Raw genomic sequence first — 288,358 nt, 5'->3', positions numbered from 1 at the left:
AATAGTATATATCGGATACAAACAAAGACATAGACGAATAGATATATTTATAAGCATACTGCTACCGTTTCTTTGTGTCACTGTGGAGTACTTATGGCCTGGCGTGATTAGTAGTAATCGGCCACCTTGACCTCCAATAACTCATGTACTATTCAAGTTACATGCCTGTAATTCATACCAATTTAGGTTTACACTAATAGCTTTCTAAAGACACGTGGATCGACGAAATCGGATGAATCGTTTAGATTTTGTAAAGTCGTTGCTGGGTGTTACTTGTATAATTTAGCCAGTTACTGAACTTTAAACTAATAAAGATATTGAAAATCTGATTACACCATCAGAATCATCAGGCTAATAATGTTAATGTACTTGTCTCTTTTTGAGGTATCATGATTCATCTGGCTAGTAGTAATTTCTTTACGAACTGTGAAATGTCTGCCATTAAGGTTTCACAAAGTCCTCCACCTATGGCACTCCCGGCGTGTCTCCTTCATCAACACAGCGTTACCAAAGAATTCCCAGCCACGTGGTTGGACCCTTCTTGCTTCGGGCAATGACTGGCACCACGTGGTGGGCCTGCCGTGTGGCCCGTGTGGCCACTGCTTCCTCCAAACTTAGAATATTTTCAGAGCACCACGACTCGCCTTTTACCTCACAGCCTTTAGCCTAATTTAGAGAAATGTTTTAAGATGAGGCCTTCTGCCTTTTAAAATTCAAATTCTTGTTTTTGAGTTTTAAGTGATTGTCCTTCAGCCGGTTTTAAATTAAATTTGTTTTGCCCTAGAGGCGTGAGATTGAATGGCGTATTTAGCCGGTAGTTAAGTTTTAATATTAATGTTGGCTTGCGCTGTTTTTAATGACTTTACTCTTGTAATGTTTGTCAAATGAATAAAGTAGTATCTTGGAGTGCAACTGACAGCCACTCAGTTTGGCCCCATTCCACAAATTAAACTATTTATCCTGTCCTGCGGGTATAGCAGGGGATCTCACCTACATTTACACATAATAAAAAGCGGTTCAGATATTGTATGAGATACTCCTTTTTCTTCAGTATATGATAACTTGTCGTGCTCTGTTTCTTTTAGCACCAAACTATGTAGATTTACTCAGACATATGTCAGTATGTGATTAACGTTTTCACTTTTGAGCCCCTTTCAAGAGGGCATGCCTACAATTTTTATATGTCATTTAATTTAACTATATGAGGCACTGAGAACCGTAAAGGCCAAGAGCAGAGAAACGAAATTTTGCGAAAAACAGGTGATTGTGAAAATCATATTTATAGACAACCCACCAGTCTCATACGTTTGAATTGTTTTTTAACCAACTCACAACATCTTATACTTCCTATGAAAAAATAATATATCCACCTTATGTTATGAAATATTAATCGATATTTAAGTTTATATTTATTATTAAAGTTAACTCAGAAGACTTCCATAAATAGGCTAGTGACAATAGCGTATTTTGTCAGTTGCTTATAATTAATGTGAAACTAGAATTAGAACAAAAAGAATAGGTGCTAACTGCATCACACACAATTACGATCTATTCCAACACTTCATGGTCGTTATCATCAGTTTCATTAAGCACACTTTGTGACTTGAGGTTCAGATAAAACTGCCGATAAACCTTCGATTACGAGGTTATACTACTACGTGGATGATGTAGACTCTAAATTATGTTGCCAACTTTAGACAATTGAACAGGACAGAGCAACAAAATTATGCTTTATTCTTTGATCCCGTATCGAAATGAATATCCGAGAAATCAGTGAGACAGATTTTGATATATATATATATATATATATATATATATATATATATATATACACAGTGTAGGCGTACAAATATACGTAAAAATGTTTCACCTCAAAATCAGCAGCCGTCGGGAGCATGAATACATGCTACAATCTCAGTCCGTGACGGTGTGCTTTAGGACCTTATGGTTCTCAGTGGCTCGTTTGTTTCTTGTTATCTGTCTTTTGAGTGATTTGACACGAGCCGCCACTATTTACTTTCTTCATGCCAGTCTCTTCCTCTCAGAGTAGTACTTGCACTCTACATCCTCAGTTATTTGCTGGATGTATTCCAGTCTCTGCTTTCCTCTAGAGTTTTTACCCTCTAAAGCTCCTTGTAGTACCATGGAAGTTTTTCCCTGATGTCTTAACAGGTGTCCTTTTATCCTGTTACTTCTTCTTGTCAGTGTCATATATTCCTCTTCTTGCTGAGTCTGTGGAGGACCTCCTCGGTCCTTGTAAATCAATGTTCAGCAACCTTGTTTAACGCCACATCAGAAACGCTTCTGTTCTGGTTCTCCCCCAGTTCGTAATTCAATTCCATACAATGCTGTGTTCCAGACGCTCAGTCTCAGAAATTTCTATCTGATGTTAAGGCCTGTCTTTCATCACTGCGACACGTAATTTCAATTAATTCTTATTAACAGCTCTTTGATGTAATTCAGCTACCTCTCTCGGAAAATGAGATAAAAGTGGATTGGTTGAGACCTACTTTCCCACGCGACAAGATATTTTCATTAATATAAATAAATTAAAACTTCTTGTAAAGTAACCTATGTAAAATATGATTTCACATTCATATTACTCGCATCAAACACTACCGTTCGATATGCTTGACTAAGATATTCCACTTAATTTTTAATTTGATAATGCATCGGTGTACAAAATTTACGACGATCTAGATAAAGGAACATAACGTATTAACTACTCGGCACCTGGATGACACAGGATGCATTATAACAGGATGCCTCCGCCCAACTCCCACAAACCAGCTGCACTAATTTATGGGCATAGTCCATCCAGACATCAGAAGGAGAACTGCTGCAGAATTCGAGAAACAAAAACAAGAAACAGATCCCACACATCCAACATTTTGACACTACCCACGACCTAAAAGACTTAAATCAAGGAAGAGTTTTGTACAAACAACTGATCCAAGCATTTTTCCGCCTAAAGCACGACGAGAAGAACTGTGGCGAAACTCGGAACCAGGAAGACCTGGGAATAGCTCCAGGGAAGAACCTACAGCTCACTTTGAATTTCCGTACACGATCTGCAAAACCTTGAATAGATTAAGATCGGGTGTATCACGATGTGAAGTAAACCTGAATAAATGGGACTATATCAGTAGAAACGAGCTCTGCGATTGTGGAGAACTGTAAAACCCACAACACCTACGAGTCTGCAGGAAACTGGACGAGCTTTGCACGTTACAGGACCTACTAACAGCAAATGACAAGGCCGTACAAGATCCAACGTACTGGGCTTCGCATGGGATATAAAGATTGTAATCCCAGACAGAATCGTATCAGCTCTTCTGTGTTTTTGTATTTTACTTTATTTAATCTTCACTTCTCTCACTACCGTATATTGTATTGCTTTATGTTTCATGTTTTGTTTTTACTGTAATCTTAAAGATTTTGTAAAAGTGATGTCTTGGATACGATAAATAAATAGAGAAATAAATAAAACTGCTCGGTGGGAATGATTGAAAGTGCTGGGACGTGTTGCCAGAGGTATCCAGCAGTGCACGGGAAACTAGACGTCATGTTGTGTGAGGTAAGCGTGACTATAGCGCCAAATGGTGCTGGCACCACGACACGAGGCAGTCGAAGGAACCGGAAAAGACTGTGCTTACCAATCAACGAGCACTTACGGCGCACTATGGTGGTGTTCTTCATTACAATATGGGCTCGAGACATCATCTGGATGACTTTATATGGGGAAGAATCACCGGGAAACTAGGAGGAGGACAAAGTGTGACGAGTGTAGCCCAGAAGTTTCGTATTCCCTATAGCATTGTTCCACACGCATGATCACCGTTCCGCGGGCACTGTTGTCCGACGGAGAGTAGGTGGTCAACCACGGCTAACTACAGCAATAGCCGACCGCTACACTGCGTAACAGGCGAGAAGGCACCAACAATAAACAGCGGGTGCAATTGAAACCACATTTAACAGGACTACAACGCACGAGATCTCTCGCTCCACACAGGCATGGCGACTGCGCGAGAGGGGTCTCTTTGTGCGACAACCAGTACGTCTTTCCGTTGATAGCAGCACGTCGGCGGTGCCTTCGCCTTGGTTTCAAGATCATAGGGACTGGACCATCGAGGAGTGGGATCGTGTGCTCTTGTCGTATGAGAGCAGATACTGTCTGACTAGTGGTTCTGCAACTACTCTCGTGTGGCGAGATGTGGGAACACGTAATACACTCAGAGATATTGTCGAGCATGATCGTTTTGAAAGTCCAACTGTTGCAGTGTGGGGAGGAATTATGTTGCATGGGCATACTAGCTTCAAAATTCATACTCACTGGTCAATGTTATTTTGAGACTCTACTCGTTCCGCATGTGCCTCTTTTCAGAAGTGCATTCGATCTTTACTTGATTTTTATGGATGACAATACGCGATCGCATCAACAACGCTGGTGGAGAAGCTCTAGGAACGAGAGGATATTCCGCGAATAGACTGGCCTGCCCGTTGCGCCAACTTATATCCCATCGAGCACGTCTGGGATGCTTTGGGAAGACTTACTGCAGAACGCCCACGTACACCGACAACCGTACAACCGCCCACTAGTTGTCAATCGCGCTGGTGGAGGAATGCAACCCCTACCATAAGAACTTCTTACCAACCGTGTCGTCAGGTTGGGAGTACGTTGCGGATCATGGACTGTTGTCCGCGATGATCACCCTATTAAGTAATGTCCGGGGGACTATCACAAATCGTACTGCTTCAGTGTAAATGTTGCCTTTGAAACAAGTGTCATTTCTGTTTGTATCACTACGTTACTCTTTCACTTATCTTCTGTATATACACTGAAGCGCCAAAGAAACTGGTATAGGCATGCACATTCAAATACAGAGATATGTAAACAGGCAGAAGACGGCGCTGTGGTCGGCAACGCCTATACAAGACAACAAGTGTCGGGTGCAGTTGTTGGTACTTCGGCCTGAGCTGGCGAGGCGAGCGCATCGCTGGTGTTGCGCGCTACGCTTACTCGGCCGCTGAGAGCTTGTAAAGAGGTTTCTGTGCTGTGGGCGCCGCGGGAAGCAATTTGTCGTCTGTTGTTTTCACAACGCCTGCAGATCGTCGTGTCTGTGCCCCACAGCATGGGAAAGAAGTACGCGCAGCGGAAACCTGCTGCTACGAAGGGTCCTTCGGTTGTGCAACTCACTGAGTCTGCCGACCAAGCAAGCAAGCCCCGAGGAGTCGCGGCCTGTCCCCCCTCTGTACGTCAAGTGCAAAGGCGGGTGGACAGCGCTGTTCGACACTATGACGAATTGCGCCAAGAACGAGGTGGTCTACGAGTCTGTCGATACAGACTCGCTGATCTGCGTTCGAGCTGCAAACGTGGCCGACCACAGGGCGATCGAGGTCGCAGTGGCGACCACATTGTCGACGCGCCGCCGGCGCGTGAGAAGGCCCCTTCCGTAGGAAGGATGAAGTCGACCGAGGCACTCCTCAGGGGGTTACCTCGGTGCTGTGATGAGGCAGCGGTCCGGAAAGGGCTGCTGCGAGCCGGGTTTGGTAACGCAACCGCAAGGTTGCACAACCGGACCAACAGGAAGACGGCGCCACTCTATGCCGTGACCGTGCAAACGGCCGACGGCGGGAGCGACATCTTCGACTTGCGGAAGTTGCTGGGCTTCCCGGTTACGACAGAGGCTCTCCCGACCGCCACGGACCCCCAGCCCCAGTGCTTCAGGTGCCAGGGCGAGGGCCGTGCCGCGAAGTATTGCCGCAACGCGGCGCGGTGCGTCAAGTGCTCAGGCGAGCACGACAGCCGCGCCTGCGACCGCGGCAGTAACGTTATGCCGACTTGCGTCCGGTGTGGTGGCCCGCACGTCGCCAGCTGGCGCGGTTTCCCGGCTTTCTCGAGCCGCAACCATGCCGGAGGCGGCGAGCCGGCCGCGGCCGCACCGACGCAGCGGAAGAAGACGACGTCGGAAACGACGTAGGGCGCAGACCAGCCCGGCGCAGCTGAGGGACGACGCAGTAGCAGCTCCACCTGCCAGGAGAGGGGACGACCACCCGGAAACGGGCAGTCGGGATGCAGATCGCGCCCCCGACAAGAACTGTGGCCTCGAACTCGGCACCGCCGTGAAGGAGGCAACAGCAGGCCTTAATGCCGTCACAGCGGCAGAGAGGGCTGCCTTCGCAGCCGCCGTGGCTGCAGAGAAGGAAGAGGCCTTGAGGCAACTGCGTGCAATCTTCGCCCAAGGTCTCCGTGCAGCAGTACCTGCGCACACTCCTGCGACCTCGCAGAAGGACGTTCGCATACCTGTCCCAGCGGCTGCCCCAGCAGCAGCACCGCGGAAGAGGGGCAGCATCGGCGGCGACGCCAACCACCGCGGGGGCGGCCCTCGCAAGGGGCAGAGAAGCCAAAGAGGCACCGTTCATCGCAGTAATGCGAGAAAACGGCGCCCACGTCACCGTAGCTGAAGCGGCGCAGCTCACCGAACAAGCGGTGCTTCTCGAGGCTCAGATGCGGCAGAGCTGCGCCATGCAGTAGAGGAGGACGACGCCGAATGGCAGCGGGCTGCCGCTGTTCAGCAACCAGCCTGATGAAGCTGTGCCAAGTCACTGACGACACGGCGCAGCAGAGGGCGTAATGGCAAAGCGCGCGTTGCCTCACTAATTTCCTTCTTACAGGGACGAAGTCACTGCAGCGGGACCAGGAGAATCTATACGAGCCCAGCTGCAGCAACCGGAACACGCAGCAACATAGGAGGAGCAGCAGCAGCAGCAGCTGCTGGCCCAGGAGACGACGTCGGCGCCAACAGTAGCAGCGCTCACCTCCTCGACAGGACTGATCATTCTATGACAATTTAGCATTGCTTCTATGGTACTGATGCATGATATCCAACTGCTAACATAACCTTATGTTCGAACCTTGTGACAGGGACTAGGGTGGATTGTGAAAAAATAGGCTGTATAAAAATAGGGACTTTGTATGGGCGCTGATAACCGCACAGTTGAGCGCCCCACAAACCATACATCATCATCATCATCATCATCATCATCTGGAGCATTATGGACAGGGCCTTCCAACCAGTTCGGATTTTGTCGACCTAACGCACGAATTGGACAGAATTTTGCACGATATCCCTCAGAAGTACATCCAACAAGTCTTTCAATCAGTACGAAGCCGAATAACTGCTTGCATAAGTGCCAGAGATGCACCAACGCGCCGGCTGTTGTGGCCGAGCGATTCTAGGCGCTTCAGTCCGGAACCGCGCAACTGCTACTGTCGCAGGTTCGAAACCTGCATCGGGCATGGATGTGTGTGATGTCCTTAGGTTAGTTATGTTTATGTAGTTGTAAGTATAGGGGATTGATGACCTCAGATGTTAAGTCCCATAGTGCTCAGAGCCATTTTTTTGCACCAACGCGTTATTGACTTGCCCAGTTTGTGCAGCTCTTATTTATTTCTTCCGAAACTGTACTCATTTATTTTTATGTACATATACTTGAAAAATACTGATTTCGGTCTCATTCCGATAAGTCCTTCATGGCGATCGTCGTTTTTTGTGTCTTAGAGTATATCACGAGGGTCGTTCAATAAGTAATGCCCCACATTTCTTTAAAAAGCCATTAATATACATAGTCAAAAGTCCTTGTTGGTGCTTCACATCTGATGTTAGTTCTGTGCGCCGGTGACGTTTCGGACCGTCCTGGAAGATGGCGGGGCAGTAGTACAGCATGAAAATGGCGCCTACGTACGACTCATGTTACAAACAGCGTGCTGTTGTTGAATTCTTGTGTGCAGAAAAAGAAACCGAGGTGAAAATCCGTAAACGTTTATGTGCAGTGTGTGGCGATGTGCAGCTAATAGCAGCTCCATGAGCAGCCACTCTCGGGACGTCCTATCACAGCCACTGCTGCAGACATGCTTAATCCTTCGGATGCCATTATTCGTGCCGACCGGTGCATCAAAACTCGACAATTGGCTCTACAGTTGTCTATCAGAATGGGAAGTGCGTTTGCAGTGATCGAGACACTCGGATATTTAAAGAGGTGCTCACGATCGATTCCACGAGTGCTCACAGCGGACCACAAGATACAAAGAAAGGCCATTTCATCTGAATTGTTGGAGCTTAAAGATTCTCAACTGGCAACACACTTTGAAGATGACGAACGTGTCAGTCATGTAGTGAAAACGTGGCTACGCCTACAGGACAAGAGTTTTTACCAGCAGGGAATACATGCTCTTCCACAATGTTGGCGTACAGCTATAGAACGTGATGGAGACTACGTAGAAAAATGGGGCATGGACAAGACATGTTGATGTATTTTGTCACCAAATTCTGACTCTTAACAATAAATATGTTCTGAGAAAAAAAGTGGGGCATTACTTAGTGAACGGCCCTCGTATAAAATTTTTCATCATCACTAGTTTCATGAGTTTAAAGAGGAAAAACATGCATTCTGATAGTCTGTAAAATCTGTGACTGAAAAGCGGGATGCTGAGTTGGTGCCAGTCCTGCCCTCCCCTGTGTGAAGGGCGAGGATATGAAACAACAATAAAAAGGTACCTATTTTTCAGCTCATAGAAGCTGTTTTGTCACCAGTTTCGCTTGATAGACGTGACTTAGTTAGCTGTGTTCTGGAATCTGAAAAGAGGAAAGAATAAAGGGAAAAATGGCGTTGAGCCGCCACCCGGCCACGAAGGGCTGACGGGGCGTGTTTCTGCCGCGCGGCGCCGGCGACACCGACAAAAAGGGCGTCCGGCGCTGCCCTGTCATGGCGGCCACGCCCTTGCGCTGTTCCTGCCAGCCCCTCTTTAGTTTCCTATAAACCAGATAAAAGGCGGGGCTCGGTGCACTCTGGTTTTATTTTCGTGGGCGCGCGCCAAACTGTGCCACTTGGCGGCCTGGGCTTAACTTCTGCGACGGGCGCCGGAGCTGAAAATCCACGCCTGCAGCGCACGCATCAGTAACGCAGAGGGAATTATTACACTTCTCGTTCTCTTAATGCAAAAAAATTAGAACGCAGTCGTATGACACAAGTGGAGTGAAACTTTGCTTCACTGAACACAATGTGCGGGCTGAAAAGTTAGCAACTGCTCAGTTCTGGGATCCTTTTGCAAGAGAACAGTTCGTGTCGGCAAGAGAATTTGTTTAACCGATTACGACAGCTGATTAGAGAAATGTTCTCTCTGGATTTCTGACTAGAATGAAGCACTTTGAATCCACCCGTGACGTTACAGAATTTTAAACATTGCTGACTATAATACACAAATTTCGCACAGAAAATGTCAATGCTGTTGATGAGCGTCGTGCGAGAAAGCATAAATTTTACACTGCTGTTCTCGATAAGCTACTGGTGCACATTTCATACATCCGTTGTAGATAGAAGTGTCTAAAAATTATGTTACTTGGTTAACACCGTGTTGGTCCTCCTTTGGTTTGCAAAATAAATAAATGTAGCGCATTGCACATAAATAGGAAAAGAACTCCATTACTACACAACTACACTACTGACTACAAATTCCTGGAAAGAGTATCTACCGTAAAATACCTAGGAGCAACTATGCAGAGCTACCTGAAGTGGAATGACCACACAAAACAAATAGTAAGAGATGCCTGGCTGAGAGTGACAGGAAAAATCATAAGGAAATGTAACTCAGGCACGAACGAAGCGGCTTGCAAGGCGCTTGTTCGGCCGATTCTTGAGTACTTGTTACCTATCTGCGATCCTCGGCAGGTAGGACTGATAGAACAGATAGAGGAAAACCAACGAAGAGCGGCTCGTTTCGCCACGGGATCGTGTAGTTGGCGCAAGAGCGTTACAGAGATGCTCAACAAACTCTATTGGCAGACGTAGCAAGAGAGGCGTGGTTCACCACAGAGAGGTTTACTACTGGAATTTCGAGTAGGGCTATTACTTCCCCACAACACACATCTCGCGAAATGATCATGCTGAGAAAATTAGAGATATTAAAGCTAATATAGGGCTTGTCGATAATAATTCTTCTCGCTCTCCACTCAGGAGTGAAACAAGGAAGATGGAATCAGTATTAGCAGAAGTACCGTGCATCATACACCGTTAGGCTACTTCTAGGGTATGACGTAGACGTAGATGCTATACAACAGGTATTCTGTGTGTCATGGAATCAGGGCCGGTGATTTGTTGGCGTAGAGGTGGCGCCCAATAGCATCCATCGAGTTCAGATCAGTCGAATTTGGTGGCGAAGACATCAACGTGAATTCACTTTCATTCTGTTCAAACCACTGTAGAACGGTTCTAGCCTTGTGACACGGACTATTATCCTGCTGGAAGAAGCCATGGAGTTTCCGCAGTAATACGTGATCCACAGTTGTTTTCTAAGCGCAGGTGAAAGTCCCTTATAGGGTAATAATGGACTGACCGGTGTGCATCCGCGATGCGATGGATGTTTCGAACAGCCGTTCGTCCACATGACATGACCATCGACCTGGGGTAAGAAGCAGCGTGATATCCAACGAGGTGATACGTTTTCGTTAATTCAAGATCCAATGTCATGATCCCGTGTTCACTACATTGGACGATATTTAACAATATGAGCTGATGGGTAGCTCCGAAACGGTTGTGCATGCACGAAATTTTACTTCGTCGTCACTTCTAACACAGATTGCCATCCTCCTTTACAGAGTGGGCAAGCGTCGGAGCTCCACGTTCTATTATGTGGCGTGGACGTCCAACACCTTGTCACCTATTCGTACTCATCCCACCACTTACCATAAATGTTCAAGACAGGAGCAAGAGGACGGTTGACCGCCTTCGTCATTTCCGAGACGCTTGTCCCCAGACGAAATGCCACAACAATCTACTGTCTGTCGAAATCACTTATGCTAGTGGATGTCGCCACTTTCGACCCTATCATCGCTAGAATGATTATCCGTTCGCCTCTGCTCCACTTATAGGTGTACACTTTTCTTATTGCGTCACGTGTCCGCAACGGCACCAGGCGCCATGCAATGTAGCTTTGGACAGTAGTCATTATTTTGTGGTACGTAACTGTAAATCACTGAGATATCTAGACGAACTCTGTGCCGCACTGCTCGCGTCCTTTTATGTAAAACTGGAGGACAGCCTTTCAGCCTGAGCATTCTGTGGTATCATTAATTCAGATATGTGTCACTTTGTACCACTGTGTTTACGAATCAGCATTGGAGATTGCGATCGCCCACTTGTATTCCCACCAAGCAGAGATTCGGAAGCTGACTCACTCAAACATTCGCTGCACAGAGCCGCAGAAGTCGAGACACGGCTGTGTTAAGATGTGCATTCCGGACATAATCCTGTGCGGGCAGAGGTCGCCAGCACAGAGCGGACCAAAAGCAGTCGACACACGAAGCGTATAGGTACATGTCATAGCAATATTGTGTTGCAAAATTTCTCATGATATCTAACTAATATAAAATTTGGACTATCATCTCCAATCAAGAACACCTACCAACATAAGTAATTTGGACCGTCTTCTGCACTATCTGTATTAGGCTAGTTGTGGTCTGTTGCCGGCCGAAGTGGCCGAGCGGTTCTAGGCGCTACAGTCTGAAACCGTGCGACCGCTACGGTCGCAGGTTCGAATCCTGCCTCGGACATGAATGTGTGTGATGTCCTTAGGTTAGTTAGGTTTAAGTAGTTCTAAGTTCTATGGGACGGATGACCTCAGAACTTAAGTCCCTTAGTGCTCAGAACCATTTGAACCATTTTTGTGGTATGTTACGATTCCCATATCTTCCTCGGTCTGCGAGGATCTCGCTCCCATTTTGACTTCAAGTTCTTCATCTGACGTGGTAGTGTCTCCTGTTCTTTTTTGATGTTCATTACTTTTCTTTTTGTTTTCATCTAATTTATCTTCCAGATTCCAAACTTTCAACTCCTTTTAAGAACTTTAATTTAGTGTTTTATCTATCTATTATTTCTTCATCGCTGTAAGATATTTCCGTGTATTTGTTTCTCTTGTTTTCATTCAGTACCCATGATCCACTTCCATATAATATGGTTGGCAATGCGACTGTTTTATAAAATTTCAGTTGCGTTTCTTTATACGTTTTACGCTTTACTCTATTAATTTTTCGGCAGATGCTTTCAAATCTATCATCTTAATCTGCTTATCCTATTCATACGATGTTTTACATCCAAGATAGTTAAAGTATTTTACCTGTTCCATTGTTTTTTCATTAACTACTATCTTAGTTCTCACTGAATACTTTCCACAGATTGACACTGACTTAGATTTACTACAAGCTTTTATTTACTCTTTGATTTCCTTTTCGTAACCCATATTCTTCTGAAAAAATCAGTGCAAGATCGTCAGCGTATAGGAGCGATTTTAGCTTTGATGAATTATTTCTTTATGCAAGTGTTTATCCTACCTAACAACTTTAAAGTTCACACCAAAGCACAAGAAATCATCCTCTGAATTACAGTTCCATATCATGGACATAGATCTGTAGTAAGTATTATTTGAAATACCTCGAAGAATTGGATTTACTGACGCATGACCAGCAAGGTTTCAGAAACTACGTTTTTATGAAACACAAATGGCTCTTATAATCTCATTCATGATTTCCTGTCATCTAGTCATCTAGTGGCACTGAAGCGACATCTGTGGTCCCTTGAGGAAGTATCAGAGGTGCTCTGCTGTTCTTAACCGACTTATAAACGATTTAGGAGACAATTTGAGTAGCCCTCTTAGATTGTTTACAGATGATACTGTTGTTCATTGCCAAGAAAAGGCATCAAAAGACCCACACAAATTTTAAAATGATTCAGGCTAGAAAACTTAGACGATGCAACAAATGTAGTAAAGACTCTGCTTGATTATGCTTGTCCGTTGTCTTCTGAACTACTGCTGTACGATGTGGGATCGTTACCAGAGAAGATTGTCAGAGGACATCGAAAAACTGCAAAGTAGGACAGCTCGTTTCCCATTATCGCGAAATAAGGGAGAGAGTGTCACGGACATGATTATTGTGGTTTCAGCCATTAAAACGAAGGTCTTTTTCGAACCGAATAGATCTTTTCACGAAATTTCAATCACCAACTTTCTTCTCTGTATGCGAATATATGTTATTGACTTCCATCTATATATGGGCTTGAGGCTATATCATAATAAAATAAATCAGAGCTCGCAGGGAAAGATTTACGTATTCATTTGTTTTTGTGACCCAAGGGAGCAACAAATCTAATCAGGCATTCACTCGAAGCAATGAACAAGAACACTCTTATTAAGTCAGTGAACATATAGTTGAACACAAACAACAGTTAATTGGCTGCCAGTGCACGCAAGTAATAAAGAACAACTCAAGATAAACAGCTGTTCTTGAATCGTGATCAACAGCAGTAACGAAACGTTCACTGTTTTGATAAAGTCTCAAAAGGATAGTTAACTATCACTGCTCGACAAAATACAAGGTCAGCACTGAATCTAACTAATAAGAAGTTTCTCACAGAGGCTAAGTTCAACTTGGAAGTTACTACTTTTTAAAATATGTTCAGAATTAAAATTTCTTGAAGTCAAGAATGCAAACAAATTTTATTGTGATTTATAGTTCTAGCTACACATGAACCATCTTCATATAGTAAAACCCAGTCTTTGTTAGTGTAACTTGCACAACGGCTGAACAAATGGTCATAAAATATTGAATGAAAACATTCATACAGGACGTACAGGTGGATTAATTTGACATATCGTTCATTTACCATCAATTAAGAAGAACGAGCGTCATAAAACTAAGGCATTATATTGTCAAGTTACTAAGCTTTAACAATATAATCCCTTAGTTTTATGACATTCGTACTAATTGATAGTATATGAACGATATGTAAAATTATTTCACCTATACATCCGGTATGAATGTTGTCACTCAACATTTTATGACGAGTTGTTAAGCTGTTGTGGTAGTTACACTAACCAAGCCTGTTTTTTGAGATCTGAAGAAGACTCGTGTGTAATTGAAACTAGTAATCACAATGTAATTTGTTAGTTTTTGACTTCAAGGATTTTGTGTCCTTAATTTGTAAAAAAAGAGAAATACGACAGCTCGCTCGTCTCCAACGTTGACAATGTCAACAACCATTGGCATCTGCTGTTCATGAATGTAGAGCTCAGCAAGGCAGAGGCGGTGTTGAGCAGTACCTGAAAGCCGCGGCGGCTTCGTTTCTGGAGGAACGAGCAGAAGTGCTGAACATCTGGGACTGGAGATTCAGCTGGAACTCGCTGGCTAGGTGCTGGGTGGCTGCGTAAGTACACACTGGGTGGAAGGCTACTCGAGCACTTCCCAGGCGGCACGTGATGGGCGTAGGAAAGTGGTTCGGTGATTGTGGCGTCACCTGGGACGATGCTGTCGCTGCAGTGTAACACGGAACCTCCCATAAGCGAGCCTGTAAATATGTTTGTTTTTACCGGCGGTGAAGGTGACTCGGTGCCTTTCGCCAGTCCGCCGGCGATCCTGTGTTTATGTATCTGCGGCCGACACGTAGCGAGACGGTCGCTGTTGGCTTTGGTTGTGTTGCGGTACAGCCGAGATCCCAGGGTACAGTACTGATCGTACCTGCTACTCGAGAGTCGAACTGGAAAGGAATAGTCTCAAAGTGGTTCTGTGCACTTACTATTAAACTTTTAAATGTGAATTTTAGAATAACTGTGTGTGCTAGATACATGTATATAACATTCCGGACACCCCCCAAATCATACGTTTATGATACTAGGCGCATTGTGCTGTCACCTTCTACCAGGTACTCCATATCAGCGGCCTCATTAGTCAATAGAAATCGTGTGAGAGCAGAATGGGGCGCTCCGCAGAACTCACGGACTTCGACGTGGTCAGGTGACAGGTTGCCACTTGTGTCATACCCCTGTACGCGAGGTTTCTACACTCCTAAACATCCCGAGGTCCACTGTTCCGATGTGGTAGTGAAGTGGAAACTTGAAGGGACACGTACAGCAGAAAAGCGCACAGGCCAACCTCGTCTGTTGGCCGACACAGACCGCCGACATTTGAAGAGAGTTGTAATGTGTAATAGGCAGACATCTATCCACACCATCACACAGGAATTCCAAACTGCATCAGGACCCATTGCAAGTACTATGACAGGCTGGAGGTGAGAAAACTTGGATTTCACGGTCGAGCGGCTGCTCGTAAGCCACATATCACGCCGGTAAATTACAAATGACGCCTCGCTTGGTGTAAGGAGCGTTAACATTGGAAGACTGAACATTTGGAAAACGTTGTGTGGAGTGACAAATCATAGTACACAATGCGGCGATCCGATGGCGGTGTGGGTATGGCGAATGCCCAGTGAACGTCATCTGCCAGCGTGTGTAGTGCCAACAGTAAAATTCGGAGGTGGAGGTATTATGTTTCTCATGGAAGGGGCTTGCACCCCTTGTTGAATCACCATCACAGCAGAGGCTTACATTGATGTTTTAAGGAGCTTCTCGATTCCCACTTTTGAAGACAAATTCGGGGATGGCGATTGCATTTTTCAACACGATCGAGCACTTTTTCATACTACATGGCCTGTGGGTGAGTGGTTACACGACAATAACATCCCTGTAAAGGACTGACCTGCACAGAGTCCTGACCTGAATCCTATAGAACACCTTTGGGATGTTTTGAACGCCGACTTCATGGCAGGCCTTGCCGACTGACATCGATACCTCTCCTCAGTGCAGCACTCCTTGAAGGATGGGCTGCCATTCCCCAAGAAACCTTCCAGCAACTGACTGAACACGTGCCTGGGAGAGTGGAAGCTGTCATCAAGGCTAAGGGTGGGCCAACACCATACTGAATTCCAGCATTGCCGAGGAAGGGCACCATGAACTTGTAAGTCATTTTCAGCCAGGTGTCCGGATACTTCTGATCGCATAGTGTATCTTCCGTGAAGATGCTAATGTCTTTCAGAAATATATTGTGCCTTACTACCCTGTTAGAATTGCCCTCAGATAGATGGTTTGGGATCTTAAATTGGTTGCACCACTACCTAATTAAACATTTGTCAGACCGAGTCGTTTCACTGGTTGTCTGATTCGTTAGCCACATGACTAACAGCAGCTGTCAGGAGTGCTTCAGACAACTTGGTTTCAAAAAGCTGTGGAGACGTTTTACATATCTGAGTTGCCAGCAGTTGGTGTTTAAGTATTGAACTCCCATGCAAATAAGAGCTAAAAATTACGTTAATGCTAAGTCGCTAAATTCTCTCGCTGTCACACACTGGATGAGTGTATTCTGAATAGTTTGCGCTCCATTTTAAGAAAAACTAGTTTTTCATGTATCTAAATATTTATGGTATAATATGTCCTGAATTACGTGTCATACAATGATTCAGTTTTGCAAGTATATGCAGTGGTGTATGCTATACTGTCTGAAAAATACGTTGCGAATAGGGTTAGAAGTAAAGAAGTAGTAAATGAAAACGTCATACCTGATCTGAATGTTTTCTGGATTAACAGAGGAAGTAAGCAATAAACGTTTTAAAACGCATTAGAGCTATTGGAAGGCTATGAAAAAGATGATATTAAAAACAGGTTTATGCTGATTCGGTGGAGTTGGCTGTGCGTGATGAGCTGCTTGGACGTGATAAATAGATGAAGATGATGCCGGTGTCGCTTCTCGCTTGATGACCAGCTCCAGATAATGGGCAGGTGCACAGGTGTAAAAAGATCATCGTGAGAGCAGAAGGATAGAACATAGCAAACTGACATTGGCGCTATGTAGAAGGAAAAATGGATATTACATTCGCTTTCTAAAAGTTCTGGTAACGGCAGAGATCTATAGTATCTATGTTGAGGCGTGAGAATGTCTGCTGTGGATTTGGACGTACTTTACAAGACTGAATGAGAAGGGATTGGGCGAGGGTGTCTAGTCGTGAAAATAGGAAGTGGTAATGAGTTTGGGAGTAAATGGCAGTGGCATTTAAATGGAAGTATGATTTGATGGATTTGTGGATGCTCATATGCGTGGGTATTTTGTAGGACATAATGAAAAGGATGATGTTTTCAGCAGTGGAAACAGGACGGAATTGATGTTTGGGTGAAGTGATTTGTCGATAGGACGGGCTGGGATGATAAATTAAGCTTTCGTTGGTGGGGGTCTTGATTTACACTTATGTCGAAAGACAGTGTTGTGTGCACTTACGAAACGCTAGGTTCCTGCGTATTTCTGGAGTCTGTTGCCGTTAGTGTGCCATCGTCATTCGGAAAAAAAACTGAAAGGCGATACAGGATGAGAATTGGGAGAGATGCAAAATATTATTGTTGTTGCGCCGCCTCTTTAGTTGCCTGGTAGTTGTTCTTGTTCCTCGCTGAACTAAACGCGACTGAAAGCGATAAATCACAAAACTAGCGCACATTCTGATACCTTTCTCCAAGACCAGGCAGAAATACTCTGACGAGGACGTCCACTAACTTAGCCAGTTGAGCCAGAAGTGTTTCGAAAACACAACTACTAGCGAAAATAGTGATTGGGGAAGAGTGCGGGGGGGGGGGGGGGGGGGGGGGGAGGAGAGAGATTCGTAGAGCGTCACCAAGCAAATCTCTCACTCCCGTACTGATTTTCTAATCTTAGTCGGAGCTATTCTTCATCTGTCTTATCTACTCCCACGCCAGCCAGAGGACTGAACTTCTGTTTAAAAATGTAGAGTGGTGGGGAGGGGGGTAGGGGGATCGTTGGGTATGAATTGACCAACCACTCTCTCGCTTCAGGCTTCACTTCCTTTATCTTTGTCTTGGCCTGTTCCCTTCACTGTCGTGTTTAAAACGACTTTTGTCAGAGAACGGTTCCTCCATTTAAAAAAGTGTAAGGGGGAGGGGTTCGTTGATTTTTAAACTTCTGCCCTACTTTCTTGCTGCTTGCCTGGTATGGAGCGTTCCCTTCCCTGCTTCCATACTATATTAATTTTCTCACAATCATTCAACGACAGTCGCATAGTAACACCTCTAAAAATGTAGAAAGTAAGGAGCCTGCAGTAGAAGAGTCCCGTTTCATTGAATAGGAGATGAAGGAGTCCTCATAGCTCTTAAGGGCTGCATCTTAGAGCCGATGTTTGCTACACTTTTTGCTTCGAATAATCGTTCCTGTCATACCCCTGAATACTGACCATTCCTGCTGGACACCCTGTATAGGTGACAGAAACTGTACATAGTTCCCTTCACTCTTAGTGTCGTCTATATGCGACTTTAAAAACGGAAAACCATTTCTTTTGTAATTACACTGCCGTGAAAAAATCGCAGCAGCAAGAAGGAGTTGTGCATCTTAAACAAAAGTTGATAACCGTGTTTCTATATCTGAAAGAGCACGTCTATTCAAATTACGAGCCAGTCGCGTAAGAATGGTGCTAGCAGAGCCCCTCTGCGGATGGAAATCAGGTTTGTTTTAAATACACGCTGTGACGGTCGTGAGAGTTAGTTACCTTTGAGACAGGACGTGGTGAGCTGATGTTAGTCAAGAATGCCTTTAAGGCGACGAAGACACCATTATGAACACCACACTGACAAGGGGAGGCCGCCAATTGTGAAATTCAGATTCGATTCATACTGCGCATAATAAAAGCTCATGGCCAGAGGTGTAATGTGGCAAAGCACCAAGATGCACTTCTCAACCGTTGTCGAGAAAATCGACAGTTAAAAGAAACCGTTGCGGTGAAATACTCTCTACGATTAATGATTTTCTACAGCGTCATAGCGTAGCGTCCCAAACTGACATCCACTACCTGTATAACACAGTACAAGCTCGTTTGCAGGCTTGCATTTAACATTCTGGTGGTTACGCTTGTTATTAAAATACCAGAATTTCACATTTGCAATGAGTTATCTCGCACTTGCATTAACCTGTGAACTTCCATCCTAAATCACTGAAATAAGTTACTCAGCCAAATGTATTCCCGAAATTTCATTACTTTACATTAATTATTTTTTCTGTCAGCGTATAATTCTGCATACCATTTTAGTATTACTGCCAAGTGTAAGATAGAGGAACATTATAAAATTATGTAGGAAGTAAAAGGAGAGAGTAAGATTTATAAAATAATTTACATAACAACAAAGAGAAAAGTTTTGAAGCTGACAGTGCATAATATTACTTTTCACATTAGGCCTGAGTATGCATCAAAAGATGAAAAAGCAGCATTTAATCATTATGCTGGCTAGTTCCACTGCACTATGCATATGTAACAGGGCATACAGTAGAACGTTATAACAACCACTGGTGACGGTTTTGCACCGGCAGCAGGATGCTTACGTCGCATAGCGGCACCGTCGCATCTCGGACAATGTAGCAAAGCACCTCGCTGGGCCGCTGTCGAACAAAGAAGCCGTGTGTCGTTTGTTGGCACGTCCATTCCACCACCCTTACTTGTGCACCTCAAGACTGCAGCTACGCAAGGCCTCCTGGTGCGCCTTATTCAGGAGAATCACCTATACGTGGAACTCAAAGCGAAGGCGCGCTGTGTGGGGGTGGGTGGGGGTGTGGTGGGGAGGAGTGGGTGCTGAGGTGGGAGACTTCGCAGCCCGCAGCGGGCCACGTTTTACTGCCACATAAAGGCGTAGGCGGCGGAGGCGGCTAGAAGGTCCCCGCTCCAGCCCTTCCGCACCTTCGCCCTCCTGCAGGATAATAAAGCACATCCGGAGAAAGTTTATCCCGGCTTAGAGAGCAAAAATCTGTCCGAAGTTGCAATAACTTAATGTTCCCTCTTTTCGGCCCATTTATAACGGCGCCGGACATAAATTCGTGCGAATCGGCAGTATACGTCCGGCGCGGCGCATAAAGCGGTAATGGATGAGGCTTAGGAAATAAACCGGCACTCGGCCGCTGCGCCGGCAGTGCGTCATCGCCGTTCTGAGCCGAGGCGCGGTTCCCCCTCCGCGCCGACGCCCGCACCAACGGACGCGAGCCCTTTATCTCACCATGGGATCGGTGCCGGGGACGGCCATCGCATTATGGAGCTGCCACCTGGCAGTTCACACAGAGTGCTGCGCCATTCGTACATCACTGCTCCAACAGCCAGAGTTTCTGACCACCTTGTTCGCTTGGTTCCTGTTCAAATTGAGCCACTGTGGCAGAAAGCTTCCCGTTCCACTACTATTTTCCAACAGTTACATAGAGGTGACAAAAGCCATTGGAGTGCGGTATGCACAGTCACGGATGGCAACAGTACCGGGTACACAAGTTATAAAAGGGCAATGCAATGGTTAAGCTGTCATTTGCACTCAGGTGATTCATGTGCAAATGTTTCCAACATGATTATGGGCGAACGATGGAAATTAACAGACTTTGAACACGTATGGGTCATTCCATATTGGAAATAATTAGGGAATGCAATATTACGACATCCACAGTGTCACGAGTGTGTTGAGAGTACCAGATTTCAGGCATTACCTCTCACCTCGGACAAAGCAGTGGTCGACGGGTCGACGGCCGTCAACTATCGGCCGAGAGCAGCGGCTTCTGCATGGATTTGTCAGTGCTAACCGACGAGCAGCAGTACTTAAAATAACCGCATAAATCAGTGTGGAACGTACGACGAACGTATCCGTTAATAGAGTGCGTAGAATATCGCGTTAATGGGATATGGCAGCATACGACCGACGTTAGTGCCTTTGCTAACAACGCGACATCGCCTGCTGCATCTCTCCTGAGTTCGTGACCATATCGGTTGCACCCCAGATGACTGTAAGGCCGTGCCCTGCCGATTTTAGTGGGTAAGAGGTTTCGAGTGTGGCGTATATCCCACGAAGCCGCGGACTCAGGTTGTAAAAAACGCACTGGCAAGCTGGCGGTGGCTCTGTAATGTTGTGGGCTTAGTTTTCATGGAATGGGCTGGGTCCTCTGGTCCAACTGAATCGATTATTGAGTGGAAATGGTTATGTTCAGCTACCTGGGGATCATTTTCAGTCATTCACAGTCTTCATGTCCCCAAAAGTGTTGTTGTTGTTGTTGTGGTCTTCAGTCCTGAGACTGGTTTGATGCAGCTCTCCATGCTACTCTATCCTGTGCAAGCTTCTTCATCTCCCAGTACCTACTGCAACCTACATCCTTCTGAATGTGCTTAGTGTATTCATCTCTTGGTCTCCCTCTACGATTTTTACCCTCCATGCTGCCCTCCAACGCTAAATTTGTGATCTCTTGATGCCTCAAAACATGCCCTACCAACCGATCCCTTCTTCTAGTCAAGTTGTGCCACAAACTTCTCTTCTCCCCAATCCTATTCAATACCTCCTCATTAGTTACGTGATCTACCCACCTTATCTTCAGCATTCTTCTGTAGCACCACATTTCGAAAGCTTCTATTCTCTTCTTGTCCAAACTAGTTATCGTCCATGTTTCACTTCCATACACTCCATACAAATACTTTCAGAACGACTTCCTGACACTTAAATCTATACTCGACGTTAACAAACTTCTCTTCTTCAGAAACGATTTCCTTGCCATTGCCAGTCTACATTTTACACTCCTGGAAATGGAAATAAGAACACCGTGAATTCATTGTCCCAGGAAGGGGAAACTTTATTGACACATTCCTGGGGTCAGATACATCACATGATCACACTGACAGAACCACAGGCACATAGACACAGGCAACAGAGCATGCACAATGTCGGCACTAGTACAGTGTATATCCACCTTTCGCAGCAATGCAGGCTGCTATTCTCCCATGGAGACGATCGTAGAGATGCTGGATGTAGTCCTGTGGAACGGCTTGCCATGCCATTTCCACCTGGCGCCTCAGTTGGACCAGCGTTCGTGCTGGACGTGCAGACCGCGTGAGACGACGCTTCATCCAGTCCCAAACATGCTCAATGGGGGACAGATCCGGAGATCTTGCTGGCCAGGGTAGTTGACTTACACCTTCTAGAGCACGTTGGGTGGTACGGGATACATGCGGACGTGCATTGTCCTGTTGGAACAGCAAGTTCCCTTGCCGGTCTAGGAATGGTAGAACGATGGGTTCGATGACGGTTTGGATGTACCGTGCACTATTCAGTGTCCCCTCGACGATCACCAGTGGTGTACGGCCAGTGTAGGAGATCGCTCCCCACACCATGATGCCGGGTGTTGGCCCTGTGTGCCTCGGTCGTATGCAGTCCTGATTGTGGCGCTGACCTGCACGGCGCCAAACACGCATACGACCATCATTGGCACCAAGGCAGAAGCGACTCTCATCGCTGAAGACGACACGTCTCCATTCGTCCCTCCATTCACGCCTGTCGCGACACCACTGGAGGCGGGCTGCACGATGTTGGGGCGTGAGCGGAAGACGGCCTAACGGTGTGCGGGACCGTAGCCCAGCTTCATGGAGACGGTTGCGAATGGTCCTCGCCGATACCCCAGGAGCAACAGTGTCCCTAATTTGCTGGGAAGTGGCGGTGCGGTCCCCTACGGCACTGCGTAGGATCCTACGGTCTTGGCGTGCATCCGTGCGTCGCTGCGGTCCGGTCCCAGGTCGACGGGCACGTGCACCTTCCGCCGACCACTGGCGACAACATCGATGTACTGTGGAGACCTCACGCCCCACGTGTTGAGCAAGTCGGCGGTACGTCCACCCGGCCTCCCGCATGCCCACTATACGCCCTCGCTCAACGTCCGTCAACTGCACATACGGTTCACGTCCACGCTGTCGCGGCATGCTACCAGTGTTAAAGACTGCGATGGAGCTCCGTATGCCACGGCAAACTGGCCGACACTGACGGCGGCGGTGCACAAATGCTGCGCAGCTAGCGCCATTCGACGGCCAACACCGCGGTTCCTGGTGTGTCCGCTGTGCCGTGCGTGTGATCATTGCTTGTACAGCCCTCTCGCAGTGTCCGGAGCAAGTATGGTGGGTCTGACACACCGGTGTCAATGTGTTCTTTTTTCCATTTCCAGGAGTGTATATTCTCTCTACTTCGACCATCATCAGTTATTTTACTCCCTAAATAGCAAAACTCCTTTACTACTTTAAGTGTCTCATTTCGTAATCTAATTCCTCAGCATCACCCGATTTAATTTGACTACATTCCATTATTCTCGTTTTGCTTTTGTTGATATTCATCTTATATCCTCCTTTCAAGACACTGTCCATTCCGTTCAACTGCTCTTCCAAGTCCTTTGCTGTCTCTGACAGAAGTACAATGTCATCGGCGAACCTCAAAGTTTTTACTTCTTCTCCATGAATTTTAATACCTACTCCGAATTTTTCTTTTGTTTCCTTTACTGCTTGCTCAATATACAGATTGAATAACATCAGGGAGAGGCTACAACCCTGTCTCACTCCTTTCCCAACCACTGCTTCCCTTTCATGCCCCTCGACTCTTATAACTGCCATCTGATTTCTGTGCAAATTGTAAATAGCCTTTCGCTCCCTGTATTTTATACCTGCCACCTTCAGAATTTGAAAGAGAGTATTCCAGTTAACATTGTCAAAAGCTTTCTCTAAGTCTACAAATGCTAGAAACGTAGGTTTGCCTTTTCTTAATCTTTCTTCTAAGATAAGTCGTAAGGTTAGTATTGCCTCACGTGTTCCAACATTTCTACGGAATCCAAACTGATCTTCCCCGAGGTCTGCTTCTACCAGTTTTTCCATTCGTCTGTAAAGAATTCGCGTTAGTATTTTGCAGCTGTGACTTATTAAACTGATAGTTCGGTAATTTTCACATCTGTCAACACCTGCTTTCTTTGGTATTGGAATTATTATATTCTTCTTGAAGTCTGAGGGTATTTCGCCTGTCTCATACATCTTGCTCACCAGATGGTAGAGTTTTGTCATGACTGGCTCTCCCAAGGCCATCAGTAGTTCTAATGGAATGTTGTCTACTCCCGGGGCCTTGTTTCGATGCAGGTCTTTCAGTGCTCTGTCAAACTCTTCACGCAGTATCTTATCTCCCATTTCTTCTTCATCTACATCCTCTTCCATTTCCATAATATTGTCCTCAAGTACATCGCCCTTGTATAAACCCTCTATATACTCCTTCCACCTTTCTGCCTTTTCTTTGCTTAGAACTGGGTTGCCATCTGAGCTCTTGATATTCATACAAGTGGTTCTCTTCTCTCCAAAGGTCTCTTTAATTTTCCTGTAGGCAGTATCTATCTTACCCCTAGTGAGACAAGCCTCTATATCCTTACATTTGTCCTCCAGCCATCCCTGCTTAGCCATTTTGCACTTCCTGTCAATCTCATTTTTGAGACGTTTGTATTCCTGTTTGCCTGCTTCATTTACTGCATTTTTATATTTTCTCCGTTCATCAATAAAATTCATAAGTGTTAGTGGGCCATAATTGTTCGCGATTTGGTTGAAGAAAATTCTGGACAACTCGAGCGAATGATTTGGCCACACAGGCCGCCCGACACGAATCTCAAAAAATGGTTCAAATGGCTCTGAGCTCTATGGGACTTAACATCTGTGGTCATCAGTCCCCTAGAACTTAGAACTACTTAAATCTAACTAACCTAAGGACATCACACACATCCATGCCCGAGGCAGGATGCGAACCTGCGACCGTAGCAGTCGCGCGGTTCCGGACTGAGCGCCTGAACCGCTAGACCACCGCGGCCGGCGACACGAATGTCATCGAACGTTTATTGGACATAAGTGAGAAGACACTTCGTGCACAAAATCCTGCACCGGTAACACTTTCGCATATATGGATGGTTATAGTGGCAGCAGTTTCATGAAACATGGACGTGAAAATGATAAAAGTGCAACTGAGTAGAAAAAACTGTAACCACTGCATGAATGTAATAAGGATGCTTCATCTTTCTGTTGGTACAGATATTTTCGACAAATGCTGCCTTGCCACTTACAATTGTTCCACTTAAATCTGTTTAGTCACCAGCAAATAATTTTCATTGTGTTTAAACAGCGATCTCAAGCAATATAAACAAGTACATGAATGTATAAACACCTGAGGATGTGCACAAGCCCGAAACCGGCCGTGTGAAGAATAAATAATCATTTTTTGTGAGTGGTAGCGGAAATTTTTCTACACACTATAAAGGAACAATCACAGAGTTCAAAAACGGTTCAAATGGCTCTGAGCACTATGCTGAGGTCATCAGGCCCCTAGAGACACTGGACTCGCATTCGGAAGGACGACGGTTCAATCCCGCGTCCGGCCATCCTGATTTAGGTTTTCCGTGATTCCCCTAAATCACTCCACGCAAATGCCGGGATGGTTCCTCTGAAAGGGCACGGCCGACTTCCTTCCCCATCCTTCCCTAATCTGATGAGACCAATGACCATGCTGTCTGGTCTCCTTCCCCAAACCAACCAACCAACCAACCAGGCCCCTAGAACTTAGAACTACTTAAACCCAACTAACCTAAGGACATCACACACACATCCATACCCGAGGCAGCATTCGAACCTGCGACCGAAGCGGTCGCGCGGTTCCAGACTGTAGCGCCTAGAACTGCTCGGCCACTCCAGCCGGCTCACGGAGTTCAACAGCTTCCACTATGGGTAAAATTCACTATTGCCACCTCATTAAACATCCCTGACGAAAAATAAGAATCAACAGGGGATGGACAAAATGTGGAGACACAGGGAGAAATGCCTGCTTGAGCATAAATGCAGATGCTGACCCGGTGTTCAGGTTGCGCAGTTATATTTGGCCGTGAATGCAAGGTGTACAGTGCACTAATTACTTGCAGGTATCGGCCGAATCATGGACAGAGCAGTCTTATGTGTAGTTGTGAGTGCATTATGTCGGAGCTAAGTGACTTCTAACGCGGGTAGATTGCTGGTGCACGTATGGTGGGTTCTTCGGTAACCAAAGCAGCCGGGTGTTTGGTGTTTCAACAGGCATTACCATATCGAAGATTTATACGTCATACAGGGAAAGCGGAAAAACGTCATTCACCAAGTCACAACGTAGACAAAAGTGTGTTCTCAGTTATCGTGACGGACGGTCATTGAAGTGGATTGTGAAGAAAAATAAGAGGACGACAGCTTGTAACGCCGGAAATGCATATCCTCCTATTTCCATCTATTGTACTATTATTTTTTTTCCTTGTTTTGTTACCTCAAGATATGACATTTCTGTCTCTTTATATATTGTAATTGTTTTACTGTTTGTATATATATATATTTATGCACTCATGTCGATGTATAATTGGTTTGTTTCGTAAATATTATTTGTATTTTTACGCTGGGTCTTGCCTAGGGAAAACTGCTATCGAACGATTACATCGATGGGTCGTGTGAAGAATCAAAGTGTGTAGGATCTTTGGTAGTGTTAACTCTGCCGCGTGGAGCGCGGGCTGAAGGGTGAGAGTCTGGCGGGAGTAGCGAGTGGAGCAGGTGTTGTGTGACGCTCCCGCGAGTTGCCGCGCTTTCGGGGTTTGGCAGCATGTAATTGCGCTCGACTCGCGATGATAGTTTCTGACATGGTGTCGCGGACGGGAAGCATTAGCTGGCGCACATCAAGAGCCCGTTTCGCCTGGTGACCGTGTCGAGAAGAAGGCGCTCCAACATCCAGCTTCTGCAACAGCGACGGCCGACAATGAGTGACTGTCGCCACCTCCTCGATCGACGGCTTCAAACCTTCAATCAACCAACAAGGAAGACTAAAAGCACGTAAAGTTTCAGAACTGTACGGCAGACCTCAGCTTTTCAAATTGTTCCATTTGCCTCGCAAAATTACAGCAACTTAGCATGAACCTTTGTTGCTCATTGTCCCAATTGCATTGCCAAGCAGGGTCCCTTCCTTTTCCGAAATGAACCCGAGTGTCGTTGAAATTCAAACGCCAGCATTAAAATAATATATTTAGATTTCACTGCTTTAATTTCAAAGTTCAGTTAAAGTCTCAGAGCTGGCTACAATATTCAGATTACACAAGCACGAATTAAGAGTGCGAGCTTTGTTACCGTATTTTAGCTTACCTGTGACTGCAGCTCAGCTTGGTACGTACTACATTTTACTATTGTTAATTGTTCAGAATCATTTAATTCAAGATCAAAGTTAAATCTCTTATTTCTAAATTGCGTAGATTCAAGTAGTTTTTGAAATGATTGTTGAGGTAGTCCAAGACTAACCGTATTTTACTGAATTTCGATGTGCTTCAGAAAGAAAGCTCACTATTAACTTCAGTCACTAAATTAACTTTCGATTTTCCGGTTTTATTAATTCTTTTGCTAAATTAAGTCAGAGTGTAGCGAAATTTATTACTTCTGACAAACTTTCAGTTTTCACACTACACGTGTCAACCTTCAGTTGCCACGCTTCTAGTGTTAATTATATGTGTAATAACCTTTCTTTTTCAGTTACTATAGTAATTGTCCTTAGGACTGGCGACCGTGATTTCCCCCAAATCTCAAATATCTAATTACCGCTAGTTAATTGTTAACGTAACGGCCGCACATTTACTTTCTTTATTAACTTTACCCCTTTTCAAAATTAATTTCCACCAGTTTCATTTGCATTTTTCCTTTCATTTAGATGTAACCCTTTCCTCCCTCTTTACCGACAGGTTAACTTCGGTGACGATTGCTTTTCCAAAACTCCCATTAGGTACACGCGGTTTCATTTTTCACTGTCATTAAGGTCGGTAAGTGAGGGGGAGGTTACAAGCTGTAGAAATTACTGTAGGACTGGATGTCGCACTCGCGAACGCTGGCAGTGCCAAAACAGCACGAATGTAGTTCCCCAAGCAAGCAATAGCATGGCGATCTGCAATTCCAAACTCATTCATCAGTGATGTAAATGCCAGTAACGGGAAATATGACTTTGGCGCGTATTGTGCCCTCCGCCACACACCGCTTGGTGGCTAACGGAGTATATATGTAGATGTAGATCTGTAGATGTAGAACTTGTTGCCGCAGCCATAAAGACTGTACTATGGAACAGTGGAAGAAACTCATTTGGTCGGATGAGTCTTGTTTCGCACTGTTTCTAAATTCTGGCCAAATTTGGGTCCTAAGAGTTTGAATGACCTGTTTGCTGACTATTTTAAGTCCTGGGTACTTCAGATTATTTTATGTTTCTCACAAGTATCACAATTGCGGTAAGGATTCTGCAAGTTATTTATATCTCAAAGGGACTCCTGAATAATAATTAACATATTGAAAGAACGTAAGGAATGGACATGGCATATTTGTGGTTGGGCCGCAAGGAAAACTCGCGGAACGAAACAAAAGACGACACTTGCAATGGGTTAGGCCCAAAACTCCTTGATGTGACAACAAACACAATTGCTTTGATGATACGTTTCCACAGATATATTATTTCCGCACGCATGAGGTGAAGCTACGTCTGCTTGCAATGGAGAAGTATTCACGAATCTTTCTTCTGCTCTTGAGTTAAAGAGTAGCGGCTAGTTCAGTTAACCGAATGAAACAAGGTGAAACCTGCACCTGCATAATTTCCTTTAGGCTTGACAAACTCGGCTCGCACTAGCGTTCTACATTGAAGAGACAAAGAAACTGGTACACCTGCCTAATATCGTGTAGGGCCCCTGCGAGGACGCAGAAGTGCCACAGGACGACGTGGCATGGACTCGATTAATGCCTGAAGTAGTGCTGGAGGGAATTGACACCATGAATTCTGCAGGGCTGTCCATAAATCCGTAACAGTGGAGATCTCTTCTGAACAGCATGTTGCAAGGAATCCCAGATATGCTCAATAAAGTTCATGTCTGACGAGTCTGGTGGCCAGCGGAAATGCTTAAACTCAGAAGAGTGTTCCTGGAGCCTCTCTGTAGCGATTCTGGACGTGTGGGGTGTCGCACTGTCCTGCTGCAATTGCCAAAGTCCGTCGGAATCCACAATGGACATTAATGGATTTAGGCGGTCAGGCAGGAAGCTTACGTACGTGTCACATTTCAGAGTCGTAGCAGGGGTCCCATATCACTCCAGCTGCACACGCCCTACACTATTAGAGCGCCACCACCAGCTTGAACAGTCCCCTGTTGACATGCAGTGTCCATTCATTCATGAGGTTGTTTCCATACCCGTACACGACCGTCTTCTCGATACCATTCAAACCGAGACTCGTCCGATCACGCTACATGTTTCCAGTCATCAACAGTCCAATGCCTGTGTTCACGGGGCTCAGACGAGGCGAAAAGCTTTGTGTCGTGCAGTTATCAAGGGTACACAAGTAGTCCTTCTGCTCCGAAAGCCCATATCGATGATGTTTCAAATGGCTCTGAGCACTATGCGACTTAACTTCGGAGGTCATCAGTCGTCTGGAACTTAGAACTAATAAAACCTAACTAACCTAAGGACATCACACACATCCATGCCCGAGGCAGGATTCGAAACTGCGACCGTACCGGTCGCTCGGCTCCAGACTGTAGCGTCCAGAACCGCACGGCCACTCCGGCCGGCTCGATGATGTTTCGTTGAATAGTTCTCACGCTGGCATTTGGTGATGATCCAACATTGAAATCTGCAGCAATTTGAGGAGGGATTGCACTTCTGCCACCTTGGAAGATTCTCTTCAATCTTCGTTGGCCCCGTTCTTGTAGGATTTTATTTCCTGCCGCAGCGATGTCGGAGATTTGATGTTTTACCGTATTCCTGATATTCACGGTACACTCGTGAACTGATCGTACTGGAAAATCCCCACTTCATCGCTACCTAGGAGATGTTGTGTACTATCGCTCGTGCGCCGACTAAAACACCACTTTCAAACTCACTTAAATCTCGATAATATGCCATTGTAGCAACAATAAGTGATCTAACGACTGCGCTAGACACTTGATTTTCTCAAAAAAGCTTTGCCTACCACAGCGCCGTATTCTGGCTGCTTACATGTCTCTATATTTGAAAATACATGCCTATGCCAGTTTCTTTGGCGCTTCAGTGTATATACAGTAGTGGAAATCAGTATAAAGCCATGGATATCTGTAGGAAAATTAATGTTGTGACTGGAATAGTTGTATACGCAGTAGTATGAGAAGCAATGTACCGACAAAAGCTGTCAAATGCTGTGGCATTTTGTATTAGTAGTGTAGTGTATAACAGGACATCAACGATTCGGCCGGCAGAGGGTGGAACTCAGTATAAAGGCAGTCGGTTCTGTGTGTTGTTTGTGTGTGCGTGTGTGCCTTTACTGCAGCTAAGAGACAGACACCATTAGTAAGAGAGCGTGTTGTGTACAAAGAGTACCATTGTGACAATGCGACGGGGAAAACAGTCGCCATATGATGAAGAAACAAAAATCGGTGAATACAAGGAAATGGGTTGAAATGTTCAAATACAGTGATTGATAATTTTTCTAGACTGGACGCACGACATGGCCCGAAGGGAAAATATAGGCTAAACAGAAATTTATTTGAGGCATCGAAGCGGTTCCTTTTGCGCAGAAAAATGGCCACTAACCGTTATTCCTCTCAACTTGTTGCTGGTATATGGTTGTTATTAACTGCCAGGCGTGTACGAAAAATTACGTCAAATGACAAACATCCTGCTTTCAAGAAAGGACTGCAGAAAGCCTCTCTAACACACAAACATAACAGGTTAGATCGTAGTTGGCTCAGAAACATGTGTCATGGACTTTAGAATGGGATCAAATATCTTCAGTGACGTGAAGAAGTTTAATTTAGATTGGTCGGATGCATTCCAGTATTATTGGCATGATCTGAGTACGGAGTAGCAGGTAAGGAATGAGCAGAAATTTTGGTGATGAAAGTATAGGGTGTTTCAAAAAGAGTATACGTATTACAAAGTATTATTTTGTCCAAACTATCGATCGCTGAACCTCGGCTGCGCTACTGGAGAAAAGAATACATAGTCTAGTTTATACTAATAGCCGCTAGATGTCAGTTGTCTTCTGTTTTGCTTGGTTACCGTCATATATTTAAAATGGCTACTCCGCAGCAGAAATAATTTTGTGTTCTCGAGTTTGCGAAGTGCAATTCGGTGATCACAGTGCAAAGACGTTTCAGGTTGAGGTACCAAATTGATCCTCTGAATGGGTGGCACATTCGCAAATGGTATCGACAGTTTCTAGATACAGGATGTGTGTGTAAAGGAAAGAGTCCTCGCCGCCCACGTGTTCCTGAAGAAAATGTATACGGAAACAGGTTTAACGGTCACCAGTATCTCGCTATGTTACAAAACTGGTTGTTTCCGAGGCTGCACGAAGACAACTTCATTTTTCAAAAAGACTGGGCATCCCGTCACTGGAGTCGCCAATCTGAATGAAACTCTACCGAACCTTTTGATTGGTCGTCAAGGAGCTGGCGACTTAACATGTCTCAGCTGGGCTCCATGGTCACCGGGTTTGACAACCTTTGACTTCTTCCTGTGGGGTTTCGTTAAGGACAACGTTAATGTACCATCACTCCCACAGAACCGGGAAGAGTTGAAGAACCGGATCCGTACTGGCATGACATCGGTGACGAAGGGCATCCCTTCCCGAGTATGGGAGGAATTTGAGTATCAATGTGATATTGTTCGTACTGCTGATGGAGGACTTACTGAACATCTGTAATCTGAACTTGAGAGGTTCGTAAATATGTGTGTAAAGTTTCATATTCGTATGTCTTAAGGTTTAACAAATATATGCATTCGAAATACGTATATTCTTTTTGAAACACACTGTTTTATGATTTGGGCAGCTTTCTGCGCATTGCTTTATCGAACAATAAATTGGACTCTAACATGTACACTGAGATGCTAGAGGCGGAACTGACTAGAATGAATGAGGACCTAGGGGACGAAAGTCTAATGTTTCAACAAGATCATGCATTTGCTCGCGTTTCCGCTACAATCAGAAGTGGTTTGAAATAAAGATAGCGATATCTTGCCGTTGCCTGTACATAGCCAAGATATGGATCCCGTGAGAAATCGTCGGGTAAGTACTTGCAAGGCGTGTTTAAGCAAAGGAAGGCAACATGAGGCCGCATGTGATCTGAAAAGTGCGACACGAGAAGTGTGAGCGGCGATTTCGCTGCAAGAACTACAAACCCTAAGAAGCTCAATACCGAAGCAAGTTTTTGAGGTAATTAGAAAGAACGGGGCCTGTACAAACTACTAACAATGCAGTAACACAACAGGGTAATAAGTGCTTTTTTAATTATTTCCACCCAGAAAATACGAAATCCGTATTTTGCTGCTCTTGTTATGAAAGAAGCTATGTAATTTCGTCACGATTGTTTATGTCTTGTATGTATACTTTCATAATAAATTCTATACAGTGTGCTATAGACATTGACCTATTAATTTCGTAGGAAGACTGCCTTTGTGCTGATTTACACTTCTGTAGTGGTGCCAAGCTTATCAAATTTAGCGCCCGCCGTCTTAGAGTGGAGGCAGCTTCAGGATGTGATGGACCCTGCTCCCAGAGACCCGGAGTTTGCGACGTTCAGGATGGGCCGGCAGTAGTGACGTCTCAGTGCCAGCGCCCCTCCTGTCTCACTCCGAGTTTCGCTCTAGAATGACTTTCCTACTTCCTGATTTCACTTATACATTCCTAAGAAAAAGGCGTAGCTTTCTGCGTCAGTATCCTTGCAAACAGCGGTCCGCGAGTGAGACAAAAGAAACGATAAGTCGCCGTCCCCTGTCACAGGAGGTTTACTGAGGGCCCAAGCAGATTTTACCGTACGTCACTGAAAAAGTTTGTTGTTTGCCGAACTGTGGTGGTGCCGGTCTGTCGCGACAATAAATACTGTGTGATCGTAGCAATGCGCTCATCAGGGGCTCATCACCGAACAGCTGTCGAGTGTGGAGGTGTGGATGGTGTCTGGGTGACATTCTGAGGAGTAGCGGAAAAATAGTTTTGGCCAGAGAACAAGGGTCTCGTTCCTACTCTTCCTATTAGAGCATGAATAAAGTTCCGCTCTACAGTTCGCTACTTTTGGTATATGACATAAAAGACGCAATAAATTGTAGAATTACCGGTGATATTGGTAGCACTGGTAGGGAAAGAAACATAAATGAATGTGTGAGGGAGAAACTCCCGTCGACGACCTCTCTTTGTTTTTCTTTTGTTTGTTTGTTTCGCACATAATTAGAACAGCACATAGTTCCGTGTTAGTTGATTGTTTATTTTATATCCTTAGGAAATGTAAATTACACTTTATAAGTAATAAAAAGTAGTTGATCGCACAACTTCTGCGCTTCATGTAACAAAAGAAATTTCTTTTGCTGCAAGGACAATTTACATAAAGGTCTATACAACTATTGTTATTTTGCACTCAATAGAACATTCTTCATCGTGATCAAAGGCAAGGGTCTGCTGTTATTATCGACAAGTGCAAAAGTTGTTTATAAACAACAGAAACTGTTTTATATAAGCTAGACGAAGTACTGAAGTGGTGCTTGCAATGTGTCTATTCTGCGTTTTTTTTAAATTTCATCCTTTTTTGTGGAAGTTGCGTTTTGAAGCGCTTTGTGATGAATTTTTATTGTTATTTAGTTTTACTACAACGTCCCTATGTTAAAAATTAACAACTTTCGAATAAAACCTGAATTAAACATCGGCAGTTTCAATTTTGCTGTAAGTACGTTTGTTTTTAAGTAACAGACAGGTGGATAACCACTTAGAGGAAAACTGTTCAATAGGTCAGGCAGCCCTTTATATATCACCACTCAGTTCCTAGATACTTTGCCATTTCGATTTTTAGGAGAATCTAGTAAGACATTGACTGCATACGCAAACAAACGATCGAAACGAGGCAATGCCCGGTAGATATGCAGCACACTTAGCGTACAGGTAACGTGGTTACGTTCTTAACTACTAAGAAAACTACCGCAGTCAATGCTTACTTACGACAGTCTACGGCAACCTACCGTAGTTTAACAATTCTACGGGCATGAGATAGCAAGCACGTTGCGCCGGCTGTATTACGAAAACAGCTTCTCTGTAATAGACTCGTTCCCAGGCAGACAGAACGTCCTTCGCCGTAGTGACAGCGACTCGCCACACACGCTGTGAAAGCCGCTGTATTTCTAAAGGGTCGACGCCTCCGGCCTTGCAGGCGTAACCAACGTACTCTGAATAGGCGAAGAGAGGAACCCGCATGTTTTCCGCTGGGTTGAAAAAAGAAAGGCGTTTCCATGAGCCCGTATGAAAATGTAACAATAGAGCGAGTAACTATTTATTCAAAGAGAAAATTATAAAAATTTTAAAAACTTTGTATAAAACGTCTTAAAATTTTCAAATATTTTCAATATATTGTCTCAATCGCGTTTAACATTAAAATTTTTTTACAAAGTGATGACCACCTTCGTTAGCTTAACTACCATCTTCGTATCACATGTAATCTTATAAATGCAGCTAGGTGTGTACGACTTCAACGTCCATAATACTCTCATTTTGAATGCTGACGTAAAATCTGTTATACCGAGGTACGCTATCTGTGATAGTAGTTGTACAGCGTCATGAAAATTTTATGCATTGAAATGTCTATGAGTTTATTCTCGTCACAGTCAATAATTGCAGACTGACATTTATCATATGAATCTTACCTGAAGTCAAAAGTAAAACACAAAACATAAATGCACAATCGTCATACTTACAAGGGAACCTCTCCATCGCACCCCACTCAGATTTAGTTATGAGTTGGCACAATGGATAGGCCTTGAAACACTGAGCACAGATAAATCGAGAAAACAGGAAGAAGTTGTGTGGAACTATGAAAAAATAGGCAAAATATACAAACTGAGTAGTCCATGTGCATGATAGGCAACATCAAGGATAGCGTAAGCTCAGGAGCGCCGTGGTCCCGTGATTAGCGTGAGCAGCTGCGGAACGAGAGGTGGTTGGTTCAAATCTTCCCTCGAGTGAAAAGATTACTTTCTTTATTTTCGCAAAGTTATGATCTGTCCGTTCATTCATTGACGTCACTGTTCACTGTAATGAGTTTAGTGTCTGTGTTTTGCGACAGCACCGCAAAACCGTGCGATTAGTAGACGAAAGGCGTTGCCTCTCCAATGGGGACCGAAAACATTTGATCGCAAGGTCATAGGTCAACCGATTCCTCCACAGGAAAACACGTCTGATATATTCTATACGACACCGGTGACGGCATGTGCGTCACATGACAGGAATATGTCGTCGATCCAACTAACTTGTACACTTGGCGAATGGGTGAAAAGATTCTTGTACCTTGCACGATTTAGGTTTTCTTGTGGATGAGATAATCATTCCCAAAAAGTGATGAAAACATAAGAGTTTGTCACATAAACTGCAACAAATGAATGCAACAGTTTCACAGTCGCACAGTTTTCCCTGTGCTCTGTCAAAACATATGTTTTTAACGTTTTCAAATTTTTTCGTGTGTGAACCGTCAAATCCTGCATATGTCCAAGCAAAAAAGAACATGTCCTGGAATTTTGGAGAGCGAAGTTGATTATGTGTGAGTGCCTGAACTTTGATAATTGTCTGAAAATAAAAAATTAAACTTTTCACTCGAGGGAAGACTTGAACCAAGGACCTCTCGCACAGCAGCTGCTCACGCTAACCACGGGACCACAGTGCTCCTGAGATCACACTATCCTGTATGTTGCCTATCTTGCACATGGACTACTCAGTTTGTATATTTTGCTTATTTTTTTCATAGTTCCACACATCTTCTTCCTGTTTTCTCGATTGATCTGTGTTCAGTTGTTCAAGGCCTATCCACTGTGCCAACTTATAACTAAATCAGAGGGGGGTGCGATGGGGAGGTTCCCTTGTTAGTAACCTGCCCGAACAGTAAAGATATATGTACATTGACACATCACCTCCACATACTCATAGTTACAGCAATAAAAATGGTTCAAATGGCTCTGAGCACTATGGGACTTAACTTCTCAGGTCATCAGTCCCCTAGAACTTAGAACTACTTAAACCTAACTAACCTAACTACATCACACACATCCATGTCCGAGACAGAATTCGAACCTGCGTCTGCAGCGGTCGCACGGTTCCAGACTGTAGCGCCTAGAACCGCTCGGCCAGTCAGGCCGGCAGTTACAGCAATATTTGCCTACAATCCCTGTCTCCTATTCTGACAACATTTGATATATTCAGAAACTGTTTACTTTGTAAACGACCACAGTTTACCAACGATTGATTAACGGGGGTGTATGTTAACAACACAGCAAATGAGACCTTGTAAACTGTTATTGATCGAGCTTGTACTATAGATTTATGTCGTGTCTGATGACTATTCTCATCCTTTGTCTACTTGAGTAGAGTAAGAGGGCATAAAATGAAACCAGTCAGTTTACTCTAGTAACTGAGCGACTTGTTTCAAGTTGAAGATTGCAAGGGTTCGGTGATGACTTGGGCAACCACATCGTGGTATTACATGGGACTCTGAAAAAGTCGTGTTACTCCCAAGGATCGTGTGACAATTTTTGAATATCATGTGAATCGCATGGTACAATGTTTGTTCCTCAGTGGTAATGCCGTGTTCCAAGACGTCAAGGCCCTGTTCACACAGCTAGCACTGTTCAGAATTGGTTTTGTGAGCTCGAGGAAAAGTTGTCGCATGTCCCCTGGCTACCACAGTCAATAGACCTCAGTGTTATTGAGACTTCGTAGTCTACTTTGGAGGGAAGCCTGCGTGATCGTTACGCACTTCCATCACCGTTAACTGATGTCGCCACTATTTGGCACGAAGAATGCTATACGGTCTCCTTGAAAACCATATGGGACATGTATTCGTCCATTCCTAGAAGGCTGGAAACTGTTCTGAATGCCAAAGGTTTTCCTTCACCGAATTTTTTATATTGACTCATCAGTCTTCTAACCAGTTTGATGCGGCCCGCCGCAAGTTCCTCTCCTGTTCCAATCTCTTCATCTCGGATTAGCACTTGCGACCTACGTCCACAATTATTTGCTGGATGTGTTATAATCTCTATCTTCATCTACAGTTTTTACCCTCTATATCTCCCTCTAGTACCATAGAAGTCATTCGCTGATGTCTTAATTGATGTCCTGCTATCCTGTCCCTTCTTCTTGTCGGTGTTTTCCATATATTCTTTCCTCGCCGATTCAGTGGAGAACCTTCTCATTTCGTACCTTATCAGTCCATCTAATGTCCGCCCCCGGTAGCTGAGTGCTCAGCGCAACAGAATGTCAATCCTAAGGGCCCGGGTTCGATTCCCAGCTGGGTCGCAGATTTTCTCCGCTCACGGTCTGGGTGTTGTGTTGTCCTAAACATCGTCATGATGTATAATGAGATAATAGAAATTATTCAGGTAGTGAAGGGAGATGAAAATTTAATAGTCATAGAGGACTGGAATTCGATAGTAGGAAAAGGGAGAGAAGGAAATGTAGTAGGTGAATATGGATTGGGGGCTAAGAAATGGAAGAGGAAGCCGCCTGATAGAATTTTGCACAGAACATAGTTCTAGAAATAAGATATCAGATCACCTGAAATTTGTTCTTGTAGTAATTTATTTATTTTATCTCGTGCTCTCATGTTATCGCCATTAAAATACTTGCCCTTATATCGACTTTAACACATGTAAAGAACAACAAATTACATCTCTGTACAAAGTAGGTTATGCCATATCTTTCTGTCAAGATCTTTGTTACAAGCAACAGTTGTAAAGCCCATGCTGGATGCTGGTAAAGTGTAAACTAATATAGTTCGTGTGAAAGTGTTCTGGACATCAAAATGGAGGCAGCCAGATCCGAAAAAAGCCATCTATACTGTCACAGTAAGTGAAAACTAAATTTACATCCATATCGACAGATAAGCTATAGTCATGGCGAGACATTAAAGTGTGACCCATCTTTCTGCCATAGAACCAGCACCCAGCATTATGCTACTACAAGTAATGATGTAACTTCCCGGATCCTCCCGAAACCATCTGAAGATGAACCTGAAATGGTTTGAAAACCGGTTTACGGAATGAAGCATTATTATTCAAAAAAGTGACTGGTTGCAGTTGTGTATAACTTATTTACATTCATAAAATAAGGTTGTATAGATGGAACAACCCTGGAGATACTGACAGGGTTCAGATAGATTATATAATGGTAAGACAGAGATCTGGGAACCAGGTTTTAAATTGTAAGACATTTCCATGGGCAGATGTGGACTCTGACCACCATCTATTGCTTATAAACTGTAGATTAAAACTGAAGAAACTGCAAAAATGTGAGAATTTGAGGAGATGGGACCTGGATAAACTGACTAAATCAGAGGTTGTACAGTGTTTCAGGGAGAGCATAAGGGAACAATTGACAAGAATGGGGGAAAGAAATACAGTAGAAGAAGAATGGGTAGCTTTGAGGGACGAAGTAGTGAAGGTAGCACAGGATCACGTAGGTAAAAAGACGAGAGCTAGAAGAAATCATTGGGTGACAGACAGATGAAAGGAGAAAATATAAAAATGCCGTAAATGAAGCAGGCAAAAAGGAATACAAACGTCTCAAAAATGAGATCAACAGCAAGTGCAAAATGGCTAAGCAGGGATGGCTAGAGGACAACTGTAAGGATGTAGAGGCTTATCTCACTAGGGGTAAGATAGATACAGCCTACAGGAATATTAAAGAGACCTTTGTAGATAAGACATCCACTTGTATGAATATCAAGAACTCAGATGGAAACCCAGTTCCAAGCAAAGAAGGGAAAGCAGAAAGGTGGAAGGAGTATATAGAGGGTCTATACAAGGGCGATATACTTGAGGACAATATTACAGAAATGGAAGAGGATGTAGATGAAGATGAAATGGGAGATACTATACTGCGTGAAGAGTTTGACAGAGCACTGAAAGACCTAAGTCGAAACAAGGCCCCGGGAGTACAAAACATTCCATTAGCCAGTCCTGATAAAACTCTAATATCTGGCGAGCAAAATGTATGAGACAGACGAAATACCCTCAGACTTCAAGAAGAATATAATAATTCCAGTCACAAAGAAAGCCAGGGTTGACAGATGTGGAAATTACCGAACTATCAGTTTAATAAGTCACAGCTGCAAAATACTAACGCAAATTCTTTACAGACGAATGGAAAAACTGGTAGAAGGCGACCTAGGGGAAGATCAGTTTGGATTCCGTAGAAATATTGGAACACGTAAGGCAATACTGACCCTACGACTTATCTTAGAAAGTAGATTAAGGAAAGGCAAACCTACGTTTCTAGCATTTGTATTCTTAGAGAAAACTTTTGACAATGTTGACTGGAATACTCTCCTTCAGATTCTGAAGGTGGCAGGGGTAAAATACAGGGAGCCAAAGGCTATTTACAATTTGTACAGAAACCAGATGGCAGTTATAAGAGTCGACGGACATGAAAGGGAAGCAGTGGTTGGGAAGGGAGTGAGACAGGATTGTAGCCTCTCCCCGATGTTATTCAATCTGTATATTGAGCAAGCAGTAAAGGAAACAAAAGAAACGTTCGGAATAGCTATTAAACTCCATCGAGAAGAAATAAAAACTTTGAGGTTCTCCGATGGCATTGTAATCCTGTCAGAGACAGCAAAGGGCTTGGAAGAGCAGTTGACGGAATGGACAGTGTCTTGAAAGGAGGATATAAGATGAACATCAACAAAAGCGAAACGAGTACAATGGAATGTAGTCAAATTAAATCCGGTGATGCTGAGGGTATTAGATTAGGAAATGAGACACTTAAAGTAGTAAACCGCGAAATCCGTGACATGGCGCCTCAAATCGCGCGGGCACTTCTTGCGGCCTTTATATCTTCTTTGCTCCTTCAAAAAATGGTTCAAATAGCTCTAAGCTCTATGGAACTTGACATCTGAGGTCTTCAGTCCCCTAGACTTAGAACTACTTAAACCTAACTAACCTAAGGACATCACACACAGCCATGCCCGAGGCAGGATTCGAACCAGTGACCGGAGCAGCAGCGCGGATTCGGACTGAAGCGCCTAGAACCGCTCGGCCACAGCGGCCTGCCCTTGCTCCTTCCATAATAGGTTATTTTGCTGCTTAAGTAGCAGTATTCCTTAACTTCATCTACTTTGTTCTCGCTGTTCTCATTTCTGCTACTTCTCATTACTTTCGCCTTTCTTCGCTTTACGCTCATATTTTGTACTCATTAGACTGTTCATCCCATTCTGCAGATCCTGTAGTTCACCGCCGGCCGGTGTGGCCTAGCAGTTCTAGGCGCTTCAGTCTGGAACCGCGTGACCGCTACGGTCGCAGGTTCGAATCCCGCCTCGGGCATGGATGTGTGTGATGTCCTTCGGTTAGTTAGGTTTAAGTACTTCTAAGTTCTAGGGCACTGATGACCTCAGATATTGAGTCTCACAGTGCTCAGAGCTATTTGAACCATTTGTGTAATTCACCACGGTAATTGAGCCTTGCTATTTCCTTCGGTGTCTCGGGTGTCGGTTGCGCCTTTGTGTGGCCATCTTTTTCCGAGTGCTCCTCTGTGGCGCAACAGAGGCGCCTCGGTAGTTGGAGGGTGGGCTCCATGCAGTGTGGGCTCCGAGGAAGGACGGCAGCGTGGAATAAATGGTACGGAGTACTGTACTGTTGGAGAAGCCATGAGCCTGTTTGGTAGAGGCGTGTTTTGGACAGTCAGTGGAATTATTTCCAAGAAACGCAACGCTGACTGAGCAGCGCCCGCTATTTGTGCCTGCCGGGCTATGACTCGAGAAGTCGGGGAATGAGCTTACGAGCGACAACCGGAAGGCTTTCTATCAGAATAGATCTAAGACTGTACCACTCTAAATTCTATTATTCTCGAATGAGTGCGAATGTCTGAATTACTATTCTGCTTGTTGAACTGGTGTGACCCCGCAGGCCATAACGGCACTCTTATTGTGGGTATTTTTAAGATGATTGAAACGTAGAAATGTTTCCTCGTTTATTGTCTGAGCATACTGATTAAGCTTCTTGCCGCTCGTTGCGACGTGGGTTCGCCGTTTTCAGTAAACTACGGCCTAACATGTGAGACAATACTGACGCTACGACTAATCTTAGAAAATAGATTAAGGAAAGGCAAACCTAAGTTTCTAGCATTTGTAGACTTAGAGAAACTTTTGACAATGTTGACTGAAATACTCTCTTTCAAATTCTGAAGGTGGCAGGGGAAAAATACAGGGAGCGAAAGGCTATTTACAATTTGTACAGAAACCAGATGGCAGTTTAAGAGTCGAGGGGCATGAAAGGGAAGCAGCGGTTGGGAAGGGAGTGAGACGGGGTTGTAGCCTATCCCCGATGTTATTCAATCTGTATATAGAGCAAGCAGTAAAGGAAACAAAAGAAAATTTTAGAGTAGGTATTTAAATAAATGGAGAAGAAATAAAAACTTTGAGGTTCGTCGATGACATTGTAATTCTTTCAGAGACAGCAAAGGACCTGGAAGAGCAGCTGAACGGAATGTACAGTGCCTTCAAAGGAGGATATAAGATGAACATCAATAAAAACAAAACGACGAGAATGGAATGTAGTCGAATTTAATCGGGTGATGCTGAGGGAATTAGATTAAGAAATGAGACGCTTAAAGTAACAAAAGAATTTTGCTATTTGGGGAGCAAAATAACTGATGATGGTCGACGTAGAGAGGATATAAAATGTAGACTGGCAATAGCCAGGAAATAGTTTCTGAAGAAGAGGAATTTGTTAACATCGAGTATAGTTTTAAGTGTCAGGAAGTCGTTTCTGAAAGTATTTTTATGGAGTATTGTAAAGTATGGAAGTGAAACGTGAACGATAGATAGTTTGGAAAAGAAGAGAATAGAAGATTTCGAAATGAGGTGCTACAGAAGAATGCTGAAGATTAGATGGGTAGATCACATAACTAATGAGGAGGTATTGAATAGAATTGGGGAGAAGAGAAAATTGTGGCACAACTTGACTAGAAAAAGGGATTGGTTGGCAGGACATATTCTGAGGCATCAAGGGATCACCAATTTAGTATTGGAGGCAGCGTGGTGGGTAAAAGTCTTAGAGGGAGACCAATAGATGAATACGCTAAACAGATTCAGAAGGATGTAGGTTACAGTAGGTACTGGGAGATGAAGAAGCTTACACAGGATAGAGTAGCATGGAGAGCTGCATGAAACCAGTCTGTGGACTGAAGACCACAACAACAACAACAACAACAACAACAACAACCTAAGTACGAGCGTGGTGTTAAGTTGGTCTTCTATGGTTCTACAGTTTACTCTTACCTAACGGCCATTCCCCCATGAACCATGGACCTTGCCGTTGGTGGGGAGGCTTGCGTGCCTCAGCGATACAGATGGCCGTACCGTAGGTGCAACCACAACGGAGGGGTATCTGTTGAGAGGCCAGACAAACATGTGGTTCCTGAAGAGGGGCAGCAGCCTTTTCAGTAGTTGCAGGGGCAACAGTCTGGATGATTGACTGATCTGGCCTTGTAACATTAACCAAAACGGCCTTGCTGTGCTGGTACTGCGAACGGCTGAAAGCAAGGGGAAACTACAGCCGTAATTTTTCCCGAGGACATGCAGCTTTACTGTACGATTAAATGATGATGGCGTCCTCTTGGGTAAAATATTCCGGAGGTAAAATAGTCCCCCATTCGGATCTCCGGGCGGGGACTACTCAAGAGGACATCGTTATCAGGAGAAAGAAAACTGGCATTCTACGGATCGGAGCGTGGAATGTCAGATCCCTTAATCGGGCAGGTCGGTTAGAAAATTTAAAAAGGGAAATGGATAGGTTAAAGTTAGATATAGTGGGAATTAGTGAAGTTCGGTGGCAGGAGGAACAAGACTTTTGGTCAGGTGATTACAGGGTTATAAATACAAAATCAAATAGGGGTAATGCAGGAGTAGGTTTAATAATGAATAGGAAAATAGGAGTGCGGGTTAGCTACTACAAACAGCATAGTGAACGCATTATTGTGGCCAAGATAGACACAAAGCCCATGCCTACCACAGTAGTACAAGTTTATATGCCAACTAGCTCTGCAGATGATGAAGAAATTGATGAAATATATGACGAGATAAAAGAAATTATTCAGGTAGTGAAGGGAAACGAAAATTTAATAGTCATGGGTGACTGGAATTCGTCAGTAGGAAAAGGGAGAGAAGGAAACATAGTAGGTGAATATGGATTGGGGGGAAGAAATGAAAGAGGAAGCCGCCTTGTAGAATTTTGCACAGAGCATAACTTAATCATAGCTAACACTTGGTTCAAGAATCATAAAAGAAGGTTGTATACCTGGAAGAATCCTGGAGATACTAATAGGTATCAGATAGATTATATAATGGTAAGACAGAGATTTAGGAACCAGGTTTTAAATTGTAAGACATTTCCAGGGGCAGATGTGGACTCTGACCACAATCTATTGGTTATGAACTGCAGATTGAAACTGAAGAAACTGCAAAAAGGTGGGAATTTAAGGAGATGGGACCTGGATAAACTGAAAGAACCAGAGGTTGTAGAGAGTTTCAGGGAGAGCATAAGGGAACAATTGACAGGAATGGGGGAAAGAAATACAGTAGAAGAAGAATGGGTATCTCTGAGGGATGAAGTAGTGAAGGCAGCAGAGGATCAAGTAGGTAAAAAGACGAGGGCTAATAGAAATCCTTGGGTAACAGAAGAAATATTGAATTTAATTGATGAAAGGAGAAAATATAAAAATTCAGTAAATGAAGCAGGCAAAAGGGAATACAAACGTCTCAAAAATGAGATCGACAGAAAGTGCAAAATGGCTAAGCAGGGATGGCTAGAGGACAAATGTAAGGATGTAGAGGCTTGTCTCACTAGGGGTAAGATAGATACTGCCTACAGGAAAATTAAAGAGACCTTTGGAGAGAAGAGAACCACTTGTATGAATATCAGGAGCTCAGATGGCAATCCAGTTCTAAGCAAAGAAGGGAAGGCAGAAAGGTGGAAGGAGTATATAGAGGGTTTATACAAGGGCGATGTACTTGAGGACAATATTATGGAAATGGAAGAGGATGTAGATGAAGATGAAATGGGAGATAAGATACTGCGTGAAGAGTTTGACAGAGCACTGAAAGACCTGAGTCGAAAAAAGGCCCCGGGAGTAGACAACATTCCATTAGAACTACTGATGGCCTTGGGAGAGCCAGTCATGACAAAACTCTACCATCTGGTGAGCAAGATGTATGAGACAGGCGAAATACCCACAGACTTCAAGAAGAATATAATAATTCCAATACCAAAGAAAGCAGGTGTTGACAGATGTGAAAATTACCGAACTATCAGTTTAATAAGTCACAGCTGCAAAATACTAACGCGAATTCTTTATAGACGAATGGAAAAACTGGTAGAAGCCGACCTCGGGGAAGATCAGTTTGGATTCCGTAGAAATGTTGGAACACGTGAGGCAATACTAACCTTACGACTTATCTTAGAAGAAAGATTAAGAAAAGGCAAACCTACGTTTCTAGCATTTGTAGACTTAGAGAAAGCTTTTGACAACGTTAACTGGAATACTCTCTTTCAAATTCTGACGGTGGCAGGGGTAAAATACAGGGAGCGAAAGGCTATTTACAATTTGTACAGAAACCAGATGGCAGTTATAAGAGTCGAGGGACATGAAAGGGAAGCAGTGGTTGGGAAAGGAGTGAGACAGGGTTGTAGCCTCTCCCCGATGTTATTCAATCTGTATATTGAGCAAGCAGTAAAGGAAACAAAAGAAAAATTCGGAGTAGGTATTAAAATTCATGGAGAAGAAGTAAAAACTTTGAGGTTCGCCGATGACATTGTAATTCTGTCAGAGACAGCAAAGGACTTGGAAGAGCATTTGAACAGAATGGACAGTGTCTTGAAAGGAGGATATAAGATGAACATCAACAAAAGCAAAACGAGGATAATGGAATGTAGTCAAATTAAATCGGGTGATGCTGAGGGGATTAGATTAGGAAATGAGACACTTAAAGTAGTAAAGGGGTTTTGCTATTTAGGGAGTAAAATAACTGATGATGGTCGAAGTAGAGAGGATATAAAATGTAGACTGGCAATGGCAAGGAAATCGTTTCTGAAGAAGAGAAATTTGTTAACATCGAGTATAGATTTAAGTGTCAGGAAGTCGTTTCTGAAACTATTTGTATGGAGTGTAGCCATGTATGGAAGTGAAACATGGACGATAACCAGTTTGGACAAGAAGAGAATAGAAGCTTTCGAAATGTGGTGCTACAGAAGAATGTTGAAGATTAGGTGGGTAGATCACGTAACTAATGAGGAGGTATTGAATAAGATTGGGGAGAAGAGAAGTTTGTGGCACAACTTGACCAGAAGAAGGGATCGGTTGGTAGGACATGTTTTGAGGCATCAAGGGATCACAAATTTAGCATTGGAGGGCAGCGTGGAGGGTAAAAATCGTAGAGGGAGACCAAGAGATGAATACACTAAGCAGATTCAGAAGGATGTAGGTTGCAGTAGGTACTGGGAGATGAAGAAGCTTGCACAGGATAGAGTAGCATGGAGAGCTGCATCAAACCAGTCTCAGGACTGAAGACCACAACAACAACAACAACGGCCATTAACATCAGGCCGAATTAATTGCTTACTAGTAGTAACAGCCAACGACCTTGCCAGAGGTTCAATGTTTGAGCAACGAAGTTAATCACTGTCGGGCTTGGCTAAAACCCGGGTTGGTGACCATCAGGGTCTACCGAGTGCAGCTGGCAAGCGGGAGCGCTCAACCCTTGTGGGCCCAATTGGGGAGCCGCTTGACTGAGAAGTAGAGGCCCTGGTCACTGAAACAGATAACGTGTGGTAGCGCAATGTATTGGCTACATGCCCATACGTATCCACATCCATTGACGCCTATCGGCTGAGGATGGGACGGCAGTCGTTCGGTACCTTTGGGTCTTCCGAGGCCTGTTTGGGAGTAGTTTAGTAGTAACCGTTCCCCGAAAATTTTCCGAAACTGTAATTTTAATTTTGGTGCTAGCTGATTAAATATTTCGGCCAGTTATTTAGTCCCATCACTGTCTTACGAGTTATGAAGTGATATCTTGAATTATTTTTATTAACACTTAAGTCAAATTTACTGTGGATACTGACAAATCTTAAAAGACCTTTTGTAGAAATAGGCTTTGTCAGTTGAACGTCGCTATTTTACCTAAACGCCAGCCCACGATCCCGTCCCCCTCCCTCCCACAGTCCAACAGCCTGGCCTGCCCTGGGCCTCCTCCTAACAATGTATTACTTTGTGTGTTAATCAGCCTGTAACTGTGTAATCTCACTTTCGTTTTAGTTTTTCGTAGATTTCAGTACTGCTTGGTCTCATCTGGCCAGTTGTAAACTTGCCTTGCCTAACAGTCCCGGCCCTTGTTCCATGGAAAGTGATGTCGGCATCCCAGCTGATGGCAACTTCACTGTGGCTTCATACTGAACCTTTGACAAATAAGAGATTTCCTTAAACATTATATTAATGCTCTATCCCATTTGATGTTGTTAACTTTAATCATAGATATTTTTAGAAAGCTACTTCATTCACTTGTTTCTTAAGAGTTCAACTTTTAAATTGTCTGAGCATCTAGCAACTGATGTAAATCAGAGTTTTTAAGAGTCTGAATTTTGTTTGCTTTTATATTTGTTAAATTCATTAAAATTTGTTAAATTTTTTTCGAATTTCAATTAAAATCTTCTACCATCTATGAGAAATAATGGAGCAATTGTAGTAAGATTTTCTTGGAAAAATTTGACACTGTCACTGAGCCGTGGTAGGCTCGCGCTGATGCCGTTTTTCGTTTTTGGCGTCGAGTGGCTTCTTATTGCTCCCTCAGTTACTATCTGAACGTGTTGCCCACGTGCCTCCATCAGTGGCAGCGGAAGCGTTTATCGATTCTAGTACTGCTGTACGTTCTTTGGTGTGGCCGCTATACTTCCGTGTCGTGGTGTGTGTGAGGCAGTTGGTCACTTGCGACGGAGCAGCGAGGAAGTCTCCGTCGCGTGAGGTCAGGACGGGGCCACTGGCGGCATGCACATGTGGTTGGAGGTGTGTGGCTCTAGCTGCGAGAGCTGCAAAGTTCGTCGCCCACCGAACCTGCATACTAGAGTTGAGTAATCAGTGAACCAGTTATGAGACCTCAACTGCTGTGACATCTCTGTTGGTTACTGGTTGTTCCTTCCTGGACTGTTCCCGCAAGCAGCAACGAGATGGTGTGCTAGAGTCGGCAAAATTTTGCAGCTGTCTTCCTGTATGGTGTTTAACTTTTGAAATGATTGTAATTTATTAGTGAAGTGCACCAGCGATATCTTCTGCCCTGTGGCCGTCTACATTCCGATTGCCTGCCCTGGTCGGTATCGTAGTTTTCCGGCGGTGTGTTTTCCTCACCATGTTGATACTGCCTGGCACGGCGTTTAGTTCGACAGCTTGATGTTGTCCTGTGGTTATTGTACCTTGACTGTGTTTATACGCCAATTATTAAGACATAGTCCTGCTGCTGCGATCCTCGTACTCACTGATATTTTTGGTCCCATTGGTTGGGTGGAAGGGAATTGATTGGGTTGTTGGTTGGTTCTTCAGCCATCCCTAGGTCGTGCTGCCACCCGATTATTTAGTGTTATGCTTGGCTGCCTGTCTCACCTAAACTGTTATTAGAGTTTCCTCCCCGGGCCGACCCTTGGAACACTTCTGAGCACCACTGTTCTGCTGTTTGCGCAAGTACTGTGTATTAATTTTGTCTGTTCTATGTTCAGTATATGGCCTTCAGCCACCTTATGTGAAGTATTTTAAGATTACGCCTTAAGCCGTGTTTTATTCATAATTCTTGTCTGCTCTGTAGCTGGCCGAGTGGCCGAGCCGTTCTAGGCGCTACGGTCTGGAACCGCGCGACCGCTACGGTCACAGGTTCGAATCCTGCTTCGGGCATGGATGTGTGTGACGTCCTTAGGTTAGTTAGGTTTAAGTAGTTCTACGTTCTAGGGGACTGATGACCTCAGAAGTTAAGTCCCATAGTGCTCAGTCATTTGAACCATTTTTTTTTTGGATTAGTGCTATTTCGTTTCTTGAATATTGGTGTGACTTGTACGGATTTTCATTCTTTAGGTAAGGATCTTTCGTCGAGCTAGTGATTGTATACAACTTGTATTCCAGCCATTTGAACCATTTCTGCTCTGTATTTAGGCCTTCAGCTGCGTTTGTCTTAAAATGTGTGGCTTTCAGCCCATAATGTGTAAATTCCTGTCTGTAAGGTTTGTCTTTAATTATCTTGAAATGTTAAAATGTCCTTCAGCCGTACTGTGCAAATGCTTATTTTAAGGTTTGTCTTTAATTATTTTGAATAATTGTTTGGGCCTTCAGCACTCAAGGTATTTAAAGTTTTCTTAAGATGGTTTTCTGTTGTACTGTTTAAATGCTTTTCTTTAACGGTTCCCTTGTATTATGTTGAAACATGACTAGGCTTTCAGCCGAGGAATTAATTTAGATTTTCCTTAATATGGCTTTTAGCCGAAATTTGTAAATGCTTGCCTTTTAAGAATTTCCTTTGCTGATATGAAATATTATTTTGGCCTTTAGATATTTTAATTTTATTTAAGTAAGGCCTTCAGCTGTTTCTCTAAATTCTTGTGCCTTAAAAGGAATTATTTAAGGATATTTTAATTTTACTTAAGAAAGGTTCAAAAATGGTTCTGAGCACTATGGGACTCAACTTCTGAGGTCATCAGTCCCCTAGAACTTAGAACTAGTTAAACCTAACTAACCTAAGGACATCACACACATCCATGCCCGAGGCAGGATTCGAATCTGCGACCGTAGCCGTCTCGCGGTTCCAGACTGCAGCGCCTAGAACCGCACGGCCATTTCGGCCGGCCTTAAGAAAGGCCTTCAGCAGTTTCTCTAAATCCTTGTGTTTAAAAGGAATTGTTTAAACTTTATTATTGAGAAGTTACTTGGGCCCTTAGCCGTGAATTGATCTTTGTTGTTTTAAAGATAAAACTGTGCATTGGTTTTCGAGGAATAAAGTTGTGCGTTCTTGTGTAATCAACAGCAACTGGGCTTGGCTCCTTTCCAGTACTTGATTCGCTCTGTCCTGCGAAACCAGATTTCAATCACCTCCCTGATTCACTAAGTTGCAGTGGTTTAATGCCCTGTTCCATTTTCTGCACATTTTATTAAATATTTTGTTGTTTCTTTCGAAGTGTGAATGATGCTGTTGCTGTTACCTCCTTGTGTCCGCCATTCCACCCCACAGCCGAGTATGCTGAACACTAATGCGGTTTGCTAAAGAATAATGCAATGTGCTCTTAGCAGTGTGTTGCGTTTTTGGTGGTTCCACATTTTTGTTCATCCCTGTACGTGTCATGTCGATGTCCCTTGTCTTGTCCTTCCGTTGGTTTCTACAGTGCTTGCGTCCTCTCCCATTAGCGGGCGAAGACGGCCGTAGCAAGTGGTTGACGCTCCACTCCTCGGAAGTCGGCAGCTGCTGCGATTGCCGCGGTGCCTGCCTGGGTAGGCCGCCACGTGTCGCGTGTCGCCTACCCTGCCCCTGCCGCCGCCTCAACGGCACCCCCTGCCCCCGGCCGCTCCCCAGCCACCACTTCCGGGGCTACCAACTGCTGGGGCCGCCAGCCTGTTTCGCAGCTGCCACTTGCGGCTTGCTGCGTGACCTGCGTGCCGCAGCGCCCCATAATGCGTGAAAGGGGGTGGGGACGGCGGCACTGGGGCGAGGTTACGCCCTCCGCCGCGACGCCTGGCTTCGCTGTGCAGGGCCCCTCTTTATGGCGACGCTCGTTTTGTATCATTTTGGCCTGGGATCAGCAATGTGCCTCCCAGAGGTGTTAGCCGGCGTCGAAAGGCGGGCTGAGAAGGAAGATGTTCACGCCACCATCGAGAGGCTACGGTAGCATATTGCCATTGCCCGATGGTAAGTTAACATTACCAATGACAGTGTCACTAAAGCGGAGTTACTAAATACAGGCATCTGACATTCCTTCACCAGAGAAGATGAAGTAAATATTCCAGAACTCTAATCAAGAATTCATGGCAACATAACTCAGAAATAGATATTATCTAGCGAAGCCGCTTAAGGGGGAACGACAGAGTGACGGTCGAAAAGCTCGAAATTTTTTATATTACGGAATTCGAATGTATATACTCCGAAACTTAACGATTCTATGAAAGTTTGAAACTGAGCGTGCACAACACAAAACGCCATTGCCACAAGTCGTTATCGATGCCATCGCCCCTATTTATTGCAATTTGAGTAAACCTGATTCGCTGGAGCGTTGTTTGGGCAAAATAACACCCAGCCAAAGCGAAACTGCCAGAATTACTTCAAATTTGGCCGTATGTCTATTCAGTGTAGGCCATACTGCATTAATGCACGTGGCAAATGTCCTTCAAATCAAAATTGGCGATGAACTGCGCCGATTCTGTGAAGATAGAGATGCCAGCGGCGATGCGCTCAGGGCCGAAAAGGGCTTTGAGGATAAAAATAAGGGCTTATAATGCCAAATTAACAGAAAGTGGCCATCCATTAGCCGGGGCGATAGTTGTTGTGGACCAGACATCGATGATATCCCTTAAGTTTCAAGCGTTGTCCCTTTTTCATATAATAATTACTTGTCAAACTTCAAACTTATTTTTCTCAAAACAATGTTTTTCGGCGTGGTTGTCGTCGTCCGCGCTACGATTTTCGTCCGACTGTAATGGTTGTTGGTTTCCCTTGAAGCAAACTGAATTCTCTCACCTTCAGCATAGACGATATTTTTTATGATGATATTTAATATTTTTTTCGGGGAGAAAGGAACAGTTCGAAACATGGCCATTTTTTCAAACACCTACAATTTCGCCAAACTTTTTTCTTTTTTGGCAAATCCCTACGATAAACTGGAATTACATCTGAAGGGATCACGACGATATGTTAATTTCATGTTTCCACAGCAATAACCGTCGATCTACGTCAATCGCACAATGAAGACAATAATATTTTTCAATAAAAATACCATAAAAACTTCACTGCATGCTTTATTCATTGCAGCAAACTCCATTTGTCTATTACATTCCAGTACAGTGGAAAAAAAAAAGAATTTGAGCAGTATTTTCGCCCATCTCGCTAGCGTTCTCCCTTTTAAACCAATAAATGTTAGTCTTTCGGTCCAGACTGTATACCAGTAAGATTCCTTTCAGAGTCTGCTGCTGGAATACAAGTTATATACAATTACTAGCTCAACGGAAGATCCGTACCTAAAGAATGAAAATTCGTACAAGTCACACCAATATTCAAGAAACGAAATAGCAGTAATCCATTTAGTAACCGACCCACATCACAGACTTAGATTTTCAGTAGGGTTTTTGATCATATATCACGCTCCAACATTATCAATAACCTACAAAAAACGAAATATTGATACACAGCGAACATGGATTCAGAAAACGTCGTTGTTGTGAAACACAACGGGCTCTTTATTCACGAAAAGTTTTAGGAGACATCGGTTTGAGTCCGCATTTGTAGGTCTCCAGAACGCTTCTCTCACCTTTCCTCACAAGCGATTTATAATCAAAGTGCATGTCTACGAATTAGCGTCTCAGTTATGCGACGGGATTCTTCATTCCCTGTCAGAAAGGTCGCAGTTCCTAGTAAGTGCAGGAAAGTCGGCGAATAAAATAGAAGAGACATGTGTCGTTCCCCAACGAAATGTTATAGACCCTCTGCTGTTCTTAATCTATATAAACGATTTAGGAGACAATATGTGCAGCTCTCAGATTGTTTGAACATGATGCCGTCGTTAACCGTGTAGTGAAGTCATCACAACATTGAAACCAATTGAAAGATTATATATATGTGATGATGATGCGAAAAGTGCCAATTGACTCTAAATAATGAAAAGTATTAGGTCTCCCCATCAGTAGTAAAAAGAATCCGTTAAATTACGGTTACCCGAAGTATCGCAGAAGACTGTCAGTTCAACTAAATATGTAGGAAAAGCAATCACGGATAACTTAAACTTGAACAGTCGCAAAGGTAATGTTGTGGGGAAGGCAAACCAAAGACTGCGTTTTATTGACAGAACATTTAGAAAATGTAACAAGTATACAAAAGAGACTGCCTACGCTATGCTTGCTCGTCCTCTCCTGGAGGACTGCTGAGCGATATGGGCTCGTTACCTTATGGAATTGACCGAGGAAATCGAAAAAGTACAAAAAAGGGAAGCTCGTTTTATATTATCGCGAAGCAGGAGAGAGAGTGTCATGAACATGACAATCGCGCTAGGGTGGCAATCATTAAAAGAAATGAGTTTTTCTTTGCGACTGTATGTTCTTACGACATTTCAATCACCAATTTTCTCTTGTGAATGTGAATTTTTTTTAATACTGCATAGGGAAGAAAGGGCCGGGCCATAAAATGAGAAGAATGATAGCTCGCGCGGAAAGTTTTAAGAATTCGATTTTTTCCGGGTTTCCTCCTTAGATAGTGGAACGGTAGGGAAATAGTGTGAAGATGGTTCGATGAACCCTCTTTCAGGCACTTATGTGTGAACTGCAGGACAGTCACGTAGATGTAGATGATGCAGTATGCAACACTTAAGCGTGATAAAGAGGACGCTTTGTGAAACGATTGTCGGTGAGGTAGGGAAGAAGTTAAAAAGCTTACATACGCGGTATTTCGCTTTCGCAGCCGAAACGTTCCTCACACCTGTCCTCCTAACTACCGTGGCCTCACCCTACAGCCGTCCTCACACGGGACGTGTTTCTCGCCGTGAAGCACGCCAGAGAGTTTCCATCGTGGTTGGTGCTTACGTAAGCCGATGGCACACGGGCCATGCTTTCTAACATCAACGTTGAGCGTGCCGAGTTCAACGCGCTGCTGAATACTCAGAAACGATGCGTCTTGTGCGTACGGTACATCTGTCTCAACATGATATACGCGATCGCAGCGTGCTCCAGCGGCAGTTGTCAGTTGTTTCTGGTTCGCAAATCACACTGTCAGCGAAGTGGACGGGCATAAAATTTCTACGTTAGCTCTGTTAAAGAGCACATTTACTACTTTGTCCTCCGTAAGCTAGTCATGTTGTTCTGTCTGTAGCATACATAAATAAAAACTTCAATATCCATAGTATGGTACAAGGTAAAAAGGAAAGTACCATGTCTAGTCGATAAGGACATGGGCTTAAAAAATTCCGTTAGAAATCGTTCGATACAAATTTACGATTACTCTTCTCAACCTAAGATAAAAATTCTCTCTTCATTCTCACTATTTAGTAAAATCGTAACATCATTCTTCCTTGATCATCGTTCCCATTGAAGAGCAGACTGTTTACAACATGTGAAATACAAAACTTGGAACAAGTAAGAGCAAAATATCTGACTACAAGTAGTGCAAGCTGTCTTGTAGATAAAGCCAGTCGAATAAGTACACTGTGAGCGCACTTATGTTCACGTAACTTTGAATAGTATGGAATATTTTGCTATCAAACTAACAAGAAACTATCAGAACATAAAAGAAAGCGCGAAGGTGAATAAAAAAAAAAGCTGGGATACAGTGGGACGCGAACCAACAACACGTGTTACATTACTACTCTGCGTCTCTGCTCATTTCGCTACACCCACTGTAAGTGGTTTCTGTTTCCATCCTTCTGATTGGAGGTTTGTGGGACTTCGGCCGTTCACTTACGTAATAAAATACGTGCAGTTGTCTTTTCGATGTTATTTATTATATAGCGACACGACATCACTATTACAGTATTCTGTGGAAGCCAGTTAATTGATGTTGGCCACTGGTGGGATCGTGTATACGATTGGAGTTTATCCCCTCAGCATCAGCTAAGGCCTGAAGATGGTGTACTGAGTCACCGAAACTGGTTGCTATGTAATAAGTAGCATCGAAAGGACGGCTGCACCTATTTCATTTTATTACATAAATGACTTTACGACCATGCTTTGCATCTTATCACCTCCTTAAAGTAATAATCGTAGATATGTTGTTAACTGATATTTAACTATAACAAATTTTACCTAGAACAATACGTTTTTGATGGAGTATCAATATTCTGTTACCTGGAAGTGGCATACTTTCATAATATGCAAACTAGAATAATTCTTCAATCTCCAAAATGACGCTTCCTGTCATTTCATTACAACAAATCATACAATTAAGGACGGGTTCTCTAGAGAACCTAAATTTTCCGGTATTTAGAAACGACACATACACATACGGGCTTCAACTGTAAGCTAAAACGGGGTGCCACGACTGTACTGAAAAGAGATTGCGTCATGTGATGTCGCTGGTGTTGTTCTATCTCACTGGTCTACCTTCAGACTCGAATATATGGTATGTAAGATATTCCCCAAAGTGTTATTTCCACGATGTGATTTCAGAAACTCGGCATGCTCAACACTCAACTTTCGAATGCGCGGTCCGTGTGCCGACGACTTCAGAAGCGAGCTGGTGCGTCACACGGAACGTGTTCCTCATCGTGATTTGGAGCCGTAGAGCTCTCCATCGGCAGTATTCGGCTGTATCTGCCTCGCAAATAACATAGAGGAACGTAAAATTGCTACGTTTGCCCTATTAGGATACACACATCCTTCCTTGACCAAACGCTAGCCATGTTATGTTTTTAGTATACATAAACAAAACATGCATGTCTCGTGAACAAGATGCAAGACAAAAAAGGAAACTTCTACATCTAGTCGGTAATGACATCGACTTTTAAAACTTCCCTTAAAAACAGAGCGATACAAATTTGCAATAGCCTACAATGTAAGATAAAAATCATTTCATCATTCTCACATTATTTAAAACTCTATGGTCATTCTGACTGGTCTCTGCTTCTGTTCAGAAGCAGAACTTTTAGAACATGTCCGATACAAGAGACTTCAAATAAGTAAGTGGAAATCTCCTGCAAGCCTTCGTAGGTCAGTGATCAGCTCATGTGGCTTCTGTGTTGGGGATTCGGGTTCGGTTTCTTGGTGGGTGGACTGGGGTGGGGTAGACGCGGTCTCTTGAGGCCAATTGAGGCGTCTCTTAATTGGGGAATAGCGGCTCTAACCTCAAGAAAACCGAGAACGACAGCGAGGGCGGTGCGCTGACCACACGCCCTTCCACGTCATTTCCAAATGACGCCATTGGCCGAGGATGACACGGCGGTCAATCCACTCCCTAATATTGAAAATGCGGTCGTTTGCTTACTTTTTATAAAGTCTTCTACTACAACTAGTGCAACCTTTTGTAATTAAAACAAATAAAAAAATCGGCACGCACGAGACAGCATGCATGTATTAGTTCCAGAACGCCGCACATAAAAAGTGGTATTCTTCAGGAGTTCATACCCCGGGTTGTGTTGAATATAGCAAGGTAGGAGTAAGTGTTATCGATAGCTCTTGGGTTACGGACCATTTGTGTACCCAACAGAGGGATATTCTTAGTGTCACTCACTATCCTACAGCAAAAAAATGGTTCAAATGGCTCTGAGCACTATGGGACTTAACATCTGAGGTCAACAGTCCACTAGAACTTAGAACTACTTAAACCTAACTAACCTAAGGACATCACACACATCCATGCCCGAGGCAGGATTCTAACCTGCGACCGTAGCGGTCGCGCGGTTCCAGACTGAAGCACCTAGAACCGCTCGGCCACAATGGCCGGCTATCCTACAGTAAAGGGTAAAAGTATAAATACGATTATTACAAACGTCCTCCCTGTTTGACAGTTCAAGCAAATCGATTGGTAATTTTTGCATTTGATGTGGTCTACCATGAGCCTTAAGGAGATTATAGATATATCATTAATTCATTGACGATACCTCAGAAAACCTTCAAACAATTCTTTTGCAATACTTTCGTACCAAAACCGAACCACGGATTCCTAGAAGGCAGCGCACAACAAACGGCTAAAGTTCTGCGATATTTTCGTAAGACCCCGAACCCGAACAGCTCCGAAAATTTTGTTGAAGTCTTTATTCGTTTCTGAGATATATACGTTCAAAATTATTAGCTCTTTGCCGATTCCTTAGTGAACAGCAATTTATACGTTTCGTTTCACCATTTTGTGTGCCGAAACCAAGCCTTGGAATTCAGGATGGCTGGAATTTTTATGATATAATCATAAGATCCAGATGTCGAACAAACTTGTAAATTTTCTTGATTTCTAACCTGTTTGCAAGGTACAGAACCTCAAAGTTACCCTACTTGCACACGTAAAATAAGCGCGTAAAAACCGATATGAGGCTAAACCTACCTAATAAAGTAAAATGAACCATGGACCTTGCCGTTGGTGGGGAGGCTTGCGTGCCCCAGCGATACATATGGCCGTACCGTAGGTGCAACCACAACGGAGGGGTATCTGTTGAGAGGCCAGACAAACGTGTGGTTCCTGAAGAGCGGCAGCAGCCTTTTCAGTAGTTGCAGGGGCAACAGTCTGGATGATTGACTGACCTGACCTTGCAACATTAACCAAAACGGCCTTGCTGTGCTCGTACTGCGAACGGCTGAAAGCAAGGGGAAACTACGGCCGTAATTTTTCCCGAGGGCATGCAGCTTTACTGTATGGATAAATGACGATGGCGTCCTCTTGGGTAAAATATTCCGAAGGTAAAATAGTCCCCCATTCGGATCTCCGGGCGGGGCTACTCTGGAGGACGCCGTTATCAGGAAAAAGAAAACTGGCGTTCTACGGATCGAAGCGTGGAATGTCAGATCCCTTAACCGGGCAGGTAGATTGGAAAATTTAAAAAGGGAAATGGATAGGTTAAAGTTAGATATAGTCGGAATTAGTGAAGTTCGGTGGCAGGAAGAACAAGACTTTTGGTCAGGTGAATACAGGGTTATAAACACACAATCAAATAGGGGTAATGCAGGAGTAGGTTTAATTATGAATAAAAAAAATAGGAATGCGGGTAAGCTACTACAAACAGCATAGTGAATGCATTATTGTGGCCAAGATAGACACGAAGCCCACACCTGCTACAGTAGTACAAGTTTATATGCCAACTAGCTCAGCAGATGAAGAAATTGAAGAAATGTATGATAAGATAAAAGAAATTATTCAGGTAGTGAAGGGAGATGAAAATTTAATAGTCATGGGTGACTGGAATTCGAGAGTAAGAAAAGGGAGAGAAGGAAACATACTAGGGGAATATGGATTGGAGCTAAGAAATGAAAGAGGAAGCTGCCTGGTAGAGTTTTGCACAGAGCATAACTTAATCATAGCTAAAACTTGGTTCACGAGTCATGAAAGAAGGTTGTATACATGGAAGAATCCTTGAGATACTAGAAGGTATCAGATAGATTATCTAATGGTACGACAGAGATTTAGGAACCAGGTTTTAAATTGTAAGACATTTCCAGGGGCAGATGTGGACTGTGACCACAATCTATTGGTTATGAAATGTAGATTAAAACTGAAGAAACTGCAAAAAGGTGGGAATTTAAGGAGATGGGACCTGGATAAACTGAAAGAACAAGAGGTTGTACAGAGTTTCAGGGAGAGCATAGGGGAACAATTGACAGGAATGGTGGAAAGAAATACAGTAGAAGAAGAATGAGTAGCTCTGAGGGATGAAGTAGTGAAGGCAGCAGAGGATCAAGTAAGTAAAAAGACGAGGGCTAGTAGAAATCCTTGGGTAACAGAAGAAATATTGAACTTAATTGACGAAAGGAGAAAATACAAAAATGCGGTAAATGAAGCAGGCAAAAAAGAATACAGAAGTCTCAAAAATGAGATCGACAGGAAGCATAAAACGGCTAAGCAGGGATGGCTAGAGGACAAATGTAAGAATGTAGAGGCTTATCTAACTAGGGGTAAGATAGATACTGCCTACAGGAAAATTAAGGAGACCTTTGGAGAAAAGAGAACAACTTGTATGAATATCAAGAGCTCAGACGGAAACCCAGTTCTAAGCAAAGAAGGGAAAGCAGAAAGGTGGAAGGAGTATATAGAGGGTCTATACAAGGGCGATGTACTTGAGGACAATATTATGGAAATGGAAGAGGATGTAGATGAAGATGAAATGTGCGATACAATACTGCGTGAAGAGTTTGACAGAGCACTGAAAGACCTGAGTCAAAACAAGGCCCCGGGAGTAGACAACATTCCATTAGAACTACTGATGACCTTGGGAGAGCCAGTCATGACAAAACTCTACCATCTGGTGAGCAAGATGTATGAAACAGGCGATATACACTCAGACTTCAAGAAGAATATAATAATTCCAATCCCAAAGAAAGCAGGTATTGACAGATGTGGAAATTACCGAACTATCAGTTTAATAAGTCACAGCTGCAAAATACTAACGCGAATTCTTTACAGACGAGTGGAAAAACTGGTAGAAGTCGACCTCGGGGAAGATCAGTTTGGATTCCGTAGAAATATTGGAACACGTGAGGCAATACTGACCTTACGACTTACCTTAGAAGAAAGATTAAGGAAAGGGAAACCTACGTCTCTAGCATTTGTAGACTTAGAGAAAGCTTTTGAGAATGTTGACTGGAATACTCTCTTTCAAATTCTAAAGGTGGCAGGGGTAAAATACAGGGAGCGAAAGGCTATTTACAATTTGTACAGAAACCAGATGGCGGTTATAAGAGTCATGGGGCATGAAAAGGAAGCAGTGGTTGGGAAGGGAGTGAGACAGGGTTGTAGCCTATCCCCGATGTTATTCAATCTGTATATAGAGCAAGCAGTAAGGGAAACAAAAGAAAAATTTGGAGCAGGATTTAAAATCCATGGAGAAGAAATAAAAACTTTGAGGTTCGCCGATGACATTGTAATTCTTTCAGAAACAGCAAAGGAACTGGAAGAGCAGCTGAACGGAATGGACAGTGCCTTCAAAGGAGGATATAAGGTGAACATCAATAAAAACAAAACGACGAGAATGGAATGTAGTCGAATTTAATCGGGTGATGCTGAGGGAATTAGATTAAGAAATGAGACGCTTAAAGTAACAAAAGAATTTTGCTATTTGGAGAGCAAAATAACTGATGATGGTCGAGGTAGAGAGGATATAAAATGTAGACTGGCAATAGCAAGGAAATAGTTTCTGAAGAAGAGGAATTTGTTAACATCGAGTATAGTTTTAAGTGTCAGGAAGTCGTTTCTGAAAGTATTTTTATGGAGTATTGTAAAGTATGGAAGTGAAACATGAACGATAGATAGTTTGGAAAAGAAGAGAATAGAAGATTTAGAAATGAGGTGCTACAGAAGAATGCTGAAGATTAGATGGGTAGATCACATAACTAATGAGGAGGTATTGAATAGAATTAGGGAGAAGAGAAAATTGTGGCACAACTTGACTAGAAAAAGGGATTGGTTGGTAGGACATATTCTGAGGCATCAAGGGATCACAAATTTAGCATTGGAGGGCAGCGTGGAGGGTAAAAATCGTAGAGGGAGACCAAGAGATGAATATACTAATCAGAAGGATGTGGGTTGCAGTAAGTACTGGGAAATGAAGAAGCTTGCACAGGGTAGGGTAGCACGGAGAGCTGCATCAAACCAGTCTCAGGACTGAAGACCTCAACAAACAAACACAACGCTGTAAAGTGTCTGCGATGTCATCAGAAAGGTTCTGGCAACCTCCCGTTGTACATGGAGCTAATACGCCACTTTTCAGTGAGTCTTTTAAACACGAGCATTTTTCCACTAGTCATTTACTTACCCCAATATTGCTCTTAAATTTTCTATACTGCGTGTGCATGTGCGCACACGTGTGCGTGTGCGCACACGTGTGCGTGTGCGTGTGCGCGTGCGTGTGCTTGCTCGCGCGCGCGTGTGCGCGCGTGTGTTCGTGTGCGCGTGCGCGTGTGCGAGCGTTTGCTTGCGCGCGCGTGTGCGTGTGCGCGCGCGTGTGCGTGTGCGCGCGCGTGTGCGTGTGTGCGCGCGTGTGCGTGTGCTTGTGCGCGCGTGTGCGTGTGCTTGCTCGCGCGCGTGCGTGTGCGCGTGCGTGTGCATGTGCTTGCTCGCGCGTACGTTCACTCATGTGTGTACATGTGGTTTTGTGGACACAATCATTCTCAGTATTTATAAAAGAAATATGTATCCCTTAATCTGTGAAACTGTAATATGAATAATTAAATAAAGATTGAATTTCGATCGAATACGGCAGTGATGTAGAAAGCTGTGTTCCAGTTCGTAGACGATGTTCCACACTAACTCCCGAGAGAGACAGAGAGAGAGAGAGAGAGAGAGAGAGAGAGAGAGAGAGAGTGCGTTCGAATAATACAGAACATATGTCTACGTAATTAATGAGAAAGTCCTAGAATTTCTCAGAGGTTGGTAAGGACAAAAAATATTTTTTATGGAGATAGCAGGACGCGAACATGTGACGTCATTAATCCGCGACTCTATGCACTGCATTACAGTGAAGTGGTATCATCTGTTTCTATTTCACATGACGCTATCCTGAAGGCTTTAATCGCCAATATGTCATTCTCTCAATTTATCTTTAAGTTATCGTACCACAAACACACGCTTATGCTTTATTTTCATTGCGCCTTTCCCTCTGAAACGGCATATTTTTTAACACGCAAGTTATGACACAAAAACAACGAATTCGAAAATTCTTTAACTACCAATACGACGTTTCTCGGTATTTAGTACAGGAAATTGTAAGAAACATGATGCGTTTGCATGAGATCCTCAGCGTACTAGTGCTTTGAAACAACACATGTTCACAGGATGTAATTTTAATATGAAACTCACCAAATAAGGGTTTCAGTAGCAAATGATGTAATCCAATGTAGTATTCAATGAACTATGGATGAAGCCCGACCAACAGGCATTACATGAATTGATCAAAAATGATAGTGCATTGATAATGGCTAGTTTCTAGCTGAAATCTAGATTTGCCAATAAAATTTAAAAAGGACGACTGATAGCTGAAATCTATTAGTTACAAGTCAATATGACAATCGCTGCGTGCAACAGCCTTCTGAATGGAAGGTAACCTGATGGTAATCCAATATGCCATTGCCATGTTATCCTTGTGCGGTAGAAGGCGATCTCACTTCACATTGGCTACGTTCCTCATCAAAAAGCAAAAATCTGACTCATCCTATTCCGTCTTTCACAGTTCCGAATGCGGTGTAACGTGAAATTCCACGTTGTGACGTTACGAAACTGGACTAGCTCGTCGTCCACGAACGGAAACTGGATCAAACTGCTGAGGTCATCGGTCCCTAGGCTTACACACTACTTAATCTAACTTACGCTAAGGACAACAAACACATCCATGCCCGAGGGAGGACTCGAACCTCCGACGGGGCGCCACGCGAACAGTGTCAGTACGCCCTAGACGGCGCGGTTACCCCGCGCGGCGTCCACGAATGCTTTCACGTCCCGTTTGAGGACGCGTTCAGTCCTACTCGTCAGAATCTACGCACTGTTTGAGAGCGCAACACATGAGAGTATTTGCGTGTCGTATTGCTCCATTGATTTACTCAGGTTATTGATTGGCAGATTACGATTAGTCGTCAGCACTAATACACAACTAAACTAGCCTAAGTAAGGATCGCCTCCCTCGCTTTGGCTAAGCAGTGTAACTACCTTGAAAGAGTCTCAGGTCCGACCAATAGATCGGAATACGAACACTTATGAAGTGTCGGTTGAGCATTGAGTATACAGCTGAGACACTACCGAACCTACCCTAGGAGATCTACAATGATAGATAACTCGCCACTAGATCATGCGAATTAAAAGAAAACAAAGTCCAATTGAATTACCTGGGATGGCCCAATTAAGCGTGAAATATTTGTAACAGGATCGATCAAACCACAAACAGAAACAAAGTGCCACTATAGCAATCTAATTTATTGCTAGGAAACCTCAAAAATATTTTATCTACTGAATCGAGAAAACAAATGATCATCAAGGGAACAAGGGATTGCAAACGTGTATAACAGCCCTAGCACAGGTGGTTGTATACATATAGAACCGATACAAAACTGTGTTGGCAAATATTACCAATGATTGCAGAAAAATAAACTAGAAAGCTAAAGGAAAGTCCCTGAAAAGTGTGAAGAAACACGAAACAGGATTACCCTTGAATAAGCGCATAGTGGATGCAGATAGTTGGCTGTGAAAATTAGATCAGGGAAGCACAACCTTGAAGCTAGGTAAATGACTTCACACTCGCCTCGCCTCAGTGAATGCAACCACTCTAGTGATATAAGAACACGTAGGATGGCCGCAGGAATCGCTGAGAATTCTAAGTTCGTCCGCAGCGTCTGAGCTCTTCTTTAGGTTGAAGATATCTTGCTTTGCAGCTCTAGTGTTCACAATGACGTTCTTGGAGCAAGGGCTCGCTACAACACTCCAGGAGAAGCTGGTTTCTTACTCTCCTCTACTGAACTTGGCTGGTTCTGCCAGCGTTGATATCTCGCCAGCCTGTTGCAACGGACGTAGTGAATTCCAATCAACGCTAATTTAATAGAGAATCTAACAAAATCTCTGTTCTTAAAGATCCTGCTGTGTTTAATGAATGAAGTACATCTGTCCCTTAGAGCTGGATAGAAGCAGAAAATCTCCCCTTCTCTGTAGCATATTTCCAGTTACATCCAATGAGAAGACATGCATGTCCACACAGGCTATGAGACAGTCAGGCTTACTAAACTTTGAACAAATTTCGCGCGAGCCTCCTCTGAGCCTAACTGGGACCCATGCTAAGAGCATCTTGTTTTCTCCTCTCCTTCAAATCTGATCTTTGCTAAAAGGTGCTCTTTGCACTTTGCATGCAATGAAACTTCGTAACAAGCTGGGCTGCCCTCGCTTGTCGCTTCCATTATGTTCAGAGTGCTTTTCGCACATTTACCTGGCCTACACTTTGCTTTCAGCAGAGACATACACTGAAAAGTCAGAGAAACTGGTACATCCGCCTAATATCGTGTAGGCTCCCCGCGAGCACGCAGAAGTGCCGCAACACGACGTGGCATGGACTTGACTAATATCTGAAGTAGTGCTGGAGGTAACTGACACCGTGAATCCAACAGGGCTGTCCATGAATCCGTTTAAGAGTAGGAGGGGGTGGAGATCTCTTCTGAATAGCACGTTACAAGGCATCCCAGATATGCTCAACAATGTTCATGTCTGGGGGGTTTGGTGGCCAGCGGAAGTGTTTAAACTTAGAAGAGTGTTCCTTGACCCACTTTGTAGTAATTCTGCACGTGTGGGTGTTGCATTGTCCTTCTGGATTTACCCAAGTCTGTCGAACTGCACAATGGAACTGAATGGATGCAGGTGGTCAGACAGGATCAGACAGGACGTGTCACATATCAGAGATGTATCTAGACGTATCAGGGATCCCATGCCTAACTCCAACTGCACACGCCCTACACCATTACAGAGCCTCCACCAGATTGAACAGTTCCCAGGTGTCATGCAGGGTCTATGAATTCATGAGGTTGTTCGCATCCTCGTACATGTTTATCCGCTCGATGCAATTTGAAACGGGACTCGTCCGACAGGCAACATGTTTCCAGTCATGAACAGTCCAAAGTCGACGCCGACGGACCCAGGCGAGGCGTAAAGCTTTGTGTCGATGATGTTTCGTCGAATGGTTCGCACGTTGAGACTTGTTGATGGCCCGGCATTGAAATCTGCAGCAATTTCTGGAAGGGTTGCAAAATGGTTCAAATGGCTCTGAGCACTATGGGACTCAACTTCTGAGGTCATCAGTGCCCTAGAACTTAGAACTACTTAAATCTAACTACCCTAAGGACATCACACACATTCATGCCCGGGGCAGGATTCGAACCTGCGACCGAAGCGGTCGCGCCGTTCCGGACTGTAGCCCCTAGAACCGCTCTGCCACCCCGGCCGGCTACGAAATGGTTCCCCGAATTGCTACCATCACTATTCAGATTTATTGCCAACAACTGAGACGTCTTGCAGACGCAGTCCAAGAACAACACCCAGAAAGACTGCGTGAAGTGATGCTACTCCACAATAACGTCCACCCATATTCTGGTAGACTGACAAAAAAAACAATGGTTCCTCACTACCGCATTCATCTGATCTTGCACCCTCTAATTTTCACATTTTCCGTTTTCTATCGAACAGCCATCAAGACACTGCCTTTCCGGATGGAAATGCGCTCCGAACATGGCTCGACGAGTTCTTCGCCTCAAAACAACGTGATTTCTACAGTTGCTGTATCGAATAGTTACCTCGGTGTTTGCAGAGCTGTGACCAGTGAAGGAGAATATATTATTGATGAATGAAGTCTCTGTTACGTGCATCTGTTGTGTTTATTAAAAGCTACAGAAAACGCTACGAACTTATGCGCCAATCTGATAGTAAGCTCTAAACCCTTTCCTTTCTTTATTCTGTGAAGGTGACAGAGGTTTCGAAAAGCTTGCAATTTACGCAGAAAGTTTGTTGTTAGTCGCTAAGTGCTGTGTCACTCTCGGGGTGGCCGGCGGTTCTAGCCGCTTCAGTCTGGAACCGCGTGACCGCTAGGGTCGCAGGTTAGAATCCTGCCTCGGGCATGGATGTGTGTGATGTTCTTCGGTTAGTTAGGTTTAAGTAGTTCCACGTTCTAGGGGACTGATGACCTCAGATGTTAAGTCCCATAGTGCGCAGAGCCATTTGAGCCACTCCGGCTGGCGAAGGGTTGCACTTCTGTCACACTGATCGATTCTCTTCAGTCGTCGTTCATCCCGTCCTTTTGCAGGATCTTTTTCCGCCGCAGCGATGTTGGAGATTTGTTGTTTTACCGGATCCATGGTATTCAGGGCATACTCGTGAAATGTTTGTACGGGAAGGTCCCCACTTCACCCTTGCCTCGGAGACGCCGCGTCCCATCGCTTGTCCGCCGACTATAACATCACATTCAAACTCACTTAAATCTTGACACCCCACCATTTTAGCAGCAGTAAACAATTTAACAACTGCGCCAGACACTTATTGTTTGATAAAGGCGTTTTCGACCGCACCGCCGTATTCTGCCTATTTACATATATCGGTATTTGAATACACATGCCTATACCAGTTTCTTTGACCATTCAGTGTACAATGATAAAGACTGTTAGACCATTGTGAAGTCATATTTGTTAAGACCGTCCAAAGCCCATATGGATTATACAGAAGATAAATGTAATAATACACAGTTATATGGCGGCTCACTCTTTTAACTATGGGAAGTGTGTGCAGAGTTTTCCTGTATTCTGAAAATGGAAGCAAAATTCTCGTTGGTCACTGTGACAATGGCTGGCCGTCTTCCCCTCGAGGCTGAATTTTGCAAGAAGTAGAGAGTTAGGGAGAGAGTGAATTCCGCTTCAGTATTTGCCTCGGGGAACACATCCGCACCTCTCCTGTTGTTGGTGGCAGCTTTTCTCTGCCGCCATCTCTGCCGTTTTATATTCGGTGCTGATTTGTGCGTTGTGGAGCACAATTGCTGAATTCTAAGTAAGTTTCGCATTTCACAGTTAGCGGCTGTCCGCTATCTGAGCAGCTTGCAATTTGCAGGATTGCTCAATTAACTATTTCGTCAGTCTTGCACTCGCTTATTTTGTACTCGCGACCTGAGCAGATTACGAAAGCTGTCGCGCTTCCCAAGCAGTCTTTAAGTTGCATTTGTCGTGTCCTCCAATGTGTTAGCGGTACATTCAGATGCTATGAAGTTTCTGGTGAGCCACTGTTTTGCGTTAATGTTCAGAGAAGTGATGTTCGCACGTTGTTAACTGCTTAACAGTCATCTTCATTGGTGGGTGTAGAAAATTGATCACAAAAAATCGACATTGTGCAGGTAACTTAATTTGCAATTATAGAGCTGATACTCTTGAAACTAAACTAGGCGACTGTTCAGTAATAAATATAGTCCGATGCAATACAGGTACCGGTGCTTCGGCGATTGCTGTAAATTTGTTTAAATTAATCTATAGCGAGCATTGCAGTTGCTCGTATAGCATTCCGATGTTGAAATCATAAATGTGGTAGGCTGACTGCATCCACAACGGCCGAGGCTCAACACGATTTCGACGTAACGTCTTATTATGACACTGGCAGTTTAGCACCAGAATGACGGTTAATTTCACCATGCGATTTCCTTCGTCACTCTTTCCTTTCGCCAGCCAGCTGAATACCACGGACTGCAACCCGTAACAAGAATCCGTCACAGTACCAAAAGGAGAAGAGCCAGAGACTGAATTGTAGGCATTTTTCTTGTTTTGGTTTTAGGGCGCAAAACTGCTATGGTCATTAGCGCCCGGTCAGTGACTTAGGAAACAGTAAAAACCGAAAATGGAAACCAGCAGCAATGGGAACGAAACTCAAAAAATTGGAGAAACTAAAAGCAGAAGGAAGGCTTAAAAATCCACTACAGAAAGGGGTTGATTGTCCCCAAAAAAAAAAGCTTCAAATGACTGACGTCATTTCACTGGCACTAATGAACTCGAGAACGCGATCGGCCGAGCGCGTGTCATCTGATAAAATTGACGATATATCAGGCGACAGCTGTAGACGGGCGCGTAACGGAGTAAAATAGGGGCACTCAATTAAAAGGTGTCTTACCGTCCACAGCTGAGAGCAGTGGGGACAGAGTGGGGGAGGATCGCCGCCTAAAAAATGTCGATGGCTAAAAAGACAGTGCCCTATCCGGAGTCTAGTTAAAATTACCTCCTCCCGACGACGCGTTCGGGAGGAAGAGGTCCAAGCACAAGGAAGAGCTTTCACGTCCCGCAATTTATTATGGGGAAGTATCGACCAATGTGCGTGCCATAAGAGAACAACACGACGACATAAAACGCTCCGTAGATCGGCGAAGGGAATCGATGGAATAGCTGGCCGAAGAAGAGAGACTGCAGCCTTGGCCGCAATATCGGCCGCCTCATTTCCACCGATACCAACGTGTCCCGGGAGCCAGAGGAACGCCACCTAGACGCCCCCCAGGTGGAGCAAGCGCAGCCAGTTCTCAATCCGGTGGACCAGAGGGTGCACAGGGTAAAGAGCTTGGAGACTGAGGAGAGAGCTGAGAGAATCTGAGCAGATAACATACTGTATTCGCTGATGGCGGCGGATGTAGTGGACAGCCTGGAGAACAGCGTAAAGCTCCGCAGTATAAACCGAACACTGGTCGGGAAGCCGAAATTGATTTGGGGTGTCGCCAACAATATAGGCACTCCCTACACCTAACGATGTTTTCGAGCCATCAGTGTGCCTTCATTTGTGCACATAGAGCAGCAAATGCCCGACGATAAACAAGTGAAGGGGTACCATCCTTGGGAAATTGATAAAGGTCACGGAGCAGGCAGATCCCGGGACGGAGCCAAGGCGGTGCTGTACCCCAAGTTGTCAAGAAGGTTTTAGGAAAGCGGAAGGAAAGAGAATGGAGCAGTTGACGGAAGCGGACTCCCGGTGGTAGTAGGGAGGAGGGGCGGCCTGCATACCCTACATCAAAGGAGGCGTCGAAAAAAATGTCATAGGCTGGATTAGCAGGCATGGAAGACAGATGGCTAGCATAACGACTCAGAAGGACTGCTCGCCGATTGGACAGCGGAGGTTCAGCAGTCTCAGCATAAAGGCTTTCCACAGGGCTGGTGTAAAAAGCTCCAGACACTAAACGTAATCCACGGTGGTGGGTAGAGTCGAGACGACGAAGAATAGACGGCCGAGCAGAGGAGTAAACTATGCTTCCATAGTCCAATTTCGAGCGCACTAAGGCGCGATAGAGGCGGAGAAGGACTACTCGGTCCGCTCCCCAGGAGGTACCATTCAGGACACGGAGGGTGTTGAGCGATCGCAGACAGTTTTCTGTCAAATATAAGACCCAAGAATTTAGCGACGTCCGAAAACTGAAGGTTGACATGTCCTAGATGTAAGGAGGGTGGAAGAAACTCCTTACGTCGCCAAAAATTAACACAAACGGTCTTACTGGGAGAAAAACGGAAGACGGTTTCGGTGCTCCAAGAGTAGAGGCGATCGAGACATCCTTGAAGACGTCGTTCAAGAAGGCTGGTCCGTTGAGAGCTGTAGTAGATCGCAAAGTCGTCCACAAAGAGGGAGCCCGAGACATCAGGAAGGAGACAATCTATAATTGGATTTATGGCAATAGCAAACAGTACAACACTTAGCACGGAGCCCTGGGGTACCCCGTTTTCTTGGGAGAAAGTACGGGAGAGAGTAGTGTTCACCCGCACTCTAAATGTGCGCCCTGCCATAAATTCGCGAAGAAAAAGGGGCAGCCGACCTCGAAAGCCCCAAGAGAACAGTGTGCGCAGGATGCCTGTCCTCCAACAGGTATCGTATGCTCTCTCCAGATCAAAAAATATTGCTACTGTTTGGCATTTCCGGAGAAAATTGTTCATGATATAAGTGGAGAGAGAAACAAGATGGTCAACTGCAGAACGATGCTTTCGGAAACCGCATTGTACAGGTGTTAAAAGACTGCGTGACTCCAGCCACCAACTTAAACGGCAATTCACCATACGCTCCAAAACCTTACATACACTACTCGTGAGAGAAATGGGGCGATAGCTAGAGGGGAGATGTTTGTCCTTTCCAGGTTTCGGAACAGGAACGACGATAGCTTCCCGCCATCGTCTGGGAAAAGTACTGTCGGTCCAAATTCGATTATAAAGGCGAAGGATGTAACGCAGACTATGGTATGATAAATGCAGCAACATTTGGAAGTGGATACCATCCGGTCCTGGGGCGGAGGAGCGAGAAGAAGAGTGTGCATGTTGGAGTTCCCGCATGGAGAAAAGAGTATTATAGCTTTCGCGATTTTGAGAGGAGAAAGCAAGAGGTCGCACTTCCACTGCACGTTTCTTCGGGAGAAACGCTGGCGGGTAATTTGAAGAGCTCGAAATCTCAGCAAAGTGTTGACCCAATGAGTTAGAAATTGCGACGGGGTCCACTAATGTATCATGCGCGACAGTGAGCCCAGAGACCGTGGAGAAACTATGCGCGCCAGATAACCGTCGAATCCGACTCCAAACTTCCTAGGAGGGAGTGAAGGTGTTAAATGAGCTAATAAAGAATTTCCAGCTTGCCTTCTTGCTATCGCGGATGACGCGTCGGCATCGCGCACGGAACTGCTTATAGCGGATACAGTTGGCCAAAGTAGGATGGTGGCGATAACGCGAAGAGCACGTCGCCGCTCAAGTATTGCGTCACGGCATGCCTCGTTCCACCAAGGAACTGGGGGGCGCCGGGGCAATTCTGAGGTGCGTGGTATTGAACGTTCCGCAGCTGTAAGAATAACGTCGGTAATATGTGTGACCTCATCGTCGACGCTAGGAAAGTGACGGTCATCGAATGTCGCTAGAGACGAAAAAAGTGTCCAATCGGTTTGGGCAAACTTCCAGCGTCGCGGGCGCATATAGGGCTGTTGAGGCTGCAGTCTCAGGACACATGGAAAGTGATCACTCGAGTGTGTATCATCAAGGGCGAACCATTCTAAGCGCCGAGCTTGCGGAACAGTACCGACCGAAAGGTCCAAATGAGAGAAATTTGTCGTGGAGGCAGACAAAAATGTAGGGACCCCAGTGTTGAGGCAAACTAGATCCGCTTGGTGGAAGACGTCTAGCAATAGTGAGCCACGTGGACAAGGATGTGGAGATCCCCAAGGCAGGCGGTGGGCATTGAAGTCCCCAACCAGCAAATAGGGGGGTGGAAGCTGACCAAGAAGATGAAGGAGATCAGCTCGTGCTATTGGTGTGGACGATGGAATGTATACAGTACAAAGAGGAAAGGTATATCCAGAAAGGGAAAGACGGACAGCGACAGCTTGGAAGGAAGTGTTTAAGTGGATTGGGTGATAATGGAGAGTATCATGGAGAAGAATCATGAGTCCTCCATGGGCTGGAGTGCCTTCAACAGAGGGGAGATCAAATCGGACGAACTGAAAATGGGGGAGAGCAAAGCGGTCATGGGGATGCAGCTTTGTTTCCTGAAGACAGAAGATGACCGGCGAGTAAGATCGTAAGAGAAACGACAATTCATCCCGATTGGCTCGAATGCCGCAGATATTCCAGTGGATAATGGACATAGGGTGAACAGAAAATGGAGGAATGTGACCAAGGTTGCCGTCAACTCAATGACTGCTCAGAGCTTGCGACCGACAGCATGGAATGGCATTCAGCCGAAGGCAGAAGATCCTGATCCATAGGTTGTTCAGGAGCAGCTCCTGCCACCAGCGATCGGCTGGTTGATCGGCCGCCAACAGTGCGCCTCGGCGACACATAAGATGGCCGAGGGCGATTTCCGCCATGTGGTGCTGTAGATGAGACACGCCTTGGCGGAGAAGGAGATGAACTGGGTTTCTTATTAGCCATCTTGGAAATATGATGTTTAGATGAAGGAGGAACCGATGGTTGTGAAGTTGGGGTACGTAAAAAATCTTCACGAGTATGCTCTTTTTTCGAAGTCTTGGTGTCTGACTTTTGGGATCGAGATTTAGCAGAAACCGATGAAGGGTGAGCCATAGAGTGGGCAGGCGAAAGTGGTGAGATTGAACGGGCGATCTTTGCGCTGGCTGATCTGACGACCGTGGCACTAAAGGTGAGGTCGCAAGTCTGCATGGCCGCCTCCTTTGTTGGCCGAGGAGAAGCAAGGACAGTGCTGTATTTTCCTGTCTGAGGCACGGTGGGCTGTCGACTGGCGAATAATTTTCGAGCAGCAAAGGTCGACACCTTTTCCTTCACTCTGATTTCCTGGATGAGCTTTTCGTCTTTAAAAATGGGGCAATCTCGAGAGGAAGCAGCGTGGTCACCCATACAGTTGATGCAGCGAGGGGATGGAGGTGGACAAGCACCCTCATGGGCATCCTTGCCACACATAACACATTTGGCCGGATTGGAACAGGACTGGCTGGTGTGATTGAACTGCTGACACGGATAGCAACGCGTAGGGTTTGGGACATAAGGGTGAACGGAAATTATCTCATAGCCTGCTTTGATTTTGGATGGGAGTTGAACTTTGCCAAATGTCAAGAAGGTTGTGATGATGTTCGTGTCAACCCTTTTCATAACGCTATGAACAGCCGTTACGCCGTAGTCAGACAGGTAGTGCTGAATTTCGTTGTCAGACAATCCATCGAGGGAGCGTGTATAAACGACTCCACGCGAGGAATTTAAAGTTCCACCCAGACAGGGAAGGTGTGGAGAAGTGAAGTATGCAGCAATTTTTGTGCCTGGAGGGCACTGTGTGTTTCTAACAACAAGGTGCCATTCCGTAATCTGGAACAAGACTTTACAGAACCTACAATTGCGTCGACACCTTTCTGAATAATGAAAGCGTTGACCATGGAGAAGTCGTGACCTTCATCAGACCGAGAAACAACAAGGAACTGTGGCAACGATGGAAGAACTGTCTGTCGCTGAGACTCAGTGAACTTACGCTTGTGAGCAGACATAGTGGAAGGTGAGGAAACCATTGTGGAAGAATCCCCCATGATTACCGGCGTCTCCGATGGCGCGCTCCTCCCTTGTGGGGGCCCTCTCTGAGGGCACTCCCGCCTTAGGTTATTGTTCACACCTCAGGTCACACCTCCCGACAAACGGATGGAGGGACCAATCGACACTTTCGGAAGGTATCAGCTTGGGTAATCACCCCTCCCTGGGCCTGGCCGTTACCAGGGTGTTCGTATGTGTCCTACCTGTCTACCCAGGGCGAGGAATTACGCGTTACCCTGTCACCGGCTATGCACGAAAATGCGTGGGTCGGCCTTCAGACACGCACAGGGAGGAAGAAAGAGAAAGGGAAAAACAAAGAAAGGGAAAGGAAAGAAGAGAGGTCTCAAACGCCGCAGCAGAGAAAAGGGTAAAGAGAAGAGGTAAGGAAAAGAGAAGGACAAAGGAAGGATGAAGACATACAAGCAGAGAAGGCGAAGAATGCGTTAAATTTACGAGCGTCCGTCTCCAGACGTAGGCACAAACCATACTCCCAGAGGGTGAGAAAGGGAAGGAAAGAGCCAGAGGTGAGGGGAGGGGGGGGGAAGATGGGGGAAAGGGAATGGTGCGGAAAAGGAAGGTATGCAGCCCGGAAAGGAAGGAGGGCCACATTAGCTCAGGGTCCCATGTTCGCTATGCACGTATCCACAAAAAGAGTTGAGGACCCCCTGGGGGGGCATTGGCATTTGTTATTATAGATTATAGATTTCATGGAGTGTTAGTGATCTGACTTGATTTACTAATCGCATTTGCATAGTGGATTGTTAAACAGGTTACGCTACAGGTTTAGAAAAAAACTGCCATGTAATACACCGAAAACAGTTAGTACATCATCTCAAAAAATCACCTCGATCAACAAATCAAAGTACTATATAAAGCCAAAAAGGAAAAGGACACACACAGAGAAACAATAATATACAAGTTTTAGCAGGAAAAAAGGTACACACAAAATAACGAGGGCTATTCGGAAAGTAAGGAACGATAGGTCGCGAAATGGAAACCACAGTAAAAATCAAAACTGTTTCATATGCAACAGCTAGCTACAACTTCCAGCTACTTATCACCATAGACTATATTCTGGGTAATCAAACATTACCAAATGAAAACGATGGAGGGGCACCTTCATTGCCCCTGCAGAATGCGGCTGAGAATTGTCTTGCAGAAGAAAACGCAGGACAATTGTGTAATGTTGGCTCATAACTTCATACGAATTTCTCACCAGGTACTCCTACTTGGCGGGAGACACTACTGTTCTAGGTATCTTTATGTGCTCCCTGTGTGTTCAGAACTAAAGAACGACGTAACGCGATCGACGGGCACTGCTCAACCCGTCATTTCGAGACCGATCGTTCCTTACTTTCCGAATAACCCTCGTAATAATCTAGAAATTTCCCCAGAAACAAATTGACACACGCACAGTAACACTAATCTACAAGCTTCCGGAAGAACAGAAACCAGATGCTAATTGCTGGTTGCCTATCTAACGGCTTCCAAACGCAACAATCATTTAATTTTCATTGTTGTTGTTGTGGTCTTCAGTCCTGAGACTGGTTCGATGCAGCTCTATCCTGTGCAAGCTTCTTCATCTCCCAGTACTTACTGCAACCTACATCCTTCTGAATCTGCTTCGTGTATTGATCTCTTGGTCTCCCTCTACGATTTTTTCCTCCACACTGCCCTCCAATGCTAAATTAGTGATTCCTTGATGCCTCAAAACATGTCCTACCAACCGATCCCTTCTTCTAGTCAAGTTGTGCCACAAACTTCTCTTCTCCCCAATCCTATTCAATACCTCCTCTTTAGTTACGTGATCTACCCACCTTATCTTCAGCATTCTTCTGTAGCACCACATTTCGAAAGCTTCTATTCTCTTCTTGTCCACACTAGTTATCGTCCATGGTTCAATTCGATAAATGGCTACACTCCATACAAATACTTTCAGAAACGACTTCCTGACGCTTAAATCTATACTCGATGTTAACAAATTTCTCTTCTTCAGAAACGATTTCCTTGCCATTGCCAGTCTACATTTTATATCCTCTCTACTTCGACCATCATCTGTTATTTTACTCCCTAAATAGCAAAACTTCTTTACTACTTTAAGTGTCTCATTTCCTAATCTAATTCCCTCAGCATCACCCGATTTAATTTGACTACATTCCATTATCCTCGTTTTGCTTTTGTTGATGTTCATCTTATATCCTCCTTTCAAGACACTGTCCATTCCGTTCAACAGCTCTTCCAAGTCCTTTGCTGTCTCTGACAGAATTACAATGTCATCGGCGAACCTCAAAGTTTTTACTTCTTCTCCATGAATTTTAATACCTACTCCGAATTTTTCTTTTGTTTCCTTAACTGCTTGCTCAATATACAGATTGAATAACATCAGGGAGAGGCTACAACCCTGTCTCACTCCTTTCCCAACCACTGCTTCCCTTTCATGCCCCTCGAGTCTTATAACTGCCATCTGGTTTCTGTACAAATTGTAAATAGCCTTTCGCTCCCTGTATTTTACCCCTGCCACCTTCAGAATTTGAAAGAGAGTATTCCTGTTAACATTGTCAAAAGCTTTCTCTAAGTCTACAAATGCTAGAAACGTAGGTTTGCCTTTTCTTAATCTTTCTTCTAAGATAAGTCGTAAGGTTAGTATTGCCTCACGTGTTCCAACATTTCTACGGAATCCAAACTGATCTTCCTCGAGGTCCGCTTCTACCAGTTTTTCCATTCGTTTGTAAAGAATTCGCGTTAGTATTTTGCACTTCTGACTTATTAAACTGATAGTTCGGTAATTTCCACATCTGTCAACACCTGCTTTCTTTGGGATTGGAATTATTATATTCTTCTTGAAGTCTGAGGGTATTTCGCCTGTTTCATACAACTTGCTCACCAGATGGTAGAGTTTTGTCATGACTGGCTCTCCCAAGGCCATCAGTGGTTCTAATGGAATGTTGTCTACTTCCGGGGCCTTGTTTCGACTCAGGTCTTTCAGTGCTCTGTCAAACTCTTCACGCAGTGTCATATCTCCCATTTCGTCTTCATCTACATCCTCTTCCATTTCCAGTATAAACCCTCTATATACTCCTTCCACCTTTCTGCCTTCCCTTCTTTGCTTAGAACTGGGTTGCCATCTGAGCTCTTGATATTCATACAAGTGGTTCTCTTCTCTCCAAAGGTCTCTTTAATTTTCCTGTAGGCAGTATCTATCTTACCCCTAGTGAGACAAGCCTCTACATCCTTACATTTGTCCTCTAGTCATCCCTGCCTAGCCATTTTGTACTTCCTGTCGATCTCATTTTTGAGACGTTTGTATTCCTTTTTGCCTGCTTCATTTACTGCATTTTTATATTTTCTCCTTTCATCAATTAAATTCAATATTTCTTCTGTTACCCAAGGATTTCTATTAGCCCTCGTCTTTTTACCTACTTGATCGTCTGCTGCCTTCACTACTTCATCCCTCAGAGCTACCCATTCTTCTTCTACTGTATTTCTTTCCCCCATTCCTGTCAATTGTTCCCTTATGCTCTCCCTGAAACTCTGTACAACCTCTGGTTCTTTCAGTTTATCCAGGTCCCATCTCCTTAAATTCCCACCTTTTTGCAGTTTCTTCAGTTTCAATCTGCAGTTCATAACCAATAGATTGTGGTCAGAATCCACATCTGCCCCTGGAAATGTCCTACAATTTAAAACCTGGTTCCTAAATCTCTGTCTTACCATTATATAATCTATCTGATACCTTTTAGTATCTCCAGGATTCTTCCAGGTATACAACCTTCTTTTATGATTCTTGAACCAAGTGTTAGTTATGAGTAAGTTATGCTCTGTGCAAAATTCTACAAGGCGGCTTCCTCTTTCTTTCTTCCCCCCAATCCATATTCACCTACTATGTTTCCTTCTCTCCCTTTTCCTACTGACGAATTCCAGTCACCCATGACTATTAAATTTTCGTCTCCCTTCACTACCTGAATAATTTCTTTTATCTCGTCATACATTTCATCAATTTCTTCATCATCTGCAGAGCTAGTTGGCATATAAACTTGTACTACTGTAGTAGGCATGGGCTTTGTGTCTATCTTGGCCACAATAATGCGTTCACTATGCTGTTTGTAGTAGCTAACCCGCACTCCTATTTTTTTATTCATTATTAAACCTACTCCTGCATTACCCCTATTTGATTTTGTATTTATAACCCTCTAATCACCAGACCAAAAGTCTTGTTCCTCCTGCCACCGAACTCACTAATTCCCACTATATCTAACTTTAACCTATCCATTTCCCTTTTTAAATTTTCTAACCTACCTGCCCGATTAAGGGATCTGACATTCCACACAGTAATTTTCATTACTTCGTTTAATTAGTGGCCAAAGTTAAATATTTAAAACATTTTTACTGTCTACTCATAGAGAGGTATAATCTTACGTTAGAAGTTTAACACGACAACACAATTATTAAAGTTATGAACTGTGTATATTTCTTGTGGCATTGTAGCTCAAGGCGTCAAATTACCCAGACCATATTCATCCATATTTGAGAATGAGAGAGCACTTAGCGACTAACAACAAACTTTCTGCGTAAATTGCAAGCTTTTCGAAACCTCTCTGTCACCTTCACAGAATAAAGAAAGGAAAGGGTTTAGAGCTTACTATCAGATTGGCGCATAAGTTCGCAGCGTTTTTCGTAACTTTTAATAAACACAACAGATGCACGTAACAGAGACTTCATTCATCAGTAATATATTTTCCTTCACTGGTCACAGCTCTGCAAACACCGAGGTAACTATTCGATACAGCAACTGTAGAAATCACGTTGTTTTGAGGCGAAGAACTCGTCGAGACATGTTCGGAGCGCATTTCCATCCGGAAAGGCAGTGTCTTGAAGGCTGTTCGATAGAAAACGGAAAATGTGAAAATCAGAGGGTGCAAGATCAGGTAAATGTGGTGGGTGAGAAATTACTTCCCAATCCAACTCCTTTGTACAGGGTTATTACGAATGATTGAAGCGATTTCACAGCTCTACAATAACTTTATTATTTGAGATATTTTCACAATGCTTTGCACACACATACAAAAACTCAAAAAGATTTTTTAGGCATTCACAAATGTTCGATATGTGCCCCTTTAGTGATTCGGCAGACATCAAGCCGATAATCAAGTTCCTACCATAGTCGGCGCAGCATGTCCCCATCAATGAGTTCGAAAGCATTGTTGATGCGAGCTCGCAGTTCTGGCACGTTTCCTGGTAGAGGAGGTTTAAACACTGAATCTTTCACATAACCCCACAGAAAGAAATCGCATGGGGTTAAGTCGGGAGAGCGTGGAGGCCATGACATGAATTGCTGATCGTGATCTCCACCACGACAGATCCATCGGTTTTCCAATCTCTTGCTTAAGAAATGCCGAACATCGTGATGGAAGTGCGGTGGAGCACCATCCGGTTGAAAGATGAAGTCGGCGCTGTCGGTCTCCAGTTGTGGCATGAGCCAATTTTCCAGCATGTCCAGATACATGTGTTTGTAACGTTTTTTTCGCAGAAGAAAAAGGGGCCGTAAACATTTAACCGTGAGATTGCACAAAACACGTTAACTTTTAGTGAATTGCGAATTTTCTGCACGAATGCGTGAGGATTCTCTACCGCCCAGATTCGCACATTGTGTCTGTTCACCTCACCAATAAGAAAAAAATGTTGCTTCATCACTGAAAACAAGTTTCGCACTGAATGCATCCTCTTCCATGAACTGTTGCAACCGCGCCGAAAATTCAAAGCGTTTGACTTTGTCATCGGGTGTCAGGGCTTGTAGCAATTGTAAATGGTAAGGCTTCTGCTTTAGCCTTTTCCGTAAGATTTTCCAAACCGTCGGCTGTGGTACGTTTAGCTCCCTGCTTGTTTTATTCGTCGACTTCCGTGGGCTACGCATGAAACTTGCCCGCACGCGTTCAACCGTTTCTTCGCTCACTGCAGGCCGACCCGTTGATTTCCCCTTACAGAGGCATCCAGAAGCTTTAAACTGCGCATACCATCGTCGAATGGAGTTAGCAGCTGGTGGATCTTTGTTGAACTTCGTCCTGAAGTGTCGTTGCACTGTTATGACTGACTGATGTGAGTGCATTTCAAGCACGACATACGCTTTCTCGGCTCCGGTCGCCATTCTGTCTCACTGCGCTCTCGAGCGCTCTGGCGGCAGAAACCTGAAGTGGGACTTCAGCCGAACAAAACTTTATGAGTTTTTCTACGTATCTGTAGCGTGTCGTGACCATATGTCAATGAATGGAGCTACAGTGAATTTATGAAATCGTTTCAATCATTTGTATTAGCCCTGTAATGTTTTTTTGACAATCTAGCAGAATACGGGTGGACGTTATTGTGGTGTAGCATCACTACACGCAGTCTTGCTGGGCGTTGTTCTTGGACTGCGTCTGCAAGACGTCTCAGTTGTTGGCAGTAAATCTGAACAGTGATGGTAACAACTTGGGGAACTATTTCGTAGTTCACCACACTGTCGCTTTCCACTACAAGCATAACATCATCCTTTGCGCGTGCGCAGGACTTTGTATAGGGAATTGCTGCTTTGTTTGGGCTCAGTCATTCCTTTTTTTTCCTTATATTAGGGCAAACACTATTTCTCGTCACCAGTATCGATATAGGATAGGAATGGCCGGTGATGTTCACGAGCTAGTTGATGACTAGCAAGCACAGATGCACGCGTGGCCAACCGCTGATTCTTGTGATTTTGTCTCAGAGCATGCGGTACCCATACACTCATTTTCTGAACCTTTTCCATTTCATGCAAATTTCACACGATGTTGGAATAATTACATTTCATTACATTTTTGAGTGGCCAGTGTGGCCTAGCGGTTCTAGGCGCTTCAGTCTGGAGCCGCGCGACCGCTACGGTCGCAGGTTCGAATCCTGCCTCGGGCATGGATGTGTGTGATGTTCTTCGGTTAGTTAGGTTTAAGTAGTTCCACGTTCTAGGGGACTGATGACCTCAGATGTTAAGTCCCATAGTGCTCAGAGCCATTTGAATCATTTTTCTTGAGTACACCTATGTCTATGATTGTGAATTAATGTGTTTAAGCGATTCTCATCAAGCTCCGAATGTCTTCCTGAACGGGGATAGCCACTAATGTCAAGAATCCCTCTTAAAACGAGAAATCCATTTTCTTGCAGTTTTCTGTCCAATGGCATTATCCCCATACACTGCGAAAATGTTTCTGGTTGCCTCCACTACTGTCAGCCCTCTACTGAAATCAAACAGAACAATATGTTGGAAATGTTCAGAGTTCTCCGCTTCGCATTCTGTTTTCTAGCATCCGCAGCTACACTCACTATCTCCAAATGTTAAAATAACGTGGAATATCGACATGCAAAACAAAAACGCTACCAACTTATGCACCAAACTAATACACTGTCGTTATTCTTGCAGTAAAACTTAAACATCAGGCATGACGTTTCAGTCTATTAATTCTTTACTACTAACTCTGTTCGCAACACATTTCGCAAACAATATCCACATATACCACTGAATACTTGCAAAACTGTATCACTGCAGAATACATAGGTCAGGAGGTATGACGCTGTAAACATTGAGATGCGTGATAAACTCGTTTGTAAAGCAATCAGATGTTTGAAGCTGTTTGATACATAAAGTAGGATTCCTTAAACACTCTGGGGTGGGCGTCGCTTCTATTAGACGTCGAAAAATTTGCCTCTATGGTCATACGACACCTGCAGCTATCTAAAGGTTCCACGTACTAGCATGCCATGCGCTCCCTCCCTAACGACTATTTCAAGGCTCGCCTGGATATTGCCAAATAACCAAGCCGAATTCCCACGTAGATCTTTCCGCACTGGCAGAACACCTTCATTAATAACTCGGGATCACCCATTCCCTACCTTATTCTCGCAACACTTGACGTATCACCTCACCCCACACGGATTTACGATTCACTTTCCCCACTTCCGAAGAGCACCAATCGATACCAGAACTATATTTCGAAACTACACCTCCGTCCAAAGGACCCGGGACGCACCCCCTTCGCCCCAAAGGATCTACCGGCCGAGTTACCATTCCACGAGCTCCAAAACGATACTATGTTAACATTTTGGGCGCTCAGAAACACAGTGCAGGAAGATTCATTGGTAAATCCCAGTCACGTTAATAACAGTTCCAATCACTGCTTTCTGGTAGAGTTTTCCGAAGTTTATTTCTAACAGGCCTTGTGACTCCATTGCTATCACGGGGAAAATCACTTGCCCTTAAGCCGGAACGGTGCCACAGACCACCATCCAGTTAGAAGGTTTGTGGGGAAAAGAAATTTAAGTGTTTGAGTAAGAGAACGCATCAATTTGTAACACCTTCCCGGACCTCCAAGTGGCGACATGCACGCGTCGGCAGCGGCACCTGTTCGAAAAATAAGAAAGATTTGGGTAGATATTAATAAGCAGTCGTCTTGTGGCTGAAGATCCAAATGGCTCAAATGGCTCTGAGCACTATGGGACTTAACTTCTCAGGTCATCAGTCCCCTGGACCGTAGAACTACTTAAACCTAACTAACCTAAGGACATCTCACACACCCATGCCCGAGGCAGGATTCGAACCTGCGACCATAGCGCCTAGAACCGCTCGGCCACTGCGGCCGGCCTGAAGATCCCTTTTCTCCGCATTTTCTTCCTAATATGCAGTGTAATCTGCCTTGAGCAAATACTATTCCTCTTGTTTTAACACCCAAACACGTTTCGGAGAAGTTCTCCAACTTTTGTGAATTCAGTTATTATAGATAATACGCAGTCTGTTTTAATATTACGGTATTTACGTTGATAAAAGTAGTAACGAAAACATATTAGAGGAAAAATATATACGTTAGTACTACATACTGGCGTTCAAGTGGCTGTCTGACATTCACAGTAAGCTATTATTTTGCTCCAGTTTGACATCTGAAACTAATTACGAATTTTGAACACTGCGTTACGCAGTTTGCCTAAATATTAACTTTAAAATGAAATTATCGCTTTTTTCTGTTTTTCTACGGTTATATTACATTAGTACTGTTATTACATTAAGGTGTGTTGTCAACAAAGATTCGTTGTTTCAGTCTTTATCATTCTTTAGGTTAAAATAGTAGTTTTCCAAAATTTGTTACAGGTGTGACGATTATGAACAGGTGGTGAGTGGGTGGAAGTTCAATGTACATAGCCTTTCCTACCCCTCCACTACTCTCCCCCCCCCCCCTTCCCAGTTCTCACTTGTTCATATTCATCATACCTCCAACACATTTTCTAAAACTAGTACTTTAGGCTAAAAAATGATAGTTGCGGAACAAAACAACGAATCTTTGTTGACAGCACGACATAATATAGTGACAGTACTACTACAATATAACATTATTTAAAAGCGATAGTTACATTTTAAGGTTAACATTTTGGCAAATTACTTGACAAAATATTGAAAAATCATAATTAGTTGCATATGCCAAACTGGTGCAAAATACTATCTGTCCTACGAATTTCAGAGATCAACATGGACATCAATAAGTAATACGAAGTTATATATTTTACCTGTCAATACTTTTCCGTTAATAGTTTTGTCAATGAATTAGTACTACATACATTTGAATAATCTCAAAAACGGTAAAGTACTATGATGCAAAAATATCTTTATATTTTATTTGACAGAAAAGAAATGAACCCACTGAACATAGAGAAACTTCTTTGAAACATGATTGGGTATTATAACAAAAAGAATTGTGTTTGCTCAAGGCAGAACCATATTTCCATATTACGTAATAAGCGATCAATCAGATGGCGATCAGGACCCCAGGTGATGAAGAACCAACTGTTGTAGCCATAATTTCCCGATTAATCTTACCGAAAGCGGCAAACATTAAGAACTACTGGAGTTGAAACAGCTGTTCTTCATGCTCGTGGAGTTGTAGGAATACAGTTAAGAACCGCCTTTCTGACGTTTGAGTGTGAAGCAGAATAAGAAAAATCTAGCGATAAAAAGACGTGGTCATCTTCTATGTATCAGCTGTGAGGTTTTGCCCCCCTATCCTCCCGCGTAATTGGCAGCAGTTGTGTTTCAAAGTGAAGAGCGTACAGGAATGTAGCGCCAGCTAAGTCACAAAAAGTCTGGGAACCCCACGTCCTGTGCGCATTCAGTAGGATGTTTGAGATGGGCCAATAGCTCGCGCTTCATCACTGTTGCAGACGCATCTTGCTGCAGCCATTTACCGCCTTGCTGTCACTAGCAGTTATGCTGTTCATCACCTTGAACAGCTTGTGTATGCACGCCATTTCGTTCAACCAGCGAGCGCCAAGTGTCTTGCACTACGACTACAAAAAAGCGGCGCCAGCCATGTGGTGAGATTCGTTTCAGTATTCTCTCTCTGGCTTGATCGTTGTTGTGTGCACCTAGCTATGATTTCAATACACATGCTCTGTGTCGCTTGTCATTGCATAACGTCAGTGAAGGCTGCACTCGTCTAAATGTCGCGTTTTGCTCAATTGTACACTACCGGTCAAAAGCTTCCGATCACCTACCACAGCTATGGATTTCTTGTTAAAACAGGGATTTCGTTTTGAATATTCAATCATATTCCCGTTTTGATAGCAAAACAAACGGATGTGTATTTGGCCTATTGTGCGCATAGAGGAACGCTGATGAGTATCCACGACAACACTGATGTGCCTTAACGTGTGACAATTCCATTCGAATAGAAATCCTTCCTTCTGCTGTCTGTGTGGCAATCAGTCCGCAATAGTTTGCAGCACACTGTGTGCCTCTAGCAGTGTGTTTGTGTACCTGATAGGTTCCATACCATGTACCTCCTAATGGACGAAAGGAAGAGACTGTAATCTGAAAACGTCCTGCAATTGTAGCTCTGTGTCAGGAAGGCTATTCTAGTAACACAATAGCACAAAAGCTGGCGTAGTCTAAGCTACAATGGTATATACATTGCAGCGGATAAAACAAACTGGTGCCAATGCAAGTATTTCGCGATCTGGAAGAACCCGAGTAACACCATACAGAGAGATCAGTTTACATGTGTAGAGAGTAAATTCAGAGAACTCGTATTTCGCCAGAAATTCTATAGGAAGTAAGTGGTATGCGAAGAGCACCAATCTCTGTCCAAACAGTGCAACGCCGTCTTAGTGAACATGTTTTAAAGGAATTTAATTTTATCCATATTTTGCAGCTTCAAACGTGACTGTATTCAAGACACTGGAAGTATGAATTGAAAAACACTTTCAGTCACAGATTTTCATGTTTTATTAAATACACGATGCATTTCGGACCCTGTGGGTTCATCATCAGATTTAACTTGCCTTAATACATTTTTCTCTTGAATGAGGTGAAATGCATAGTACAACAAAACAGCCTTAGGAATGAGGTAGATGCAATAAAGAAGATTGGCATAAATAATGGCTACCCAGCTAAAACAAATGACAACTTACACAGACAAATACACAAAAGTAAGACAACAAATGGTCAAACTGGGAAAGAAGAGAAAATATTTGCCAGTATCCCATATATGGGCCCTATATCACGAAAAATCGCTAATTTTGTCAAGAAACAAACGTAACAGTTGCATTCTCAACTAATCATAAGTTAGGAAACTTACTCGTCAATAACATAAAATGAAATACACAAAAATTCAACAGTGGAGTGTACGGAGTATCATGCCCAATTGTCATGCCTACTATGTACGGATAACAGGGAGAATCTAGAAATTTCGGAACCCGTTTTCAAGAACACGTAAATGCTTTTAGACTCAAAAACTTCGAAAAATCAGTTATTGCACAACTTATGTTGGAAACGAAACATATCATCAACAGTCTAGAAAACAATTTGGTAGTACTACGTAATAAAGCCAATGATAAGACCCTAAATCTAATAGAACAACTGGATACCTCGATAAAATCAAATACCAGTGTCTATGTTAAATGAACAAACAGATTTCGCAAGCCACAGTCATTTCAGTAATTATAACGATGTATTCTAAAGTTATTCCCTGCATATGTCAGTTGTTTAATTATTAGATCTCTAGCAATAAGAAGAAATTCATCTTTGATCACACCATGAACAACATGTGTGAAGTGTTTTCAAATAAGTGCACGCAAATGTGCCTCTTGAGTAATGTGATATGTGTTAATAGACTGGATAAAACAATGTATGATGGTGCTAAAAAGTTAAAAACGCTTTTCTTGCGTTATGTGGTAAGTTAACACTGTTCATTTTCCACTATTTCGCACATATGTTCCGCGTTTGACTTGCGAAACTCGTAACCTAACATCAGACCTTTCCATGACGGAATACGCACTTCAACTCAGTCAAGAGAAAAAAATAAATCATTTATTAAGTCAAGTTACAGGTGATGATGGATCCACAGGGTTCGGAATGCATCGTGTTTTTAATAAAACACGAAAATTTGTGACTGAAGGTGTTTTTTTAATTCATACTTCCAGTGTATACTTTAAAGGGGTGCTCAGCGGGCGAGAAAACTTTGTCACGCAAAGCAAATAAGGTGAAAAATTGCAATGAGGACAGTAACATGAAAACTGGGCCGCGCAGTAATGGTCCAAGGTGTTATTCACGGACGAATCTGAGTTTGAAATATCTGGAAACCATCGTCTAATGTTCTTTCGTCGACTTCGTAGAGAACGTATGAAGAGTCAGAGTGTGACGTGAACGGTGAAGCATAGTGGGACGTCGGTCATGGTGTGGGTATGTTTTGCGGGTGATAAAGTTGGTGAGGTAGAGAAAATTAATGGAACACCGGGCAATGATCAACAATGCAGTTCCATCTGGCAAGAGACTGATTGGTCGTGGGTTTGATCTGCAGCAGGGCAGTGAATCCAAGCATGCTTCTAAATTGTGGAGAGAGTATGTTAGTAGAAAAGAAAAATATTGAGAGGTGAACAGTGTGATTTGGCCAAGTCAGTCAGTCACTTCACTCACATACTACTAAACTCTTATGGGATGAACTTGACAGTGAGGTCACAAAATTGAGATCATCTAATGTAGTTTTTAGGAAATTACTTGAAAAGTAATAGAGGTAGCTTCATAGGAGTTTAACTTTCTGAGTCTAATATTTAGAGCCTTCAATTTTTCGTGAAAACGCCGATTTTAAGCAAAATATTGTTCCGATAAAGCTGAGACTTACAATAGTTGATTGTATCGTACATTTGCATATTTTGAACAATTTTTAGGTTTCTAGCTGCATTATTTAGCGCCACTTATTTTTCTTAAACAATGTATTTAGCGAAACATATTCATCTGATCACTCTGATATTAGCTATTTGAACATTAATATACTGAAGCATATCTTGAAGTTTGGAAAAGCTACTTTAAATTTTAATTTCATCCTTAGATTATGGCACAATATTTTGTATCCTACGTACAGGCACGTTATGATGCCGTGGTGCCGCGCGGGATTAGCCGAGCGGTTTAAGGCGCTGCAGTCATGGACTGTGCAGCAGGTCCCAGCGGAGGTTCGAGTCCTCCCTCGGGCATGGGTGTGTGTGTTTGTTTGTCCTTAGGATAATTTAGGTTAAGTAGTATGTAAGCTTGGGGACTGATGACCTTAGCGGTTAAGTCCCATAAGATTTCACACACATTTGAACATTTTTTGATGCCGTGGCGCTAGCAGCAGTGAAACGGGGTGAATCCCGGCACACTCGCTCGCCTTTGTATCTCTCAAATTATACAGTACTTGTTTCGCCACGTCACCCCCTATTTATTTTTGTGGAAATATTTATTTTTTGAACAAAATTATATATTAGAAACAAGTATTATTATAGCTGGCCTCCATTAAATGGAACTGATTTTAGCATATTTTTCATTAATAATACACCTACAAAATTTATATGAAAACATGACAATGTTTACAAATCATATACATAAATTACATATAAAAAAGAAATGAAATTTTCGATTATTACAAAGTTACTTTTTTGATTCAGATTTTTCAGTCTTTACCTGAAAGAGAAACACACAAAAGATTTCACTTTTCAGGACTCACGTCTGTAATCACAATCGTAGGCACCAATGTGAGCTTCTGTATGAACTACTTTTACTAAAATATTTGAAGTTGAGGGTGGGAAGTCGATTTATGGCGTTATCTATATATTTCATTACAAAAAGGGAAGGGCTGGATTTACTGTAGATTGTATCCTCGCTTTCTTCTCCAATACATCTTGTAAGCTGCCTTTCATGAAGGCTCCATGTCCCTGAGAAACTTACATCCAAGGGAGGACAAAACACATTCTATGTTACATTTTCCTTCTATAATATAAATAAACAATTGAGAAGTTACTATAAAGAGTTTCTTCTTAATTTAGAAAATTGTTATTAACTTTATTGTGGGAGGTGGACAGCCACCACACTTTCGCAGTAATTATTATGACGAAAGCAGAAACATAAATCATGTGCTGTTGAGACAAGAAGGAGAGCAGAATGCTGTCCCATCTGATTCTGTATCAAATTAACACAACAGGCTGCATGTGGAAAACCAAGTCCCGTCTATGAGGAAAGTGACGGTCACAAGGCGGAAACAGTAACACAGCCTGTAACAAAAACACATACCACACTCAGTAAGCACGTGCAAATCGATAACAAGGATGACGAAATAGGAACAGATAGTACCAGTTATGTGCTTAACCACTCGAATTATTTAGATGACAGCGTTTTGGACACATTGTAAAAATTAGGCAAGGGAAAAAGAACGCTACAGATGACAGGGAGGAACAAATTAACGGGTTTGAGTCTGATAAGCCCGAAGATGAAACAAAAGCTTATATCTTCGGAAATAATGGCAATCTGAAGGATAAGGTTCCAGTAGAAGAGGTAGATTTTGTTTTGCAAGGTTTTCAAGGGGAGGAGTTGATGGATGAGGGCGGTAGCTATTATCATGAGGCCAAGGAACCTATTACCTCTACTGACTTGCCACAAACTGTAAAAGCTTACGACAGTGTTATAGATAGCAAGGTTGCGCAGAGACGCAGTTGCTCAAAGGTAGAGAATAGTTTAGCTGATGTACAGCAAACGGAACTAGAGGAAGTCGTCAAGTGCTTTGATCTGAAAGTGTTGGGCAGGTTGTAAAAAGCAGCTAAGAATGTAGAGATTGATGACCCTGTCAATCTAAGTGTGAACGTACTTGCAACTGAATAAAATTGCTTTAGCTGGAAACAGATTGAAAAGGATTTATTAGAAGACTTTTATGAGGATACTGTTCAAATTAGAATAACTCGCCCTATTACAAAAACTAGCATCCTAGGGGTAACGGTGTATTGTCTTCTTGATAGTGGCAATGAAGCAAGTGCTTTGTCAGAAGAATTTTTTGATTCTATTTCTAATAAGAATGAACCAACTGTCTTGAAAGGAAGTGGTTCAAGAATAGAAGCTGCTACTGGAAAAGTTTGATACCAAATGATATAGGTGTCATAATAATAGATCATCTTTGTTTAATAGTGCTCCGTGAAACGCCCGCTAAACCCGCTGGGCAGAACACGTCATTAGGATTGTGGAAAGGGCCACATAAGGTTGGGGTCAGTTTCACCTTAAAATTGTAATTTATTGTAGTTTAACAACACATTTACAATCAAAGCAGCACATAGCAGAACCTTTACAACTACGAGTTTCAACATGCAATTCTATCATGGCTGAAGGCTTCCAAACAAGAAATCTTAAAAATCAAAAAGATAAAAATGCAGTTAAAATAGCAAATAAAATAAAATATAAATCCGTCACAGCTAGGCTGTGACAGGCCTCAAGGCAAAAGTGGATAGACAAACATAAAGAAGATGCAATACAAATGGCTGAAGGCCCACAATAAAATTTTCAAGATTGTATAATAAATTTCATAACCTTTCAAAGGCAGAAGGCCGCAATCTTTAAGCTTGAAAGGTAATTTTATGAAAAAGTTCCAAGCAGCGATGTTTAAGCTTGAAAGGTAATTTTAAGGATAAGGTTCCAAGGCTGAAGGCTCACAAATAATTTTCCAAAATTAAAAAAAAAACCATAAGCCTTAAGTTTTAAGTAGCTGAAAGCGGACTAGAAGAAAAGACAACACGACGGCAATAACCTTTCAGCAAATATCCACTTGCCGGAATTCAAACTTACTACATAAAACACAGTAAAACCAAGAATTTTTTTATCATTGGCTATGATAGATTACAAACAGACAGTTAAACACCGATGAGAAAGACAGTAAAGACAACAGCACTCAGAAGCCTCTAGGTGGTCGGTCTGCCCACGTTCACTTAGGTGAGACAGTTGGTGAGCCCAACCACACTATCTGTCGGAACCTAACCAAGGGATAGCCATGGACCGACCAACAAACGACTTGCATGCCACCAATCGATACATGAGAATTCAAACACCAAATGTTATTGGCGTGGTTATCCTCAATCAAATATGTATATGTATTAAGCTGTCAAACCTACACACCGTGCTGGACAGCGACAACAGGTGAGGAAAGGACACTGCCTGAAATTACGTTAGTGACCAGGGCAGGTAACCGGAACACTACCGGCCACAAGGCAGAAAATTCCGCTGGTGAACTTGAATTGTAGTCAACCAATATAGTTAATTCCACAGCATGGCGGCTAAATTTCAGAAATACAAACACTCGGTGTTGCTCACAGGAAAACCTCCCCAACAGCGAACCACCGAAACGAACCACAAAACATGAATGGACGTAGCTTGGGTACTTGAAACCACTACTCAACATTGACGTCCTGGGTCGGTGAACCACGAAGCTCGTAGCGATCGGACAGCTCCACACCTGCTCCATCACTGCGCAGGGACTGCCAGCGGACCCAGCCGACTGCTCCGCTCGGAGATAACTCCCCTGGTCCGCAGCAACCGACCGACTCCTCTCAGAATGCCGACAACATCTATACTGCCGTCAGTGGAAATAACGTCAACTACACACACAACCTGACAAACACTTGCACGAAGACCTGAACGATTCCCAACAGTAACTAAACACGCACGAAGACAAATCGGGAGTCGATGTACACACACACACACAGCCGACTCATAAACGATCGGCGAGCTAAAACGCGTCGTCCGGTAGGACGACCGACCGACGATCCACCAAGACCGTGGCCCGGCTCAAGTGATGCGTGGCGGCAATGGTCGGGCGAGCCACGTCGACGCAGATCTCACTGCTGCTCCAACCTGACTACACTAGTGCTGCATTACAACTCACCGACTGGCAGGTCCAGACTGCACTCCAGGCGCGTTCCAACTGACTGTCATCCCGAACTCGCCACGATCTCTCTACGACATACAACGAACGGGAAGTAATAGCAGTCGAACAAAGATACTACGAGAGGGGATATGTCGATATGCGCTGCTAATGCTAGTCACGGTCAGGGAAAGCAGCAGCTCAGTGACAGTAGCAATTTAAATTAACGTCGGGAGGTGGAAGTACATTAAAAACAGGGTGTAAAATACATGATGGCTGTAACACGAGCCACACACGGCTCACTCGGTTTAAGTGTTGAGATGTTAATTGGCACAGATTTCGTAACAAAATATCAAGGAAGGATTGATTTTGACCAGAATCACTTAGTATTAACATTACGTGATTCGCAGGTGATTAAAGAAAATTTCATAGGAAATTACATAAGCAGTAATAATTAAGCATAGGAACTGCCTTTTAGAGTAATAAGGAATAAGGGATACTTGCAGGAAGATACTGGATTCTGTAGTAATGTGCAAGATGCTAATTTGAAGGGAACTATAGCCTAAAAGAAACAGAGGCAAAGGTACAATCAAAAAATCAAATATCTGATAAAAGAACCTTGGACGGAGAAAGAACACATGACGCCAAATTTTCCTTCACTAGTTTTAGGTAGAGCTAGTCAGAAATAAAGACAAATCTAAGAAAATTTCAGCTGAAACAAAAAAGTTTGTGTTTGTTCTTCCCGTGCCCGAGTTTCCGGGTTCGATTCCCGGCGGGGTCGGGGATTTTCTCTGCCTCGTGATGACTGGGTGTTGTGTGATGTCCTTAGGTTAGTTAGGTTTAAGTAGTTCTAAGTTCTAGGGGACTGATGACAATAGATGTTAAGTCCCATAGTGCTCAGAGCCATTTGAACCATTTGTGTTTGTTCATCAAGGAGCATTCAGGATAATAAGTAAGCCTCTTGCAAACGCATACCGTTTGGAATACCCGAAAAGTAAAAAAGAACTAGGTCTACGAAACATTGTTGAACTGGAAAGCTGCAGAAGCGACAGTAACTAGATTCTACAGGGAGTCTGCCGCTCTTTGGCGAATACACAGAGTGGCGTACTGTGCGGTACTAGCTGGATTAAACTTTATTTCTCTTTCAAGTTTCATTCTCTTCTTCTGTCCTATCTACACTAGATTCTGTAGGGAGTCTACCACTCTTTGGAGAATACACAGCTTGGCGTACTGTGTGGTCCCATCTAGATGAAACTTTATTTCATTCTCTTCTTCTGTCCTATCGTATTAAGTATGGAATAATGTCTCCATGTTGTACATAGGGTATTAGTTTGTAATGTCTCCCTAGTAAATAAGAATGATCCCCGAGAATGACTATTCCAAATGATGACTTACAAGAGAATATGAGAGGTGATTTACCATAGTAAATTCTAAATACTAAAATAACAATGGTTAATTTTTGTGCACTAATTACAGGAAGGTAATGGTTGAAGTAAATAAATAATAAATAAGGTAAATAAAAAGGATTAAGAACTACAAAATACAGATAATTTGCGTTAAGAGAAATTAATTAAGCTGTAAGTTTCTAAAATCTGAAACCATAAACTTTGTATTAATTAATAATTTTCAGTTGGGAGCAAGACTTTCTGTAAGTAAGAGAGGATAATAAAATGGTGTCACTAGAGGTGAGTGATCTGAGGATCACACCAAAAATATATGTAAATGATGAGGTCAGTAGGCTGACGGAGATAAAACGGAAAAAGAAGCGTCCAAATATATACATAAATGAAAATAGGGAGAAACAGGAGAAATGAAGCCAGCAGGCTGACATATATGGTAAAATGGTGGAAACTACTGTCGAACAAATGACTTCTTTAGAGTACTAATCCGTACTCTGTACTATAATTTAGCGAGATGAAGGTAGAACTTACAAACGTCACTCAATTTTCTAAGTAGAGCAACATCTAAAATTATAAATTGCAAACTAGCTCAAAAAATGACTATTTAAGAAAATATGTTGACTTTCAGAACATAATAGCTATGGTTTATATAAAAAATTGCTAAGTTCGTGATTCAAGCTTAATAATGAAGTAAAATGTCATGATTTTCTGAAGTAACGTATTGCCAATAATCAAGTTCATGAAAGTCTTGAAATTTGGTGTAGCTTTATTATTTACTGGATGTAATCAAGTGCTGTAACTAGAACTTTCTATCATTAATACAAGTGATACTTAATCTATTGCATATAATAACTTTTTTGTTCCAAATTTAGTTTTTAGTCCAAAAAATGTTCAAATGTGTGGGAAATCTTATGGGATTTAACTACTAAGGTCATCAGTCCCTAAGCTTATACACTACTCAACCTAAATTATCCTAAGGACGAACACACACACACACACATGCCCGAGGGAGGACTCGAACCTCCGGCGGAACCAGCCGCACAGTCCATGACTGCAGCGCATAGACCGCTCGGCTAATCCCGCGCGGCTAGTTTTTAGTAAATTACTTGAAAACTATTGGAGGTAGCTTAATGGAGTCACATAGCTTAAGTTCTTATATCAAACTGAAGGTTCATACGAATTTTCATCTTCCCGAGTCTAATATTTAGCAGCTTCAGTTTTCAGTAAAAACGCCGATTTTGTGCAAAATATATTACCCCTATCAAGTTGAGACTTCTCACAACTGATTGCGACATAAATTTACACATTCTGAACAATTTGTTTATTTAGCACAACTTATTTTTTCTTAAAACAATGTATTTAGCAAAACATATTCATCTGATCATTCTCAGATGTAGCAGTTTGAACATTAACTTACTTAAGCATATATTGACAAAGGGTGCGAAAGTTCCTTTAATTTTTAATTTCATTCTCAGATTATGTCGCAATACTCTGTATGCTACACACAGGCATGTTAAGATGACGTGGCGCTACTGGCAGTGAACTGGAGTAAGTCCCGGCACACTCACTCGCCTCTGTGTCTCTCAAATGATACCTCTGTTTTCATTTTATGTTCTTCTTACAACGTCTTTCGAAGACGCTATCCATTGCGTATAGCTGCTCTTCCAAGTCCTTTACCGTCTCGGTCAGAAATACAGAGCCATCGGCAAACCTCAGTTTTTATTTCCTCTCCCTGAACTTTGATTCTGTTTCCAAATTTATTCTTCGTTTCCCGCGTATGAGGAGCATATATTATCAAAGTGATTCAGACACACTTGCCGGCCGGGGTGGTCGAGCGGTTCTAGGCGCTACAGTCTGGAACCGCGCGACTGCTACGGTCGCAGGTTCGAATCCTGCCTCGGGCATGGATGTGTATGATGTCCTTAGGTTAGTTAAGTCCCATAGTGCTCAAAGCCCTTTGAACCATTCTGAACCAGACACACTTAGAAGTTTATTATATTCTGCCATTAAACTACAAACATCAAAAAATAGTTTTGCATCACCTCGATTCCGAGAGTTCCGGAACCCGTACAGAAAATTGGAACAGAGATCATCATAAACATCATTTCCGCTCTTTTCATTGCTCGTGAAAACCACACATTGCATGTTGTATCACATACAGCGAGACCTTCAGAGGTGGTGGTCCAGACTCTAGTCGAGAGATGTCGTTATAGTGAAGAAGTCATTCACGAAATGTACACGATGAAGATGAATGCCTCGCCAGTATGCTACCGATATAGTTGCACGTCGGTCGGAGGATGGCATTCACATATCGTACAGCCATTACGGCGCCTTCCGTGACCACCAGCGGCGTACGTCGGCCCCACATAATGTCACCCCAAAACAGCAAGGAGCCTCCACCTTGCCGCACTCGCTGGACAGTGTGTCTAAGGTGTTAAGCCTGATCGGGTTTCCTCCAAACACATCTCCGACGATTGTCTGGTTGATGGCATATACGACACTCACTGTGAAGAGAAAAAGATGCCAATCCTGAGCGGTTGATTCAGCATGTTGTTGGGGGCCATATGTACCGCGCTGCATGGTGGACCTCTCCTTGGACGTCGGGAGTGAAGTTACGCATCATGCAGCCTATTGCGCACAGTTTGAGTCGTAACACGACGTCTTGTGGCTGCACAAAAAGTATTATTCAACATGGTGGCGTTGCTATCAGGGTTCCTCTAAGCCATAATCCGTAGGTAGCGGTCATCCACTGCAGCAGTAGCCCTTGAGCGAGGCATGTCATCGACAGTTCCTGTCTCTCTGCATCTCCTCCATGTCCGAACAACATCGCTTTGGTTCACTCCGAGACGCCTGGACACTTCCTCTGTTGAGAGTCCTTCCTGGCACAAAGTAACAATGCGGATGCGATCGAACCGCGGTATTGACCGTCTGGGCATGGTTGAACTACAGACAACACGAGCCATGTACCTCCTTCCTGGTGGAATGACAGGAACTGGTCGGCTGTCGGACCCCCTCCGTGTAATTGACTCTGCTCATGAATGGTTGTTTACATCTTTGGGCTGGTTTAGTGACATCTCTGAATAGTCAAATGTGCGGTGCCTGTGATACAATATCCGTAGTAACCGCCTGTCTTCAGGAGTTCTGGGAACTGGGGTGATGCAAACCTATTTTTGATGTGTGTATAAAAAAATCGCGGTACATTTACACATGTCTGTGTCATGGTAATCTATTTGGATTAAGAGAGGCTTTAAGACTCCCAAATTACTGAAATCTGTGACTACAGTTAGAAGCATTTTTATGTTGATGCAGGGTATTTCATTTCTGACTGGAGACATTTCATAGCATCTTACCCGAAAAATTAGTTACGTGTGTCCACAGTCTGTACCTGATGAGTCTTAAGATATGTCACCAGGATATTGAGCTAACAAAATCGTTACTGAACATTGGCATGGAGGCATCACAATAAAATAAATTAATGTTCAAAAGTATCAGCAACAGACTTCGAAAAGATAATGCTTTCAATTTCAGAGCTCATAAGAACTAACAGAAGTAATCCTTAACGCAATGCAATATACGTACTGCAGGCGAATTAAGTTCAATATTAAGATTAACTGTAGCAATTTCTGTGCGTATAATGACTGAATGTGGGAGATATGCACTCGAAACACGCCGTAATTTATTACTGAAATAACGAATTGTGCCTGATAGAGTGTTAATGATAAGTAAGAAATTCATTGGTTCAGTACGTTCGCGGTGTTTGTATTCAGCTAGCATGATTGTTATATCGTATTTCAATTATACTTCTGTATCGGTTATTGTGGACGTATTACAAAGGAAGTTGCATGGTGCTGTGAGCGTGTGTTCGTGTGTGTGTGTGTGTGTGTGTGTGTGTGTGTGTGTGTGTGTGTCTGTGTGTGTAAGGGTGGGTGCGTGCGTACAGGGATGCGTGAAATCAAGTAAAACAGCCATACTGTATGAAAAGCATTGTCCTATATGATAATTGTGGGATGTCATTGGTTTGGTTGAAATAGAGGATGGAGGGCTTCATAAGCGTGTACACGATATGAAATAAGTGACGAGGGTATGATGACAGGATGTAGCTGCTTAAATTGCTTTTCATCATCGCCCTCGTCGCGGAAAATGAAAAAAAAGGGGCACCCACTGGCGCACACATGCACGACTCACACACACTAGCACACGCGCGCGCACACACACACACGCACACACACACACACACACACACACACACACACACACACACACACACACCACATGTTATGGAGGGGGCAGCGGGTCGTGGAAAATACCGAACTCGATTAAAGCGCGGATGGGGCTACACTAGAAACTCATTAACACGATAATGCGATATGCCGACAGAGTTGCGCCCGCATAAAGCAGCATTCTGCGCGACCGCCGACTGGAACAGACTAAACAAGAGACATTCGCGCCGAGCGCCAAAACGACCCGCGACCGTGGAAAGGCCGAAACGGCGTCCGCAGGCGCTGGTGTGTACACCACTAGACAGCGCCGAGTGTGTCTTGGAGTACCAGCTGCGTAGACCATTTGTCAGCGGGTCCCTAGAATCGGTTCACGCTTCGGAATATACCTCAGCTGGGTGAACGCCCAGAGACAATTTTGTTCGCCGATGTTCACTCCGTACCGAAGAACCGTCGCATGTTTGCAGAGTCTGGCGCGGAGAGAGCAGTTCTACGTCAGAAACGTGCACCGCAGGTACGAATAGAAACTTTAGAACCGTTCCTTTCCTCTGATTTTATTTACTTAAGGAGGAATGAGAAAACTAACCGTAACGCCCAAGGAAGCCCTAAGACAATCTAATTCATGCACGAATGAAGTGGCTTTACGACACACTTGTGTGACTGATTACGTGTTGTTCACCAGTGCAGGACCCATATCAGATTTGAATTATATAGACTGTGTACATGTACATCTATCTACATGACTAGTGTGCCGCGCACGGCATTATGGGTTTAGGTTGTCTCTAGCCGTCTAGGTCGGTTATGCCTCCTTTCGGCGGTGAGGTGACCAGTAGTGGGGTCGAGGTGCTTGAGCTGTATTGCGGGCGAACAAGCGGCGTAACTGAATGTTGGACATGAGTATGACCCGCCGAGTGGACGTGTTGATTGCTTCTCGATGATGCAGTCTCACTGAGCTACTGTGTTCGGCCAACGTTACCACCCGTACGGTTTTCTGTTCGTTCGTCTGCAGGGCGCCGCTTATGGATGACTGATTTGTTTCTTGTGGTTCAAATGGTTCTGAGTACTATGGGACTTAACATCTGTGGTCATCGGTCCCCTAGAATGTAGAACTACTTAAACCTAACTAACCTAAGGACATCACACACATCCATGCCCGAGGCAGGATTCGAACCTGCGAGCGTAGCAGTCGCGCGGTTCCGGACTGGGCGCCTAGAACCGCTAGACCACCGCGGCCGGCGTTTCTTGTGGGGCTTGAATTATGTACCCCACGGCAGACTGGTTTTGACTGTGCTTATTAACGAACAAGAATAAATTTATGTGTGCCTTGTTCAGTGAGCACGTCAAGTGTGGATACTGATACTAACTAATATTCACAAACTAGCATCGTGCCCTGTCATTATTTATAGGAGCGACTGTGTTTATGCGATGTGCGTCACTGGTGTCTAATATTGCCCTGTTAGACTTGCGACATGCGATGCTGTTGTTGTTTGCTTTTTTTTCTTGATTGAACGGGCTGGTACGATCCGTATTCGAGGATTGGATGGAAAGGGAGCGCCACCAGGGATCCACACCTGAAGGTATTTGTTCCTTATGTACTATGTTGGTTCAGTTTAACGTCAAGATATGACGATTAGAGCTTCCAGGTATCATGTCTTATCTAATATGATAAATCCTTTTACTTGAGAGGAGAAGCGTAGTGGTTGATAAATTTTTTTGTATCTTATGTTTGTTGTAAGGCGTCTGTCCTGATATTATTACTTTGTATTTTTTTTTTTGGGGGGGGGGGAGGGGATTATTGATAAAACGGTCGATGCAGTTCCAATCAATATTTGGCGTAAACCGAATTAAATGTTACTAAGCTTATTAAGGGAATCCCTCCTGATTTCATGTATAAAATGAGTCAGTGTGTTTTTGGTGGGTTGTGTACATGGTAGCTTACTTCTGTGGGGATTTTAGCATATGTCACTGAACTCAGTCGAATGCCCCATTCGAATTCCAATAGCGCGATTCAAAGGAGAGAAAGTTTTTGATTGAAACTTCATGAGGAGATCCTGCTGTAACGAAAAATGTCTTTGTTTTAATGATTGACACTCCACCTAGTTTATCCGTGGCGCTGTCTCCCTTGTTTCAGGGAAGAACAAAACGAGCTGCCCTTCCTTGAAATTTTTCGATGTCCTCCGTCAATCGTACCTGATTCGGATCCCACACTACACAGCATTACTCCAGAATAGGACGTACATGCCTACTTAGGCAGTCTCTATAGTGAACCAGTTGCATTTTCACAGTGTTCTGCCAATAAACCGTAGTATTTGTTTTACTTTATCCACAACATTATCTATGTGGTCGTTCCAACTGAGGTTATTCGTAGTACTACACTGCCAAATGTTTCCAGACACTCCATTGTAATGCGTGATTGACCACTACATGCCATGATAGATGGACGCGCCAGTACAAAAGTAGGCGTTGCCAGCAGACGAGCAGTAAGAGCAAAATGGGTCGGTCAGGTGCGATCAGTGACTCATAACGTCAATTAGTCACTGGATGCCACCTGATTAACAGATCCGACCCTTCAACCTTTCTAAAGCGACGCAGGTTGACTGCTAGTGATGTGACTGTGAAGTGGAAACAGTCAGACGAGGAGTGTGGTCTTCTCGAATGAGAGCAGACTCTGTCTGACTAGTGAATCCGGACGTACCTTCATATAGCGAGTAGTGGGGACACGTAATGCACGCAGGAATTTTGTCCGATATGATCATTTTGATGGTAGAGGTTTTACGGTGTCGGAAGGCATAATGTTGCATGGATGTGGTGACATCCAAATTTTTGAACACGGTACATTCACCGCTAAGTGTTTTCAGATGTGTATTCGTCAATGACTTCTGAAGCATCTGCGCTAGCAGAATAGAAATGCGGAAAAAACAAGTCCGAAAATAATTTATTGGTCTCACCAAAACGAAACAATAATACAATATCCAAAAGAAAAACTGACTCGATCCAAACTTCGGATCAACACAAATACACAATGACAAATAATAATAATAAAAAACAATTCTTCATAGGGAGCGAACACAAACATTTCCACAACATCAAGAGGTTCATCGACTATACCAAGAGATCGGCCACCTAGAAGAGGCGTCTGGCCGTGGCTGCCGGGGAGGCAGCTCTTTATCCTTCCGAGCGGTGCGTCGAACTGCCTTTTGCCGGCAGTGCGCCGCCTTATAAAGCCCATTGGCAGATGTATCTGCCGGAACTATTTGCGATCACGTGCCTGGAGCAGCAAAGTAGTTCCTAGGCTAGCTGCAGCCTCTGGTGAAGCTGCTCTGCAGGCTCCGCGAACTGGTAGCGGTCCCTGGTGGAGACCTGGTGGTGTGTTGTGTTGTGGCCGCCGGTAAGTCTTTGTTTTGACAACACAGATGCCGTAGGTTTTCCTGGTGAATATACACCCTGTGATGCAGGCATCCCATGATGGCTGGACGTAAAGAGGGATGCCGATGCAGTAGGCGCTACGATGTCCGAAGTGTGTGGTCACAGCAACTACATTTTTATGGATGACATTGCGCCAGCGCATCGAACACAACGGGTGTAGGAGCTCTTGGAATGAGTTGATTTTCGGTGGAGGGATTGGCATGCCCGTTCCCCCTACTTAAATCCCATCGAGAACGCCTTAGGTGGATTGGGGAGATGTACTGCAGCACGTCCATACACACCAAAGAGCGTGCAGCAGTTGTCAACTGTCCTGGTGGAGTAATGGAACGCCCTACCACAACAACTCATTATCATACTTGGGAGCTCGCTGCAGAGTGTGTATTGGCGTCTGTATTGGTAATTCTTTTAAGAACCATATCTCTCCTTTTGTAATGTTGAGGGGGGGCAATAATAAAACTCGATGACTGCAGTATAATCACTATCTTTGAATAAAAGTCTAGCTTAAGTTCGTCTCATTTCGTTTCTCTTTCTTTTACCTTCCATATTGAACTGTATCAGTTCTTTCTACGTATGGTCCAAGTTTCGTAAGGTGTTCAATATGTAATGCAACACATTTTTTTATGAACGCATGTTGGTCTTATTCAGGATTCCAGTACACCCCATTATTCTCATTATTCTCCACTGTTTTGCCTACAGAAACCTGTTTTTCACCATACTCTCCGTTCAATGTGATGGCCTTATGCCAACTTACAAGAAGACCCTGTATGCATTCATAGCACCACTCTGTTGGTCGGTGTCAGAGCCAACGCCTTGCTTCATCAATAACCTCCCCATCATCCACGTACTGCTCCTCGCAGAGTGCATTGTTAACTGGGTCAAAGAGATGGAAGTCGGAAGGTGGGAGATTCGGGTCTGTGTGGTGGATGAGTAAGAACAATCCAGTGAAGTTTTGAGATTTCCTCTTGGATACTTTGTCATACACAAAGAAAAGTTCGTTTTCATCTTTGTGGCGACGAACAAGCTGATGTCGTTTCTTCAATTTCCTGAGGGTAACGGAACACACTTCTCAGCTGAGCGTTTCACTTTGAGGGAGACAATAGGATAACCCCTCCACAGTCCCAGAAGACCGTTGCATACTATGGCGCAACTTCATGGAATGACGTTTTGTTTCCGGTTCCAAGTGAAGAACCCATGTTACATCGCCTCGACGATGTCCGACAAAAGAATTGCTACGATCAGCCTCGTAGCGTACAAGCAATCGCTCAGAGATGGCCGTTCGTTGCTCTTTATGATGTTCTGTTATTCGGCAAGGAACTCAGGGCGCACACAGCTTTGAGTACCTCAAATGGTGGACGAGTGTGTCAGCACTACCAACAGAGACGCTCACATTTGCAGCGAGATATTTCACTGTGATCCGTCGATCACCTCGAATGAGACTGTCCGCACGTTCCAACATTACAGGATTCACAGCTGTGTGCTGCCAGTAGGCACGTGCGAGTTCGGGAAGGTTTGCTCGACCCTGTTGCGATTATGACCATTCACCGTACTGTTGTTCGCTGCCAGGTCTCCATAGACATTCTGAAATCATCTATGATATCTGCGATGCTGTAGTTTTTCTTCAAAAGAAACTCAGTGACAGATCTCTGCTTGGAACGCACCTCCGTCACAGACGCCATTTTGAAGGCGACCTACAGTACCGCTACGTGTTGCAATTTCATGAATCTGTAGAGGCTGAAACAGGAACATTCCACGGTGACCGACAGCAAATTCTATATTTTTTTCATCCGAAACTGGCTGAGAAAAAAATGTTTTGCATTACTTATTGAACGGCGCTCGGTCTTGGCAGTGACATTATGCGAAACTTACTTTCGCCTTATTTTTTTACAAAGCAGTGTATACACATAGATGTACAGAGAGACCAGCCTTGCAATAAGATACAGTTAATTCCCATTTTCGTTTCGAGATATAGTGGAAGAATTTCTGGAAAATACCTATGTGGGAGCTACCGTTGTTAATAAACAGTAAACTATTTGTATTTATAGACTGCGTGGTGAGACAATTTTAATGACACAAACGGTATGGACTCAGTTACAAGACATTTAAAAGTGCATTAGTGATCCACTACGAGGACAGATCTGATTGTGTGACCTCAAGAGCAACCTCAGTCACATAGAGTGGTGGAAGGATGAAGCGTGTAGACTATGCAGTGATATCGGAGGAGATTCTACCACCAGACACTTATACGAGGTAGCAACAACCAGGATGAATCCTTGTTTAAGATTTATTACGCATAAAACATAACTCGTTGCTTTATTGTAGATATTATGACTTATGGATACTAAAGTGAAATAGAACAAACACAATGTAGGAAGTACATCTTCTGTATGAGTTTCTTTTCATTCAATTAGTATGTCAAATGAAAGGATTAAAGAGGTTGATTTGAATGATGTTTCTGCGACAGAAAAGATAAAGTTTCTGACTTGTCAAAACTGTGTTTAAAAAATGGCTCTGAGCACTATGGGACTTAAGTTCTAATGTCCTATAACTTAGAACTACTTAAACCTAACTAGTCTAAGGACATCACACACATCCATGCTCGTGGCAGGATTCGAACCTGCGACTGGAGGGGTCGCGCGGTTCCAGGCTGTAGCGCCTAGAACCGCTAGGCCACCCTGGCCTGCTCAAAACTGTGTGCCGGATCTTTGCCTTTGGCGGACAAGGCTTCTATCGCCTAGTCTGTCTTCAGAATTACTACTCCGTCAGTAGTTCTCTCCTATTTCACACTCCTCCAGAAGCCGTCGCGCCTATTTTATTGGACTGGCACTACTTAGACACTGCTTATGTCTTGTTTTCGGAAACGATGATCCAGTTTGTATCGGAGCGTGCACTGTTGTGAAGCACGTTGACGTACTGTGGCCACGCGGGATTAGCCGAGCGGTCTGAGGCGCTGCAGTCATGGACTGTGCGGCAGGTCCCGGCGGAGGTTCGAGTCCTCCCTCGGGCATGGGTGTGTGTGTTTGTCCTTAGGATAATTTAGGTTAAGTAGTGTGTAGGCTTAGGGACTTGTAGAGAAGCAGCATACTCATGCCTTATAAAATTCACATCAGTCTTTCCATTGTGTGCCAGCCTAGTCCGCTGTAACTAGCTCCGACGTCATAAATATTGAGCAATACTTTAAAATGAAGTAAATAACCCGAAACGTTTCTAGCATGTCAGGAGTAATACAAAATCAATATGTGTTGGATATCAGTTCAATAACTTTAACCATTTTCGAAATCTGGACGTTTTTCTGTAAAAATCATTGGCGCAACGGAAAAGAGCTAGAAACTTAAAAATTTATATTTAGATCCTTTTGCATAATAATTTAGTAGAAACAGTATTCTGGATCTCACAAATTAAAATTTTAGTTGAAATTCATGATTTTCTGGTTTTTGTCTTAGAAATTAAGGGAGCAAGATAGATTAAGTAGGCGAATAAATAAAGCTAGGATGTTTAAATTTAAGTAGAAGGGAGATACGCTATAATCATAAAAATGTGGGAAGTTTCAACAGAATAACTATAAAACTATAGCTATAGCATATCTCGTTCAGAGCTCGTCTACTGCGTATAGTGTAATTAATTCTCTCGCCCAAAATATTTGACTTAGCCACGTCAGACTTGTATTATGATTACTTACTTGTGTGCTGATTGCACAATTAAATTGGAAGCTTCATCGGCCATCAGCAAAGGAAGCAATGATTTATTCGATAACTTAAAGTGGTGCATTACCAGCCCAGCGGCTAGTCGGGAGAGCAGATTTGATCAGACGTTCCCTTAGCCGTCCGACCCGCGGCTTTATATGTAAGAACGCTGCGCGAGAAAAGGAAGGCCCCAGTTCTGTCCAGACGCTGATTAGCGCACCACCTGTGCCGGGAGTCGCGTCGCGTCGGTATCATTGATATAAACAGCCTCGGATGCAGTAATAAGTTACTCAGGATACGCGTAACCATGAAATCGTTTTCGAGTGCAGTGTTAATTTTGGGATGACGTTAATGATCTATCTTTAGTTTGCGTATGTCGTATTTTCACGCGCCGCCGCAGGACAGACACTCTATCATTATTAGCGTGGCGTTTGATGAACATTATCATCAAATTATGGCGAGCATTCACTTAAACATTTAATTTGAACAGTTATAGTGGCATCAGCACATTAGACTCTGAACTGCTCTGGTAGTTGGATTGTGTGGATTCTTTTTGGTCTGTGACTTTCAGAATATAGTGAACTTTTTAGAGAGAATGGTTTTTGATTATGAATCCCAGACAATCTCCTAATTCATCAGAGCTATAAACTGTAGCTATAAATGTATTTCTCAGATGAAGTGGGCACTAGGTATTCTAATTACAGGCTTCACGTTTTGCTTATCACTTTCTGGTTGTCAATATTGTTGTTAGAGAGCCAGTGTTGAGAACGGCAAACAGCATAAATACAAAACATTTAGTCTATTATTCCACCCGCCGCCCCACAGACTGATGACCTTAGCAGTTAAGTCCCATAAGATTTCACACACATTTGAACATTTTTGATGTACTGTGCCTGACAAAAAGAATGAAGTTGCCAGAAGACACGGGCAGATGTCAGTGCATCTTCGTACGTGTACACGCCGTCCGCCGTAAGTAAATGATTATGGTCTATACCACACATAGAACAGTCGTCATAGTGTGTTAGTGTTATTCGTGTTTAGTGTTATTACCAGGGACGGCAATGTATATAAGGGGCATGAGACCGTCAGATGTTGAGTGATCACTGTGAAGGAGACAGAGATGCCGCATAACCCTATGAGACAGTTATCAGCACCTGATACAGTTTGAAAAGGGCTTCCTTGTGGGTCTCCACGTGGCCTGCTGGTCAAATCATGCAGTACTCAGATCTGTGGAGGATTCACCTGTGACACTGACCGCGTGTTGTACTGCATGGGAACGTGTGAGCAGATAAACCCGTCAAGTTTTCGGTTGACAGTGTCTGACCAACACAAGTGACCACCGCTGTATTGTGAACCATGCAGGGAGCATCTCTCTGCTCTGCCTTCGACACCGCCAACCCGCAACGCATCAGTACTTCGTGGGTTATCGTCAGCTCCACCACTACGTTCAGGCTGGTTTTCGCTATATGCAGCTCAGCCTGCAGAGGGCCTCCCGGTAAACAGCCAGGAGGCGTAGGTATAAGACAGCAAGAAGGGTCGCTCCAGACGTGCACCTCTTGCGCCATCTGCCGCAACTTCGGTAGCCAATAGGAAAACTGTAACCTTCTGCCACGCGAGTATTCCCGCCCGCTCGGAGCCGGCTGGAGCCAGTTCTTCTCTAGCGACTGACGTGCTATCACCGTTTGGACACCGGCTCGTATCGGACGTCGCCTTCGCCACCTACCCTCTGCTCCGACTCTTGGGGCTCTGCTCCGTGCACAAGTCGAGATAGTCGTGACACAGAAATTTGAATACGTACTTTATTTTGAAGATAGACTTTTAATTGGTCAGGAGTACGTAATGTATGCTCTCAAGAATTTATTTTTGTTGTTTGTGGCGAATTTTTTCCTGTACATTACTAACAAGGGAAACTCCTTTTCGCACCCATCTCAGGTGTAGTGGTGAGATGCCCAGTGCGTAACCCGTCAAAAACTGAACGCAGGTTAAGCATGAAAATAGGAAGAAACTGTAATGAACAGTGAAAACAAAAGAAAAATAGACAGTGAACGGTTCAGTCTCAAGATGTGCCAACGTCGAACGACTTTCAACAAGCAAGGCGTCGTGGTTTTGTAGTCATCGTGTTGGACTGTGAAGGGGGACATCCATTTTCAGATCTCCCTTGCGCCCCGTATTTTCTTCTTCACAAAATTATATACTGTCTGGCCTGGGATTGAAGTGTCTGTTCGCTGTATCCAAGTAAAGTCCGCTTGCAACAGCTAGATGCAAGGATGGGACTTCTAGATGTACGAGGGTTTTCCAGAAAGTAAGTTCCGATCGGTCGCGAAATGGACACCACAGTAAAAAGCCGATGAAGCTTTGCACAGATGTGTTGGATAGTGTCTCTAGTATGACAGTCGATCGCATAAAGACGCTCTTCTCAGTTGTGGGCGCACTGTGAAAAAGTAGAGGTGCCTAGAACAACGATGTCTCTTCCAAGTAGGAGGGCCCGCTGAGAGGCTGCGCCTTAATGAATGCAGCCCACCGAACACACCTGCCACGCACTTCCTTCTCCATGGCAACAGTCTCATTCTGCAGGGGCAGTGAAGACGCTCCTGCAGCCTTTTCGATGGGAGGTGTTCGATCACTCACAACACAGCTCGTCTTGAGTAGCATCTCTGTTCACATGAAACACTTGGGCGCAGACTACGCGCTATAGACCAGTGTAGAGAATTATCGGAAAGCACAGGCGGCTGCCTTCTATGCCGATGGTGTTGGAAATTTGGTACAATGCTCTGACAAATGTCTAAGTGGGAGCGGCGACTATGTAGAGAAGTATCTGGAAAGTGTAGCTAACTCTTGCAAATAAAATGTTTCTGATTTTCACTGTGGTTTCCATTTAGCGACCAATCGGAACTTACTTTCTGGACACCCTTCGTACATACCTCCTGTTTGTTCTACCCAAGTACTACATTTTTTGACTCATGCGTTCCATTTTGGAAGTTTTCACTCTTAAATTCCTTTGTAGTTCACTCCCTTTTGCTTGTTGTTTTCATTTCTGTGACACGTCTGTTCTCACTATTCATCATATTTACTTCAGACGGTAATATAGTCTTACCGCATGACTCATATTATATAACCAGTGTATAGTATGACAGTTGCCAAGACTACAGGAGGAGAATAGATATGTCAATGAGAGGATGGAAAGCTTATAATTTTGTCAAAACAAAAAAAAGTGTATACAGGGTGGCCCATTGATCGTGACCGGGCCAAATATCTCACGAAATAAACCTCAAACGAAAAGACTACAAAGAACGTAACTCGTTTAGCTTGAAGGGGGAAACCAGATGGCGCTATGGTTGCCCTGATAGATGGCACTGCCATAGGTCAAACGGATATAAACTGCGTTTTTTTAAAGTAGGAATCCCAATTTTTTATTACATATTCGTGCAGTACGTAAAGAAATATGGATGTTTGAGTTAGACCACATTTTCCGCTTTGTGATAGATGGCACTGTAATAGTTACAAACGTATAAGTACGTGGTATCACGTAACATTCCGCCAGTTCGGACGGTTTCTGCTTCGTGATACATTACCCGTGTTAAAATGGACAATGATGTATGGCTATTGTGATCAAAATGCCCAACGGGCGTGGGCTATGTATGCTGCTCGGTATCCTGGACGACATCATCCAAGTGTCCGGACCGTTCGCCGGATAGTTACGTTATTTAAGGAAACAGAAAGTGTTCAGGCACATGTGAAACGTCAAGCACTACCTGCAACTAATGATGATGCCCAAGTACATGTTTTAGCTGCTGCCGCGGCTAATCCGCACATCAGTAGCAGAAAAATTGCGCGAGAAACCGGAATCTCAAGAACGTCGGTGTTGAGAATGCTACATCAACACCGATTGCACCCGCACCATATTTCTATGCACCAGGAATTGCATGTCGACGACTTTGAACGTCGTGTACAGTTCTGGCACTGGGCACAAGAGAAGTTGGCGACGAAGCGTGATCCACCAACAGCAGTAACGTAAACCGGCATAAATGCACCATTGGGCAACGGAAAATCTACGATGGCTGCAACAAGTGGAACATCAGCGACCTTGACGGGTTAATGTATGGTGTGGCATTATGGGAGGAAGGATAATTGGCCCCCATTTTATCGATGGCAATCTAAATGGTGCAATGTATGCTGATTTCCTACGTAATGTTCTACCGATGTAACTACAAGATGTTTCACTGCATGACAGAATGGCGATGTACTTCCAACATGATGGATGTCCGGCGTGCGGTTGAAGTGGTATTGAATAGCATGACAGGTGAATTGGTCGTCGAAGCACCATACCATCGCCCGCACGTTCGCCGGATGTGACGTCCCCGGATTTCTTTGTGTGGGGAAAGTTGAAGGATATTTGCTATCGTGATCCACCGACAACGTCTGACAACATGAGTCAGCGCATTGTCAATGCATGTGCGAACATTACGGAAGGCGAACTACTCGCTGTTGAGAGGAATGTCGTTACACGTATTGCCAAATGCATTAAGGTTGACGGACACCATTTTGAGCATTTATTGAATTGATGTGGTCTTTAGAGGTAATCACGCTGTAACAGCATGCGTTCTCAGAAATAATAAGTTCACAAACGTACCTACGTTCTGTGTTTTAATTTAAAAAACCTACGTGTTACCAACTGTTCGTCCAAAATTGTGAGCCAAATGTTTGTGACTATTACAGCACCATGTATAACAAAGCGAAAAAAGTGGTCGAACTAAAGCATTCATATTTCTTTACGTACTACACGAATATGTAATAAAAATGAGGATTCCTATTTTAAAAAACGCAGTTGATATGCGTTTGACCTATGGCAGCGCCATCTAGCGGGCCAACCATAGCGCCATCTGGTTTCCCCCTTCAAGCTAGACAAGTTTCGTTCTTTGTAGTTTATCGTTTGATGCTTATTTCGTGAGATATTTGGCCCGGTCACGATCAAAGGACCCCCCCCCCCCCCCCTGTATATGGGGCATGAGGTAGATTTGAACGTGGATCTCCCCCTAATCTGACTGGGGTGCAATGGGGAGTTTCCCGTGTAAGAACTCTGGAGAACGTTTATTTTCTTTTGTTGTTCGAAGTTTACTTGATCAAATAAACAAAGTTTAATTAGGTGTGCTTCCAATTGAGGACTACTTCACACCGTAACCTCTTTTCCGAGAACAAGTAATGGACTCCCTGCCACATTCTGTGGCGTCCCGCTCCATTGAAAGCAGCCGCACTAGGCAGTTACCGTGCCATGCGTAGACTGCCGTTAACACCGCAACACGAGCGGCTGCGTTTGGAATGCTACCCTGACCGGAAAGTACGGACTGCTGAAGGCTGACGTCGCACAGTGTTCAGCGGCAGTGGTGAAACACGGTTCTGGGCCGCCCCACAAGGCCACTGTCGGCATGCATGGTGACGCACTCTCGAGAGGATTGGCGTTACAGCAGTTGCTGGGATGATACACCATCACGGAAGATATCCTCGTCGTAGCGCAGCGTAATGGAGCATAGAAGAATCTGGTAGTTCCTCTGCAGCTCTCGGCGCAATTAACTCCGCAGCATCTGTCTTAGTCCCGTCGTGGCTCTTTCGAGCCCTTACACAGGCTTCCGTCGAGTGCTCGGTCAAACGTACTCTCCCGCTACGTATAACTTCACTTGAGTAATTTGACTGGGTCTTCTCCCGTAAATACCGAGGTAGCTTGATAAAGTTATTTCCGGAACCTTCTTTCCCACCCTCCGCTCCAGCTCTAAGAAGAGCGCTTGTAAGGTCTACAAAAGCTTCGCAATTTCTACCGTCTTTCCGCCGCTCGTGTAAAAAGGACGTCCTCACTCTCGCAGCGAAAGTATCTCCTCGCAGGAACTCCGCTTCTTAGCCCGAGTAACCAGCTGCGGCATTACTCCGCCTACGCGTCTGGAAGCTTCGCGACGCCCATATAATTCTTCCTAGAGAGAATGTGCTGTAAAGTCGGCAACGATGTCTCTCAGTTCTTTCGCGCAGACACCCTCCTCTGGTGCATAACTAAAGCTCACATTAGCTCATGACATCAATTAAATACCAACAAAACATTCAATAAAGGTTTCCTACCATATCGCCTTTTCTGACTTTGAATTTGAATAATTCGAGCTCACACTAGGTCATGAAATCAGCCATATATAAAAAACTATTGAACAATTCACGCCAAGGAGGGATGAGGTGCAATGGAGCATGCGTTCTATCTCGGTGTCGCCTTTGCAGTAGGGTTTTGGAACGTATACTGTATTGGAACATTACGAATTACCTCGTAGAAAAACATCTACAATGCTGGCCATTAAAATTGCTACACCACGAAGATGACGTGCTACAGAAACGAAATTTAACCGACAGGAAGAAGATGCTGTGATATGCAAATGATTAGCTTTTCAGAGCATTCACACAAGGTTGGCGCCGGTGGCGACACCTACAACCTGCTGACGTGAGGAAAGTTTCCAACCGACTTCTCATACACAAACAGCAGATGACCGGCGTTGCCTGGTGAAATGTTGTTGTGATGCCTCGTGTAAGGAGGAGAAATGCGTACCATCACGTTTCCGACTTTGCTAAAGGTCGGATTGTAGCCTATCACGATTGCGGTTTATCGTATAGCGACAATGCTGCTCGCGTTGGTCGAGATCCAATGACTGTCACTAGAATATGGAATCGGTGGGTTCAGGAGGGTAAACGGAACGCCGTGCTGGATCCCAACGGCCTCGTATCACTAACAGTCGAGGTAACAGGCATCAAAATGGTTCAAATGGCTCTCAGCACTATGGGACTTAACATCTTAGGTCATCAGTCCCCTAGAACTTAGAACTACTTAAACCTAACTAACCTAAGGACATCACACAACACCCAGCCATCACGAGGCAGAGAAAATCCCTGACCCCGCCGGGAATCGAACCCGGGAACCCGGGCGTGGGAAGCGAGAACGCTACCGCACGACCACGAGATGCGGGCTAACATGCATCTTATCCGCATGGCTGTAATGGATCGTGCAGCCACGTCTCGATCCCTGAGTCAACAGGTGAGGACGTTTGCAAGACAAGAACCATCTACACGAACTGTTCGACGACGTTTGCAGCAGCATGGACTATGGCTGCCGTTACCCTTGACTCTGTATCACAGACAGGAGCGCCTGCGATGGTGTACTCAGCGACGAACCAGGGTGCACGATGGCAAAAAGTCATTTTTTCGGATGAATCCAGGTTCTGTTTAGAGCATCATGATGGTCACATCCGTGTTTGACGACATCGCGGTGAACGCACATTGGAAGCGTGTATTCGTCATCGCCATACTGGCGTATCACCCGGCGTGATGGTATGGGGTGCCATTGGTTACACGTCTGGGTCACCTCTTGTTCGCATTGACGGCAATTTGAACAGTGGACGTTACATTTCAGATGTGTTACGACCCGTAGCTCTACCCTTCATTCGATCCCTGCGAAACCCTACATTTCAAGTCCTGTACGGGCCTTTCTGGATACAGAAAATGTTCGAATGCTGCTCTGGCCAGCACATTCTCCAGATCTCTCACGAATTGAAAACGTCTGGTCAATGGCGGCCGAGCAACTGGCTCGTCACAAGACGCCAGTCACTACTCTTGATGAACTGCGGTATCGTGTTGAAGCTGCATGGGCAGCTGTACCTGTACACTCCATCCAAGCTCTGTTTGACTCAATGCCCAGGCGTATCAAGGCCATTATTACGGCCAGAGGTGGTTGTTCTGGGTACTGAATTCTCAGGATTTATGCGCCCAAATTGCGTGAAAATGTAATCACATGTCAGTTCTAGTATAATATATTTGTCCAATGAATACCCGTTTATCATCTGCATTTCTTCTTGGTGTAGCAATTTTAATGGCCAGTAGTGTACAAATATGCAGTCAGCACGGTTTCAGAATATTTCGTTCTTGCGAAACACAACTAGCTCTTTATTCGCACTAAGTAACGAGTGCTATCGACAGGGTATTTCAAGCTGATTCCGTATTTCTCGATTTCCAGAAGGCTTTTGACACCGTTCATCACCATGTGCCTGTGTGACTGGGTTCGTGACTTTCTGTCGTAACTGAAGGTAAGTCATTGAGCAAAACAGAAGTGACAGCTTGCGTTCCGCAATGAAGTCTTATAGGCCCTCTGCTCTTCCCAAGCTATCGAACGACTTGGGAGACCATCTGAGCCTCGCTCTTGGATAACTTATAGATGATACTGTCATTTACCGTCATGGTAAAGTTATCAGAGGATCAAGACCATCTGAAAAATGATGTGGTTAAGACGTCTGTATAGTGCGAAAAGTGGCAGTTCGCTCTAAAATACCAAAAAGTGGGAGGTCATCCACATGAATCACAGGAATATAAAGGGTAGCAATTCGGCTAAATACCTACGAATTAGAATTACAAAAAACTTAAACTGGAACGATCACATAAATAATGTTACGGGAAAAGCGAACCAGAGGGTACGTTTTAATGACAGAACACTTTGAACTTAGAAGAGGTTTAATTAAGAGACTGCCCACAGTATGCTTATCCGGTCTCTTCTAGAGTACTGCTGCGTGTTACGGGATCCGTAACAGACGGGATTGGTGGGGAAGATCGAGAGAGTGCAAAGAAGGGCAACCCGTTTTGTAATATCGCTTAGTAGGGGAGAGAGTGTCACGGAAAAGTGAAATGCCGATGCATTAATAATCGGCGTAACCGTCAGAATGGTGAATGCAGTCATGCAAACGTACATGCATTGTGTTGTACAGGTGCTGGATGTCAGTGTGTGGGATGTAGTTCCATGCCTGTTGCACTTGGTCAATACGGGAAGGTAAACGGTGGTTATGGACGACGCTGGAGTTATCGTCCGATGATGCCTCATATGTACTCGATTGGAGAGAGATCTTATGATCGAGCAGGCCAAGGCAACATGTCGACACTCTGTAGAGCATGTTGGGTTACACCAACTATGTCTACGAGCGTTATCCTGTTGGCAAACACCCGCTAGAATTCTGTTCATGAATGGCAGTATAGCCAGATTGGCCTACAGTTTTGTAATGATGGCACATGGGTTAACCAGGACAGTGTTCATACTGTCATAGGAAATCGCACCCCAGATCATAGCTTCATGTGTAAGTACAGCGGGTCATGTGTAAGTCCAGCGTGTCTAGCAAGCAGGCCGGTTGTTTGCAAGCTCTCAGGTGGCCTCCTTGTAACCAAAACACGGCCATCACTGGCACCGTGGCAGAACCAGCTTTCAACATAAAACACTAAAGACCTCCATCCTGTTCTTCAACGAGCTCTCACTTGACACCACTGAAACCGCAAACGGCGCTGGTTTGGGGTCAGTGGAATGTATGATACAGCGTGTCTGGCTCGGAGCTGTCCTTGAAGGAACCGATTTGTAACAGTTCGTTGTTTCACTGCGATACCAATTGCTGCTCAATTCATAGAATTATTCTGAAATTGTAGTTATTTGTCTGTCTGTAAATTTCATCTTAGCTACCGATTGCCGCCCCATTCGGATAATTCCTTTGCGATTCGTCGGTTTTTTTGTAGTAAAGTGTATTTTGTTAAGGCTAGCCTGCATAAGGAGGAATGGTCACCATAATCAAATAAGGAACTCAGAGCTCGCACGGAAAACTTCATTTCTCCTGCGCAGTGTTCAAGAATGGAAGAGCAGGGGGATAGGGTGAAAGTGGTTCTATAAACTCTTTGCCAGACACATAAATTTAAGTAGCAAAGTAGTGAGGTAGGTGTAAAGGTAGACGTTAGAAGTGCTGTTGCAGTTTTATTGTCCAACAGTGTATTTGGCCATACACATACCGTGTCACAAACGCACGTCAACTTCACCAAACTTATGACATTTAGGCGTTGCATGGGAACAGTACAGTGAACCCAGTGTTGTGTTGGTAGTGACGGTGGCCAATTAATACAATTAGACATCTAGAAAAAGGTAATCTGTTAATAATTTTACTTTCACCATGTGCACTTACTAATTGAGTTAGGCATGCTGTAGGTTCTTCTGTGTTGCTGAGTTATATACAAGGAGAGAAACGTCCTTGATTGTAACAGATAGTCTTGAATGCACTTATATAAATCACTGACGCTCAGCAATGTTTATCAGCGTCGTGCTATGACGGTGTGTGTCCTCGGTGCAGTCATGTGTCGTATGTCGATAAGTCTGTCGATACAATTAATCTCGCCGGCCGCTGTGGCCGAGCGGTTCTAGGTGGTTCAGTCCGGAACCGCGCTGCTGCGACGGTCGCAGGTTCGAATCCTGCCTCGGGCATGGATGTGTGTGATGTCCTTGGTTAGTTGGTTTTAAGTAGTTCTAAGTCTAGGGCACTGATGACCTCAGATGATAGTCCCATAGTGCTTAGAGCCATTTGAACCATTTTTGAACTTAATCTCGTACGAAGCGCTGGCCAGTCAGTGACCCACGCGTTATGTCACGTGATCTCACCGTGCTCTTCTTGTGGCGTGTAGGCGTGCCTTCACCGCTTCCCCCGGAGAACAGTGAGCGATGGAAGAGCGATGCTCGCCCGGTGGCATTCTGACGGAGGTGTAAATGTACCGTTTATGGCGTAGCTGTGAGCGGCGCGTGGGCCACCAGATGTAGTCGATGAAGACGCCGTCGATACTGCGAGTGGGGCCACTAAATAGAAAAATACTAGAGCTATGAAAGGTAACTGCAATATCTGTTTTGCTGCTTGGTAGTGGAAACTGGAGTTTACAATCGGACGAGGTCAAACAAGCTGAGAGGACGAAAGTGAAGTTGATGATTATCGACGGCTTGACAACAAAAGGGGCGAAAATATATGTGCAGAGCTGGCAGTTCAGAGGATCACTGATTGGATACAGAATTAAATGGCTGCCGCGACTGCAGCTGTTGTCCGAATTTAGGATAGCCGAACAGCCTAGTAATCAGAGCAGCAGTTCGTCGAGGTTGAGGACTGTCCTGGGAACGATGATAGGTTCACGTCAGTCCTTAAATCCTAACCTATGACGCTGATGTTGATCTTATACAGTGTGATTTTTTCCACCGTGTAGAATCTCTAGGAATTGATCGAGGACAGGATACGGAACAAAAAAGGTCTAATAAAAATGGTTCAAATGGCTCTGAGCACTATGGGACTTAACTTCTAAGGTCATCAGTCCCCTAGAACTTAGAACTACTGAAACTTAACTAACCTAAGGACATCACACACATCCGTGCCCGAGGCAGGATTCGAACCTGCGACCGTAGCGGTCGCGCGGTTCCAGATTGTAGCGCCTTAAACCGCTTGGCCACACCGGCCGGCAAAGGTCTAATAAATCAGGGTCCGGAAATGTATGGTTTCCATGCTAGAGACCATTTAGCCAGTCATACACTTTTGCAGAGATTGCGGTCTAAAATGCGCTGTACCATGGAGCCATAATTATTGTGTGTGTCGAAAATGGCTTCCAGGGCCTCAACTCATGCGTATACGCGCCAAAGCGTGTTCTGTCTCACATCTTCACATCGACCACGCTGCATGCGAACCATGTCAAAGGCGGCAAGAATACGCTGCTCCAGTCTTTCTTCATCTGGATCGGATCTGTATACACTATACTTTTAAGATGGCTCCATGACCAGAAATCACACGGGTTGATGTCCAGTAAACGAGTAGGCCATGGAAACGGAGGCCCTCGTCCGATCCATCAACCAGGGAAGACCAGATTGAGATGTTTCTGGACGTTAACGGAGAAGAAGCCTGGACCACCATCATGTACCATCCACATAACCATTCGAATCATCACTGGCACTTCTTCCAGCAGGGGAGGCAAAGCCACCCTCAAGAAACGCCGATAGTTCCGGCAAGTTAGGCAACGTTGAAGGAAGACTGGTCCCAAAATACGGTCGCCAATTATCCCGGCCCACTGACGCTGATGATTCCCTGTCACCATACCGTGGGGATTCTGCATACTATCCCATAGATGACTGTTATGAAATTTGAAGGTACCACTCCTCGTAAAGATGAGTAGGATGGATGACACAGATGCCGGAATCGTGGCTACCTGATGGAAAAACCAGTGACAAAACTTCTCCCGATGTGGAAAGTTTGTTGCTAGTAAACTCTGCACACGCTGTAAGTGATGAGGGTAGTAACAATTGTCATGGAGAATGTTCCACATGGTCACCTGGCTTACCCTGTACTGGCAGACTATCTGTCTGGTACTGACACGGCACATGTAACTGTGACGGCATGGTACAGCGCTTATTAGACCACAGTCTCTGTAACAAAGTATGATTCACTAAATAGTCTCTAGCGTGGAAACAATGCACTTCCTGACCTAAGTTCGTAAGACATTTTTGTTGTGAATCCTGTCACCGATCAATCCGTAGAGTTGGTACACGGTGGAAAGAATCACCCTGTATTTCCAGTCATTTATTCGTTTGACGATTCCGTTTCTCTGTACCAAAGTCTGACGACTGCCTTAGTTGTCAACGTCTGGTGCTCAGATATATAGAACTCAGTTGTACAGCACGTGCTGAGTGCTGACTGGTTTCTGACGACACTCAGTACTTAGTCAATAGTAGTGGCATATATTGGAAGGTGGCGGGCAGTGCTTACCCCTCTAGTTGATGGGTAATCACAATGGAAACTGCCAAATGAATGTTAAACTAATACCGTCTGCACTGCTGTATGGAGCAGCCACTAGTGCCAACATCGAGCTACAGACTATGAATATGGAAATTTCGCTATGCCTCACCTAAAAATCAGTCTGAAAGGATTCGAAAAGTAATTCACGGAAATAAATATTTCATAAGTGCTTGTATAGCGGCCCCTATTTTAAAGTCAAATGAGTTGAGGTTTCTATTCAGACTTTTTATGCTGTTCCAACTGCGCAATAAATTTTTAATTAATGTTTTAACTTTTACTTATACAGTCTCCTGAATAGATTTCTTGAATAAATTGTTTAACTATGTAGTGAAATACTTGCAATCAACACCGCGTTATCACAGTATCAAAGTAGTCATCTAGTGAAACAGTCGTAGCGAGTTTAAACCGTGACCTATTGACCACTCGTAATGTAATAGCAAGGCAATCGATAACAGAAGACACAATGCCACACTGGACTATGGCCATTAATTATTTATATCAATTTCTGCCTGCCCTTCACTCCCTTTAAGATCAACACAATTTTGTGCTGGTGCAGTACACACTCGCTGAGACAGAAGCTGGTACAGGCCATTCACAATCCATTCGAAAGATTTAAATATCTTTTTTAGAAACTCAGGACTGAAAAATTAAAGCTGTTATAAATATGAATGTTGTCTTCCTGAATGAACTTTTAGGAAGTAGAAACACTTAATTCACTACCAATGTACACTACTGGCCATTAAAATTGCTACACCACGAAGATGACGCGCTACAGACGCGAAATTTAACCGACATGAAGAAGATGCTGTGATATGCAAATGATTAGCTTTCCAGAGCATTCACACAAGGTTGGCGCCGGTGGCGACATACACAACGTGCTGACATAAGAAAGTTTCCAACCGAATTCTCATACACAAACAGCAGTTGAAAGGCGTTGCCTGGTGAAACGTTGTTGTGATGCCTCGTGTAAGGAGGAGAAATGCGTACCATCACGTTTCCGACTTTGATAAAGGTCTGATTGTAGCCTATCGCGATTGCGGTTTATCGTATCGCGACATTGCTGCTCGCGTTGGTCGAGATCCAATGACTGTTGGCAGAATATGGAATCGGTGGGTTCAGGATGGTAATACGGAACGCCGTGATGGATCCCAAGGGCCTCGTATCACTAGTAGTCGAGATGACAGGCATCTTATCCGCATGGCTGTAACGGATCATGCAGCAACGTCTCGATCCCTGAGTCAGCAGATGGGGACGTCTGCAAGACAACAACCATCTGCACGAACAGTTCGACGAAGTTTGCAGCAGCATGGACTATCAGCTCGGAGACCATGGCTGCGGTTACCCTTGACGCTGCATCACAGACAGGAGAGCCTGCGATGGTGTACTCAACGACGAACCTAGGTGCACGAATGGCAAAACGTCATTTTTTCGGTGAATCCAGGTTCTGTTTACAGCATCATGATCGTCGCCACCGTGTTTGGCGACATAACGGTGAAGGCACATTGGAAGCGTGTATTCGTCATCGCCATACTGGCGTATCACCAGGCGTGATGGTGTAGGATGCTATTGGTTACACGTCTCGGTCACATCTTGTTGGCATTGACGACACTTTGAACAGTGGACGTTACATTTAAGATGTGTTACGACCCGTGGCTCTATCCTTCATTCGATCCGTGCGAAACCCTACATTTCAGCAGGATAATGCACGACCGCGTGTTGCAGGTCCTGTACGGGCCTTTCTGGATACAGAAACAGCAGTTTACCGGCGTTGCCTGGTGAAACGTTGTTGTGATGCCTTGTTTAAGGAGGAGAAATGCGTACCATCACGTTTTCGACTTTGATAACGGACGGATTGTGCCCTGGCCAGCACATTCTCCAGATCTCTCACCAATTGAAAACGTCTGGTCAATTGTGGCCGAGCAACTGGCTCGTCACATTATGCCAGTCGCTACTCTTGATAAACTGCGGTATCGTGTTGAAGCTGCATGGGCAGCTGTACCTGTACACGCCTACCAGGCTCAGTTTGACTCAATGCCCAGGCGTATCAAGGTCGTTATTAGGGCTAGAGGTGGTTGTTCTGGGTACTGATTTCTCAGGATCTTTGCACCCAAATTGCGTGAAAATGTAATGATATGTCAACTCTAGTATAATATATTTGTCCAATGAATGTTCGTTTATCATCTGAATTTCTTATTTTTGTAGCAATTTTAATGGCCAGTAGTGTAGAACGCATATCTGTACGTCACTGGGTTTAAATAAGTTGCTACAAAAATGCGTCGTTGATGGTCCTAACTGTTTTAATCACCGAAAAAAGAACAAAAGAAGTTAGTAACTGCACCAAAGTACAGTCATGCTCAAAAGTATCCGAACGACCTGAATTGCATTTCGCCTGATTCACATGCCACCCACATAACGCAGCTGTCTAGCAGGTCCTCTAATCGTTCCTTGGTACAGTCGTTTGACTATTGAAAATGGTTCCAAGAAGTCACCACTAGAAAACACTGCTCTGTATCGCAATAACTCAAGATGTAAAGTAATACTACGATACTACAAATATCAGGGAACACCTTATCACAGGTAAGACTGTCCTTAAGGCTTGTAAACTCACATGTATTACAATAAATGACGTGCCTGAAATGTTACCACTCTCATCATTACGTCAGATAGGTAATGCACGTAGTAAGTTCGTCGTATTCATTATTTCCTCTTCAAAGTAACATACCGTACTTATTATTTAACACAAAATGACATTAAAAATTTAAGTTATTCACGAGCAGCTAGTTGAGAATATGTAGGAACTTCAAATGACACGACGAACCGCCTCGTTCTGCGTATGGATTCAAATTCAGGTCATGCAGACTAAGCAAAGATTTCGTGACTGACGGAAACTAACAGTCTTTCCTGATTAGGCATACAGAGAGTGATTGATATAGCTCGATTTTAGACAGTATCAGTTACCAAATACCAACTTCAAATTACATAACGCAAACATTTTTAACGGACGCGAATTCCTACCCAGCATCTATTGTCCCTGTTGACAAACTACGAGAGATGTTAAATATTGCTTCTTAACAAGTAACTTACTTGAAATGCAACTTATTTGAAATGCCGTGAGGTAAAGCTTTGTGTTGGACAGGGATTCGAACCCAGCACCTAATAAGATAGATATCGAAGCACAATCAACTCTGACATATCGGGTTTTCTCGGCAGTAGCTAGATGTTTTAACTGAAATAACGAGACGAAACATTAATTTTTTTCCTTCCCAGGACTCCAACCCGGCACCTATCGCTGTTATATTCTAGAGGAAACGAACGTTAAATATGGGTTTGTTGCACCAGCAGCGACATGTGAGCATGTTGGAACTAGAAATAATATGACGAAAAGTTCAGTGCTGACTAGGAATAGAGCTCCACACATATCGTTGTTGACTACACATAAAGAAACGTCAGCTACCGAATTTTTCTCCACCAGCAGCTCAGAATAACATCTTGATCTTACAGCGATCTCGCAAATAGTTCTGTGTCTCACTGGGAGTCAGAAACGTCAAATATCGTTAGTGTTGACAACGAATGAAAATACACTAAAAATCGAAATTATTATCCACCAGCAGATAGGTGTTCTCATGCTAGAGCTTGATAATACATAATGAAATCTTTAGTGCCGGGCCAGGATTCGAACCCATTCACGCGCAATATGTGGAGATGTTGAGGAACCTGGAGTTTTGAACAAACAACAAACTGTAGCCGAGCTGTATTGTCATGAAGGGATCAAATTCCTCGTTAAGGGCGGTCTGAGTTGCATTCCCAGTTCAGAACCAATTTTATCGAGATAGAGTAGCTCAGATAAAAGATGGAATAAGTGTCCTGTGAGCCTACATAACGTTTGTTTCGTCACTAGAAATAAATAACTAGTATAAAAAAGGTTACTGGTGATAGAGTTTCTGTATGTCGCCACTCCAGACTTTATTGTGGCTCAACCTAACGTCTACTTGGTAGAGAAGGAATATCATTTTTAATGTGAATTTCAGACCACAATGCCATTATATCTTCTTCACTTGGTGTAGCCAGAAGAGAATGGAATCTTTCTCTCCCTATATAAAATCATTGACCAGAGTTGGAATCGAACCCAGACCATAGTTACATGAAACTATCATCAGCCCAACAGATCACCAAATCCTCTTCTCAGGGGCTCATTTTTCTATCGTAACGCCGTTGTACCACACTGGCTGAGAATTCTGACACACAGGCTCCCTGTATCAATTTGCAGCATGTTCAGTAAATTCATTTACTTGGTTGATCGAATCACCAGGAACTAACTGCCTCGGCTACCCAGTGCATGCATTCATCTTTATTTTGTAATCACCAAAATAAAATCACGTAACTGCCACCAACACAGAAATGCCAACAGTGTAGGATGCAGAAATTTAAATAGGATGTGTTCCTTTCCACTTGAGCTACTCTATTGCGCTATCGGTTTGTTGAAAACGTCGTACAGTGCAAAAGAAAAGGCATAACTGTTTGTCTCTCATAAGTATTGACCTGGCAATATGCATTATCCCACAGCGCTGTGGAATGCAGAAGTTCTGGAGGAATTGTTGTTGACTTCTGGAGCTGTTATAGCTACGTGTCAGCTAGTGGCATAGTGGTAAGTGTCGCGCATGGTACATTCACTGCTATATTTTTTAAAACGCAAATTTGCTGTCTGCTAGAATTATCAAACTAATGGAACTTGTAACATAATTTCCTTCACTTCTCAACCCAAAATAGTTGTATGTGGAAAAAGGGCTAACTTCTGCGACATTTTGTTCATTTCAGGTTTAATAGACAGCCAGACAGTAGATGCATCTCGAAACTTGTGTATTACGTATGGGTAGAGCGCATCATGCCAAAATACGTCGGAAAAGTATTTTTCTACATTAGCTGTCGTCTGGTAGTGGCATTATTCTTCTTCAAACCTTGTTTGACAGCTTTAACTCAGAACAAGTTTTCTACATGCATGTAATCAATAAATCTGCATTTTCAGACTGTTATAGATGACATCAGAGAATTCGCATATATCGTTGATGATTAATTTCGCTCTCATGTTTACTATTGTTTTAACAACATTAAAGGAAACCTTACAAAAATTGTGAACTGTATTATAAAAAATGAAATAAAACTACCCACGATAACCTTAAGACGAAAGTCTGTTTTAATAAAACTGAGTATCTGTACACAAATGTGCCTCTATCGTCACGAATTGGTAAAATACTACTCACTTAGATTTTGATTGGGTCTGTGTTTAATTGGTATGCTGTGTCATACTCAAGAGGTATGCAAATGTGGCATTTCATAAATAAAGTTATGTATTCCTAGAAACCCAAAATTTGCTTGTCAGCAGCAGAAAGAGGTGTTACCTGTTGTGCAGCACTGTAAGTTATTCACCATAGCACCGTGAGCCGAAAGTATTTTCTTTGCGATTTCCTTATCGATGTTTGATCTGACTGCTTGTAGCTCTTTCACAGAAGGGATAAAAACGCTACACTCAGTGAGACTGGAACTACGAACCATATCAGACGTTTTTTCAGAGGTCAGCACGTTACCACAGAGCTGGCGAAGAAGTATATGTCTTAGCTTCCACTTACGAGACCAATAGTGGCTAGAACTCGTAAACCGCTATTTGAAGGACAAGATTAGTTGCGATTTTCATGTACAATGACTTTCCTGGGCTGAAAACCGTAAATTTACAATCTTTTGTTACACCTCAAGCGATAATAGGTCAGATTACTCAATGGAAATGACAGGTAAAATCAAGTGAACTTTGAGGCTTAATTCCGTGCACATCAGGAAGTAACTCGTCGATCACAGAGTTGCCAAACATATATTGCCTTGTTGCCAAATTTCAGTTACAATACCAGCAGGAAGAAGACGAACCGATGTGATCTTACAGCGGGCTGGGAAGTGACCATAGTTGGTGTCTCCAAGTCGCGGCTGCTACAGCCTGGAATACGTAATGTGTCTGATTCGCATTTATGCAACTAGGTTTAGGGACTGGAGCGTAGTTACTAATAATACTCAGAACTGACTGCAAACCAAGCATCATAAATCAGTAACTCCCATAGTTGTTTTTATATTTCTTTCGTAAGTGTACTTAAAACTAAGAAATTCATTCACAGACGTTTTCGTGCCTCGCCGATAGTCGACCCCAACTAACAAATAAAAAAAAAAGAATGTGTGTGTGTGTGTGTGTGTGTGTGTGTGTGTGTGTGTGTTGCCAAAAGGCAAAGACATGTTATTGCCTTCCGATATACGTCGCTGTCAGTTCTTCCATATGATTTGGTCGACATGACCTGTTTCAAGTTGTGTATGACAGACAATGTTTTAGAAAATCTTTTAGAAAATCAATTGTTTTCCTTTGCAATAAACAGAAAGATTTTCATTCTAAGCTATCCAAGCACAAAATTTTTGCGAGATTAGTTCAAATTTAATATTCGCTTCTATAAGGTAGGAAAGTGTTTCACAGTTGCAAAACTCGCAGCCGACTCATTGACCTTACACTTAGTCGCTGACCATAAATTCTAGCTCAGAGTGACGCCAGATTAAGTAACCTAATGTAGCGACGACTGTTTGCTAGTGCTCTTTCTCTCCGGAAAATAGGCAATTCACTCTTTGGACTCCATAAGTACACTGTAACAGTAATTTCTGTGTGTATGCAATGCATACTTTTGTATACAATATGCCTGACCTAAACGGGCCCTTTGTCATTACAGGTCCTGGGCAGTGCAAAATCATACTGACAACAGTAATGTGCTTATACTGCCAACCTGACTGTTCGTTTCACATGACCTTTCAGTGGGAGACATTTCGTCCCTCTTTTCCTTCTGTGAAAATTCTCAGTAAGCTTTTTGCCTTTCAGCCATCGAAATGCTGCAGAGTATGGCCGGTAAACGATTCACAAACCTCGATTTAGTGCCGTTAAGACGATTTCTTTAAACATTGTCGTAGCTGAAGGAATTTAGTTTCGTCCTAAATCATCTCAAGCAGCTACGTTCACAGACATCTGAAATAGGGAAAAGCTCATTACCCAGGTACGAAGGTTGCAAAAGAAACTTCCCACAGTTTGTGTCAGGTTGATCTTTTCGTCTGATATCACTGCGTAAGTATATTGTCTATGAGGTATCTCAAGTAGTGTTCCTGTAGCTGTGGAAATCATTGGCTGAAAACAGCACCTATGGGTACAGTACTGCTAAATATTCAAAATGATTATCAACCTAATTCTGAGTTCATCCGCAAACTGAGGCGAATTTATAATATTGAAGCTAGACTGTGTATCCTTGTCTTCCTTGAGTGGGAACTGGAGGGCATTTACACACACGTATACAATACTATGAATACTTCGAACGCTATAGTTAACGTTGCTCTCATAAACTAATTTTGTTTTTTAATTCTTCTGGGTCTTCAGCGTGCAATATGTGTTGTAGATACAGTCTTAGAGCAATAAATTGACCGCCGTGTCGTTCACGTAAGGTGGGCAATACAGTTGTGCTCCTCTCAGAGGCATATGTCCGGCAATATGCTCCATCTGGCGACATTGTAGATTGCGACGCATCCCAGAGGAAATCTTGACTTCAGTCTTAGTACTTTATTCTTGAGTACGACCGTAGTTTTGAGGTAAAACGCGAGACTAGCTGATACGACGTCTGGTAACTAAAAGCACACGTCGACGAAGTTTTTATCGCCCCTTTCCTCTCGGTGCTGAAGCTATGATTGTAATTCAAGAGAATCTACAATAGATTTCGCTTTCTGTCACACTGGTAATAATAGTTCGGTCCAAAAATGTTTTAGCGAAAGATTTCTTTGCCGACCATCCGCCTCTGAACACCGCATGCGTCTGAGTTCTCTGGGACCCATTTACTGCCTACCGGCGGGGGCTGAGGCACTGCATTGTCTCGCCTTTTGCCGACAACGTCTGCTCCACTCCGCACTCTCGACCATGTAAAATGCTTTGTTGTTGAGTGGTGACCCATAAAATCTGTCTACGATTTGTGTTTCACTCTTGTTAGCAAAGGAGGCACAAAACCGTTTTTATTTGATGATTATTTTATTATACTATAATGCAATACATCAATGTGGCACTAAATTAATTTCATTGTTTCTGATCCAGTGCACTACAATTAAAGCGTCACATTCTGTTCTTTTTCCTTTCACGGGAGATTCCTCAAATAATTTATTATTGTCATGGATTCATATGTGTTAGTCAAGGCACAGGGAGTAAATGAATGTAATATGTTCGGTTTCATTCTTTGACACTCTATGGTAAATGGATGCAAAAGATTGTGTCAATACCTATCAGAACCTGCTCTATAGCTACTCAGGCAAGTTGCTTGTTTTGAGGTCTGTACCTTAATTAATGGAGAAGTGAACGCTGTTCACAAGTGATATTTAAAATATTCAATTGGATTTAAGGCGACAAAATTGCCCATATTTGAAGCTACCCAGAGAAAAACTAAGTTGCTAGAGCCGCTGTTAGCAAATGTCTGCAGGGAGTTCCTAACTGCTACTGTGGAACTTTAGCATAGAGGCCCTATAGTAATCAAGAGGTTCATTTCCTTCATACTTATCACCCTGGCATGTGAGTCTTAAGTGAAGAACGATATTGAAATTCGTATCGCTGATGGTCGATTCGAATTTCTTCAGAGACGCTGGAATTACGAAGCAGCTTGGCAGTCACAAAGCCAAGCTCTATGACCATTAACACAACTTTCTGAGTCGAACTACCAAGAGGATTTGATGTGTAAAGGTTTTCTTCCGATTTCGATACAGAATTTTTTTCTGGAAATTCGCAGCTCCATAAAATATAACAGAAAAAAAGGCTCGCACACGCTGGCCCCTACCACGGTTACAATTGACGACTGATTGAGCCGTTCTGACCCGAGACACGGGCGGTACCACCGGGCTACGGACACACTGCTGCGGTTCCGGACTGCAGCGCCTAGAACCGCACGGCCACCGCGGCCGGCCTGCCCGTATGCCCCTCTCGTCATGGTACTGGTCGCTCAGCCTCATAACGCATCGTGAAAGATAGTAAAAGGTGTCACTTACGTGAAGAATAGCATTTCTTTAGGCAAAAAACTGAATTTTCTGTCTCAGTGTCTTAGTTTACATGAAGATTATATAGCACGAGTCATTCAAATGGAAAGGGAATATCAAGTGAATTTAGCGAGTCAATTCAGTACCATATGCGGAAGTGACTGCCCTGTCACAGTGTTGTCTAATGTTTGTGAAGATGTTGCCAATTCTCAGCTGTGCTAGGAACACCTCTGTAGCGGTATGCGAGGAGAATCCCGTGCTCGTGTCATAGGAGGATACGGAGAGGAGGCGCGGGGTTTGGTTAATATGCAGCGTTTTCTCCTAAAAGTGGTGTCAAACATTCAGGTGTATCATCTTCCATCACGATTACAGTTTCCTACAAAATACACTCCTGGAAATGGAAAAAAGAACACATTGACACTGGTGTGTCAGACCCACCATACTTGCTCCGGACACTGCGAGAGGGCTGTACAAGCAATGATCACACGCACGGCACAGCGGACACACCAGGAACCGCGGTGTTGGCCGTCGAATGGCGCTAGCTGCGCAGCATTTGTGCACCGCCGCCGTCAGTGTCAGCCAGTTTGTCGTGGCATACGGAGCTCCATCGCAGTCTTTAACACTGGTAGCATGCCGCGACAGCGTGGACGTGAACCGTATGTGCAGTTGACGGACTTTGAGCGAGGGCGTATAGTGGGCATGCGGGAGGCCGGGTGGACGTACCGCCGAATTGCTCAACACGTGGGGCGTGAGGTCTCCACAGTACATCGATGTTGTCGCCAGTGGTCGGCGGAAGGTGCACGTGCCCGTCGACCTGAGACCGGACCGCAGCGACGCACGGATGCACGCCAAGACCGTAGGATCCTACGCAGTGCCGTAGGGGACCGCACCGCCACTTCCCAGCAAATTAGGGACACTGTTGCTCCTGGGGTATCGGCGAGGACCATTCGCAACCGTCTGCATGAAGCTGGGCTACGGTCCCGCACACCGTTAGGCCGTCTTCCGCTCACGCCCCAACATCGTGCAGCCCGCCTCCAGTGGTGTCGCGACAGGCGTGAATGGAGGGACGAATGGAGACGTGTCGTCTTCAGCGATGAGAGTCGCTTCTGCCTTGGTGCCAATGATGGTCGTATGCGTGTTTGGCGCCGTGCAGGTGAGCGCCACAATCAGGACTGCATACGACCGAGGCACACAGGGCCAACACCCGGCATCATGGTGTGGGGAGCGATCTCCTACACTGGCCGTACACCACTGGTGATCGTCGAGGGGACACTGAATACTGCACGGTACATCCAAACCGTCATCGAACCCATCGTTCTACCATTCCTAGACCGGAAAGGGAACTTGCTGTTCCAACAGGACAATGCACGTCCGCATGTATCCCATGCCTCTCAACGTGCTCTAGAAGGTGTAAGTCAACTACCCTGGCCAGCAAGATCTCCGGATCTGTCCCCCATTGAGCATGTTTGGGACTGGATGAAGCGTCGTCTCACGCGGTCTGCACGTCCAGCACGAACGCTGGTCCAACTGAGGCCCAAGGTGGAAATGGCATGGCAAGCCGTTCCACAGGACTACATCCAGCATCTCTACGATCGTCTCCATGGGAGAACAGCAGCCTGCATTGCTGCGAAAGGTGGATATACACTGTACTAGTGCCGACATTGTGCATGCTCTGTTGCCTGTGTCTATGTGCCTGTGGTTCTGTCAGTGTGATCATGTGATGTATCTGACCCCAGGAATGTGTCAATAAAGTTTCCCCTTCCTGGGACAATAAATTCACGGTGTTCTTATTTCAATTTCCAGGAGTGTAGATACGAATCAAACACTTACCTTGTTACTTTGTGACAAAAGATTATTTCAGTACCATAAAAAGTCTTTGGAAATTACCACCTGTCACAAAAGTAAGAAAACAAACACTTTGCACCTCGAAATCAATTGCACCTATGTGCAGTCTTGTGACGTTTAAATAAATCGTCTTAACGTCATAAAATCGTGGTTTGTGAATTATTTACTGGCCGTACTCGGTCGCATTTCACTGGTTGGAAGGCAAAAAGCTTACTGACAAATTTCACAGAAGGAAAAGGGGGACGAAATGTCTCCCACTGAAAGGTCATGTTTTATTTAAATGATTACAAAATCAGGTAAAACGAAGTCAGGTTGTCAGTATAAGCACATTACTGTTGTCAGTATGATGTTGCACTGCCCAGGATCTGTAATGATAAAAGGTCCGTTTAAGTCAGGCATATTGTACACAGAAGTGGAAGGGAGAGCACCACTAAATTCTAATTCGCATGTATTGCATACACACAGAAATTACTGTTACAGTGTACTTATGGAGCCCAATGAGTGAACTGCGTATTTTCCGGAAAGAAAGAGCACTGGCAAACAGTCTTCGCTACATTAGGTTACTTAATCTGGTGTCACTCTGAGCTAGAGTTTATGGTCAGCGACTAAGTGTAAGTTCAATGAACCGGCTGCGAGTTTTGCAACTGTGAAACACTTTCCTACATTATAGAAGCGAATATTAAATTTGAACTAACATTGCGAAAATTTTGTACTTGGACAGCTTAGAATGAAAATCTTTCTGTTTATTGCAAAGGAAAACAATTGATTTTCTAAAACATTGTCTGTCATACACAACTTGAAACAGTTTATGTTGACCATATTATTTGGAAGAACTGACAGCGACGTATATCGGAAGGCAGTAAGATCTCTTATTTTTTGGTTTTGCAGTACTCGATAGCCATTTCTAGGCGCAAGTAAATGAAAAAAGGCAGCGCGTTTTTGTTTTCAAGTAACGTCTTCATCAATTACTTTAGTTTTAATGTAATCTACGAGTTATTACTGATGTTTGATATTAACATGAAGAGGATTCCGTGGAAGGGAAAGAACCTGTTCTTGGGAAACTACTTCTATAATGACCAAAAGGCATCAAATGATCTTCAAGAACAGTGTTCCAGCAGCGGTACGAAGAAAATGATTGTAATAATGATAGTGTTAATCGAATTATCCGATAACTTCACACTTCCCAGTGGATTTTCTCGAACTAAGAAATTTGCTGAATTTGTGAAAATTTCAAAATGGCTTCACATCGAGCCTATAAGTCTTTACATCCTGCTGACATGAGAATAGCATAATCTCCGCTTCAGAAGCTTGCTTCTACTGAACTATTTAATAGTCTCACGTTTTTTCACCGAGACTAATTTTGTAAGCTAAGCACATCACCTGTTACAGCACATTCCTGGGGCTAGGAAATGTGGCCACAATGGTCTGGCGGAACAAACTATCACAGGTGCAATGCATGGATTCAGGCATTTACTTTTAAGAGGCACAAACAGATTTACTTTACCCCCGGTAACATCAAGAGAAAGACGTTATAATGCAGAATCCGCATTAAACATCACGTTCCTTCATTACCAAGTGGGCAGAGCCGGTTTACGTTGGGCCCTTTTTCCACATACTACTATTTTGGGTTGAGAATTGAAGGAAATTATGTTACAAATTCCATTAGTTTGATAATTTTAGCAGACAGCAAAATTGCGTTTTAAAAAATATAGCAGTGAATGTACTCTAACTCGCGACATCGTATGTACCGCGCGCGACACTTACCACTAGGCCACTAGCTGACACGTAGCTATAACAGCTCCAGAAGTCAACAACAATTCCTCCAGAACTACTGCATTCCACAGCGCTGTGGGATAATGCATATTGCCAGGTCAATACTTATGAGAGACAAACAGTTATGCCTTTTCTTTTGCACTGTACGACGTTTTCAACAAACCGATAGCGCAATAGAGTAGCTCAAGTGGAAAGGAACACATCCTATTTAAATTTCTGCATCCTACACTGTTGGCATTTCTGTGTTGGTGGCAGTTACGTGATTTTATTTTGGTGATTACAAAATAAAGATGAATGCATGCACTGGGTAGCCGAGGCAGTTAGTTGCTGATGATTCGATCAACCAAGTAAATGAATTTACTGAACATGCTGCAAATTGATACAGGGAGCCTGTGTGTCAGAATTCCCAGCCAGTGTGGTACAACAGCGTTATGATAGAAAAATGAGCCCCTGAGAAGAGGATTTGGTGGTCTGTTGGGCTGATGATAGGTTCATATACCTATGGTCTGCTTTCAATTCCAACTGAAGTTTCTTTGTGTGTAGTCAACAATGATATGTGTGGAGCTCTACGAGTATTCCTAGTCAGCACTTAACTCTTCGTCATATTATTTCTAGTTCCAACATGCTCAAATGTCGTTGCTGGTGCAACAAAGCCATATTTAACGTTCGTTTTCCCTAGAATATAACAGCGATAGGTGCCGGGTTGGAGTCCTGGGAAGGAAAAAATTAATGTTTCGTCTCGTCATTTCGGTTAAAACATCTAGCTACTGCCGAGAAAATCCGATATGTCACAGTTGACTGTGCTTCGATATATATCTTATTAGGTTCTGGGTTCGAATCCCTGTCCAACACAAAGCTTTACCTCACGGCATTTCAAATAAGTTGCATTTCAAATAAGTTACTTGTTAAGAAGCAATATTTAACATCTCTCGTAGTTTGTCAACAGGGACAATAGATGCTGGGTAGGAATTCGCGTCCGTTAAAAATGTTTGCGTTATGTAATTTGAAGTTGGTATTTGGTAACTGATACTGTCTAAAATCGAGCTATATCAATCACTCTCTGTATGCCTAATCAGGAAAGACTGTTAGTTTCCGTCAGTCACGAAATCTTTGCTTAGTCTGCATGACCTGAATTTGAATCCATATGCAGAACGAGACGGTTCGTCGTGTCATTTGAAGTTCCTACATATTCTCAACTAGCTGCTCGTGAATAACTTAAATTTTTAATGTCATTTTGTGTTAAATAATAAATACGGTATGTTACTTTGAAGAGGAAATAATGAATACGACGAACTTACTACGTGCATTACCTATCTGGCGTAATAATGAGAGTGGTGTCATTTCAGGTATGTTATTTATTGTAACAAATGTGAGCTTACAAGCCTTAAGGACGGTCTTACCTGTGATAAGGTGTTCCCTGATATTTGTAGTATCGTAGTATTACTTTACATCTTGAGTTATTGCGATACAGAGCAGTGTTTTCTAGTGGTGACTTGTTGGAACCATTTTCAATAGGCAAACGACTGTACCATGAACGATTAGAGGACCTGCTAGACAGCTGCGTTATGTGGGTGGCATGCGACTCAGGCGAAATGCAATTCAGGTCGTTCGAATACTTTTGAGCACGACTGTACATTGAAGTTCATAGCTTTCAAGTAGCACTGGTAACTGAGGATTTCTCTGTGTCGATAGTGAATTAAATGCTCAATGGACTTCGTTCACACACAAAAAGATACACATTACAACTTGCGTAATAGAGACTTTTACAGTTAGTTATACATGTGGAGTTTTTAGGTCATATGAACTAAAAAGCCTGATCATCACTATGTTAAAATAGTAAAATTAAATAATATCAGCTCTTGCCTCTTCTGGTCGATGATGGTGAGATACGCGATCAATTAGGAAGTGATGAGGCAAGTTGCGTCATTTTGTGCGCTCACGTACCATTCGAACATTGTTCTTCCTTGCATATCTCTTTCGTGTAATTATGAATCCAACAGCTGTGCATGTTACAGAGGATAGATACGGTGCTAATAATCATTACGTTGAGCAGAATGCAGCCTCATTTTGTCTTCTTTAAGATTTCTTCTTTCCTCGCACGCAGCACGGAGCAGCGACGTCTTTCCAGGAACACAAATGATTACGAACTGTTACGTATTGAGGCTTTTTTGCGCACACGCCAATCTGCAGAGTGCCTCTACTTCACAAGTGGTTCCGCAGCTTATTGGGTCCCAGAACATCCAAAGAATTGAAAATTAAGAGCTTAACAAGTGTGAGATAATACAATTAAAATTACGATTACAATTTCTTTGATGTAACTAATACAAATTTCTGCTCATCCAGCAAAACAATAATGCAATAAAATTACTATAGTCATATACCGTTGATCAGTATAGTAAGAAAAATTAGAAAAATAAAATGATATTTGACCAAAGAAATACAGAGATGTGTTATTTGTGTGTACTGGGTGACAATTATTGAACTATATGAAATAGAATCATCAACTTTCAAATGAAACTTCCTGGCAGATTAAAACTGTGTGCCCGACCGAGACTCGAACTCGGGACCTTTGCCCTTCGCGGGCAAGTGCTCTACCAACTTTTTTTTGTTTTTTTTTTGTTTTAAATCTCCGACCCAGCCGGGAATCGAACCCGGGCCCTTAGGATTGACAGTCCGTCGCGGTGACCACTTTTTTTTTGTAATCTTTATTATTGAACAAACGGAGAGTACATATATATATACACAAAGCAAAAGTTCTTCAAGGTGCCAGTTAAACATATACAAATGAGTGTTAGGTAAACAAATTATTAGAATAACATGAAATACAACAAATTAGAACATATCCTGATTACCTTTTTTTGTTTTTTTTGTTTTTGTTTAAAAATTTGTATTGAACAAACTAAAAGTACATATATATTCACTATGCAGGAGTTCTTCAAGGTACCATTTAAAAATATACAAATGACTGTTAGTTAAACAAAAAAATATTAAAAAAGAAAAACATTAAATACAACAAAATATAACATATTCTGTCTTCTTCCTTTTTTTTAAAAAAAATTGTGTTTGTTTTTGGTCGATGCATGAGAACGTGGATAAGGGTGTTGCATCATGTGACAGGTAGGCATGGTACACCCCAACTTTGACGGGGGTCAAGGAAGACGCTGCGGAGATAACCGGCAAAAGTTTGTCGGTAAGATGGTTTTCGGGTGAGGGTGCTATGCGCGGTCACAACTTTGTACCAGAAGTCAAGGACTGTATGCGGACCACTCCGAAAGAGATATTCTAAAGCCTGTCCTCGAAACCAGATTAGGGTATGGTGCTTAGCAAGAGGGTAGTGAAATGTCTGGGGCAACAACAGGAAATCCGGGGTTACCGTCGTTGGCGGGGCACGGAGGTAAAAGCCCACGATTCGTTGGATGAAGAGCCATACGTTTTGTTTCAGGGGGCACGTAAGACGGTGCTCGTCGGTGTCTTCGAGCTGACAGTCAGGGCAGAGAGGGGAGGTGGCCAGTCCTATGCGATAAAGTCGACTATTAGTCGGGAATTTTCCATAGACTAAAACATACCAGAGTGCAGACACAGACGACGGTAAAAAGGGTGCATGCACACACCCCCAGACCGTGCGCCAGTTAATCTCAGGATGCTGTAGCACCATGGGGTCGCAAGGGTTGGACAGCATAAACAAACGATAATAATCTTTAGTACGGGGAGGACGGGTGACTGGAAGATCGGCCCGAACGTAGCTGAGTTCTATGAAACAATTGGCGACGTAGTACAATAGTGGAGAAATAGGTGCCACATTGATCGGTGGATCGAGAGAAGCTGGTCGGAGGATATCTAAGAGACTGCGTGTTAAAGACGGGACCGGCCCCTGCCAGTGCCGCAACAGAGTGTGGACAAAGAGTGCAGAAGAGCGTGCCCGCACGTTGATGAGTCCGAGGCCACTTTTTGCAGGAGGCAGTGTTAGAGTGTTGTAGCGGACTTTGAAAAGTGCCCCTGTTGACACGAAATATCCAAAGGCTGATTGGAAGCGGCGGCCAAGGAGTAACGGCATTGGGAGGATCTGGGAGACGTGTACCAGTTTAGGGGCGACATAGATGTTGACATAGGACACACGTTGGAGTTGGTTTAAGTTACGGTGCATTTGACCGCGGACATGGTGCCGAATCGACTGCAAAAGCCGCCGGTAAGCCAGGGCCACTGTGCGGTGTGTGGAGCTCGTAAATTCGATACCCAAGTAACGAAGGGTGGCACTAACTGGGAGTGGGGTCGGCACCATAGCCGGGAGGCCGCGCCCAATGTGCATCATAGTCGATTTACGGACATTAAGAATGCTACCAGAAAGACGTCCATACTGGTGGATCCATTGGATGGCGTCATTGAGTTCCGTGGAGGAGCAGGTGAGAAAGAGGAGATCGTCCGCATAAGCCCTACAGTGAAAGGTGTGGTCACGCAAAGTGAGGCCCTGCAGTCTAGAGGTAAGTCCAGTAATGAGGGGCTCAAGGGCAATGGCAAATAGTAAAGTAGACATAGGGCATCCTTGACGCACAGAGCGGCGTATAGGAATCGGTCCTACAAGCCTCCCATTGACTTGTACCATCGAGACCGCGGGAAGGAGTAACCGGCGAATGGCATCGACAAAAAGCAATGGGAACCCCATACGTGTCGCCACCATGAGGAGGAATGGATGTCGAACGCGATCAAAGGCACTCGTGAAATCGACGGATACCAGTGCTGCACGAAGGCGACAAACCGACGCCAGTGCAATGAGGTCACGGCATTCTCCTAGGGCTGTTTGTAAGGTGACCCCACAACCACGTGCAGTCTGCTCAGGTGAAAGGACCGTAGGTAAGACGGTGCGTATGCGCGCTGCTAAGAGGCGTGCATAGATTTTATAGTCTGCATTCAGTAGTGTAAGGGGGGCGATATGCAGAGACATGAGACCCTCCCTTCGGTTTAGGCACAGGTAGAAGAATGCCAGTGACGAATTCAGGTGGAATTGGGAAGGACGGAGTAAAGAGTTCCTGAATCATTTCCGTCCAGCGAGGAAGCATTAACGTGGTGAACGCCCGGTAAAACTCCACTGGGAGACCATCTGGTCCGGGTGATTTGTTCTTGGCCCCTTTGTTGATCGCATTTACCACCTCTTCTGCGGTGATTGCAGACATCATGGACGTTGACTCCGCTACTGTGAGGGTCCGATCAGGGGAAGGACGGAGATCATGAGGAATGGGCGTCGCCATCGGTTCATCATCATAAAATTGGCGATAATGTTCAGCAAAGGCGGACACGACCGCCGCCTGTGTTGTGTGGTGAACACCATCGGAGGTCGTGATGCTGGGGACGAAAAGCCGACGTCGACGACTATGGTCGGATGCGGCATGGATTGTGGATGGGGTTTCGTCGTGGAGGAGGTCTTGTCGTCGGGAACGCACCACGACACCATGCAGTCGTGCACGTTGAAGAGAGAGGAGACGAGCTTTAGTACGTGTCGTTCCCTGTGGGTGTCAGGTGATGGAGGGAGTGCATCGAGCTCACGGAGGACGGCGTAGTGAAAATTTGTGGTGTCTCGATGCCATGCTGCTGCTTCCTTGCCACATTGTATGAAGGCCTTTCTGATCGCAGGTTTGGCACATTGGAGCCACCAATGGAACGTGGATGTGTATTGCGGAAGGCGTCTTTCGCAAGACGCCCATGTAGTGGCAATACATTGTCGGCAGTGTGGATCATTAAGGAGGGAGGTATTAAGCTTCCAGTAACCTCTGCTGCGCCACACTGACTGAGGTGGCAGAGCCAGGGAGCAAATGACGGCGCAATGGTCCGAAAATGCAAGGGGCCATCGTTCAGCTTGGGCGACTTCATTGCCGAGGTGAGCAGAGACATAAAACCGGTCCAGTCTTCTCGCAGAATGTGCTGTATAATGGGTAAAACCGGGGGTATTGCCATGAATTTTCTCCCAAACGTCCACTAGATGAAAATCTTCGATTAAGGTGAGCAGCGCCGGGTATGGCGAATAACCAGGTACTTGGTCCTGCGGATGGAGGACACAGTTGAAATCGCCTCCCATGGTAAGGCGATCATAGCGTCCAGAAAATAGGGGCGCCACGTCATGTCCGAAGAAAGTGGACCGCTGCCGACGGTTCGTGGAGCCAGACGGAGCGTAGATGTTGATGACGCGCGTGTCGAAGATGGTAACAGCCATGCCTCTTCCACAGGGAAGGATTGTCGTGTCCGTGAGTGGGATTCCTTCGCGTATGTAGAAAGCCACTCCACGCCCTGATTGATCACATGTGGACGTGTATGAATCGTAGCCGTAGACTGGTGGTAGTGTGGCAACGCGTACTTCCTGAAGAAGGGCGACGTCGACGTCAGAGGCCCGAAGCATGTCACATAGGAGTTGCAGCTTGGGTGCAGTGCCGATCATGTTGATGTTCAGTGTGGTAAACCGGTATGTTTGTTTCAGTGGTGGTGGACGCGCATCTACCATCACCAAGGGAAGTAAGAGGAGGGCACCGACAGGAAGTCCCGTCCCATCAGCTGCAATGCCTCGCTTTTGATGTTAACAGGCAGCCTCGTCCGGCGGAGGTAACTCATCCGGAGGAGGGGGCGTACCTTCCTCAATGTCGTCGGCCCATGCTCCTGTGCCGTGGGTCTGTCCAATGTCCATGGGAATTGCGTCGTGGTGAGAGAGATCTGGAGTTGTCGGCGGGGAGACAGGCGTCTCAACCGGCGCACCGATTGTTACATTGTGCGTGGCGACCTCCATAGTGGTCCCGTCCTGCGAAACGTCTTGTTCATCGTGAAAGTTGTCCGCCGACCTCTGCGTGGAAATGTCGCCTGCTTGGGTGTCGTCTTCGTCGTCGCGGGTGGCAACGCTCTGAGAGACCGTGGGTGAACGGCGACGGCGTTTGCGCCTACGTGGCGAGCGTTGTTTGCGCACGTGTTCCTCAGTGTCGGACGACGGCAAGGAGGAGCGTCGATCTGGTTCGAAGGCGTCGGTGGGTACAATGAAATTGTCAAACAGGTGTTGTGAAGATGTACTGGTCTCCTCAGCGTCCGGTGCGGGAGCCTGTTCGGCGGCAAGGTTGTCAGGTGGGACGTCTGTACCGTCCGTTGGTGACTGGGACGGTGGGACGTGCCGATCGGAAGGACCGGGCGACGGACTGGACGAAACTGTAGACGTGGCAAGAGCCGCTGCGTAAGTGACCGGTGGGGCGGTCATCGTGGGTGTGACGGACGCTTCCGACAACGGGAGCTGCGCGACACGTCGTTGAATGCATTCAGACCGTAGGTGACCTCCTTTCCCGCAACCGGAACAGGTCCGAGGTTGGCCGTCGTACATTATAATGGCACGGCAGCCTCCGATACGTAGATAGGAAGGCACATGTTTCTGCAACTCGATGCGGACCTGTCTAACACCGTTTAAAACTGGATAGGTCTGAAATTGGACCCATCGTTCGGCAACATGTTCCAGAACGTTGCCATAGGGACGGAGCGCCTCGATGACGTCTGCAGGTAGTTCGAACGGCAGTTCGAAGATCCTTATCGTCCGTGTGCCGAGACCTGCGTGATCGACGGTAACGGGTCCGACGTTGCCGTCGGAATAACAGAAGCGCAGTCCACGTTTTGCCTCTTGAAGCACCTTGTCGCACGCCGCATCGTTGATCATTTTGACGTAGACGGTACTGCTAACTATGGACAAGTGGATACCAATTAGATCCGTTGGTGGTATTTTAACTTCATCGCGTATAAATCGTTCTACCTCCAGGGCCTTGGGTCGGGCGAAGTCAGAACAAAAGTTGAAACGTAATGTCTTCTTCCGATAGTTGTGCGCCATGGTCTAGAAGGAAAACGGCACTTACAGCGGCCGAAGTAAACACAAACACACCGTGCGCGCCTCACCCGCAGCGCTCTGGCGCGTGACCGCCTCGCAGCACTGCCGGCGGCAGACTGCCCAACTGAGCTACCGAAGCACGACTCACGGCCGGTGCTCACAGCTTTACTTCTGCCAGTACCTCGTCTCCTACTTTCCAAACTTTACAGAAGCTCTCCTGCGAACCTTGCAGAACTAGCACTCCTGAAAGAAAGGATATTGCGGAGACATGGCTTAGCCACAGCCTGGGGGATGTTTCCACAATGAGATTTTCACTCTGCAGCGGAGTGTGCGCTGATATGAAACTTCCTGGCAGATTAAAACTGTGTGCCCGACCGCTCAGTTGGTAGAGCACTTGCCCGCGAAAGGCAAAAGTCCCGAGTTCGAGTCTCGGTCGGGCACACAGTTTTAATCTGCCAGGAAGTTTCATATCAGCGCACACTCCGCTGCAGAGTGAAAATCTCATTCTGGAACTTCCAAATGGTTTGCTTAAAGACGCTCAGACTGCACGGTTGATCGCGGGACATGATGGGAATTAGTATGTGCTTACGCATGCGCATTAGCGACGAAGCTGACTTTTATTTGGATGTGTTCGGAAATTTGCAAAATTGGCGCATTTGGGGGACTGAGAATACGCATTTTGCGATCGAGAAGTCTCTTCACCCTCAATGGGTGACTGTGTGGTATGAAAAGTCCAGTCACAGAGTAATCGGTGAGATGTTCCTTGATGGCATGGTGAGTACTGAACAGTACGTGGTTTTAGAAGATGGTTTCATGCCCATTATCCAAAGTGACCCTGATTTCGAGAAGATGTGGTTCATGGAAAACAGTAGTCGACCGCATCGAAGCAGAAGAGTGTTTGATGTCCTGGAGGAGCACTTTGTGGACTGCATTCTGGCTTTCTGGAGTACCCAGAGGCCACTGGCACGGGCCGCGATTGGCCGCCATATTTTCCAGTTCTGAACGCATGCGACTCCTTTCTGTGGGGCTATATTAAAGACATGGTATACAGCAGTAGCCCCAAAACCATTGCTGAGCTGAAAACAGCCATTAAGGAGGTCATAGACAGCATCGGTTCTCCCACACTTCAGCGGGTCATGCAGAATTTCGTTATTCGCCTGCGCCACATCATCGCCAATGCTGGGAGGCATATTGAACATGTCATTACCTCAATCCGAATATCTGTGGTGACGTTTATGTGTTGAATAAAGTGTGTGCACGCTGTAGTTTGTAACTACGGTTTTTTTTTCATATAGCCCATTAATTATCGCCCTGTAAGTTGGCTGTGTAGTTACATTAGAGCTGGTCGCATTTTGTCTAGGATGGGGCCCCTCCACGCCCACACCAACGTGGTGACCAAACCAAAAGTTCTACTGTCACCTCCGTATAACATGTTAGTTTTTGAATCAGGAGTCACAGGATGCGGGCTGTGATGTTATCAATGCGTCTGGGTAAGATTACTCATTTACATGGTCCATCAGGAGATAGAAAGTGGACGAAAGCGATCGAAGGGTAGCGGTTGTAAGGGTAGAGGAAAAAAAGTGCCAAGGCAAGCGCCAAGGGAGAAAACCTCTGCGACAGTAGGACGGGTAGTAAGGGCAATAGCGGCTTGCTAGCTGTGACAGCACATGTAAGGTGAGGTATCGTGCATCGTTACCTATGTCGCTGTGTGTTCGTTATAGCTGGGTCAGTCCGGGTGCTCAACTGGGCTCGTGTGGATTCTCCTGGGCCTGTTGCAGTGGCTTCGTCGCGCTCACGCGATGAAGGCTGCCTGTTTGGCTTCTCGGTCCCTTGCGGGGGCCGCCCCCGCGGCTGTCGGCGTCGCCGCCGATACCGCTGGGGCGGCAGTTGTCTTCTTTGCACCTTTCACCTGCGGTGTTGCTGGGGCAGCCGCAGGGATAGGCATGCGAACGACCTTCTGCGAGGTCGCAGGAGTGTGCGCAGGTACTACTGCACGGAGACCTTTTGCGAAGACTGCACGCAGTTGCCTCAAGGCCTCTTCCTTCTCTGGGGCCACGGCGGCTGCGAAGGCAGCCCTCTCTGCCGCCATGGAGGCTTTGAGGGCTGCAGTGGCCTCCTCCACGGCGGTGCCGAGTTCGAGGCCACAGTTCTTATCGGGGGCGCGAGCTGCACCCGACTGCCCGCCTCCGCGCGGTCGTCCCCGGTCCTGGTAGGTGGAGCTGCTTCTGCTCCGTCCCTCAGCTGGTCTGCGCCCTACGTCGTTGCTGACGTCGTCTTCTCTTGTTCCGCTGCGTCGGTGCGGCCGCGGCCGCCTCGCCGCCGTCGGCACGGTGGCGACTTGAGAAAGCCGGGCAGCCGCGCCAGCTGGCGACGTGCGGACCTTCAGACCGGACACAAGTCGGCAGAACGTTACTGCCACGGTCGCAGGCGCGGCTGTCGTGCTCGCCGGAGCACTTGACGCACCGCGCCGCGTTGCGGCAATACATCGCGACATGGGCCTCGCCCTGGCACCTGAAGCACTGGGGCCTCTATCATAACCGGGAAGACCAGCAAGTCGAATATGTCGCTCTCGCCGTCGGCCGTTTGCACGGTCATGGCATAGAGAGGCGCCCTATTCTTGTTGGTTCGGTTGTGCAATCTTGCGGTTGCATTACCAAATCCCGCTCGCAGCAACCCTCCCGCACCGCTGCCCCGTCAATGCCCTAAGGTAACCCCCTGAGGAGTGCCTTAGTCGTCTTCTTCCTTCCAACGGAAGGTGCCTTCTCAAGCGCTGGCGGCGCGTCGACAGTGTGGTCGCCACTGCGACCTCGATCGCCCTGTGGTCAGCCACGTTTGCTGCCCGAACGCAGATCAGCGAGTCTGTATCGACAGACTCGTAGACCAACTCGCTCTTGGCGCAATTCGTTATAGTGTCTAACAGCGCTGTCCACCCGCCTTTGCACTTGACGTACAGAGGGGGGACAGGCCGCGACTCCTCGGGGCTTGCTTGCTTGATCGGCAGACTCAGTGAGTTGCACGACCGAAGGACCCTTCGTAGCAGCAGGTTTCCGCTGCGCGTACTTCTTTCCCATGCTGCAGAGCGCAGACACGACAATCTGCAGGCGTTGTGAAAACAACACACGACAAATTGCTTTCCTTGGCGCCCACAGCACAGAAACCTCTTCACAGTCTCTCAATGGCCGAGTAAGCGTAGCGCGCAACGGCAGCGATGCGCACACCTCGCTGGCTCAGGCCGTTCTGACGCGGTCGAGCTGGTCGCAGCTGACTTTATGAATATTTATATTTGATGGACGCTTAGAGATGCCCGCCGATGAGGCGAAACATTTTGACCACCGCCCACCGCGAAAAAGAGTGCCGCCTGTTGGTGCCATGGATGCGTGACACGGTATCCAATATAAGCGGGGAATAATTCTAGCTACGGTTTGTGCCGTGAACGGGGAAACCAGCTGACATACGGTACTCTGACACAGGGCAGACTGTTATGGCCCAGCGCATAGAAACTAGCAGCTAGGAATTGGCGAAGATGGTAGCCTTTTGCTTGTTTCTGTCGAGAGCATCTGTGTGCAAGTGGAGGTTTGGGGCTTGCCCTCTCTGTAAAGTAGGATGGATGGTGATCTGTGGTGGATATGATGACGAATACAGGGCTGTTGGAGGCACAGTGTACATCGTTGAAGGTGGGGCTCTGCAGCAGACGAACGTTACGTTTCCCCATGTTGACCCAACGACATTGTGGAATACGATTGCAGCTGGAAAAGGATTATCGAGATTCAGCCTTACATCGAAGGACACGTGACGGCTGTTGAATGAATCAGGTCTCTCCTTGTACCAAGTCGATGGTCGTATTTGGATACCACGTCACCCAGGCGAATTGCTACTTGGAACATGCACCGCATTATGGGCGCAGCTGGTGGTGTCAGTATTATGATATAGGGAGCATCCACCTGGGTGCCAACAGGTCCTCTGGTAGTAATCAAAGGCACCATGGCAGATATGGAGTACGTGAATATTTATTTGCAGAAAACCTTTTAGACAGGACAACCACAGCTGTGAGTAATCATCTTGGCGATTGGGAAGCCGCTGCAGCTGTATTTAATATTTTTACGAGTGCTATTCAAAACGTAAGTAAACTGTGACCACGTAATAGTGCCTAGAAAGTAGTGTCTCCCTCCAAGTATGGCTGCCTCTCGAGAGATTTCACCTGACTTCATGCAACCCCACATAATGTGTAAGGTGGCAGATTAAATGAAGTTCAATTTAGCACCTTACATGTGAGTTTTTATACATCGTAATGGGAAGGTGAATATGACACCTAACTTACTTCGGCAAAAATGAACAGATTTGCCTATAAGTATGTAACGCAAAGGAATGACACTCAATCTACGGTATTAACACACCGATCCTATGTACCGCATGTCAATGAGAAAGAGGTGAAACAAGCGGCTAGAGGAAAGATTTAGTTTGGAAGCAGACACGAGCAGTCACAAAGGGCATACCAAGGGCAATACAATGTTTAAAGGCATTTGAAGGCACATTTGTAGGATGGGCGTGTATATATAGCAAAAACGTAGGTATAAGTTCAGAATATAAATAAAGAATTACATAAGATATTAATTAGTATAAGCAGTTCTATCGATTGTGGCTTGCAACCGCTGAAACATTAGAATAACTATGCAGTTCAGTTGTCTTGCCGAGAAGAAGGCACCTTTTTTGTTCTGGAAGCCATCCTGATCGAACGCATATCTGCCATTGCTGCAGGTAATTATTTGGCACACCGCCATTATTATATGTATTGAGACGCAATCTCACTAGGTGTACTCATAGCTGCACACAGCAACAGAATTAATGTTAGTGTGTATGTTATTTAATTTAATATAATATTTTGTCAGTACAGTGATATTAATAAATCTTGTGTTTCATTTATGTTGCAAGCTATTGTTCCATTTAAATGGTGTCTTGGCAAGGCTAAAGTTTCAGTGTTACAAATTATACCAATGTACAATACGGACGAAAGCTTTGGAATAATTCAATGTACGAAATCCGATAAAGAATCACACACAGTCAAACTTACAATGAAAAGACCTTACGCAAAAAGCCATTGTCAAGCACGCAAGGTTTGTATAAACTGATAACTACTATTAATAATAATTATTATTATTTATCTGTTGTCTGATATTCACAACCAGACAGGAAAAGCCATGGCGAGAAAAATCCGAAACGGAAAGCTCTTAGGGCGTGTCCCATGGCGCGAGTTAACGAACGGACACCAGTTGACTCATGCAGGAGAGAAAGTTGTGGGCCACTGGGTTACAATGGAAAGAAGCTTTAGAAAACTGCATTTCAGAATTTCCAAATGGGTATGAACAAACTGGTGATGTAGTTGATCACATGAACAGCATGTGGTACCCTCATGCTGGGCACATGTAAGTTTGAGGCGTCTGGTGTGGGCTCAAAATGTCCGATGGCAGAAACGAACTAGGAAGGAGTGAAGTGTCAAGATTTCGACGCAGTTTAACGGTAGGGACTTTGCGATTGTCAGAGAGAGTTTCCACAAAATAAGAGGAACGATCGTATTTATCAGAAAAAGCCATGACGTGGAGCACGAAAGGACCCTGGTGAGAGACAGTTTTGCTACGAGAAAGACAAGACCGAAATTTTCAGGGGACTCTCCACTCAACTGGCATCAAGTGCAGAATGGGGCGCATAACGCTCTGTACGACGCAGAGGAGAAATTTGTGTGAACACTGCGTTCACTGCGGCTGACATTCAGTTACATATTAGCTGTAGCGTCGTTGAGCTCCAAATGCGGAGAAACGAACCAGCCACTTAGTTAATTGCTCTTGCGAGAATTGAGAGGGCACTGAAATATGCACACTGCTCCAGCCATGCGCATGCATATCGCCATATTCCAAGATGAGGGATGAGTGCGTTTCCTGGCCTCACGAGAAACATAGGACAGATTCTGCTGAAAAAGATCGGCAAAGGATTTGATTAGCTTGTATGGGAATTTCAGAGGACGAGAGCAGCTACGCAGAAGACAGCTCATCACAGCTAAGGTAAATACCGCGAGCAGAGGTGTAAACTTGTTGGTTCACCAGATTTCGTCCACTGTAAACTCGAGCAATCTTGGGTAATCTTTCGCTCAGCTTGTCACAAAACTAACCATCCTCCATAGACTTGATTGTCATCATAAATAGCACCGAACTTAGAACCGAAATCGGATGATTTATCGTAGTATTGGCCAACTTCATGATGTAGTAGTAAGAATAATGTTGTCAAGAAACGTCTAGTTAAAATTTGATATTGTTGTGTTTAGAGTTATTTCACTTACTCAGGACGAGATGCATTATCTAGCCCACTGTCTTAACATTGCCACGTTGCAAAATGTATAAATTCGTGTATTATTTGAAAAAAATTTCCGCATCAAAAGCCCATTTGTGTACAGCTTAAACACTACTGTGCTCTGTCATACAATAAAGGTCCACTCCTTACCCCAGTCATTTATTCTATAGACGTTAACGCACTCAAAGAGTGTTCCTGCTGAACTCTGACGAGAGAGAAAAGGAGAAAAGTGTCAGAAACGTAACTGCCATGCACCTCCTTCTTCATGACAGTTTTCAGCCGGATCTTGCACGGGCTATGAGGACGCTCCTGCAGCGTTTTCGGTGGAAAGTGTTTGATCGCCCACCATACTACCTGGACGTGGCTCTCTCTGACTTTCATCTTTGCTCAGAGGAGCCGCTAGATACGAGGACAACTTTTGGCACGGACAACGATCTGCAATATAGCATAAAAAATTCTCGGAAAGTGCAAGAGGCTTCCTTCTATGACGAGGGCATTGGAAAGTTGGTACAACGCTACGACAGTTGTCTAAGGCGGAGTGGCGAATATGTAGGGACGTAGCTGGAAGGTGTTGCTAACTGCTGCAAATAAAACAGTTTTGAGTTTCGGTTTGGTTTCCATTTTCCTTATTTTCCGAATAGCCCTGGCATTATCAGACCAAATCTAGTATCATGGCAGTGAAACCACATCCTCATGTGACATGTAACTAAGTGATAACAGCCTACATGGACCCCAACATTCGTTGTCGGACCATATACACAGGTGACATGTAACCAAATCATAAGAGTTAAGTATATCAGAACATGGACCTCAACATTCGTTGTCAAACCAAACGGCTTATTAGTTTGGTCTGACAAAGAATGTTGGGCCTCATCTTCTGGGATACTTAGCTCTTAGGAATTTAGTCACATGTCACCTGAGGATGTGGTTTTCAATGCCACGAAAGCAGCTATGATCTGATGATAAAAATATCAATCCCAAAGATATCTGATCACTACTGCTGATCACTGCCGTCCCTTCATGCTTGATGTCTTTCCGATAGTAATGGCATCTTTCAGCAGGATAACTGTCCGTGTCATAAGGCCAAAATCGTGCTGCTTTGGTTCGAGGAGCGTGATAGCGAACTCAGTGTGAATTCTTGGGCACGAAATTCGCTTCACCTGAACGCGATGGAACACGGCTGGACGCTTTCGAGCTCCAGTTCTTCGCCCGCGAACCACCCAGCCTCTGATTTGTGCCAATTTTGTGACATGTATTTTTTTTTCTTGTTAGGCACACACAATTACGTCTGGGCTTCCATTTAATTGAAATTTGGCATTCAAATAGCAAACTTCACAAGTATTTATTTTAGGGTTTATAGCCTCCTAGGTCCCTTAGGGTGGAGGTAGGATCAAAAACATGTTTTCTCAGCCCCTGCCACATGAGTTTCCATGCACAACAGGTGTGGAATATGGGAATAGTATTGGCCTACCTGAGCGACCTACTGTACATCGCAGCCTAGATGTCACGGGACTAAATGTCCGGCCCCATCATGTAGGCTACTCTGCACGACAGGTGTGTTGTATTGAAGTAGTATATATGGTACAAGGTGGTCAGAAAAGGTCTGAAAAGCTTGCAAGACTGTTCCAAAGTAGGTTGTGCTCAGAAAAAACTGATCAGAAGACAAAATTTGATTATCAATTATTTCTCAAACCTTAGCCTGTAACACCCTTACATATTTTTTGGCTATTTCTGTATTTGTCTTTGATTCTCTCTCCCTCTGTCTCTCTCTCTCTCTCTCTCTCTTTCACACACACACACACACACACACACACACACACACACACACACACACACACACAAATATATTTCTGGCGCCAGATACCACTGTAAACATGCCATGGACTTGTTAAACCCATTCCGCGGAGACTCACTGCTGTATAACACTCAAGTGGTGCACTACCAGAGTACTGGGCAGGCAGTCCTTTTATTTTTGCTCAGCAGTGTTTTCCTGGTACACTACTGGCCATTAAAATTGCTACACCACGAAGATGACGTGCTACAGACGCGAAATTTAAGCGACAGGAAGAACACGCTGTGATATGCAAATGATTAGCTTTTCGGAACATTCACACAAGGTTGGCGCCGGTGGCGACACCTACAACGTGCTGACATGAGGAAAGTTTCCAACCGATTTCTCATACACAAACAGCAGTTGACCGGCGTTGCCTGGTGAAACGTTGTTATGATGCCTCGTGTAAGGAAGCGAAATGCGTACCATCACTTTTCCGACTTTGATAAATGTCGGATTGTAGCCTATTGCGATTGCGGTTTATCGTATCGCGACATTGCTGGTCACACTGGTCGAGATCCAATGACTGTTAGTAGAATATGGAATCGGTGGGTTGAGGAGGGTAATACGGAACGCAGTGCTGGATCCCTACGGCCTCGTATCACTAGCAGTTGAGATGATAGCCATCTTATCCGCATGGCTGTAAAGGATCGTGCAGCCACGTCTGGATCCCTGAGTCAACAGGTGGGGAAGTTTGCACGACAACAACCATCTGCACGAACAATTCGACGACGTTTGCAGCAGCATGGACTTTCAGCTCGGAGACCATGGCTGCGGTTACCCCTGACGCTGCATCATCACAGACAGGAGCGCCAGCGATGCTGTACTAAACGACGAACCTGGGTGCACGAATGGCAAAACGTCATTTTATCGGATGAATCCAGGTTCTGTTTAGCGCATCATGATGGTTGCATCCGTGTTTGGCGACATCGCAGTGAACACACATTGGAAGCCTGTATTCGTCATCGCCATACTGGCGTATCACCAGGCTTGACGGTATGTGGTGCCATTGGTTACACGTCTCGGTCACCTCTTGTTCGCATTGACGGCACTTTGAACAGTGGACTTTACATGTTAGATGTGTTACGACCCGTGGCTCCACCTTTCATTCGATCCTTGCGAAACTCTACATTTCAGCAGGATAATGCACGACCGCATGTTGCAGGTCCTGTACGGGCCTTTCTGGATACAGAAAATGTTCGACTGCTGCCCTGGCCAGCACATTCTCCAGATCTCTCACCAATTGAAAACGTCTGGTCAATTGTGGCCGAGCAACTGGCTCTCACAATACGCCAGTCTCTTCTCTTGATCAACTGTGGTATCGTGTTGAAGCTACATGGGCAGCTGCACCTGTACACGCCATCCAAGCTCTGTTTGACTCAATGCCCAGGCGTATCAAGGCCGTTATTACGGCCATGGGTGTTTGTTCTGGGTACTGATTTCTCAGGATCTATGCACCCAAATTGCCTGAAAATGTAATAAAATGGCACTTCTAGTATAATATATTTGTCCAATAAATACCCGTTTATCATCTGCATTTGTTCCTGGTGTAGCAATTTTAATGGCCAGTAGTGTATTTATATGCTGCAGGATGCAAATGGCACACTTGTTTATAATGTAAACGAATAATCACAGTAGCCGCCGTTCCAACTTACAAAGAACTTGCAGGAAACGTTATCAGTATTTCACTCGTGGAATAATTTGTCCTCATAGTTCGAGGTTGGCTCCATGACTTGATCACTGCACATTTTCCTCACTTACCTCAAACCGCTCCTACCGAGTGTCCTGATGACTGGCTTATGAATTAATTGAACCGAATGCTTCAGAGTTAATGACGATTCGGAAGCGGCCGTGACGTTAAACATCAAACGCGGCGCACCACCGAGCGGGTAAGTACGTTCGGCGCTGATAGTTGCGCCAACGGCCGCGTGAGAGCGCGAAAGTGGCACTCGGCGGAGCGCTGCCGACGCCCAATCGATACGGGGGAGCGCGGCTGGTGGCGGTGACTGCGGCGGCGGCGGCGGGGGCGGCACGGGGGTTGCAGGGGGCGGCACGCGACCAAAGAGCGGCTGTGTGCTCAGGCTGAGGGCGCGGGCAGGCCTCTGTGTCTATGTGCCGGAGCCGGCAGGCGGCCAGCGGGCGCTATGTGCGGCCACATTGACCGGCGCAGCTCACCTTACGGTGTGCGACGGAGGATACTTGGCGCTCCATTTGATACCCGTTCTAGTCGCGAATGGTGCGGGTGTAAAACGCCTGTTGCTAAGCCCCCGTGCAGGCCTTGTCGGTATTCCCCCGAGATATTCAGAGGACGAAGAAACACAGAGGAAGTAGGGACGAGGAAAACCACTCGTTGAAAGCCGATACCAGTTTAGAGTTCTAAATAATCGCTGCTTTCCGGTATTTACATGGCCTGAGTTTGAACATGATTTTTTATTTTTCTACCGATAAGAAGGAAAAAACCGGTTTATCAATTTTCCGTAGCACTGTGCTAAAATTTTCATTTAAACGGCTCTGAGCACTATGGGACTTAACATCTGAGGTCATCAGTCCCCTAGAACTTAGAACTACTTAAGCCTAACTAACCTAAGGACATCACACACATCCATGCCCGAGGCAGGATTCGAACCTGCGACCGTAGCGGTTGCGCGGTTCCCGACTGTAGCGACTAGAACCGCTCGGACACTTCGGCCTCTTTTCGTTATTTAAATACGATTTTTAAATACGATTGCTTATTCGTAAAAAGTTCATAACTTTGAAATACTGCGTGAAGCCTCGCAGAGGGGTCGACCGCCTGAGCGTGTAGGGAAGTGATTCAATTGATGGTTCCCCGTTGCCTTCCACTGGACATGATGAAATGATAATGAGGACAACACAACACCCGCTGAGCGGAGAAAATCTCCAACCCAGCCGGGAATCGAACCCGGGCCCCTTGGCGTGACAGACCACCGCGCTGACCACTTTTTTTTTTTTTAAATCTCATTTTGTTCGTTTTCGTTCGTTACATCTGCTCGTGGCGGACGTCGCAAGACACCCGTTTCAGTTCGTCTTTGATCGATTAACTCAGTTTTTTTTTTGTTACAGAGGGCAGCTAACCCTCTGACCGAACACGCTGAGTTACCATGTCGGCAGCAATCAGCTATCGGGGCGGACTGTGTTATTATGGGAAATGCAAAACCTGGCAGTGCTATTTTAATAACAACGCCGATGGTTAGAAACGATCAGTAAACACATTACAATCGGTAGAGTCCCGCAGCGACAATAATTTTCGAGAAAAGCAGGAAACAGGCGACAGACTAAGATTTCTTTCTTTTAATTATTTTATTTGATTTTTGGTCCTACGTATCTTGAAATGTAAAATGCAAAAGATTGAGGGAGTCTTAGAACTTTTCCATCTTTGTACTGCGTACGTTAATTACTTAGAATAATAGCAACAAAAATCGTAAATTTCTTGTTTCAGAAACCGGTTTCTTTGTGCTGTGTTAACAGTCAGGTTAGACTGGAGATAAAAAAAAACGATATAACTGAAAACTTGTTGTTTCAGTGATAGCTACCATCCTTTGGGGGACATTGGGCAAGGTGACCACTCTATGGGAAACTGAATTTTCTACAAACCGTGATCATTAATAAAGGCTTGCCGCTTACATATTTTGAATGCATTTATTATGTCACACTAAATATTTACAAGAAAAAGAAGATATATAATGAATATGACCTACGGTATGTGCATGTATCTGAAGCTTTACATAGTGACAAGGTTTCCGAACCTAGCTGTGTAAAAAAGCCACTGCGTAGATACATACTACGAAAGTCGACAGCAGTTCTCTTTGTACTGAAGTAACACCACGGGTTCGGCGTTTTCTTTTAACTGCAAACACTTCGCTGTTCATCCAATTAACTGTCATAGGTTTCATCCACATTATAAATATGACGAGCAGCATGAAATTGGTTTTTTGGCTGTTTTGATGATACCATAAAACTAGTCTATGTTGAAGTTGTTAAAAGACTGTCCTCTAGCCACTGAGGTAGCCTTTATCGGAGTAATGTTAGGTTGCTGTCTTTCGCTACCATCTCCGTCTGTTTGTTAAAACGATGCGGTGTTTTGTTTCACTCTGCCGACTTGAATGCTAATGTCCATAGATAGTTCCCTGTAAAGCCAGCCGCGGTTGTAGGCGTTATGCGGTGTTTTGTTTCACTCTGCAGACTTGAATGCTAATGTCCATAGATAGTTCCCTGTAAACCCGGCCGCGATGGCCGAGCGGTTCTAGGCGCTTCAGTCCGGTGCTATGCGGCTGCTACAGTCGCAGGTTCGTATCCTGCCTCGGGTATGGATGTGTGTGACGTCCTCTGGGTTAGTTAGGTTTAAGTAGTTCTAAGTCTACGGGACTGATGACCTCAGATGTTAAGTCCCATAGTGCTTAGAGCCATTTGAACCATTTGAAGATCCCTGTAAAATCATGAAACTACTTTTCCGTTTCAGAAACACAATCAAGTGTTTGTTGTTCCCGCTCTTTACAGAAAACACTACGTAAGTTTCGCACATTCATTTCCCTACATACTGTATCTCTATTTCTTTCCTAGAACTTTTCTTTTCAGCGTATTACGTGAAACATGAAATCGCATTGCCGCTGTAGAAGAAGGCATCCTATGATTCTCTATTGCCTCAATCACAATTTCTATCCCAACAGGGTCCCACGTTTGTTGCTGTGATTTCTGGACATACAGTCTAAGACAGACAAAAACGACGCACCACCAAGAAATTGTCCGGCCTGAACGGAAGCGTAGATTTCAGAAAAAGTGGATGATCTATTCAAGAGAAAGAGCTTCACAAACTAAGTTAGTCAATAACGCGTTGGTCCACTCTGACCCGTATGCGAGCAGTTATTCAGTTGGGCGTTGATTGACAGAGGTATTGGAGGTAATCCTGAGGGATATCGTGACAAATTCTTTCCAACTGGTGCGTTACATCGTCAAAATCCCGCGCTGGTTGGAGGGCCGCGCCCATAATGCTCCGAAAGTTCTCAATTCGGTTCGGATCCGGCGACCTTGCTGGCCATCGAAGGGTTTGGCAAACAAGCAGTAGAAACTTTCGCCGTAATTGGGCGGGCATTATCTTGCTTTAATATAAGTCCAGGATGGCTTGTCATCAAGGAGAACAAAATGGGGCGTAGAATATCATCGACGTACGACTGTGCTGTAAGGGTACCACGGATGCCTGCTATGAAATGGAATGACTCCCTCGACCATCACTCACGATTATCCGGCAGTATGGCTGGCTACAGTCAGATTGGTATCCCATCGCTGTGCAAGGAGAGTCCAGACACGTCATCGCTGGTCATCGCGGATCATTTCGCTGCGGAACTCACACTGAAGACAATTCTACTCCACCAAATGAGAGGTAGTGGGCGCAGGAGGCATCGTGAGCTCAGCTATCTTTTTGCGAACCAGTTACTAATGATCCTTGTGGTTACTGTACAACCAGTTGCACGTCGGATCGACGATAATGATGGTCTCGGGACTCTGAGTGCCCCTCTGACGTTTGTTCGGTCCTCACGTTCTGTCGTCACTGAAGGTCGACCGCTTCCTTCTTGACGCTGCGTTCGGCCATGGTTCACCCACTGTTGCCAACGTCGTGGAATAGTGGCATTTCTAGTGTTCGGACATTATGAATTACCTCGAAGAGAATGGTCTATTGCCACACAGTCAACACGGATTTGGAAAGCATCGTTCTTGTTAAACACAACTAGCTCTTTACTCAGACGAAGTGGTGAGTGCTATTGACAAGGGATTTCAAATTTATTCCGTATTTCTAGATTTGCAGGTGGCTCTTGACACACAAAAGCGGCTTCTACTGAAATTGCGTGCTTACGGAATATCGTCTCAGTTATGTGACTGGATTCGTGATTTCCTGTCAGAAAGGTCACGGGAAGTAATCGAGTAAAACATAAGTCATTTCTGGCGTTCCACAAGCTAGTACTACGGTCCTTGTGCTGTTCATTATCTACACCAAAGATTTAGGAGACAATCTGAGCAGCCGTCTTAGGTTGTTTACAGATGGCGCTGTCGTTTCTCTTCTACTAAAGTCATCAGAAGATAAAAAGCAAAACGATTTAGAAAAGATATTTGTATGATGTGAAAACTGGCAATTGACTCTAAAAAATTAAAGATGTGAGGTCATCCACATGAGTGCTACAACGAACCTGTTACAATTCGGTTACACGATAAGTCAACCAAATCTAATGGCCGTACATTAAACTAAATACCTAGGAATCACAGTCACGAACATCTTAAATTGGAAAGAACACGTAGAGCCGGCCGCTGTGGTCGAGCGGTTCTCGGCGCTACAGGCTGGAACCGTGCGACCGCTACGGTCGCAGGTTCGAATCCTGCCTCGGGCATGGATGTGTGTTATGATCTTAGGTTAGTTAGGTTTAACTACACTCCTGGAAATTGAAATAAGAACACCGTGAATTCATTGTCCCAGGAAGGGGAAACTTTATTGACACATTCCTGGGGTCAGATACATCACATGATCACACTGACAGAACCACAGGCACATAGACACAAGCAACAGAGCATGCACAATGTCGGCACTAGTACAGTGTATATCCACCTTTCGCAGCAATGCAGGCTGCTATTCTCCCATGGAGACGATCGTAGAGATGCTGGATGTAGTCCTGTGGAACGGCTTGCCATGCCATTTCCACCTGGCGCCGCAGTTGGACCAGCGTTCGTGCTGGACGTGCAGACCGCGTGAGACGACGCTTCATCCAGTCCCAGACATGCTCAATGGGGGACAGATCCGGAGATCTTGCTGGCCAGGGTAGTTGACTTACACCTTCTAGAGCACGTTGGGTGGCACGGGATACATGCGGACGTGCATTGTCCTGTTGGAACAGCAAGTTCCCTTGCCGGTCAAGGAATGGTAGAACGATGGGTTCGATGACGGTTTGGATGTACCGTGCACTATTCAGTGTCCCCTCGACGATCACCAGTGGTGTACGGCCAGTGTAGGAGATCGCTCCCCACACCATGATGCCGGGTGTTGGCCCTGTGTGCCTTGGTCGTATGCAGTCCTGATTGTGGCGCTCACCTGCACGGCGCCAAACACGCATACGACCATCATTGGCACCAAGGCAGAAGCGACTCTCATCGCTGAAGACGACACGTCTCCATTCGTCCCTCCATTCACGCCTGTCGCGACACCACTGGAGGCGGGCTGCACGATGTTGGGGCGTGAGCGGAAGACGGCCTAACGGTATGCGGGACCGTAGCCCAGCTTCATGGAGACGGTTGCGAATGGTCCTCGCCGATACCCCAGGAGCAACAGTGTCCCTAATTTGCTGGGAAGTGGCGGTGCGGTCCCCTACGGCACTGCGTAGGATCCTACGGTGTTGGCGTGCATCCGTGCGTCGCTGCGGTCCGGTCCCAGGTCGACGGGCACGTGCACCTTCCGCCGACCACTGGCGACAACATCGATGTACTGTGGAGAGCTCACGCCCCACGTGTTGAGCAATTCGGCGGTACGTCCACCCGGCCTCCCGCATGCCCACTATACGCCCTCGCTCAAAGTCCGTCAACTGCACATACGGTTCACGTCCACGCTGTCGCGGCATGCTACCAGTGTTAAAGACTGCGATGGAGCTCCGTATGCCACGGCAAACTGGCTGACACTGACGGCGGCGGTGCACAAATGCTGCGCAGCTAGCGCCATTCGACGGCCAACACCGCGGTTCCTGGTGTGTCCGCTGCGCCGTGCGTGTGATCATTGCTTGTACAGCCCTCTCGCAGTGTCCGGAGCAAGTATGGTGGGTCTGACACACCGGTGTCAATGTGTTCTTTTTTCCATTTCCAGGAGTGTAGTTCTAAGTTCTAAGGGACTGATGACCTTAGCAGTGAAGTGCCATAGTGCACAGAGCCACTTGAACCATTTGAAAACGAGAGCTCGTACTTAAAGATACAGACGTTCTTTTATCCGAGCGCTGTTCGAGATTGGAGTAACAGAGAATTATTGCGAAGATGGTTTGATGGACGCTCTCCCAGGCACTTAAGAGTACCCATGTAGATGTAGGTGTAGATGTAGACTCCTACTCAAATGCCGAGTGATTCGTCGGTCACTCCAACCGCCTTCTAGGAGCCCAATTACACATCCTCTCTCAAACGCTGACGTCTGTATATTTTGTTCGCACGCCTGTCTGCGAAGCATAGTTATTGTCCAACTGAGTACATGGTATGAAGTTCATGAAAAGATTATGCCCTGGCATCGACTCATGCTCTGTTTACTATCCATACCAGCTGCACGGTGAAACTGCGCTGTAGCTTCACGCATTCATCCTACGGGCGCCAATGTTTACAGTTTAGAAAAAAAAAAAAAAAAGAGGTTCAGATGGCTCTAAGCACTATGGGACTTAACATCTGAGGTCATCAGTCCCCTAAACTTAGAACTACTTAAACCGAACTAACCTAAGGACATCACACACATCCATCCCCGAGGAACAATTCGAACCTGCGACCGTAGCAGCAGCGCCGTTCCGGACTGAAGCGCCTATAGCCGGCTACAGTTTTGCATTTTCCTTTGATACATGTATCAATATCAAACTGTGACCGTATGACTTGCTCGTGGTGCATCTTTTCTTTTTGTCTTAGAGTGTATTATCTAGTTATCTTGATGCTCTAGTACCTAAAAGAATACCAATCTGTTGCAGCAGAGAGTTTTCAGTCTGTTTTTTATAAAAGGCTAGATATAACAGAACACAGATGGTTTTAAGTAACATTAGTTAATTTGTTCAAAATCGCCACAAGAGGGCTAGAGTGATAAGAGACTGCTCTGTACGTAAAAGGATTTAGAAGTCAGTCTGTAGTATTATCTGTGATATATGAAAGTAATTAACTCTTATTGGGGAAAAAAGATTATAAATGAATTGATGCTGAAAGTGGTAACTCTTGCCAGTTTTCCAGTCACGTACTGTGGACAATTTTCCCTATCGGAATCCATGTTGACATTAATGTTTCACAGATCAAACTATCCGACCGAAAGAAACAACAACGAACTATATCTGTAAGCAAAAAATATGTTGTTTAAACATTTGTATTGTGAAAAAATATAATTATGCGTTTAAGTGAGGTAACAAGGATTGATATAAATGATTTATCATACATCAGACGACTGATAATCAGAACAGTTTTTACTAATAAGTAAGGGAAGAAGCTTTCTGAGTAAAATTCACTGAAAACTATGGAGGCGTATATTAGAACTAGTTCGACCACCGCTCGGCAAGCAGGAGCTCTGTTCAGGGCAAAAAATATGCTGTGGCTACTTTTCCCGCCCTAGTCGCTACTGCCCATCTCCTCCTAATGTTAATGTATGTGAAATCTTATGGGACCTAACTGCTAAGGTCATCAGTCCCTAAGCTTACACACTACTTAACCTAAAGTATCCTAAGGACAAACACACGCACCCATGCCCGAGGGAGGACTCGAACCTCCGCCGGGACCAGCCGCACAGTCCACGACTGCAGCACCTTAGACCTCCTGCTAATGACTGACTCTCTTAGTAACGTATGGTCTCGGTATTTCAACAGTAAACTGCTCCCAGAAGCACGACGCCTCTCCTGTAGCATGTAGTACTGGACTTAGGTGAGCACCTTCAACATGCTTTAGTGCCTACTGAACAAACCTGTGGCGAATTACGCTACTCTTCTGCACCTACGTGTACCTGACTACTCTGCAGTTCACACTTAAGTGCCTGGTAGATGGTTCATCCAGCCACTATGAAACTATTTCTCTACCCCTGTACTCTCTAACAGGGCACGGGCAAAACGAAAACTTAAATTTTTCCGTGCGAGCTGGAATTTATGACAATGGTCATTTCTTCATGAGTAGGTGGGAGTCAGCAAAATATTTTCGCATCCGGCGGAGAAAGTTTGTAATTGAAATTTCATGAAAAGACCTCGCCGCAACGATAAACCCCAACTCTATTATCACATGTGTGACATCCTGTCCTCTGTTTTGCGATAATACAAAACTAACTGCCATTCTTTGCTCTTTTTCGATGTTTTCCGAGAATCCCATGCTATAAGGGTCCCATGCCGCATAGAAATACTCCAGAAGACGACGGACAAGCGTAGTGTAGGTGGTCTCTTTAATAGATCCAAGCGTTTTGTCAATAAAATGAAGTCTCTAGTCCGCCTTCTCCGCAACATTTTCTGTGTGATGGTTCCAGAAAATAGAGGTTCACTGCAAATTTAAACGTTTCCAAAGCCTCGCAGACAAGCAAAAATCAAAATTAGTATAAGAACAGCTATGCGTGAAGCGTTCAACAGATTCCAAAGTAAAATTCTCTCTAGCGACTTGACAGGAAATTGTAAGATGTTTTCGTGCTACGTTAAATCAGTAAACGGATCAAAGCGATCTTCCTAGACCCCCATGTGACAATAATGGCAGTGGAAGGGGAGAATGCACAGAAAAGAGTAAAAAAAAATGAGTGTCATTCTCGAAAATTGTTTCACATTGTAGTGCTCCTATAAATCGCCACACGAACAAAAAACTGGCTGATATCGAAATAAGTAAGTATGGCGTATAAAAGCGACAGAGATCGCTCAACAGAGGGAAGATCACTAGACGTGACGGGATACCAACACTATTCTACATAAAGTAAGCGAAAAACTTGCCCTCCCTTCCAGCAGCATTGTGCTGAAGGTCTTTGGAGGAGTATTCCTTACGACTGGAAAAAAAGTGCATGTCAAATGGTTCAAATGGCTCTGAGCACTATGGGACTTAACATATGAGGTCATCAGTCCCCTATAACTTAGAACTACTTAAACCTATCTAACCTAAGGACATCACACACATCCATGCCCGAGGCAGGATTCGAACATGCGACCGCAGCGTTCGCGCGGTTCCAGACTGTAGCGCCTAGAACCGCTCAGCCACTCTGACCGGCAAAAGTGCATGTCATTCTCGTTTTCAGAAAGTTTTCATCGAACAGACGCAAAAAGCTTCACCATATATTTCTGACGTTGGTCAGTTGTAGAGTTCTTGAAGACATTTTATGCACGTGTATGATGACATTTCCAGAGACCGAAAATCTCCTCTGTATAAACCAACATGTGTTCTGAAAACAATGGTCACGTGAAACCCAGCTTCCTCATATGATGGAAGGTGAAGAAATGAATTAAAATTTTTGCACTGACTTGGACTTGAACCCAAGTCTATTTGCTAAATATGCAGGTGTGTTAGCCATTACACGACCACAGAATTACAGTCGTTGCACCGAATACCCTAGTGTAAGGACCTCCCTAACACAACCTTCAATTCACATCTTCAGCTTATTTTCCACTTCTTAGTTTGTCATCGATGATGTGATTTTAAGTTCATGTTAGGGAGGACATTGGACTATGGTGCAACTAGGGTGCACAGCACAATGCTATGGCTCAGCCGACTTGGTAGCTCACCGTGTTCGGTCAGAGGGTTAGCTGCCCTCTGTAATAAAAAACTGAGTTAATGGATCAACGAAGAACTGAAACGGGCGTCTTGCGACGTCCACCCCGAGCAGATGTAACGAACTAAAACGAACAAAATGAGACTTAAAAAAAATGGCTAGCACACCTGCCTAGTAACTAACAAGATCTTGGTTCAAGGCTAAGCCATGGTAAATATTTTAATTCATTTTTTCAGCTTTCATCATTATCCTACATTAACATGAGACTCAAATGTCTCGAAGGAAATTTTATTATACCAGCTCGCTTAGTTCGACCATGAGAAACAGCAGATACGTGCCGTGTTCCTTGACTTCCGGAAGGCGTTGGAGACAGTTCGACACTGCACCCTAACGATCAAAATACGATCGAATATGAGACCAGCCATGTGATTGGAGTAAAGAATTTGTAACAAACAGGACACTGAATGTCACTCTCAATGGAGAGAAGTATTCACGTTTAAAGTAACTTCGGCCATACTCGAAGGAAGTGTTATAGATCCATTACTTTGCACAATATATGTAAATGACATGGTAAATAACATCGGGAGCTCCGTGAGGCCTTACGCCGGTGATGCACTTCTATACACGAAAACTGCAACGCTAGAAAATTGTAGAGAAAAGCAAGAAGACCTGCAGAGGATCGACACACGGTGCTGGAAATGGCAACTGGATGTCAATATAAACAAATACACTACTGGCCATTAAAATTGCTACACCAAGAAGAAATTCAGATGTTAAACGGGCATTCATCGGACGAATATATTATACTAGAACTGACACGTGATTACATTTCCACGCAATTTGGGTGCGTAGATCCTGAGAAATCAGTACCCAGAACAAGCACCTATGGCCGTAATAAAGGCCTTGATACGCCTGGGCATTGAGTAAAACTGAGCTTGCATGGAGTGTACAGGTACAGCTGCCCATGCAGCTTCAACACGATACCACAGTTCATCAAGAGAAGTGACTGGCGTATTGTGACGAGCCAGTTGCTCGGTCACCAGTGACCAGACGTTTTCAATTGGTGAGAGATCTGGAGAACGTGCTGGCCAGGGCAGCAGTCGAACATTTTCGGTATCCAGAAAGGCCCGTACAGGACCTGCAACATGCGTTCGTGCATTACCCTGCTGAAATGTAGGGTTTCGCAGGGATCGAATGAAGGGCAGATCCACGGGTCGTAACACATCTGAAATGTAACGTCAACAGTACAAAATTCCGTCAATGCGAACAAGATGTGGCCGAGACGTGTAACCATACCATCACGCCAGTATGACGATGACGAATACATGCTTCCAATGTGCGTTCACCGCGATGTCGCCAAATACGGATGCGGCCATCATGATGCTGTAAACAGAACCTGAATTCATCCGGAAGAATGACGTTTTGCCATTCGTGCACCCAGGTTCGTCGTTTCGTCGTTGAGTACACCATCGCAGGCGCTCCTGTCTGTGATGCAGTGTCAAGGGTAACCACAGCCATGGTCTCCGAACTGACAGTCCATGATGCTGCAAACGTCGTCGGACTGTTCATGCAGATGGTTGTTGTCGTGCAAACGTCCCCATCTGTTGACTCAGGGATTGAGACGTGGCTGCAAGATCTGTTACAGCCATGCGGATAAGACGCCTGTCATCTCGACTGCTAGTGATACACGGCCGTTGGGATCCAGCACGGCGTTCCGTATTATCCTCCTGAATCCACTGATTCCATATTCTGCTATCGGTAATTGGATCTCGACCAACGCGAGTAGCAATGTCTCGATACGATAAACCGCAATCGCGATAGACTACAATCCGACCTTTTCAAAGTCGGAAACGTGATGGTACACATTTCTCCTCCTCACACGAGGCATTACATCAACGTTTCACCAGGCCATGCCGGTCAACTGCTGTTTGTGTATGAGAAATCGCTTGGAAACTTTCCTGATGTCAGCAGGTTGTACGTGTCGCCACCGGCGCCAACCTTGTGTGAATGCTCTGAAAAGCTAATCATTTGCATATCACAGCATCTTCTTCCTGTCGCTTAAATTTCGCGTCTGTAGCACGCCATCTTCGTGGTGTAGCAATTTTAATGGTCAGTAGTGTATTATGCACTGCGTATACGCAGACGAAAAACCCATTATTGTGTGATTTCATGTGGCTGCAGAACAATCACTGGAAGCTGTTAATTCCGGTATGCGTATGCGTATGCAGTATGCGTACGGAGCTGTTTAAAGTGGAGCGACCATGTAAAACTAAACGCAGGAAAGGAAGATTCATTGGAATAATTCTCTGGAAATGTGCTCCATCAACAAAGGAGGTAACTCACGTTCGATCAATACTTGAATACTGCTCGTCAGTATGATAAAGCACTCCGTCTTCAGGCCACAACTGGCTCATCGGGACCATCTGACCGCCGTGTCATCCTCAGATAAGGATGCGGATAGGAGGGGCGTGTGGTCAGGACACCGCTCTCCCGGTCGTTACGACAGTTTTCTTTGACCGGAGCCGCTACTATTCGGTCGAGTAGCAGCTCCTCAATTGGCATCACGAGGCTGAGTGCACCCCGAAAAATGGCAACAGCACATGGCGGCCCGGACGGTCACCCATCCAAGTGCCGGCCACGCCCGACAGCGCTTAACTTCGGTGATCTGACGGGAACCGGTGTATCCACTGCGGCAAGGCCGTTGCCGTCAGTATGATATCCAAACCGGATAGGATTGATAAAAGAGCTAGAGAAAATCCAGGGAAGAGTAGCACGCCTCGTTACAGGTTCATTTCGTAAGCACGAAAGCGTCACGGGAGGTGATCAGCCAGCTCCTCTGCCAGACGCTGCTAGCGGGACATTCTGCATCGCGGTTTCGTCTACTGTTAAATTTCCAAGACCGTGCGTTCCTAGAAGAGTAAACGTCCTACGCATATCTCGCGAAAAGTCCATGAAGATAAAATTGGAGAGAGTCCAGCCCACACAGAAGCCTACCGGCAATCGTTCTTCTCACGAAATGTTAGTGACTGGAACAGGACTGAGGTGGAAGTGACAGTGTACCCTCCGCCACACACTGGAAGGTGCGCTCTAGATGTGAATTTCAAATATTACTTCAATTAATAATAAAATGAAGTAGAAATTTCGGTGTATGTGGTTGTTCTGGTTAGTATGTACTGTACATATTATGAAAAATTCTTTTGGCTCTCTGCTTTCCTTGCAACTATCTCGTGGACAAGAACGAAAAAATAAATCCTATTGTTACATTGAGATAGGCGTATTGAAACTATTCGTGAAAGCCTTACCGGAATGGGAAGAATATTTCATCTCTGCGGGAAGACTCATCTGTGAGAAAGCAAAATTGCAAGAAGGCGTGATTGCAGGATTAGATATTTGGGAGTGATATTATATTCCACCTCTAAATTAAAAAATGACTGAGAGAAAGGGAGGCTCGTGTACCATTCAAGGTCGTTGTCACTAAGTTTTTACTGAAGAAAAGGACCCACATAACATTTCTGCTGATGGCAGCATGCTATCACAGATCTAGAAATTAGGGTCTTTGATGCGAGATTTTGAACAGTCAGCTTGATTTTTGTCCAGAAAATTTGAGTGACGTCAGTGAGGAACGAAGTGAGAGCTTTCATCAAGACATCCGAGTGGTGGAAAGACTGTATCAGGGCCGCTGGAATACCAAAATGTGGGAGATTAAGGTTGGTCATCCTTCCGGGACGGGCAACAGCCAGTACATCGAAGTAGACAAGTTGAAGTGCCATGGAACGTGGCTCTGTGGAAATTGATCAGACATGGGGATAAAATGTCGCTTAGAGAAGACCAGCAACGCTTTCATGAAATTCTAGAAAATTCTCGCAAGTACACGTCTGCACCTAAACCTTAGTGTTGGATTTGTAAGATGCTACGTCTTATCTGTACAGACACTAAATATGCCAACAGCCAACGAAGATCTGGACGTTTGAAACGTGGATTTACTGCAGAATGCTGAAAATATCGTGGCAGCAAGGATAACTAACACCGAAGTATTGCGACGAATAATGCGAACAGCGTGAAAAGGAGAAAAACTACGTATTTAGAACATATTTAACGGAAAACCACGACCATTCCTTCCAGTTGACAATAAAAGGCGAGTTGAAAGATAAAAGAAGAAAAGGTAAAAGAAAAATATCTTGGTTAGATGATATGAAGAATGGACACGATTACCAAGTGCAGTTCAAAGAGAAGACCACTGCATGTTAGATGCTACAATGTGAAGAATGAAAGCAAATAGTAGTCAATCGACGCATTCTTCTTGTAGAAGATTTCTGGCTATACAGGATGTGTCAGAAGTGACGGTCAATAATTCAAACATGGAAAGTAAAAGCCAAAAGTAGCTTAAAAGCTCCAATAAATATGGGTCCGCAGATCAACCGTTGCCGAGGTATCACATTAATTATAGTTGGATACCAACTTTAAACGCCCTGGATAAAGTGGTATTTACGTTGGTACTGTATCTCAAGGTTTGGGTCGACTATTTGTTTGTTTACGCATGCGCAATAACTTACCTTTTCCCCTCCATGCATTGTGCCGTACAGGCCTCACAATCAGTTACGAAAGTGAAGGCACCATGGACAGAGGTTACACCGAGAAAGAGTACGCTGACATGCACCTCACGTGCGGCAAAGCCAATGGCAGTGCTCTTGAAGCTGCACGATTGTATGAAGAAGCTTTTCCTCTCCGCAGACACCCCAACACGCGTACATTTAGCCGGTCACATCAGCGACTTAGAGAAACCGCGAGTTTCGCAGGTCGTGTACGAGAAGTCGACCAAGATCCTTAACACCCGATACACGAGCGTCCGAGCACTTCAATAAGGAGGACTGCTAACCAAGAACGTGTCCTGAGTCATAGCAGAGTGTCGCGGATTTTACATCGGCAAGTACGCTATCCATATCATCTCCAGCGAGTGCAAGCCCTCAACAATGCAGACTTCCCTCCGAGAATGAAATTTCTGCCAATGGCTGCGACAACAGTGTACTGTGAATGCCCCGTTTGTAAGCAATATTCTGTTTACATATGAGGCGGGATTTAACCGTGACGGTATTTTTAACTACCATAACTGTCACATTTGGGCCGATGTCAATCCTAATGCCACACAGGTATCAAGATATCAGCAGTGTCATTCGGTGTACATCTTGTCAGGACTCCTCGGAGACCGCACAACTGGACCACACTGCATACCGCAGAGACTAACCGCACAGCAGTACATGCGGTTTCTCAGGACTTCCATATGTGCAGATGATGTCTTACTGAACCAACGCCTGAACGTGTGGTTCATGCGTGACGGTGCTCCAGCACATTTTCATTTAAGAGTGCGCCGGCTTCTAACTCGGACGCATGGTCAACATTGGATAAGTTGAAGAGGGTCTGCGCCATGGGCTCCAAGGTCTCTTGATTTAAATGCCATGGATTTCTGTTTGTGGAGTCACGTGTCAAAAGCTTAGTCTGCGCTGCCGACGGTAATTCTTTTGAGCAATTACGCTTGAAGATTGAACCAGTCTTCCAGCATTTATACAATTCCCCAGGACTGCCTGAGAGGATTCGCAACTCATTTCAGGGACGAGTTCAATGCTGCATTTAGACGCATGGACAACATTTAGAACTCCTGCTTAAGCGTTTAGAGATGTCATGTGTTCCTAGACACTATTTAACCGCCAGAGAACGTGTGTTTGGGTTGTGGGCTCATGTTTCCTGCAGCTTTTTAACTACTTTTGGCCCGTATTTTCCATGTGTGAATTATTGACCATCACGTCTTAAACACCCTGTATGCGAATATCAGAGGCAATGTACAGAAGGATGCTGATAATTCGGCAGGTGACTTGGATAAATAGTCAACAGACAATGAATCGAAATCGGAAGAAAATATATTTATGGCGCCACTTTTCTTAGGGAAGGGATCTGTTCGTCGGATACATTTTGAGGCATCTAAGAATCATCGTTTAGAGAAAGTAGGCAAGAGGAGGGGGAGGGGAGAGGGAGAAAGTTTAGAGGAAGACCGAGGCTTGAATACAACAAATAGGTGCAAAAGTTAAGAAAAGATTAAGTAGCTTGCACAGAATAAACTAGGGTGGAGACGTGCCGTTAAACCAATCATCGGACTGGAAAAAACAACAGTAACAGCAAAAGAAAGGTGCGTTTTTATTCTTTACCTTCAATAAAAACTTTGCTTGTAATGAAATCAAATAACTTTTCATTCAAATTAAATGTATTTTGCTACTTCACCAGTGAATAAGGAAATAATGTTGTGATGAAACCGTACTTTATAGTTGAAACAACTGAGGTCATTCCGGATTCAGTGCACCAGACCATGAGATTAAGCTGTTAACTAAGAACTGGAAATAGAAAAAGATTCTTTTCCGCTCGCTGGCGTAATGATATGTGTGTATCTCACCTCGGGAAACTTTGTTATTGCTCGAAGCTAAGAAATGCTATCGAACGCAGAGTGTTTCTTCGGGTCGAAATAGAACTATTAGTAGAGGAAGTTTAGGTGAGTATTCAGACAAAAGTCAGTTTTGCTGCCTCGCTAGTGTACGGACGTAATGTGTACGCAGAAGCAAGGCGAAAGCGGACAGGCGCCACACCGAGAATGTCATGCCCCCACCTGCTCGAATTTGTCTGTAATGCAACCGCAACACAATTACCCCGCAATCTGTTACTCGCTGCTCGCTGTCGGATTTAATGTGACGGAGTAATAGGAGGAACTATTAACTAATTAATTAATTAAGTAATCAATCAATCAGTCTCTGTAGGCGCCTATCAAGATGGCGGCGCCCTCGGAGCACGCACACACACACACACACACACACACACACACACACACACACACACACACACACACACACGTGGGGGGTCGCACCCGCCGTGTCCTGGTGCTACGCTGTGCGGCGCCGCGGTGTGTTGTGGTGGGCCATCATCCAGTAATGCGTCCCGGGCGACCGAGCAGCACTGCGAGTATCCAGCCCTCCGCCCCCGCATCGCGCCCGGTGAATGCCTAATGCGCCGAACAATTACAGCTAACCCGATACCCTCCCAAACAGGCCGAGAGGAACACCGCCAAATGAGACGACCGTCATTCGGCGCAATCGGAGAACCGCTCTGGCTGCGTCTGTTTGGCCGGTACGCACACACGACTGCCGGCTCCAGGCCGCCCACACTGCTTCTGGAGGTCCCCTGCCTCCATCCCCAGTAGGTTATAAGAGTCCGTAACGTCCCCCAGTACTAAGTGATTAATGCGAATTCACTGCACTTGATTGCTTCATCCTAACAGCGACATGACATTGCCACCCTTCGTGAAAGTGAAGAAGAATTGCAGGATCTGCTGAATGGATTGAACAAAACAATGAGTACAGCATAAATTGAAGAAGGATGAAAGTGAGCCGGCCGGTGTGGCCGAGCGTTTCTAGACGCTACAGTCTGGAACCGTGCGACCGCTACGGCCGCAGGTTCGAATCTTGCCTCGGGCATGGATGTGTGTGATGTCCTTAGATTAGTTAGGTTTAAGTAGTTCTAAGTTCTAGGGGACTGATCACCTCAGAAGTCAAGTCCCATAGTGCTCAGAGCCATTTTGAAAGATGAAAGTGGTGAGAAGTTGTAGAAATGAGTACAGCGAGAAACTTAACAAAGGATTGGTGATCACAAAGCACATGAAGTTAAGGGGGGTAGGACGTCAAACAGGCCGACCTGGAGCAGGAGAGGCACCAGAGGACATTTTAATTTCCACTGTCTATACTTTTACAAATAAATTCATAAAACTTTGTCAGCATGACCAGGAAGGATTCAGAATTCGCACTCATAGCAGTGGAAGTTCGAAAACATAACGAAGTAATTTTTTTTACATGTGAAATTTCATCATTTTGTTCACTTACTACTGGCAGCATTTGTTGCTATAGGTGCACTTTTCTTCATAAGTAAGAGACATTCTTCGACGAATTTTGCACAGCATAGAAACCATACTGAAAGGTGTATGAAACTCTAGAATTTTCCAAATCTAATAAAAACTGTGGTAAAAATTGAGGTAATGAACTATGAAATTTGTGTTTTTTCTAAACATGAAGTTTAAAATATAACAGCTCATTCGTTTTTTCATAATTTGAATAAATTCTAGAGTTTCATACACCTCTAAGTATGGTTTGTATGCTGTGCAAAATTTATCGAAGAATCTCTTTAACTTATGAACAAAAGTGTATCTATAGCAACAAATGCAGCGATTAGTAAGTGAAAAAAATGATGAAATTTCACACGTAAAAAAATTATTTTGTTATGTTCTCGAACTTCCACTGCAATGTGTGTGAATCCTGAATCCTTCCTGGTGATGCTGAAAAAGTTTTATGAATTCATTTGTAAAAGTATAGACACTGGAAACTAAAATGTCCAGTGATGCCTCTCCTGCTCCAAGTCGGCCCGTTTGACGTCCTACCCCCCCCCCCCCCCCCCCCCCTTTAAGGAATTCTGCCACCTCGCAGCGAAACAACCCATTACGGAACTCCGGACATGAAAAAGCAGACTAGCACTGGAAAAAATGGCATTCTTTGCTAACAGAAGTCTGCTAGTATCAAACATAGGCCTTAATTGGAGGTAGAAACATCTGATAATGTACGTTTAGAACACAGCATTGTATGACAGAGAAACATGGACTATGGGGAAATCGGAAAAGAAGAGAATCGAAGCATTTGAGATGTAGTGTTATAGAAGAATGAAAAAAATTAGGTGGACTGGTAAGGTATGCAATGAGGAGGTTCTCCGCGGAATCGCCGAGGAAAGGAATGTGCGGATAACGCTGGACATTATGATAGAATATCTGTAAAGATATTAGGGAATAACTTCCATGGTACGAGAGAGATGTAGAGAGCAAAAACTGTAGAGGAATGCATCCATCAAATAGTTGAGGACGTAGGTCGCAAGTGCTAATCTGAGATGAAGAGTTGGCATAGGAGAAGAATTCTTGGCGGACCGCATCAAATCAGTCAGGAGACTGATGATTGAAAAAAAAGGGAATAAAATCAGCAAGTAACAGTGTTCCTGGATTTGGAAAAAGTATACGACAGCGTACGAGGAACTAGAGGAAACATAACGCTCCTGATTCATTAAATAAAGAAGTTCAGATACGTTATGAAAGTTGTGAAAGCAGTGTACAAGTTGTACAAGTAGGAGGAGGAAGGTCAAAATGGGTTAAGACCAAGAGGGATGATCAGCTAGGCAGTTCGCTTTTCCTGTTACTCTTCATAACGCTGATGGGCATAACCATGTAAGAAATCAAAGAAGTAGAAAACGAAGATCTCAGTATTTCTGTTTTTGCCGATGACGTCGCCCTTTAGGGAGCGATGAAAATGGAAGTTTAGAGTAGACTGGATTACTGGAGTTACAAAATTCAGGAATTCAAATAAACTGTGCGTAAGACCAAGACAAGCCGAATAGGACACCCACACCTTGTAACATCATACTGGAAGCAGAAAAGACAAAGTGTGAAAGTTTCACTTAACCCGGCAGTGCAAATGGAAATGAGCGTTTGGCGTCATTGGCCGGGAGGCCCCTTACGGGGCAGATCCGACAGCCTTGGTGCAGGTCTTATTACATTCCATAAACTTCCCTATCGGCATTGACCCAGTACTTTATATTAAAACCATAGTTTACATAGTTGTTATAATGTTTGCAATGATTACAAAAACATATTCCGTTTCAATTTAAAAATTCCATTTTAAGATTTAGGGATAAAATAATCAAATAATATTTACAATATACAGAAGTAAATAATTTTTATGTGGCACAGCTGCATTAAAGTGTCACAAGACGTTAATGAAAATGTGCTGCCCGAGGTACTCGCAATCTCTTTATACGTCACTAGAAACATCGCCAGCATGATGTATGATGCAGCAAAGGATTTCCGTGCCATTAACAGAGTACATTAATAAAAAGACGTCAGATTCTACTAGGAAATCTGCAAGTTAGTCTAAAGGTCACGTTAGAGGTATTTCGTGCCAATATCATCTATTTTCTTTCCTATTCCACTTGCGAGGAAAAACTGTCTTTATGTCTCTATACAACACTAACCTTTTTAATCTTTTCCTCACAATCTTCACACGAGATAAAGGAAGGTAGCAGCAGAATAGCCGAACAATATTCCTCGAAGAAAGGTGCTCTATATTTACTCACCACTGTTCTACGAGAACTACGTCACCTTTCTTCGAAAGATTCCTAATTAAGTACCCGGGCATCCCTAATACCCTTTCGTATGACCTATATCAACTTTATGACGTTAACGGCATGTTTCTGAAATCGTTCGATCACTCTTTTCAAGCCTATCTCATAAGGGTTCCAAATACAGTTTAGTATAGAATATATCGATTTATCGCCGTGTATGATATTTCATTTACTGATACATTACATTTCCCCAGAACCATTCCAACAAATCTCTTCCATTCGCCTTCTCTAACACTGATTTTATGGGGTCCACCAGTGTGATGTCTCTTCTTAGTGTTACTGGTATATACTTATAGGATGTGATGTACTCAAGATATGCACCACTAAACTTGCGGTCAGATGCTGTCTAGTTCTTTCCGTTTATTACAGGCATTATCTTACGTTTGCACATATTTAAAGAGAGCTGCCATTCATTACACCAAGTGGAAATTTTTTCCAAGTATTTATGAAATTCTTTATTACTAACGAAAATTATTCCCTGTGTACAACAGCGCCATTGTGAAATAAACATATTCTGCTGTTAATCCTAACTGATAAAGCGTTCTGTATTAAGAACATTTTACAAAATTTAGCTGCTTGACGGTAATCAGGGTAATTGAGAAAAACTTAGTCACTTGAGGGAACATTTTTGTCCTTTTTTCCACAGCCAATGAAGAATGGTAAATGGGCAAATGGGACAACTGTTAACTGTTACGCATAGTTTACTGTTAAACCCGGAAGTCAAAGCTGTTTAGCACCACCATTATTTCTTTGCCCTGACGAATGAAGTAACGACGCTGCCACATCTAAAGCAAGAGGCCATGGATGTGGGTCGGATCGGAGCTGACTAGAGGCTGTTACATCAGGAGCGGTCTGCTGATACAACAAAAACTGCTGCTATGTCACCGGGCATTTATCACATCGCCCAGCTAAACGAGGGCCCAGCATCGTAAAAAGAGTGACCCAGCAGAAAGACAGAACCACTGCTGCACGGTGAGTGATTACTTCGTGCCCTAATTTTTAGATAGATGCATGCAGTCTGACAGCTGCTAGTTTCGAGGAGATGTCCACGGCAGTCTACGAGTCGACATGAATCTACAAATTGGCACTAAGAGACTGAGCTTCGACCAACTGAAGACCTACTTGTAGCTCTGAGTCCAATGTTGTAGACCTAGCGCCTTCCAGCCAGTGGGCCACCTCTGGGACAGCTACCAGCTGCTGCCAGTTTCCTGCCCCAGACTGCCACTGTTCGAGACTGGGGTGGTGCAGCCCCCCAACCACCTTCGCCTGTGTGGGTCCCTTCCACTACCTGCCTCTGGTTGCAAGAGCTGGCACTGCTATAGAGAGCTGTCTTCCAAACGGAGTTCAAGGGGGCGATTCTGCAACTGGCGGTGCGTCGTGCCCTGAGCTGTGAATCTGCGTCCAGTTGGCATAACCATGGCCCAGCACACCCTAGTACTTAGTGTCACCATCCCCACTGAGTTGCTGGCGTCATCGTTTCTTCGGGCGAGCTACCTAGTCGGCTGCCGCAGACTGCAGGAATTGCCTGCTTAGGAACAGTTCCTTCCACATCTGCTGTTTTCGGCAGACTTCCTGAAGTGTGTTGGCACCGTAGATCTCCTTACAATTGTCGAAGTGTGCTCACTAACAAAAGGTATGTTCAATCAATGGTGTTTTCATGTTGATACGTCAGACAGGTACCAGGCTTCCACCCACCACTCCTCTACTACTTCGTCCAGGGTGGTAAACTATTGTCTCCTGACACTATCAAAGCAGTTTCGCCAACTGCTCTAGTGGCCATCCAGGCCCACCCATTGTAGCTACATTAAATTAACTGCCCTGAAAGTTATTGCCGGCCGCTGGTGGCCCAGCGGTTCTAGGCGCTTCAGTCTGGAACCGCGCGACCGCTACGGTCGCAGGTTCGAATCCTGCCTCGGGCATGGATGTGTGTGATGTCCTTAGGTTAGTTAGGTTTAAGTAGTTCTAAGTTCTAGGGGACTGATGACCTGAGATGTTAAGCCCCATAGTGCTCAGAGCCATTTGAACCATTTTTTTGAAAGTTATTAAGCTCACCACGAAAAATGTTATTCAACGCCTTTGCAACTCTGAAAAATTTTTGGAAATGGTAGCGGGTCGTCATGTGACCAAACACCTTTGACGTCAATCATGGAAGTGAAACGCTGTGCATATGATTGTTGTATAAATTCAGCACTGTAAGATTTGTCGGTGCGGAGACGCGAAAGAATAACAGAGTGGAGATATCACGTTTCTCTTGACCATAACCATACTGAAACGCCTGCACTAGCAGGACAGAGCGGATTAGGTTGTGGAAAGGTGCCAAAATATGTTGCTGTCAGTTTCTCTCAACATATAATTTTTATTCAACAACACACAAATTACTACAAGGATGCAAAACTCTTAAAACTTTAGTCGACCTCCTTTGATTATCTCTAGATCGGCTGAAGGCCACACTCAAAATCCAAGACAAGGCCTAAGCAAGAGTTGAAATACAAGGTTCTTCTGGAGGTTTCGCCCAAGAATATTTTTTAAATCTTCAATCTAAACAGGCTGAAGGCCTTAGCAGTTTAATTTTAATGGAACTTGGCTGGACGCCGCATATTAGGCAATAAGAAGAGTTTCAATCAAAAGACAGAAGGCCTTATCTTAAAACAAAAGCATAAAAATGTTATGCTTTATGGGCAAAACAAGAACATTAATTTAAGAGACATTAAAACTCGGCTGAAGGCCGCATATTAGCAATAAAATAGTTTCAAAAAGGCAGAAGGCCTTATCTTAAAACAAAGAGTAACAATCTTATGCCTTAAGGGCAAGACAAGGACATTAATTTAAGATACATTAAAACTTAGCTGAAGGCCACACATCAACCAAATAACCAAAATCCAAACAGGGAAATTACTGAATGACACACAAGGATCGGCGCTCAGAAGTTTCCAAGGGTCGGCCTGGGGTTGTAACACTATCGCCCGTTTAGGTGTGGCAGGCAGTCTGCCCAACGACTTCTTAATCTGGAGGAAACCCAACCGACAGACAGCCGACAGACCAATCAACCAAATCAGTTCCGCTCCATTCAACCAGCAAAATGACCACAAGATTTCAATATACACCACACAGAATATTGGTTTCCACAACGACCAACAACACCTCATCTGTCGAACTACACGCCACGCTGGACGGCAACAACACGAGGAAAATACACTGCCTAAAATTACGTCAACGACCAGGGCAGGTAACCGGTACGTCAATGGCCACAGGGCAGGAGATACCACTGATGAACTTCCATAACAGGGAATAAATTAAGTTAAATTTCCCAGGAAAACGGCTGGAATCTTAGCCGACTTACATACACACACGTTGTTGCTCACGGGAATGTCCCAAAGCGACAACCAGGTTCAAACGAAGAAATTTAAACAGTTGGGGCTCGATAGTAGGTTAAGTGAGGACTCAACTTTCATGTCCAAGATTGGTGGGCGACGAACTTCGTAGCACTCGCAAGCAGCACCTCACACCACAACCGCGCATGCACGCTGCCAGCGGCTCCAGCCCGACTCCGGGTGATGGGGGTTTGCTTGATGCTCCACGCCAACCGACCGACTGGATTGCTGGTCCGTCGGCGACTGCACTGCTGGTGCGTCTCCCACTCATTGACTTCTTTCAGATGGACGACGTCCCGGAGACACTGGCTCGGACCCAACCATTCAGAGGGAACACGACCGACATCTCTTCACATGAAGGAATCGACCCAAACACACGTAGTCGATAAAGCTACCGACCGAACGACCAACCAACGATCGTCCCAATGGTACTGTCTGTGCGGACCTCTCTGGAGCTTCGTCCCCAACTGCACTGATGCTGCGTCCCGACCGCCCTCCTGGTCTCCAACTGACTGCCAGACACACGACGACCCGGAAATCCTACCGCTCGCTCCAGAGATGATACGACAGTGCACTTATCGATACGAGCTGCTGCTGCCGCTCACGGTCAAGTAAGGCAGGAAGTTAGTGAAGCCAGTAAATGGAATAAGGAAACGAGGCGGCAGTACCATAAGTGGCATGAACACGAGCCATACACGGCTCACATACCGTGAACGGAGTTGCTGGATTTTTTGGTGTATCGGTGTGAACTCTCCAACTTGTGTCCAGGGAAAGGTATATACCATTTGCAACGACATAACACGTCTCAAGAACAGTGATCATATGAAGATCCTACCCAGATGCGACCTGAGACGAATGTCACGCCTGGTCAATAATATTCCGTTGTGACCAGTTGAAACTACTTTCGTTTAGCCATAATTGTGCATTCTTTGACTTCTCGATGAGGCGACACGTAGGAAATGTAACTCATGAAGTATTAGTTACTTTATTACATTAACGAATAAAATATTTACTTAACTTCGACACACTTCTTTGTATGGGATAATTTACAACTTCCATTGACTAGCTAACCATCACTTGATGCACTGATTAACAAACTCTTCTCTTAAGGTACAATGTTCAACATTTACAAGTTCATCAGAAACTTTAACAACCTGTTGATCCTACATATGATGTTGTCTCCTTCAGATGAGGTCACGAACTGCGGCAGAGCTCGTGTATGCTCGGCACTATACTGACCTCAGCGTGAGGGCACTGCTATACTGAGCGGGAGGTCGTCTTCTGGAATGTCTCCCTTTGGTTGTTGCGTGTTAGAGCTAGCCATTGCTAACGTCTGTGATATCGATTCGCGTTGCCGAACTTGGTGTGGCACCCCCATCTTTGGACGATACCACAGATTCGGTTCCAACACTGGCCAGTGACATTACTGGAGGAGTTGTAACTTAGCAAGTTATTACGAGATAACATTCACTGCAGTGAGGCATGCAGTCGTGTATCCCGGTGGCTGCAGGATTGTGTCCTCACTATGACGCACAGCGCAGCTGACGCTACCAGCCGTGAGAATGGTCTCAAGTAGCATCTAGTAGGAAAGTAAATTCATACGCCCTAGAAATCTAAATAAACTATAGTAATTATCATCCAATTTTGTTCAAACTTGGTATACCATCTTTTGTTATTAAGAAAAGAATCCTGCCAAAATTTCAGATTTTTATCTATTATTGTTCCGGTGACTGAGAAAATTACTTAAATGTCCAAAAACCGACACTTATGTTTCAAAACTTAGATAGGAACAATAGCAGTTTGTCTTTTATCATCATCAAAAGTCATACCAGAATTCTCAATATATAAAATCACTTAATTAGAATTTTTCTTTTCAAAACTTTAATTATGCTGTAATTTTGCAGTGTAAAAATCATTCAAAATTATTACCTGCTTACTATTTTGTTGTGTGTATACATGAGAATGAATGAGAGAGTGTCTGTAGGACGTACGTTAAAACTTAATATTGTTTTATGTAAAACCTGATAAAATTGAATCGTGGGATAATTGTGGTGCAACCACGATGTTGATGAAGTATGTCGAAGCGTGCTTGCTTTTGTAAGAGAGCAGCCAGAATAGAAGTCGGAAGTGGAATAAGTTTCTAAATTAGTTTAAAGATTATTTTGCATTTCGGTCTATTTTATTAAACATTATATTAGAAATTGGAAGTGTATTAACATCAATGATTTTCTGAATAGCGATTGGCTCAGGCAAGTTTTGCCGCGAGAATGATGAAGGATCATTCTGATTGGTCAGTCAGACCGATCAGCCAATCAGAATTAAGCTGTTCCCGCGCACAGATAGTTAGATATGTAGAGAGGAGAAGATAATAGATACAGTCGCTCGCCAACCTTTGTACGTGTAACATCATGCTAAATGTCGCCGAGAAAATAACTTGTAAAATGAAGAACTCTTGAGTTCATTTGCTAATAGGAAGTGTCGTGACATAGGCAATTTAAGCTACGAACATTTTGAGGACGATTTGATTAATTAATTGATCTGTTGTTAGCGTGTGATATTTCAGTCTTAGTGAAATTCCGCGTGGCATATTCCGTATATTTTATGGAATACTTGAGCGAGCATTTCTAACTTTGAAGACCACTGATACGACAGAAGTTTCAACTCGATATACGTGGCTATTACAAATGATTGAAGTGATTTCATAAATTCACTGTAGCTCCATTCATTGACATATGGTCACGACACACTACAGATACGTAGAAAAACTCATAAAGTTTTGTTCGGCTGAAGCCGCACTTCAGGTTTCTGCCGCCAGAGCGCTCGAGAGCGCAGTGAGATAAAACGGCGATAGGAGCCGAGAAAGCGTGTCGTGCTTGAAATGCACTCACATCAGTCAGTCATAACAGTGCAACGACACTTCAGGACGAAGTTCAACAAAGATCCACCAACTGATAACTCCATTCGGCGATGGTATGCGCAGTTTAAGTCTTCTGGATGCCTCTGTAAGGGGAAATCAACGGATCGGCCTGCAGTGAGCGAAGAAACGGTTGAAAGCGTGCGGGCAAGTTTCACGCGTAGCCCGCGGAAGTCGACGAATAAAGCAAGCAGGGAGCTAAACGTACCACAGCCGACGGTTTGGAAAATCTTACGGAAAAGGCTAAAGCAGAAGCCTTACCGTTTACAATTGCTACAAGCCCTGACACCCGATGACAAAGTCAAACGCTTTGAATTTTCGGCGCGGTTGCAACAGCTCATGGAAGACGATGCGTTCAGTGCGAAACTTGTTTTCAGCGATGAAGCAACATTTTTTCCTTAATGGTGAAGTGAACAGACACAATGTGCGAATCTGGGTGGTAGAGAATCCTCACGCATTTGTGCAGAAAATTCGCAATTCACCAAAAGTTAACGTGTTTTGTGCAATCTCACGGTTTGAAGTTTACGGCCCCTTTTCTTCTGCGAAAAAAACGTTACAGGACACGTGTATCTGGACATGCTGGAAAATTGGCTCATGTCACAACTGGAGACCGACAGCGCCGACTTCATCTTTCAACAGGATGGTGCTCCACCGCACTTCCATCATGATGTTCGGCATTTCTTAAACAGGAGATTGGAAAACCGATGGATCGGTCGTGGTGGAGATCATGATCAGCAATTCATTTCATGGCCTCCACGCTCTCCCGACTTAACCCCATGCGATTTCTTTCTGTGGGGTTATGTGAAAGATTCAGTGTTTAAACCTCCTCTACCAAGCAACGTACCAGAACTGCGAGCTCGCATCAACGATGCTTTCGAACTCATTGATGGGGACATGCTGCGCCGAGTGTGGGAGGAACTTGATTATCGGCTTGATGTCTGCCGAATCACTAAACGGGCACATATCGAACATTTGTGAATGCCTAAAAAATCTTTTTGAGTTTTTGTATGTGTGTGCAAAGCATTGTGAAAATATCTCAAATAATAAAGTTATTGTAGAGCTGTGAAATCGCTTCAATCATTTGTAATAACCCTGTAGTAGCTCGCAAGTTAATCGGGTCGGACTGTTAGATATTCTGGCTGCTATTTTCGTGTGAGAACATTTTCGTACAGACTGTGACATAGGAATAGTAGAGCAGTTAAAAATATTAAATTCGGACCTGATAGCAAATTTATGTGCTTCCTTAAGAGTAAAAACCAGTTTACTAAAATTTCCGAAGGCTTACTGCAGGTAAACTGCATTTACCCACCACCCGAAATTTGTTAAAGTGAACTTACAGGAACTGATTCGCAACTTGAGTTACGCGGCCTCTGTGTGGTAGGTACTAGGTCGTCGTTTCATCGACGCTGCTTTACACAGCCTAGTTAGTATCAACTACTGCAGAGTGAAGGGACGTCATAAGTGACCCGTACTGAGGTAGGTGAACAACTGATGAGCGACTCTACGATCAAGTAACGACGACAAAGACCCCGCCCCGCCGCAGGGTGAAATGTGGTCTGATGAATCACAGTTTCGTCCTTTATGGAATGATGCAAGGCGCCGTGTGTACTGAAGTCCTAATAAGATGTTAAACCTGCTGCGTGTGGAAGATGTAATGCAGACTGAATATGGTTACTTGATGTTTCAGAGATGATTTTAATACCTTGACTTGAGGGCCACTAATACAGGTCACTGTGAACATGAACAACGGTGTTCATTTCAACACTCTCGGTGCCTTCTTCCACATATCCACGGTGAGTCTCCTGCGCGCCAGGTTTGGCCTCAGCGGCAAGACTGCAGAGCACGACATGCTGCACGCCTGCGACCCGAGGCTCGGCCTGTCTTGGCTTTCCTTATTCCTCCTCGCAAGTACTCGGTACAGCTCGTTATTTCATTTAGCTATGCGGTGCGGCATTTCTTTTTGGGCCCAACATTCTCCACTTTACAGAATCGTGGTGTCAGCGCTGTTTACCTTCGTTGTTTGTCTGTGGTGTAAAAGAAGTTGATAAGTCCAGCAGTTGATGTCCACACAAAAAGCAGTCTAGCGATTGATCGTCACAAAGCTTGAAAAATGAATGGGAATGACAGAAGAGAAAGATGAGAATTTGCACTATCTATTATGCACTCACATAATCGATGGATACCTGATATTTACTACAGAATGACATTACAACAATCTGCAGAAAGAATTTAAAGATTTAGTTGACGATGAAAGAGCAAAAAATTACAATGATCGACAGATGTTGCTCAATGTTCTGTATGTCAAGAGACACCTTGTGCTAAATTTTCATGCAGGAAGCATGTGATGATACTGTGGTACGAAAAGTAAATTTTATGCAGTCGCACGCATTATCACACTGTCAGTTGGAACAGTTTTCGGTGGAACTTGAGAGAGAATGAGTCACTCTTTCACTATTTTCCATTTTCAAGCTCTTTAATGTTGACATATCTTTAACATAATGCAGCGCTTCAGCAACCGTAAATTGTTCAAACGATAAGAAATTCAGCCTTCAGTTGCAAGGTAAATTTTTTTTTAGTTTACCTAGGTTTCGATGCCAATAATGGTATCTTCTTCAGAACCTATAAATTAACCCATATGGACATATATTAAGCATTGAAATACATCATCAATCTAATGATGTCATAATAAGGAAAATCGTGATACTTACAAAAATTAAATTATTTTGTGGGCCAAACGTTCGCCATGACATAGAATAAAACTAATACAGAATAAAGACGCATAATCATAAGATTATGTCAGTCAATACTAAAAACAGTAAGAAAAATGTAGACGGAGCTACGCCGGGCCAGGGATAAGGGTCACACGTAAGCAACAAGGAAACTCGGTATCGCGAGCAGTTCCGCGGCGAGGCTCGGCCAGCGGCCAAGCGCATGCGCAAGCGCTAGAGACAAGATGTCTCAAAATTACATAAATAGTAAACAAAATGTGACAGGAAACAGTCCTGCAAATGGACAAATGCTTACCTATGGTACAGTAAATTAAACAGTTTTCTGCCGCCCAGGGTGGCCGAGCGGTTCTAGGCGCTACAGTCTGGAACTGCACTGTCGCTCCGGTCGCAGGTTCGAATCCTGCCTCGGGCATGGATGTGTGTGATGTCCTTAGGTTAGTTAGGTTTAAGTGGTTCTAAGTTCTAGGGGACTGATGACCTCAGATGTTAAGTCCCATAGTGCTCAGAGTCAGACACAGGCGTGCGAAGCATGCTGTATCTTGAACATAAAACAGGCAAACTAAGGTACACCTTTGCAACTGGTGTCATTACCAGTATAATACAAAATATATGAAGACGCAATGTACAAACGCGCTATAATAAAAGGGCAAAGCAGATAGGAAACAGCATCGGCCATTCGAAGCGGACCTTAGGTCAACTTCGCTGGAGTAAAGGTTGAAATTCTTCGAAATAATTTCTATTTTTTAGTTGCATCTGATCATTAAGTAAATTTCCTCTATCAATAGTAAGATGTTTAAAAATTTGCAATTCTTCAAGGGTGTCTAACTTACATCCTTTGACTTTATTATGCAAAAGTTCTGCATCTTTTAGAGGCTTGGGAGCATGGACCATTTGAACAAGATGTTCAGCAAATGTAGATCCTCGTATTCCATTACCGCTTTCAGTCAGCAGATGCTCTTTAAACCTAACAGACAGGACCCTTCCTGTCTGGCCAATGTAATAACAGGGACATTCAGCACAATTGATGTTACACAGACCTGGCAGGAATGATTTATCAGTACCTTTATCTTACTCTGCCACCAACAACCTTAAAAATAATTTAGTCCATTCTCTTGATATAAAAGCATTGATGGGAACATGATCATTGTTAATGCATACAGGGTCTTCATGGTGGCTCTCCTTCGAATAGTATTTTCTGGAGTTGAGAATAGCAGGTAGGTTGGTCATTTAATAGTAAATATTGCAGTGGACTTTTGAGGCTTGGCAGCCACATGCAGTTATTAGGGAAAGGAACATCTTGAAGCACTTACCGGGGACAGAACACTCGTCCCAAGAAGTTCTCGCTCCAGTTTGCAGATAATGCTTTTGGCTGAAGAGACGAAAACACTGCTACCTGCATCTACAGTTTGGGCACCCCTAGCCGCAGCAGGGGCAGGAAAACAAGAGACATGTAGGTCACTCGGACAAGGTATTTCGACAGTATCATAAACGTCCTTTGTGAACAGGGATGGCTGCCATAAAAATTCGCTAGTTTACATGTTCATTGCGTACCGGACGCTATCGAGGGAGCTGTCAGGTGGTGTTGCCCCTCTGTCTGCCAAGTTCTTTGGGAAGCCTCAGGCCTTCATAAGAATTTTACAGTGGGGTACAACATTTATGGCGGCTCTGAAATGGCCATAATGGGACAAAAGAACACTTCTCTTAATTTATCTGAGGCACGTAGTCAGACATACTGTAACGTGTGGCCCATCCAGATGATGATCTCTGTAATAAATATGTTGTTCACTTTAGGTCAAAACGGAAACTCAAATCACGCTGCCTAAATGGGCTGTGGGAAAAAAACAAATCGGGAGCATAACGTCTTCTCCTCTCTGTGAGGGAATTTACGATTCAGGGGTTGGCTGCTTCTCCAGAAAAGAGAAGAATATTATTAACTTTGCTAGTATTGGCTGATGGGTGGAACAGACAAGTTAAAGGGCAGGCATGGAGCTCATAGAGCCTTGTGATTGGCACAAAACCCTTGTGGAAGTGGTAGCATGAGTGTTTGGGGGGAATTACCGAGGTTTGATGGAAAGGGTGGAGTGGGTCTTCTGATTCCAACTCCAGTCTGGAGGGATTCTGGCATTGACTCCTGTTTTGAGTGGGTTGTACTTGGGACACTCGTTCTGAGTGTGACTTCGCACTGGCATTGGTCTTGATAGGGGAGCCTGTGGTGAGGACTTACCTGTACTGACAGTTTAGACCTTAGTCATCTTGGACAACTCGCTGTGCTGAGGGCAATCTTATGTCAGATCTGCAGCCTTGACATTTGATCTCTTTGTGTGCACTGCCGTATAAGCGAGTCAAACTGGTCCGTTGTATGACAGGCGAATGGATCACGCACTGGAGTCTGCCGAGATTTCAGGGCTCCATTAGAAAGTAAGTGTGATTCATCCATCAGATTGTCAGTCATGAATTTGTGTATTTCGTGCCTGCGATAACGAATTACAGGTGCCGTATATCGTTGCTCTGCAGATGCTTGCTTCACAACCGTCACCTGAGACAATGCTACACACTGAAAAAGTATAGTATTGCTGCTCCAACTTGTTAGTGCAAATAGAATCACAATATCACTACTTGTTCTCAGTTGCACTAGTGCAGTATAACTTCTGTGTAGAATACAGCATTAGATAGTTCTGAAATTATCTATATTTTGAGCCAGAGTAAATACATTATTCAGACAAACCTTAGTGTACGCCAACCAAATCCCACCCCGTGAAGTATTAACTATTTGTTGCATATGTTTGTGCTGCTAACACTTAATTATTCAATTATCATCTCGCTTAACCTGTGTTGTTTGTCCTACATTATGGTCAACGAACTTTCGCCATAATTTATTATAAAGTATCAATCCCATGTTGATATATTAATCACCCATCAATAATTAATTGACTACAGTAATGACAGGGCCACGATTTCATTAAATTATATCAGCATTCAAGTTTATTTCGATTCTGATAAAAGTGATAACCTCTAATGTAGGTCAAAAACAACAACCACTGCAAAAGGGCAAAATAAGTTTAGCAGATGCATGAGCCAAGTAGGTAAGTGGAATGCTTACTAGTTAAAGCGATTGTTGTCAGCATATAGTCATAATGGCCTGTAGCCTTTCAGATCATACCGCAAGACCAATGTAGTCTTGCAGACTGAACGAAGTACATTGGTTAACTCTGGAATGTTTTTCGATTTAAAACCCTCTATTGCTGCATTTATAACGTAAAAACAAATGTGAGAACGAAATGGTCTACAGACCTTGTATTATAAGTGGATTTGGCTTCAGGCTGCCTAAAGTAAGACATCACGAAGTGAGAAATAGCTTATTTCTGATTTGACAGGGATACACTCAAAAAGAAACTTGAACTGTGTAAGAGACAAATACTGGCAAAAGTCGCCCCCAATTTCCCTATGATCACTGGCATTAAGGAAAACTCAAGTTCTGAAGACTTCATTGTGGCCTTGAAAGAATGACAGGATAGTTTTCTAAACGTTTGTGGACACTGCTAATTTTACATCTGTTTTAGAGCTGTTTTAGGAACCATTTACCGTTTCGTCTTAAAGTACAACTGTGCATGTGTAGATGGAACTGATTGACATATAGTGTAAATCCGGTTTGAAAGAAATTATTTTACGATAAAGACGTCCAGGTGGTCTACATTGTTTTCTCCAGGAAGAGTTCCTGCGTATCCATAACGAGGCTGCAAACGTGATACAATACTTTGATTAAAGGCTTTTTTCGATTACGAAACTAGATAAGTCACGAATACATGGCAACATGAGTGCGAAAATCTGTTAAATTGTCTATGTCTGTCGTATGCTCTTCAGTTTATGCCAGACAAAAATGTATTACGTTTTCAACGCACCAAACATAAATAAATACTACTGAAAATTTATGAAATACAAAACAAAGTCGTTTGAAATGCGACTGCATTGTCTTCTAATGCTGCACGTTCGCAGTTTCGCCCTCTTACCCCTCCGCATTCTCAGACAGCGTGCCTACGCAGCGTGGGAATGTGCAGCTATGCTAAATGCTATGGCATGCGTGCCAGGGCACGACTTGGAGCCGAAATCTTGGCTGACCCTGATGCACTTTAGTAATGTAGATAATCACAGACTCACATAATGATTTCATGCCATACATCGGTATATCAGTATGCATGCAGCAGCATGCGTACCTAATGTGTTCCAACACGCTACGCATAGAAAAAAGAATTTTCTATTTTCTGGTGCTGATACCTCAGGTTCTATTTGTGATTAAAATGTGGAGTCAAGTGTTTTGGATAGAGATTGGGCTAGCGACCATGTTTATACTCGTCAGAAGGATCGGCTTAACGTAACTACACTACAGCACAGAGTCAAAGTATGAATATTGCATATTTCCTCCAACTTAGGGGAATGGAGCAGATCAGTTTATTCTTTTTTCATTTAATGTGGTCTACAATGGGCTTGATTGCACTTACGGAGGCACCATTAGTTCATTGGCGGTTCCTCAGACAACCCAACCATTAGAGTTTTTACTATATTTTTGTCGTCACCTTCCAAGACAGCTATGCACAGCAAATGGCTGAAGTTTGTACGATGTGGAACAAACTTGAAAATTTTATTAATATCTTTATCCGTTTCCAAGATACAGAGGTTGAAATTTCCCATACTTGTACATGTAAAATACGCATATAAAATCCGATGTGAGGCGCAAACGTAGTTTATAAACTGGAGAAATGTGCTGTAAGTGTCTCTGTTGTGACTTTGGAACTTCATGTTGTGTCAGTGTAGTACAAACAAAATTTTTTGCACATTAAGTATGACCCGAGGTGTAAAATTAGTTTTGCTTTATTTCTATTTCTCATAAGTGAACCTTCTAAATTTTAAAGATCAATACATTTATTTTCATATGAGTTACATGCCTTTCTGCATCAGGGAAAAGAAGGATATGAGAGGAAAAATTCTACTAACCAGCAAATGCGAATATGTTCCCATTTATTTAAAAGATTCTGAATGTGTGTACCAGCTGTCTCATTCTATCTTCCTGAGCATCTTTAAAGATTTTCCCAAAAACTTTGGCGTGTAAACATATTCGTGTTTTTTTTAATGCTGAGTGGAAGGAAGCCAGTAGCAGTGGAAAAGAGATGGAAAAGTAATAAGTACTGAAAGATAGTAGACAGCGATTGTGTTATAGAAAGAGCGACGGAGATAATGGCAGGGTTCGAGATAGAGAGAGAGAGAGAGAGAGAGAGAGAGAGAGACTGTGGCAGTGGAACATAGTTGACAGTGACAGAACAAGCAGTGGGAAAGAGATGGAAAAGTGATAAATACTGGAAGAAGTAAGCAATGGATGTGTTATAGCAAGAGAAAAGGAGATAATGGTGGCGCGAGAGAAAGGGAGGGAAACTATGGCAATAGAACACGGTTGACAGTGGCAGAACAGTCCTAGGAAAAGAGTGAAGTGGCGGTGAGGGAGGGGGGGGGGGGGGCAGGAATAGGGGGAAAGAGAAACTGAAAGTAGCTGATATGGCAGAGTATATGACAATGACAGCGAGAAAGGGAGAGATATTGACAGTGAAAAGAGATAGGAGCAGTAGGAAGGAAGAACGAGATATAATCAGTAAGAGAGATTAAGGTGGAGATAGTGACAGTGAGAGGAGACTATAGTAGTAGGATGGAAGTAGGGGACTGATGATTTGCCACGGGAGAGAATGAGAGTGGCACAAAGAGATAAGGACCATGAGTTGGCCTGAATGAGTGAGTAAGAAAGGGCAGTGAGTAAGAAAGGGCGACTTATGGTAATGGACTAGTAGGTGTGAGTGAATTTCTGTTAGGGCAGCTTCTAGAAGTTTGAGGTGTGTTGCATGTTAAAAAAAGTACAAATATGTTCGCATGCCAAAATTTTTGCGAAAATTTTTAAAGCTTCTAAGGATGGTAGTGTGGTATCAGATATCGATACCACCCTACGGAGGGTCACAGTTGGCAACAGAACTGCAAGTTTCCATCTGACATAGGTAGCAGTTGGGTGTCATCTGGTAGACCCAATGGTGAGTGCCCACTGAGCCACACCCCCAGCAGCTCTGGACTATGAGTGGCCTCTGACGCCCCAGTACAGGACAGCTGGTGGTGGCTGCTTGATCACTCACACTCTGAGAGTCTTCACTACGACACCATCGTTCGTGCTTAGTACAATGGGCGTCTTCCTTCTTAACACTGTCATGGCTGGACTTTATTTCTTGGTGCAATATTTGTAATGAGTCTTCATACACTTGGATAAATACAAGTTAAGTAAATCTTCTGCCTGTTGAATTAACTTGTTTACTAGTCATTTCTGTTCCTTGTGGGCCTGTGGGTGCTATTCTGTCATTCTGCGCAACACTTTAATCTGAGATGTACCCTTTACCCTGTGGCTCCTGCAAGATGCAATTTCCACCCCCACACTACTACAGAAGTCAGACAGACGCTCCTAACGTTCTAAAGCGAAATGCCTGAAAAACTTTCAGCAATAAATATCTTCTGGAGTTGTCTGCTGTAAGGAGATGACACAGAAATTTACAAAATTTCTTACGTAACTAGTGGGATACTTGGGTACTGGAGTAGTACTAGTTAGTGTAAGAAAAACATGAAACTAACGAAAATTATTATTTATTTTGCTACAATTCTGAGAAATCACAATGGCACTTTTAGTTATGAACTGAACAAGTTATTTCCGGGTTCTTTTCGGAATGTGAAGTTACCTCTTAAGGATAGGATTCGCTAATGAAATTTCTACACAAAGTTTAAGATTGTTATTGACTTGGCAGAATGGCTGAGAACCGCGCCTACTCAACTTGAACAATTATCCATTAGAATGTTGCTAGGTATGATTGAGGCTGTCGCGTGTGAAATGCAGTGAAGTGCATTGTTGTGGAGGAAATATGGGGCTCGCAAGAGCTGTAGCGCACAATACCGTAAGCTGCGTTGACTGCTGTCTGTGCCACTCGCTGCTGACAAATAAGATAGCTCTCGTTCTATCTGGATTGACCTTCGACAATCAAACTCTCCCTACGCCTTGATGAAGTCAAGGACTCCTATTCGCCCCTAGTCTAACTATTGGCGTGGTACACCGGTCAGATAACCAGTCCACCACGATGCGTGTTTAACTATAACTCTGTCCATTCACACCGCACTATAAGTGTGTTGGCCAACACAGTGAACAGCGCTTAATGGCAAGGACTCAATATAGAGTCGCACTCCGATTCGCTGTCGACAGAGGTGCTCTCCCAGTGAAGTACTGAGGAGAGACTTGTTCCTCGCTCTTTGAATACAAGTATGAGCACACAAGCTCTCATTACGTGTTCTCGCTTCAAGAGTGGCAATGGAACGTCCCCTCTCCACACCAGATGTGAAGGGGTATATCTTTCGGTCTCTTCCATTACTCCTTCAGCTCAAGGCGTCAGGAATATCGTCTGCCAATCAGCATTGCTCTTCTAAAACGGGAGAATGACGTTTCGTTTAAGGTAACCAATCCAGAAATCTGTAGCATCGGCGTTTGGCGTTTGCTGTCTCCCTGTGAAAACCTCTGAAACTGTGCGCTATGTTTGTAAAGAATGCGTAGGCTGGGCGCTCCCACAAAATGTAGCGGAATTTGCTTTTAAGCCGAACACGGGGTCGTTCTCCCGTTTCACTCGGGCAAACGCTATCCGCTCCACAGGCGGTTGCTGTCTGACGTAGATAGGCTGAATCGTCCTCTGAAGGGACCCGCCTCTCGGCATGCGGTCCGCCTCTCCCGAACTAAAATCTCTTGTGACCGTCGTGTCTTGAATGTGTGTGTGTACACCAGCCTCAAGTATCTCAGCCCCGGTGCACACTTGTTATTTGCGTACCGTTTACACGAATTCATACAACATTGACTTTATCTTATGGACTTTGGGTTCGAATGAAGCGTCTTGATATGCGGAATATGATTGTGAGGGTGGAATATGTGAGCAATGAAAGTCAGGAGACCATGACGTCTTACATCCTGTCCAGCTTTCCTATGATGACTGTTTCTGTGCCACTCTGTAGCCCAAATCTACTTACCCTCACGTATGAAGTCATACACAGCATGTAGAATGAGGAAATTGGTACCTCTTTCCAGTTGTGGTGTAATAGTTAGCATACCTGCCTAGTAAGCAAAGAGATCCAGGTTCAAGTCACGGCCACAGCACAAATTTTAATTCATGTCTCCTGACACTTAAACGTCTCAAGGAAAATTTAATTATATCAGATCTATAAACCATCTACACATGAGGCACAGGAAGGATTTTCCGATTACAATACTATGGTGCTATTCCAATACTGGGGAGCCTTAGCAATAGTGACGATCTAAGAAGGGGAAAATAAGTTGAATACGTGAAGTTTGTGTTAGGGAGGGCATTGGACTAGGATAGTTAATGCAGATATATTAGCTATAATGTTGTGGTGGAGTTATGACTAGCATACCAACCTAATAGGGACACATGGCCCTTATAGCCTGGTCCCTTCAATCCCACAAACCAACCAACCTGCCTAATAACCAAGGAGACCCGCTTTCAAGCCCGGCCACACTACAAACTTTAGTTCATTTCTTCATTTTCTATAATTGTCGTAGACAACAAACCAAGGGGTAAATAGTGTCATTTTTTGAGCTCCAAGAGGATTTTTCCTTCCGTTTCGTAGTTCTGGCTGACAGGTGGGGGTGGCGGTGCCTCGGCGGCGCTGTGCTGTCGCTGCCGTACCCCGTAGCGCCTAGACTACTGTGCGGCGTGGCCACTGTGCTACTGCTACTGCCGCTGCCTCTGCCGGTGACGCCGCTGCTGCCGTATCGATTGCGGTATTTACGCTCGCGGCCGCCGCAGGCCGGCGGCGCGGCCTGGCCCTACCCTGCCCTGCTCTGCCCTGCCTGCTCGCCCGGCCGTTCAACCCTGGGGCCTGCGGGTGGGGGTGGGGGTGGGGTGAGGTGTGGGGCGAGGCACGGCCCGCGGTTCACGGCCACTGTGGCCTCTTTAAAGACCGCACCGAAGGCCACTAATAGATCGCAACGGGAGCTGCGCTTCCACTGTACCGATACCAGTTGACTCGGCTCTACTCCGGTAACAAGTTTTCTCCCACTACCCTGAAACGTTTCCACCCTGTTGCTGTTGAGGTCTGCAGTCCGAAGATTGGTTTGATGCTGCACTCTGCCCTGTGCAGGCCTCTTCGTCTCCGAATAACTACTGCAATTTGCAGATAGGTAACGAAAGTCATGGGAAAGCGACGTGTACGTATACAGATGGCAGTTTCGACATAGGATTGTCGCACATAACTGGTAGGTACATTGACTTCTGTTTCGACACCTATTAAGGGTGTCCTCGTCAGACTGAAAATTTGATAAATCGTAAAATTACGTTGCTAGAAACCAATGGTCAGAATTTAGAGCAGAAGCAGTCTGAAAATTTGTTCCCAGCCGGTCACACGTGGCAAACGCTAGAATGTTTTATTTCGATTTTGACTTGAGCATAGCTGCTCAGCATACTGACCATTGATTTTTGGCAATGTAATTTTACAATTTATCAAAATTTCATTCTGATTAAGACACCCCTCGTGTCGAAATCGACCGGGTGATCAAAAAATTAGTATAAATTTGAAAACTGAATAAATCACGGAATAATGTAGATAGAGAGGTACAAATTGACACACATGCTTGGAATAACATGGGGTTTTATTAGAACCCAAAAAATACAAAAATTCAAAAAATTGTCGACAGATGGTGCTTCATCTGATCAGAATAGCAATAATTAGCATAACAATGTAAGACAAAGCAAAGATGATGTTCTTTACAGGAAATGCTCAATATGTCCACCATCATTCCTCAACAATAGCTGTAGTCGAGGAATAATGCTGTGAACAGCACTGTAAAGCATGTCCGGAGTTATGGTGAGGCATTGGCGTCGGATGTTGTCTTTCAGCATCCCTAGAGATGTCGGTCGTTCACGATACACTCGCTACTTCAAGTAACACCAAAGCCAATAATCGCACTGACTGAGATCTGGGGACCTGGAAGTCCAAGCTCCTTTTATACACGATTGTCATGCGCAGTCACTGACGTTTTGCAGTCCAGCGCCATCTGTCGGATATTTTGTGAACTTCGTTTGTCTTTCTTTGGTTCTAATAAAACCCCATGTCATTCCAAGCATGTGTGTCAATTTTTACCTCTCTATCTACATTATTCTGTGGCTTATTAAGTTTGCAAATTTTTACAGACTTTTTGATCACCCGGTATATCGACACTACTATACGGTTGCTGAATAACAGCCATGTATAAAATTGACAGATGTCAGAAGTATTGCGTACACAAGCTATGAAAGGCTAGCGTATTGTCGGAGCTCGTCATGTCAACTTACGTGATTCATGTGAAAAGGTTTCCGCACTGCGGGAATTAACAGACTTTGATTGCGAAGTGGTAATTGAAGCTAGACGCATGGGACTTTTCGTTTCGGAAATCGTTAGGGAATTCAGTATTCCAAGATCCACGATGTCGAGATTGTGCCGAGAGTACAACATTTCAGGCGTTACCTCTAACCACGGACAACGATCGAGAGCAGCGGCGTTTGCGTAGGGTTGTCAGTTCTAACAGACAAGCAATATTGCGTGAAATAATCTCCATAAATCAATGTGGGATGTAATATCGACACTATGTTCTAGCCACAAGATGTTAAAATGAAATACGTGTACAAACTTCAACAAATATTATCGACGTTACGTATAAAAAAAGACTGTATCGTGTAAAAATGACGATAATTATTTCATTGTTTCTGTAATAATTTAATTTCTGTGTGAATTAAAACTATTATCAGAGACCTACATTCATAGACAACTACAACTACAACTTTTGTTGTTGTCTGTGATAATTGTGGTTCAGTTGTCCTTCCTGTGCTAACCGATGAACTGTTCGGACGTGAGCCGTGCGAGGTCTGTAAAGAGAAAACCTGTAACTATATATTGTTAATTATTATTTGAAAAAATAGAGTCGCTATTGTCTAGACGTGGATTTGTATTTATGTCAATTGTAATTCAATCTAACTAATGTTTTTAAGTGTTAATTTTCAGCTCCGCAATTAGAAGCGCGCCCATTAGCGCTAGTAACTAATAGCGGAGTTTACTAGTAGCTGGTATAAAAAAATATGAAACATTTTTCACTGAGAATAATTTTAAATGCTAAAGAACAGAGAACAAAAGGCTTAAAGACTTTTATCTGCATATATTAACTTGATATAAAAGGAATCGAGAATAACAATAGACAAAGTGACTATCGTCTGTCTGCCGCCATCTTAGCCAAAATATCTCCGCGGCAGTTTGGAAACGAGAATTTTAACAAACAAATGTTGTTGGATGTAAATGAATGGAAATAAACGTGCACCGGTGGTCCGAAATCTACTTTAAAAGACAGAATTCAACTCAGATTGAATCTTTGAAAATAGTGCTCACAGCACGTTACGTAATATCAATTTCTTATTTGCTGATGTATGAAGCCTGACTATTTCGGACGATTTACATGAAATATTTTAATAGGAGACATACGTCTGTGTTGTGCACGGGTAGTATTTTGTGACTAAATGTTCCTTTTGCTAGAGAAAAGTACTTCCATCTTATGTAACAGTTGTGTAAAATCTAATAAATGACATGCAATTTAGTGTCACACGCACGACTTTACAGACAACATTTCTACACACGGTCAATTGGAGATTTGTTTAGCAGCGTGACAAATACTAGGCGGGATAATCATCTTTGAGATCAAACGAATTGTTACGCTGACAATAGGTAACATTTTTTATATATTTTTTGATCTACCTGAGGTATCATTTATAAGTAATTAAAGTCACGAAATACTACAACCGGTTCCGCCACAGGGACTAACGACGAACGGATCCGTTAGGAGAGTAAGGCAAAATTTCGTGTTAATGGGCTATGGCAGCAGACAACTAGAGCACGTAGCTTTGATAAGAGCACGACGTCGCCTCCAGCGTCTCTCCTGGGCTTTTGACCATATCAGTTGGACCCTAGACGACTGCAAAACAGTGGCCTGGTCGATGAGCTCCGATTTCAATTGGTAAGAGCTGATGGTAGGTTTCGAGTGTAGTGCAGACCTCATGAACCCATGAACCCGAGTTGTCAACAAGGGACTGTGCAAGCTCGTGGTGGCTCCATAATGGTGGTGTGGGCGGCGGGTAATTAATCAAAATTGCCGTTACTCTTTTATGTCGTTACTAAGAGACACTTAAATTTTCTGTGTTTGCTTTACACCTGCCTTCGCCGTTTACGATAGCCTGCAAAGTATGTTTGCGACCAGCCAGAAAGCGATGGAGAACATGGTGACCATAATTTCCAGTCTGCAAGTCCATATTATTCTTTGTATACACTGAAAGTAAATGTTCCTGCTTCCTATTTACTCAGCGGGATCAGGAACTATGACTATAAATAAAGGTTTTGAGTTATAACTGATTGATACATTCAGTGAAAAGCTTACACTCACAAAGTATTCCGTTGTAACTAATATACCTATTGGAAACAGCACTACTAACAGTTCAGAGGTGACCTGTACGGGTAGTTTCAAGTAAAATTCCCTGTCGCTCTGACTTCTAATCACCAAAAGTCAATTTCTCGCCTTAAAAGTGGTGAATAATATAGCGACTTGTCACGCGGTTTTGTCAACACTGCGGGCGGCACACAAAAAAGTACTTCTTTGGAAGCTAAGCGATCCAGGACGGTACCTGCCAGGCTCCGACATCCGAGACACGGCGCACGTATATATATCCATAGAGGCAGTAAGAAAAGACACTTCGCACCGAGGTATCAATCTGTCCGCGCCAGTGAAACGCCAGCGTGCGCCGTGTCTCGGATGACGTCAGAGACGGACAGGTATCAAAAGCGTTTTCAGTAAAAGCAAGAAGTGAATTTTCGCGGACTGTATACCGTCCTGGATGGCTTAGATTCCACGGAAGTAACTGTGTGCCGCCCGCAATGTTGACAAAACCGCGTGGGAAGTCGCGATATTATTCACCGCTTTTAAGGCGAGACATTGCCTTTTGGTGATTAGAAGTCAGAGAGACAGGGCATTTTACAGAAATAAAGTTAAGTCTGCTTTAGCTACTGTGAAAAAGTTTTAGCTCGACTGCATCTAAACTTCGCCCACTAGAGTTTTTTAGAACGGGACTGACAGTACAACATGACCTCTGAACTGCGCCTTTAAGATTCCTTGTAATTATTATTATTTACAACACAGTTTTGAAACTTAGTACTGGTGTATTAATTCATGAATCTCAGCGAGAGTGGTAAGTAGAATTATCTATTACAAATACAAATGTTTCATAATCTGTAATGAATAAGGCCGTTTTCGTTCCAAATTTGGTTTTTAGTAAATATCTTGAAAATTAATGGAGATTGCTTGTTGGTGTCACCTATTTAATGTCTTCATATGTAACTGAGGTTTTACATGCATTTTTATCTTTCGGGATCTAATACACAGCGCCTTCAATTTTTCTTAAAAACGCCGATCCTGACGAAAATATTGCTCTGATCACGTTGAGACGCATAACTTTTGATGTGACATATACTTACAGTTTTTCGTTGTTGTATTATTATTCAGCGCCACTTTTTTTTCGTGAGATTGTATATTTTTCTGAGATATTCATGTGATTTCTGGTTTTTTTTGTTTGGGTTTTAGGGCGCAAAACTGCTATGGTCATTAGCGCCCAGCCCGTGACTTAGGAAACAGTAAAAAACCGAAATTGAAAACCAGCAGCAATGGGAACGAAAGTCATAAAATTGGGGAAACTAAAAGCAGAAGGAAGGCTTAAAAATCCACTACAGAAAGGGGTTGGTTGTCCCCAAAAAAAGCTTCAAATGACTGACGTCATTTCACTGGCACTAATAAACTTGAGAACGCGGTCGGTTGAGCGCGTGTCATCTGCTAAAATCGACGATATATCAGGCGATAGCTGTAGACGGGAGCGTAACGGATTAAAATAGGGGCACTCAATTAAAAGGTGTCTTACCGTCCACAGCTGAGAGCAGTGGGGACAGAGCGGGGGAGGATCGCCGCTTAAAAGATGTCGATGGCTAAAAAGACAGTGCCCTATCCGGAGTCTAGTTAAAATTACCTCCTCCCGACGACGCGTTCGGGAGGAAGAGGTCCAAGCACAAGGAAGAGCTTTCACGTCCCGCAATTTATTATGGGGAAGTGTCGACCAATGCGCGTGCCATAAATGAACAAAACGACGACATAAAACGCTCCGTAGATCGGCGAAGGGAATCGATTGAATAGCTGGCCGTAGAAGAGAGACTGCAGCCTTGGCTGCAATATCGGCCGCCTCATTTCCACAGATACCAACGTGTCCCGGGAGCCAGAGGAACGCCACCGAGACGCCCCCCAGGTGGAGCAAGCGCAGACAGTCCTGAATCCGGTGGACCAGAGGGTGCACAGGATAAAGAGCTTGGAGACTGAGGAGAGAGCTGAGAGAATCTGAGCAGATAACGTACTGTATCCGCTGATGGCGGCGGATGTAGTGGACAGCCTGGAGAACAGCGTAAAGCTCCGCAGTATAAACCGAACACTGGTCGGGAAGCCGAAAGTGATTTGGGGTGTCGCCAACAATATAGGCACTCCCTACACCTAACGATGTTTTCGAGCCGTCTGTGTAAATAAATGTGGCGTCCGTCATTTGTGCACATAGAGCAGCAAAAGCCCGACGATAAACAAGTGAAGGGGTACCATCCTTGGGAAATCGACAAAGGTCACGGAGCAGGCAGATCCGGGGACGGAGATAAGGCGGTGCTGTACCCCAAGTTGTCAAGAAGGTTTTAGGAAAGCGGAAGGAAAGAGAATGGAGCAGTTGACGGAAGCGGACTCTCGGTGGTAGTAGGGAGGAGGGGCGGCCTGCATACCCTACATCAAAGGAGGCGTCGAAAAATAGGTCATGGGCTCGATTAGCAGGCATGGAAGACAGACGGCTAGCATAACGACTCAGAAGGACTGCTCGCCGATTGGACAGCGGAGGTTCAGTAGTCTCAGCATAAAGGCTTTCCACAGGGCTGGTGTATAAAGCTCCAGACACTAAACGTAATCCACGGTGGTGGATAGAGTCGAGACGCCGAAGAATAGACGGCCGAGAAGAGGAGTAGACTATGCTTCCATAGTCCAATTTCGAGCGCACTAAGGCGCGATAGAGGCGGAGAAGGACCACTCGGTCCGCTCCCCAGGAGGTACCATTCAGGACACGGAGGGTGTTAAGGGATCGCAGACAGCGAGCCGAAAGATCGGAAACGTGGGAGGACCAGCGCAGTTTTCTGTCAAACATAAGACCCAAGAACTTAGCGCCGTCTGAAAACGGAAGGTTGACAGGACCTAGATGTAAGGATGGCGGAAGACAATTAACACAAACGGTCTTACTGGGAGAAAAACGGAAGCCGGTTTCGATGCTCCAAGAGTGGAGGCGATCGAGACATCCTTGAAGACGTCGTTCAAGAAGGCTGGTCCGTTGAGAGCTATAGTAGATCGCAAAATCGTCCACAAAGAGGGAGCCCGAGACATCAGGAAGGAGACAATCCATAATTGGATTTATGGCAATGGCAAACAGTACAACACTCAGCACGGAGCCCTGGGGTACCCCGTTTTCTTGGGAGAAAGTACGGGAGAGAGTAGTGTTCACCCGCACCCTGAATGTGCGCTCTGCCATAAATTCGCGAAGAAAAAGGGGCAGCCGACCTCGAAAGCCCAAAGAGAACAGTGTGCGGAGGATGCCTGTTCTCCAACAGGTATCGTATGCTCTCTCCAGATCAAAAAATGTTGCTACTGTTTGGCATTTCCGGAGAAAATTGTTCATGATATAAGTGGAGAGAGCAACAAGATGGTCAACTGCGGAACGATGCTTTCGGAATGCGCATTGGGCAGGTGTTAAAAGACTGCGTGACTCCAGCCACCAACTTAAACGGCAATTCACCATACGCTCCAAAACCTTACATACACTACTCGTGAGAGAAATGGGGCGATAGCTAGAGGGGAGATGTTTGTCCTTTCCAGGTTTCGGAACAGGAACGACGATAGCTTCCCGCCATCGTCTGGGAAAGGTACTGTCGGTCCAAATTCGATTATAAGGGCGAAGGAGGTAACGCAGACTATGGGTTGATAAATGCAGCAACATTTGGACATGGATACCATCCGGTCCTGGGGCGGAGGATCGAGAAGAAGAGAGGGCATGTTGGAGTTCCCGCATGGAGAAAACAGTACTGTAGCTTTCGTGATTTTGAGAGGAGAAAGCAAGATGTCGCACTTCCGCTGCACGCTTCTTCGGGAAAAACGCTGGCGGGTAATTTGAAGAGCTCGAAATCTCAGCAAAGTGCTGACCCAATGAGTTAGAAATTGCGACGGGGTCCATTAAGGTATCATGCGCGACAGTGAGCCCAGAGACCGGGGAGAAACTAGGCGCGCCTGAGAACCGTCGAAGCCGACTCCAAACTTCCGAGGAGGGAGTGAAAGTGGTAAATGAGCTAATAAAGAATTTCCAGCTTGCCTTCTTGCTATCGCGGATGACGCGACGGCATCGCGCACGGAGCTGCTTATATCGGATACAGTTGGCCAAAGTTGGATGGTGACGGAAAATGCGAAGAGCACGTCGCCGCTCACGTATTGCGTCACGGCATGCCTCGTTCCACGAAGGAACTGGGGGGCGCCGGGGCAATTCGGAGGTGCGTGGTATTGAACGTTCCGCAGCTGTAAGAATAACGTTGGTAAAATGTGTGACCTCATCGTCGACGCTGGGAAAGTGACGGTCATCGAATGTCGCTAGAGACGAAAAAAGTGTCCAATCGGCTTGGGCAAACTTCCAGCGTCGCGAGCGCATATATGGCAGTTGAGGCTGCAGTCTAAGGACACATGGAAAGTGGTCACTCGAGTGTGTATCATCAAGGGCGAACCATTCGAAGCGCCGAGCTAGCGGAACAGTACCGACCGCAAGGTCCAAATGAGATAAATTTGTCGTGGAGGCAGACAAAAATGTGGGGACCCCAGTGTTGAGGCAAACTAGATCCGCTTGGTGGAAGACGTCTAGCAATAGTGAGCCACGTGGACAAGGATGTGGAGATCCCCAAAGCGGGTGGTGGGCATTGAAGTCCCCAACCAGCAAATAGGGGGGTGGAAGCTGACCAAGAAGATGAAGGAGATCAGCTCGTGCCATTGTTGTGGACGATGGAATGTATACCGTACAAAGAGAGAACGTGTATCGAGAAAGGGAAAGACGGACGTCGACAGCGTGGAAGGAAGTGTTTAAATGGATTGGGTGATAATGGAGAGTTTCATGGAGAAGAATCATGAGTCCTCCATGTGCTGGAGTGCCTTCAACAGAGGGGAGATCATATCGGACGGACTGAAAATGAGGGAGAACAAAGCGGTCATGGTGACGCAGCTTTGTTTCCTGAAGACAGAAGATCACCGGCGAGTAGGATCGTAAGAGGATCGACAATTCATCCCGATTGGCTCGAATGCCGCGGATATTCCAGTGGATAATGGACATAGGGTGAACAGAAAATGGAGGAATGTGACCAAAGTCGCTGTCAACTCAACGACTGCTCAGAGCTTGCGACCGACAGCATGGAATGGCATTCAGTCGAAGGCAGAAGATCCTGATCCATAGGTTGGTCAGGAGCAGCTCCTGCCACCAGCGATCGGCCGGTTGACCGGCCACCAGCAGTGCGCCTCGGCGACACAGAAGACGGCCGAGGGCGATTTCCGCCAGGTGGTGCTGTAGATGGGACACGCCTTGGCGGAGAAGGAGAGGAACTGTGTTTCTTTGTAGCCTTCTTGGAAGTAGGATGTTTAGATGAAGGAGGAACCGATGGTTGTGAAGTTGCGGTACGTAAAAACTCTTCACGAGTATGCTCTTTTTTCGAAGACTTGGCGTCTGACTTTTGGGCTCGAGATTTAGCAGATCCTGACGAAGGGTGAGCCATAGAGTTGGCAGGCGAAAGTGGTGAGGTTGAACGGGCGATCTTGGCGCTGGCCGATCTGACGACCGTGGCACTAAAGGTGAGGTCGCAAGTCTGCGTGGCCGCCTCCTTTGTTGGCCGAGGAGAAGCAAGGACAGTGCTGTATGTTCCTTTCTGAGGCACGGTGGGCTGTCGACTGGCGAATAATTTTCGAGCAGCAAAGGTCGACACCTTTTCCTTTACTCTAATTTCTTGGATGAGCTTTTCGTCCTTAAAAACGGGACAATCTCGAGAGGAAGCAGCGTGGTCACCCATACAGTTGATGCAGCGAGAGGAAGGAGGTGGACAAGCACCCTCATGGGCATCCTTGCCACACATAACACATTTGGCCGGATTGGAACAGGACTGGCTGGTGTGATTGAACCGCTGACATCGATAGCAACGCGTAGGGTTTGGGACGTAAGGGCGAACGGAAATTATCTCATAGCCTGCTTTGATTTTCGATGGGAGTTGAACTTTGTCAAATGTCAAGAAGACAGTGCGGGTTGGAATGATGTTTGTGTCAACCCTTTTCATAACCCTATGAACAGCCGTTACGCCCTGGTCAGACAGGTAGTGCTGAATTTCTTCGTCAGACAATCCATCGAGGGAGCGTGTATAAACGACTCCACGTGAGGAATTTAAGGTACGGTGCGGTTCCACCCGGACAGGGAAGGTGTGGAGCAGAGAAGTACACAGCAATTTTTGTGCCTGGAATGCACTGTGTGTTTCTAACAACAGGGTGCCATTCCGTAATCTGGAACAAGACTTTACAGGACCTGCAATTGCGTCGACACCTTTCTGAATAATGAAAGGGTTGACCGTGGAGAAGTCGTGACCTTCGTCAGACCGAGAAACAACAAGGAACTGTGGCAACGATGGAAGAACTGACTGTGGCTGAGACTCAGTGAACTTACGTTTGTGAGCAGACATAGTGGAAGGTGAGGAAACCATTGCGGAAGAATCTCCCATGATTACCGGCGTGTCTGAAGGCGCGCTCCTCCCTTGTGGGGGCCCTCACTGAGGGCACACCCGCCTTAGGTGATTGTTCACACCTCAGGTCACACCTCCCGACAAACGGACGGACGGAGGGACCAATCGGCACTTTCGGAAGGTATCAGCTCGGGTAATCACCCCTCCCTGGGCCTGGCCGTTACCAGGGGGTACGTACGTGTCCTACCTGTCTACACGGGGCGGGGAATTACGCGTTACCCCGTCACCGGCTACGCATGGAAGTGCGTGGGTCGGCCTTCAGACACGCACAGGGAGGAAAAAAGAGAAAGGGAAAGGAAAGAAGAGGGGTCTCAAACGCCACAGCGGATAAAAGGGCAAGGAGAAGAGAGACGGAAAAGAGAAGGACAGAGGAAGGACGAAGACTTGCAAGTGTAGAAAGCAAGGAATTTGTAACAGTTTCGAGCGTCCGTCTCCGGACGTAGGCACAAACCATACTCCCAGAGGGGGAGAAAGGGAAGGAAAGAGCCAGAGGTGAGGGGGGGGGGGTCAAGATGGGGGACGGGGAAGGATGCGGAAAGGGAAGGTATGCAGCCCGGAAAGGAAGGAGGGCCACATTAGCTCGGGGTCCCGTGCTTGCTACGCACGTATTCACAAAAGAGTTGTGGACCCCCTGGGGGGATGTGATTACTGTGAGACGTTATAATGTTAACGTTAATATACTGAAGCATACAATGCCCAAGTTCGGAAAAGTTATTTTCGTTTTTAATTTCACTCTTAGATTATAATGCAATCCTTTGTATGCTGAGGACAGGAGCGTTATCATGCTGTGGCAATGGTCGTGGTGGACTGGGTAAGGCCCTGCACACTCACTCGCCTCTGTACCTCTTACAGTGATACAGCGCTTCTTTCACCCAAGTGTGGCGTGTGTTTACATGGAATGGAGTAGGTCATCTGGTCCAACTGAACTGATCATTGGTTATTTAACAAGTCAAATGGCCAAACAGCCACATATTTTGAGAACGGTACCAAAATTTATGTAGACAACCGGTTCCGGCATCTCAGTAGTGCCATTTTCAGGCCTTTATACACGCCATCTATAGACAATCAGATATATCGATACTTGTATAAGTGGAGCCATAAATATCTGGATTCCGTGAATTCGTTTTAGGAGTTTTTACATGGAACACTTGACCACAGCTGAATTGTGGTCAAGTCTTCGGAACATAACCTCCTAAAACAAATTCGCAGAATCCAGATATTGATGGCTCCTTTTATACAAGTATCGATACATCTTATTGTTTCAAGTAATAGAACCCAGTATGTTGACGGCGAGTGTTCATTGGAGACAGGGGTAACATCAGGAGTGCCTCAGGGAAGTGTGATACGACCGTTGATAATTTCTGTACACATAAACGATCAGGCAGACAGGTTGGGCAGTAATTTGCGGTTGTTCGCTGATGATACTGTGGTGTACAGGAAGGTGTCGAAGATAAGTGATTTTAGGTTGAGACAAGATTACCTAGAAAAATTACTAGTTGGTTGGATGAATGACAGATGGCTCCTCACGTAGAAAAATTCAAGTTAATGAGGATGAGTAAGAAAAACAAACCCGTAATGTTCAGATACAATATTAGTAGTGTCCTGCTTGACAGTCACATCGTTTAAATATCTGGGTGCAACGTTGCGAAGCGACATGAAATGGAGCGAAGATGTGAGGATTGTGGTAAGGGAGGCGAATGGTCTGTTTATTGGGAGAATTATACGAAAGAGTGGTCCATCTGTAAAGGAGACCGCATATAGGACGCTAGTGCGACCTATTTTTGAGTACTGCTCGAGTGTTTGGGAGCCACACCAGGTCGGAATAAAGGAAGACATCAAAGTAATTAAGGAGCGAGCTGTTAGATTTGTTACCATATCGGTAGGTTCGATCAGCACGCAAGTGTTCGGACATGATTAGGGAACTCAAGTGGGAAATCCTGCATGGAAGAACACATTCATTTTGAAGAATGGCTCTGAGCACTATGGGACTTAACATCTGAGGTCACAGTCCCCTAGAACTTAGAAATACTTAAACCTAACTAACCTAAGATCACACACATCCATGCCCAAGGCAGGATTCGAACCTGCGACCGTAGCAGTCGCGCGGTTCCGGACTGAGGCGCCTAGAACCGCTCGGCCACCATGGCCGGCTCATTTTGAAGAACACGACTGACAAAATTTAGAGAACCAGCATCAGAAGCTGACTGCAGAACTATCCTACTGACGACAATATTTTGCATAGGGACCACGAAGACAAGACTGGAGAAATTAGGGCTGATAAGGAGGCATACAGACAGTCGTCTTTCCCTCTATCTATCTGCGAGTGTAACAGGAAAAGAAACAACTAATTGTGATACAGGTTACCCCCCGTCACGCACTGTATGGTAGCTTGCGGAGTATGTATGTAGATGTAGATATACAGAGTTCGTTTCGTTTGCTCTCTTTAGCAAAAGTCTCTGACCAAATGTTTTTATTATGATTTTAATTACAAGACGGATTTTTACATAGTTATGAAGTTACGTGCGAGGCAATGTACATATGTATTTCATAGCTAGTGTACGTTGTTCTTGTTGTGGTCTTCAGTCCAGAGACTGGTTTGATGCAGCTCTCCATGCTACTCCATCCTGTGCCTGCTTCTTCATCTCCCAGTACCTACTGCAGCCTACATCCTTCTGAATCTGCTTAGTGTATTCATCTCTTCGTCTCCCTCTGCGATGTTTACCCTCAACGCTGCCCTCCAATACATATCCTACCAACCGATCCCTTCTTCTAGTCAAGCTGTGCCATTAAATTTCTCTTCTCCCCGATTCTGTTCAATACCTCCTCGTTAGTTATGTGATCTACCCATCTAATCTTCCGCATTCCTCTGTAGCAACAAATTTCGAAAGCTTCTGTTCGCTTGTTGTCCAAACTATTTATCGTCCATGTTTCACTCCCATACATGGCTACACTCCATACAAATACTTTCAGAAACGACTTCCTGACTCTTAAATCTATACTCTATGTTAACAAATTTCTCTTCTTCAGAAACGCTTTCCTTGCCATTGCCAGTCTACATTTTACATCCTCTCTACTTCGACCATCATCAGTAATTTTTCTCCCCAAATAGCAAAACTCCTTTACTACTTTAAGTGTCTAATTTCCTAATCTAATTCCCTTAGTATCACCCTACTTGATTCGACTACATTCCATTATCCTCGTTTTGCTTTTGTTGATGTTCAACTTATATCCTCCTTTCAAGACACTGTCCGTTCCGTTCAACTGCTCTTCCAGGTCGTTTTCTGTCTCTGACAGAATTCCAATGTCATCGACGAACCTCAAAGTTTTTATTTCTTCTTAATGGATTTTAATTCCTTTATTACTTGCTCAATATACAGATTGAATAACATCGAGGATAGGCTACAACCCTATCTCACTCCCTTCTCAACCACTTTTCCTTTCATGCCACAGGCCAGGGTGGCCGAGTGGTTCTAGACGATACAGTCTGGAACCGCGCGACCGCTACGGTCGCAGGTTCGAATCCTGCCTCGGGCATGGATGTGTGTAATGTCCTTACGTTAGTTATGTTTAAGTAGTTCTAAGTTCTAGGGGACTGATAACCTTAGAAGTTAAGTCCCATAGTGCTCAGAGCCATTTGAACCTTTCATGCCCCTCAACTCTTAGTGTGTATATATAGTCAAAAATGACACGGCGGTCGATAGGTACCATTGCACCTTCAAGGCCTATTCGGACGATGTCCAATTAATTTTACTGAATTTCTCTCTTGGCCTCCTACTAAGACATTAAAGAATTCAATTTTCAGGAACGAAGATCAATCAAAATTCCCTCCAGCAATAAATTCACCCTTGCTACATGTCTCAGTATGTGGCCTCTTAAGCGATTACTTCTATCAGTCAAGTTCTACCACAATTTCTTACCTCCCCAGTTCTATTCAGTACTTCCTCATTGGCTATGTGATGTAGCCTGATAATATTTGTCATTCCTCTGTAGCACCACATTTCGAAAGCTTCTATTTTCTGTTTGTCTCAACTGTTAATATTCCATATTCCACTTCCATACACGGGTAGACACCAGACAAATATCTTCGGAAAAGACTTCCTGGACACTTAAATTTATATTAAATGATAAGAAATTCCTCTTCTTCAGAAATTCTTTTCTTGCCCTTGTCAATCTATATTTTACATCTTCTCTACTTTGACCGACGTCAGTTGTTTTACTAACCATATAGAAAAACACATTTACTACTTTTACTGTCCCTTTCCTTATGTAATTCCATCAACATTGTCTGATTTATTTTTTGCTGCATTTATTACACTTGTTTTGCTTTTACTAGTGTTCATTTTAACCGTCACTTCCACACGCTGTTCATTACCTTCAACTGCTCTTCCAAGACCTTTGCTGTCTCTCACAGAATTAGAATCTCACTAGAAAAATTCAAAATCTTTATCTGTTCACCGTAAGCTTTATCTCCTTTTAGTAATTTTTTAAATTTCCTGTACTACTCGCTCAGTGTACACATTAAATAATATTGGGGATAGTGTATAGCCCTGTCTCAGTCTCTTTTCAACCACTGTTTCCCTTTTTTGCCCTTCGGCTCTTATAACTGTCGTGTAGTTTCTATACTAGTTGCATGTAACCTTTTGCTCCCTACGTTTTAACCCCGCTGCCTCCAGAATTCCAAAGAGTGTATTCCAGTCCATATTCCATCATATATTTTGATTGATCTTCGTTCCTGAAAATTGAATTCTTTAATTTGCTATCGTACTAGTTTGACATCAAATTCCAGATCTTTACAGCGTCATCAGGTAGCTTTACTTCCAACGTACACGTATCACGATAATGAAGTTCCTAACTATGTATTATTTATCGTATGTCATCGACAGAGGTAATCAGTTTCTTACATTCATATATAAAGCATTTAAACAATGAGAACTATACTTCGTTATAAAAAAAAGTAAAAGATATTGTGTGTTTAATGGTAATTAGAATTTTCATTGGTGTGGAAAACATAACGATTGAAGTGAGTTTCGCATGATGTGTCACTGCCAAGTAACAACGCTCAATGAAACTTGTATGATGTTGATGATGATGTTTATTTTGTGGGGCGCTCAACTGCGCGGTTATCAGCGCCCGTACAAATTCCCAACCATTGCTCCGTCCAATCTCGCCACTTTCATGAATGATGATGAAATGATGAGGACAACACAAACACCCAGTCATCTCGAGGCAGGTGAAAATCACTGACCCCGCCGGGAATCGAACCTGGGATGAAACTTGGACCATATACAGAACTGCTACAGTACAGTACTCAAGGTAACTGAAAGAAATACGCAGTGACAATAACAGAAACGACAGTTTTATTCAGGGAGAATATTTGCAATGAAGCCATCACGATTCATCACCTGCGGGACACCGTTCTTAAGAGGATGTGTAATCGCCCAGTGCGGCAGTACATACTCTGAAATTTGCTTCTGTGCTGACCACAAGATTAACAAGGAGATCTTGTGGTAGGGCGTTCCATTCCTCCACCAACACAGCCCAGCGGTCTAAGGCGCTGCAGTCATGGACTGTGAGGCTGGTCCCGGCGGAGGTTCGAGTCCTCCCTCGGGCATGGGTGTGTGTTTTTGTCCTTAGGATAATTTAGATTAAGTAATGTGTAAGCTTAGGGACTGATGACCTTAGCAGTTAAGTGCCATAAGATTTCACACACATTTGAACATTTTCCACCAGCAAGGGTGACAAATGCCGGATGTTCGTTGGTGGGTGTGAACGTGCTGCGACACGTCTCCCCACAGCATCGTACAAGGAGTCGCTGGGATTTAACGCACAGGTCAGGCCCTTCGCCAGACATCCTCTCGTTCCAAGAGCTTCTCCATCTGCTCTGTTCGATGTGGTCCGTCATACCAAAAGTCAGGGCCGAATGCAGCCTTGAAAAGACGCACACAGGGAAGGAGGGCAGCATCACAACAGCGTTGAACACTGACTGCACCGGTTTGAAACATTTGTTCGTCAGTATAGCCATACAACATTATGCTCCCCATTACCATAACTCCTGGACCACCAAACCTCATATCGTGACAAGCTGGAAAACATAGCCCACTCAGGAACATGGTAGAACATGATCGATTTAGTGGTCCAAGTGTTATGGTGTGCGGAGGCAAATGTTGCAGGGGCATACTGGCCTCCAAATACACTGACAAAGAAAAAATAAAATAAAAAAAATCGCAACACCAAGAAGGAGTTAAACGAAAGTTGGTAGGCATGTATCTACATCCAAAAGATGAAGACTATCGAAATTTGGCGTCGGTCGGATAAGTGTGGCGCTAGTGGCGCCACTACGAGACTGCAAATCAGTTTAGCTTTAAATACGAGTGTCTAGTACCTTTGAGATTGGACTTAGGGAATTGATATTAGTCAACAATGTCTTCAACACAACGACGACGCCGTTATCAACAGCTCACTGATTTCGAACTTTGGCCGTAAGGCTAGATTCTGGCTCGTCCGACCGGTTAGCCTGCTAGTTTGTGATAAATAACGCTCAATGATATCTCCAATGTTAAGGTGGCAAGATCTTTATTCGTTCGTTAGGCAATTAATGCAGGACGTCTTTTAGACGCAGTGTACGTCAAGGCAAGACTCGCGTGAAAACGAATAAGTGACTTGTTGAATGGTTACTCAAGAACTAAGTATAAAACAGGTACTTAAGAACTAACATGGAGAAAACACGAACATGTAAAAAACTATATACTAAGAATAAATGGCACGGAGTAACGGACACAACAGGGCGCTCCTGGCGGCCGGCTCGGAACTAATTTATCCGCGCAAAGTACCGGGTGATCAAAAAGTCAGTATAAATTTGAAAACTTAATAAAGCACGGAATAATGTAGATAGAGAGGTAAAAATTTGCGACCGTAGCAGTCGCGCGGTTCCAGACTGTAGCGCATAGAACCGCGCGGCCATCCCGGCCGGCTCTCCAACACAATCCATAAAGTTTGGCTATGCAGACGACGTGGCAACAGCTACCCAACACCAGACGTTTGAAAGAACTGAAGAAATCCTAACTTCTGATATATACAGGGTGATTCAAAAAGAATACCACAACTTTAGGAATTTAAAACTCTGCAACGACAAAAGGCAGAGCTAAGCACCATCTGTCGGCGAATTAAGGGAGCTATAAAGTTTCATTTAGTTGTACATTTGTTCGCCATTTCAGCCAATAAAGTTTTTGGTCCCTTTTTCTTCGAAGGTGCTACTGTAACTGGACTACAGTATCTGGAGATGTTAGAGAATTGGCTGTTCCCTCAGCTCGAACAAGAAGCACAACAATTCATATTTCACCAGGATGGAGCGCCACCACATTGGCACTTATCTGTCCGTAACTACCTGAACGTCAACTACCCGAGGCGATGGATCGGCCGCCAGGCAGCCCGTGACAGAGCACTTCATCACTGGCCTCCAAGAAGCCCTGATGTTACCCCTGCGATTTTTTCTTATGGGGGTATGTTAAGGATATGGTGTTTCGGCCACCTCTCCCAGCCACCATTGATGATTTGAAACGAGAAATAACAGCAGCTATCCAAACTGTTACGCCTGATATGCTACAGAGAGTGTGGAACGAGTTGGAGTATCGGGTTGATATTGCTCGTGTGTCTGGAGGGGGCCATATTGAACATCTCTGAACTTGTTTTTGAGTGAAAAAAAAAAACTTTTTTAAATACTCTTTGTAATGATGTATAACAGAAGGTTATATTATGTTTCTTTCATTAAATACACATTTTTAAAGTTGTGGTATTCTTCTTGAATCACCCTGTATATCTTAAGCTACTATTTACGAAAATGGAGGTTACAACCAAACTCAAATAAAACGGAAGTTTCATCTTTTCATCTGTCCGATAGATTGGCACACAGATCCCTCGCTGTCTATTTTGAAGGAGACAAACTTCATCATAATATACATCCATAGTACTTTGGGACGACATTAGATAGGACACTTTCTTTTAAGAAGAACTTGACACGAACATCTGCAACGCTCAAAACTCTGCGGCTTTCGCCGAGGATTGTCAGCAGACAATCTCCGGGTATTAGCACTCGGTTGGTACACTCAGCAGCAGAGAACCGTCTGGCTTAATAGTCCACACGTAAAAAAGATAGGTGTACAACTTAATGAGGCCATGCGTATTGTTAGTGGGTCAAGACGATCTACTCCCACATACTTGCTACCTATCTTGATCCACATTCCATCTGCTGATTTCAGACGGAAGAGCGCGCTACTTCGTGAATACTAGACGACTGATAACAGCAACTTTCCAATAGAGGACGACGTATTCCCTGCGGAGCGAGAAAGACTAAGATCAAGATTTTCCACGCTCATCATAGCCAGAACTCTCATGGAAATTGAATTTAATCCCGCTGGCAACAAAACTGTTCCCCACAAAGCCTGAAGCTGCCCTGCATCCTCGGGCACTTTGGACTATCTTGAACCGCATCCGAACGGGCCCATGGACGATGTGCAGACACTCTATAAGTGGGGAAAATCTTCATCACCATCCTGTGACTGTGGTGCGTGATAAGCCCGCTAAACCCGCTGGGCAGAACAGTTGATTAGGATTGTGGAAAGGGCCAAATGAGGTGTCGGTCAGGTCCACTCAAAATGGTAATTTATTGTAATTTAATAACACCCTTAAACCAAAACGGCACATAGCCGAACCTTTAGAACTATGAGTTTCAAAAAGACAATTATTTCACGGCTGGAGGCCTCCAAACAAGAAATCTTAAAGCAACAAGATAAATCTCAAGTGGTAAAAACATGCAGTTAAAATTCCAAATAAAATAATTGATATATATATATATATATATATATATATATATATATATATATATATATATATATATAATATACAGCGAGGCTGAGAGCTTCAAGGCAAGGGTGAATAGACAAACATAAACAGGATGCAATACAAACTGCTGAAGGCCCATAACAAAAAATTCAAGATTTTAAAATAAATTGCCATAACCGTTCAAAGGCAGAAGGCCGCAATTTCTTTATCAGAATAAGGATTTAAGTGGCTGAAGTCCCACAGCTGATTTTCCAAAATTCAAAAATACTTAAAGTCGAGTAATAGCAAGAATTTTTTAAATCATTGGCTATGATAGATTATAAACAGACAATTAAACACCGATGAGAAGGAAAATAAAGAAAACGGCACTCAGAAGCCTCCAGGGAGGTCGGTCTGCTCTCGTTCACTTAGGTGAGACAGGTGGTGAGCCCAACTACACTTGATCTGTCGGAACGCAACCAGAGGACAGCCACGGACCGACCGACAAAACGCTTGCCACCAATCGGTACATGAGAACTCAAACACAAGATGTTACGAACATGTATTAGCTGTCAAAACTACATGCCATGTTGGACAGCGACAACCGGTGAGGAAAGGACGCTGCCTGAAATTACGTTAGTGGACAGGGCAGGTAACCGGAACACTAATGGCCACAAGGCAGAAAATTCCGCTGGTACACCTGAATTTGAAATACAGTAATATAGTTAACTTCACCCAAAAGGAACACTGCCTGAATTTACGTCAGTGGCCAGGGCAGGTAACCAAAACACTAAAGGCCACTAGGCAGAAAATTGCGCTGGTGCACTTTAATTGTAGTCAACCAATATAGTTAATTGCACTGCATGTCGGCTAAATTTCAGCAATAGAAACACTCTGTGTTGCTCACAGGAAAACCTCCCCAACAGCGAACCACCGAAACGAACAACACAACATGAATGGACGTGGCTTGGGTAGTTGAAACCACTACTCAGCTTTGACGTCCTGGGTCGGTGAACCACAAAGCTCGTAGCGATCGGACAGCTCCACACACGCTCCGACACTGCGCAGGGACCGCCAGCTGACCCAGCCGACTGCACGGCGCGGAGATAACTTCCCTGGTCTGCAGGAACCGACCGACTTTTCCCAGAATGCTGACAACATCTGAAATAGTGGAAATAACGCCAACTACACACGCAACCTGACAAACACTTGCATGATGACCTGAACGATACCCAACAGTTACTAAACATGCTTGAAGACAAATCGGGAGTCGATGTACACACACACAGCCGACTCATGAACGATCGGCGAGCTAAAACGCGTCGTCCGGTAGGACGACCGACCGACGATCCACCAAGACCGTGGTCCAGCTCAAGTGATGCGTGGCGGCAATGGTCGGGCGAGCCACATCGACGCAGACCTCACAGCTCCAACCCGACTGCACTAGTGCCGCATTGCAACTCCCCGACTGTCAGGTCCGGACTGCGCTCCAGACACGTTCCAACTGACTCGTAGCCCTAACTCGCGACCCGAACTGACCTACGACAGACAACGACCAGAAAGTAATAGCAGTAGAGCTCGATATGCGCTGCTAGCGCCGGTCACAGTCAGGCAAAGCATCAACTCAGTGAAAGTAGTAATTTAAATTAACGTAGTGAGGTGGAAGTACGTTAAAAAAAAAGGTAATAATGTACATGATGGAGGGAACAAGAGCCATGCACTGCTCAGTGCGAAACGACAGACAGTTGCTCATGCTATATCGACATGTCCCGCACGTGCCTGGAAGGGGCCTTTCGAAGATTTTCTCACAGTGACGTGTGATGCTATAATATACATAAAAGACCTTTATATTCCGTCTATCGCTGTTGTTATTTGTGGTATTTTGTGCTGGAGAGCTGTACTTAAATAGTGATGTCTAGGAATTTGTAATATATATATATATATATATATATATATATATATATATATATATATATATATATATATATATATATATATATATTGAAAGACTTGGTAAGAATGTAGCCTCTGTACATGACTGCTGCCAGCGGTGGTCAGGGGATTGTACGGTAGCACGAAGACCGGGCTCCAGACGCCCATGTGGCACTACCGAGAGGACAGACCGTCCTTTGCGACGTATGGCTGTGGTTCGTCGTCTGCATCAGCAAAGCCCTCAGAGCCGTTGGCTGACTTCGTCCAGCCGGGAGCTGATGCCACATAAACGTCACCTTTCTTCCAACGATTTAAGACCCGAGCATTCCTGTTAATGCTTTCGTATGGACTACAGCAACATTATGATGCTAGCAGAAGTCTGTGAACATGTTCCATGTCTCTCGTCACATCTGTTCAATAAGGACTCCAAATACTGGGACAGTGGTCTAGAATTTGTTGCACTAGTGCCTTGTAAATTGTTTTATTTACGGATGCACTGCATTTTTCCAGCATCTTTCCTATCAATATCTTCCATTTGCTCTCCTTAATACTGATTTTACATGCTACTCCCGTGTGAGATCATTTTTTAATACCACTCAAATACTTAATGGATGTGACAAGCTAAACATGTTCGCCACTAACCTTGTCTATTGAGTTCTTTTTCTTTGTTACAAGCGTTATACTACATTTCTCCCAATTGAGGAGAGGTGCCATTCATGACTTCAAGTAGAAGTTTTGTCAAAGTGTAAGGTGCAATATTTGTCCTTTACTTATTCTCAGATTGAAGACAACTGTGTAAGTTGAAATGACATGTTTAATGTCGCAATATTTGAACAAAAATACACGCTTTTACACAGTTTTCAATGTGACAACAAAAACAGTTGTCAGGATAACGCATCTCGTCAACATCAAAAAGTGAACTAATACTAAACACAAAAATATTAAATATTAACTCTCAGAAGGTTAAATTATCCTAAACACGAGAAATTAAAGTTGAACTAGAAGTTTCTTTACAAAATTGTTCCTACACTTACGTTATGATGTTGGCCAGTACTACGAAAACCCTCAGATTCCAGTTCAAAGTTCGGTACTAGTTTTAGGATCACAATCAAGTCTACGGTGGACGGTTAGTTTATGACAAATTGAGCAAACGATTACCCAAGGTCGCTCGAGTTTACAGTGGACGCAAGCTGGTGAGCCAACAAGTTTATGCCTCTGCATGCGGTATTTACCTCAGCTGCGATGAGCTGTCGTCTGCTAGGCCGCTCTCTTCCACTGAAATTCCTATAAAACTGCTGTGTACATAGTTCCGCGTAGTCAGCGCGTACACAACTTTCCCACTAGAGCGCGCCCTGCTAAGCAGAACAGCGCAGGCGCAGCGCTCGTCCGTCTCCGCACTACGAGATGGCGCTGCCATAGAGACGGACTAAATTCTGCTTCCGCCGATTCGCGTATTAATATGTAATGCAGCCAATGAGATTGCTGCTAATGTAGAACCTTTTCTCCTCGCGGATCACACTCACGCAGTGATACATGAATGCGCGAGGTATTATAACGAGTGTACAGACCTCCAATTACTCAGTCTGCATTTGTCTGTACCAGTCTATACCAGTCTGCATTAGTCTGTACCAGTCTGTACGAGCTCTACATTTGTCTGTACCAGTCTATAGTCAAGTTTCAGTCTGCGCCTAATAAGATTACCATATTCCTGTACATAGCCATGAAGATAAATGTATAGTCACATCTGTCAAGTATCAGAGATATATGTGACAATAAGATTAACGTACCAATACGAAAGGAACTTCAGATTGTCAATTCTAAATGGCATCCGGAACCAAGTTAAGTAATTTTTATGCTTGTTATTATTTTAATAAATGTGTGTGAAATTTAATCAAGTTCTGTTTAAAGTTGGTCATCGTCAATCTGCTACTCTAAGCGTGCAAGTGGCATTTCTATCGTCTGACCTAACGGCAGAAGATAAACACGCCACGATAAGACCACGAGACATATTGCTGACACTCGCCTACTTCGTTAGAGCGACAAGTCAAATAATCTGATGGTGTGTGTACTGAAGGTCTTACAGTACGCTCACCACTTAAACTAATTACACCTTTGCTGAATTTTCCAGCAGAAACTTTCTCTATGTTTCTCGTTATGCGAGAGAACTCCTCCCTAGTCTTAGAATGTGGCGATATACACGCGCATGGTTGGTGCAGCCTGCATATTATAATGCCCTCTCAGCTCTCTCAAGAACAATTAACTAATTGACTGTTTCGTTTCTCCACAGTTGGAGCTCAGCGACGCTACAGCAGATTTCTAGCTGGAGGTCAGCTGCTGTGAACGCAGTGTTCACACAAATTACTCGTCTATGTCGTACAGAGCATTATGCGCTCCATTCTGCACCTGACGCCAGTTCAGAGAAGAGTCCCCGAAAATTTCTGTCTTGTCTTGCTCATAGTCGAACTGTATCCCCAACTAGGTTCTTGTTTTGTGGAAACTCTCTCTACCGATCGCAAGGTCCCTACCATTAAATGATGTGTAAACTATGGTTATTTTCTCCTTCCTAGAGCGTTTCCGCCAATCTGACGTTTTGTGCCCGATCGAGATGCCTAAATGCGTACATTGACTCTATCACGTATGTACCACTCACTGGACACGTGATCGAAAATGCATCTCTGGTCTTGTTTCGTATCCATTTGGAATTCCGAAATGCGGTTTTCTAAAAGCTTTCTTTTCTGCCCTCCCTCAGATGGGCCGTTATACTTTCTCTCCCTGTCTGAGCAACCTGGTCAATCGTTGGCTTTCCGCCTGGGACACCTCTTTAAGTGGTTTCCGTGGTACCCCCTGTAGCACGGCCTTGCCTCTGCATCGTCCCTCTGAATTCCAAACTAAAGCGCCTCTTGCTGCTTGTTCCACCTTCTGCTCAAACATGTATTATAGGAACGGTGTGTTAATTACCGTCAATTGAATGTCATCCCTTTTTTCATTACATACTGCTAGGCAAATTTGCTCATAACTGCCGAATTAAGTTAGGTGGCATATTCACCTTCCCGTTGCGATGTATAAAGCTCTCATGTAAGGTGCGAATCTGACCTTCATTTATTCTGCCACCTTACAAGAGTTTTTCTCAAATTTTACGATTGTTCGAAGACAGCCTCTCGGTACATGACAGCGCCGTCACTGAAAATAATCTTACCTTTCTGCTCATCGTATATGATAAATTGTGAAATGTGGCAGGCTATTTTGCATGCCTTTTTCAGTTAATCTGAGGATGTGTCAGTATTTGGAGGGTGATAGCGAAATGGAACCTAATAGCGAAGTTTTATTAATGTTTATCGGGTCACAGTGACTATTCATACTGAGCTATTTCGAGCTTCATTTCTCTTCATTTAAGACGGTGCTGGACTATCATGTTTCCTGGATGAGCTTTCTGTGTGTGTGGGAAGGTACAGCATGCACAATTTGGGACAGGCAGGGCAGTGAATTTAGCGAGAAAAGTGCCCTCTTTTCCGTCAGCGCAGACTGGAGCTTCAGGTGTTTGTTTGACAGAAGTCAGGACGCCATGGCCAGCCAACTGGGGTAGCAGAGCACTGTGCATTTTGTAACTGGGGCATGTCCAGTGACTGAACTGAGGATGGGAGGCGTCTCTAGCAGTGCTTTCTCGTGTTTTGCAAGAACCGGTGTCTTACTGTTTTCAAAAGAAACAGGGTTTGTCACAAATAATGGCCTAGCCTCATGAGCAGCTCTTTATTTCACAGAACATCTGATGCTAGGTTGGTAGCTGGTAGCAAAACTGTCATTAGTAAATTTGTTAGTGAGGTCACAAAGCCAAAGCTGAAACTGCGGTACTTTACATGCAGAAAGGCATTGTGTAATGTGAATGACTTTTTATAGTGATGTGGTGTATTGGCAGGATTTTGTTTGCATGCTTGAAGGAACACCGGTATTGGGTGACTGTGTGGGTATTTTCCAATGTTGGTGGGCACGTATGGTTTCGTCGGAAGAAATATTCTAGTATAAGATTCTGTAAAATTATTAAAGGTGGTGTACAGATGTGTAGGAAAACAGGTGGAAGTGGGTGGCCAGAGGTACTGGTGAGCGCATCCTTAGAGTTCGTTCGGTGACGTGGAGCTGTGTGCATCTTGAGCATGTCAACCACATACTTTGGCCATGAATAATGGCGGTAAGAGGGATCCAGATTTTGCGACGACGGCGCCACTCTCGGCCTCCACCGCAGAACCATCTGCACAACGGCGACGTTCACCACGGTGAGTAATTACGTTAGGCATAATTAGCAGCACCAGCGTGACAGGGCATTTTCCTGCTCGGAACTATCGGAAATAGGCACGATAAACTGCCTCAGGTACAGCATTGCTGTGACGAATGTGTGGGGTTTTAATTACTATCTGGTTAGCAGTCACTGTTTTTCGTTTGGGGTTAACAAGGTTCGAGAGTACCATTACCATCACTGGGGTATTTTCTTACTAGCTCATTTAATGCTGCAAATCAACGTACGCATTTGTTTGCATAAGAACTTGTAAACCATTTCACACTCCACTCATGATCTTTGTGAATCATTATCTTTTTGACGAATATACTATTGTGTTAGTCCATGGATTGTTTCTGTTAAACTACTACCATTCATACACTGATGTGACAAAGGTCGTGGGATACCTCATAATATTGTGTGGGACCTCATTTTGCCTGGCGTAGTGCAGCAACTCAACGGGGCAGGAACTCAACAAATCATTCGAAGTCTCCTGCAGAAATACTGAAACATGCTGCTTCTATAGTCGTCCAGAATTGCGAACGCGCAGTATTTTATGCACCAACTGACCTCTCAATTATGTGCCACGCATGTACGATGGGGGGCCGAATCGTTCACTCAAACACTTAAGAGTATTCTTCAAATCAATCTCTAACAACTGTTCAAAAATGGTTCAAATGGCTCTGAGCACTATGGGACTCAACTGCTGAGGTCATTAGTCCCCTAGAACTTAGAACTACTTAAACCTAACTAACCTAAGGACATCACACACGCCCATGCCCGAGGCAAGATTCGAACCTGCGACTGTAGCAGCAGCGCAGTTCAGGACTGAAGCGCCTAAAACCAACAATTGTCGTACGATGACATGGCACATCGTCATCCATCAAAATTACATCGTTGTTTGGGAACAGCGCTGAAAATGGTCTCCAAGTAGCTCAACATAACATTTCCAGTCAATGGTCGGTTCAGCTGGACCATTGGACCTAATCCATTCCTCGTAAACACACGTCACCACCAGCTTGCACATTGCCGTGTTGACAACTTGGGTTCGATGGCTTCGTGGGGTCTGCACCACACTCGAACCCTACATTCAACTCTTACCAACTGAAATCGGGACTCATCTGACCAGTCCACGGTTTTCCAATCGTCTAGGATGCAACCGACATAGCTGCGAGTCTAGGAGAGGGGCTGCAGGCGATTTCGTGCTGTTAGCAAAGGCACTCTCTTGGGTCGGCTGCTTCCATAGCCACTGACGCGAAATTTCACCATACTGCCCCAAGGGTACGGTTGTGGTACATTCCACACTGATTTCTGCGGTTATTTCGCGCAGTGTTCTTTGACTGTTAGTACTGATATCTCAACGCAAACGCCGATGCTCTCGGTCGTGAAGTGAAGGCCGTCAGCCACTGCCTTCTCCTTGGTGACAGGTAATGCCCGAAATTTGGAATTCGCGGCATGCTGGTGGAACTGTGAATTTCTGTATATTGAATTCTCCAATGATTTCCGAAATGGAATGACAAATGCGTCTAGCTCCAATTTTCATTCCACGTTCGAATTTTGTTCAGTTCCCGTTGTGCTAACTGAGCCACGCGTCGTTCGCGCTCATGCCATCTCTTATTTTACATCTTGGTTTTTTTTTTTTTTCGTGTTGCCACTTCATTATGTTAGTTTCAATTTCTGTTGTCACTGAGTTGCTGCTTTGTCTGCCCATCAGTGGCAGCTTCAGCGCCTATCGATATAGCCCTCACATGTTATCTTTGCTGCACTGCTATTACTTCCCGGTTGTCGTCTGTCATGGAGTCAGATGGAACGTGCCAGGAGGGCAGTTCGGACCTGTCAGTTGTGGAGTTGGAACGCGGCACTAGTTCAGTCGGGTTGGAGCAGCAGTCAGGCCTGGATGTCCATGGCTTGCCCGATCTTTGCCACCACGCATCACTTGAGCCGGGGATCGTCGTTCGGTCATCCTGCTGGACGACGTGAATTGGCTCGCCGATCGCTTATGGGTTGGCTGTGTGTGTGTATCGACTCCCAGTTTGTCTTTGTGATTGCACAGCCACTGCTGAGTGTCGTTCAAGTGTTTGTCAAACTAGTGTGTAGTTGGTGTCATTTCCACTGACAACTTGTTTTAAATGTTGTCGGCGTACTGGCAATGAGTCGGTCGGAAGGAGCAGATCAGCAAGCAAGTCTCCACGCGGCGGAGTCGGCCGGCCCCTCTGGCTGTCTCTACGCAGTGTTGGAGCATGTGGGGCTGCTCCGAGTGCTACGAGGTTCGTGGCTCGCCGACCCAGGACATGAAAGTTGGGTGGTGATTTAATTACCAAAGCCACATCTGTTCACGTTGTCCCCTTGGTTGGTGTTTCGCGTTGGGGTTATTCCTGGGAGCAACAGCGATTGTTCGAGTTGGTGAAGATTTAGCCGCCGTGTGTTGGAACTAACTATATTTGTCGGTTTGAAATTCAAGTGCACCAGCGGAATTTCCTGCCTTGTGGCTGTTAGTGTTCCGGTTACCAGCCCTGGGCGCTGACGTAAATTCAGGCAGTGTCCTTTCCTCACCTGTTGTTGCTGTCCAACAAGGTGTTTAGTTTTTGACAGCTTAATGTATTTTTGGTTGTGGGCAGCTATGACTGTAACGTTTTGGCTTTGGAATCCTCGTATACTGGTCTGTGGTTAGCAAGTCGTCTTGTCGGTGGGTCCCTGACTGTCTCTTGGTTGTGCTGCCGGCGGATCGAGTATAGTTGGGCCGACTTCTTGTCTCACCTAAGCGAACGTGAAGATTTCAAGGGCTGACCGAGCCCCCTGGAAACGTTTGAGCGCCGTTACCTATACTGCCTTCTTACTAGCGATTAATTGTGTATTTTTAATGGCTCATAGCCGACGGTTGGAATTTGAATGCTTGTAATTGTGTTTGTTAAAAACAAAGGCCTTCAGCTGTTTTTAAAAGTAAGTTTTTCTAAACTGGGCAAGTCTTACGTTGTCTGAAGATAAAGCTTGGGCCTTCTGCCTGTTGAAAATTTATTGTATTGTTTTTAAAAGCATCGGCATTCAGCCGCTTTAAGTTTTAAGGATATACTTATCAAGTATTACGTTCTTCCAAGACAAGCTGTGGGCCTTCTGCCTGTTGAAAATTTACTGTAGTTTTATTGTTGTTAAAATAATGGGCTTCAGCCGCTTTAAAATTTTGGATTCTTACTTATCAAGTAACACTTGGACCTTCTGCCTTGGAAAATTGATTGCAGTTTTTTTTTAAACAAATGCCTTCAGCCGTTTTGAAGTAAGGTTTCTTATTGGTCATAAAGATTGGGCCTTCTGACTGTTGAAAAGTTATTGCAGTTATGTTGTTTTAAATTTATGGCCCATCAGCCACTTTTAAAAACCTAATCTATCTGATTAGTCAAGTATTACATCGCTGGGGCTTAAATACTATTTTAGGTTAAAGCCTAGAGCCTTCGGCCTCAAACAAAAAAAAAAAAAAAAGTATAGCAGTTGTATTTAAGTCATTGGCCTTCAGCCGTCTTAGAATTAAAGACGTTTGCTTAGAAGTTGCGCTGTAATGTTTGGACAATAAAATAAAGTGTTATGTTTGGAGTGTTGGAGTGTAACTAACAGTCGCTCATTCTGGCCCCCTTCCACAATTTCTACTACTTGTCCTGTCCTAAGGGTTTAGCAGGGCGTTTCACTACCATAATCATGTCGGAAACCTTTCGCATGGATGTCCTGAGTACAAATGACAGCTGCGCCAATGCACCGCCCTTTTATACCGTGTGCACACGATGCTACCGCAATCTGTATACGTGCATATCGCTATGCCACGACTTCTGTCTCGTCAGTGTATTAAATAGTTTATCCGTCCAGATCTCCATATTAGCATATATAGGGCCTTAAATAATTCGCATTCTCCATTAAAGTAATGCGCACCAACTCGTAGTCTAGTTATTGAAGTCGTTAATTAGTTATAGGGCTCGGAATAATATTATGCACGTAGAGAGTTTCACAATCGTTTCTATAGAATGAGAACATTAGAGGTCCTGCTACGTCCTCTAGGAGCAAAGCTGATGTTGCTTTACTTGCTGTGGAACATTCAATAGCCAGTATAATGTATTACGTTGTAACGGTGTAATATTCATCAACACAATCAGGTATCGATTACAGATACTACTCATCGTTGCATCTTGCAATTAGTGGTACGATGCTGAACGCCTCCCGGAAATCTATGAAGAAGGAATCAATCTACATCTATTGTTTGCAACATATATGTATGTATAAACTAGGCTGTCTTCCACACGAGTTGATTTTTCGGAATCCACATTGACTCTGTGACGAAAGCTAGTATTACTCTAGAAATGTCATAATTGATTAGAATATGCTTTACTATCCTACAACAGTCGGTGGTCAGCAATATTGGTCTGTTATTATGTGCATCTGATCTTTTACCTTTTTTGTAAATAGGAGTAACCTGCCCTCTTTTCCAGTCTCGCAGTAATTCACCTCTACAGGGGGGAACTTGTGTCAACAAACTGCCCCTCTATCTCTGTCCAAATCAGAGCCTATTTTATTTCTCTTTCCCTAAATGCCACGTTCTTTTAAATCATTTTCTTTGCCTGTCAAATTGGATCGTTTCTTCTTGTTCTCCATTACAGTTACAGGTATGGCTCTAACGGTCATTGTCACTTCGTTTGTTTGACATTCAGGAAACATACTAGTAGAAAAATTCTAAAAACCGAAGTAACAGAACTAGAAAATGACTTTCACGAAGAAAAACAAGATATCAAGAACATTATATGGCAGACATTTTACGTAAGAATCACAAAATTATTCCCACTCTGTTGATACATTGTAGGGAATCACACATATGCTCCCATGTTGATGAATGAAGTTTTCTGCGGCTTTTTCGTACAGTAGCAATCGAGACAAGGCGAACTCTCACTGTAAAGATCTTTGTACAGTAACATTAATAACAGTGAATACCAATTACATAGCCGGACGGAGTGGCCGTGCGGCTCTAGGCGCTACAGTCTGGAACCGAGCGACCGCTACGGTCGCAGGTTCGAATCCTGTCTCGGGCATGGATGTGTGTGATGTCCTTAGGTTAGTTAGCTTTAATTAGTTCTAAGTTCTATGCGACTGATGACCTCAGAAGTTAAGTCGCACCATGCTCAGAGCCATTTGAACCAATTACATAGAAAGATAGTGGTGGTGGTAAGTTCGTATGGGGCCAAACTGCTAAGGTCATCGGTCCCTAGACTTACACACTACTTAAACTAACTTACGCTAAGAACAACATACACACCCATACCCGAGGGAGGACTCGAACCTCCGACGGGGGCAGCTGCGTGCATCGTGGCAAGGCGCCTCAGTACAGGAAAGTAGCCTTCGGCCTTACTCTTTACTCAATGTATCGAAGAAGCTACGACTGAAAGAAAACAAAAATTCCAGAGTTGGATTAAAATTCAAGGTGAAACGATATGAAAGTAAGATTCGCAGATAACATTGTTAACCTCAGTGGAAGCGAAGAAGAGTTCAATGACCTGTTGAACGGCATGAACAGTCTAACGGCTATAGAATATGGACCGAAAGTAAACCGAAGAAACAAATAATGAGAATTAACAGAAACGAGATCAGCGATAAGCTTAACACTCAGTGCAACAAAATAGACGAAGAAAGGAATTCTGCTACGTTGACAGCAAAATAACAAGTGACGGACGGGCAAAGCTGTGACACCATAAAAAGCAGACTACCACAAGCAAAGAGAGCATTCATGACCGATGAATTCTACTAGCGTCATGCATAGGCCTTAATCTGGAGAAGAAGTTTCTCATAATGTAAATTTTGAGCACAGCATTGTACGGTAGTGAAACGTGGACTGCGGGAAAATAGGAAAAGAAGAGAATCGAACCCTTTGAGAAGCGGTGCTCCAGCGGAATGTTCAAAATTGAAAACGCTGACAAGAAGAGGGGACAGAATGATATGACGTGTTAAGACATATGAGAATAACTTTCATGCTGATAGGTAAGCAACAGAGACTAAAATTGTGTAGGAAGACAGATATCTGAATAAATTCAAAAAATAATTGAGGACGTAGGTTGCGACTACTACTCTGAGACGAAGAGGTTGACACGGGAGAGGGATTTGTGGCGGGCAGCAGCAAAAAAGTCAGAAGACCGATAAAAAAAGTCATTCCTTGTTTCCACGCCAGTGTATCCGACAGACTGCTGACCACCTTCAGTCATAATATTGGTGAAATTCGCTGAGTACTTTCGATTAGGTTCCGCTGGCGATGTGCGGAGTACTTTAAAAGTTTCTGCGTAAATGTACACTCAAGTCTCTTTTACACTAGCATATTTCTTGTTTCGATCGACTACTATTCGAGACAAATGAGTTAACTTCTGCATCCCTAACGTATTTTTCTTGTAAGCAGTCTCACCTGTCATGAAGTTATTAATGGCTGTTTTTTTTTTTAAATGACGTGTGTTGTAAGTACTGTCTGCTGCGCAGTTTGGGTCCAGGAGGTTAAATTAAAATTGTGAAAGACGACACCTCTAATAAAACGTCGAAATATATGAACGGAATTAACTAGCAGTGATAATAGAGTTAATTAATGACCAAAGTAAATTTTTACAGCTCTGGTTTTTCACAAAGATCGTACGATAAATTCTCAACACTGCTAAGAGCTCAAAGAATAGGAAACTTCTCGACCAACCATTTATAAATGATAACATATGTTCTCTCTACAGTATATCAAACAATATTTACAAGGTAGTACATAGCACGGCTTTAGTTTATAATTTGTGCCTTGTTATCATTCTGAGTATCAAATAAGCCACAAAGTCTATTTTTCTCTTTTTAAACAGAAGTGATTTTTTTCAGTTGAAAAAATTCTCATGGAAAATCTTATTCATATGTTTAGATTCTTATTTATGCATTGTGTCATCTTGCTCTTTGTCCAAGTAGTGTCAAATCTAAAAGACATATTCCTTTCAGATATTTAGTCTCTCTTTTGGGACAACACTGGTAAGAAAAAAAGTTTTCAGCCACCTTTTGCAGTGTTTCACGAAAATAAAGCAGACAGTAAAACGAAGATTAAGACGACGCAAATGCACAGTAACTAAAAATGAGTGAGTTTGGCGAGAATGCGCTCCCCGCTGTCTCACACTTCAGCATTCCCAGGATTTTTAGTGCAATCAAAGCGTCTTTGGCGTTACAGAACGACTCTCGACGTGGCTGTCAGCTGATTCACACGTTGGTACGTGAAACACACCAGCCAAGAGTAGCTGATATTGACCAGAAATCCGATAGTGTAATTTAGGCATTACTGTCAGTGGATGGCTTGTTCAAAGCACCCTCCCTCGTGAAGGCTCATGTTCCCGATTTCACATCGACTATCGTTACTAACTGTACTCACAGAAAAACGCCGATTACGTACAGAATCGAGTTTCCTAATGGCGGGATTACGTGCTGCATCCAACTGTAAATCACGGTCCACGTGTACGAGGCCTTCCGAGAGTCTTATTTTTATCCTTTCCTTAACGATTCTTTGATTAAACATCATAAGGCGTTTATATTAGATTTCACTATCTTGACGTCTAAGAAATTCACTTCAGACTAATGTTAAGACGACGTATTAGAGAAAGACGTGACACACACACCAGTTTCTGAACACTGTTCATACATCAGTAGCAACCAGGAAGAAAAGTTGTACTTACCAAGTGAATGTTGTACGTGAAGGATTAATGAAGTTTGTAAATGATAAGGATAGAATTTGTAGCATCGATGGCGTTTTCGTAAATGACTGGAGCTTAGTGTTCATCTGGAGTCCACTCCTGTCAAAATTTATCTGACCAAGTACTTCTGCTCCTGTGTTAAACTGAAAAGAAAATTTATGTTGCGAATTTTAATTTCCTGTCATCGTCGTCACTCACAAATGACACACACTATATTCTTAGTTCATGTATAACACTGAAATAACGCACGCCCGTTGAAACGAAAACAAATGCATTAATAATAATAGTAACGATAATAATATTCTATGAGGTTTCGAGATTGCTGCCGGATCATGTTACTTCTTGCCACAATATTTCGGTTGGTAACCGTCCAGCCATCTTCATGTGAGTGTCCACCATGGAGACTGTTAGTTTCGTTTTCGTTTACTGTGTTTTCAATTCCCAATCCGGGGCAGGCTGGCAGCAGCATAGACACTACTCTTCTGCTAGATGTGTTAAAACTGCACAGGAGGACATTTAAAACTATAAAAAGGAGAAACATGGGCGAACGGAGATATAAAAAAGGGGGAACATAATGGAAGAAAGTATACAAATAAAGGGGTGGCTGGAAAATGGAGGTAAAAAAACAAAAAAGCATTTTACACAAAAAACCACACACTATGAGAATTAAAAAGTCCAAGTATGGCAGGAGCGTAACAAGTTGCAGAACCATTAAAACAGCCACACGCCGGGCGGTGCTGCACGGAAAAAACACAGACAAAAAAACTACACTAAGGACCACTAAAATTGCTACACCACGAAGATGACGTGCTACAGACGCGAAATTTAGCCGAAAGGAAGAAGATGCTGTGATTTGGAAATGATTAGCTTTTCAGAGCATTCACACAAGGTTGGCGCCGGTGACGACACCTACAACGTGCTGACATGAGGAAAGTTTCCTACCGATTTCTAATACACAAATAGAAGTTGACAGGCGTTGCCTGGTGAAACGTTGTTGTGATGCCTTGTGTAAGGAGGAGAAATGCGTACCATCACGTTTCCGACTTTGATAAAGGTCGGATTGTAGCCTATCGGTTTATCGTATCACGACATTGCTGCTCGCGTTGGCCGAGTTCCAATGACTGTTAGGAGAATATGGAATCGGTGGGTTCAGGAGGGTAATACGGAACGCAGTGCTAGATCCCAATGGCCTCGTATCACCAACAGTCGAGATTACAGGCATCTTATCCGCATGGCTGTAACGGATCGTGCAGCCACGCTCGATCCCTGAGTCAACAGATGCAAGACAACAACCATCTGCACGAACAGTTCGACGACGTATGCAGCAGCATGGACTAGCAGCTCGGGGACCATGGCTGCGGTTACCCTTGACGCTGAATCAAAGACAGCAGCACCTGCGATGGTGTACTAAACGACGAACCTGGGTGCATGAATGGCAAAACGTCTTTTTTTTCGGATGAATCCAGGTTCTGTTTACAGCATCATGATGGTCGCATCCGTGTTTGGCGACACCGCGGTGAACGCACATTGGAAGCGTGTATTCGTCATCGCCATACTGGCGTATCACCCGGCGTGATGGTATGGGGTGCTATTGGTTACACGTCTCTGTCACCTCTTGTTCGCATTGACGGCACTTTGAAAAGTGGACGTTACATTTCAGATGTGTTACGACCCATGGCTCTACCCTTCATTCGATCCCTGCGAAACCCTACATTTCAGCAGGATAATGCACGACCGCATGTTGCAGGTCCTGTACGGGCCTTTCTGGGTACAGAAAATTTTCTACTGCTGCCCTGGCCAGCCCATTCTCCAGATCTCTCACCAATTCAAAACGTCTGGTCAATGGTGGCCGAGCAACTGGCTCGTCACAATACGCCAGTCACTTCTCTTTATGAACGGTGGTATCGTGTTGAAGCTGCAAGGGCAGCTGTACCTGTACACGCCATCCAAGCTCTGTCTGACTCAATGCCCAGGCGTATCAAGGCCGTTATTATGACGAGAGATGGTTGTTCTGGGTACTGATTTCTCATGATCTATGCACTCAAATTGCGTGAAAATGTAATCACATGTCAGTTCTAGTATAATATATTTGTCCAAATGAATACCCGTATATCATCTGCATTTATTCTTGGTGTAGCAATTTTAATGGCCAGTAGGGTCTATAAGAGTCTAGCACACGATTAAAAACCACATCACTTGATGACACTGTAGAACTGCATTAAAACGAACACTGACACAGGACACTTGATGATGAATGGAAAATCGGGAGGATCTGCCAGGGGAAGGAACACAGGGGAGAAGAAAAGAGGGGGGTTAAGCTAGAAGGGGGTAGAGAAGGGGGATGGGGTGGGAGGAGCACCGAAGGGGGCCAGGGAGGGAGGGATGGGAGAGGAAAACAGTGGAGTTGGGAGTGTAGAAACTCGGGGAGGGGGTGAGGAGGAAAAACCACTCAAGGGGGAAGGACGGAATGGGAAAGGGGACCTGGGGAGGGGGACAACGATGCTGGGCTACAGTTGGTAAGAAAGGTAGATGTCACAGCAAAGTCCATCATCAAGAAGGGGGAGGTGCTGGAAATAGGTCTGAGGAAGGATATGGAGCGTGTGGAGGAGGAGAGAGGGTGGGATACAGCGATAGAGGGGTGGCAATGGGTGGGAGGTGGAGAGGAAGGACACCAGGGGGGGGGGGTCGTTTGGGGAAGGAGACCAGACAGCGAGGTCATCGGTCTCATCGGATTAGGAAAGGAAGTCGGCCGTGCCCTTTGAAAGGAACCATCCCGGCATTTGCCTGGAGCGATTTAGGGAAATCACGGAAAACCTAAAGCAGGATGGCCGGACGCGGGATTGAACCGTCGTCCTCCCGAATGCGAGTCCAGTGTCGAACCACTGCGCCACCTCGCTCGGTCCAGGGGGTGGGGGGATCAAGCCTGTGGATAGTGTAAAGGATGCAGGTATGTTGGAGGAAAATGAGGAGGTGGCGGAAGGGGATGAGTTCGTACAGGATCCGTGCAGGGGATGGAAGGCAGATATGGAAGGCAAGGCAGAGCACGTGCTGTTCAAGGATTTGGGATGGCCTTATAGAAGTGGGGGAGGGAGGGGGGCGAACATCTAGTCAATGTTGGCTTAAAAGAAGATAAGGTTGATTAGGGATTTGTAGGTGTGAAGGATGGTGGGAGGATGCAATCCCCATGTCCAGCCAGACAGGAGTTTCAGGAGGCGGAAGCGGGTGTGGGTTTTCTGCTGGATGGTCAGGCGATGAGGGGTCCAAGTGAGGTGAAGGTCGAGGGTGAGGCCAAGGTATCTCAGGGGAATGAGACGGATGGGACGACCGTGACGTAGAAATCATGGAGATGGAAGGAGCGGTTGGTGTGGCCTAAGATGATTGCCTGAGTTTTGGAGGGTTTGATACGAAGCAGCCACTGGTTGCACCAAGCGGTGAACTGGTCAAGGTGGGTTGGAACCGTTGAAAGGTAGGACAGAGAGCCAGCAAGGCGGTGTCATCAACATATTGGAGGAGGTGTACAGGTGGGGGTGGGGTGGGCATATCAGCGGTGTACAGGAGACAGAGGAGAGGGGAAGAGACTGCTAGTTCACGGTGTCAGCTTTATAGCAAAAATTGGTACGGAAACGCTTGCGCATTGGCGGTCGTCATAGGAGCGTCCTCTATCGAAATCCACGCCCTCGGCAAATACCGTTTTATCTGTAGCGTGCAGCCGCGTGAGCTCAGGTGAAACTACATGTTCGCCCTCTGTCGGAATGAGCGCTCGCGTCGCTATAAACAGACGTCAGATGTTGCCAAACGTGTCATCTGATGTTTATTTTTTAGCGATTCGAGTGCGCATACCGATAGAGGGGGAAGTTTCACCTGTGCTCAGGGCCATTTGAACCATTTTCAAGGTGTATAGTTCATGATGCCATCGTGTATTTATTGGCACAGTGGCAGAGCGTTGCATCGTCTGATGAAACCAGACACCTTCTTCATCATGCTGGTGTGAGGGCGTGAATCCGTCGTCTTCCAGGGAAATAGTTCTTTGACATCTGTACTGCAGGACGGAGACAAGCTGGCGAGGGCTCCATCATGCTCTGGGAAACATTCATGTGGGCATCCATGGAAGCAGTGCGTGGCACCATAACGGCCAAACAGTATTGTACACTGGTTGCAGACCACTTACACCCCTTCATGACGATCATGTTTCCCGACGACATTGGCATTCTTCAACAAGATAATGTGCCATGTCATAAGGACAGGAGTGTGATGGAGTCGTTCGAGAAACACAGTGGCGAGTTCCAGTTGATCTACTGGCCCCCAACTCGCCAGATCTGTACCCGATAGAACCCATATGGTATGTGACTGAGCGTGACGTCAGAGCTCGTCGTGCCCCGTAGCCGCCAATCACGGGAATTAGGTGACTTGTGTGTGCAGATGTAGTGCCGTCACCCTCCGGCGACCTACCAAGGCCTCACTACTTCCATGTTACTTTATCATTTTAATGTTCGGATAATAAGTTGTCGTCTCTTTATCTAAGAATAGGTGATGAATGCAGCTAGCCTCTATCTCTGTGTATTGTCTTGTCTGTATAGACTTGTATCTGTTGCCTTTAAGATACCTTCACCTTCACACATAAATCTATACAGTAAAGTAAGGCCCTCCCCGTTTTTGGCTGCTCCGTGATAAGACAGGCGAAAAATTAGACTAATGGAGGATTATTAGTATTATCTCTATTTTCATTCGCTCTCTCTCTCTCCTTTATCTATGTACAGTCTTTTAATATAATTTTTCATTACGTGAAATCAGCCAAATAGAATCTTTGTTGGAGTCCTTCTTCTTGGTAATCAGCGGCTGGCTTGCTGTAAGAGATCTTTAAATTTATTATTATTGTTGAACACTGCAGTCAGTCGGGAGAATCAATCGTGTGTACAATTTGTTCCTTTTACGGAAGATTGCGAATTCCAGATGTGTTCGAAGCCTTTTTGGACGATTTAACACACTCAGTGATTGCTGGCTCTCTTCGACACAGCTGAAACTTCCCCACTAATTACAGGGCCAACGTGATCATCAAATGATTCAGAAAAAAACTCATCCGTTCATTCACTCCAGAACAAAAAAGTCACAAACCTTATTTATGGAGGAAATCGTGTATTAAATCCATCTCCATTACATGTCCAGATCTCCGGTGATTCCACGCCTTAATTATTTTCCTTTTACAGTCTCTTTCTTTCAAACAAACCGCTAGCGGCACAAATGTTAATTGGCTCGCTTTAGCGAGAAGAAAAGCAGACTATGTATCTCTCAGAAACACGTCAATCCCTCAACAGATACTCCATAAGCTGTCCTAGTTACCACTCTAACAACCACGGAGAATGCATATATGCATCTCTGTTATTTCGAAGAATAAACTCACTAGAAAATACTTTGGCGTCGTCGAGCTGTCGCCGCATATATTACGAAAAAATCAGATCAGATCAGATCACTTTTCCAAAGTGAATGAATGTGGATGGTTTGATTGAAAATGATTAATTGGTGCGTGGTAGAGGGTATTTTCCGTGGGGACATTACAATGCCCTCACAGCGAGCGAAGTTTGTGAGCCTAATTTTGATTTACCGAACACACTTCGCGAGCTATCTATTAGTGTGGGTAACCCGGAAGTGATGAGTGTCAGTACTCCGACTGAAAAAAAATTATTATGTTTAAGACAGACGAAGAAAAGAAACATTGAAAACAGAAGAAATGAAGAGACAGGTACCGCGCCTGTATTGCTTTTACGTGCATCAAGGTGTTATGTTTGCTGTGCACAACCAAGGAAGATGATCTTTCATGAAACTGTTATCAGGGTCTACCCATTCGGGAACTTTCTTAAGCAGGGAAACCTTGGAAAACCTCTTAAGCCTAGACCCCCAGCCTACGGTACATAGAAGATAGGAAAGCCTACAGAAGAGAAAAAATAGTTTTGAAATTGATCTCTAAAGGAAAGATAGGGATCGATTTGTATAACGATTTGGAGAAGAGTGATTTGTGCCTCTAGCTAAAAAATATTTTACAATCCACAACTCGAGGTTTTTTTTTTTCCTTACAATCTTGTTCCCAGGACAATATCTTGCGGTGCTGAAACACCCCAGGATCTTGCATGTCCCCGACGTCCACATTTGTAGTCGGTCTTCTAAGCGGCCCACAATGGGAAGGGTAGAAGGGACAGGGATACCAGATTTCACATGCAACGTTCATTCCAAAAGAATTAGCAATGACCGAAAGGGAAACTCTTCCTCCAAAATGACTGGTTAGGTTGAACCGTCCAAGATTCTCCTTTTTGAAAACAAAATCCCTATGGCTTCATGCATCCTTTTTCTTACGATGTACTGCAAGGAATTTAGCCATTGACTTAAAGTTTCCATTTATCCATTGACTAATGCTGTTGCCGAAAACATAATATTTACTCTAGTTTAAATTTTCTTTTGGACTTCGCATCACCACTTGTGCTTATAAGTCCATAAATTCTGACACATTTTCTGTCAATGATTTATTCTTCGTAATTTACAGGATTCATGCAACTTGCAGTAGATTTTGGATTCAAATCATCGAATAATGGAAAGTGTTGTTCATTTTATACAAGGACATAATCCATCATTTGCTTGAAAAGTCATATCATTTATCTATACTCATAAAAATTTTATCCTAAATACATATATTTCTCCGCTTGATTGCTGTAATGTACAAGTTATTAGTAGTGAGGAATGTGGATTCACTTCTTTCATTTATTCTCTGATTCATCCGGCATTCATACATGCACATATATGGAAATGGATTTTCAAACAAAATTCCAAAGTGAACAAGACCCATTAAATAACTATTAATTCTATAAATATTACTTTCTTTTGACATTCAACAATAAATCAAGAACTCTTAACGTCTAATTATGACACTTTTTTGAGGTTCAACATCAATCAGTTTCCATCGCGTTTGATGCGAGTCTCTTACAAAGCATATCTGTGTCGTCTATATCGACTCTAAGGCCGGTATTACACTATCAAATTTCTTTGTCCAATATCTTTGTCCAATATCTTTGTCAAGGATATTTGATAGTGTAATAGGGACTTTGTCAAATGTCGTCCAATATTTGATCAAATCTAGGGCCCCACTGTATATTTGATCAAAGAAACCGCTTGTCTTCTGTTCACTGCAATGTGACATGTTACCACATGGAGCGCTAGCATCGCTGCAGCGTTCTGTCGTCTGTAGTGTTTTTTGTAACCATTGCCGGTAAATACAATTGGTGTGTGCCGACAACTACAAAATTAATAGAGATGTCTGAAGCTGATGAGGCGCTTTACAACGTGAGGCACCCTGAATACAAAAATAGATTAAGAAGATTGGAGACCTGACCTGACTTGACCTAACCTGACCTAACCTGACCTAACCTAACATAACATAACCCTCTCCTGAAGCAAGGAATCGGAGTGTTACAGTGAGCCTGTCTTCTGAAGATGTAGCAGTTCTTAAGTGAATATTGTGCTTTGTGATATGAGGATACACTTCATTGAGCACATACAGAAATGTATGCTTATCCATTCTTAAGTAATTGATGTACGACTTGACGACCTCCACTGTAAGCTCACGTAACAAGTTTTGTTGCATGCTTTTATCGTGTCGTCGTAAAACCCACGGCTTCACCCAGATTAGATTAGTTTTTCGTTCCATAGATCCGTGCTGAGGAGATCCTCGTGGATGTGGAATATGTCGATTTTTTTTTAAGCTGAAATAACAATACTAATAGTATGAATAAATACAATACATCATTTGTTTCTATTAAAAATTTCGCGAATGGAGTAGAAGGAGTTGGCCAGTAGTAAGTCTTTCAGGCTCCTTTTAAACTGATCTTTATTTCTAACTAAATTTTTTATGTTTCCTGGCAAGTTATTGAAGATGAGTGTTCCTGAGTAGTGGACCCCTTTTTGAACTAAAGTAAGTGCTTTTTAGTCCTTGTGCAGATCATTTTTGTTCCTGGTATTGTATGTATGAACTGAGTTGTTTGTTGGAAAAGGAGATATATTATTTACGACAAATTTCATTAAGAAGTAAATATACTGAGAGGCAGTAGTTAGTATACCCAGTTCTTTGAGGAGATTTCTGCAGGACGTCCGTGAATTTACTCTACAAATAATACGTATTACACGCTTTTGGACTCCGAAAACTTTTGTTTGACTTCAAGATTTACCCCAAAATATTATCCCATATGACATTATAGAATGAAAAAAATGGCTCTGAGCACTATGGGACTCAACTGCTGAGGTCATTAGTCCCCTAGAACTTAGAACTAGTTAAACCTAACTAACCTAAGGACATCACAAACATCCATGCCCGAGGCAGGATTCGAACCTGCGACCGTAGCGGTCTTGCGGTTCCAGACTGCAGCGCCTTTAACCGCACGGCCACTTCGGCCGGCCATTATAGAATGAAAGTAGGCAAAGTATGCAAGCTTTTTCATTTTTATGTTGCCTATGTGTGCTAACACTCGAATTGCAAATACAGATTTGATAAGGCCTTTCTGCAGTTCTGTGGTGTGCTCCTCCCAACTTAATTTATTATCAAGTTGTAATCCCAGGACTCTTAAGACTGTCAACCTCGTATGTATGGTTCCATTTTTTCCCCCACTTCTTCTCCGCATGTGCACACAATGCAATTGGGGTACGTACAACTGCTGCGGTTAATAACAAGTTGTTGTCAGCCATCTTGAACTTTGACGAAAAATTTGATGACAGTGTAATACCCCTTCTAGCGCTACGTCAAAGATCTTTGTCAAATATATTGGACGGAATATTGGATCACGTCTTTGATCAAATCTTTGACAAAGAAATTTGATAGTGTAATACCGGTCTAACTCTCGCGCCGACGTCAATTGTTTTGCGCGGGAAATTATCTTTGCGGCGTTAACCGTGATTCGCTACTTAACATCTGTGGTCATCAGTCCCTTAGAACGTAGAACTACTTAAACCTAACTAACCTAAGGACATCACACACCACTGGACTCGCATTCGGGAGGACGACGGTTCAATCTCGCGTCCGGCCATCCTGATTTAGGTTTTCCGTGATTTCCCTAAATCGCTCCAGGCAAATGCCAGGATGGTTCCTTTCAAAGGGCACGGCCGACTTCCTTCCCCGTCCTTCCCTAATCCGATGAGACCGATGACCTCGCTGTCTGGTCTCCTTCCCCAAACCAACCAACCAACCATCACACACAACCATGCCCGAGGCAGGATTCGAACCTGCGACCGTAGCAGCCGCGCGGTTCCGGACTGCGCGCCTAGAACCGCTAGATCACCGCGGTCGACACCCAAACACAGGTGAAGCCTATCTCCACTATCTTCTTTGCAGCACTCGATAGTAATAGTTAGTCACTATTTCTACAATCTGTGTCACTGATTAATTATTTCAGTTTAAAGTTTTCTAACACTAAACACACACACTTTATTGTTATGTTTTTACGAGTGTTCATCTCTGTCACTCGCGACACCATTCCTCCCTATCTTCTAATCTTCATTAAATTTTTTCAACTCGTTATGGGAAAATAACCCTTTAATTTTGTTAGATCCCGGGTATGCCAACAGATAAGCCCCAGGATTCCGAATTTGTAGAATGATGTATGGGCCAGTATATAATAACTCCCATTTCTTTATACTCTTCTTTATTAAGGATGATTTGGTATGTCTTTTGACTAGTACCTTCTCTCAGACGTGGTACGCCTGTACCCTCTTGATTAATTTGTCATATTGTTGTTTTATCTGATCAGCCTTTTGCGTCATATTTATGATGGCTTGTCTTATTTTTTCTTCCCAAGGCATCTCCGTTTCCTGAGTCTTGGGCACATGTTCAGTCCAGAAGTTTTCTTTTTTCGCCTCGAACATCAATTCATGAGGTGTATATCCAGTGGAGGAGTGGGGCATGTTGTTGTATATCTGCTCAAATTCTTCCATCTAATTTGCCCACGCAGTCTGCTTATTATGGCAATAGGTCCTCATAAATCGATTGAACTCTCTAAAAATTCTCTCAACCAAATTGCGTTATGGGTGGTAAAATGATGTTAGTATGTGTTTCACACCGACTTGAGACAAAGCCTGTTTCCATCGGAGTCCCGTGAATATCTTAGCATTGACTGTTATTATCGCCTTAGGTATACCAACCTGTAGAAGATATCCCTTGTCAATCTTAATACAATTACTTTGGCTGTAGCCGCCTTTATCGAGTATAGCTTTACGTATTTCGTACACACATCAAGAAATGCCAACACATATCTAACACCTCCTCTTGAAGTAGGTAACGGACCACACAGATCGCAAGAAATTAATTCTTTTGGTTCTCGGCCTAATATAGAGCTTAATGCGTGCTTACTCGCTTTTGAATCCGGATTTGCTTTTTGACAGATTATGCATTTCTTCAAGACCTCATGCACTCTGCGCTTTATGTTGGGAAAATAACAGTACATACTTATCTTGTCTGCACATTTTGTCGCACCGAAATGTCCCCAGGTTAAATGGGTGAACCATACAAGTTTCTCTATTTGCGCCTCAGGTATACAAACACACCAACGGACTTTGTTTGGCCTTCCACAGCGGAAAAATAATACGCCATTTACCAGCTTGTAATAATTTGCCATCTGATCCGAAGGTTGCTGTTGTAACCTTTGAATGACACTTCCCCATTGAGCATCTCTTTTCTGTAACTGTGCCATATGCGCACACAAATTGACGTAGTACATTATATATGGATTTTCCTGCAGCAGTAATGCAGGGAATTCTGAGTTATTATTTACTTAAATCTCTTTGGTCAAACCCTGTGGTGACCTTGATAGAGCGTCATCAATAATGTTTTGCTGTCCTGAGACATGCACGATCTTAAATTGGTATTGTTGCCGAGCGAGAGTCCATCTAGCCAGTCTGGGGTGTAACAGTTTACACGTTTGTAAAAACGTTAATGATTGATGATCGCAATATACGATAGTCTTTGACCCATATAGATAATAATGAAATTTTTTAAATCCCCAGATGACTGCAAGAACCTCTAATTCTGTCGTCGTGTAATTTCGTTCACAGTTGGACAAAACACGACTAGCAAACGCAATAGGACAGAAGGTGAGTTGTCCATTTATCTTGCGTACTTGGAAAAGGCACGCTCTGTTGACAAGCAAAATTCTTCTTGCATGTCCGGATGGTACAAAAGCGGTGCATTTACTAATTGCTTCTTTATCTCTTCGAATGCTTCTTGACACTCTAATTTTCAGAGCCAGGGCACATCCTTCTTCAACAGACTATTTAGAGCTGCTGCGTTCATCGCCTGATTTGTTATGAATCTTCTAAAAACTGAGGCAAGGCCCATAAACCCCTTTAAATGCCTCCTATTCCTGGGTGTTGGAAACTTACTAATCGCAATTAGCTTCTCCTTGGTTGGTAAAATTCCCTTTGCATCAATTATACGGGCCAGGAACGTGATTCTGTTTACTGCAAAATGGGATTTCTGTAGGTTAGCAGTTACTCCCATGGTTTTGAACACATCCAACACTCGTTTCAGTTAGGTAATATGCTCCTCCCAAGTTTTCGATGCAATAAGCAAATCATCAACAAACACTGTTATCCTGCTTCTGAGTTCTGGGCCTAGTGCATAATCTAGATCGGCTATAAAGATTCCAGCACTAATGTTGAGTCCGAAAGGAACTACGGTAAATTGGTAACTCCTTCCGGAATAAATAAAAGCCGTATACTTCCTTGATGACTCATCCAGCTTGACTTGCCAATAAGAGCTCCGAAAATCAATGCTCGTAAAATATTGGACATCCTGGAACCGTTGTATAAGTTAGTCTATGTTTTCCGGATGTGTTCTCACTGGAATTATGATTTTGTTTATGTCTCTGGCGTCGAGTACCAGTCTAACAGTCCCATTTGCTTTTGGCACGACTAACGATGGGGAGCAGTATGGGCTTGTAGAGGGTTCGATCAAACCCCATTTCAACATGCGATCTATTTCCTTTTGAACTTGAGCCTTTAACCTCCAGGGAACAGGATAGAAAGTTCTACAATACGTTTCGTGCGGCTTAACGTAGAGATGGCATATGTATCCCTTAATAACTCCTGGCCTTTCATCAAAAACGTTTTCATACGTTAATAATAATTCATTGAGCTGCTTCTTCTGATCTTCGATAATGCAGTCGGATTCATTTAACTTTTCAAACACTAATTGACCGAAATCTTCTTTGACTTGGAACTCATTAATTACGTGCTCTTTAGAATTTTGGGCCGTCCTGATTACTTGCACACTGATCCCACAATTATATTTTCTCGTTAGGCTGTTTTTTTTTTCAAGAACTCCAACTCAATTTCTTGTTAATTAACATTCAAACCAAATTTTTCCTGTTTTAAAATCTATTCTGCATCCGTATTGACGTAGGCTGTCCACTCCGATAATGCAATCTACCACCAAATTTTTCACAACAAGGAACGTGCTTAATATTGCTACATTTCCAAATTCCACACCAAACAGTGACTGCACCTTTACATTAGCCGATCGAGCCCCAACGGCGCCTATTATTCTGCAATTTTGAACTGGAAAAACTGTTACCCGTCTTATATTTCTGATCCTGTTGAATAGTGCCTCCGAAATAACATTTGTGGTTGCAGCTGTGTCTAAAACCGCCACTATAGGTACGGTCTCCATAATGACTTGCACTTCGGCTACTGCCACCTGTTCCTTATCCTCACCTTGTGGTTCTAAGTCCTCGGTCAGTTCATCTGCCAGTAATCGTCCATCATTATACGTTAGCATGGGTACACATATCCTGTCGCCCCTCAACCAATTGTTGACCGCTCCTCTGGGGCACGAGTGGGTCCTTACAAGTTTGTTGGATTTTGATTTGTTTGTTGGTTGACATCATCCGTCACTTCAGTAATTACCGGTTGAGTCGGAGATGTCCGTCCCCACTGATGTTGGCTATTTGAATTCATTCCTGCTGGTTGATTCCAATTTCTATTATTGTTATTATTCCAGGCTTGGGGTCTGAAATTTCTTTCGTTCCCCCACACGGGGTTGTATCTTTCCCCATTCCTGTTGTTCCTTGAATAGCCCCTCGCAAGACCATTGCCGGGATTACTATTGAGATTTTGAGGGGTTCCTCCATTATTTAACGATCTCTGTTTATTCCTTCTAAGTGTCGATTGATCGCGATTGGTATAACACATACTTCCCCCTTGCCTACAGTTTGGCGGAGGTTCTATCTCCCTTTATTGAAATCTGTTATTACGGGCTTTCTGGTTGTTCTCTTCGATAGTATCTATATGGTCGAACGTCGTGAGGAACGACTCCAAGTCTTTGTCGTTGCCGCAAATCAATTGATTCCGGACGCTAGTTGGTAGTCTTGCCTTAAGTATGTTTATTATGTCTGGCAAGGGCATAGGTCTGTCCCAGTATCTCGTTTTATTTATATATTTTTCGAAATACCTTCTAAGGCTTCCTTTCGAAAAGGAGAAAAGCTCTGGGTAGAGCACCTCCTGCCTTAGCCGTTCCTGTACCCCTTCTGACCAGAACTTTGCCAAAAACGCCTTCTCAAAATCGTCATATGTCGGGCAAACAGAAGTCATATCCGAGGCCGAGATCGCCCCCGAACCTTGTATATATCCTGTAACAAAACTGATCTTCTGCCACTCCGACCAATTTCTGGGTAGCACTCCTCTGAAACTTCGAATAAAAACAATTGGATGGGCCCCCCTTTTGTCAGGGCTAAAAATCTGGAATTGCCGATGCTTTATCATTTTTTCTTCGTCATGGCAAAGACTTTCGTAATCTCCGTTAGATACGAATTCACGCGAACAACCAGCTTGTGGCAATTTAATGTTTGAATTACTTGCACAAGTCGGTATTGTGTGCTAATGGGCAGTAACTGGCTCACCGAGCGAGGTGGCGCAGTGGTTAGACACTGGACTCGCATTCGGGAGGACGACGGTTCAATCCCGCGTCAGGCCATCCTGATTTAGGTTTTCCGTGATTTCCTTCAATCGCTCCAGGCAAATGCCGGGATGGTTCCTTTGAAAGGGCACGGCCGAATTCCTTACCCGTCCTTCCCTAATCTATAGTCGCTGCCAACTTCTGCTGCTGCCCTGTATTCGTTTGTTCTGAGCTTTGTTGTGAAGCGCGCATCGACTCTTCTATCGTTTGTTTCCAATGCTCCAAATCAGCACCTAACTGCTGTCGCACCTCCTCAAGTCCTTTCGCAAACAAATTCTCTTCCTCTCTGGAATGTTGCCTTAACATTTTGCTCAGCGTTTTCACACATTAGCCTTTTGTTTTCTAATGTGATTTCGGATAATTTACCCGTTAATACGTTAATTTGGTGGTCTATACCGTCTTGACTTTCTGTCAGATGTTCAACGCTTTCCTTTAGGTTAGTCTGTGTACGTGCCAATTCAGGAAGTTGCGCAATTGCACATGCCATGGCGTCTTGCTTTTGTACTAAGTGCGGAACCATTTCCACTTGTTCCCGTACGGTATCTATCTTAATAGCCACATACTCCTTCATTTCGACACGTACGCGCTGAGTAGATCCCTCACATTGTGCTTTCACCAATTCTATTTGTGCAGTTAATTTTCGTTACGTCTCTACGGCCTGATCTTTGAGTTCCTTGGTCTTCGCCTCTATACGCTGCTCTAATTCGGAAAAACTGTCTTGTAACTGGTGCTTAATCTCAGTCTGAACTAATTTCATCTCTTCTTGAGTTTGAGTGACTGTCACTAATTGTGCTTTAATATCGGCTTTCAGATTTTCCTGCCCTTCAGTAACTGAGGCTAATTTCGCGTTCAAACCATTTTGCCCTTCAGTGTTCCCGTACGCTATCTATCTTAATAGCCACATACTCCTTCATTTCGACACGTACGCGCTGAGTAGATCCCTCACATTGTGCTTTCACCAATTCTATTTGTGCAGTTAATTTTCGTTACGTCTCTACGGCCTGATCTTTGAGTTCCTTGGTCTTCGCCTCTATACGCTGCTCTAATTCGGAAAAACTGTCTTGTAACTGGTGCTTAATCTCAGTCTGAACTAATTTCATCTCTTCTTGAGTTTGAGTGACTGTCACTAATTGTGCTTTAATATCGGCTTTCAGATTTTCCTGCCCTTCAGTAACTGAGGCTAATTTCGCGTTCAAATCATTTTGCCCTTCAGTAACTGAGGCAAATTTCGCATTAACGTCGTTTTTAGAAGTATTCATGCTCTCGGTTATCATCTGAATCTGTCTCATGATAATTACCAATGGATCTAATCCCTGCTGCGTACTTGCTGTTACACCTCCAGCCGTGTCTACAGAGCGTTGTGTTGGGCTATCTGTAGCCATCGGTCCTACAACACTTCTTACTGCATCATTATTATCAGTGCTAACAGCTGAAGGCTGATGCGTGCTGCTTTGCTCTGCTTGACTCATCCTAAACATTGCGCTAGTTAAAACCATATGAATGTTCTACCGTCACTATATATAACTCCCTTCACACAAGAGTACTTCTACGTCTACTTTCTTAATGTACATATACAGATAAATGCAACTGGGACAGGTCAATCAAATCACTTCCTATATCTAACATGAACACAATTAATCAATGCTCAAATAACAAATAACACTAAACAGAAAAGCGTATTCTTCAACTGTACTAGCAAGCTTTAATAACATAAGTATAAATATAACCTTTTGTCTGCGCCGAGCGTGCGCTCTTTCGGCTTTATTTGTAGATCCAATTATATCACCTGCAAGTCTTTTCTCTCTTTTCCAAGCGTCATTTAGGTTAGCTCGTCGTAGTTGACATGAAACAGAAAACAAAATTACTTTAGCAACGTCCAAAAACGTGTCCTGTCACGGATTGGCCATTTCAACATTTTTAAATGTTCGGATAATAAGTTGCCGTCTCTTTATCTAAGAATAGATGATGAATGCAGCTAGCCTCTATCTCTGTGTATTGTCTTGTCTGTACAGACGTGTATCTGTTGCCTTTAAGATACCTTCACCTTCACACATAAATCTATACAGTAAAGTAAGGCCCTCCCCGTTTTTGGCTGCTCCGTGATAAGACAGGCGAAAAATTAGACTAATGGAGGATTATTAGTATTATCTCTATTTTCATTCGCTCTCTCTCTTTCTCTCCTTTATCTATGTACAGTTTTTTAATATAATTTTTCATTACGTGAAATCAGCCAAATAGAATCTTTGGTGGAGTCCTTCTTCTTGGTAATCAGCGGCTGGCTTGCTGTAAGAGATCTTTAAATTTATTATTATTGTTGAACACTGCAGTCAGTCGGGAGAATCAATCGTGTGTACAATTTGTTCCTTTTACGGAAGATTGCGAATTCCAGATGTGTTCGAAGCCTTTTTGGACGATTTAACACAGACTCAGTGATTGCAGGCTCTCTTCGACACAGCTGAAACTTCCCCACTAATTACAGGGCCAACGTGATCATCAAATGATTCAGAAAAAAACTCATCCGTTCATTCACTCCAGAACAAAAAAGTCACAAACCTTATTTATGGAGGAAATCGTGTATTAAATCCGTCTCCGTTACATGTCCAGATCTCCGGTGATTCCACGCCTTAATTATTTTCCTTTTACAGTCTCTTTCTTTCAAACAAACCGCTAGCGGCACAAATGTTAATTGGCTCGCTTTAGCGAGAAGAAAAGCAGACTATGTATCTCTCAGAAACACGTCAATCCCTCAACAGATACTCCATAAGCTGTCCTAGTTACCACTCTAACAACCATGGAGAATGCATATATGCATCTCTGTTATTTCGAAGAATAAACTCACTAGAAAATACTTTGGGGTCGTCGAGCTGTCGCCGCATATATTACGAGAAAATCAGATCAGATAACTTTTCCAACGTGAATCAATGTGGATGGTTTGATTGAAAATGATTAATTGGTGCGTGGTAGAGGGTATTTTCTGTGGGGACATTACACTACGACAAGTCACTGCTGTTATCCGTGCCAAAGATGAACATACCGGCTGTTATGTGGGTGATGATAATGTTCTGGATGATCAGTGTGTATGACATCAACTGTGTATTGTTACATCATTCACTAAATATGCTCCTTTTCTATTAACTACCACAAACTCTGTTATTGATCTAGAACCAATATCGCTCCTTGTATACTTACGAATGTATCTTTTCGCATATAATACGTTAGTTACTTTCAAGTCATTATATGTTCAAAATTATCGTATCTTCTCGTCATTAGTGTTAATTTAGGCTTCTACGAAATTTCCTGCAGTATCTTTGATAGGAATGTTTCCAGATAAAGCATTCCAGTCGTCACATTGAATAGTAAATCTATCTTACAAATCTCTTTGATAACATATTGTAATTTTTCGTAGAATCTCCCTGTGGTGTGTGTATTGTAAGACCTTCACTACACTCACCATCAGATTATTTGACTTGTCGCTCTAGCGAAGTAGGCGAGTGTCAGCAATATGTCTCGTGGTCTTATAGTGGCGTGTTTATCTTCTGCCGTTAGGTCAGACGATAGAAATGCCACTTGCACGCTTAGAGTAGCAGATTGATGGTGACCAACTTTAAACAGAACTTGATTAATTTTCACACACATTTATTAAAATAATAACAAGCATAAAAATATTTTAACTTGGTTCGGGATGCTATTTACAATTGACAATCTGAAGTTCCTTTGGTCTTGGTACGTTAATCTTATTGTCACATATATCTCTGATACTTGACAAAGTGTCTATACATTTATCTTCATGACTATGTACAGGAATATGATAATCTTATTAGGCGCAGACTGAAACTTGACTACAGACTAATGCAGACTAATGCAGTCTGACTAATCGGAGGTCTGTACACTCTTTATAATACCTCAAGCGTTCAGGTATCACTGCGCGAGTGTGATCCGCGAGGAGAAAAGGTTCTACGTTAGCAGCAATCTCATTGGCTGCGTTACATATTAATACGCGGATCAGCGGAGGCAGAATTTGGTCCGTCTTTATGGCAGCGCCGTCTCGTAGAGCGGAGACGGACGAGCGCTGCGCCAGCGCTGTTGTGCTTAGCGGGACGCGCTGTAGTGGGAAAGTTGTGTACGCGCTGACTACGCGGGACTATGTACACAACACTCCCCATCTCTTCTTTCCTATCTTCTTCTCGACAATAAATTTCTTGCTATCATCATAAGTCCTCTCGGTATTTTAAATCGAAGTGGCATATGTCTCTCATTGTGAAAGATAAATGCTGTTTCTTTATTTTTTGTTTTTGTTTTGCATTTCTGGTCCACCATTAAGGCAATTCCTCCTTGAACTCTCATATTTTGTTCCACTCCGCTGTATAATAATGTAATTCCTTTTCTGTTTCTCCTAATATTGCTAAATTTATCTGTTGTAATTTATTCTGCAGCTGTCTCTGACATTCCAGATTTGCTAAATGGAGTATGTCAGATAGAACAGATTGTATGGTTTCATCTTTGTCTTCTCACTTGAGTGAAGTTTTTAATGTAGATATGGCCCAGACACACAGAGCCCCGCTTGGAAAGCCGGCCGGAGTGGCCGAGCGGTACTAGGCGCTACAGTCTGGAGCCGCGCGACCGCTACGGTCGCAAGTTCGAATCCTGTCTCGGGCATGGATGTGTGTGCTGTCCTTAGGTTAGTTAGGTTTAAGTAGTTCTAAGTTCTAGGGGACTGATGACCTCAGAAGTTAAGTCCTATAGTGCTCAGAGCCATTTGAACCATTTGAACCCCGCTTGGAAAGTTGGGGAGGTGGGGCCTTCTACCCTTAGTCGGTTGCCTTTGTTAGGCTTACTTTAGTCTTCTTCCCGCGCTATTTTTCTGGAGTTTCCTTCTCCTTCTATATGTAAAACCACATGGGAATGGTTGCTGCGCGCGGCCTCCCCCGTCGGAGGTTCGAGTCCTCCCTCGGGCATCGGTGTGTGTGTCGTCCTTAGCGTAACTTAGTTTAAGTTATTAGTTTAAGATAGATTATGTAGTGTGTAAGCTTAGGGACCGATGACCTTAGCAGTGTGGTTCCATAAGACCTTACCACAAATTTCCAAAATGGTTGCTGCTGCCGTCCCTTAAGCCGCTGTGGTGATCGCGTGGTCCCACCTCTCTTTACAGAGAAGTAACCTGTAACCTGTAACCCTAGACAAGGGATCCTTTCCCAGTAGAACTGTGAAGCAGAAGCTGAAGAACAAAGTGAAAAACATTCTCAGGCCTCGAAACCTAATGCCGTCGAGACTGAAAAGCAAGATTTGGCCAAGGGATGTCTGTAGAAAAGGAAACAGATGAAGTCTTAAATAAATAAATGTACCGTGGTGAAACAAGCGCTGTATCATTTGAGAGATACAGAGGCGAGCGAGTGTAGTGGGACTTAACCCAGTTCACTGCTAGTAGCGCCACGTCACCATAAGCGTCTGCGTTTAGCACACAAGGATTGCACCATAATTAAGAATGAAACTAAAAGTTAAAGTTGCTTTTTCAGACTTTGTCAACATATGCATTAGTGTAATAATGTTTAAACTGTCAAGTCTCAGATTGATTAAGTCAATATTTTTATCTAAATACATCGTTTTAGGAAAAATAAGTGGTACTAAATAATAAAGAAGTTGGTCATAATGTGCAGATGTATGTCAAAAATAACTGTTTAAAGTCTCAACGTGATAAAAGCAATATGCTGGTCAGAATCCACTATTTTAAGAAAAACTGAAGGCACTAGCCGGCCGGTGTGGCCGTGCGGTTAAAGGCGCTTCAGTCTGGAACCGCGTGACCGCTACGGTCGCAGGTTCGAATCCTGCCTCGGGCATGGATGTGTGTGATGTCCTTAGGTTAGTTAGGATTAAGTAGTTCTAAGTTCTAGGGGACTGATGACCACAGATGTTAAGTCCCATAGTGCTCAGAGCCATTTGAACCATTTGAAGGCACTAAATTTTAGACTTAGAAATGTGAAATTTTGTACAACACTTCAGTTCAACATAAAAATAATAACTACGTGACACGATTAAGCTACCCCTAATAGTTTTCGAGTAATTTACTGAAAACTAATTTGGAACAAAACTTCCTAATTTGTAGTAGATTAAATATCTGTTACATTAATGCTAAGTTTCGGTTACAGCACGTGATAAAACCTATTAAATAATACAGTTTTAGGACCTTGATGTTAATAACAACCAATACAAGGTCTCTTAAAATGGTAGTTCAGAGGTCATGTTCTGATGTCAGTTCGGTTTCTAAATTGTAGAAGGCAAAGTTTTAATGCAGGCGAGCTAAAACTTTTTCTGTGATTTTAACCAACTTACCTACATGCATGCAAAAATTATGAAGATTCTAAATTGATTCATAACATTGTTATTAAATATTATATGTCCGAGAAAGCGGCCGTTTAGAGACGGCTACCGTGTGCATATGGCAGATGACAGTAGGTGTTCCCTTGGCCATCCGCTGCTCCAGATATTTAAATACAGCCCGAGAGGCAAGACTAGGCTTCACTTCGCACCCAGCCACTAAGATCCGCGTCAGTCAAACGCCATAGTGCGCGCTGCCTCAGATGATGTCAGAGGCAGGCTGCTGCAAAACGCTTATTTTCAGTAATAATAGATAGTGAACTCGCTAGGACTGTACACTGCCCCGAATCGCTTAGATTTCGCGAAAGTAACTGTTAGTGTGGCTCCCGTAATGTTAACAAATCCGGGTGACAAGTGGTGACAGTTATTTTCCAATTTCGTGGCGAGCATTTATTTTGTTCATCAGTGGTCAGGGCAAAAGACAATTTAGTAGGAACTTACCGTAGAGGTCGCCTTTGAACTGTTCATAGTGCTGTTGAGGATAGAGAGATTTGCTGTTAGTATGAACATAATGAGTATTACAATGTTGTGCATGTGGAACTTTACCAAATGTATGTATCAATTAGAATCCAAAATCTTCATTTATAATCATAGTCCTGATCCCGCGGAGGAAATAGGGAATGGAAACATTTCTTTCAGTGGGCTGGAAAAAAATGTGGACTTGCAGACTGGGAACTATGGTCATTGTGTTCTCCGTCGCTTTCTGGCTGACAACAGAAATAGTTGCAGGCTCTCGTAAAAGACGGAGAACAATATTTAAAACAATTCCAATTTCCTTTTATGACTAATTAATATTATTATGACATTCAACCCGCAGCCCCACAGTACGCAGTGTCAGACATAACTGAGGGGCCATGTGGTTGCCGCCCACATAGTCCTAGGAAGCGAGCCCTTAGGGGGACCACTCTTTGTCTAGTCCCTCACCTGCAGAGCAAGCTGGCATGGGTGACCGCGACAGGTGCATAGCTTCCACCATCATAGCTCCGTGGATCACTGAAGCACACAAAGCTTCTTACCAACGTTAACGCGGTCGTCCATAAGTTGGTGCCTGTGAATATCAATTATATATTCAGGGCGCTTCAGTTCGAGTCATCTGATTTCACAAGACTATACATTCTATATGACTGGAGACTGAAACTTGAGCTAAATTTTACCTTACAAATAGGGATACATAGTTTTTACTTTCAAAAAGAGCCGTCGTATTTAACAAGGGTATATTTTTTGGCACATGCACATACCTTCTTGGAGTACTTTTAATGTTACTTCTAGGATAAAAAATTTCAGTTACCTCATACACGGCTTCTTCCTGGCGCATGATAAACGCCCAGACGATAGTCAAAGTATTCTCATACTTTTGTGAGCATGGCTCCAGTTGCTGCAATCACTGTTTTGCTGTGCGCCGTCACATATTATCCAACGTTATTGGACGGCAAAGAACAAAAAAGGAATTTTTCAAAAACCTCACAAAACAGTCATATCATACGACCTTGGATGCCAAAGGTGCCACACGGGATCGTTACTCCCCTCACAGCTGATCTGTGGTAGTCTTACATGCTGATGCCAGAGAGATTAGACTTCACCGTGTTGAAAAGCAAAATTGTCACGTTCTCGTAATTCGGGAAAAAACCAGATCTCCAGCATAGGTAGGTACGTTATTTCTGTGACAAAAAAAGAGGAATGAGCCATAAATCTTTCATCAGGGAAGCACACAAAACTCATGAAGGATTGGAGGGTTTCCCTCGCTCTCGACTGTGGCACTTGACAGTTAAGCTCTCCATGTTCTTACGTCGTTCCGGTTCACTCTACTACTTAAATCTACTCTGTAGAGTGAGCGCGAAAGAAACTTATCTTCTCTGTCGGCGCCAGAGATTAATTCATGAAACGGCACAATTGTGGTTTATTAGCATGAAGGACGTCTTTAGAAGGTAACAGGTAGGAGTCCTGTACGGTCTTAAGCACAAAACAAGCCGATCAGACACAGGAGAAACGGCTATATCTCAGATGGTACCACGGGTAGACTCTGTAACTCTTGTATTAAAATCGGTACGGAAGATTCGTAATAGGGTGCAATATGTCACAAGACCTACGGTATGAGCAGAAGGATGCCGAGGCGTTTCCAGAGTGGCGGGTTGCTGGCGCGTCACGGTGTCATGCATCCGGAAACAGTGTTCTCGCTCGCTATTGGCGAAGCAAAGCTCCACCATACAGTAGCACGAAATCTCCTTTGCTGTGATTGCGTAAAGCGCTCGAGCCAGAAGTTCCCTTGTAACGGCAGGAACTCCGATTTCGTTGCTGGCAGGGTCAGTATAGCGGAAGCAGCCACAGCGACCGGTCGTGTGTGGCTAGCCACGGAGTAGAAATTGACGGCTGTCGTGAGATAGTATAGACCCCTTATTAAAGAGGATATCGGGGCGCCGGACAAAGAAAACGGTCGCGATTCTGATGGCAACAGGAGAGGAAAATCAGATTATGAAACGTATACTGATACGACACGAGTGTGAGGCCAAAGTTACCATACAGAATGTGTTTTGACTGAAATACTGTCAAGGATGACCAAATTGCTTTAAAGGCATTGTTGGATTACTGTACCAGCAAATGATACGTGTGACTGTAATCAAAGAGTGCGGGAATAATTTAGTTTGAACACGGTGCAGTAGCAAGGGTTACAGACTGTAATAAAACATGGCATCTCGTAAAACACATTATATCCGCTTTACTTCAGATTAGCTCCTGACTTTTATACAATTTTAGCCTTACAGTATTACAACATCTCAACGAGGGCACGACCTGGTGTCTTTATTTGCTACAATACGGACGTCTTTAGAAGATAACAGGTAGGTGTCCTCTGGACAAACATTGGGAGATGTATAAGGCGTGCACGTCTACAATCACAACCTTCTCATGTATGGTCTGTCTGTTACAACCAGACGCTGGTGTGCGTGTCTTGTTAACTCAAGGGAAGTGTTCTAACTTCTGTACTCTACGTGCAAAACTCTGTTGAATGTTTTCTACGAATAGAAGGGGCACACAGGGGCGACAGTTGACCTATGGATTTTCCCTTACATACACAACCACCGTCTGTAAACTGCTGGTGCATCGAACGCCTTGTACTGCAGGGGCTGCAATGCCGTACTCTCGAGAAAATAACGCAGTATGCTCGTAACTGAATTGTACCTGTTGACGCGGAGAGCGCAAAACGCCTTTCGTTGCTGTGTTGTGGTCATCTCGACTCTCCACACTATGGATTAAGAACGATCGAGAGGGCGCGTGAGGGAGTGAGCTAGTTCAACGAGAGAGACCCCTACCGACAATTACTTCAACCGAAAACTTATAACTGTTGGCGAGGTAAACCTTTAGTAAGATAAAATCCGTCCCTATTTCATATCTTCATTTAATTAGAATTATAGTCATTTTTTCTGTTTTCCGTCGTTCAGTTGTTTCAAAATTCGTGGACGTATGTTCCGTCAATGTGACTAACTGAATGTAGTTTTTTTTTACTGCCAAACGCGTTTCTCTTCTTTTATGTGTGAAGCATCTTGGGTGGCTATTTCCAGCGTTGTTAGCCCATGTGTGTGGCCCTGGAGATGTGTTCATTAGTCTCCATGCTCCAGTTGGCCGACTTCCGACGTTCTTTCACCCACATTTGTTTCAACACATCGCATACATAACTTGCACTTTATTTTTACATGACCAAATTTACAGGACCACGCATATTCCCTAACAGCGCTTGAAATCGCCACTTAAGAAGCTTCACAAATAAAAGAAGCGAAACGCGTATGGCAATTAAAAAACTACCTTCAATTAATTGCATGGACGGAACATACGCCCACGAGAATTATAGTCTTATGAAGTCAGATGCACGTTTCGGAACACTTTTTTAATGGAATTCGAAATCTCTTCGGAAGACGAGTTCATTCATGTAGCCAGTGAGATCAAATAATGAGCTGTACTGGCATGAAGTTGTTATGGCATTTAAATCGTATGATGAGCTTAGCTTGCAAATGCGTGCTTTACTATATAAATGCATTGAGTTCAATAGATAGCTAATGGATGGCTTTTACATGTATTCTAAAACGAAACACTGACAGTGTGAGTCACATGGTAGCTGTTGGTAAACAGCTGGCTTTTACATGTATTCTAAAACGAAACACTGACAGTGTGAGTCACATGATAGCTGTTGGTAAACAACCAACATGGCGAATGGAGTAGCTCGTGGTGATGATGAGGACTGTTTAAAGAAGCCTGTTGACAGTACTTTCAACAGTGTTCATAAAGTAAGTGATCTCCCTTTCAGTGACTCAGACGCTGAAGAATCGCAAGCACCAGTTCAAAGGGAAAGTAGTACTGAAAGTAGTGACAAAGACGACGATAGTGATGATTGTGCACCGGCAATTTCGTTACTTGCGCATACTTCGATGCAGACTAAGCAAAGTGAAGGAAGGCGAAGAAAAAGTTAAAACAACACTGTTATTTTTCCCTCCGATGTTTAGAGTGGTGTTTGTGAAGATTTGGTGAGCAAATAGATTGTCAGTCAATATCTGAACTGCATAATTTTTTTTGGAATATATAGGGCCATTGTTCGGACCGATTTATGACGAGACAAATGCTTGCGCGAGAAACCTATTGAACAATAAACAGAAAAACTAACAGGTCACAGTAAGTGGTTTCTGACTACACCGGATGAGACTGGGGTGTAGGTTGTAGACTGTGAAGACGATCTGATAGCTCTCTTCCCAGTCAGGTAACGCACAGTGAAGGAGTATTGAAATTTATTTTTTAAATCTTTTTGATACTCATATTTCCAACTCATTATGTATCACAAGATCCGACTTCAGGACCAGGACACAGCAACTGCTAGAGAATGCACTCTAATCTTGGCTGACCATGAGAGTTCAGACAACAACATAGACTCATTTCCCACTGCACATACCCCAAACTGAGAAGAAAAAATGTCAAAAAAGATGTCTTGTGTGCTACTCAAGAGGACAAGGAAGTGAAAGCGTATGGCAGTTTAAGAAGTGTGCTGTTCCTCTACATTTAGAAGACTATTTTCAGGTCTGCCACACGCAACTACCATACAAGCTGATACGTAAAACAGTCGTACTTGCTGCTCTGTGTTAAATTTGATTTTACAGCAACCAGTATGGTATTTAACTATAATCTCATTTGGTTCATGTTGGCTACTGAAACTTTTCGTAAAAGTATCCGACAAATCAGCTAAAGCTAAAAGGCCAGGTGGTCGGACTCAGGAATAAGAGTGTAAACAACGCCACGTGAGACTCATGCCACGCTCCACCGCTGTATCAAAGTTTTTGGCTGTTTACTTCCTTTGAGGACAGTTGTTTACTTAAACAAGTGTGTGTATACCAATCTGAAGCCCCATCTGATACGCTAGTAATTAACGTATAGTTCCATTTACAGCAATCGTAGATGACGCTCTGTCTATGTCGTACGAACGAGGACCAAGAGGAACTACGTTTTATCCCAGTAGCGAAGGCCTGTCATCTTGCTGCGTATAACGACTGAGCCTGCCATTAGAGGCCAACTTGGCGGAGTTTACACCGCTGTACCAAACTGCGGCCGACTGGCTTTTCAAGTTGAGCACATTTCTCCGATACTCTTGCGAAAAGTTTCAGAAGCCAACATTAACGAGCGTTTCGTACTCGTCTTTTCAAGAGCTTTCGAATTTCGTTTAAAAAGCATGTCTTTACATTAAAGCAAAGTGTTCTTTCCTGTTTCTCGGTTGATGCAAGTGTCAAGAGTAAGGAAGAAGGAAGACTGGGTTTAACATAGTGATCATTAGAGACGGACCGAAAGCTCGCATTCCGGCAAGGATGGGGAAGGAAATCGGCCGTGCCCTTTCAAACGATCCATCCCGGCATTTGCCTGGAGCGATTTAGGGAAATCATGGGAGGGCCGGGTGAGGGTTTGAACCGTCGTTCTCCCGAATACGAACCAGTGTGCTAACCACTGCGCCAACTGAGTATTACCTGTTGGGCCGGCTGGGGTGGCCGAGTGGTTCTAGGCTCTACGGTCTGGAACCACGCGACCTCTACGGTCGCAGGTTCGAATCCTGCCTCAGGTATAGATGTGTGTGATGTTTTTAGGTTAGTTAGGTTTAAGTAGTTCTAAGTTCTATGGGACTGATGACCTCAGAAGTTAAGTCCCTTAGTGCTCAGAGCCATTTTAATTACCTGTTGTGATGTAATCAAGCGTTAGCCATCTGTATCGCCGAGGTATGAAAGCCACCCCACATGGGTCATAAAGTTTAATATAAGCTGTAACGAACAGAGCAATTACCCTGAATGAATCATGGACCTCGCCGCATGTGGGGTGGCTTTCGTGCCTCGGCGATACAGATGGCTGTACCGTAGATGCAAACACGAAGGACGGTATGTGTTCAGACTGCATACTAAGATGTGGTTCCTAAAGAGGGGCAGCAGCCTAGTTGTGGGACCAACAGTCTGGATGATTGACCGATCTGGCCTTATAACAGCAACAAAAACGGCCTTGCTCTGCTGATAGTGCGAACGGCTGAAAGCAAGGGAAACTGTAGCCGACATTTTTCCCAAGGGCATGAAGTTCTACCGTACGGTTAAATGATGGTGGTGTCCTCTTGGGTAAAATATTCCGGAGGTAAAACAGTCCCCCTTTCGGATCTCCAGGCGGGACTACTCAGAAGGATGTCGTCATCTGGAGAAACAAAACTGGCATTCTACGGATCGGAGCGTGGAATGTTAGATCCCTTAATCAGCTAAGTAGGTCAAAAAATTTAAAAAGGGAAATAGTTGAGTTTTTTGTGTCCTCGACGCCACTGTTGAGTCTTGTACCATAGGAATCAAAGGAGAGGATGTTGTTTGGCGGCCGATATCCTCTTTCTACAACACAACTGCACACATGTATTAACAGAGTTCTTTATTTACATGAGCAGGAAGCTACTACTGCTATCAGCGTCCACGTGTTGTGGTACAAGGTCTTCAATATTAGTCCACGTTATCCTCACTGCTGGTGAAGTACAAGTCTCGCTATGCGACGAATGATGGAAGCCAAACTGGAGTGCGAGTTGGTTCGCCAGTGACTGAGCGGGTGACCTAGTGACTGAGACTGAGGCCCTCCTGTTAGCAGCGGCGATCTAAATACTTGCTGTCGAGAGGGCGTTGGCGGCATGTTGCTTGCGAGTCTCTCTTTGGCCTCTCTCCTGATACATGTGCTTGATCCAGTGCCTATTATCGATGTTCTTGTTACATCTTTGCCGATCGGCGTGCTGGCGACAGCTTTCGCCAGCACATTCCTTCCCCGCCCCCCCCCCCCTTCCCCGAAATGCCACACGGTTGTCATGTAGGGAAGATGCGAACGACAAAGGGAATGGAGGCGTGTAGAGAAGAGCCGGGAGCTGTGACTGTGGAGGACGTAGTACTCCCGACCATACCCTGCCATCTGGCTTGCGACGCAACAGGAACATCCCCTGGATAATTGCTGCCAGGGCACACGTCCAAGTCTGAGCGCGTGTGCTGGGGCGATGACGGAGATGGTTAAGGCGTTGGCGGGTCCAGGTCCACTAGGTCGGCGAGGGGGGACGACGACTGGGGTGAGGACGCATCGTCCATCCCCTCCTCCTGGGGTGCCCTGGTGACACCAGCGGGCGGCTGCGAAGGCCGTGCGTTCCTGTGAGGCCGTGAATCTGGGGGAAGAAAAGCGGCAGAATCACTGGACATATGACACCCACGAATTTGGTTCTGCCGGCAGCGCTACAAACCATCGCACCTGCAATCAAGAACACGTAAAAGCCAATGCTTTTGTGGATCATTCCTCTTTCCCAGCGCCCATGGTTGCCATAAACCCTGAAAAGAACGAGACCGCGAGGCGCAAAGCCATACTTGCGGACCATTGGCGGCGCTGGATGCTGCGGTGGGTGTAGTAAGTGTAGCAGCGTCTGATGTCGGCGGCCATGCGGAAGGTCCGCCGGTAATGGTCAATCTCGTGAGTGGGAGCGACAGCAGGCGAAAAAGAGATGCAGAACACGCTCCCATGTGTGGGTGCTGTGAAGCTCTGGCAGCTGTTGTTTAAAAGTGCATACGAAGCGTACTACTTCTCCGTTGGACTGGGGGTGAAACGGGGCACTTGTTAGATGACGAATGCCATTTCGTCCACAAAACTGTTCGAAATCACGTGAAGTGAACTGTGGTCCGTTGTCCGACACAAGTACTTCTGGCAAAGCTATGCAAAATAGAGGACAACGCTTGAATGGTGGTACGTGATATGTTGCAAGCCCTAGGCAACGCAAATGGGGACTTGTTAAAAGAGTCTACGACTATGAGCCAACGAGTGTTTAAAATGGTCCTGCAAAGCCTACGTGCACTCATTGCCATGGCAGTTGAGTCATAGGTCAAGCTGAGAATGTCTGTGGCGGAGTGGATTGGTTTTCCGCGCATGCGCGACACTGACTTCATGTGTTCAATACGGGTGTCCATGCCCTGCCAAGTACAGTGCCGGTCCGCTAACCGTGTTGTATGAAAAATTCTCCAACGTCCTTAGTGAAACAAGCGCAACACATCCTTTTGCAACGCTTTGGGAATAAGCACACGGGATTTTCAACTGTCAATCTGAACTACAATCACACCCTGTTGTACTGAAAGGCTATGCCGACATGCAAAATATTGGCGCACAACTGAGTTCTGGATACTGTTCAATGAACAAGGCCAAGACGTGTGAATGTAATGCAATGAAATTTTGAGACCTGGGTCTGTTTCCGTGACATGTGCAATTTTTCTGTGGTGGAAGGGAAAAGTTTCCAGCAAATCAAAGTCCTGTGAACCGATTTGGCAAGATGCGACAGATGCATCGAAAGCGGAGTCTGATCCAATCTGAAGACGAGATAGAGTGTCTGCATTTCTGTAGGTCTATACACGATTTCATATTGATACTTCGAAGGCAACAAAACCCAGCGTTGGAATTTTTGAGCAATACTTGTAGGAACCGGCTTCGATGGATGAAACATGGACTGCTTGTGATCTGTCACTAAATAGAACTTGCTACCATGCAAATAGTGATGGAATTCTGTCACACGGTACCCATTAGCGAGAGCTTCTTTTTCATTTTGAGAATAATTTCACTGAGTTATCCACGGTATTGGTGATAAGTTGAGAAAACCATCCCGAAACACATGTGCTACACAACGCCACTGTTTCCTGCGCATGTACCCCGAAATCAATATGGGATATGATCACCATGCACACGTACACAGGCTGCACAATGGGTTGGCGTACTCTGGATCGGGTGGTCGAGCAGCTGCTGGAGTATAGTCTCCCATTCTTGCACCAGTGCCTGTCGAAGCTCCTGAAGTGTCGTGGGAGTTTGAAGACGTGCAGCGATACGTCGACCGAGAGCATCCCATACGTGCTCGATGGAGTTTATGTCTGGAGAACAGGCACGCCACTCCATTCGCCTCATATCTTCTGTTTCAAGGTACTTCTTCACGATGGCAGCTCGGTGGGGCCGTGCGTTGTCATCCATCAGGAGGAAGGTGGGACCCACTGCACCTCTGAAAAGACGGACATACTGGTGCAAAATGGCGTCCCGATACACCTGAACTGTTACAGTTCCTCTGTCAAAGACATTCAGGGGTATATATGCACCAATCATAATCCCACCCCACACCGTCAAACCACGACCTCCATACAGGTCCCTTTCAAGGACATTAAGGAGTTGGTATCTGGTTCCTGGTTCACGCCAGATGAAAACCCGGTGAGAATCACTGTTCAGACATACCTGCAATCGTCTGTGAACATAACCTGGGACCACTGTTCCAATGACCTTGTATTGTGTTCTTGACACCAGGATTTACGAGCTCTCATGTGACCAGGTGTCAGTGGAATGCACCTTGCAGGTCTCCGGGCGATAAACCATATCTGTTCAGTCGTCTGTAGACTGTGTGTCTGGAGACAACTGTTCCAGTGGCTGGGGTAAGGTTCCGAGCAAGGCTACCTGCAGTACTCCATGGCCGTCTGCGGGCAATGATGGTGAGATATCGGTCTTCTTGTGGTGTTGTACACTGTGGACGTCCCGTACTGTAGCGCCTGGACACGTTTCCTGTCTGCTGGAATCGCTGCCATAATCTTGATATCACACTTTGTGGCATACGGAGGGCCCGTGCTACGACCTGCTGTGTTTGACGAGCCTCCAGTCGCCCTAGTATTCTACCCCTCATAACATCATCAATATGCCTTCTTTGAGCCATTTTCAACAAAGTCACTATTAGCACGTAGAAAACGTTTGCACACCAACTCGCTGCACTGTACTCTAACATGCACCAACACACCTCTGCATGGGTGGACTGCTGCCAGTGCCACCATACGACGACTGCACGTCAAATGCACCCCATGGTCATACCCCGAGGTGATTTAAATCCGCAAACCGCCCACCAGGACGTTGTTTCGCCATGTATCAGCTTTGTCCTTAATTTATGAGCGTGAGTGTAGATTTAAGTGCCAGGAAGTCTTCTCGGAAAGTATTTGTCTGGAGTGTATCCACGTATGGGAGTGAAACATGGACGATAAACAGTGTAGACAAGGAGAGAACAGAAGATTTGGAAATGTGGTGCTACAGAGGAATGCTGAACTTTAGATGGATCGATCACGTAACTAGTGGGGAGACAAGTATTTTGTTGCACAAATTGACCAAAAGAAGGGTCGGTTGATAGAACACATTCCGAGACATTAAGGGATCACCAATATAGACCGAAGTGTGAGGGGTAAAAATCACAGAGAGAGATGAAGAGATGAATACAGTAAGCAGATTCAGAAACATGTAGGTTGCAGTAGCTGTTTGGAGATGAAGAGGCACGTACAGGATGGAGTAGCAGGGAGAGGTGTAGCAAGCTAGTCTTCAGACTGAATACCACAACAACAAACAACAACAAGAAGTTGCTTTAAAAATTACAAGCATTTTAATACAAATGATTAACAATTTTAACTGGAGCAATAACTTACAACTGATGTATTATCAATATGCATATGCCCCTGGATAACATGAACACACAGTATCGAATAGAATGCCTCTAGATAACATGAACACAGAGTACCCAATAAAGTACAGTACTAATTTTAAAACTTACTTTAAAATAAAAACGGATATGAGCCGTCATTTAACAAAGCCTTTAAAATAGAAACTTCCGGTTTGTTTTAATTGAATAATATCTTACGCTGCAGTTTCATATCAGCAAGGAATTAACTGAAGTTCTCCTACCTTAGAGAAGATATACTGGTATAGTTTCAAACAAATATTAATTTACTAAAAATGAACTTAGCCTTGATAGAACGGCAATAAGATTGGCTGAGAACCCACTTAAACAGGTTGATCGTCAGAGATCTCAGGAAGCCGTTAAAGCTGACACTAATGGAGTGCCTAGGAATGCAGTATGTGCAATTCGCGATAACTTAACTTGTCCACAACACAGGTGAGCGGAACTGTGGTTGGCGCCCCGCCTCGGCAACTCTTTTTCCCTCATTGCCAGTCTGCATTTTAATATCCTCGCTATTCGACCATCATCAGGTATTTTGCTTCCCAAATAGCAAAACTCATATACTACTTTAAGTGTCTAATTTCTTAATCTAATTCCCGTAGCATTGCCTGATTTAGTTCGACTACGTTCCATTATCCTCGTTTTACTTTTGTTGATGTTCGTCTCATATCCTCTTTTCAAGATACTGTTCATTCAGTTCAGCTGATCTTCGAAGTCCTTTGCTGTCTATGACAGAATTAAAGTGTCGTTGGCGAGCCTCAAGATTTCTATTTCTTCTCCTAGGGCTTTAATTCCTACTTAAAATTTTTCTTTTGTTTCCTTTATTACTTGCTCAATATACAGATTGAATAACATCGGGGATAGGCTACTATCCTGTCTCACTCACTCCCTTTCCGTGCCCCTCGACTCTTGTAACTGCCATCTGGTTTCTGTACAAATTGTAAATACCCTTTCGTTCCCTGTGTTTTACCCCTGCCACCTTAAGATGTGGACCGCTATAAAGACACAACCAAGTGACCCTTCGCAAATATAGTTTCTAATGTCAGGCACTCCAAGAGGGGAGAATGATCTCCTTTAAATAGAAAATAACAATTTAAAGGCCTCAGCATGGCCCGCAAACACCAAGGATTTTTTTAAAAGAAATTGTTTGAAACTAAAAGCCTTTACGGAAAATTAGAACTAAAATGGTGAATTTTTATCTCACAATGTATTTGGTGGAGACGTAGAAACACTTCCACAAGTGGCTCAGCATTTCATGATCAAGTCAACTCTTCGGAGAATCATTAAAACTGCGGTATAAAATATATGCCGAAACAGAGTGGTTACCAAGTGAACCACTCTATTACAATTAACACATATTCAGCCACTGCAGCAAAATACAACCTAGAATTATTTTAATTTAAGGCTGATATTTAAGGGAAAGAATATACCATGATTAATCAATCATTAAACATGCATTGACGAATAAGGCGACATTAGTCGGGTTACATTATTTAGTGTCGACACTGCAGCCCAAAGCCAACCCAAATATCAAAATTCATCCCACTAACATAATCAGGCAAAGGTTAGATTACATGACATTAATTCGTGACTAGTGCTTCAGGCACGCACGAGAACTACAATTTGAAGTGTCTTTAACCACTAAGCTGAGTTAGCAAAATGCGATGTGGGGAAAAAGGTGGCATGTGTAAAAACGCAATAACAGCCAGGGCTGCTTAGCACAGTGATCTCCTTTCAAGAACACTTGACAGCAATTACAGACCAATAAAATAATCCAATAAGATAATAAAGATTCGTACACACGGCATATGTAAAAAAAACCGATTACGATGAGCTAAATGCAATAACCGGTCTTGGATGATATGAAGTGAACGATACCGCACCGAAGACATAAAAACAAAAAATCCACTACTACATAGCTATGCGAAAATGTTTAAATGAAACGTTTATAAAAACGTAAAGTAATTACAACGATGATTACAGACCTCTGAAAAAAGATAGGCAATTAATAGTATTTTATTTTTGAAATGTATGTTAAAAAATTGTTTTGCGTGAATAGATCGATATATGATTGTAATTTCTTTGTTAGAGGTCAATTTTGGTTCTTTTAGGCTTTTTGCTACATGCGTTTGAAGAGCGAGGATGGATAACGAGTTAAATGTGGTTTATTGATATGTACTGTGAAGTGAAATGGCTGAAAATATACGTATACTTCTGCACAACGACCACCATCTTTCACGGTATTACTGAAACAGCAACCCGATCATCCTCTAGACTATTATGAAAAGATAAACCACAGAAATGTAATGCATAACGAGCCATCAACACACAACAAAGTGTGATGAGTGTTTTTATTATTGACAGAACTGGTTATTTAAATTCGACCGTCCCTGTCACTCGCTACAGTGTGTCACTATCTCAGCGTGGCAAGTGCTGTGAAAATGCGACAATGTGCCCAAATTACTAACTCACTCCAAACATTGCTGAATCAACGTTGGGCAACAAGAGGGTAGGGACGATCAGACATTTCAGAGCAACAGTTCCAGTACACAACTTGAAAGTTCCACAGAAACAAAACCCAACAGGCCTTAATTTAAACTCGCTCTCTTAACCAAGGGAAATCCAATGCAGCCTACCTCCATGGAGACGAGAATAGCCACGAATCGAACACAGTGGAGAAACACCCGTCCGTCATGGTGATCACGCCCCCGACAGAGCTCCCTCGTAAACAACTCCACGCTCCTTGCAGATGCCAAACGATGAATTCAAGGTCCCTTCAGGCCGCGATATTGAGAGCCTTTCTTCCCTATTGCCACCGACAGTCCGGACGCCGCAAGAAAACTTGGTTTCGATTCGGCTCCAAAGCCCATACTGCCACGACCAACGACAAGCAAACCACCGATTCGCCACGGCTCCCCGGGAGGGAGCCAGACTTGTTTCAAGGCAGTGCCGTCAAAGATGACAGGCGACTACCAAATTCGATATCACTCGATAAGCCGCCACGGCTCAAATGGCATGCATGGTCAGACAGTCGACTGACAAACTTTATTAATTTTTTTTTTGAGGAGTTAGTTTCTTAAGCATAATACATTGAAGCGCCAAAGAAACTGGTATAGGCATGCATATTAAAATACAGAGATATGTATACAGGCAGAATACAGTGCTGCGGTCGGCAACACCTGTATAAGACGAAAAGTGTGTGGCGCAGTTGGTAAATCTGTTACTGCTGCTAGAATGGCAAGTTATCAAGATTTTAGTGAGTCTGGTGTTATAGTCGGCGCTCGAGCGATGGGGTACAGCATCTCCGAGGTAGGGATGAAATGGGGATTTTCCCGTACGACCATTTCACGAGTGTATCGTGAATATCAAGAACCTGGTGAAACATCTCTGACATCGCTGCTGCCCGAGAAAGAACCTGCAAGAACGGGAACAACGACGACTGAAGAGGATAGTTCAACGTTACAGAAGTGCAGCCCTAAATTGCTGCAGATTTCAATGCTGGGCCATCAACAAATCTCAGGGTGCCAACCATTCAACGAAACGCCCACTCTTCTACCCTTGATGACTGAACGACATAAAGCTTTACGCCTTGCCTGGGTCCATCAGCACCGACAGTGGACTACTGATGACAGGAAACACGTTGTCTGGTCGAACGAAATCCGTTTCAAATTGTATCGAGTGGATGGACGTGTACAACCTCATGAAAGCAAGTCATAAGGGGACAGTTCAAATAGGTGGAAGCTCTGTAGTGGTGTGGGGCGTCTGCAGTTGGAGTGATATTGGACCGCTGATACGTATAGATACGACTCTGACACGTAAGTAAGCATCCTGTCTGATCACCCACGTCCATTCATTTCCACTGTCCATTCCGACGGACTTGGGCAATTCCAGCAGGAAAATACAACACTCCACACGTCCAGAATTGCTACAGGGTGGCTCCAGGAACACTCGTCTGAGCTTGAACACTTCCGCTGGCCACCAAACTCCCCAGATATGAACATTTTTGAGCATATCTGGGATGCCTTGCAACGTGCTGTTCAGAATAGATCTCCACCCCCTCTCATTCTTACGGATTTATAGACAGCCCTGCAGAATTCATGGTGCCAATTCTCTCCAGCATTACTTCAGACATTAGTCGATTCCATTCCACCTTGTGTGGTCGTGGGGGCTCTACACGATATTAGGCAAGTGTGCCAGTTTCTTTGGCTCTTCAGTGTGTAATTGACCGGGGCCTAGCGGAAATTTTCAGTGGGGAAGGAAAATTACGCAGACTCTGCAGACAGCGGGGAGAGAGAGAGAGAGAGAGAGAGAGAGAGAGAGAGAGAGAGAGAGAGAGAGAGAGTTCCGTTTTGGGCACTTGAGTTTAGGGTAAATTCGAGTTTAGGGCACAACCGAGTTCGCACTTTTAGCGTGGACATTTTGTCGTAAGAACGGAAGACAGACTATTCCGAGCGACGTTACAACAGCCAGCAACTGATGTGTTGCTGTGGTCAGCCGAAAAAATCACTCGCAGCTTTCCACTTTCCTGTAAGCAAAGTATGGTGAGATGTTGCACCATGGGCGAGCAAAGCGCGGGAGTTATTAACTGTTTCTACGCTCTTTGTTTTGGGTTGATCAGGACCTGCGAATTCTGTAATCTTCTTAAGCTAATTTATGACCGGGATAGTGATTTGTTTGCATGTTGTAGCCATACGCCCCTTTGGTAAAATCAGAGCAATCACTGGATGCTCCTCGTCGTTTCTTCTTTTCATAAATGATTTGGGAGATGATAGCTATTAAATTCACCTGTCCCACACGAACTCTGCCAAGTCATCTACTTGTTAGCTTGGATTTGCTTAATATCTGTAAATGTTTGCTTGCATGTTCTCTGTGTTTTATCGATCTCAGTGACATTCCGTCATTTTTTGATGGTGGTATATCTGTTCACTGCGAATATTACGTGCTGAAAAAAAATCCATGCATGAATGATGAATGTGTATGTGTGTTTTCCAAATATCCTCCTACAGCACTGGAGAAATTTCAGCCAAACTTGGTACACATATACTGTATTTTCAGGCAAGAATTTCTGTGAGGGTAAGAACCACCTACCTTACACAATTAAGGAGATATTATGTCATATGGAATGAGATGCGTGAAAAGCTCCCACATCATGCGTGATGTTTTAATATATTACTTCTGTGCTGCTAACTGTGTACGCAATAAATTTCTCAGACAGTGTCCACCTATGCCGCTCAATGAAACTACACAAGTACATAATTGTACGACATATAGTTCAAGACAGATGATATCGTAAAGACTCAGGTGAATGAAAAATTTCCGCATCATGCGTGAAGTTTTAGTACATTTATTCTTTACTACGAAGACACTCGTGCAGTTGAGTCAAATTGAGGAAGTCCCTGGCACCCGGCAGCTATTTTGACAGCTTTGAGCTGCTCAGCACAAACGGATGTAGGCGAAAGCAGTAGCCGTCTATAGAGCTATAAAGAGGCGTTGCCTTAGAGACGTTTACAAAAGCGACTTGTAGACACACGAAGCAGCTGCGCCGAGCATTCAGAAACTGTCTGGGGTCATGTTTCTTAATTTTGGATACTGTACTTACGGGAGTACATTTGGGCATTATACGTATAATGATTATACAGAATCCGCCTCGACTGCAGATAGAAACCGGATGTTGACCTAGGTTTCGGAGCGGATAACCACGCCTTCTTCGGAACACACTAAAACTACAAACTGCCTAAAGAGGCATGGTCCAACCTTAATAAAGAACGCCCAAAAGTGCAAAAGACTCGCATAAAATGTAAAATAAACGGTACGTGGGCACCATGTCAATAGCTGTACTTAGCTCAAACGTCAGAAGCGTGCTTCCTCACCCCAGCCAGCGATTGAGCTAAGTACAGCTATTGACATGGTGCCCACGTACCGTTTATTTTACATTTTATGCGAGTCTTTTGCACTTTCGGGCGTTCTGTATTAACGTTGGACTATGCCTCTTTAGGCAGTTTGTAGTTTTAGTGCGTTCCGAAGAAGGCGTGGTTATCCGCCCCAAAACGTAGGTCAACATCCGGTTTCTATTTGCAATCGAGGCGGATTCTTTATAATCATTAAATTATTCACGATTGGTCATGCGCTGCAATGTTAAAAGTTCTTATACGTATTTCTTTGTATGACTGTTTCATAATTTCAAAGATGTTTTCACGAATACACAGGAAGCAATTTTTTACGATGCTTCACTATAAACGCGGATCACTTTCTATTTTCTTCTCTAATATAAATTTAACAACATGAATACCCGCGGAAATGCGTGGTTTGTCAGCTAGTATTGTAATAAGTTAAGGTTAGTTAGGACTCATCTTTCATTTAATTAGTTTGACGATTCCCTTTTACTATTATGTGATCACCAAATCCCAGGACTCATTTACCAAGGTCATCCCTTTCCGCATCGTTATTTCGTTCCGCAACAGTGTTCATTACCGCAACTGAGTCTGCGGAGAGCGATCTGACTCTTGGGTAGTCCAACCAAATCGGATCATTGTGACAGCTGAACGGTTTGTCGAGATATCAGTTGGCGGATTGCAGCATCCTGCCGGAAGACTGAACAAGTAATTTGGAAATGCAGCAAGGGGTATTCCATGGGAAATCACCAATACAGAAACAAAACCCCTACGGTATTCTAAGTAGGAAAGTGCTCTGTAGAAGTACTGTAGATCCCGCATGGACCTACTGATGCGAGTGATGGGAGCTTACTGTGAAAAACTGACCAGATGCGAGGGCCAGATGCTGAGGGCTCCTTATAAACTTAATCATTTATGTAGACAGTTCATCCATTCCAGGAATCGATGATCTTGATTATTTTTGTCAGTTATTCTAGAATGTGACATAATCTCATGCAGGAAGCAGGCAACCATTATTATATTAATCATTAGTTCTCCATTAAGGTGAGTGGGTAGCGACGGTAAAAGTTCAATATCAGGCAGGAAACGACTTTATCGCTTAAATGACGCGTTTACCCCATCCTCAGATATATAGTAACGGTTACTGTACGTATACATGGCGTTTCAAGTTGTATGTGAGACAGACTAGTCTGATAATGTTCGTTCCGCTAGTCTGCAACAGACTAGCCTGTGAATGTTCGTTCCACTTAATACTTTATGACTGATTTCTTCTGAAGCGCTTCATATGAACGATAAAGTCATCCCTTGCCTGATGTTTGACTTCTGCCATTGCGACCCAGCCAGCCTGAATGCAGAACAACTAACTTTTGCAATTCCAAATTTTACGTCAGATAAAAAATGACAAAATCATTATTTTTTGTATGATATAATTACAGATTAACAATTCTCGGATTTGTCCTTTACTTGTGTGTCGTCAAATTTCATGATTCTAGAGCAAGGGTAAATACCTTACGGGTTTTGATAAGTGTGTGTGCGAGCATAAAAACATGTAATAAACACTGGTGTCCAAAATGAAAGCAACGAACGGAAATTTTGCTAGGTTGCATTTATTTTGCCACACAACAGTATAAAAAGTTGATAATAAAGAAGCAGCAACCAAAAGACTGTAACTCTTCATGCTTTCCTGGCGAGATCTTGACATGTGGAATAGTCGGGTCTACTGCCGGATATTTGTGTCGCCCTGGCACAATATTTCGGCCACGTAACTCGTTGCCTTCTTCAGGTGCTACCTGAGACTGCCGTATTGGACGCTGACGCTGCACTGGTGAGGGTTGACCCTCGGCTTGAGACGGAAGTTCTAGCGCCGGGGCGCTTCGCCTTCCTCATGGCGGTGTGGTGAGTGGAGTCGTGGCGGTAGAGAATGGCTTGGTGGCGTGCATGTTGCTTTTTTTTTTTTTTTTTTTTAATAACCCAAAGAAGACAGGAGAGAGAGAGAGAGAGACAGTAGAAGTGGTGGAAAACGAAAGGCCTCATATGGCTGGCCTGGTGTGGTTTTTATATATATATATATATATATATATATATATATATATATATATATATAAAGAGAAAAGGATAGTAGAATGGACAGTAAGAGAAGCAGGAAGACGAAAGGCTCAATTGACAAGCCGGTCGTTGATGAGGTGGAAGAGAAGAAGCAGAAGTGAGAATGACAGATGAAGATTATAAACATGAAGACCAGCAGAGCCGGTTGGCGACTCTGACGGTGAGGCAGACACTCGTAGATGGAGGGGTCGCAGGCAGGAGCAGTTGGCAGGGAAGGGGCAGGAAGAAAGGAAGGGGCACAGGGAGTGAGGAGGGGTAGGGAAAAAAGGGAGGGCGACCAGTGATCAGGCAGCAAGGAGGTCAGGCCATCGGGTGGTGGCCAGACGGTGGAGGCGAGTGCCGAGGGAAAGGATAAGAGGATTGGCAGACTGGCGGGAGTTGTAATAGAAGGAAATGGCAGAGGAGCAGACGCGTTCGTGAGGGAGGGGGATTCCAGCAAGAAAATGAAGTTCACGGGTGAGGAAACGGTAAGGGAGGCGGAGGGCAAGGCGGAGAGCACGGTTCTGTACCGTTTGGAGACGGTGGAGATGTGTAGGGGCGGCATTGCCCCACACAACGGAAGCATACTCAAGGATAGGGCGGATCAGGGATGTGTAAAGGAGGACGCCAAGATGCCGGGGAAGGGAGGAGGATGGGTTAATGAAGGGATAGAGCTGACCGAGACGCCCCAAGGCCTTGCGCCGTATGTCCTCGATGTGGGGACGCCAGGTGACAGCCCTGTCCAGGGTGACCCCCAGATATTTGGCGGTCCGAGCCCATGGGGCAGGGGTACCAAGGACAGTGACGGGGGGATAGTTGATGGGCCAACGGCGCCGACACATGATGAGAGCCTGCGTTTTAGCAGGGTTAAATGCCAGGCGCCATTTTTTGGCATACTCCATGAGAGAGTCGATGGCTGATTGGAGATGCTGTCGGAGGAGGGCCTTGCTCCGGGAGCGAGCATAAACAGCCGTATCGTCAGCATACAGGGCGAGATGAACCCGCGGAGTGGTGGGCGTGTCGGCCGTGAAAAGGCTGTACAGGACAGGGCCGAGCACACTCCCCTGAGGTACGCCCGCCCTGATGCGCCGTCTGGTGGAGGTGCCACCCGGGATTCGGACATGAAAAGTGCGGCCTTCGAGATATGTGGCGATGAGACGGACATGGGAGGTGGAGAAGCCATGCTGAAAGAGCTTGTACAGCAGTCCCTCATGCCAGACTGAGTCGAAGGCCCGGGAGACGTCGAGGAAGATGGCCCCGAAGTACTCCCGACGCTCGATGGCGTCCAGTGCCTCCTCAACGAGGCGGAGGAGCTGGTGTGTGGTGGCATGGCCACGGCGGAAGCCAAATTGAACGTCGGGGAGCACGCGCTCCCGGGCGACATGTATTAGGACTCGCTTGAGGTACAGCCGCTCAAACAGCTTGGAGAGGGCGGGAAGGAGGCTGATGGGACGATAGCTGGAAGGGGAGCGAGGGTCTTTACCAGGTTTAGGGATGGCAATCACCTCCGCATGTTTCCAAGCGGAAGGGAATTGCCCGGTGGAAAGGATGGAATTGAAGGTGGAGGTAAGGATGGGGACAGAGGGCGGGGGAAGCTGTTTGAGAAGCTGGTTGGTCAAGGTGTCAGGGCCGCCAGCTTTCCGAGGATGCAGGTACCGAAGCTCCCGGGTGACCTCCTCATCGGTGACGAGGGTGATGAAGTCGTCAGGGTCATGGGTGCCGAGGAACCGGTGGACATGAGCCGTGACCAGGCGGACGTGGGCGGGGTTGCCGTATTGGAGGATCTTGTCCAGTATTTATGCCCAGAGGGCGCTGGGTGCTCTCTCTGCCGTCCGCGCCCGCCTGGCGCTGCTTATAATGTGTTGTCTCTTGCCTGGTGCTCCCTCGGACGTCCGCGCCCAGCTTGGTTTCCATCTGTGGCAGCTCTCTGAGGTCCGTCCTGTGTCTGGCGTTCCGTTCGCGGTCCGCGCCCGCCTGGTGCTGCTCCCGAGGTTTTGGCCCTTCCCTGGTGCTCCCACGGACGTCCGCGCTTGGCTCGTCCACCATCTGTGGTCGTGGCAGCTGTCTGGGGCAGGACCCGCATTTGGGGTTCCGTTGGTGGTCCGCGCTCACTTGGCGCTGCTCCTGAGGTGTTGTCTCTTGCCTGGTGCTCCCTCGAACGTCCGCGCCCAGCTTGGGTTCCATCTGTGGCAGCTCTCTGAGGCCCGTCGTTTGTCGGGCGTTCCGTTCGCGGTCCGCGTCCGCCTGGCGGTGCTCCTGAGGTGTTGGCACTTCCCTGGTGCTCTGACGGTCGTCCGTGCTCGGCTCGTCCATCATCTGCGGTCGTGGCGGCTGTCAGAGGCCCATCCTGCGTCGGGAGCTGCGTTCGCGGTCCGCGCCCGCCTGGCGCTTCTCCTGCGGTGTTACTACTTCTTGAGGGGTTTCTTGGTTCCTTTCGTTGGGCCCTGATAAGCTCCAGAGCCGGACTCCACGCCGAGCTGAGCTTATGACCGTTGCCTCGGCGCCAGGCGGGCGCGGACGGCACAGAGAGCACCCAGCGCCCTCGAGAGGCACAAATACTGGACAAGATCCTCCAATACGGCAGTCCCGCGCAGTTAGCGTTGAGATGTCGGAGCGAAAGGATGTCCGTACAGCGAAGGGTGCGGCGGATTGCCGTCTGGCAAAACCCGCTTTGTCGGCGGCCCCATCCGGTTCCCCACCTACGACGACCGTGGCAATGAATATGGATACGGAAGTGGCATACGTTTCGGATGCACTGCAAGTTCCGCTGCCCGATTCTGACGACGAGTCGACAGCAAGAAATGACGTTCCCGCCGCCGCCAGGACAACGAAAAGGCACGCGACTACTGCCACAGGAACCACCCGCACCCCTCCTAAGGGCAAAAAGGCAAAACAGACCGATGTCGCCGTCGATGACGAAGGGTTTCAACTCGTCAAACGGCCAGCCAGGAAGGCTCAGCTCTCCTCAGCGCCGCCGGTTCAGACGGCGAACGCCTTTGAGGAGCTCGCTGACGGTGTGGAGATGCCTGCTCAGAAGAGAGAACCCAAACCGCCGCCCATTGTGGTCCAACACAAGGAGGACTACGACGGCCTCTACAGGATGCTACTTCGCCTTGTCGGCCAAGATAACGTCATTATCAAGCCGGCTGGCGCCAACCTCTATAAGGTCACCTTAAAATCGGCAGAAGATTACAGAAAAGTTACGGCTATGTTCTGGGAACACGAGAAGCCATTCTATACTTACCCATCTGCAACAGCCAAGACACTCAAGATCGTCTTTTGGGGCCTCCCTCGAAACTACAGCCTGGATCACGTCCAGCGACAACTGGAGGATATGGGCTATGGATTTGGCCTCCGGTCCATAACCCGCCTACCCTCTCGCCGCACCCAAAAGGAGACTCCGCTGGTCCTCGTGGTCAGCTGTGATATCCCACACAACTGCGGGCTATAGCAGGTCACGAAGATCGCGGCGACACCTGTCACTACGGAAAAACTGCGCTCGAAGAGGGGCGAACCGCAATACTTCAACTGTCAAATGGTTAGGCATGTGGCACGGTTCTGCACGCTGCCCCCACGCTGTGATAAGTGTGCGGGGGAGCACGCCAGTCGAGACTGCACACGGCAGCGGACGGATGGACTGCCCAAATGCGCTGGATGTGGTGGGGAACATGTGGCCTCCTACCACAGTTGTTCCAGCTTCCAACGGGCTGCGGCACGGAACCGTGGTCAACGACCCGGCTCCATAAAGCGGCCTGCACCAGTCCGACCTGGCGTCGGTTTTGCTGCTGCTACTACCTCTGGCTCCTCACCGCCGGCCTCTGTACCTGCGCCAAAGCCAGCCACTGCTGCACCAGCTCCCAACACCGTGATGGACCGCCGTCCATGGGCCGCAGCGCGACCATCGGCTCGGCACTCTGCACAGCAGCAGGGTGAAGACCAGGGCCAATACGACCACTCCCAACAGGGACGACAGGCTGACGTCGTGGCGACCCCGGCTCAACACTCACGGGCTGCAACTGTCCCATCCCAGGCGGCCGATTCCAGCATGGCCGAAATGAAGCTCCTCTTGCAAGAACTTCGGGAACTTCTCAAAGATATCCCACGGCAACTCATTGCCGCTGTCAGTGCAGCTGTTCAGGCAATCTCCACCAGACCACTGGCCTCCCAGCATGGCCCGCAGTCAACGAGTCGTCACTGTCTGCGTGTGGAAAGCCCAGGGCATCCGCACCCAAGATGGCGAATTTCGACAGCTGCTGCGGGATGGGGCCGTCGACATTTGCCTGGTTTCCGAGACTTTTCTCAAGCCTGGTGTCCATGTCCGGGCTGCCAACTACGTGTTTTACCGGACCGACAGGCCAACTCATGGCGGTGGCACTGCAGTCTACCTCTGGACTTCCATGGTGCACCATCAAGTTCCTCTTCCACAGCTACAAGCGATGGAGGCAACTGCTGTAGCTTCGCATGGGCGCATCACGTTTGTTGCTGTCTACCACCCGCCTGGCCGACAGTTACTCCACCAGGACGTTGAAGTTTTGCTGGCATTACCTGGACAGGTCTTTGCTGGTGGTGACTTTAACGCTAAGCACACCGAATGGCGTTCCTGTGTCACCAACAACCACGGACGCAAACTTCTTTGAGCGGCCCAGCGGTGGAACGCCGTCATCCTCGGACCTCACGAACCCACCCACTTTCCCAACAACTGTGGACCTCCAGACGTGCTCGACAGTGCAGTGGCCAAGGGGGTGCCCTATGTTATAACTGCCAGCACCCGCACTGCCTTATTTTCGGACCACGTCCCAGTTCTATTTGACATCGACGTCGATTCCCAGCCAGTGACATGGAGAGGCATCCCAACCAGGAACGCCAACTGGAACCAGTATCGGGCACTGTTGTAAGAGGGTCTCCGTGACACACCTGACGCAGACGATGTTGGGGTTGATGGCTGTGCCCGATTCCTCCACGACTGTACTCTACACGCGGTACTCTGAGCCACGCCGCGGCCGCGATCTGGCCCTCCTGACCGATCCCGGCAATTACCAACGCATCTCATGAAGGCGATAACTGCCAAAAACCGCCTCTTTCGTGAATGGCAGCTGACGCGCAACGCAGCAACGAAGAGGGCTCTCAACAGGATGAGGAGGGACATAAAAATTGCCGTTGCAAACCACCGCCATCTGGAATGGTCCAACCGCCTGGCCACTCTTCGGGTTGACGATGGTACCGCCTGTAAAGCCACACAGCTATTCCTCCGCCGGCGTCAGAAGATTCCGCCGTTACAAGTTGGTCGAAACATCGTCAGCAGCCCAGTGGACAAAGATAACACCAACAAAGATAACACCATTGCTGACGGTTTTGAACAACATTTCCAGCCCGTCACGGACCCCATGGATCCGGATCACGTTCGCCTGGTTGCTCAACATCTCCCGGTGCTCCTCGCTGCCCCTACGGGCGTCGAACGTATCGACGAGGTGGATGCTGATGAAGTCTCCGATCAACTTCGACGGCTCAACAAGCGCAAGGCAGGCGGCCCTGACCGGATTACGAATGAAATGCTGTGACGAATGCCACCGGAAGCCACTGAACACCTGGCTCGCCTTTTCAACAGCATCCTCTGCACTGGCTGCTATCCTCAGGAGTGGAAACACGCCGAGGTCATCCCCATCCGCAAGCCTGGGAACGACCCTCGTCTCCCGAGCAGCTACAGGCCCATCATTTTGCTGCCAGCTATCAGCAAAGTCTTTGAAAGGCTGTATCTCTGCCGCCTTCTGCGTCACATCAAGGAAGAACGTCTCCTGCCGGACGAACAATGTGGTTTTCGCCCTGGACACGCAACAACGCACCAACTGCTTCGCCTCGTTGAAGAGGCCCTTGATGCCATCGAACACCGGGAATATTTCGGAGCCATCTTCCTGGATGTTTCACAGGCGTTCGATTCTGTATGGCATGAGGGGCTTCTCTTCAAGCTTCTGGACCTCGGTGTGCCCCTGCCGCATGTCTGTCTCTTAAAATCTTACCTCGCCTACAGAAGCTTTCATGTGCGCACGGAGGACCTGTCGACGCGCCGCCGGACTAGGGCTGGAGTTCCCCAAGGCTCCGTCCTCGGCCCCATACTGTACATCCTGTATACCGCAGACATGCCGCGAATGGACAGGGTCCACCTCGCCCTCTACGCGGATGATACAGCGATGTACACGCGCAGCATGAATGCAGCTCTGCTCCAACGACGCATGCAAGCAGTGGCTGACACACTTAGTCAGTGGGCCAGGAGGTGGCGCCTCAGCTTCAATGGGGCTAAGACACAAGCCCTCCTCATCACCAGGAAGCATATTCCAGCCGACATCCCGCAGATCACCATCAGGGGAACCGCCGTACCTTGGGGCAATACCGATTAGTACCTGGGTGTGACGCTGGATAGAGGGCTCACGTGGAGACACCATATCGACGACATCGTCAAAAATGTCAGGGGTAGAATGACTCAACTCGACCCCTTTGTCAATCCGACACCTGCGCTCCCGCCAGAACTGGGTGTTGCGCTGTATCTTACGCTTATACGTCCGCTTATCGACTAAGCCGCTGTGGTTTGGGGCAATGCTGCAGCGACCCACGTCGATCGCTTGCAACGCCTTCAGAACCGGATTCCACGTCTGGCATTGCACCTTCCTCGGGACTTGCCGTCGGACGACCTTAACCGAATCTCCAACATCCCTACTGTTCGAGACAGGTTTCGTCTGGCTGCACGGCTCTTTCACGAGAAGTCCGCGCAGTCCGAAAACCCGCTCCTTCGAGCCCTGGGCCACCGGGTGCAGCGTCTTAACGCAACCAGATGGCCCCACCTGCTTCGCAACCACTGAGTTGCCACCACGTCCAGAAGACCGTCCCAGCAGACTGACAGGACATCACACATGAAGTCAGGCCACATCACACGCTCCGTCAGTTTGGAGGAATAGCCTTCCGGCTTAGACTCCACCGACCCACAGGGGCTCATCTGTCCCTGTCAGGCAGCAGCAGCAGCAGCAATACGGCAGTCTCATGTAGCACCTGAAGAAGGCAACGAGGTACGTGGCCGAAATATTGTGCCAGAGCGACACAAACATCCGGCAGTAGACCCGATTACTCCACGTGTCAATCTAAAGACTATACAACGTACTCAACTGCAACATGCATTACGGTAGATAAAAATGTTCTTCGTTTTCTACCAACTCACCTGATTTGTACACACATTCTGACAAGTGGTTGATGTGCTCGGTGTGGGGCGTGACCAACTCTGGCACCTATACAGGCCTTAAAACGACGAGACACGCTGTGAATGATGTCATCAGTCGAGCATTATCGTCCATCAATACGAAGTCTGGGCCCACAGCACCTCTTAACAACCCGCATGAGATCCCAAGTTCTCGTGCTGATTCACCCATACAATTTCACGAAGAGGTGTCAACATAATCCCTGCCCAGAATACTAGGGATCTTTCTCGTTATCGGTCTTGTTGCACAATGTTTGGGGTCCCGAAATCGTGTTCCGCGTTCCCTCCAGATGCTAATCCGTCGAGAATCACTCTCCAGATCAAAGCGAGACTCATCTGTGAAAAGATGGCACGTTGATAGCCGCACTCTAGACATTCCCATTTGTGAAGGCACGCCGGAGGTAAACAGACAGCAGGTCTCCAACAATAGAGGCCACTCTGCTGAAACCGTCTGCTTATTGTTTGCCTCGATACAACTCGTCCAGAGGATGCTGCGAGACCAGTTGCCAGTTGCAGTGTAGTACTAAGGCGGTACCATACTACTAAGGTGGTACCGTACTGCCCTTATGGACAAATAACGCTCGATTCTTTCTGATGTTACACGTGTTCGGACCTGTCCTGGTCTCCGGCATACAGTTTCGGTCTCTATAAACTGTCGCCAGATCCGAGAAACAACAGGGCGTTTCATATTAAGACATCGGGCATCATCAGTTCAGTTGTCGGCGTCTTCTCTGTCCATACTCCACCATCTGTGACTGTGTACACAGCGATTGTGGATGTGGGACTACCCTGCAAATACTACCCCGCTTGGTAGGTGCCCTGATGTCATTGTTCGTTATCGTAATGCCGTCATCTGTGCAAAACAGGTCGTGACGACATCTGTTGACAGTTTGTATGATTAAATCGTGAATTAGACACAGAACGGGGAAATAGCAGTTTGTTGCTTTAATTTTGGCCACCAGTGTACATGGCCGATTCTTTTGACTGCATTCACTTAGAAGCTTCCGTTTTTCACACGGTCAATTGTGACCACAGACATCAGGACATGACATAAATATCAACTTGATACATCTGCCCGTTGTGATACTCCTGACTATGGCCGCCAGTATTTTATCTTGCTAGAAACATGCCTTGATGTACCGAGCAAGGTGGCGCAGTGGTTAGCACACTGGACTCGCATTCGGGAGGACGACGGTTCAATCCCGCGTCCGGCCATCCTGATTTAGGTTTTCCCTGATTTTCCTAAATCGCTCCAGGCAAATGCCGGGATGGTTCCTTTGAAATGGCAGCGCCGAATTCCTTTCCCGTCCTTCCCTAGTCCAATGAGACCGATGACCTCGCTGTTTGGTCTCTTCCCCCAAACAATCCAATCCAATCCAAAACAATCGCCTTGATGCAGCTTGATACACGTGAAGTAGCATATGGTACAAAAGTGGAGTGAGGTACAAGCAGCAGATGGTACAGTATGTACTATTCCCGTGGGAGAGGCTGATAACTGTTCTGAACTTGCTTTTGATTGGTCGGTACACTCGGGTGTTAGGCGCCAAAACACCTAATTTCTCTTATTAATTAATTATACACTTTTCATTGTATTTAAGTCAGTTTTCAGTATAACAATCTCTCATGGTTATCCTAAGTGTCTACCGTTATTGTTTATTAAATTTCACTAGTTTTGAGAAACATAAGACTAATGATATTACAGCCGAAGTGCTTCGGACACCTTCGGGTCGCTTTTGTGTGCCTGGGAGACGAAGTTCTTCGGCTGCGCTAGTTACTCGGTTTCGTGTGTTCTTCAGAGCCGGACGTGTATCTCCGTTTCGGACGGACGTGTCGTACTCTACATCGGAAGTTGTCAGAAACGTTACCCTACTATTAATAAAGCTATGTAGAGTGTTGTAGAAGACAGTATAGCAGGTGATACTTTAAGATATAAACAAACGGGATCCTTTAATGAGAGGTGGCGCCTACCATCATTGTCAGTACTACAGGTCTTGCCCTCTGTAGATACAGAGACTAACCTTGGCAAGTGGCATCCTGCAAAGAAAAAAGCACAAACACAGGTTCAAGTTCGAGATGACAGCGTAGGAGCTACCGCCGAAGAAGATCCCACGACCGACGAGCTGTCTTCTGCACTGGGGACACAACTTTAGAAGACGACAGGTTGGTGGAAAGAACGGTTAGGGACTTTTATTCAGTATCTACAGATCTTGGTTCAAATGGTTCAAATGGCTCTGAGCACTATGAGACTTAGCATCTGAGGTCATCAGTCCCATAGAACTTAGAACTACTTAAACCTAACTAACCTCAGGACATCACACACATCCATGCCTGAGGCAGGATTCGAACCTGTGAACCTAGCAGTCGCGCGGTTCCAGACTGAAGCACCTAGAACCTCTCGGCCACACCGGCCGGCTGTACAGATCCATTCAGCTTCCAGATCTGACTTCCAACATCACAATATATGATTCTATACCGTTCCTGGGAAAAAGGGTTCTTAACAGTCGGACAAACAGACAGACAGACAGACGGACAAGAAATTGTCCCTAAACCCTAAAAGTAAAAACAAACAGAGAGTTGTAGGAATGGACTATCTCAGAAGTTCGTGTAGAATATCTATATACCGCACAAGAAATACGGCTATTAGGGAAGTGACCCAGACTCAAGAAAGCATTAAAAATAGAACGTCAGCTCACCTGCTATGAAAGTGTAATGAAAATTACAGATGACAGATAGCCAAAGGAGTCCTTCATCTACCATCCTCAGGGAAGAAAGAGAAAAGTAAGACCGAACGTTGCCCGATTAGATGGAGTACAGGTGGCCTTGAGAAAAAGGGAAATACACGGACGGAAAAAAATCACAACAGGAAGAAGCAGTTGTGCGACATGAAAGAAACTTGGTAGACGTGTTCCTACATCTGAAACTTGATATCTATTAAAATTTTACGCCAGTCTCAAATAAGAGTTGCGCTAGTAGCGCCACTATGAGGTTGCAAACCAGGTTTTCTTTAAATACAAGTTGTAATGATTGGAAGGCTTAGTTACTTTTGAGATTGGACGTAGTGAGTTAATGTTAGTCAAGAATGCCTTTAAGGCGACAAAGACCCCATTATCAACGCCTCACTGAGTTTGAACGAGGATGTGTAATAGTGTTACGAGAAGCAGGACATTCCTTTTTCGCTGTTGTAGGAAGGATTGGTAGGAACGTAGCCACTGTACCTGTTGGCTGTCAGCCAACCGGGCTCCAGACGTCCCTGTGGCACTACCGAGAGGATAGGTCGCCGTGTTCGCTTAATGGGCGTAGGGCATCGAACTGGATCTGCAGGAGCAATCTGAGCAGCAGTTGTCACCACAGTAACACAATGAACTGTTACAAATAGGTTGCTTCAAGGAGAGCTCCGAGCTAGACGCTTTGTTGCGTCCACGAGACTCAGAGGGCCATAGACACAGGTTCCCAGGTAGATGCCGTGTTTGTTGACTTCCGCAAGGCGTTTGATACAGTTCCCCATAGTCATTTAATGAACAAAATAACAGCATATGGACTATCAATGAATTGTGTGATTGGATTGAAGAGTTCCTAGATAACAGAACGCAGCATGTCTTCTCAATGGAGAGAACTTTTCCAAAGTAAGAATGATTTCAGGTGTGCCGCAGGGGAGTCTCTTAGGACCGTTGCTATTCACAGTATATCTAAACGACCTTGTGGATAACATCGGAAGTTCACTGAGGCTTTTTGCGGATGATGCTGTAGTATATCGAGAGGTTGTAACAATGGAAAATTGTACTGAAATGCAGGAGGATCTGCAACAAATTGACGCATGGTGCAGGGAATGGCAGTTGAATCTCAATGTAGACAAGTGTAATGTGCTGCGAATACATAGAAAGAAAGATCCTTTATGATTTAGCTACAATATACCAGGCCACCAACTGGAAGCAGTTAATTCCATAAATTATCTGGGAGTAGGCATTAGGAGTGATTTAAAATGGAATGATCATATAAAGTTGATCGTCGGTAAAGCAGATGCCAGACTGAGATTCATTAGAAGAATCCTAAGGAAATGCAATCCGAAAACAAAGGAAGTAGGTTACGGTACACTTGTTCGCCCACTGCTTGAATACTGCTCACCGGTGTGGGATCCGTACCAGATGGGGTTGATAGAAGAGATAGAGAAGATCCAACGGAGAGCAGCGCGCTTCGTTACATGATCATTTACTAATCGCGAAAGCGTTACGGAGATGATAGATAAACTCCAGTGGAAGACTCTGCAGGAGAGACGCTCACTAGCTCGGTACGGGCTTTTGTTGAAGTTTCGAGAACATACCTTCACCGAGGAGTCAAGCAGTATATTGCTCCCTCCTACGTATATCTCGCGAAAAGACCATGAGGATAAAATCAGAGAGATTAGAGCCCACACAGAGGCATACCGACATTTTTTCTTTCCACGAAGAATACGAGACTGGAATAGAAGGGAGAACCGGTAGAGGTGCTCAAAGTACCCTCCGGCACACAGCGTCGGTTGGCTTGCGAAGTATGGATGTAGATGTAGATGAATTCCACTGACACAAAACCACCCCTATATGCGACTTCAGTGGTGCCAAGCGAGAGCTCATTGGAGATCAGGTGGGAAGTCTGTTGTGTTTGCTGAAAAAAGCTGGTTTTATTTCAGTGCCAGTGATGGCCGTCTGTTGGTTAGAAACAGGCAGTTGAGAGTCTGCAGCCAACCTGTCTGCATGCTAGATACACTGGACCTACACCTATAATTGTCGTCTCAGGTGTGATTTCGAAAGACAGCAGGAGCACTTTCATGGGTACCCTACGCACCCTAACTGCAAATTCGTACGTCAATCTGGTGATTCGAACTGTTGTGTTACTGTTCGTGAACAGTATTCCAGGGTTTTTCTCCAACAGGATAACGCTCGCACATATAACGCTGTTGTAACCGAACATGCTCTACAGGATGTCGAGTTGTTATCTTGGCCTGCTCGATCACCAGATCTGTTTCCAGTCGAGCATATATCGGAGGACAGTGTCGTGTACCAGCATTAACTGTCCCTGTAATACAGATCTAGTGCAACAGACACAAACTGACATCCAGCACCTCTATAACTCAATGCACGCACATTTGCCTGCTTACATTCAACTTTCTGGCAGTTACGCCAGTTATTAATGTACCAGCATTTCAAATTTGCAGTGGCTTACCTCGCTTATAGATTAAGCTGTGATCTGGAAAGGTTAGTCACTTAAATGTGTTACCTAGTGAAGTGTACTCTCGAAATTTCAGTACTGTACGTTAATCATTTTTTAGTGTTGAGATGCTTTTTTCCTCTCAGTGTAGAAGATGACATGAAGTATGGGAAGATAGGAACCGTCGGCCACAGATATACACTACTGGTCAATAAAATTGCTACACCAAGAAGAAATGCAGATGATAAACGGGTATTCATTGGACAAATATATTGTACTATAACTGACATGTGATTACATTTTCACGCAATTTGGGTGCGTAGATCCTGAGAAATCAGTATCCAGAAGAACCACCTCTGGCTGTAATAACGGCCAGGATACGTCTGGGCATTGAGTCAAACAGAGCTTGGATGGCGTGTACAGGTGCAGCTGCCCATGCAGCTTCAACAAGATACCACAATTCATAAAGAGTAGTGACTGGCGTATTGTGACGAGCTACTTGCTCAGCAACCATTGACCAGACGTTTTCAGTTGGTGAGAGATCTGGAGAATGTGCTGGCCAGGACAGCAGTCGAACATTTTCTGTACCCAGAAAGGCCCGTACATGACCTGCAACATACGGTCGTGCATTATCCTGCTGAAATGTAGGGTTTCACAGGGATCGGATGAAGGGCAGGACCACGGGTCGTAACACTTCTGAAATGTAACGTCCACTGTTCAAAGTGCCGTCAATGTTAACAAGAGGTGACAGAGACGTGTAACCAATGGCACCCCATGCCATCACGCCGGGTGACACGACAGTATGGCGATGACGAATACACGCTTCCAATGTGCGTTCACCGCGATGTCGCCAAACACGGATGCGACCATCACGATCCTGTAAACAGAACCAGGATTCATCCGAAAAAATGACGTTTTGCCATTCGTGCATCCAGGTTCGTCGTAGAGTACAACATCGTAGGAGCTCCTGTCTGTGATGCAGCGTCAAGCGTAACCGCAGCGATGGTCTCCGAGCTGCTGCAAACGTCGTCGAACTGTTCGTGCAGATGGTTGTTGTCTTGCAAACGTCCCCACCTCTTCACTCAGGGATCGAGACGTGGCTGCACGATCCGTTACAGCCATGCGGATAAGATGCCTGTAATCTCGACTGCTAGTGATACGAGGCCGTTGGGATCCAGCATGACGTTCCGTATTACCCTCCTGAACCCACCGATTCCATATTCTGTAACAGTCATTGGATCTCGACTAACGCGAGCAGCAATGTCGCGATACGATAAACCGCAATCGCGATAGGCTACAATGCGACCTTTATCAAAGTTGGAAACGTGAAGGTACGTATTTCTCCTCCTTACACGCGGCATCACAACAACGTTTCACGCTGGTTAACTGGCGTTTGTGTATCAGAAATCGGTTGGAAACTTTCCTCATGTCAGCACGTTGTAGGTGTCGCCACCGGTGCCAACCTTGTGTGAATGCTCTGAAAAGCTAATCATTTGCATATCACAGCATCTTCTTCCTGTCGGTTAAATTTCGCGTCTGTAGCACGTCATCTTTGTGGTGTAGCAATTTTAATGGCCAGTAGTGTACGTCACGACAGCTGTAGAAACACCACAGCGAGCTAGAGAGAGAGTGGCACAGTAAAAATGAGAGAAAATGCAGCGAATAATATAGGCTGTGAGTTAATCTGTGTGTGATCGTGCCGACATGCGCGCTCCCGTGCAAGTCCTGATATGTGTGTATGTGTGTGTGTGTGTGTGTGTGTGTGAAAGACAGAAAGAGAGAGAGAGAGAGAGAGAGAAAGAGAGAGAGAGATAGAGAAAGATGCACTGTTCAAACAACCTGCTCCCCAGTTACAAGGCAGCGAAATCGATGCTTCATGGCACGCATGCAGACAATTACAGCGGCCGCTAATCAGTCTGGGTGATAATAATCTGCCTATAAATCCAGCCGTGCGCGGTGTAGGCGCTCCTACCACGCCCCTAGCCTCCCCCTCTCCCCCTCCCCTCCCCGCCCCCTCCCCTCAGCAGTGGCCACCTGCGGCAGCCGCCGCCGCAACCTCGGCCCGAATTAAGCGAGCAGCCCTGTTGTGCTCTGCTCGGATCGCATCGCCTAAGCGCACGGTGAGTGGAGCCAAGCCGTGTAACAGGCGCGCGCCGCCCGTCAGGGCTCGCGTGAGCGCCCCTACTTTGCTGCTCCGCCGCTCTCCTTGCGCTGGCCTTTATTAACCGCTCCCTCTGTCTCTCCCTCTCCCTCCCAACCATTCACTCTCTTCGGTTTGTCCTGCGCCACGCCGCGCTGCAGCGCCGCTGCACTCCGTTTCGTTTCGTTTAGGCTGGACGGCCGCTATAAATACTGATAACGGGGCCTGCGCTGGTTGGCGCAGCTCGCTATCAGCTGGCCGCCTGCGAGAAGAGCAAAGGCCAACGCGGCCAGCCGAGGGAACACAACACTGCTGCGCTCCTGTACGGTGGTGGCCGTTGCGGCTGTGTATGTGTATGTGTCTGTGTGTTTGTGTTTTACCGGACGAGAAACGAGCTTGAACTTTAATGGACCGGGGCGTCAGAGTCAGATACACTTTCCTGGTAAAATTAACGGCCGATATAGCGGGCTCCTATTTGTCCTGTAAACGCAGGAGTTTACTCTTCATTCGTGAAACTTTGCGGGAAGGGATTGGAGAACCGGGAATGTTGAGGCCTGATAGTCAAGGGAAGGCAGGATTCGTTTACGATTGTGGACGGGCCCGTAATGAGTTACTGTTTGTTGCCTTTTACAGTTACACACAATGTATTTTAAACTAGTAATTCTAGATTCAATAATAAATAAAATACAGCACATTGGTAATGAAGGAATAAACAACTATGTAAATAATAGTGTTTTTAGTGAGCTACAATTTAAGAAGACACCATTAAATATAGATACAACAGATAATGTTTTGCCGCCTGTGGTCGCCGAGCGGTTCTAGGGGCTACAGTCTGGAACCGCGCGAGACCGCTACGGTCGCAGGTTCGAATCCTGCCTCGGGCATGGATGTGTGTGTGATGTCCTTAGGTTAGTTAGGTTTAAGTAGTTCTAAGTTCTAGGGGTCAGATGATCACAGCAGTTAACTCCCGTAGTGCTCAGAGCCATTTGAACCATTTTTGATAATATTTTAAAAACAAGCCACTGTGATCTGGCAGAAGGCCTTACCCGACAGGAATGGCAATAAATTAACATATTTACTATCAGAAACAGTCATGATCACAATTTATTTGTTACGGTGACCGGTTTCGACCAGTACCTTAGTGATTTTCCAGCAAAAGGAGGTTCTTATTCATTGGTCTGAAGATGACCACAGTAGTGGTCGAAACCGGTCACCGTTATAAATAAATTGTGATCAAGACTGTTTTTGATAGTAAATATTTGTAACACATTCAAAAAATGGTTCAAATGGCTCTGGGCACTATGGGACTTAACATCGGAGGTCATCAGTCCCCTAGAACTTAGAACTACTTAAACCTAACTAACCTAAGGACAGCACACACATCCATGGCCGAGGCAGGATTCGAACCTGCGTCGCGCGTTTCCAGACTGAAGCGCCTAGAACCGCTCGGCCACACCGGCCGACTGTAACACATTGATCACTGTTCACTCCCACAATGTATTCAAAAGTAATAAATTAACAGTTGTTTAAAATTCGCTGCAACTTACAAATTACAGGTATTGAAATATTAAAGGCAAGTCGCCACAAACACAGTAGAAGGCATCAGACGCCAGGAATGGCAGTAAATACGGTTTAAGGCTTACTGCTAAAATACAAATACCAAAAGAATTTTAAGGCAAATGACCACAATCATGGCTGAAGGCCTTACACGCTAAGAATGGCAACAACTTAAGAATTGTTTAAGAACTCATTGCAATTTACAACTTACAGGTATTGAAATATTAAAGGTAAGTCATCACAAACACATCAGAAGGCATCTACGCCAGGAATGGCAGTAAATAATGTTTTAAGGCTTACTGCTAAAATACAAATAACAAAATAATTTTAAAGCAAATGACAACGATCATGGCTGAAGGCCTTACACGCCAAGAATGGCAACAACTTAAGAATTGTTTAAGAACTCGTTGCAATTTACAACTTACAGGTATTGAAATATTAAAGGTAAGTCATCACAAACACAGCAGAAGGTATCTACACCAGGAATGGCAGTAAATAAGGTTTTAAGGCTTACTGCTAAAATAGAAATACCAAACGAATTTTAAGGCAAATGACCACAATCATGGCTGAAGGCCTTACACGCCAGGAATGGCAAAAATATTAAAAATTTAGAAACTTGCTGTAAAACAGCAAATACAATAGCATAAGTTAATTAAAAAAACAAGGAACTGATCACCAAACGGGTGAAATAAGATGATGTCAAACTTTGTAACGCAAGGGGGCACAGACGGTGTTCCCGGAATCGACCTCTGAGAAGGTCCAGCAACAAACACTTACGAGAGCGATGAGATAGGCAGCCAATAGTTAAATTCACTTCACAAGATGGTAACTCAGACTAGTGGTAGTCTAACGAATGACTAAGATAATCTTGCTGAAGCTACCTGACGTCCGATAAACCAAATGCAACGATGGAACAATACGCCAAAGCTGGAACCGGCGGTCTGCACTGCGTCGCCATAATACTGTGTTTAGAGCGCCTGGAACGAGAAAGGAACCACTACCACCAGAGTAGAAAGCACTCCACTCGCTGCTCTTCTCGTCGACGACACTACGAGCAGCAACACAAACCCAAGTCACTGGAGAATCGCGAGATTTTCTCTTCTTGGATTGAAATCCACTCATGTTAAGACTTACTGGATTCGGTTTACGACGAGGTCGTGCACCCTCGTGACCATAGCCCTTCCATCCGGCAGCCATGCGTGCCGCCAGTGGTCCCGGCGTGTTCTGGCTCTGCGCAGACCTAGCTCCTTCTGACTCGCCAACCGAACTGGCACACTCAAACGACCAGGACAAACAACGACGTCACCCCAAAGGTGGGGCAACAGTTACTACATATCGATAACCGCCGCTGCTGCCACTAGCTGACAGGCAACACTTGCGAAACCAAATGGCGCCAGTGACCGCGCTAAGAAGAGAAACAACCGCAACCAGGCCGACTAAACGATACCGTCTGGCCTGCAACAGAGGGCGGAAACCTACAAACAGCACGAACGCGAGCCGCAGCACGGCTCAAATGTGTGTCTGCGAAGGAGAGAATAGAACGTGCTTTTGATTAACCTTGTACACGACGTTACGGAGATATGGGCTACAGAGAAGTCCGATGGCTTGCATTGTTTGGAAAATGGACAGGAGCAGAAATGATTGGCGATCAAGTTAATCACAGTGAACAGAAGATTTGCTTAGCTTGTTGTTCTCCAAGACTCAATGCAAATAATGCAGCACGAAACAGAGTCCAGCTATCACATTGTCACCTAGGACGAGGCTTACTGTACTAGGCACAAACGATGAAGGTGCTGCGAGAGGCTCCAACTGCTAGGGGGCTCAGCATCTGCTGGTGGCTGCCCTACACTATGGCAGCAGACGGCGCTCGTGGTCACACACCGTCAGGGGATCAGTATCAGACGAAAACTTGCACTTTTGATGCTATGGTGTCTGTGGGGTGATATCGATACGTAATGCAACAGAGTTATCCGACACTGTAACGAACAGAGTTCAGTGCAGCCAGAGGGTCAGTACTGTATGTGAAGCTATTCTGTCAAAGGATGGAAATAAAAGTTGGCGATCGGATTAAAGAATGTGAAGCGCTGAAACAAACATATAAAACGATTTACAAATACCTAAAATTGGAATGATCATAGTTAATGTTGTAGAGTGAGGGCTATGCGAGAGGCGTTCAATGAATTCAAAAGTAAAGTTCTATGTACTGACTTGGCAGAAAATCCTAAGAAATTTTGGTCTTATGTCAAAGCGGTAGGTGGATCAAAACAAAATGTCCAGACACTCTGTGACCAAAATGGTACTGAAACAGAGGATGACAGACTAAAGGCCGAAATACTAAATGTCTTTTTCCAAAGATGTTTCACATAGGAAGACTGCACTGTAGTTCCTTCTCTAGATTGTCGCACAGATGACAAAATGGTAGATATCGAAATAGACGACAGAGGGATAGAGAAACAATTAAAATCGCTCAAAAGAGGAAAGGCCGCTGGACCTGATGGGATGCCAGTTCGATTTTACACAGAGTACGCGAAGGAACTTGCCCCCCTTCTTGCAGCGGTGTACCGTAGGTCTCTAGAAGAGCGTAGCGTTCCAAAGGATTGGAAAAGGGCACAGGTCATCCCCGTTTTCAAGAAGGGACGTCGAACAGATGTGCAGAACTATAGACCTATATCTCTAACGTTGATCAGTTGTAGAATTTTGGAACACATATTATGTTCGAGTATAATGACTTTTCTGGAGACTAGAAATCTACTCTGTAGGAATCAGCATGGGTTTCGAAAAAGACGGTCGTGTGAAACCCAGCTCGCGCTATTCGTCCACGAGACTCAGAGGGCCATAGACACGGGTTCACAGGTAGATGCCGTGTTTCTTGACTTCCGCAAGGCGATCGATACAGTTCCCCACAGTCGTTTAAGGAACAAAGTAAGAGCATATGGACTATCAGACCAATTGTGTGATTGGATTGAAGAGTTCCTAGATAACAGAACGCAGCATGTCATTCTCAATCGAGAGAAGTCTTCCGAAGTAAGAGTGATTTCAGGTGTGCCGCAGGGGAGTGTCATAGGACCGTTGCTATTCACAATATACATAAATGACCTTGTGGATGACATCGGAAGTTCACTGAGGCTTTTTGCAGATGGTGCTGTGGTGTATCGAGAGGTTGTAACAATGGAAAATTGTACTGAAATGCAGGAGGATCTGCAGCGAATTGACGCGTGGTGCAGGGAATGGCAATTGAATCTCAATGTAGACAAGTGTAATGTGCTGCGAATACATAGAAAGATAGATCCCTTACCATTTAGCTACAAAATAGCAGGTCAGCAACTGGAAGCAGTTAATTCCATAAATTATCTGGTAGTACGCATTAGGAGTGATTTACAATGGAATGATCGTATAAAGTTGATCGTCGGTAAAGCAGATGCCAGACTGAGATTCATTGGAAGAATCCTAAGGAAATGCAATCCGAACACAAAGGAAGTAGGTTACAGCACGCTTGTTCGCCCACTGCTTGAATTCTGCAGTGTGGGATCCGTACCAGATAGGGTTGATGAAGAGATAGAGAAGATCCAACGGAGAGCAGCGCCCTTCGTTACAGGATCATTTAGTAATCGCGAAAGCGTTACGGAGGTGATAGATAAACTCAAGACTCTGCAGGAGAGACGCTCAATAGCTCGGTACGGGCTTTTGTTAAAGTTTCGAGAACATACCTTCACCGAAGAGTCAAGCAGTATATTGCTCCCTCCTACGTATATCTCGCGAAGAGACCATGAGGATAAAATCAGAGAGATTAGAGCCCACACAGAAGCATACCGACAATCCTCCTTTCCACGAACAATACGAGACTGGAATAGAAGGGAGAACCGATAGAGGTACTCAGGGTACCCTCCGCCACACACCGTCAGGTGGCTTGCGGAGTATGGATGTAGATGTAGATGTAGATGTAAGCAAACCAAAGACCGCATTTCACTGGCCGAAAATTCTACAAGTCTGCTAGAGAGTCTCCTTGCACCACGTTTCTCCACCCTCTTCTGGAGTATAGCTGTGCGGTGTGGGATCCACATCGGATGGGACTGGTGGAGGACATCGCAAAAGTAGAAAGAAGGGTAGCTCACTCTGTACCATCACAAAATAGGGGAGAGTGTGCTACGGATATGATATGCAAATTTCGGTGGCAGTCATTGAAACAAAATGCAGATAAAATACAAACATAAAAAAAAGAATTTAGATCAGCCCGGTTCCCCGAACTCCTGAAATTAGACGTTGACTGTGGATACGGTAGCACAGACACAGTCCCTTCGACTGCTCAGAGATGTCATTAAACCCGCCCAAAGATGTAAACAACCATGCATGAGCAGGGCCTATTAGACGGAGGGGGTCCGACAGCCGAACAGTTCCAGTTATTCCACCAGGAAGGTGATATACGGCTCGTGTTTTCTGTAGTTCAACCGTGCCTAGACGGTCAATACCGCGGTTCGATCGCGTCCGCATTGTTATTTGTGCCAGGAAGGGCTCTCAACAAGACAAGTGTCCAGGCGTCTCGGAGTGAACCAAAGCGATGTTGTTCGTAAATGGAGGAGCTCAGAGAGACAAGAACTGTAGATGACATGCCTCGCTCAGGCCGCCCAAAGGCTACTACTGCAGTGGATGATCGCTACCTACGGATTATGGCTAGGAGGATCCCTGACAGCAACGCTACCATGTTGAATAATGCTTTTCGTGCAGCCACAGGACGTCGTGTTACGATTCAAGATGTGTGCAATAGGCTGCATGATGCGCAAATTCACTCGCGACTTCCATGGCGAGGTCCATTTTCGCAACCACGGCACCATGCAGCGCGGTGCAGATGAGCCCAACAACATGCCGAATAGAACGCACAGGATTGGCATCAGGTTCTCTTCACCGATGAGTGTCGTATATGCCTTCAACCAGACAATCGCCGGAGACGTGTTTGGAGGCAACCCGACCAAGCTAAACGCCTTAGACACACTGTCCAACGGGTGCACCAATGTGGAGGTTCCCTGCTGTTTTGGGGTGGCATTATTTGGGACCGACGTACGCCGCTGGTGGTCATGGAAGGCGCCTTAACGGCTGTTCGACACGTCAGCGCCACCCTCCGACCGATAGTGCAACCATATCGGCAACATACTGGCGAGGCATTCGTCTTCATGGATGACAATTCGCGCCCCTGTGGTGCAAATCTTGTTGACGACATCGCTTGAGCAGAGTGGCCAGCATGTTCTTCGGACATGAACCCTATCGGACATGCGTGGGATAGACTGGAAAGGGCTGTTTATGGACAGCGTGACCCACCAGCCACTCTGAGGGATCTACTCCGAATCGTCGTTGAGGAGTGGGATAATCTGGACCAACAGTGCTTTGATGAACTTGTGAATAGTATGCAACGACGAATATGCTCAATGCAAGAGGACGTGCTACTGGGTATTAGAGGTATCGGTGTGTACAGCAGACTGAACCACCACCTCTGAAGGTTTCGCTGTATGTGGTACAACATGCAATGTGTGGTTTTCATGAGTAATAAAAAGGGCGGAAATGAGGTTTATGTTGATCTCTGTTCCAATTTTCTGTACAGGTTCCGGAACTCTCGAAACCGACGTGATGCAACACTTTGTTTGATGTGTGTATCTAACGTATCATCCAAAATTTTTCGCCATTTAGTATCTGGTGACAGATTGTATCATACTGCTCATTTTGAATCTGTCAGCATTATTATGGAAAATATATTTAATATGTAATAGTGCATTTATTTGTGAATGTATGTAATTGACTGTAATTGTAATGTGAATGTTGTAAATTGCTAGGTAATTGCCAAGGGAACTGTGTTCAAATGTATCGATTACAATGAAAAACTGGCAGCAGCTGTGCCGTTGTTTACCTTTGCGTACGAAGAATGTTTCTCACGCTGTGAGCATAGAGGAGATACGAGGAGCTTGTCTTGAAAGAGTAACCATCGAGTATTGAGATCACAGTCGGAGTGTACAGCCTAGTTCTAACTGTTGCTTATCCCATCATTATTCAGGAAGAACAGCAGCAGTTCAGCATTGTCGTCAGCTACTGTTGATTCACAAAGTATAACTAATAATGTTCAGGCATTACCCAGTAGCATTTCTTTCACAAACTTTAATAATTAACTTTGTTGAATAACAACCTAGAATAGTTGAAACTTTTACTGCACCTCTGTTGTCATTGTCCTCAGACGTTATTACCAAGCAGGGTCACTTATCTTTCTAGGCAATCACCGAGTGCTTAAAATTATGAAATTCGATTAACTATTTACTGTTAGTTTTGTTTGTTTGCAAATGACCAGTTTCAGTCTAAATTTTGCTGCCTCAGTAAGTGTTCATTCTTGTGTTGCGTAACAGAGGCTCAAGTAATTTCCAATTCTGAGTATTAACTTCACTCACTTGAAGTAATGTAAAATTTCGCTAGCAAACTAATAACTAAAGATGCAGCACAAATTAAGAGTGCGCAATTTCATTTAATCTGTATTTTGCTTACCAAGTGACTTCTGCTGTCTTGGTACGTAGTTTACTGTTCTTATATTAAAATTCAATCAGTTGCTCATTTGCTTAAAGTAAATTCAGTTCAATATTTCAATAATTAAAAGTAAATTGCTTGTCATTTTCCAAATTTTGCATTACGTCATGCTGAAGTTACGGAGAGTCATTTTTTACCTGGCAAAGTTTCGGTAATAGTCAGTCATTTCTTTCACCAACAACTTCATTTAACTTTGTTTTCAAAATTTAGTGTTTCATAATAAGTAACCAGTGAAATGTTGTGTTGTAGAAGAGCATGACATCCTTCTGTTGCGTGATTATTTGCTTAATTTTCTTTCACATTACTTTTCTTATGATTTTGGATATCCATTGCCCTAGTGGGCTGGTGACCGTTTAGTTATCCTTTTTCTGCTAATCAGAGTTTTCTGTATTAAATATTACGTGGTACCCTTTTTCTTCCTGCCTGATTTGTGAGCGATTGCACTGTATTCCGCCATTTCAAAATTGTCGGTATTTAAATTAGGTTTAGAATAGGTTCTTTCTTCAGAAGGATCTATTAAACACTTTCCAACTACTACCCGGCGTTAGTTTCCTTCAGTAACGACAGCCTTACTCACTGTGAAATTTCATTAGGCATACGCGATCAATTTGATTCATAGCGCCATTCAATAGGCCGATTAGGAAGGGGGAAGTTACAAATTTCTAACAATATCTTTCTCCTCCGATTGCGAAAATATTCTGTTGGCAGCCACCTACATAGGGAGAAATGATCATCATGATAAAATAAATCAGAGGTTCCATAGAAAGATTCAAGTGCTCGTTTTGCCCTTGCGGTGTTTGAGAGAGGAACGGTAGCGGGAAACATTGAAGTGGTTCGAGGAACCCTCTGCGATGCACTTAATGATGAATTGCAGAATAATCCTGTACATATAGTAGAAAACTTGACAAAGCTTGACAAGGAAAAAAAAATGAAGCACCTGAGAGTGGAAGAGAAAACGAATTTTTACTTAATGGGGTAGAGAAGGTACACAGAGTTATTGCAGTGATTGCAGTATCACATCAGTTATTACACCCCATCTGGCCTAGAAGCAAGCACTGGTTTGGCTGGCATGGGTGACAGGACGACTTCGCATCCTCTCCTTAGGCAAGATGGCCCACAGCTGTTGCAACTGTTCCTCGACATCTTGGATAATGGCGCTGGGACAGAGTTGACGTTTCAGCTGGTGCCCAACATGTGGGGATCTTGCTGGCCACAGGACAACCTTAGCATCACACTCACAGTTCACAGAGACACGTGCCATGTATATACGGGTATTGTAATGTTCGGAAATAACACCAGAATACCGTCGCCATACCCGTAGAAGATGGCCATCCAGGGTAGTGCAGAACGGCGATTCATTGGTGAACACACTGCCATGCTATTCGTCAGCACTCCACGCTTCCCCGGTTGCGGCAACACTCCAGATGCAGCCTTTTGTGTTTTGGTGTTAACAGAAGCCCACACATGGGACAGTTCTTCCCTAGTCCAGTTGGTACTAGTCTCTGCCCAGTGGTGCAGTATGACACAGTGTGCTGTAACGAGTCCATTATCTCTTCCTGCACGACAGGTGCAGATGTAAAGGGTTGATGATCGTTTGGTGCACAATACGCCGATCCTGGCTTGTGATAGACAGACGTGGTCACCAGAACCTTGACAATGAGTGTTCCTGCCCTGATGTTCCCAATTAATCCAACATGCTGTCACTGTCACATTCCAGTACCCGACAAATTCGATCATTGGACAATCAGTTCGCCAACCAGATAGAAACCCACATTCATTTACATACCTGTCGATGGATACAGAAGTTACATTGTTATCCAACCCTGCCTTGTGGGCAGTTCATTTGTGTGTCAGGTAGTGCAGATATGGAGGTATTTTACCCCTCTTCTTCTTCTTCTTCGTCTGATTCTTTTGCTTGTGGTTCAAATGGCTCTGAGCACCATGGGACTTAACTTCTGAGATCATCAGTCCCCTAGAACTTAGAACTACTTAAACCTAACTAACCTAAGGACATTACACACATCCATGCCCGAGGCAGGATTCGAACCTGCGACCGTAGCGGTCGTGCGGTTCCAGACTAAAGCGCCTAGAACCGCTCGGCCCCTCCGGCTGGCTTTTGCTTGTGCCTTTGTCCCGCTGTTTCGCAGGGTCGGCATGGCTAGGGTCAGAGTTGTCAAGGTTAATATAAGGGGTGGCTGGATGCCCTTCCTGTTGCCACCCCGTACCCCCCCCCCCTCCCCCCCAGTACGGAATTAGTGTACCCCAGCTATCTGTGTCTGTGTGTCTAGTGCAATCCATGGAATAGTGTGAGCATGTTCAGATGTCTGCGAGTCGTCTAACTGAGGCCGGACGCGGGAACAGCCCGGTATTCACCTAGTGGGATGTGGAAAACCACCTAAAAACTACATCCATGGCCGTCGTTGGTAATCTGCCAGACGGATTCGATCCGGGGCCGGCGCGACTACTCGAGTCCAGGAAGCAGCGCGTTAGCCTCTCCGCTAACCTGACTGGTAGAGTTATTTTCCATGAGTTTTAGAAATCGGTATCCAGTTGTCTCGGAAAACTGCAGTATTGAAACCAAGATTTTGTAGAAACTTTACCACTTTCATGCACAAGGATACACCTGAAAGGTGAAGTTGGCTTCAATCCTGGAAAACTTAGTACACTAGAGTAGTCCTTCCAGAAATGCTGCAAGAGACACAGGACGGCCTTAAAAAGTAGCGCCACTTTTCTCTGGCGACTGTTTTGTTTGGTAGACGACGTTTTAAATGGAATCGAAAATGAGCAGTAAACCTTACTTGTTCACTTTTAGGACCACCAGGAGGAAATTAGTACACATATTTGTGAAGTACTGGCTAGCCCTTTCGGTCACATGGACCAACTGTTTAGGTACCACTTTAGCAAGTACACCCGAGAGCTCAAACGTCAGCTGTTTTCCTGTAATAATGTTTTTGTGTGCATGTGTGACCACATAATATGTGACGTTTCGCTTGCTGTTCCAGACAAATTTCGTCAGAATGAACACAGAAAACCGTTTTTGTAAAAACCTTGTGAGAATGAAGGTAACTCTTTCAACTAATGCATCAATCTTACTGTGTCATGAAGCTATTCAAATATGCAAGCGCCTTTGTCACTCTATATGCGACAGTATCATGTTACGATCCATAAAATGTTCCTGGCCGTTATGACACGGTCGGATGGATTTCACATTTCAATCCAACAATCCAACCTTTCCTCCCAGTCTGCGGAGGACGTTTTCGAGGGGAATGGTAGTTTCTTCGAGATTCCCATACATACCCTGGTTCGCTACTATCTGCCGGAACGTGAATCGGACAGTCCAAGATACTAAGATCCCCCATGAAACTATCCTCCTTAGAAGGGGACGAAACACTGGGTTTAAATGTAAGTTTACATTTAACGTGTGCTTTTTAAATCCGGAGTAATGCCAGTGGTTACACTAACACTTTAATATCCAGTTGTATGGTCTTCAATATGTGTTGGCTCTGAGCACTATAGGACTTAAATTCTTTGGTCATCAGTCCCATAGAACTTAGAACTACTTAAACCTAACTAGCCTAAGGACATCACACACATCCATGCCCGCGGCAGGATTCGAACCTGCGACTGTAGCGGTCGCGCGGTTCCAGACCGTAGCGCCTAGAACCGCTAGGCCACTCCGGCCGGCTCAATATGTGTTGATATCTTGTTTTCGTATTCCATTTAGTCAACTGATATCATACAGGGATTCTTTCCTTAAACGTATTGCTTGTAGGTGGATACTGTAAAATAATCTTAATTCTTCATCACACTTTTATTACGATCTCTCTATACAGATATCTAGGTTCACCGCCAATTACACAGCACAGCTAGTAAAGAGATAAAATGTTATGGTATTGAAGGCTGAGTAAACCACCCGACTCCCCCACCCCCTCCAGAGCGGATTTTCTGTTGCCTGTATGGACACGGTTTCCTTCCAACAGCAAAGTGGCACTTTTCCATGGTGAGGTGTGGGCGTGGTGTCTATTGGCGTATCTGTCCGCTACAAGTGACCAAGACGAATGTGCAGCGGTTGGAAAAAAATGTGGAAACACCACAAGAAATACCTGCTTGAACGTAAATACAGATGGTAAGCAAGCCTGTAGACTAAACTTGGCCACTGTTTCTATGTTTCGGTACAGTGTATCGATACGTGGAACTGTTTCAGTGTTTCGAAAAGACTATGTTTCACTATTTCGAAACAGTGGTGTTTCATTCCGCTCTGTGTCGGATAACGGGACCAGATTCGATCTCAAACCAGCCCCAGAAACTGTATCGTTGTTTCAAAATAGCGTTGTTTCAGTTCACTTGTGCTTGGAGCGGACTAACTGTATCGAAACAGTGATGTTTCATTTCGCTTTGTCTCGGACGAGATTCGGGCACGGCACAGATACGGAAATACATTTAATATTCTACTTCATCAAACTCTTTCAAAAGTGTCGAAATCTTTTTGACACACAAGAGCATGAAGCTTAAGATTTCCGAAAATAAAGCTTCGTTTCTAATTGACTGCTCTATTCCGAAATGGCGTAATATATGCTTTATAAACACTAACTAACAATAAAATAAAGCACACTATTCACATTCAAAATAATAAAAGTGTGAAAAACATTCAGTTAAATTACACATCTCCTATAACACATGCTTCTCTGTTCACGTACATTAATCATATTAATAAACGCAAGTAAACCTACAACATTTTGAATTAAAAAAGGCGTAGGGTGGCAGTTTTTAGACATATACGTAAACTGGATGTACTTTCAAGCAATGTGATTGACGGATCATTGATGATGTAATGGTGAACGGAAAGGGCTGGGAAGTATGGTGGATTTATAGTAATGATTCGAAACACCTTGAGGGACAAAATTTTTTTCTCTTATATTTTGTTATTTATTCGAATTATGTGGCTTTATTTGTGGGTCTATAGTCAATGTGCCTATTCTCCACAATGATTTCTTTTGTGTGCATGGATATTAGCAGGCCTGGTATATATTATCCATACTAACGAAATGTGGGAATCCCGATAGCGTATCCGTTGTTTCTGCAGTTTGTTCCCGCCTCCAGTACCGTTCGTGTTGGTTCTTCTGTCTTCAGCTATGGCATTACGAAGCCCGGTGTGGGATTATTTTATGAAGATAAATCCTGAGAAAATTAAATGTAACTTGTGCTCGGCAGTGTTGTCGTTTAAAAGTAGTTCAACTCTTGCTTAAACAGACACTTGCGACGTAAGTATCCAACAGATAATTTAAGTGAAACTCGTTTGAAATCAGTTTTTATGAATCTGGGCAGTGACGAAACCAGTTCAGTTTTCACAGCAACTGTTCAGAAATCTGCCATTTCAGTGCCTGTGCTTCAAGATGAACAATCTGTGCAAGAAATACCCAGCACTTCCACCAGTTCAGTTCTGGGTAGGTGTGGTAGACAAAGATTACTCGATTTGCATCAAGACCAGTGCCTTCATCCAAACGAGCCAAAACAGAAGAACAGATTTTAAGACTTGTTGTTAAAGAATACCTTCCATTTAATGTAGTTGAGAGTGTAGAGTTTAGAAAACTGACTTATTTAGTAAATGAAAACTATGTACCTCCCAGAAGAAAAACACTCTCCCACAGTTTACTCTCTCAAGTGTTCGACAGCACACTAGTGCGAGTAAGATCTGCAGTGCAAGCTGCATCCTGCATCTGCATTACAACTGATGGATGGACATCTGTGAAAAATGAGAATTATATTGCAGTGACTGCTCATTTCATTGATGAAAACTGTAATCTGAAGTCATATTTGTTATCTAGTTTTAAATTCCATGACAAGCATACAGCAGAAAACATTTCCAGTGAATTACAAAATGTGACTACAACTTGGGCTATTACCATTAAAATTGTAGCTTGCACTACCGAAATGCACCTAATATGGTGAAGGCAGTGATGCTGTGCAAATGGTGGCATGTACCTTGTTTTGCACATACACTGAATTTAATTGTGCAAGCAAGCCTTGAACCAATTACAGACACAAGGGCCAGAGTGAAGTCAATAGTGGAATTTTTCAAAAGAAGTCCTCAAAGCACTTGAGAAATTGCACAATATTCAGAAGCAAATGGGCTTTCCTATTTTAACACCGAAACAAGATTGCCCTACGAGATGGAATTCCACTTATGAAATGTTTGACAGGCTTTTGAAAATCAAAGAGCCTTTGCAAAGCACCCTCGCCATCCTCAGTGTGGATTGGTTCAAATGGTTCAAATGGCTCTGAGCACTATGCGACTTAACTTCTGAGGTCATCAGTCCCCTATACTTAGAACTACTTAAACCTAACTAACCTAAGGACACCACACACATCCATGCCCGAGGCAGGATTCGAACCTGCGACCGTAGTGGTCGCTCAGATCCAGACTGCAGCGCCTAGAACCGCACGGCCACTCCGGCCGGCCAGTGTGGATTCACAAACAAAACTGTCCAATGAAGACTGGTCAGTCATAGAAAAATCTTGTGAAATACTATCTCCTTTTGAACAAGTCACAACAGAAATTAGCAGTGAAAGAAATGTAACTTTGTCAAAAGTTGTCTTATTAAGCAAAGGTTTACAAAGTCATTGTTTGAGACTGAAAAACTCAGATCACAACAATGGAGCCACTAATACAGTAATTGCTAAACTTGAGGACGGAATCTGTACCCTCCTCGTTCAAAAGTTTGCAGATAAAGCAATTGCTTGTGAAGCAACATTACTGGATCCTCGCTTCAGGGAGCATGGTTTTCCAAAAACTGGGCATCGATTAAAAGAAACAAAAGATACCATAATTAACAAGTGCTGTGCAATACGACAGAAACCCGCTCGGTGTTCTACAGAAAATCCACCACCAGCCAAACCAGTTGTGGTGAGCACATTCACCTCTAGCAATGGCAACATTTGGCAAGATTTTGACCAAGCTGTTGGTGGCTTGATCCAAAGTGTAGACAATCCACGTGCTGCAAGTATAGTCGAGCTTGATAAATATATGAAGATGCTACTGATACACAGATCACAAGATCCGTTCTGTGGTGGAAAGAAAATCATGTGTTGTTTCCTACACTGTTTGAAATAATGAAACGACGTCTTTGTATAATGGGCACCTCTGTTCCATGCAGGCACATATTTTCAAAGCGGGGGCAAACAATAACAGCGAAAAAGTATCAAAAATGATATTTCTAAACTGCAACTTAGAATAGGTACAGCAGATCTAATCAGAAATGAAACAGTAAACTTTCATTTGATTTTGTTCTTCTCTGGACAGAGTGCACTGAATTTATATTTGATTGCATTTTTTTAGTCCACTAAACTGTGCATGTAGCTACCTTACAAGAACATTTTTCTCAAATTTGTTGCACACAGAAGACACGTTTTTGCTCACCATTCAGTGAATTTAATTTTTTTTTGAGTACGTTATTTATTCATTTATGTGTTTGAGAATAATTATCTGATTTGTGTATGTATTTGTTTGTGTGTTAATTTTTGTAAATGTACTGTGTTTGGTTATTACACTATAGGCATCTTGAAACTTGTATATGATAAATAATTCTCAGGTACTTCGATACTTATGTTTTTGGCGTTTTTGGCGTTCAGATACTGTGATAAAAATTGCATTTCAACAGCAACGTAACTTCATCTCTGATTTTCTGCGGAAGTTTATAATAAAATGGTAATACATCTGCTTGCTGTGAGTACTTGAGGGTACTCCATGTACTTGTACCTCAAACAAACTTCTTTAGCAAGAACTATAAGTGGTGTAGCGGCTGATCTGCCATGATACAGGTAACACAAAGGCATTACACTATATGAATTGTTTTAAATTTTAGTCTGGATTTTATACTTCAATGAAACATACCTATCTCTGCATTTCAGTTACCTTAAATGTTTTCCAATTCTCTCAAGTGTACTTGCTATGAGATGATCCAGCTAACTTGTGAATGTTTGATGAGAAACTGCCATACTTGACCATTGTGCTATATCCTCCAGTCTGTTACGGTAATTTTTTGATCTGTGTGCGTCAGTCACTTTGCATCCTGCTCTGTTTGACAAACAATGGAAAATTTAACTGTGAGTAGTAAAAGTGTGAGTGGCACACTCATAAATGTTAATTCAGTGCCTCGCTTCCAGGATGTTATCTCAATAAATTATATCTCATGATATGCCTTTTCAAGAGCACATACAGATAATCACTCATAAAACCTATCAAAATTACGCACTAGAATACAGGGAAACGAGTTTGGCAAACTCAGTTATGTCAAACATATTTAGTCTGACCTCAGAAAGTATGAAAGTCACATCACACAAAAGCAGCGCATTTGCTGCTACAGCAAATATGGAACTGCAAAGACGCCTAAGTGACAGTTTCATACTTTCTGCGATATGATTGGCGGTCTCGCACCTCATTTGAATTTTTATGACAGTATTTATGCAGTAGACACTCAAGATGATATAATGTGAAGGCCCATACTATTACAAAACACAAACTGTTTCACTGTTTCGAAACAGCGTTTCGAAACATTACATTGTTCTGTTTCATTTGTTCCGAAACAGTTAGGTGTTTCAGCTTGCCCATCTCTACTGTAGACTATGCTATTATATTTGACTGCGAAGGGCACCTGTGCGATATCATCAATACGTTGCAAATGTCAGTTGTGATCAGAACAATAGTCTGTATAGTTGTGCGTACATTACGCCTGTAGCCACGCGAATTGGAAAATGGGCATATTGTTGTTGCTCCTACAATAGGTGCTTCTGTACCAAGGAAGTCAAAGTGTTTGGAGCCGAATTAGCTCACGGGTGAACTGGCGGATGTTGGTGTCCAACGGGCACAATATTTCGGAAGGCGACCACGTTGCCATCATCACCTACGCTGATGAACTGACTGAGGGGGGGGGGGGGGAGGGGGCGCCAAGCTCATATTTCCTTGCCCTCTACCTCTAATCAGACGTTCCATCGGCCTTCCGCGCCCAACATCCTTAGTCCCACTACCGCCACCGACCCAGTGTTCCGTCCTATGTTCGCGCCCAGGTGCTGGTGGCACCTGTACTATTCCTACACCTGCCCCCGAAGTCAGTTCGTTGTCTGGTATCTCATGCCTATTCTTCACCAATCTAATAGCGGGGTCCCATGCCTTGCTAAGTACGTGCTCGCTATCACGATTTATCGGTGGATACGTTAGTATAAAAAATGGTTCAAATGGCTCTGAACACTATGGGACTTAACATCTGTGGTCATCAGTTCCCTAGATCTTAGAACTACTTAAACCTAACTAACCTAAGGACATCACATACATCCATGCCCGAGGCAGGATTCGAACCTGCAACCGTAGCAGTCACGCGGTTCCAGACCGAAGCGCCTAGAACCGCACGGCCACACTGGCCGGCTCCGTTAGAATAATGTCAACAGACTCGTTAATAACACAGTCCCAGAATATGGAAGTCTGTGTCAGAATCTTGGTGTGGTTACATAAAAGCTTAATGATACTGGCATCCTTGTGGGTTACGAAGTTGCTTCTCTTCTTAACAGAGTGCCTTTACAAGATTCCTTTGAATTACTGGCCAGGAATTTGACGGAGAGACGACTAAACTTTTTAGGCACGTCTTGACGTCGATGTACTTCCTTTTCGACTCCCATTACATTTATTTCTTTTTATGGAGACTTGTTATTCTTGTAGTGGTCTTCAGTCCTGAGAATGGTATGATGCAGCTCTCCATGCTACTCTATCCTGTGCAAGTTTCTTCATCTCCCAGTACCTACTGCAACCGACATCCTTCTGAATCTGCTTAGTGTATTCATGTCTTGGTCTCCCTCTACGATTTTTACCCTCCACGCTGCCCTCCAATACTAAATTGGTGATCCCTTGATGCCTCAGAACATGTCCTACCACTCGACCCCTTCGTCTAGTCGAGCTGTGCCACAAAATCCTCTTCTCCCCAATTCTATTCAATACCTCCTCATTAGTTATATGATCTACCCATCTAATCTTCAGCATTCTTCTGTAGCACCACATTTCGAAAGCTTCTATTCTCTTCTTGTCCAGACTAGTTATCATCCATGTTTCACTTCCATACATGGCTACACTCCATACAAATACTTTCGGAAACAACTTCCTGACACTTAAATCTATACGCGATGTCAACAAATTTCTCATTTTCACAAACGCTTTCCTTGCCATTGCCAGTCTACATTTTATATCCTCTCTACTTCGTCCATCATCAGTTATTTTGCTCCCCAAATAGCAAAACTCCTTTACTACTTTAAGTGTTTCATTTCCTAATCTGTTTCCCTCAGCATCACCCGACTTAATTCGACTACATTCTATTCTCCTCGTTTTGCTTTTGTTGATGTTCATCGTACATCCTCCTTTCAAGACACTGTCCATTCCGTTCAACTGCTCTCCCAAGTCCTTTGCAGTAGCTGACAGAATTACAATGTCATCGGCGAACCTCAAAGTTTTTATTTCTTCTCCATGGATTTTAATACGTACTCCGAATTTGTCTTTTGTTTCCTTTACTGCTTGCTCAATATACAGATTGAATAACATTGGGGAGAGGCTACAACCCTGTCTCACTCCCTTCCCAACCACTGCTTCCCTTTGATGCCCCTCCACTCTTATAACTGCCATCTGGTTTCTGTACAAATTGTAACTGTATTTTACCCCTGCCACCTTCAGAATTTGAAACAGAGTATTCCAGTCAACATTCTCAAAAGCCTTCTCTAAGTCCACAAAGGCTACAAACGTCGATTTGTCTTTCATTAATCTATCTTCTAACGTAAGTCGTATGGTCAGTATTGCCTCACGTGTTCCAGTATTTCTGCGGAATCCAAAATGATCTTCCCCGAGGCTTCTACCAGTTTTTCCATTCGTCTGTAAGGAACTCGCGTCAGTATTTTGGAGCTGTGACTGATTAAACTGATAGTTCGGTAATTTTCACATCTGTCAACACCTGCTTTCCTTGGGATTGGAATTATTGTATTCTTCTTGAAGTCTGAGGGTATTTCGCCCGTCTCATACATCTTGCTCACCAGATGGTAGAGTTTTTCAGGACTGGCTGTCCCAAGGCTGTCAGTAGTTCTAATGGAATGTTATCTATTCCCGGGGCCTTGTTTCGACTCAGGTCTTTCAGTGCTCTGTCAAATTCTTCACGCAGTATCATATCTTCCATTTCATCTTCATCTACATCCTCTTCTATTTCCATAATATTATCCTCAAATACGTCACCCTAGTATAGACCCTCTATATACTCCTTCCACCTTTCTGCTTTCTCTTCTTTGCTTACAACTGGGTTTCCATCTGAGCTCTTGATATTCATACAAGTGGTTCTCTTTTTCCTGTAGGCAGTATCTATCTTACCCCTAGTGAGAGAAGACTCTACATCCTTACATTTGTCCTCTAGCCATCCATTCTTAGCCATTTTGCACTTCCTGTCGATCTCATTTTTGAGACGTTTGTATTCGTTTCTGCCTGCTTCATTTACTGCGTTTTTATGTTTTCTCCTT

General features: G+C 44.5%; 1 protein-coding gene and 1 pseudogene across 1 annotated transcript; both read right to left on the bottom strand.

Moving 5' to 3' along the window:
- Positions 1-132,921: 132,921 nt before the first annotated feature.
- LOC124803168 (actin cytoskeleton-regulatory complex protein pan1-like) lies at positions 132,922-256,466 on the bottom strand. The gene is made up of 2 exons (XM_047264350.1): positions 255,980-256,466; positions 132,922-133,535 (listed from the first exon to the last, which is right to left on the bottom strand). Exons 1-2 carry the CDS (start codon positions 256,464-256,466, stop codon positions 132,922-132,924), a joined length of 1,101 nt encoding a protein of 366 aa, XP_047120306.1.
- On the bottom strand, positions 156,392-156,509 carry LOC124804025 (annotated as a pseudogene).
- Positions 256,467-288,358: the final 31,892 nt, after the last annotated feature.

Source organism: Schistocerca piceifrons, chromosome 6 (assembly GCF_021461385.2).
Source record: "Schistocerca piceifrons isolate TAMUIC-IGC-003096 chromosome 6, iqSchPice1.1, whole genome shotgun sequence".
NCBI lineage: Eukaryota > Metazoa > Arthropoda > Insecta > Orthoptera > Acrididae > Schistocerca > Schistocerca piceifrons.
This window is presented reverse-complemented; position numbering and strand designations above follow the sequence as displayed.

Coding starts and splice junctions, on each gene's coding strand:
- LOC124803168 (XM_047264350.1), bottom strand. CDS start 256,466: ATGATGGACGAGCCGAGCACGGACGACCGTCAGAGCACCAGGGAAGTG. Junction 133,536..255,979: donor GCGCCAGGCGGGCGCGGACG/GCAGAGAGAGCA, acceptor CCACGTCTACAG/TTTCGTCCAGTCCGTCGCCC.